The sequence below is a fragment of the Pongo pygmaeus genome, chromosome 3, assembly GCF_028885625.2.
Source record: "Pongo pygmaeus isolate AG05252 chromosome 3, NHGRI_mPonPyg2-v2.0_pri, whole genome shotgun sequence".
In the NCBI taxonomy this organism is placed as follows: domain Eukaryota; kingdom Metazoa; phylum Chordata; class Mammalia; order Primates; family Hominidae; genus Pongo; species Pongo pygmaeus.
This window is the reverse complement of record NC_072376.2, coordinates 57,311,203-57,599,560: the sequence shown is the minus strand read 5'-3', so window position 1 is coordinate 57,599,560 and position 288,358 is coordinate 57,311,203. Positions and strand designations below refer to the sequence as shown.

At 34.7% G+C, this 288,358-nt stretch overlaps 1 non-coding gene across 1 annotated transcript; it reads left to right on the top strand.

Moving 5' to 3' along the window:
- The first annotated feature begins 92,372 nt into the window (after positions 1–92,372).
- Positions 92,373–92,475, top strand: LOC129035903 (U6 spliceosomal RNA). Its single transcript, XR_008502394.1, has one exon. It is a non-coding gene; the product is annotated as a U6 spliceosomal RNA (small nuclear RNA).
- The last annotated feature ends 195,883 nt before the right edge of the window (positions 92,476–288,358 follow it).

Genomic DNA, 288,358 nt, shown 5'->3' with positions numbered 1-288,358 from the left:
TAGCAACACTTAGTTATTAGTCATTTAAATTTAACTCTAGTGTGTGTGCAGTGGTATTTATTTTTGTTTTATTTACATTTTTCATAGATAGCTTATAATGTTGAATATTGGTTAAATAATAATTTTGAACGTGTTTTACATGTACTTATTAATCACTCATATATCTTATTTTATAAAATACCTGTTAAAATACTTAGCAATAAATTATTTTCACTTTATTTTGTCTAAAAATGCATTTTTAATTTCATTTTATGAAGCTACAGATATTATCTATTTTCAGCTCTTTAAATGTGTATTTTCATGGTCTTCTGACCTTCATCTTTTCTCTGAAGAAGTTGGCTGTTTTTCTTATTTTTTTTAGATTATATGCATTGTATCTTTTTACTATGAGGACATTTAAGGCTGTCTCTTTATCAATGCTTTCCCTGAATTTATTATCCTACCCATTGTTGTTACATTTTTTGTGTTTTTCCTGTTTGAAATGTGCTATTTATCTGGATTCATGAGTTTACAATTTGCATCAATTTTTTTTTTAGAAAATCAGTTGTTTTATCAGATATATACGACTGTACCCCCATCTCTTTATGAGACCTTTATTAAGGAAATAGTTTAATCCCCAAATATTTTGAGTCTCTGCTTAATTTTTAGTTTTTACAACCTCTGTTCTTGCAATTGTATAATTTGTGTTGCTGTTTTCTCTGGTTATTAATGTTTTAATGAAGAGCTTAATATGCTACAAAGACTATCAGAAAAGTATTTACTTCTGATGGAAAAATGTTATTTTTTTCATTTTTAGCTCTATTTGTTTTGTTTGATAACTTTAATTTTGCTTATTATGTTTAAGTTTTTCTTAAAGTACTTGAACAGGTTTACAATGACCCTTTAAGGATGTCTATTAATTTTGTCATCTCCTTTATTCCATCTGAAATTTTTCCTTGATATTGTTCACCTGCTTGTTTATTCATATGTCTAATGAATTAGCTCCATGCTTCCTATTGTGATATCATGTTGAATACGGGTAGACTTTCTGGGATTTCTTTTTGTTTTTGTTTTTGTTTTTTTTTGAGATGGAGTCTCGCTCTGTCGCCCAGGCTGGAGTGCACTGGCACGATATTGGCTCACTGCAGCCTTTGACTCCTGGGTTCAAGGGATTCTCCTGCCTCAGCTTGCCGAGTAGCTGGGATTACAGGCGTGCCACCACCACACCCGGCTAATTTTTTTTTTTTTTTTTTTTTTTTCGTATTTTAGTAGAGACAGGGTTTCACCACATTGATCAGGCTGGTCTCGAACTCCTGACCTCATGATCCGCCTGCCTCGGCCTTCCAAAGTGCTGGGATTACAGGCATGACCCACCACACCCGGCTGTTGGATTTCTTTAATGAATGTTGGCTTTTGTTTTGGCTGACAGTTAAGGTACTGGTGGATTAGTGTGATTATTTCAAGGCTTGTTTTTATGCTTTTAAATATATGGGTCAAAATTACCTTTTACTATAAGGCTAATTTAACTATAATGGTATGATATGTGGTTTCTACATACCATCACGGGTTTGTAGGTCATACCTACATACCATCATACCATCGTAGCTTTGGCAAACCATCATAGTTTTGGATTACTTTGTGAGTAAAATGTTGTTGTTGTTGTTTTTCTATCTGGCTCCTCAAAAATCATGCCAACTGGCCATGTATGAACCTCTATTTGGAATTTGAAGACACTCTGCCAGAGGTATTACACCCCTACTTGAAATTTAAAAAACAACAATACATTTTCTGTGTATTTCTTTCTTCTTTGGTAGTCTATTTTGCAACTTCTAACTGCCTTCATTTCCTCAAACTCTCATCGTAATCTACTTGGTTTGACTTTCCTTGAGATACAGTTATGAAAATAGCATTAATCAGAAGGCTGAAGTGGTTGTTGGACTCACTCAGTTGGTTTTCTTTATTGCAGGGATTATTTTCATGTGTTACATGTTAACCAGTATCTGAAAATAGGATTTTTAAATTTTTGTTGAATTTTCTGATTGTTCACAGTCAGGTATGTCTGATATCAGATACGTTGTCAGAGGCGGTAGCAGGAATGTAAATACTTTTAAAATAGTTTTTTAAAATGAATGTACAAAAATTTGCAACAGAATAGTATGGCAGAAAAATACACAAATCTCTTGTAATGGCACTGCTCATAGATAAACAAATTTAACGTTTTGAGGTTTATCACTTAAGAATATATTTTCATGCACACAGTACTTTAATCTATGTTTGCATGTATAAATGTTATGATTCTAAATTGAATAGTATCCCCTCAAAGCCATGGTCATCCAAAATCTGTGAATGTAACCTTATTTGAAATTAGGGTCTTTGCAGATATAATTACCATGAACTTATACTAGATTATTATGGGCACTAATTGCAATGATTGCTGTCCTTATAATTTGGAAACAGAGATACAGACACAGACACACAGAGAAAATATCCACATGTAGACAGAAGAATTGGAGTAGTTCATCTATGAACTAAGGATGCCAAGGAATGCTCCCAACCTCCAGAAACTAGAAGAATCAAGGCATAGAGCTTCCTTCAGAGCCCTCACATAAGACCAAATATTTATTTTGAACTCCCGGCCACCCAACTATGAAAAGACATTTTTTTCTTGGTTTAAGTCACATGGTTTATGGTAATTTGTTATAAAGCCTTAGGAAGGTGATACATGTGAAGATGGAGTATGATATGTAAAATATACTATATACATTATCATTTTCATAAATTAAGTTTTTAAACATTTTTAAAATGAGCATTTAACTATTATCTTAAGCATATGGTACTGTATGATATTTAATTGTTTCATAGTTATTCATTATAGATGTCTATTATCAGTCACCTATTATTAAAAATTTAGATAGCTTTCAATTCTTCTCTTAATAATGCTGTAGGTAACATGATTAGATAGAAATGCTTTAGGTAATTTCTGATTATTTCTTGAATCTTAACTCCTAGGAAAATATGTTGTATGAAAGGTTTCAGATTCCTTTATATAGATAATTTTCCACAAAAGAAAAAATTACAGCATGAGAATGTTCATATTAGAATCTGCTAGATAACATAAAGAATTATTTTAAATTAAACTTTGCTGTCATGACAATTAAATAATTAAATGAAAAGTCATTGTTTCTTTGTTATACATTTATTTGATCACTAATAAGATTTAACCTTTTTAAATGCTCTTATGCAATTCCTGTTTCTACATATGTGATTTACATAGCTGTCTTACTAAAATATTTTGTATATATTTTCATTAATTAGCATTATAATGCTTTTTTTCAACTTCAGAGATTGTGTGTCTTTGAGATGTTATGTGTATCTTTGTGTATGTACAAATATATGCACATATGTGTACATACAGAGTTGAAAACAGAAACATCAACCAAAATTGAAAATTTTGACAAGAAAAAAAGTCTTCTGGCCATATTCAAAATAGTGAAGTCTATATAAGGCTCAGAGTAATTTATCTTTAGATTCATTTTGACTTGGATTACTTTGCAAGTAAAACATTCAAATACTTTACATAGACAAGTTGTATGTGTATGCACGCTGCGTGTGTAGACTGATACGATTAGAACAATTTTATCTTCAAAATTCCCTTTGGAGTTCAATGGACTCAAGAGAAACATGGATTACTGATGCATTTACATTAATTGATAATTAACAAACGAGTTCTGCATAATTTCTTGAGTACATTCACATGAGGATTGGAAGAATCAATATTGTTAAAATGACCATACTGCACAAAGCAATCTACAAATTCAACACTTTTTCTATAAAACTACCAACATCATTTTTCACAAAATTAGAAAAATAAATCTAAAACTCATATGAAAAAAAAAGAGTTTGAATGGTAAAGCAATCCTAAGCAAAAAGAGCAAAGATTGAGGCATCACATTACCCAATTTTAAATTATACTCTAAGACTACAGTAATCAAAACAGCAAGGTATGGTACAAAAAGAGACATATAGACCAACAGAAAAAAGTAGAGAACTCAGAAATAAAGCTGCACACTTACAACTGTCTAATCTGTGACAAATTCGACAAAAATAAGCAACGAGGAAAGGACTGTCTATTCAATAAATAGTTCTGGGATAGATAAGTAGTTAGCTACATTCAGAAGAATGAAATTGGACCCCTATATTTCACTGTGTACAAGAATTAACTCAAGATGTATTAAACACTTAAATATAAGACCTTATATTATAAAAATCCTAAATCACCTGGGGGGCTGGGCACGGTGGTTCACACCCATAATCCCAGCAGTTTGGGAGGCTGAGGCAGGCGGCTCACGAAGTCAAGAGATTGAGACCATCCTGGCCAATATGGTGAAACTTTGTCTCTACTAAAAATACAAAAATTAGCTGGGTGTGGTGGTAGGCACCTGTAGTCCCAGCTACCTGAAAGGCTGAGGCAGGAGAATCGCTACAACCTCCACTGGGAGGTGGAGGCTGTAGTGAGCCAAGATCACGCCACTGCATTCCAGCTGGCAACAGAGTGAGACTCCGTCAAAAAAAAAAAAAAAAAAATTGTAAATCACTTGGGAAATACTTAAATGTAAGACCTGTCAGTATAAATATTCTGGAAGAACACCTGGGAAATACCATTCTGTGCCTTGGCAAAAAATTTGTGACTAAATCCTCAAAAGCAATTTTAACAAAAACAAAAATTGACAAGTGGGACATAACTAAACCAAACAGCTTCTGGGAAAAAAAAAAAAAAAAAAAAAAACCTATCAACAGTATAAACACAGAACCTACAGCATAGGAGAAAATATTTGCAAGCTATACATCCAAGAAAGATCTATGAGATCTGTAATACCCAGAAACTATGAGGAACTTAAACAACTCAAAAGCAAAAATCAAATAACCCGATTTAAAAATGGACAAAGAACATGAACAGATAAAAAATATTCTCATCATCGCTTGTCATCAGAGAAATGTAAATCAAAATCACAATGAGACCATTTCACACCAGTCAGAATGACTAGTATTAAATTGTCAAAAAATAACAGATGCTAGTGAGGCTGCAGAGAAAAGGGAACACTTATACAGTGTTGATGGGAACGTAAATTTGTTCAGCCACAGTGGAAAGGAGATGGGAGATTTCTCAAAGATCTTAGAACTATTATTTGACCCAACAATCCCATTACTGAATAAATACCCAAAGGATAATACATTTACTACCAAAAGACACATGCATTCATATGTTCATCGTGGCACTATTCACAAGAGCAAAGACATGGAGTCAACCTAGGTACTCAACAACGATAGATTGGATAAAGAAAATATGGTACATATATACCATAGAATACCAGGCATTCATACAACAGAATGAAATCGTGTCCTTTGAAGCAACATGGATACAGCTGAGACTGTTATCCTTAAGCAAATTAATGTAGGAATGGAAAACAAAATACTTCATGCTCTCATAAGTGAGAGCTAAACATTGGATACATGTGGACATAAATATGAGAAAAATAGTCATTGGAGACTACTAGTAGGCAGAGAGAAGGAGGGAGGCAATGGTTGAAAACCTATCTATTGGTTACTATGCTTATTACCTGGGTGAAAGGATCATTTAAACCCCAAACCCCAACTTCACGCAATATCCCAAGTAACAATCCTGCACAACTAGCCCCTGAATCTAAAAGTTGAAATTATAATAAAAAAAAATTATTCACTACCCAATATTTACTGGTGGCCGAATCAAGTAATATATTCAATTTCATAATTCCATATTCCTGAAGCAAATGTTTATAATATCTATAATCTCATACAAAAATTATCTAGCTCAAAATGGAGAGTGGTTTCAAGGACGGTGTTTGCTGAATATGTTTTAAATACTCGAAAATAATACGCTTGTCTTTGTCAAATGTCAATTTTTAATTTAAAATTTTTGGATTTGAATGCTAAAAAAGAATACATTCACATGAGATGGTATACATGCTAATGGAATATGTGTAAGAATGATGGCAAATCCTTAAGTGTGCCAAGTTTAACTTTGCTGTATGGAAACAAATAAAAAAAACAGTTTTTAGCAGCCCAAAAGTGTACCTAAAAATGAACAAAAAATAGATCTCCTAACACAAGTTTAATAACTAACATAATATACAAATGGATGTGTTTGTATGTGACTTATATTAAATGTACATATACTCAAAGATATTCATAAAATTAAAATATTTTCAAATAGTGCTTTTAAAGATTTCTATAAATCTGTACCAGATGTTCAGAGTATCCTCAGTCTAACATGTATAGAATGCTATACAGGTTCATGGTATTTGTTTCTGTCTATTTTTTTATACCTCTGAGTAGTGCAATGTATGTTACTATGCCCATTCTCATGCCATATACATATAAAGTCTGAAGACAATTTAAACAACATAGGACAATTTCAAACTATGGTTACTGAGTTTTTGATCCACAGCATAAAGAAAGACCGAAAATCATAAACTTATAGTTAGTTGGCATATCTGAGTATCTTTTTAAGCACTACCTCAATAATTGAAAATATCACTATACATATCAGCCCAAGTATTGTATTTATATTTTATGATGTATCTCATTTCGACTCCACAAAAAAATTATATTTCTAAAAACAATGTTATGATTTCTCAGCTTATATTTATAAAATTATAAAAAGAGAATAGGATGTATGTGAAATTAAGTCTAACATTAATTTAAATTTGTTGGTTATGCATTGTTTCTGCAACAAACCAAATGTATGAGCATTTATAAATTCTGAGAAAGTACATAATATTCATAATTTTAATTGAGACAGTTATTAAAATACCATAATGCATTAAATTAGTAATATGTGTTGAATGACAAACATCTTGACTTTTAAAATTAGAAATATTAGAATAAATTTTGAACTTCCATTTTATGTGCCACAATTGAGGAAAACTTACTGAATTACTCACTAAATAAAACCCAGGGTTGTAGAGAAGCACGTTTTTAAATTTTATACTCAAGAGACCTGCAGTTGAGGGTCCTGTCTGTTAGAAGGAAAACTAACAGAAAGGACATTCACACCAAAAACCCATCCGTACATCACCATCATCAAAGACGAAAAGTAGATAAAACCACAAAGATGGGGAAAAAACAGAGCAGAAAAACTGGAAACTCTAAAAAGCAGAGTGTCTCTCCTCCTCCAAAGGAACGCAGTTCCTCACCAGCAACGGAACAAAGCTGGATGGAGAATGACTTTGATGAGCTGAGAGAAGGCTTCAGACGAACAAATTACTCCAACCTATGGGAAGATATTCAAACCAAAGGCAAAGAAGTTGAAAACTTTGAAAAAAATTTAGAAGAATGTATAACTAGAATAACCAATATAGAGAAGTGCTTAAAGGAGCTGATGGAGCTGAAAACCAAGGCTTGAGAACTACGTGAAGAATGCAGAAGCCTCAGGAGCCGATGCGATCAAATGGAAGAAAGGGTATCAGCGATGGAAGATGAAATGAATGAAGTGAAGCAAGAAGGGAAGGTTAGAGAAAAAAGAATAAAAAGAAATGAGCAAAGCCTCCAAGAAATATGGGACTATGTGAAAAGACCAAATCTACGTCTGATTGGTGTACCTGAAAGTGACGGGGAGAATGGAACCAAGTTGGAAAACACTCTGCAGGATATTATCCAGGAGAACTTCCCCAATCTAGCAAGGCAGGCCAACATTCACATTCAGGAAATACAGAGAATGCCACAAAGATAATCCTCGAGAAGAGCAACTCCAAGACACATAATTGTCAGATTCACCAAAGTTGAAATGAAGGAAAAAATGTTAAGGGCAGCCAGAGAGAAAGGTCAGGTTACCCTCAAAGGGAAGCCCATCAGACTAACAGCGGATATCTCAGCAGAAACTCTACAAGCCAGAAGAGAGTGGAGGCCAATATTCAACATTCTTAAAGAAAAGAATTTTCAATCCAGAATTTCATATCCAGCCAAACTAAGCTTCATAAGTGAAGGAGAAATAAAATACTTTACAGACAAGCAAATGCTGAGAGATTTTGTCACCTCCAGCCCTGCCCTAAAAGAGCTCCTGAAGGAAGCGCTAAACATGGAAAGGCAAAACCGGTACCAGCTGCTGCAAAATCATGCCAAAATGTAAAGGCCATTGAGACTAGGAAGAGACTGCATCAATTAATGAGCAAAATAACCAGCTAACATCATAATGACAGGATCAAATTCACACATAACAATATTAACTTTAAATGTAAATGGACTAAATGCTCCAATTAAAAGACACAGACTGGCAAATTGGATAAAGAGTCAAGACCCATCAGTGTGCTGTATTCAGGAAACCCATCTCACATGCAGAGACACACATAGGCTCAAAATAAAAGGATGGAGAAAGATCTACCAAGCAAATGGAAAACAAAAAAAGGCAGGGGTTGCAATCCTAGTCTCTGATAAAACAGACTTTAAACCAGCAAAGATCAAAAGAGACAAAGAAGGCCATTACATAATGGTAAAGGGATCAATTCGACAAGAAGAGCTAACTATCCTAAATATATATGCACCCAATACAGGAGCACCCAGATTCATAAATCAAGTCCTGAGTGACCTACAAAGAGACTTAGACTCCCACACATTAATAATGGGAGACTTTAACACCCCACTGTCAACATTAGACAGATCAACGAGACAGAAAGTCAACAAGGATACCCAGGAATTGAACTCAGCTCTGCACCAAGCAGACCTAATAGACATCTACAGAACTCTCCACTCCAAATCAACAGAATATACATTTTTTTCAGCACCACACCACACCTATTCCAAAATTGACCACATAGTTGGAAGTAAAGCTCTCCTCAGTAAATGTAAAAGAACAGAAATTATAACAAACTATCTCTCAGATCACAGTGCAATCAAGCTAGAACTCAGGATGAAGAATCTCACTCAAAACCACTCAACTACGTGGAAACTGAACAAGCTGCTCCTGAATGACTACTGGGTACATAACAAAATGAAGGCAGAAATAAAGATGTTCTTTGAAACCAACGAGAACCAAGACACAACATACCAGAATCTCTAGGATGCATTCAAAGCAGTGTGTAGAGGGAAATTTATAGCACTAAATGCCCACAAGAGAAAGCAGGAAAGATCCAAAATTGACACCCTAACATCACAATTAAAAGAACTAGAAAAGCAAGAGCAAACACATTCAAAAGCTAGCAGAAGGCAAGAAATAACTAAAATCAGAGCAGAACTGAAGGAAATAGAGACACAAAAAACCCTTCAAAAAATTAATGAATCTAAGAGCTGTTTTTTTGAAAGGATCAACAAAATTGATAGACCACTAGCAAGATTAATAAAGAAAAAAAGAGAGAAGAATCAAATAGATGCAATAAAAAATGATAAAGGGGATATCACCACCGATCCCACAGAAATACAAACTACCATCAGAGAATACTACAAACACCTCTACGCAAATAAACTAGAAAATCTAGAAGAAATGGATAAATTCCTTGACACATACACTCTCCCAAGACTAAACCAGGAAGAAGTTGAATCTCTGAATAGACCAATAACAGGAGCTGAAATTGTGGCAATAATCAATAGCTTACCAACCTAAAAGAGTCCAGGACCAGATGGATTCACAGCCGAATTCTACCAGAGGTACAAGGAGGAACTGGTACCATTCCTTCTGAAATTATTCCAATCAATAGAAAAAGAGGGAATCCTCCGTAACTCATTTTATGAGGCCAGAATCATCCTGATACCAAAGCCGGGCAGAGACACAACCAAAAAAGAGAATTTTAGACCAATATCCTTGAACATTGATGCAAAAATCCTCAGTAAAATACTGGTAAACCGAATCACTGAGTCCAGCAGCACATCAAAAAGCTTATCCACCATGATCAAGTGGGCTTCATCCCTGGGATGCAAGGCTGGTTCAATATACGCAAATCAACAAATGTAATCCAGCATATAAACAGAACCAAAGACAAAAACCACATGATTATCTCAATAGATGCAGAAAAGGCCTTTGACAAAATTCAACAACCTTCATGCTAAAAACTCTCAATAAATTAGGTATTGATGGGATGTATGCCAAAATAATAAGAGCTATCTATGACAAACCCACAGCCAATATCATAGTGAATGGACAAAAACTGGAAGCATTCCCTTTGAAATCTGGCACAAGACAGGGATGCCCTCTCTCACCACTCCTATTCAACATAGTGTTGGAAGTTCTGGCCAGGGCAATTAGGCAGGAGAAGGAAATAAAGGGTATTCAATTAGGAAAAGAGGAAGTCAAATTGTCCCTGTTTGCAGACGACATGATTGTATATCTAGAAAACCCCATTGTCTCAGCCCAAAATCTCCTTAAGCTGATAAGCAACTTCAGCAAAGTCTCAGGATACAAAATCAATGTACAAAATCACAAGCATTCTTATACACCAACAACAGACAAACAGAGAGCCAAATCATGAGTGAATTCCCATTCACAATTGCTTCAGAGAGAATAAAATACCTAGGAATCCAACTTACAAGGGATGTGAAGGACCTCTTCAAGGAGAACTACAAACCACTGCTCAAGGAAATAAAAGAGGATACAAACAAATGGAAGAACATTCTATGCTCATGGGTAGGGAGAATCAATATCATGGAAATGGCCATACTGCCCAAGGTAATTTACAGATTCAACGCCATACCCATCAAGCTACCAATGACTTTCCTCACAGAATTGGAAAAAACTACTTTAAAGTTCATATGGAACCAAAAAATAGCCCGCATCGCCAAGTCAATCCTAAGCCAAAAGAACAAAGCTGGAGGCATCACACTACCTGACTTCAAACTATACTACAAGGCTACAGTAACCAAAACAGCATGGTACTGGTACCAAAACAGAGATATAGATCAATGGAACAGAACAGAGCCCTCAGAAATAACGCCACATATCTACAACTATCTAATCTTTGACAAACCTGACAAAAACAAGCAATGAGGAAAAGATTCCCTATTTAATAAACGGTGCTGGGAAAACTGGCTAGCCATATGTAGAAAGCTGAAACTGGATCCCTTCCTTACACCTTATAGAAAAATCAATTCGAGATGGATTAAAGACTTAAACGTTAGACCTAAAACCATAAAAACCCTAGAAGAAAACCTAGGCATTACCATTCAGGACATAGGCATGGGCAAGGACTTCATGTCTAAAACACCAAAAGCAATGGCAAGAAAAGCCAAAATTGACAAATGGGATCTAATTAAACTCAAGAGCTTCTGCACAGCAAAAGAAACTACCATCAGAGTGAACAGGCAACCTACAAAATGGGAGAAAATTTTCACAACGTACTCATCTGAAAAGGGCTAATATTCAGAATCTACAATGAACTCAAACAAATTTACAAGAAAAAAAACAAACAACCCCATCAAAAAGTGGGCAAAGGACATAAACAAACACTTCTCAAAAGAAGACATTTATGCAGCCAAAAAACACATGAAAAAATGCTCACCATCACTGGCCATCAGATAAATGCAAGTCAAAACCACAATGAGATACCATCTCACACCAGTTAGAATGGCGATCATTAAAAAGTCAGGAAACAACAGGTGCTGGAGAGGATGTGGAGAAATAGGAACACTTTTACACTGTTGGTGGGACTGTAAACTAGTTCAACCCTTGTGGAAGTCAGTGTGACGATTCCTCAGGGATCTAGAACTAGAAATTCCATTTGACCCAGCCATCCCATTACTGGGTATATACCCAAAGGACTATAAATCATGCTGCTATAAAGACACATGCACACGTATGTTTATTGCGGCATTATTCACAATAGCAAAGACTTGGAACCAACCCAAATGTCCAACAATGATAGACTGGATTAAGAAAATGTGGCACATATACACCATGGAATACTATGCAGCCATAAAAAATTATGAGTTCATGTCCTTTGTAGGGACATGGATGAAATTGGAAATCATCATTCTCAGTAAACTATCACAAGAACAAAAAACCAAAAACTGCATATTCTCACTCATAGGTGGGAATTGAACAATGAGAACACATGGACACAGGAAGGGGAACATCACACTTTGGGGACTGTTGTGGGGTGGGGGGAGAGTGGAGGGATAGCATTGGGAGATATACCTAATGCTAGATGATGAGTTAGTGGGTGCAGCGCACCAGCATGGCACATGTATACATATGTAACTTACCTGCACATTGCGCACATGTACCCTAAAACCTACAGTATAATAATAATGGATAAATTAATTAATTAAAAAAAATTTATACTTTTGTAATAGTTTAGTTTGCAGTAAAAATTTAAAGCATGTGTCAACACCTATATTGAGATATTTATATGAAAAATGAAAAGTATTAATATAACTAATATATATTGAACACTTACCCTGTTCCAGATTGTGTTTAAAATGTTTTATGGATTATGACATTTAACTGTCACACTATACTATGATGTAGTAACATTCATTTTTCCTGTTTTACTAGGCAGCTAATAAATTGGAGACTTGGGATTTAAAGCCAGGTAATATGATTCCAGAATTTGCACCCTCAACCATTAATATACAGAGAATTATTCATTAAATTCCAGTATTACAGTCTTCAGAGAGAGTACAGATGCACAGCTCATCTATACTACTTTGATTCCATGTGAGTAAATAGGACTAGTGGTGTTGGGTGTGGGCCAGGTCATGTATGCATTAATACAGGGTAGGGAGAGCACCATATAAAATAACACCTCTCATTTTAGGACTGTGTATCATTGCATACCAAAGGCATAGCACTATACCTCACATATTAAAATGCACTATCTGTTCAAATCATATTTGTGGAGAGCAAAGATCACCTGGTAGCCACCAAACAGACTATCCATAGGCAAAACTCCATATCTGAGGAATTCAGAAGTAATTAGAGGTCCCTTTTACCTAATGCCAGCATTTGGTACCAGGCCTCTTTCCCATAACTGCACATCTCCAGAATGCATGTGTGTTGGAACTTATTGTGCAACCTTTGCTAATATCAAGGCAGCAAACTGTCTACAAATGTAATCACTTACCCTAACCTACATAACTAATATGGTCCAAATTACCTTTAAGCTCCTGCTTTAAGGTCCTCTCTTGTTGAAGCATTGGCTGCACTCTGCTGCAACATTCTTTCTATGTAATAAAACTTTCCTTTCAAATCGGTACTGTTGTTGGTAAATTCTTTTACCACCCACTAGCCAACCACTCTCTGCTGCTGGGGCTTTGACACCTCACCTGGCAATATTCCATAATCTTTAAGTTGGTCTTTCCACAGAATATAGAGTTCTCACCATTTCTTACTTCTCAGTCCCTCGCTTTTTTTTTTGCAGTTAGATTAATTTTTTTTCTTTAACAGACCCTCATCTATCTGCTTAAAATAAATTGTTTATATATTTTAATAATAGACACCTGACAACATCCTGCCTTTTCTTCCTAATAAGGGCTGTAGAATGTAACATTCACTTATATTTACTCATGTGCTCTTCACTCATCCTATCCCCTTACCTATCTCTAGACAAGATTAAGTAACATCCTGAATCAAGTTTATTTTTTTAAAAAAGCAATAGTTTCTAATTTAAGTAAAAAAACAAAAGAGAACATTGATCTATAGATTCTCAAAAACATGCTATTGCTAGATGGCTTTTTTTTTTTGCCAAAATGTTAAAATACAAATTACTGTGGCTATGAGATATCTTTCCCTAAGCACTAATAAGGCTGAGCACATATTCAAATATTTATTGCCCACCCATGTTGCCTACTCTCTGAAATGTATTTCATGCCTTTCTTCCATTTTTGTTGTATTGGATCCTTCTCTACATTACTCTGTAGCATATTGTGAAAAATATCCTGATGTAATTAAACAATTTAGTAAAAGGCTGGCATAGTCAATGGTGAATGGTAAAAAGTTTATATGAGGTCATACTATCTAGGTACAGATTACAGCTCTGTATAGAGTCTGCCTGTTAGTATTGAAAAAATTATTATCCTATCAATATCTTTTGCTTGTCTCCCATAAAGTTGGGAAAAGTAAAGTCTACAACCTATAGGGGTGTTATGAGTATTAAAGAATATACTTCATCCACGTGCTTAGCATTTAACTGGCACATTGCAAGCAACTAAAATATGTTGGTTATTATTAATATTTACGTGTAAATTAGCTTAAGTTATCATGAGATTATTGCAAAAGAGCTTCTAAGCCATGTAGGTGTATGGTGCTCACATGAACTTAGGAGCAATGTCATAAAGAGGAAAGGCACTAAAATTAGGTAAATGCTGTTGACTCCAGGATGATTCTTTCTCTAGGAATGTGATCACTTTCAGTGGATCTGATTTGAATTTCTAACAGGTCTTTCATTTCAGCTTGCGGACATATAATCACTTGAAGAAAGCCTCTATTCTAGAACATTAAGAGTGAGTGTGAAGTACATCTAAATAGAGGAGGAAGAGACATGAATTCCAATACTCAGCGCTTGGAAACTAAGAGCCATGCCCAAAATATACACTTGATGATGTGCCTATTGAAAGAACAAATAAAACAAGTACCAAAGATAAATGGATAACTGGACTTGCTTAGTCTGCAGTACCCAATAAAAGGATGAAGAACTCAGAATGCATAGGCAGTCAAAATGAGGTCTCTGCATGGTTTTATTTGCATAAATTTCTTAGCAGTAGTCTAGTTCCCCATATGATAAGAAACAATATTCCGAAAGCATAAAGACCCTTTGGGTGTATTTTCAGGGGTATCTAGGGCAGGAGAAATATATACTAATTGGGGACTAATCAGTTTGTCAGATGCTTCTTCTCCATGCTGACTTGAAGCGATCAAGGCTAATGAAAGTTCTAGCTTCATTAGCCAATGGTTTTCAAGGTCACCATTCCAGTTAGAAGTGGAAAAGAACCTGAAGAAGCACAAAAGAGGTTTTATAAGTCAGGTCTACAATCGATGCACACTGCATCTTTTCTCTAAAATTCCGTCATGTGGCCACAAATAACTAAAGGAGAGCTAGAGAATATCACATAGAAGAAAAGAACAAGAGTATTGATGAGCAGCTGATTGTTCCTTATGTTATACATTTTAGAGATAGAAGGTGTGATTTCTTTCAAAATGATTCTCTTCTAATATTTTTAACTCCTCATCTTTTAAGTATTAACGATGAAAGTAACCACAAGAATAAATCATTAAAATTTCCAAAGTGGTTATCACTATAAACATATTATTTCTTACATTCTGCCTATAAAAAGTTACAAAAATTAAACATAGTGACTGTCAAGAAAACTTTTTGTACTTCAGTACTTTTATAGAGAACTGAATGATGAACTGATACGGTAATTACAAACTATTCATTATTTAAAAGAGGTCTTTAAGCAGATGCATACAACACAGGACAGCCTAATTTGAGAAGTTGCCTGGTTTTTAAAAACAGCACTTCTTCATGTCTTTTAAGTGGTTTAACATTTTAAAAATCACGCTGGCCTTTACTTCAAATGATTAGGTTAGATTTAGCATCCCTGTTGTCTGGAGTTCACAGTTGAATATGCTGGCATGCAGAAAAATGAAATCACTTTTTTCCAATTCAAAGATCATAAATAACAAATGCCCAAATCCCAGAACAACTGAGTAATTTCAGTTTAGATTGGCATACTCAGTGCTGAAAGGTAATGTGTTTTCACAATTATTAGTGAATAATGAGTGCAAACAGGCATATTCACTTCCACCAAGTGTGTGAGGTAGGTAAATCAAAGCTCTACAGCTGATCTATTATTAAAGATACATTGGGAATAAAAAGGAATTATATCAGAATCTTTGTAATATTAAAATATTGTAATTAATATGCCACATCTTACAGGCTAGGGTAGATTGAATATCATTTCTTAAAAGCTATTTTTTTAGATATTTCCAAATATACATACTTATTAACATTCCATTGACTCAATATTAAAATATCTTTTTCATGTCATTTTATGAATGAGAATATAATGCTACCCCTCCCCAAATTATGCAGAGTAAGTAGTTCCTTATCTGTTATAAAGAATAAGGATAAATCTCTCAATTCAATTCAAATCGGCCATTGAATTTTGAGATCTTACCTATGTCAGGGTTTAAGGAGAGTATGACAAGTAAAATAGAACATTTATTTTCAAGAACCTGATCAGTAGAAGAGGAAGAGAAACATGTAAACTAATAAGCTACAGCATAATATTATATTTATGAGGGCCATGTGTTCTCAAACAAAATTTTAGACATGTAGAACAATATAATAATATTTATAATAGTGATATTCTGAAAAATTCAGGAAATATAGTTGTATAAGCTATGATAATTTTTCATATGCCAAGAGATACAAGAGAAATTATATTTTTCTTTTGTGTGAACAAGTTAAACGAGAAAGGGGAATGTAATTTGTACAGATTTTGAAGAATGAGAAAGCATTTTCCACAGAGACAAGAACTTTACCGGAATAGGGGAAGAGTGTAGAATAAAATTATTGATGCAAACATGTTGCTTAAACAATGTCAATGTAGTAAAGTTTAGCAAGGTGGTTAAGAGACTGGATTCCAGAGATAGCTTAAAATCCCTCTATCTAAGACTTTGTTTCTGTGTATCTTTAACAAAGTCATTAAAACCCCTCTAAAAGATACTTTCCAAATCTATAAAATTAAAATAATAATAGTAACCACCTTCAGGAGTTGTTGAGGGGATGGGGATACATCAAAACATTAAAAGTGCTAAAAATAGTATCTGAAACATATTAAATGTCAACATATAATTATTATAAAATTATGAGATATATATTTGGAAAATAGAAAGCATTAGCACCAGCCAGAGCCTAGATTTAGGTAAATGGCAGAAGGGAATAAAAGGAGAAAGAAGTAACAAGAGAGATAGAAATTGTAGAATATAATCTAGGTTATAAAATATGTTTTATTTTTACTAAGGTATTTGGATATTATATTGAATAGAACAAGATTTATACACATATTTGTTAAACATGAAGTGACATGATATATTTTAGTCAGATAATTCAGGTGGTACTAAATGGCAGTGTATTTCTGAGAGAGAGAAAAAAATAAATAATGCTGCCAATAGTAAAATCAGATAAACTTTTCAATGAATTAGGTAACATGACAAATACAGAAAACCTGTAGGACAAGAGCAGATCCATGAGAAAATATTTTAAAGCTTGGTTGTTGTTTCAGTATGGGAATGGGCAGAGGGGAGTGAGAACTCAAGGGTGAATCTACAAATTTCTGTTCTGAATTAGTAGGTGCCTAGTGGCCCTGTTAACAGGCATAGAGAATGAAGCAGGAAGAGAGATTATTAAATCATTTTTAAACACGTCCAATTGTAGTGTCTGCAGGACATTTTGGATAATTTCACAAGAACCTTTGAAAATACAGGCAGGAAGTCCAAAAGGTTTTTTTTTTTTTTAAACATCACCAACAGTGTGAGGGTAGTAGTTAATTTAATGGATGTGAAAGACAGCCATCCAACAGTACGTACGGAATGACAAGAGAAGAGCGCAGAGTTCTAATGAAAATATTATTATGCCGTTATTATACCTGGGTCGAAAGGGTTCTAGTTTCCATTTTACCAGTTTTATAATGTTAAGCAAATTAGTCAATACTTTTCTGAGATTCAGTCTACTTATGTAAAAAAAAATGGTTCTATGAATACCTCACAGGTTTATTATAGGAATGAAACCAGGTAAAGAAGATACGAAATACATTGCAAAATGTAAACTTCCTAATTTCTAACAAACATTACATGTTAAAAGTCATTTGCGGTTAGTATGGACTCATCAGATTAGTGATGGTGATGGTAGGTATAGACAAAGAAAATTAGTTTCTTTTGACATACATTTTTTTCCTGTTGGGAACAGTTTATCTATATAGTAGTATAATTTATACACTAGTAATCAGTATAGTATTTAAATATTTATGTTATGAATTGAATTATGTGCCCCCAAAAAGGTTAGGTTGAAGTCCTAACCTTCAGCATGTGACCTTATTTGCAAAAAGGGCCGTTGCAGTTGTAATGAGATAAGTTGAGGTCACAGTGTAGTAGGGAGGGCCCCTAGTCCAATATGAGTTGTGTCTTTATAAGAAGATGGCCAAGGAAGACAAAGACCCAAAGAGAATGCCATGTGAAGATGGAAAATTGGAGTGATGTACCTATAAGCCAAAGAAGGCTGAAGACTGACAGCAAACCACCAAAAATTAGAAGAGAAAGAATGATTTCCCTACACCTTTCAGAGTGTACATGAGCCTGCTAAGCAGATTTTGATTTTGGACTTTTAACCTTCAGAAATCAAAGATGATCAGTTTATATCATTTTAATTCATTCAACTTGTGGTGCTTTTTATAGTAGCCCTAGGATACTAATGTAATGAATAAGGCCCTTTTCAGTACATCAACTGTTTTCTTATTCAGTCACCATAGGCCTGAAATCAGGCAACTCACAAAGATCAACTGAGTCACACAAAGTCACGCAGCAAGTAGAAAATGAGAAATTTGAATCATGTTTTGTACTTCTGAGCCCAGTGTTCTCTGAAAGAATAACATAAAATGAACTGCAAGATTGGCATTTGTGTGCTTGTCTAATAACTTACCCACAGTTTATAGAAACAATTTTCTTCTGAATTCCAAACTATGGTCTTACAATGAGCCTTTTTACTAAAATCAGTTTGGCAATTCTAATTACTCATACCCTGAACTTTGATTCTAGGACTACAGAACAATAAATAAATAAGTAAATAAATAAATAAATAAATAAAATTCATGGGTAAACAGAATAATGTTTATGTTTTCTTTCTGTTTACTTTCAAATGCAAAAAGAGAAAATGAATAATTTTAAAGTAGTGCTTAATCTGTTCTAACTTCTGGTGGTGCATAAAATAGTGACTAACAAAAATAGAGTTCTCAATGAACTTCAGTTGAATGAGTGAATGCCCTGTCCTGTTAACCCTTTACATATACTTATTTTGGATTAGAAAAGGCAAAATAAACTCTCTCTAAATGTTTTGGCAATAGAGCAAATGCAATTCAAGGGAAAAAGAGCAAACAGAAGAAGGGATGTATAATATGTCTATTTTTTAAATGCACATTTTAGAAATAGAATATTATATCTCTATTGCTATATATCAATGGGTCCTAGTTATATGGATGACAGGAAAATGAAATGAGTACTACAAGAGGAAATAGAAACATTTTTATGTGGGAGTTTATGTTCTGTGTTTTGTGCTGTTGCCACATCTCTTAATAAACCAAGACAGTTTCTATCCACATTTTACCAGCATGTCATTTAACATAAACAACAATTAAGATATGTCAAGAAAGATGCCTATGTTCTAAAGCTGCTGTTATGAATACACAAAAGACACATAAGGCCCAAACCTCCTTCAGGGTTATAGAGGTGTTCATTCCAACATAACCATTATGGCTGTTGTTCACCAACTAGGGACAATTTATATACACATTTTTGGTTTATATTTAATATTTGAGATTGGAGCATCCATGAAGATTCAATTGAAAGCAGCACTGTATTTCAAGTTGATTTAATATCTCCAATTAGCATATACAGAAAAGGGGGCAGGCCAAAATGACATTTAAAGAAAATTTTTCAGTGGTTCTTTTCCTCCTCCTCAGTAAGTTTGTTTTACTTCATGACCTCAGTATTACAAAAAATAAATGAGCAGAACATTGACTGCAAGACTTTGTCATGACAGTTCCTATGTGCAATGGCTAGGCAGGAAATGTTCATTTCATACACCATTTGAGCCTAGCTGCAGTGATTTCACAAAAGCCAACAGGCTTTGAAAAGTTAATAATAAAGAAAAAAAATTGTTTTTGTTATTTTGAGAAAATTCTTAGCTGTTTAAAACTAGAAATCTATGGAGGTTGGCTAGTCATGGGGAAGTGAAAAATCCTTGGAGATTATTTCTATATCACACTGAAAAAAGTTTTCGTTGTTGTCTTTTTGTTACAGGATCTTTGGAGTGTCATTTTTCTGGCTGGAAACCTCTATGGCCAGTGGTGCCTTTGCCCAAGTTCTTTTCCTATATTCAGGAAGAATGAGGTAGGCAGACAAGTGGAGGGTGAGCAAGACAAAGAGTAGCTTATTGAGTGATAGAACAGCTCAGAGAAGACCTGCAGTGGGTAGCTCCTCTTTGTAGACAGGTCATCCCATCGAGTGTTCAGCCCTGGATGAGGTCCTGGAGACGGTCGCTCCTCTCTGCAGCTGGTAGTTCCGACATCTCTGCAGGTCTTTGAAGCTCTCAGCAGAGAAGGTAGCTCCTCTGTGCAGCTGGTCATCCCTACATCTGCTCAGCTCTGGCTGAACCTGGGGCTTTTATGGGCCTCAGAGGAAAGTAAATGCACATCTATTGATCCATGGGCAGGCTGCAAAAGGCACCACAAGTTCCCACTTTGGTCTGTGGGTCTGGCAGCCAGAACCCCAGTCATCAGGACATCCCTGGCCTGAAGATGGGGCCTCAATGGGGACTCGCCGCCTTCTGCCCAGGAATCTGTCTTCCTCCTGCCACTGTTTATAGTGCCAGGGATCAGCCCTGACTTTACCCTAGGATAGGAGTGGGTGCTGACAGTAGGAAGGAGCCAGGCAGTGCAAGCTGGCACTTTGGAGCCTGTGAGGGCAAGGAGAACTTCCTGGGCTCCCAAGAGTTCAGGAATGCCTCAGTCTGCAGCCACCATTTGGACAGCTGCAGCTGTAGCCAGGAACGCAGGACTCCTGCCAGCTCCAGGCCCCCCAAGAGCACACAGGGGCTCCAATCCACAGTCACCATTTGGGTGGCTGCAGCCCTGTCCAGGAGGGTGGGGACCTGGCCTACTCTGTGGAGTGGGAGGCCTGGGTCAGCAGCAGTGGTTTGGGCAGCTGCTGCAACAACCATGGAGCTCCCAAGGCACCTGTGGAGCTCCCGCCCCAACTGGGAAGGGGTGTGGCTCCCACCAGCTACATGGAACACGCAGCCTCAACTACCTCCAGCTTGAAGGCAGAAGCAGGCTATCTAGAGCAGCCACTGCCATCAATTTTTTTTTTAAAGTAGGTGGTCATAGGTACATTAAGTAAGAACCCAGTTTTGATATGTTAACTTTGACTTCAGTACTAAAACTGTCTATGATGTACTGCCAGTTTGCCTCCTAAATGGATGTCCTAAAAGTGGGCTGTTCCTCTGACTTAGTCAACAATAGTCAGTTTTGTCTAAAATCTTGCTAAAGCCTCCTAATTTCCCTGCCTCCATTTCCCCCCCTTTTCCTGACTTTCCTCTGGATCCAAGTTTTTCAGAGAGATTATTCTCTAAGGAAAAAAAGCTCTTCCACAAGTCAGAATTTCTCTTAGCATCAGGTTTCCTATAAAATGAGTAATGAATATACACTTCCTTATTTGTTCTGCTCCTTCATAGCCAAGCTGTTCGGTTTCATCTACTGCCATTTCTCTTTATTAAACCTTAAATTACACTTACCAACTTTTAGGCTTTCTAAACACATTCATAAAAGTCCTCAACACTCTCTCTCTATTTTTTTTTTGTTTTTGGTGTGTGTGTGTGTTTTGATATAGAGTCTCCCTCTGTCGCCCAGGCTTGAGTGCAGTGGCGTGATCTTGGCTCACTGCAACCTCTGCCTGCTGGGTTCAAGCTATTCTCGTCCCTCAGCCTCCCCGAGTAGCTGGGACTACAGGCATGTGCTACCAAGTCCAGCTATATTTTTTTTATATTTTTAGTAGAGATGAGGTTTCACCATGTTAGCCAGGCTGGTCTCAAATTCTTGACATCAGGAGATCCACCTACTTCAGCCCCTTAAAGTGCTGAGATTATAGGCATGAGCCACAGCTCCCAGCCAACAATTTATTTTTTTTAATTCAATTCTATACACATGCTTTCTCTCCTATTTAGAATTATATTCTTACATCCCTTCTCCCAAAGCTCCTATTCATTATTTGAGACCTAGTTTGAATGCAAGGTCCTCTATTAATATTTTAAAATTTTCCAAAAGAAAGGCATTTCTCTTTCTTCTTATTAATAATATTTTACATCTATCTCTAAATTACCCCTGATTATACAATGCGTTATTTTGCTTTATGTAGTTTTGTTCCTAATAGTGGCACTACCGTTTACACTTTCTATCAACACACAGCAACTAAGATGGAACCTGTGAAAGCAATATTCTCCCTTATCTCACTGAACGACTTCCTTCTAGATTTAAAGAACTCTCAAAAATCTATCTATATTTTATCTTTCTCATTGTATTTTTATCACCACAACAATCTCATTAATAAATGCATATTACTTAGCTACATTTTATAGTTAATCCTTTGTTTTTCAATATTTATTCAATTGTGTGTACCTACATACATTCGATCTAAGACAGCATTAATGTTTCCAAATATGGAACTGTGTTTATAACAGTTGCACGTTACCAAATTAATTTTCCCATTTAGTAGATTGAACAATAATTTGGCATTGGCACTCTCCTTCGTTAACATGTTCAAGATCATTAACAATTTTAATATTTACAGATTATCATCTGTAATGGAAAACATACACACAAAGTAATAGGAAATTCTAATACTTCAAGTAAGATAAATAATATTGTTTGTAAACAAAATGCTTTTAAAATAAGGTAGGCAAAAAAAACCCCTCTTCATTTCTTTACCTGCTTATTCACATTCACTACTACTAAAATTATATTGCAAAATCATAAACTATTTGCCTGCCAATTACTTACATTGTAAAAGGATAAACCACAAAAGGAAAATGATCCTAACATTCATAAGGTACCATCTTTTAGATATCTTTTAAAACATACACATTAAATAGTAATCAGTTATTTGCAAATTCCTATTTAAAAATTTATTCAGCAATTTCTGAATCTTGTATTTATAACAGGTGAGCTTTTGGCTGTAAATGCAGAGATGAATACAACTAATGTTTAATGATGCCTACCATGTTTCAGGCTTTATGAGAAGTGTGGAAGTGAGATTAATGAAAATATATATAGTGCTTAGGGTCAGTCATTGAGGATAGAGTTGAGGAAGGACAACAGATTCTGATAAAAAACCAAATACGCATCACATAAATATCAATTTTAGAGGGTCACGTGCTATGAAGAAACTGAGAGGGTGTGAAAAAACAGGCGTGGCATGAGCCAATGTAATTGGGCTTGGTAACTGAGGGAAGGCCACACCAAAAAGATGACTTTCAAAAGAATAACTGAAGGAAGGCATGGAGCCAAAGTAATGGTGACTCCAGGATTTCTTCAGATATCCAGAAGATGAATTAAAGGTAAAATAAAACTTTGGGAAATATTGACAACTAAAAGTCAGGACTGTGACTGAGAAAATGTGGAATGTGAGAATATTCTAAGGTTAGATAGAGGTGAGACGATGTTGGAAAGGTAGGTCAAGGCAAGAAGTTCATATTTTGGTAGAACCAAATAGAAACTCATTATAGGGCTTTCAGATGAGGAATGCTTGATTCTACTCATAAGTTTAAAAGATTAGGTGATGTTAAAGAAGTTGAGGTGAGAGATGGTATTATCTTTTCTAGGATACAGGCAGAGGGTCAGATTAAGATAATTTGGTAAGTAAAACACACAATTTTTACTGATGGATTAAATAGTCCTGGAGCATAGAGAGAACAAATCATTAATAATTACCATGTTTCTCCTTTGTAAATTTATAAGACAGTGGGTAAAATATCAAGTTGTTGATTGTATATAAAGTATTATATATCAGACAAAAATGCACTTTTTTGATTCATCAGCACATATGTCGTATTTGAAGCATTGATTATCAATGTGATTGCCAAAGGTGAGGGTGTGTAAAGGTAACAAAATGTTTCCAGCATCAAATCTACAACATTTAGAGATTCAACAGAGAAGAAAAGACAACAAAGGACACCAAGGTCAAGTATCAGAGATTAAATAAAACAATCATTAAGTCAATATTATTTGTATTTTTGATACTTTCATATTATAAGTTTATATGCTTATATTAATTTTTGCCATATCAACTTCATATTTATCTACTGACACCTTCCTTTGAAAGGTAAGATTTAGATAACTTAACAGTATTCATTCACATACTGATAATCCCTTTCTCTCAACACACAATTAGAAGTTACAACTTCTAAATCATGTATTGATTGCTTTTATAACTATAAGGAGTTTTTGTTGTTATTGTTTTAATATTGTTTCATCAAACATAGACAGTATCTGTTAAGGAGTCCTCAGTCTGTAACGTGAGAATATGATATTTTCTCCCTGTTGTGAGCTGAAAGTTAGTGTTCCCCTCAAAATTCATATGTAGAAGTCTTAATCCTCAATATGATGGTGTTTTGAGGTGGGACCTTGGAGAAGTAATTAGGAATAGATTAGGACTTAATAGTGGGGCCCTCATGGTGGAATTAATGTCTTTATAAAGAAGAGGAAGAGACACAAGAGCTTTTTATCTGTATCATATGAGGATACAGCAAGAAGGCAGCCATCGGCAAACCAAGAAGAGAGCCCTCATCAGCACTCAATCTGCAGGCACCATAATCTTGGACTTGTCAGCCTCCAGACAGTGAGAAATGAATGTCTGTTGTTTAAACAACCCAGTGTCTGATATTTTGTTATAGCAACTCAAATGACTAAGAATTTTCTTAATACCACTTACAAATTTCTGTCATTTATATTTTTGGTTGCCAAATTTAAAAGTAATTCCATTCTGTTCTATAAGATTTATTTAGTAATTTCTGCTTTGTTTTTCACCTAATTATAAAATTTGGAATTCAAAATTTATATTATTTTCATTATATAACTGTTCAAATTATTTGCTATGATTATATTTCCTTTTTTACATAACTTTTTCATGGAATTTTATATGGCTTGTATTTTCTGACATTATTCATCTGCATTATCTCCTCAATCACTTTTCAAAAAATTCTCCAACACTAGTTATTTTAAGAAATCCTCTTATTATGTGTGTATATATATTCATACACTAAAATATGTTTTCAACAGAGGCCTCCTTTGTGGAGGCCTACATTCTCCTGCTCACATCTGATAGCTTACCTTTGAAGATTTTAGCACAGCTGTCATCCTGGGACTCTCCTTCATTTCTTTCTTAGTTGGTTCCACTCTCTCCTCAATTCCATTGTCTTTACAGTTTACTCCTGATTTACAGCATAGCGTTAAGTTTCTCAAATATGTATTATTTTTATTGCACCATTATAAGAACATGACCTGTTGAAAATTATCCTCTTTCTCATTACTTTTGTAATTTTTCTTGGCATTATCTTCCCAATTTTTTATAGATTACATTTATTTCATAATTTTATGCATAATTTATTAACACACATTTTTATTATCAAATTATTTATTGTAACTCATGTCATTATTTTTGTAGGTATAGTAACTTCAACATTTTCTGACTACAATAGACTGGATTCATAAAAAACTTGAAATAGTAATTTTTCAGAATCGAGGCAGTGTCTTTTCTCTTGCTCTACATGAGTCTTTTTTCTGGTTCTTTTCCTTTTTGGCTATCTTTTCATTTCTCTTCTTTTTTTTGTATGTTTATCATTTGTTTCAAAATCTTATATGGTTTAAAATTGCATCCATGACAGCCTCATCTTTCAAATATATATCATTTTACAAACCAAGAACTCATAGATAATTAACTGATTATATATTACCTGGGAAAAAAATCAGATTGACCTATTTGAGGAAATGCATCTATCAGACTGGATGTAGGTAGGTAGTGTCACCTTGAACTTAGGATATTTGAAAGAAGAATCACAGAAAGGGTATCATCAGTGGATGGATTATGGAAAGCTCTTGAAAAAGGGACACTGGCCAAGTAGGAACTCCAAGGCTTCTGCTACAGCTATTCTTGGGAAGTTACTCCTTATACAGCATGCAGAATGGAAAAATCAACATATATTGTAGGATAAATTATTTTAGAAACTGTCCTCAAGCAAGAATTTCACCATGTTGACTAGGCAAACTTTTCTTAAAGGGCTAGATAGTAAATATTTTAGGTTTTGTAGACCATATGGAGTCCATTGCAACGACTTTGTTATTGTAGCAAGAAAGCAGCCACAGAAAGTAGGTATATAAATAGGCGTGACCTTGTTTCAATAAAACTTTATTTTCAAAAACAGGCAACTGGCTTGCTGGTTAATTTGCTAATCCTATAGAACTGAGGAATAAAATATATACTTTGAGGGATTTGTTTAAACTATTTTTTGAAAGGCTAATTATGTGTTGAAGCAAATCTAAAACTGTGGTAAGTACTTAGGTGGTAAGACTTCCAATATGGAGAAAAAATAAGTACTCATGGAGTTTAGATGAGAATGCTGGAGCAGGAGAGACAGAGACAAATTGGAGGAAATTTCTCTTTTAAGTAACTAACATATGCCAAGAAATACAGGAATTAAACCATTAGTTTGGACATGTAAAAGCTGATATTACCACCTTCCCTCTTCAAACTCCTACACACTAAGCTGGTCGATTAGACACATGGAGTTGAGAACTGGACATCATAAGGTTCTTCTGAAAGAGGTCTCAGTCAGCATTGATCTATTAATGACTGTGGTTTGTGGGAAATCTAACATGATGCTGAAAAGGAGTGTAGTGCGAGATTATGGAGGAGTTAGGAAAAGTGAGTCAACATTTTTCTTGTAGAAAATTCAAAATAAATAATTGTTTCTTCTAATCACCCAGATATCTGTGTAAGGATATAGACATATAAGGTGAGGATAATTGATGGTGAGCTAATATTTCCTGGATTCAATGGAGTTATCGAAATGCAGAATAGGGCTTATATTATCAAAATATTTAACATTATTATGATCAATAGATAAATTATTTTTCAATGTTGCAGAATCAACTAATTTCAAAAAATTGTGCTTAATCTGAGGCTTTATATCTATAAGAAACAAGTATTCATTATCAATAAAATACTAATAAGTCTGTGTGATACAGTTTATCATATTAGCTATAATGGAATGTTTTTCCCAAGTTGATAGTCGCGTGTTTGCTTTAATTGGGGTTATTATGAAATCTCTTGTGTATCAAAGCAGCACAACATCTTTGATAACAATCTTAATGATTGATCATAGTGCGACAAATTCATGTAGTGAGCCAGATTAAAAAAAACTAAGGTGGTAGAAAATGGAATTTGTTTTACCGTTATATCCAAATGGAGACACCACTTAGACTATTCTCTTTTGTTTTCTACTTAGTGTTTTATCTGAGAGAAAGGTAAAGATACAGGTGCAATTAGTGTCAACTGGGGGTTAAATAACCGTATCAAAACTTCATGGATTGTATAATATACTCAGATCCCTTAGTATGCAGCTTAATGTTGGTCAATTGAAAGAGAAATATTGTTTTATACCATATGCTCATATTAATTAAATTTTGCAATGCATTTAATTTGGATAATACTTTCCCTAGGGAATAAATATCTTATTTTTGTCTTACTGGAGAATGAATTTCTTTCATATTTCCTATACAATGATTGAATATTGGAAGATGCTACAAGGTTAAAAAAATAATTTGCTACTACAGTTTCTGCTGTCACAGTTTCCATGTAAAATCACAGTGAATTCACCTTTCACTTTTAAAAGTACTAAATTTACCAATAGGTAAACAAGTGTACGTATGTGCTATGCTTGATATATGTAGCAACTAAATTTTGTTTTATTGCATCTATATACATATGTCATTAAAAGTAAGTCATATTACATTTCTAGCTCAAGAAATTGGGCCTATTTCTATCACTGTGGTGGCTTTCAATGAGAAATTAATTTCAATGAGAATTAATCAGTAACGAACAAGGGCACTTTCAGAAGAACACGACTTCATAAGAAGATGACTGGCCTCTCAAAGGGCAAAATTATGTTAATGTTTAATAACTTAGTTAAAATAAAGAGGACTTAAATACCTAATTCAAAAAATCAAAATTTTTATGCTGAGCGACAGAGTCTAATATTGTTGATGATGATGAAAATAAGAAGACTATTTTAAGTGTTCAATATGCAGGGCATGCATGATGACTCATTAGACAGAGAAAATTATTACTGCCCATTAACGAATTAGCTCTCATACAAAAGGAAAAGTTGATTAGTGAACCTCAGAGTGGCTGGATCCTAAAATTATAAAATTAATGAATGTATGAAATATTTGATTTCACACATAAATATCCATGAAGATAAATTAATTGTTTTATATAATAAAATCATTGAGTTTACATGCTGGATCAAATATTAAATTTGAAATCATAATATAGTTTTTGATCATATTCATCCATGCCAATTTAGTAGCAAATATTATAATATTTTTATAAATTTTCAAAAATTATTTAAAAGGAAAAATCTCACAATAATGATGGAAATATTACTATTAAAATAATAGTTTGTGTACATATTAACTGAAGGCTAAAAATGTTTTTGAGATCCACATGGTCAAAGAGTTCCGTGTATCCCAGATTTATATTTTAGAGTTATAAGAGAAGAAAGACAATGAAACATGCTGATTAGATTTAACTATGAAGCAGTTACTAAGATAGCCAAAATCAAAGAATATTTTATGAAAAACAATCAGTAAATAATATACTTTTCATTCATAATATACCATAACAGATAGCATAAAACAATACTTATCAGAATGTAAAGTCTTTAATCTTTTAATTGTAATGAATACATCAGGGCTTATAACAATAAGTTATTACATAATATTTTCTTCTATTTAATGGCAAAATCTAATGTCAGGGTTTTGGATTTTTTCTTTTTCTTTTTCTTTTTTTTCTGTCTCCTTTTTTTTTTTAAATGAAGTCTCGCTGTGTCACCTGGGCTGGAGTGCAGTGGCACAATCTCAACTCACTGCAACCTCCGTCTCCTGGATTCAAGCGATTCTCCTGTCTTAGCCTCCCAAGAAGCTGAGACTACATAATGGCACCTGCCACCATGCCCAGCTAATTTTTGTATTTTTTAGTAGAGACAAGGTTTCACTATGTTTGCCAGGCTGGTCTCAAGCTCCTGACCTAAGGTGATCCTCCTGCCTTGGCCTCCCAAAGTGCTGGGATGACAGGTGTGAGCCACCATGCCCAGCCCAGTGTCAGGATTTTGTGGCATAGCATCTGTACTGGTGGAAGTCTTGAAATGTTGGAAACATCATTAGTTATTGAAGTGTAAATTTCTGTTTTAGGAAATTAATGCCGCTTCAGTTTGCCTGTAAAATAAGAATAAAAATTGTTATTCCATAAAGTTGATATGAACCATCTTAAGAAAATGACTTGGGGCATCACAATATTAACAATAACATTTATAAAATTTGATATTTTTTTGCCATCTCAAAGTCAAAAGTTCTACCTGGATAAGTTTTTCCTGTGTTCCCATTGGATCATATTGAGATAATTGGATTTTTCTTGGGTGCCATTCTCATTAGATCAGTCTGTAGACCCTAGCCAATTATTTGGTATATCCTTTTGCAAACTCATGTCTAAATGAATACTGCTCAGTCTGATAGTGCCCTAGTATATTACTTTGTGAAATTAACCAATTTACATATACTTGTTACTTATGAACATAGAGCACAAAACATGGGAAACCATGAAAGCACTATAGATTGTGATCTTTTTTTGTGTATTGTGTAATTTTTTTAAAAAACTGAATAGCCCTTTTTGCACACTTAAGCCAATAATAAATCATAAAAGAATTATCTTAATTGGAGCATGTTAGCAATTCAGATTAAACTGAAACTCAAAATCCCGGTTGTAAAACTTGCTTAACATTCTAATTGTTTCTCAATGAATAAAGTAAAGCTTGATTGGTCACTATTTTCACTAATATTGAGTGGAGAGGAAGAGAGGTATGAGATGCTCATTAGGAAGAGGCATTATCTATGCAAAATATTGCACATATAACAGGCACTCAATGTGATCTGTTAAACATAATATATACAAGGGAAAATGGAAGAGTAACTTCCAGCAGCTTGTACATTTTTGGAAGTTATCTGGATGTTGTTGTCTTTCTTAAAGTATAATTCTAAAAAGATATAGATCAGAGGAGACATAGGATGAGATTCCATTAGCTCTCCAGGGCAGCTTTACTGAGTTACTGCTTCTATTACATACAAAGGATAGGGAAAGGAAGAGTTACTCCTTAGTTGACTTATTTTTCCAAGCACAACACAGTGAAAAAATAAGAATGTGTGTACTGAAAATATTTTTTATTCCTGAAGGAAAAGTAGAACTTAAATGATAAAACTAAAACATTACAATTGTTTTATTATAACTGTCTTTATCCAAAACATACGTATATTTTAAATTATCTTTTCAATGGAATTTGTGTAGGAGGATATCTGATTTTTGCCAATATATGTTTTATTTTAGCCTTAGGATGCTCTCTTTTGATTTGAATATAAGAAAGAATCTGAATGAAGGTGAATGTCTATGACTGTGACAGATGTTCAGAACTAATTGTTGCATGAGATTGGAAGATATTAACCATTAATCTAATAAATAAACACTATTTTTTCATCATTTGTCACAAATGTACTTTTTTTCTTAGAAAAGTTAAAAAAGGATGCAAAACATAGTAATGTATTTTAAATGGTGTTCCAAATAGAAATGTTATGGATTCATTTTAAGACAATATGGTATTTTAAAATGTGCCAGTTGATTAAACTTTGGATAATGCATTGACAGGTTACATACACTTTCTGAGGATGAGTGAATTCGTACTGATTCCTGAGAAGGAATTGGCATTTTTCTTTCTCTGAGTTTTAAGAGTCTGAATATACTTGAAATTCTCAAAAGAATGTAAATGAAATGGAACTGGCTATGGAGTAAGATGTTCAAGACCAAAATAGAAAATGAACGCACTCAGTGACGAAAATCTAGATTATTTCTGTCTAACATGAAATTTCTTCTCAGAGGTAAAAATCAAGAAAGGAAATTACATATAAATTAATAGCTATGAAGTACATATAGAAAATTATGCCTGAATTGTAGAAGCTAGTGAAACCAACTTGAGTTATCAGGTTTAAGAGTACAAGGAAAATGTGTACACGATCATTGTTATTTCTTGCCCTTGAGGTGCTTCTACTTATTTTTACTTTTTATCTCTTCCTTTTTTCCTATTTGTACCATTATTGTAGGACGGAAGTTTCCATGTCCTCGTATGTTAAAGTAAAAATCATAAAATAAAGGCAAAAAGGACAAAATAAAAGGAGGAGGGAAAGTGAGAGAGAGCGCCTCCATAATTTATGTTATTCTTATTTCACTGAGAAATGATTATTTTTTCTTTATTGCTTGCTACATGAGAAATTTTGTTTTGGATAAATACTTCAAAGTAAACTTTCTCAGATGGTAATTGTTAAATGTGATGGTACGACCACTAGTGTATAGGACTACATCAAATAGTAAGATGTAGGCCACCTTTTAACTATCCCACAAGAGTAAATTTTTACATTCAAATTGAAGTGCAGTAACAAATTATAGTAAGAATTACTCTGCTTACATTATACATTTCTGTTTTAATACTATGCATGACAGAATGTGTGTGTGTGTGTGTGTGTGTGTGTGTGTGTGTGTGTGTTGGTTTTTTTTTCTGGTTCACTTATAATATTCACCATATAATTTCATGAAGTGGGGGTAGCTTTGCTTCAACTCCTAACATTTCACAAAACTTCCTAATGATGAGGCAGAATAGCATTTTTCACTTATTTTAAACTTTTAATGATCATTTTTCCCCCAATGCTTAGCAAGGCAGCTGTTTTTCTCTGAGACTGAAACTTATGCCAAGTTTAAAATGTTAATGTTGAGCCGTGTGCTCAAGCATTAAGTATCACCAATTTCCACACTGAAAGATCTTGGCAGTTCTCAGTCACTAAATAAACTTAGAAGCCGACTTACAACTCTAGAGAAAAGAAAAGGAATTCAGCTACTTATCTTCCTCTGGTTTGTGACCTCCCTAAATGGTCAACAATACTAAGGATTCTTTTAATAATCTAAAAGTAATGGAATGTTTATTGTACTGGCTGGCCTAAATGGTTGGTTTTAAAATTAACAAAATTAGATTACTGAGCAGGCTGAAAAGAGAAGGATGATTATAAATGAGTGTGCATACCAGGATGAGACAAATGATATTATGAGAAACAAGTAATGGTTTTAAATAAATTAAAGGTTCTTAACTTGGATAATTTTGGGTAAGCCATAAGATAGCCTTTAAAATATTTAAAGATTACTATAATTTTCATAAAATTCTTCTTATTTCCAGGAAAAAAATCTCCAGACTCTGTGAAACTTATCTTACATTTGTTGTGTCTTTCAAGTCTTTTTTTAATTATCATATTTTAAAATGTACTACTTGGTGTACATTTCTATAAAATGTAATGTACGCAGAGAGTCATGTAATGAACTTGTATAATGAGAATACAAAACAATTCTATTACCCCAAAAAAACATCCTCACACTATTCCTCTAAAATTAGATCATCCGCCAATACCTAAACCTAATATTAGTATTTGGTTAATAGTGATGGATCTATGATTTTGAGACAGTCATATAATTGAAACCATTTAATATATAATTACCAAACTGGTTACTTTCATTCAGTATAATGCCTTGAAGGTGAATTCAAGTCGTTGCATGTATTCATAGTTTATTGTCTTTCTCTGAGGAGGATTCCATTATTTGGATGTAGCAGACATTGTGTATCATCACTTGTGGAAAGACATTTGGGTTCTTTCCATTTTTGAGTGATTGTGAATAGAGTAGAATAAAGAATAGGTTTTATATGAACGTATATTTTCATTTCTGTAGGGTTAAGCACCAGCAGTGGAATTGTGTCATATAGTTAAGAAGGGGACAAATACTTACTGGACCTTTTCATGAACGTAATGAAAATGACAGAGGAAAGAGTCAGAAAAGACAATTGAGAAAAATTGGGAATAAAATTATTTACATTAGAAGTTTCTAGTGAAGAGTGAAATAGAAACATTTTAGATGCCCTAGCACTGGACGCATGGAAAGATCTCAAAAAAATGTTAGTTTCTATGGACATGTAACAAATGCAATATATGAATATTAATAAAAGATACTAAAATCAGTGATTTACCTCATTCTCACCTATTTAAAAACTGAAAATGTCTCTGAAGGAATTTAAAACATGTAACTATGATACAAATTATGTTCACTATGTATGTTTTTCATTTATTTTGATTTGATTTTACACAAATGGGAGATTCTAGCGGTCCTTGGTGTTGGGTGCTCTAGGACAGTATAGATAAGAAATACAATAGACTATACTCTACAAATTTGATATTTACATATATGAAATTCAGCAAATAAACAATCTTATATAGATGTTTGTTCTTTGGAAAACATCAGTCATTTTTATTAGTAAATAAAGTGAATTATTACATTTGAGTTTTTTCCTGCTATAATTTAGTGGTGTTTGAACATTTCTACATATATCCCACATCGTGCCCCCGTTTACAAGCAGACACTAAGTATTATTCTAGTATAGTTTCTAACAATGTAGCATCATATATAATGTCTGAAAAACTGCTGTTGGTATGTGTGCTTATTTTATAAATTAAAAATTTTTCATTATAATTATACATTATAAATACAATTCTACCAGTGTTTTGAATGCCTATGAGAAACTCGGCCAGAGTGCTGCTCAGGCCAATGGTGTTACTGCATGAATCAGGGTTGCGAAGAGGTGCCAAATGTGGCTCCCCGTGCATAAGCATCATTTGAGAAGGCTTTCTCACCACTAACATTTGCATGATAAATTTATGGACTCTGGGTTTACCAGCTTGATTGAACACATTGCATTTTGCTAAGAACAGCATGTGAACTAGCACAGTCAGCATCCATATACATCTGGGAAAACTGCAACCATTAGAATCGTGCCATGGGACTGAAGACAAGAAAAGCTTTGTCAGCTGTCAGACATTTCCCTCAACTATCTCTTTCACAGGTGATGAATGAAATGTGTTGCTAATATTCAACATACTATTTCATATATTACTCTCTGGACTTTGATTGTTCCAAGGGTAAAGAGAGAGGGTGAGAAAAGGCATGAGAATTGCAGAAATATTCACTTTTACTGATAAGGAGGCAAGAAACAAAGAAAAATTATAAGCATAAAAAGTGGGTCTGAGAAAGCAGCTGGAGTTTCACTGGCACAGTGCAATGCTATACATCAATGATTCACTTTGGAAAAGATCATTAGTTCCTCTGTCACCCGCAAAAAAACAGGCAGGATATTTCCTAACAATGAGTGGGTAAATTATCTGAAATAATTGAGCCAACTAAGCCTAGTTCTGAAGAGTTCAGGGGTTTGTCCACAGGTAATTCCATTTGAGAATTAATTTTAGTCTATTATTCATGTAATTTATGCATAAGAATTTTTGTCTAAATGATTAAACATATTCAGTTGACCTTTCAATTTAATTTTGCAAGGTATAAACTGCATGAAAAGTAGGTTTTTAAAATCTGAGCTTAATAGTCACCAAGACTGTAAATGAGAATAATAACTTTGTTAAAAAAAAATGAAATGAATAAAAAAGTCAGGCAGATAATCCTTTTGTTCAAGAAATGGGACAGCTGTCCTGTTAACGATAAACAGGGATAAGGTGTTACTTCAGAAGTTGGTAGCTCATTTTGAAAAGCTATTTAGCAGTTTGATTTGGCCACGAAGACACTACTGATTTTGTTCATGGACATTTAAATGTAGCTTATAAAGGCGATTGTATGCTTTCAGTTTCATTTCTTAGTACCAGTGACTAGTCTTACTAGTACAATGGGATGTGAAAATGGGATAGGACTCGGGAATGTGTGAAGACTCAGATATGTGGTAGGGCTTAGAAAAGGCACAATGTTCAGTAATTATATGGAATTTCAAATTTCAGGTGAGGTTCAAGATTATAGTTAATCAGGAATGCCTCATATATGGTTGGTAATTAAAGAAAACCTTTTTAATTGGTTACATTGCTCTTTCAACACTAACACCACAGATTGCTTTGCTCTGTATAACTCGTTATACTGTGGAACCACCACACAGCTGACAAGTGTCTATGCTTCCCCAGTGTGCTTAGGAATGCCTTCGTAAAGGAATTCATTTGCTCACCTTTTGACTGACTTGCCTACGGTTGTATTCCCCTAGAATAAAAGTGTCACTTAAACTCAATGAAATATCCCCAACTGAAGACTTATAAAGGAAAACAGATATAAACTTAGAAGAAAAGGACTATACCAAGTTGTCAGAGATAATAATAGACTGCAATTCTGTTGAAATCATAGTCAGATAAGAGAATAGAAAATTGCTAGATGGCCAAGCCAGTCATACATCAATGGAGTCAAATCAAGAATCAATATTTGGAGAAATAAATTAAAAACTAGCACAGCTTCGAAGATAAAGCAAAAAAAAAAAAAAAATGAGGGCATTTGGACAATGGATTCAGATGTCAAACAGGATGAGAATGGGCTGTAGTTTCATTAGATTGGGTCCAACCATGAGTTTCCTGACACTCTCTTCCCAGGGCATGTATCATCTCCAGACCTTATTCTGCCTCTTCCAAAGTTCTGACTATTGAAGTAAATGACTGGCCAGATTGGCACTGGAGACTTGCAGGTCATCCATGGCTCCTTAGAAACAGTATATAATAGCCGGGTGCAGTGGCTCATGCCTGTAATCCGAGCACTTTGGGAAGCCGAGGCAGGTGGATTACCTGAGGTCAGGAGTTTGAGATCAGCCTGGCCAACATGGTGAAACCCCGTCTCTACTTAAAATACAAAAATTAGCCAGGCGTGGTGGTACGCACCTGTAATCTCGGCTACTAGAGAGGCAGCAGTGGGAGAATCGCTTGAACCCGGGAGGCAGAGGTTGCAGTGAGCCGAGATCGTGCCATTGCACTCCAGCCTGGGGGACAAGAGCGAGACTTCATCTCAAAAAAAAAAAAAAAGAAACAGTGTATAATATTAGAGATCCTTTTCCACTGATTTTTGGAAATAAGTGCCTAGTAAGCAAAATATATTTGCAAACTCTTAGAATAAAGTAGTCATAAGGCATTATGGGTAGATTGTTTATTTGAGGAAAGAAAATTCCTGTAAATATTAAAGTTTCTAAACATCTTTTTATTCCATCATTCTCTCTCTTTGTCTCTCTCTCTTTCTCTCCTCTCTCTTGTCTTTCTCCTTCTCCTCCTCCTTTCATCTTCCTCTTCTTCTTTTCTGTCTCTGCCTCCCTCTCCCTGTTAAACTCAAAATTAAATTTTGGCCTTCCTTTAAGATACATGATCTTGCAGACTACTCATTTTTGGAGTCACATTAGTGGATCCTATCATTCTGTGAAAGAAGTAGCCCTAGTTTTAAAGCCTGGCAGGAATGAGATGAAAAGGATAAAGAAGCCCTCTTTTATTTAGATAGAGTTGATGTCTTCTTAGTTCACATAGCCTCACCCCAGTGCACAGGGGTAGCAAATTATATAGGAGTTTGAAGGGAATGACCTCAGCTGTTATACCAAAAACTTTTCCTGGGATATTCTTTGAGTTATATAGCTAATCCTTAAAATGATAGGTGTCACATATTTTTCTGAGCAGTAGGAACATTACTATTATCTCCATTTGATACATGTTGACCACTGAGTCATACAGAGATTAAGTAGCATAAAATTACACACATAGCACATAGTAAAGCTAGGATTTATCCCAGGCACTGGATTTCAAGGTCCATTTTCATAACCACTATGTTCCACTGCCCAACTTTCATTGAATATTTACTGGGTAACCCAAATTTTTCTCAATATTTTTACATGTATTAACAGTTTAAATCTTCACAGAACCTTAAGAAATTGGTGTTATTATTGTTTCTATTAATATTTTGCAGGTAAGTAAACTAAGACAGATATCTAAGAGATATGGGATATAAGCCAAGACAGTTTGGCTTCAGAGTTTTGATTACCTTAGCCTTTAAAAGGCTGGCAGAATTATGAATTCAGTTTTTAAACAAATGAGAACATAATTAATATGTAGTTGGCACTGAAAACTGAAATAAAGTCATATAGTTCTTGTCTAAGCTCTTAATCTAGTAAAAACAATAATTATAGAAAATGTTTGAAAGAAGTGTGTTACATGGGAAAAGTCAGTCTTGAAATGTATATACACGCTCTAGAAGGGATCTTTGAGTACAATGGCAGAATTCAGAGTTTAGAAAAAAATTTGCCATCATCTACCCTTATTACATTTAAAAATGAAGTATAAGATATCTCAAATACTTTTAATTCTACTCCAAAATTCCTTAGTTTAGCAGGAAACTTGCAAATGTGAGGAGCTGTTGATATAAATGCTTTCAGAGTTAAAAACTGTGGATTAATTATAATAATTATTACTCTGACTTATAAAGAAAGAGAAAAAATTTAAATTAATTTTTATCAAATTTGTTACTTCTACACTTATTCTCTATTTTGTCATTTAAAAAGCCAAGTTTGTATCTTTATTTATTAAAATAATGTTTTAGTATCTCCAGAGACCATTGCTGGTCACCTTGAGGCTATAAATGCTTACTGCTTATGAGAGGACATTTTACTTGTTCGAGTGCTTTTTTTAATTTAAAGTGTCTTCACTTAAAGATGTAAGCCATTGTAATTATTTCCAATAATTAGTTGACATAACTACCATAATCTAGCTTCAGTCAACTCAAAAGACTAAGAAATTTTCTTAAATTTAGATGCAGATCTAAAATTTTCAACTTTTTTTTAAAAAAATAAAGTAAATGAACAGTTTATTCCTGCAAAGTCATAATCAGAAACTTCATTTTTCATAATATTTTCAACTGGCAATGATCATTGTTAGACTTAACTTCAGTGTTACAGGGCTAAAAAGCATTGAAGGGTTAATCAGCTTTTTCCTAATAATCTGTTAGCACAGAGATTAATACATTTATTTGAGAAAGACCTTATTGTTATCTATTTGAGAAAGCTGGAACTTGTATCTATTTGAGAAATACCTTACTGAGTGATGCAAATACCAGTGATTTCTGAAGCTATTGTCATTTAAAAATTGCCATTATTGGTAGCTAGTTCTTAAATTTAAGGGCGTCAGTGCAAGAGCTACTATTTAAGGGCATCATGTAAGTGAAAGATTATTGTTTCTGCTTGCAGGACTGGATGTTCCTAGAAGATGTAGCCATTCAATTACCTGTATTTCTGTTTTTTAATGTGGCTTCACGTTGGTATATATTATGTATTAAACACCTTAGAGTGTTTAAACAATCTGCTTAGCCAATTTAATTTTTTTTAGAACCAATGGTAAAAAGCTATTATCCATTTAAGGCATCTGATATTTCAGGTGAGATGGATATAGTATCTCTAATCTCCAAACAATTATGCTAGGCAAAAAAACTGAAAAGCATAGAGGTCACTTGGTTTTAAATCCAACTCTCTGTGATTTCAGTCTGTACATAACATCTTCTTGCTATTCATAAAAGAAAGGCATAATTTACATATCACTAGTTGCAATCAAAGTAATTAGAAACTAGATACAGTCCATAAAGCTGTTTTTCAGATTGCATGAAAATGTGAAAATCCTAAGGTGGAGAAAATACACACGTTCTCTCCCTTTCAGATTTACTTTTGTTTTGGGAAATGCCGATTTTCGCAAACAAATTTACACTCTCTCTTTGGAATAACATATTATAAAAAGAAATAGAAAATATTATTTCAAAAGAAGCTACATGAGTCCCAAAATATGTCTGTATAAAGAGGAACTGATTCTCCAAACTTTGTACTTCAAAGCTAGAAGGATATTCACATACAAATTGTTTTGGTGTTTCAATAATAATATATTGAAATATTAAGCTTTATCCTTATAAGCTCATAATGTTAATAAGGTAGGTAACTTTTAGTCTTGCCTTTACCATAAATTACATGATCAGACAAGTCATTTAATTTTGCTCCTCATGTTTATCACCTATAAAATAAAACAAATTGACCAGAGGATATAAAACCCACTGTTTCTTGAAAAACTTCTGGTTTTGTCAAAATGATTATTGGTGAGTGAGTGTATTTATTTAGAAAATGTCTATATATTAAGACCAAACATGGTGAATCCTGATTTGAAGCCATTTTTACTGCTCACTATATATTTATTATTTAGATTAAACCTGCAGTAATAAAAGACTCTTAGCAAATAAGATGCCTGAGTCAGCCTGGTATATGACAATTGTCACGACTGTTTTCAAGGAAGGAGTTTGCAGGACCAGGGAGTTTGAATTCTGCACTCCTACTAAGGCCACAAATTTCCAAGTGCTCTATGCACAAGGGACATACCTGGTACCTCGTATGAATAGATAGTGCTTAGACATTATAGTACAGTGACAGGGATGGTAAACTTAGATGCATTCAGAGGCCAGGCAGATGATGAAGGGACCAGGTGCATAACATTTGGAATAAAAAACCTATGATGACCCGGAGAATATATGCTTCATGAGGATATTAAATGTAAAGTTTAAAATATTCTGCCATTTAAATACATTTTATCTGCCACCTTTATTTTCTTTTCCTAAAGAACTTTTCAATCACAACCCTTTCTTTATGTGGGATACTAAACTTAAGATCTCTCCAAATTTAGAGAAAGTTTGAAGTCTTACTTTCGTATTTCCAGGTTTACACATAGTGAAGACAGTCTACTTAACCTCTTTAGCCTGGACCTATAATATTGGCTTTGTAAGTCTTATACCAAGTTAACTATTGAGAGATGGATAGAATAAAATGAGTCTAAGACACAGAGAAGAAGAAGCAGTGATGTATAAGGCATTTATCTCCCCAAGTGTGCATACGATCTGACAATATATATGTTGTTGAGTAGGCAGATATCTAGACATGAGAAAGAGTGAGGAGCCCCTGAAAAAAGTGAGGTCTGGAAAATCTTCCACCTCACAAATCACTGAAAAGATTCATGCTAGATATGAGCAGAGAGAAGCGAAAATACCCATGCAGGAAGGAGTGTCCATTAAGATGTCCAGTAATTATTGACTCTGCAGTTAAAATGTCAGAATGTAGCTAGGTACATGGTAACAAGGGGGAAGAGGGCTAAGGTGAAATTCCTGCAAGATACATGTCGCGATTAGTATCCAACACTGGCTCGCACATGTGCACCAACTAGCAGTAAGGGAGGATCCCACAAGCCTGGGGTAGGAACTAGGCAGGGAAAAGGAAGCGACTTAAGGCAGGAATGGAAAAACTAGAAAAACAAAAAAGGCAGAGACTTAAGACAGAGGTGGGAACTTTAGGGAAAAATCCAACATCATAAAAATCCAATGCAGATCTCTTGGAGGGCTATTGGCTCACTCGCTTCAGCAGCCTGCTCTGCCACGTCTTTTCGGAGTGTACTGTCTCTCTAGATAACTCTGTTCTCTATTTTCCTTTAATATATTCTCTTTTTGTCTAAATCAGTCGCTTGGTAGAATTCTTTCTCCAAGTAAGACTAAGAACCCAGGATGATTCCTATAATTTCTGGTTATATATGATACACACATATACTGTGCATGTATATGTATATCTCAGTAAATATATATGTGTGCATATATACACACACACATATATACATCCCAATAAATATTTAACCTTGTTGCTTCAAGGCCCTAGTGGATTAATAATAGGCATAATTTTTTGACCCTCCTCACATTAAGAAATTTGGTCTATGTCTCTCTTCTTCAATATGGGCAATCTCTGTTACTACTTTGACAAACGAAACAGGATAGAAGCTATGCTGTGCCAGTTTCTGGTTCCAGGTCTTAAGAGATTAGCATCTTCGGGGGATTGCTGTCAAGTGGCCGAATAGGAACAGCTCTGGTCTGCAGCTCCCAGCAAGATCGATGCAGAAGGTGGGTGATTTCTCCATTTCCAGCTGAGGTACCCAGTTCATCATTGAGACTGCTTGGACAGTGGGTGTAGCCCATGGAGGGTGAGCAGAAGCAGGCTGGGGTGTCGCCTCACTCAGGAAGTACAAGGGACTGGGGAATTTTCTCCCCTACCTAAGGGAAGCCATGAGGGACTGAGCCTGAGGAACCATGCACTCCAGCCCAGATACTGTGCTTGTCCCATGGTCTTCGCAACCCACAGACCAGGAGACTCCCTCTGGTGCCTACCCCACCAGGGCCCTGGGTTTCAACACAAAACTAGGCGGCCTTTTGGGCAGACACTGAACTAGCTGCAGGAGTTTGTTTCTGTTTTTGTTTTTGTTTTCCATACCCCAGTGGTGCCAAGAATGACAGCAAGACAGAACCGTTCACTCCCCAGGAAAGGGGTGCTGAAGCCAGGGAGCCAAGTGGTCTTGCTCTGTGGGTCCCACCCCCATGGAGCCCAACAAACTAAGATCCACTGGCTTGAAATTCTTGCTGCCAGCACAGCAGCAGTCTGAGATCGAAATGGGATGCTCGAGCTTGGTAGGGGGAAGGGCGTCCACCATTGCTGAGGTTTGAGCTAGAGGTTTTACACTCAGTGTAAACAAAGCAGCCAGGAAGTTTGAACTGGGCGGAGCCCACTGCAGCTCAGCCCGGCTGCTGCGGCCAGACTGCCAGATTTCTCCTCTCTGGGCAGGGCATTTCTAAAGAACAAGGCAGCAGCCCCAGTCAGGGACTTACGGATAAAACCCCCATCTTTCTGGGACAGAGCACCTGGGGGAAAGGGCAGCTGTGGGCACAGCTTCAGCAGACTTAAACGTCCCTGCCTGACCACTCTGAAGAGACAAGCTGACCTCCCAGCACAGCATTCGAGCTCTGCTAAGGGTGAGACTGCCTCCTCAAGTGGGTCCCTGACCCCCGTGTATCCTGACTGGGAGACACCTCCCAGTAGGGGCTGACAGACACCTCCTATGAGAGAGTTTGGCTGGCATCTGGCAGGTGCCCTACTGGGACGGAGCTTCCAGAGGAAAGAACAGGCAGCATTCTTTGCTGTTTTGCAGCCTCCGCTGGTGATACCCAGGGAAACAGGGTCAGGAGTGGACCTCCAGCAAACTCCAGCAGACCTGCAGCAAAGAGGCCTGACTGTTAGAAGGAAAACTAACAAGCAGAAAGGAATAGCACATCCACTCAAAGACTTCAACCAAAGGACACCAATATCAAAGACGAAAAGTAGATAAATCCACAAAAATGGAGAGAAACCAGCAAAAAAGGGCTGAAAATTCCAAAAACCAGAACGTCTCTTCTCCTCCAAAGGATCACAACTCCTCGCCAGTAAGGGAACAAAACTGGATGGAGAATGAGTTTGATGAATTGACAGAAGTAGGCTTCAGAAGGTGGGTAATAACAAACTCCTCCAAACTAAAGGAGCATTTGCTAACCCAATGCAAGGAAGGTAAGAACCTTGAAAAAAGGTTAGAGGAATTGCCAATTTAGAGAAGAACATAAATGACCTGATAGAGCTGAAAAATCACAGCATGAGAACTTCATGAAGCATACACAAGTATCAATAGCTGAATGGATCAAGCAGAAGAAAGGATATCATTGATTGAAGATCAACTTAATGAAATAAAGTGAGAAGACAAGATTGGGAAAACAAAAAAAAAGAATAAAAAAGAAAAAACAAAGCCTCCAAGAAATATGGGACTATGTGAAAAGACCAAACATACGTTTCATTGATGTACCTGAAAGTGACAGAGAGAATGGAAAGAGAATTTAAACCAACGAAGATCAAAAAAGACAGAGAAGGGCGTTACATAATGTTAAAAGAATCAATACAGCAAGAAGAGTTAAATATCCTAAATATCTATGCACCCAAAACAGGAGCACCCAGATTCATAAAGCAAGTTCTTAGAGACCTATGAAAGGACTTAGACTCTCCCACAATAATAGTGGGAGACTTTAACACCCCACTGTCAATATTAGACAGATCAACGAGACAGAAAATTAACAAGGATATGCAGGACTTGAACTCAGCTCTGGACCAAGTGGACCTAATAGACATCTACAGAGCTCTCCACCCCAAATTGGCAGAATACAGATTCCTTTCTGCTCCTCATCTCACTTATTCTAAAATTGACCACATAAAAAATTGGAAGTAAAACACTCCTCAGCAAATGCAGAAGAATGGAAATCATAACAGTCTCTCAGACCACAGTGCAATCAAAATAAAACTCAGGATTAAGAAACTTACTCAAAACTGCACAATTACATGGAAACTGAACAATCTGCTCCTGAATGACTACTGGGCAAATAATGAATAGAAGGCAGAAATAAAGCTGTTCTTTGAAACCAATGAGAATGAAGACACAACGTACAGGAATCTCTGAGACACATTTAAAGCAGTGTGTAGAGGGAAATTTATATCACTAAATGCCCACAAAAGAAAGCAGGAAAGATCTAAAATTGACAGCCTAACATCAAAATTAAAATAACTAGAGAAGCAACAGCAAACAAATTCAAAAGCTAGCAGAAGACAAGAAATAACTAAGATCAGAGCAGAACTGAAGGAGATAGAAACATGAAAAACGCTTCAAAAAATCAGTGAATCCAGGAGCTGATTTTTTGAAAGATCAACAAAACAAATAGACTGCTAGCCAGACTAATAAAGAAGAAAAGAGAGAAAAAGCAAATAGATGCAATAAAAAATGATATAGAGGATATCACCACTGATCCCACAGAAATTCAAACTACCATCAGAGAATACTATAAACACCTCTACGCAAATCAACTGGAAAATCAAGAAGAAATGGATAAATTTCTGGACGCATACACCCTCCCAAGTGTAAACCAGGAAGAAGTCAAATCCTTGAATAGACCAACAACTAGTTTTGAAATTGAGGCAATAATTAATACCCTACCACCCCCAAAAAGTCTAGAAACAGAAGGATTCACAGCCAAATTCTACAAGAGTTACAAAGAGGAGCTGGTACCATTTCCTCTGAAACTATTGCAAACGATAAAAAAAGAGAGACTCCTCCCTAACTCATTTTAGGAGGCCAGCGTCATCCTGATACCAAAACCTGGAAGAGATACAACAAAAAAGGAAAATTTCAGGCCAATATCCCTGATAAACATCAATGCAAAAATCCTCAATAAAATACTGGCAAACCAAATCCAGCAGCACATCAAAAAGTTTACCCACAAGATCAACTTGGCTTCATACCTGGGATGCAAGGCTAGTTCAACATGCAATAAACATAATCCATCACATAAACAGAACCAATGACAAAAATCACATGATTATCTCAATAGATGCAGAAAAAGCCTTCGACACAATTCAACAGCTCTTCATGTTAAAAACTCTCAATAAACTAGATATTGATGGAGTGTTTCTCAAAATAATAAGAGCTATTTATGACAAACCCACAGTCAATATCATACTGAATGGGGAAGAACTGGAAGTATGCCCTTTGAAAACCAGCACAAGACAAGGATGCCCTCTCTCACCACTCCTATTCAACATAGTGTTGGAAGTTCTGGTCGGAGCAGTCAGGATAGAGAAAGAAAGGGTATTCAAATAGGAAACAAGGAAGTCAAATTGTTTCTGTTTGCAGATGACATGATTGTATATTTAGAAAGCCCCACCATCTCAGCCCAAAATATCCTTAACCTGATAAGCAACTTCTGCAAATTCTCAGGATACAAAATCAATGTGCAAAAATCACAAGCATTCCTATACACCAATAACAGGAAACATAGAGCCAAATCATGAGTGAACTTCCATTCACAATTGCTGCTAAGAGAATAAAATACCTAACAATACAATTTACAAGGGATGTGAAGGACCTCTTCAAGGAGAACTGCAAACCACTGCTCAAGGAAATAAGAGAGGACACAAATAAATGGAAGAACATTCCATCCTCATGGATAGGAAGAATCAATATCATGAAAATGGCCATACTGCCCAAAGTAATTTATAGATTCAATGCTATCCCCATCAAGCTACCACTGACTTTCTTCACAGTATTGGAAAAAAACTACTTTAAAATTCATATGGAATCAAAAAAGAGCCTGCAGGGCCAAGACAATCCTAAGCAAAAGCAACAAAGCTGGAGGCATCACACTACCTGACTTCAAACTATATTACAAGGCTACCGTAAACAAAACAGCATGATACTGGTACCAAAACAGATACATAGACCAGTGGAACAGAACAGAGGCCACAGAAATAACACCACACATCTACAACCATCTGATCTTTGAAGAATCTGACAGAAACAAGCAATGGGAAAACGATGTCCTATTTAATAAATGATGTTGGGAAAACTGGCTAGCCATATGCAGAAAACTGAAACTCGACCCCTTCCTTACACCTTATACAAAAATCATCTCAAGATGGATTAAAGACTTAAACATAAGACCTAAAACCATAAAAATTCCAGAAGAAAACCTGGGCAATACCATTCAGGACATAGGCATGGGCAAAGACTTTATGTCTAAAACACCAAAAGCAAGGGCAACAAAAGCCAAAATTGACAAACGGGGTCTAATTAAACCAAAGAGCTTCTGTACATCAAAAGAAACCATCATCAGAGTGAACAGGCAATGCAGAGAATGGGAGAAAATTTTTGCAGTCTATCCGTCTGATAAAGGGCTAATATCCAGAATCTACAAAGAACTTAAACAAATTTACAAAAGAAAAAAAAATCAAACATCCCCATCCAAAAGTGGGTGAAGGATATGAACAGACACTTCTCAAAAGAAGACATTTATGCAGCCAACACACATATGAATAAAAAGTCATCATCACTGGTCATTAGAGAAATGCAAATCAAAAACACAATGAGATACCATCTCATGCCAGTTAGAATGGTGATCATTAAAAAGTCAGGAAATAATGGATGCTGGAGAGGGTGTGAGAAATAGGAATGCTTTTACACTGTTGACAGGAGTGTAAATTAGTTCAACCATTGTGGAAGACAGTATGGTGATTCCTCAAGGATCTAGAACTAGACATAACATTTGACCTAGCCATCCCATTACTGGGTATATACCCAAAGGATGATGAATTACTCTACTATGAAAACACATGCACATGTATGTTTATTGAGGCACTATTCACAAGAGCAAAGACTTGGAAACAACCGAAATATCCATCAATGATAGACTGGTTAAAGAAAATGTGGCACATATACACCATGGCATACTCTGCAGCCATAAAAAAGGATGAGTTCATGTCCTTTGCAGGGACATGGATGAAGCTGGAAAGCATCATTCTCAGTAAATTAACACAAGAAAAGAAAAACAAACACTGCATGTTCTCACTTATAAGTGGGAGTTGAACAAGGAGAACACATGGACACAGGGAGAGGAACATCACACACCGGGGCCTTTCAGGGGGTTGGGGGCCAGGGGAGGGATAGCATTAGGAGAAATACCTAATGTAGGTAACAGGTTGATGGGTGCAGCAAACCACCATGGCACACATACACCTGTCTAACAAACCTGCACGTTCTGCACGTGTACCACAGAACTTAAAGTATAATAAAAAAGAGAGAGAGAGAGAGAAAGATTAGCATCTTCTATTTCCTGTACCTTAGAAGACTTGCTTTTAGGATACTACCACTATGCCATGGAGAACATAAAATGTTCTGTAGAGACTCTCATTTGGACAGGAAGTGAGGCTCCTGAATGACAGTTATGGCTGAATTGCCAACTGACAGCATCCATCAACCGCAATTGTGAGCTGTCTTGAAAATTATACCTGCAGCCCCAGTTGAATTTCCTCAACTGACCTGATTGACATGGACAGAGATACGGCCTTGACACTGGGCCCTGCCCAAAATTCCGTTTCAGAAACAAGATAAATTATTTTGTTTTAAGCCATGAAACTTTAACAGGGCAGTTTATAATGAAGAAATAAATAATAACAAACGATCTATCAAGCTAGAGAAAGATCCCACGTTCATTTCATTTTGCGATACTTCACTAGTATTGTAAAGCGAAAGTGAGAAAGAAAAAGAAAGACAGAGGGAGGGAGAGGAAGAGAAAATTGAGAGAAAAAGAGATTCCAAACAAAATGATGATGTCTCAAAATAAAATTTTTCATCTATTTGTCTAACACACACACACACACACACACACACACACACACAACTCTATTGCTTGTTATCCCACCCTGTTTTGTATCCCTGAGGATTTATTTGAGTCCTTGAGAAATCCTCTTATGAACACTAGAGCTCCTCTTAGGGTTAGTGGGGAAGGGGTATAACTGAGCTTTCGCTATAGACTGGAGTAAATGTGCTAAGCTAGAATGTCTTCTCCTTCTTCCTCCTCTTCCTCTTCCTCATCTTTCTCCCCTCCTCCTCCTCTTCTGAATTTAAACAGTCTATATATGATTTTTGTTTCTTATATAATTGAGTTCCTAAATGTGTCCCAGACTTAGTTTCTTTACACCCTTTAAAACCTATGCTTTCAGAAATCCTTAGGTTCTGGAGTCCCCTAATCTTGGTTGGATATCTTCTTGTGCTATTTGCTATTTTTATGGCATTTGTCATTTATTAGCTGAATTAGTTCATTTCCTCACTGCTATGAAAAAAAAACCTGAGACTGGTAATTTATAAGGAAAATATATTTAATTGACTCACAATTCCATCGGCTGTTAAGGAAGTATGATGCTGACGTCTGCTCAGCTTTTGGGGAGGCCTCAGGAAATTTACAATCATGGCAGAAGGCAAAGGGGGAACAGCCCTTCACATGGCTGCAGGACGAGCAAGAGAGAGATGGGGAAGATGCCAGAAACTTTTAAACAACCAAATCTCATGAAAACTCAATCACAAGACAGCACCAAGGGAATGGTGCTATACCATTCATGAGAACTCCACCTCCATAATTTAATCATCTCCCACCAGGCCCCAATTCCTGCTCTGGAGATTACAATTCAACATGAGATTTGATGGGGTCAAAGATCCAAACCATATCATCAACCTTTTTTATGAATCATGTTTTTAAAAAATCGGTTAATAATGGCATCTATAATTTGCTGTGAGGATTTGATAAATTAAAATTATTTGTTGATAACAAAAATGCCCATGAAAAACTTGATTGAAAATTAAATAAGAAAATCCTTCTAAAGCTTCCAGTAAGCATCAGTTAATAAATGGTAGTTTCTGTTTCTCTTATTGTTTTTGTTAAAAACAATATCTTCTACATGTGAGTAATGGTAAAATGGGATAACAATGTGATTTGTTTCAAATAATTTATTTTTATGCTGGTATTTCCTACTTTAGGATAAATGAAAATATAAATTATTGAATCTGAAAATAAATCATATTATTTATAAATAAAAGCAGAATGGAAGATTAATTTGGATTCAGATATTAAGAAGACTGAATAACTGATATGAAATATTCCTACACACTAGTTTTAAAATGTTATTCTACAAGGAAACTTTGAGGGTGTTTTGAAATGACATGTTTATGGTAGACAAATGTATCATATGCTCTTATGAATATTTAATATGTCAGGAAAAGATCCAACTCTAAATTTTCATGTTAGAATCAGCTTCCTAAGACCACTCTATGCATAATTGTGTTACACAGGTTTCCTGGAGTAGACCTTGAAGTGGAGGATTGCAGGCAGAATCTTTGTTATGGCGTGATCTTGAGATACACACCTGTAAAGAAATGAGAAATGCAGGATTAGACAGAGGCGGAAGCTGCCAAACAATAAGGTGACAATGGAGGATTCTGCTGATTCTATAAACAGCTCTGGACTTAAAATGAGCCTTCAACATTGTTCCAAATTGAGTCATAAGAGTTCAACTTTGGTATCCCACCATAGGACGACAATGGACCTCAGGATGCATTCACACAATGGGCATACTCTTGACCTATGCAGTTTCCTGTGGTTGAGGGCAATTCCTAATTGAGTGATGAAGCTGTAAATGGTTTTCCTCATAAACTGGGAAATGGGTTTCTTGGAGGCCCTGAAGAGGAAAACTGACAGAGTATCACAATAACAGCTACAGTATCCTAGATCCAAAACAAATTTAAAATATTTATTAGGGTGATTCATTTCTTCATTTCTTTCAAAACATGTTTACAAAAACATGTTTTGAAAACATTAAATATCTTTGATATAGTTTAGTAGGAAAATACTCAAAATCAGCATTGTGAAAAAAATGTGTTTCTTATACAATTAAACTGCATTTGAAGTAGATGGCAATGTTATACAAATCTCGAAAATTTTTCTTTTCTTAAACAAGGGCTCCAGTGATGTACTACACTTTAATTAACACTGAAATTCTGGGAACTACTTTGTCATTTCCAGTCACTATAGTTGCAAAGCTGGGAAGTAAACATTGCACATAAGATGATTGATTTCCCATGGAATACAACAGGCTGAAGTTCCCTTCATTATACAAAGTAATAAAATTCAAACTACATAAAATATATATTACTCATCGATGATTAATTCATCTATATCTGGGTACCAAAGGTCTGGGCTACTTAAACCATGTAGATTTTTAATCTTTTCAATTTAGAAAGAAGAACTTGTGTATCCACATCCTGCTTTGTAGCTATAAATGTATCAAAATTCTAGATTGGGAAAAATTGTAAGGAAAATCTGAAGCTTTCACATACTGTGAAAATAATTCAGCACATATGGACAATTTTTGATGTTTGCAATAAGCAGAAAGATTTCTAATGGAGATGGCTTTATGACATTGTTTAGGAAAGCATAAAAATAAACATTTTAAAGTGCTGTTACAGAAAAGTAAAACAACAGTTATTTCTCTATGTTTTGAAAGCTGAAACTAAATAAATGATAGTAGAAGCAGAGGTGCTTTGTTACAAGTGCTTCTCAAGCATTTACAATTAATATCTTTAATGGCAGACGGAAAGAAAACTGCTTCAACAATATAAAGATATAGCAGTTCAAAGTGGCAACCAAGCAAGATATTACTTTGAAATGCCCTGCTTTAACAGTATACCTGGGGACTTTGTATTCTCTTCTAAACTGGGTTTAATATAAAGCAAATCCCACCACAACTGTCTTCAAGCTTTCTAGTAAAATGGCCCTCCAGAAAGATGATCTTTAGTGTTAACCCCTGTCAAAATGACAGCTCCCCAAATGGAGAAGTCAAATCTCAGAACAAAACAATACAAAGTTTCGTAGAAGTTAGTAAAAAAATAAAATTTTGAGTGTTAAATGATTCTCACATATTGAATACCATTTTACTTATTTTCTCTAACAAATCCATTCACCAGTATCATCATAATTTATGACCTTTAATATAGTACAATGCTACCTTTTCATAAATGTACTTCAATGAAGTAAGATTACTCCTATATATTATTACTGTGGATACTACAGTCATCCTTTCTTTGTGCTCAAGTTGCCATGAGCTAAAGCCTCATTAAAAAAGGTAGATGTATTTCTAGGTATGTCTATTCCTATATTTTATCAAATATTTATGTATATATGTATCTATCACAATATCTAAATATTAGCAAGCTTATGAGACAGTGATATTGATAACAGTATCTTCAGTAGAATTAAGGTTTATCTTATTTGAGGTCAGAAAATAAAACCATGTTAGATTTAGCTTAGAACATGTATACCTAAAAAAGATTGCTTAAATTAGCTTATAAGTGAGAACTGTGATAAGTATGTTAAGCAAACAACTTACTGGATGTTATTTCTTCCATTCTGTATACTCTTAACTACAACATATAATAAAGTCGTAAGAATCTAGTTTAGGAAAGTAAAATAGAAGACTGAAGCAATAATTTAGATCATTTAATCTAAAAAAATCCCATCATTGTGCCAATTCTTTGGTATTTCAAGGGTAATAAGATCAATGGTCTCCATGATTATTGTTAGTATTATTTTTATCATTAATTTTCATTAATTTATCATTTATTTAATACTTTCTTGAGAATATCAGTATATCTTAAAATCCTGCTAAATTTTACATGTATAAATTCTACATATTACTAAGCTGACCTAAACTTCGTATCTCCGAAAAGAAAAACTAAGGTGACAATACAGTTAAAATTAAGTTTTAGTTTCAGATTCTGAGGAAATAATGAATAAATTTGAAAAATAGCTATATTCTTATATAATTATAAAATAAAAATGTTATTTCTATCTAAATAAAATATACAATGTATTAATCTAGATTAATGAACTTGCTCTAAATACTTTGTACCAAATTACTGTGTTCCCATCTATTACAACATATGATTTTTACTACTTTGTACATACGTGTATTATTGAAATATAACTATTATGTCTCCTTATATTTTGTTTCATTGTAACATTTAAAACATTCACGTTATTTAAAAAAATAATGTATATGCCAATACTCATGAGAAGTATATGAGAAGGCTTATTTTTGTGCCTGATATTTCTATAACTGTGAAAAGCATAAGGGAGAACTTCCTTTCCAAAAACATAGACGTTAATGAAGTTGATTTTTGTTTTCTTTCAAAGATGAGTCCTGTTCTTCATAACTGTTTTCTAGGTGATTGACTATTTATCAACTTGCTCCATAATCTGTTTAGAGTTAAAGAGGACCGCAGAAACTGCACGTCCAGGTGTCACAGGTTACAAAACTAATAATTAAAAAAATTTTTAAAACTTATTTCAGATTCCCTCCTGAAGTCTACTACATTGTTTATACAGTTGGAGGACAAAGTCAGCCACTGCCTGAATTTATATTCTGCACTAGGGGATTCAGGAAACAGTGAGTCCAAGCATTTCTTACTCTTAAAATTGTGTTCAATGTTTGCAGTCACTTTCCTATCCCTGGTATTATCAGGAAAGGGACTGCGATTTCGTTTCTACTTCTCTGAGTCAATTGCAAAGTCTCAGATGTTTTCACAGTTGAGACAAGAGAAAAAGCAGCATCAATGAAAACCATGGGGTTCTATGTGAGGCATCATTGTGTAGTGAGTAGAAGTATGCTGCTCTGGCTGTATCTCACTGGGTTCAAACCCTGACTATACAGCATATGGTCCATTAACGGTCAGGTGACCACAAGAATTTCTATGCTGGTAAAATAGGTTTATAATAATGCCAGTTAATCTAAAGATGATTTAAGTGAAGAGTATTTGGTATTTTTCAAGGACTCAATAATCATTAATTGTGATCATAATCTTCCCCTTACCTACTTCCAATATGTAAATAATTTACATTTATTAAACCGAAGAAATTTAATCTTGCTTTTCTGAAACAACACAATTCAATTTCAATTTTCTTTACATAGAGACAGGGAGCATGTCACCACAGATAAAGGTGTATGCATATTTTTTCTCCACTCAAAATTATGCTGACACTCAGAAATATTTAGTACAATATCAATTCATATGTTAATTATGCTTAGAGGGAGTTGGGCTAAACATGCAGCATTCATTTAAAATGAGGGCCTCCTATCATCCTTTGCTGATGATATTAAGTATTGAAAGCCAACTTTTTCTACCTGTTTACTATTATGACATAGTAGTATGATTTCCAAGACGGCAGAAACTTTGTCTTTTAGTACATAGCTCGGCATTTGATGCTTGTAACAGTGACTTCTCAGTAATTATGCATTGCCAGGAAAGATAATTACTTTAAAAATTTATTTAGGAAATTATTTAGCAAATAGTAAATAAATAGTATTAGTCGGTTGCCATTATTTCTGAATATCTTCAATTTCCCTCAATTTTCTCATCTGAAAAATGGAGATATGCACTTCACAGCAGCCCATTGTGAGAGACAGTAGAGTCAATATAGATAAAATTCTCCGAAGACCAAAACTTCATCTAGCTCATAATATGTTCTTCATGAGTATTCATTTTTTTTAAATTACCGTATCTTTTTATCTCATTATGACTAAAATTAAACATTTTATTCTCTTTCCAAAACCTTATGTGTCTCCTGTGTTCCCAATATGCTGGACATCAGGTGTGGGCTATAATAGTACCACGATTTTCCTTTGGAGACTCCAAATCCTCAGTCCAAATTATTCCACTTATAACTCCATAGATGCCATGAAATCCAGACCTCATTAGAGAGAGTGACTTACATGAACTTTGCTAAAAATTTTGGACAAAGTTTACTCCCTTTTGATTCTAAATGGATAGGGTAATGTTGCTGTCTCAGTGTAGCACGTTCTGAGCCTACTGAAGCAGCAGCTGATGTTGAGGCAGAAACGAAAGATGCAGAGGCAGAGTCCGGATAACACTGTCTGAACACCTGAAAACACATGAACACTGATGAATTTTACTGTTCTGTTTTAGCCCAAGGTCAGTAAACATCTTCTGTAAAGGGCTAGATTGCAAATATTTTAGGCTTTATGGAACATATGGTTTGGGTGCAACTATTAAGCTCCAATGATGGATATGGCTGTGTTGCAATTAAACTTGATTTACAAAAACAGGCGGCAAGATCAATTTGGCCATGGACCATAGTTTATTGACTCCTGTCTTTTCCTGACAAAGTAGAGTTTCCTTACTTGGCAACCAAAGCAGTTAGTCTTAACTAATATCCCCTGTATTAGGCACTGGATTAACAGACTTTTTAGCCAAAAATTTGAAAAATAATCATTTTTACCTTTTTCCTGTTCCCTTGGGGCATAAATATAACATCAGAAAGTATACCTCTATCAAATGTTTCCTTGGTCTATTTACTCTTTCCATTCCCACCTATAACTTGTTATTTCAAATCACAATCTTCTCCTCCTTGACATTCTATAAAAGCTCTTTACATATTCCTTTGAGTCCAGGATTCTTTTCAATTCTTTTTCACATGGAAAGTCTTATGATATTTCCACAATACATATATTGGCATGCCATGGTCATATCCAGGTGATTGTTTATGAACCTTTGACATGGATAATATCTCCTGTCATAAAGTACATATTATCTGACTTATTTATTAAATTGTATCTTTTGTTTCTAGAATATAAATTATGTGAGGATCACAGCAATTTTTTTTTGTTTATGGCTTTCTTCAATTGTTTATACATGTGGTTGATATAATGTGAATAACAAATATACATTTCTAAAAAGGAGGCCAAATGATTCATCAGAGAAAGTGAATATAAAAAGAATGCATTTTTTTCTGAATAAATACAGACTTAAACCATATAATAAACTTCTGCATTTAGAAAACCATTAAGGTCTATAATACGTATTTACTATTTTATGGTAATCTCTTAGATTTATCTTGGGCCAACACATTAAAAATTTATTGGAATAAAAACAGAAAAGAGTTTTTTTAAAATATTATTTTCATATGCCTAATTTTCCAATTGTCTTTCTATTCCCATTGGCGCTTAAAATTTACTTATTATTCAATGTCTAGTTCAAGTACAGATTCTCATTGTCTTTCTAATTTATTTCCTCTAGGGTTAGTTTGTTGTTTTTGACACATTTTCTGAATCACACATTTTTATACTTCATATTGTATGTAAATTAAATTGCTGCAGATTCTTCCTATGTGCATGTCTTTGATGCACATGTACAATGAATATTCCCAGAAAGAATTAGTAAAGAACACATTTTAACTTCTTTTTGCATCACCAATTTCAGTACAAAGGAGTGTATATACAAAATATTCACTAAATTCTTACTAAATGAGTGAATTTCAAAGGAAAATGGAAAATGGATGATCATAAAATTACATCTGGAAGGAAGTCATGCCCAGAAAAATTATCTAATGACTGCACACACAATTTTTGCTGACATTATGCTGAAGGAAACAAGTGTATTACAGTAATGTGAAACATAGCAGATGGTTGGTTTACACTTCACGTCATTCACTTGGTATTTTGGTGTGGAGAAATAATATTTGATCATAACAATAGCATTTAAAATTGTCTTTATTTGATCTTTATTCTAACTAGTGATATGGATTACACAAAAGGTGTTTAGAATCTTTCTTCTATGGCATGAGAATATTTTTTAAAATATATTTAGCTACTCAAAAAGTACAAGATATAAACAGAGTATGGAAAACTTAAGAGAAAAAACAGGAATTATAATTAGTGATGTATTCAATATAAACCAAAAATGAAGTGCCAATCTCAAATCATTTTTTAAAATATGTGGTCTGAAATCATCAAAATTGACTCTAGAAGAAATCAATACTGAAATATTTGCCATACAAATAATTAATGAGAATGTTATCAAAGAATTTCATCAAAGAATTCCTCTAATAAAGTCCCTGGTCCCAGAATTCATATTTCAGAAAGGAAAAGAAAGAATACATACTTTCTTTAATATATAAATTGATTCAGAACAAAAACATAAAAAAACTAGAAATTACTTTTATAAAGCTAGCATAAACTCAAAAATAAGTGTACCTGAGTATGTTTATGCACACATATGAGGGCACATGTGTACGTGTGTGTGTGCACACCTCACATGTGTATGAACTACACACGCAAGATGAATTCTATTTAAAAACATAAATGCAGCAAATCTAGTAACAGAAATTAGCAGAAATTAAATCAACAAGTTATCTCAGGGACGTAGGATTTTCACTATCATATACATATCATAGATGTATGTGATCTGTGATCTTTTGAATGAGGGCGCAAAAACAAATGCTTAAATATTTCAGCACAATACAGCATTTACATCTGTGTGGTATAAATAATATTGAATGATATCATAGATTCAAAAGACCAAATTCAACAAAATCTGACCTATAATACATATATTTAGTCTTCCTCTTTCATTATTCAATTTTTCTATTCCATCATTATTATCTGGTTTGAATTAACATGGTTACCATATGTTTAGATAAATATATTTTTATAAGTATAGGCAGGGATCTTTAAATTGGTAAAACATTTTACCCTTTTTAAATGTTTCTTTGTAATTCCCACTTCCACCCACCTAGTCTTCCATATAAACTTTAGAAAGACATTATTAGGTTTCAAAAAGTATCCTAGATGGAACAGACTAATATTGCTGTGAATTAATAGTAAAGGCCGGGCGTGGAGGCTCATGCCTATAATCCCCTCAATTTGGGAGGTGGAGTCAGGTGGATCCCTTGAGGTCAGAAGTTTGAAACAACCCTGGCCAACATGGTGGAATCCTGTCTCTACTAAACATACAAAAATTAGCCGGGTGTGGTGGCACGTGCCTGCATTCCCAGCTACTCGGGAGGCTGAGACAGGAGAATTGCTTGAACCTGGGAGGCGGAGGTTGCAGTGAGCTGAGATGGCGCCACTGCACCCCAGCCTGGCAATAGAGCGAGACTCCATCTCAAAAAAAAAAAAAAAAAAAAAAGAAAGAGAGAGACTGGAAATAATTGAGGTCTTTAAATATTGAGTGATGCCATGCATTAACAGTAATTCTCTAATTTTTTTTCTTTTACATAGTTCAGTAAATTTTAATAGATTGTATTCCAGTGTATTTATTGCTAATTTATTCCTAGGTAATTTGTATGTAGACATAAATTTCCCAGTCTAAAATGAATTTCTTATATAATTTTCATTTTTCTTTTGATAATGTATAAGAAATATGTTATTTGTTTTATGCTGATCTTATAATTAGCCATATTTTTTATAATTAGCCTTTTTTTTATTTTTTTTTTTTGAGGCAGTCTCACTCTGTCGCCCAGGCTGGAGTGCAGAGGAGCGGTCTCGGCTCACTGCAAGCTCCGCCTTCCGGGTTCAGGCTATTCTCCTTCCTCAGCCTCCCGAGTAGCTTGGGTTACAGGCCCCCGCCACCACGCCCGGCTAATTTTTTGTATTTTTAGTAGAGACGGGGTTTCACCGTGTTAGCCAGGTTGGTCTCGATTTCCTGACCTCGTGATCCACCCGCCTCCGCCTCCCAAAGTGCTGGGATTACAGGCGTGAGCCACTGCGCCGGGCCCCTGCCATGTTTTATACATTCTTATTAGTTCTTTTTATCTTAGCCATGTCATTATGACTTCTGCAATACATAAGAATCTAGATTCTTTCTGCTTGATATTCACTTTTTTAATGTATTTTCTAGTTTTATTTCTCTTATTTTATTGAAAATCATCTCCAATTTTTCATTTAAAGTTAGTTATAACAGGCATCCTAGTTTCCAAAATAAAAGATATCTTTCAAATGTTTTGCTTTAAACATAATATACAGTATGTTTCTCATAGATGTGCTCTACCCAAACAAGAACTTTCAATCTTATGGTTTCTAAGAATTATGATTAAAATTTATTTGGTGTAAATATTTATTTTTAGTGTATTTTTCTAAAACTATGGAGGTAATTGTATAATCCTCCTTCCTTAATCTGTTAATATGACATGCTTACATACGTTTTTTTAAAGTTGTATTATCCTTGAATTCCTGATGTAAGTGTTTTTGTAATACAGTAAAAGCCTTATTTAATTTAAAATTTTCATTTTGGAATAATTTCAGACTTACAGAAAAGTTGACTTAATAGTACCAATAACTACTATGTATCAAAAGTCCCCAACTGTAACATTATACTATAATCCCTCTATCATTGTCTTTTTCCTTAAAAGACGCAGACGTTGTGTTCATTCAAGGCATTCTCTTAAAGTTGTACTTGAATCAGAGAAAAAATTTACAGGGAAGTTGGAAAACCTTTCATAATTAATAATAATTATACTACAATATATCTCATTTTGTGGGATGCAAACATAGTTTAAAAATATTTATAGTTTTGTGTATCGATCCTAAAAAAGATAATGCAAAATCAATTATCTAAACATCCACAGTAAGCTACCAAAACAGATTACACTGAAACTAAAGGAAGAAGAAGAATGGCAACAGCAAACATAAAAGTAGAAATTAGAGACGGAGAAAAATACAAGGGAAAATTTGTTCTGTGAAAGATTAATATATGTGTTTGACATATGGTAAGTCTAATAACAAAAAAACACACACCAATATAAGGAATTTTTTAAATAACATTATGTACAGAATGTACAGAGATATATAGTTTATTTTCCAAATAGCTTGTGTTTTTCTAAGTATCTTATTTTTATTGATTTCTAACTTAATATGCTTGTGATCAGATGTACTTTCTATGATATAAAAAATTCAAATATATTGAGACGATGTATGACTTATCATATATTCTATCTTGTTAAATGTTTGGTAGCATTTACCAATTGAAAAATATATATTGGTTATAAATGTCAAAATTTATTTCTTTTTTATTTTTTAACTCCTCTATCTTCATACTGATAGAGTATTCAATTGATCAAGTGGTGATGGAAAGGTGTTAAATTGTCTTTATTTTATTTTAATAGTTTTGGGGGAAGAGGTGGTTTTTGGTTACATGATAAGTTATTTAGTGGTGGTTTCTGAGATTTTGATGCACCCATCACCCAAGCAGTGTACACTGTACACAATGTGTGGTCTCCTTCACCCTCCTTCTACCTTTCCCTTCAAGTCCCCAAAGTCCATTATATCACTCTTAGATTTTTGTGTCCTTGTAGCTTAGCTTCCACTTATGAGTAATAAAATGCAATGTTTGATTTTCCACTCCCGAGTTACTTCACTTAGAATAATTATCTCCAACTCCATTCAGGTTGCTGCAAATGTCATTATTTCATTTTTTTCTTTACTTTTCTTTCCTTTTTTTCTTTCTGTCTGTCTTTTTTTTTTTTTTTAGATGAAGTTTCACTCTTGTTGCCCAAGCTGGGGCACAATCTTGGCTCACTGCAACATCTGCCTCCCAGATTCAAGTGATTCTCCTGCCTCAGCCTCCGGAGTAGCTGGTCTTACACGTGCCTGCCACCACGCCCAGCTAATTTTTGTATATTTAGTAGAGACGGGGTTTCACCATGTTGACCGGGCTGGTCTTGAACTCCTGACCTCAAATGATCTGTCTGCTTTGGTCTCCCAAAGTGCTAGGATTACAGGCATGAGCCACTGCGCCAAGATTGTTATTTTATTTCTTTTTATGGCTGGGTAGTATTCCATGCCACATTTTCTTTATCTATTCATTGGTTGATGGGCATTTAGATTTGTTCCATATTTTTACAATTGCAAACTGTGCTGCTATAATGTGCATTTGTCTTCTTCATATAGTGACATCTTTTCCTCTAGATAGATACCTAGTAGTGGGATTGCTGGATCAAATGGAGGTACTACTTTTAGTTCTTTAAGGAATCTCCATACTGTTTTCCACAGTGGTTATACTAGTTTACATTCCCACCATTAATGTAAAAGTGTTCCCTTTTCACCACATCCATGTCAATATCTATTATATTTTGATTTTTAAAGTATGGCCATTCTTGCAAGAATAAGGTGATATCTCATTGCATTTTTAATTTGCATTTCCCAAATAATTAGTGATGATGAGCATTTTTTTCATATATTTGTGGGACATTTGCATATCTTCTTTTAAGAATTTTCTATTCATTTCCTTAGTCCACTTTTTGATGGAATTTTTCTCTTTGTCTTGTTGATGTGTTTGAGTTCCTTGTGGATTCTGGATATGAGCACTTTGTCGGATGTATAGGTTGTGAAGATTTTCTCCTACTTTGTGGGTTGTCTTTTGCTGATTATTTCTTTTGCCGTGCAGAAGATTTTTAGTTTAATTAAGTTCAGTCTATTTGTTTTTGTTGTGTTTGCTTTTGGTTTCTTGGTCATGAAGAACCAATCCAAAGTTTTGAATGTTTTTCCCAATGTTATCTTGTAGAATTTTTATGGTTTATGATGTTAGATTTAAGACTTTGATCCATCTTGAATTGATTTTTGTATAAGATGAGAAATGAGAATTCAGTTTCATTCTTCTACATGTGGCTTTCCAAATATTACAGCACCATTTGTTGAATAGGGTGTCTTTTCCAAACTTTATGTTTTTATTTGCTTTGTCGAAGATCAGTTGGCTGCTAAGTATTCGGTTTCATTTCTGAGTTCTCTATTCTGTTTCATTGGTCTATGTGCCTATTTTTATACCAGTACCATGCTGTTTGGTAATGATGTCTTGTAATATAGTTTGAAGTTGGGTAATGTGATACATCCAGATTTATTATTTTTGCTTGGTCTGGCTTTGGCTAGGCAGGGTCTTTTTTGGTTCTATATGAATTTTAGGATTATTTTTTCTAGTTCTGTGAAGAAGGATGATGGTATTTTGAGGAGAGTTGCATTGAATCTGTATATTGCTTTGGACAGTATGGTCATTTTCACAATATTGATTCTACCCATCCACTAGCATGAGATGTGTTTCTGTTTGTTTCTGTTGTCAATGATATCTTTCAGCAGTGTTTTGTAGTTTTCCTTGAAGAGATCTTTCACCTCCTTGGCTTTGTACATTCCTAAGATAGATATATATATATATATATATATACACACACACACACATATACATATGTGTATATATATACATGTATACATATACATATACATATATACATACATGTATATGTATATGTATACATGTATATATATACAATCCCTTTTACAACAACTGCTATATATATATATGTACATATATATATATGTATAGAGAGAGATAGAGAGAGAGAGGAACAGTACACACTGGGGCCTATCAGAGGGTGGAGGGTTGGGGGAGGGAGAGAAGCAGGAAACATAACTAATGGATACTAGGCATAATACCTGGGTGATGAAATAATCTGTACAACCAACCCCCATAATGCGCATTTACTTTTGTAACCTGCATATCTTACACCCGTACCTAGATCTTAAAATAGAACTTTAAAAAAGAACAAAATGAGTTAAATTATTGCATAATTATTTCAAATCAAATTACATATACCAACATGTTGAGATCTATTGACTGTGAAGAGTTCTTTCACTCATCTGACAAGCATTTAGTGGTAAGTGTTCTATTTGCTAGGCAATAGGAAATAGAAGCTGGAAAAAGAATGCTGATGAAGATGCCCATGCCGTTAAGAAATTTGTGTGTGTGTATATATATATATATATATATATTATATATATATAAATATATATATGCACATATATACACACACACATATCATTTGTATTTATTAGAGCAAATTAAGACATTAATGAACAATGGTGCAAATAGCAATTAACAATAACAAAAGTAACAAAATAATATAAAATATTGACAAAATATCTGGTAATCAGAGTGTTTGCTTCTACTTCCTGAGATTTCAACAACTTAAAATAACTCTTTTATTTAGCTCATGATTCTGTGGATCAGCTGAACAGTTCTGATCTGGGTTGGTTTTGGTGACCTCAGGGAGCTCATTCATGCTTCCGTGATTGTGAGTTAAGAGCCTGGTTGGTGGCTGATGATTCTGTATGGCCTTCTACACTTATCTAGCCATTGGCTAGGTGTCTGCAGGGCTGGCTTCGTTCCTTTATTTTCTCCAGATGGCCTCTCATCCTCTAGCAGGTTATGTCCTTTTATATGATGGCCTTAGTGATTCAAGGACACCAAAAGAGTGCTCATCATTGTACAAGCATTTTTCCAGGCTGCTTGTATCATTTTCTCTAATATTACATTGGCCAAAGAAAGCAACACGATCACGGCATATTTAAGGTATAGAGAAATAGATTCACTTCCTGGATGGGAAGATGTACACCTTCACATTTCAGGAGTATGGCCAGAACAAGTGGACGTTTGTGACTACTTTTTAATAGGATATTTCCCAAAGATACTAACTTAAGGGCATATGGCCATTTTTATACATTAAGACATAAAGAAGTAAAATCATTCAATATCATCAAGAGTATAATAAATTAAACTTCAGTATCTTTTGAACATGTCTATCAAAGCATTAAGTTTTTTGTTTTATAATTCTCTCAGTTTTTAGAGAGTGAACACTGAAAACAGGTGATTCTGTTATATTCGCTTTCCAAATACACAGCTCGAAATTTGGCGTGTGGTAAGTACTGAAACGTTTGTAACAAAAATGAATAAGTCCTCAAAAATCTAAACATAGTATTATCATATGACCCAAAAAATCTACTTCTAGATACCTAGTCCAAGAAATTGAAAGTAGGTGTGTTAGTTAGCTAAAGCTGCCATAACAAAATACCACAGATCACATGGCTTAAACAACAGAAATCTAGATTTTCACGATTCTGGAGGCTAGAAGTTGAAATCAAGGTGTCTTCGGGATTAATTTCTTCTGAGGCCTCCCTCCTTGGCTTGCAGATGGCCCTACCTTCTCTCCAAAGTCTTCATATACTTTTCTCTCTGTGTGTATCTGTGTCCTAATCTTTTCAGTTTATAAGGACACTGGTCATAATGGATTACGGTCCCCCAAGTATTCCATTTAACTTTAATTACCTCTTTAAAGACCGTCTCTTCAAACACAATCACGTTCTAAGTTAACTAGGGGTTAGAACTTTAACATGAATTTTTGAGGAGACTGCTTCAGCCTATAACAGTGGAGATTCGAGCCAATATTTTGACATCAATGTTCATTGCAGCATTATTCACAATAGCAAAAAGGGAGAAACAACTCATGTCCATCGATAGATGAATGGATGAACAAAATATTGATAAACAAAATATATCTGTATATTATTCATATATATATACATATATCAGTATATCTTATTAATATAAATAAATATGTTTACGTTTATTATTCATTAAAAATAAAATGTTAAGTGTTGCAACATAGATGAAACTTGAAATTTAAGTGACAAGTCAGATGCAAAAAGACAAATATTATCTGATTCTACTTATATGACACATCTAGAATAAGCAAATTCATACAGACAGAAAGTGAATTAGAGGATTATTAGTTACCTGAGGCTGCAGAGAAAAAGGAATGGGGAGTTATTTACTTATTTTTATTTTTTTATGGAGCTTCGCTCTTGTTGCCCAGGCTGGAGTGCAATGGCGTGATCTTGGCTCACTGCAACCTCCGCCTCCTGGGTTCAAGTGATTCTCCTGCCTCAACCTCCCAAGTAGCTGGGTTACAGACAAGTGCCACCACACCTGTCTAATTTTGTATTTTTAGTAGAGATGGGTTTCACCATGTTGGTCAGGCTGGTCTCGAAATCCTGACCTCAGCTGATTCGCCAGCCTTGGCCTCCCAAAGTGCTGGGATTACAGGCATGAGCCACTGCGCCCAGCTGAGTTATTGTTAATGGTTACAGAATTTCCATCTGGTGTGATGAAAAATTTTTGGAAGTACTAATAGTGATGGTTGCGTAACAATTTAAATGTAATTAGTGCCATTGAATTGTACACTTAAATGCTTAAAATGGCAAATTTTATTCATGCCACATATATTTTATCACCATATTAAAAAATTAAAAATGTAATAGACTAAAAAACATTGAATCACATCCTTAAATTGGTGAATTGTACAGTATATATATTTCATTTTAACTAAGTTTTTTTTAACTTCCAGGGCACATGTGCATGATGCACAGGTTACGTAGGTAAACATGTGCCATGGGTGGTTTGCAGCACCTATCAACCCATCACTGAGGTATTAAGCCTGGCATGAATTAACTATTTTTCCTAATACTCTCCCTCCTCACCCTGCAACAGGAACAACAGTATGTGTTGTTCCCCTCCCTGTGTCCCTGTTGTTCTCATTTTTCAGCTCGCACTTATGAGTGTTTGGTTTTCTGTTCTTGCGTTAGTTTGCTGAGGATAATGGACTCCAGCCCCATCTATGTCCCTACAAAGAACATAATGTCATTCCTTTTTGTGGCTGCATAGTATTCTATGGTTTATTATTGATGGACATTTGGGTTGATTCCATGTCTTTGCTATTGTAATTAGTGCTGTATTGAACATACATGTGAATGTATTATCATCATAGAATGATTTATAATGCTTTAGGTGTATACCCAGTAATGCAATTGCTGGGTTATTTCTGGTACTAGATCTTTGAGGAATCACGATACTGTCTTCCGCAGTGGTTGAACTCATTTACATTCCCACCAACAGCATAAACGTTTTCCTATCTCTCCAAGGTCTCGCCTGCGTCTATTTTTTCTTGACTTTTTAATAATGGCCATCTGACTAGTGGAGATAGTATCTCATGGTGGTTTAAATTTGCATTTCTCTAATAATCAGTGATGTTGAGCTCTTTTTCATATGCTTGTTGGCCACATGTATGTCATCTTTTGAGAAGTGTCAGTTCATGTCCTTTGCCCAGTTTTTAAGGGGGTTGTTCATTTTTTCTTGTAAATTTGTTTAAGTTCCCTGTAGACTCTCGATAATAGACCTTTGTCACATGGATAGATTATAAAAATTTTCTCCCATTCTCTAGTTTGTTCACTTTCATGACAGTTTCTTTTGTTTTGAAGAAGCTCTTTACTTTAATTAGACCCCATTTGTTAAGCTTTGCTTTTGTTGCAATTGCTTTTCACATTTTCTTCATGAAATCTTTGCCCATGCCTATAGCCTGAATGGTATTGCCTAGATTTTCTTCTAGGGTTTTTACAGTTTTGAGTTTTAAATTTATGTCTTTTATCCATCTTGAGTTAATTTTTGTATAAGGTGTAAAGAAAGGGTTGGTCCAGTTTCAATTTTCTGCATATGGCCAGCCAGTTCTCCCAGCACCATTTATTAAACAGGGAATCCTTTTCCTATTGCTTTTTTTGGTCAAGTTTGTCGAAGATCAGATGGTTGTAGATGTGCAGTCTTATTTCTGGGTTCTCTATTTTGTTCCATAGGTCTATGTGTCTGTTTTTGTACCAGCACCATGCTGTTTTGGTCACTGCAGCTTTGTAGTGTAGTTTGAAGCTGGGTAGTGTTATGCCTCTAGTTTTGTTGTTTTTGCTTCGGATTGTCTTGGCTATTCAGGTTCTTTTTTGGTTCCATATGAATTTTAAAACAGTTTATTTTTTTCTAATTCTGTGAAGAATATCAACGGTAGTTTGATGGGAATAGCTTTGAATCTATAAATTACTTTGGGCAGTGTGGCCATTTTCATGATATTGATTCTTCCTATCTAAAGTTTGGAATGATTTTTCATCTGTTTGTGTCCTCTCTAATTTTCTTGAGCAGTGGTTTGTAGTTCTCCTTTAAAAGGTCTTTACTTCCCTTGTTAACCATATTCCTAGGCATTTTTTTTTCTTTATAGTGATTATGAATTGGAGTTCATTAATGATTTCTCTCTCTGCTTTTATTTTGTTGGTGTATAGGAATGCTTGTGATATTTGCACATTGATTTTGTATCCTGAGATTTTGCTGAAGTTGTTTATCAGCTTAAGAAACTTTTGGGATGAGGTTTTCTAGATATAGGATTGTGTCATCTGCAAACAGAGACAATTTGACTTCTGATCTTCCTATTTGAATACCCTTTCTTTCTTTCTCTTGCCTTGGCCAGAACCAATTCTATGTTGAATAGCAGTGTTGAACAAAGCTGTTTAAAAAAAGAATGGAACTTTGTTATTGTTGTTGTGTTCTTCCAAGATGGTGGACTGGAGGCATTGTTAGCATGTCTCCAAATAAAGTATAGAGAGTCACGCTGTGAACTTTTTTTCAAGAAGCAGTACAGTAACTTAACAGAAAAATGGAAAGAAACCACAGACTCATTGAAAGAATCATCAGGCAGCAGTCTACACCATGAACCAGATAGAAAATGTGAGTCTCCAGAGTGTGAGGTGGAGAGAGATTGACACAATGACACACCCTCCAACAAGAGAGCTGTGAAAACCAGGCCGCGGGGCAAACCCATACCCCTATCCAGTGCTGGAGCTGATTTAGTGAGCAGTGGGAAATATATGAGAAGGAGCGGCATCAGGAGGTGCTTTGCATGCACGCCAACTCCAGAAAGAATGAAGGGAAGCCATTTCTGGTCCTACCTCACAGGAGACGCCACAGAAGTCAGCCAGCTAACTCAGTTGGTGATCACAGGTTAAGAGAAGCTCACAATGAGATTTGTGATATCATCTTGAGTGAGGATGAACCCCATTGGCCAGAACCAAAGAGCAAGCAGGAAGGGTGCTATAGCCATGAGCACAGAAGCTAGACATCACTGCTTCATAGGCAGACTGAGAGGGGCATGGCCTGAAAGCTGCTTTTTCTGACTCTGTCAGGGAGCATTACAGCCTGGAGGAGTTTTGAGTTCTGAGCACAGGCTTCCTGGAACCCAGGTACCTGCTAGCAGAACACTCTGAGTATGAGACCTGTCTTGCCAAGAATCTACAAGGAACTAAAAATTAAAAACTAAAAATATAAAATATTTAAAAATAGGCCAGGCACAGTGGCTCACACCTGTAATTCTAGCAATTGTGGGAGGCTGAGGCAGGTGGATTGCTTAAGCTCAGGAGTATGTGCCTGTAGTCCCAGCTGCTCAGGAGGCTGAGGTGGGAGGATCATTTGAGCCTGGAAGGTCGAGACTACAGTGAGCCATGATTGCACCACTGAGCTCTAGCCTGGGAGACCCTGACTCACAAAGTAAAATATAATAAACAAAAATCAATATATAAAAAATAAAAGATGAATAAAATTAATCGATTGAGATAATAGAAATATTAGCATGAATAAAGAAGAACAAAAAATTGTGTTTGCTTATTCAAGAGTAATATATCTAGGAATTCATGAAAGACATAACCCATGTGAATTAAGAGATGTTTATTATAGCATCATTTAAAATCTTGAAAACATAAAAATAGAGTAAATAGCCAGAAACAAAGAAATAGTTAAACTATAGTACACCAACTCCACTAGAACATCATATCCTTTTAGAATACAAATGGAAAAACTACAGATGATTGTATAATATTTCTATTACAAAATACATCTGCATAAATACCAGGATATGAATATGAAATTAGAGAAATAAGCCAAGGCTATTCTTTTTAATACTAAAAGTTGAAATTTTCATTGTTTTCAAATTAGTTAATTAAACATGTCAAAGTAGCACAATTCAACCTTATATCATCTATAACTGAATCAGTGACCGTTCACTAGTCTGTCCAAAAGATTTTACTTTTACTTAGGCTAATGAAAAACTCCCCAACTGCAAGACTGAAAAGCAAAACAAAATAAGATGCACAAAATAGACTTCATTGCTTTGAACTAATTCTGCAATGCTAAGGATAAGCATTTGAATTCCTTACAGAGAGTTGCCTTCTTATGTGACATTCTGATGTCCAGCATAATTGTCTTAGAAAAAATACAGATAAGAATTAAAAAGAATTAGAAACCTTAATATTCTTCTGTTTTTATTGCTAAGAATATTAAATTTCTGGTATAGTTGGATGAATATATCCTAGTAATTCATAGAAAATGCAGCAAAAAGATTTACATTTTGAAGACCAAGAGTAAAAAGATACGGCACACTGAACAAGCAGTGACTTGTTCAAAATATAAGTTCTTTGGAATAATATTGCTGAAATGCCAGAGATCTGTTAGTCAATCTTAAGAAACAGCAAATGGAGAAATCTAGAGATAATAATATCAACTTCCATAAAATACAGCCACTACTCACGAATCATATAAATAAACCATTTCTTATAATAAAGCAACAAACAATAATTTTCAGTAATAATGCCAGCCTGGTCTTTCCTCCTTCACCTCCTTACTCACATTATTTGACTTTCATTATAAGTTATGTTATGCGGTTTACAAGGTATGTTAAGTTATAAGGTCTATTGTTAAGGTTATCAGTGCAATTTTGAATTTAAAAAAAATCCAAACCAAAAGTTATGTCTACTTAAATATCACTGTCTAAATTTTTTTTACCATTATTTTTCATGTAATAGTGAATTATTCAGTTCTTGCAGCACCTTCCTGGGGTTAACATTATTTTATATTCATTAGACCAGCAGGTCAAATGAGGCACAGAAAGGCTAAATAGTGTCTATAATTTCAGGCTTTCTACTAACTGAGTTATGGATGAAACTTGAAACTCAGGTCCTTTATGTCCTTTGCTCTAATCAACTGACCATTGAGAAGCATTCTTAATTAAGTTTATCTGAAGACATGAAAAAATGGTTTTGTTACCTACATTAATATGATTTCTAACAAACAAAATAATCACAGCCTATTTAATGCCATTGTGAGATAGCATTAATATCATTTTTATTTGTAAATTGCATACATATAAAAATAGCAAGGTTGATTTCTTTAGCCATGTGAATTATCTGAAGGCAGCTTTGCCCAGTTTTTAACCTTTTCAAGTTGTGAAAATCACCAAAAGTTAAGTACTGTTATGTTTCTTTTGTCATTGATTTTGAATTATGAAATGGTTCATGCTTTTTTAATCAAAATCAACTCTATTGCTCCCTATTCTACAGATACAGCTCTTGAAGCTCCCTCTTTTCTAACTTGTAACTACAGCAGTGCTTCAGGATTCAATCTTGTACCCTTTCCTCTTCTTTATTCACATTCTTCATTCACAATATTTCATCTAACCCCATGATTTTAATTTCATTTTTTGGTTGATAATAATTTATTTCTTTTACTTCTGTATTTATTACCACATTTGTATATTAAAATGTGAATTTTAAAATATTCTTTGATGTCTAATATTTATTTTTAACACAACGAATGCTAAATGTAATTGTTGACTTACTATTTTCTAATGCATCTTATACCATGAGTCAGATATTGTGTTCATGACCATTCCAACAGAAGCAGAATGTAGCTGTACTAGTATTTAAGTGATTATTAGATATCAAGTTCACTAAATTCCCTTAAGGTAAGGCTAGAGCTAAGACTAAGATAAAAAAGTTTGAAGGACATTAAAATTCCACAGGATTGTGTAAACCTAACTAGCGACCAAAGGGAAGAGATTTCTTTTACTAGCACATGATATAAGATGCACCTTATAGGATACATCTTATAGGAAAAGTAATAATTATGTCTTAAGAATTATACTGCTGGATAGAAAGTAGTCTCAGAGGCCAAAACAAACGAAAGTTGAAACATTTGCAGAAAGCAAAGCTTAAAAATCACATTTTCCCCTTAGTGTCTGCCAAATTCTGATAACTCTATGTGTTCTTTTATTTAGAGTTGCATTAGGTTCTGGAACAAAGTGATAAAATGAAGTTCTATCTTACATTTAAACTATCAATTAGATCTTTCTTACAATACAAGATATCATTAAAAGAACAACACCTTCTTCTAGATATAAGCCTGCTGCTGCTGCTGCTGCAAAAATGGAAAACTTGCTCATTTATATCTTGACATTAGTATAAAAGCATCTTTTTAAAAAGTTAATAATCTGAAGTCTATTGTTACTTAAGTTGGAGGTTTAAATCATGCTACCTATGTGGTCTAAACATTCTTGTGCAAATAATGACATTACATATTCTCGCATTGGAAGAACTCTCAGGTAACAGGCAGAGGAAAACACAAAATCCAACTTTAACCTTTACATATTAATAAAACTCTAGATACTATGGACTCAATGTCAATAATAACAATAAATACATAGAAACAAAAATACTACAAATGAAAGCCAGCAGAATCATGCAAATGAAGGCTTCAAATTTTGACCTTTTCTTTTACAGATAATAAAAAATGACAGTCTATGTTTTGCAATATAATAAGGAGGCTTGAAAGTAAGATATGAAATAACTTTTTAAAAAATAAGAAAATTTAAATATCATAAAAATAAGAAATGTGAAATGTAATATTGAAATCCAAAACTAAATAGATTAATTATCACATTATACACATCAGAAGAGGGAATTATTAAAGTTGGAAGAGAAGTGCTTATATTTTGTTCTGTGTGGATGGTGAAAAAAGTATATAATATGGAGAAGAGAGATTTAAAAACATATTGGTTGTTGTCACAAAGTCAAATAATATTATTTTCTATATAATATTACAAATCTGACATTTGTAAACAAAAATGATTAAATATCAAGGATGTTTTTATAACTAACCCTATAGGAAATCCCAAATAAACCACTAATTAGTTATTAGCATTAGCAAGCAAAAGTAGCAAGATTATCAGATACAAACTATATATCTACATATCAGCAACAATCAGTACAAGATTATGATTCAAGCATTCATAAAAACACACTTGACAAAAAAGGAAGAGTTTTTGTGGATAAATGTACTAAAATGTATTGGAAAGCATTAAAGAATTTCAAGATAAATGGAAGGAAATAATAAATATAAAGAAAAATATGAATTATTTTTATAATAATATATTAGATCAATGCAAACTGACTCCAAATTCCAACAGAGTTCCTCATGGAAATTCACAAATGTTTTCAGAAATGTATAATGAAGAGCTGGAAATAACATACTCATAAATAAAAAGATAAATGAAGAGGATACATACACTATGAGGTTTTAAATCATGCAATTTCAAATCATTTCTTATAAAGTTTTAAAGCATTTATGTTTATGTTTACAAAGTTTAAGACATTGTGGGATTTGGGAACAAGCCAAGAACCCTTTTTTTATATTCATTCATACATATTTTATATATATATATAAACTTGAAATATCATTACATGCAATAGCAGATTAGTAGAGAAAAAATAAACTGTTTTCCTAAGAAAATAATATGCCTAATTTAAAAAATGCAATTTGATGCACAGTGCAAACCATACTCATACAATAAACTATAAAATTTTAGAAAGCCATGAAAAATGTATCTTATCACATTAGATAAGAAAAGGATCACTACCTTAGACTATAAAAAAAGTTAATAAAAATAAGACATATAACAGGAACAAAAGCAAACTGTAATGAAACAGTTTAATTAATTTTACATAAGAAAAAGAATAAACTTAATTAATAAAGGAATTCCTAAATAGAATAAGTGACGTTACACAACAGCACAATATATTGCAACACATGTGACTAATAAAATATTAATAATCATAATATATAACTAAATAATTTCTACAAGCCACTACAAACGGAAAACATTGACAAAAATATTAATCGCAATATATAAATAAAGAATTTCTACAAGCCACTACAAAAAGAAAACATTGAAAAAAGGAACAAAAATATGAATAAGCATTTCACAGGAGTGAAAACATTCAAGATAAACGTATGAAAACATTCAAATCCACCATATTGAAGGAAGGAAGGAAGGAATAGAATGCACACATGCAGCAGATATTGGTAAGGATGTGGAATAATAAACCCTCTTGTTACTGCTAGTTGGAATATAAACAGAGTCAACTACTTTAAAAAAGAGGTTCACATTGTCTAGTACAACCCACATGTTCTAATTTTCAGCCATTCTACTCTTAGGAATTTACCCAGAGAAATGTTCTCACCATGTGCTTGAGGGACAAGTATATGAATGTTTAAAGCAGTATTGTTGACATAACAATGAATTTTAACTGGCAAATGTTTACTAATAGTAAAATAAATAAATAAACTTTTGTGTATTTATACAACAGCATATTACATACATAATTTTTAATAGTTGAAAAAATTACAGTTCTTCAGAGAGAAAGATTGATTTCAAAGATACACTCTTGAATGAAAAAACAAATTACAAAAGAATACTTAATGTCTAATTTCAGTTATATAAAGTAACCTAAGACAAAATTAAATAATATGACAATAAAGAATACAGATACATGTTAAAAATGAGGGAATACTTAATACAAAAGTAATTAATACAGAAATTTCAGATAATGCTTCTACCTGAATGGGGAAGTAGACAGAGAACAAACAGCACACAGCTGACTTGTGAGGCACTGGTAACTTTTCATTTCCTAAGCTGGCTGGTGGGAATATGTTTTTCATTTAAAAATACTCTTTAAATTATACATATATATACACATAAATATTATACACTTCTTATAGAGAATGCTGTATTATTCAACATATTTTGAAATGAACAAAGAGAATAAAACCCAATGACCAAAATTTGGCACACTCTAACTTTTAAATGTCTACCAACGAACTAGGACTGTGGACAGTACTATAAAAGGAAAACTATGAATGTATGAGAAAAGAGGCTCTATATAAAAATTGCTTTAGGAATGGCAGAATGGTCTATTAGTCTATTGCTACTGAGGGAGTGAGTGTAGTAAAAACAGAATGCTTTTAGAGTTTGGAACACAGAGGTCATTAAGAGACTTTTATGAAAATGAGCCTCTTTCTCTCTCTCAAAATTCTTCTGTTTGATTCAGATGCTTGTATTCCTGCTGGTTACTAATGTTTTCTTTTCTGGGAAACATAATAAAAATAAAAATAACCAGAATATAAATACTTCTCCTTTTCTGAATAGAAAAAAAAAAAAAAAGCTGTCTCAACCCATCCCATTCCTTTAGCTTTCTCAAGCTCTATCATCCTCTCTTTATTCTTCATGGCGCTTTCATGCAATATTTCAGTAAATAATGGACCATGTATGAAACAGATTATAATACTGTATTTTTACTGTATTATACTTATGTATACATAATTTTACATATATACATAATTTTACTTATGTATACCATAAGATTATAATACTGTATCTTTTTATATGTAGAAGTTATTAGATACACAAATACTTAGCAGTGTTACAATTACCTACAACATTCCATGCAGTTACCCAGTATACCGGTTTGCGGTTTAGTAGCAATAGGATGTACCATATCACCCAGATGTGTAGTAGGCTATACCATCTAGATATGTGCAAGAACATCCTATGATATTCGAACAACAACAAAATCACAGGATGCGTTTCTCAAAAGGTAACCTGGAGTTAAGCCATGCATGACTGTACTCACACAGATTCTCTTTACTTGCACTGTTTAAACTTCGGTTCTCTGGAAAGAAGAAAGCCCAATACCAAAGTTACCGTATTTTCATTGTATTAGGGAGGACAACTATAGGTAAGCCAGAGTGGGGAAAAAATAAATGAGTCAGGAAAGAACGGCAAACCGATAACAAATAATTTAACAGAGTTTTCAGTTAATTTCTCAGTCTTACAGAATCATATCTTGGGGGATTATATAATCCTCTGCATCTCACAAAAGTTTGGGTGAAGAAGAAAAAACTATTTATCTGTATGATCCCTTTCCTCATAGTCAGAGCTTTACCATGAGGGATGTTAACTTTCTGGCATGTCCAGGACATACAATCATACATGCCAGTCTGGCCTGCAGTATCACATGCCTTGACAGCGGAAATCCCCCTGATAAGAGGATAATGGAGGGCAGAAGACGAGAGGGAAAAGCCATGGTCATGAGACAAGTCATACTGGCTTGTGCTAACATGAAATCAATGAACATCTCCATAGGGTTGATTGCTGCAGTGATTATTGGAGTAAAATTAATAGCCAAGGGTCTCAGTACGATGAGAAGCTGAGAACATGAAAGATGGTAAATAGAAATGTCTGCACTATGTCTGTACCTCTTTAAACACTCTGATTGTCAGTTTGCTTGCTGGTATAAATCTGGGATTGATGCTTACTTAGGGCAAAGTTTCTAAACTGATCTTCCTTCTTCCTTATCTCTCTTACCTCTACACATACTCACACACACCCACACACACCCACACACACACATACAGAGAGAGAGAGAGTAAGAGGGAAAGATAAATACATCACAGCACTGAATGCAGGTTGAGGAAACAGTTTTATCACGATTTTTGCAATCAGCCTAGTCCCTTGATCTGACTAAAAAAGGATATGGGTGATTGTTTTAAATAATTATATATTAAGTTTCTTGTAACATGAAGTTCATAGGCACTGAATTTTCTAAAGATAGATTTCAGGAAAAAAATTTACTATATGGGAAAATAAATTCAAAATTTTTTCAGAGTGTATTTGTTCACATATTTTACATACATACGTTACCTGGAGATCTAATAAACTATTTCAAAATGTACCTCTTAGGAGCACCCAAGATACATGGCAGCTGTATTTAGAAAGCTGCTAAGATTTTCCTGTTTTAAACATTTTCTAAAGTGGGTACAAATAATCAACGGTTGTATTACTCACCTTTTGAATTAAATACAACTCAGTTGTCAAAGAACAGTAAGCTCTTATGGGGATATCTGCAGTTGTAAGTAATGCTTGAATTTCATTTTACTAGCCGATATCTAATAGAATAAAACTAAAATCACTGTACAATTGACTTGATGTTATCCTTTATGCACATTAAAACTTACATGTTTTTCTATGTATTTCTTAGCTGATATGCAGTTCGTCTATTTAAATAGACATAGGCAGCATCCCTGATGAGACACAATGCAGAATCTGAGGTTCCACCATTTCAGCACTTAACACTCCGTTTATAAAACATAGTTCAAATAGATCTCTCTGTGAACCTACATACCGTACTTGAAGGCTTCTCCCCATGCTTGAGGTGTGCCCTTTGCTTCCTTTTAAACAAGATACGATGTTTGCTTTAGAATGTGTTTCAATTGTGAAATCTTATCTGAGCAAAACACAGATGTATTTTGTGAAACTTTAGAAAAAAATTTCTACAAATGATAACAGAATAAAATAGATGAAGACAAAATTAATAACTGTCAATATCACATGTGTGTGATTCTTCCTTCCCAAGTGGATTATGTAGAGCTCATGGCAGGTAAGCCAATGAGCCAATGGACCAGCCTCCCTATGTCCTTTAAGGGGTATAGTTGGATGACTTTAGTTTAACTAAACTAAAATCCAAGATTTTGAAAGTTATAGGAATTATTTCTGTTTGATTCTGTCTTATATGAAAGAAAGAAAAGAAAAAGAAAGAAGAAAGAAAGAAAAAAAGGAAGGAAGGAAGGAAAGAAGGAAGGAAGGAAGGAAGGAAGGAAGGAAGGAAGGGAAGGGAAGGGAAGGGAAAGAAATAAATTTGCTGTTTTGTTAGAACTACTTAGCAAATTTCTATGTAATCTTTAAATAAAATAGACAAAATGCCACTTCAAATTACAGATTTTTTTTTATATCTAAGTTTCTGAAAAGTGGCACTATTGACATTTGGATCACATTATTCTTTGTTGTAGAGGCTGTCCTATGCATTGTGGATGTTTATCAGCCTCTCTGCCTCCATAACTCACTACTTATCAGTAGCACACTCCCTCACCCATGAGGACAAACAAAACTGCCTCCAGACATTATCAAGTGTCACCTGGGGCAAAATGTCCCACCGTTGAAAACCACTGGTCTATAATAAAGCTCATCAAAGAAATTTTATTTTATTTTGTACAACGCAATAGTTCTGACATAATCTAGCCATCGTGGCTATAGATTCAGTTATGCAATATTTAGTAATTAAGGATTTTCCAGTTTTATAAAGAAACCTGTTTTCAGTTTTATAATTTCATAATAGCACCAAAGTTTACGATTAAAGATGTAGATACCAGTGTAGCAAAAAGTCATGCTAGTTAATGGTTTTGAACTATTGATTCGATAATCAATAAAATTTCTGGATCTAAATAAAATATGCACTAATTAATACTTAACATAAAGAAGGTCAATAGCATTGACCATGTTTTTTCTATTCTGTTGTGAAGCATATAAATACAGAATAGGAGATGGCACAAATTCTTTTCTATCATAAGTGTTAAAACCCCATGTTTTAAAAGTATAGTTCTACTTTTTAAAAAACTACCTATGAGAAATAGAAATTTTGGTATAGCATGAGACAAATGCATCTCAAATCAACAGCAAATACCTAATTTATTTTGAAATAGTGGAGTCATTATTCTTACATTAACGAGAATACAGATACTTCACTGTATACATTTTATTCAATATTATCCTTAAAAGTCTTAGCACTGACATACAACATAAAACTAAAATAGGAATGAATGAGTAATGGAAATAACTTGAAGAAACTTAAATAGCAAGCTTAGAAAAGTAGATGGTTACAATATAGGTATATGAAAATTCACATAATTTTTGTGTTAACATTACTCAACCTGAACTCACAATAAAAATATATATTCAAAGTATCAAGCACAATACAAACCAACTAGAAATAAAGTTAAAAATTAATATGTGGTTTCTAAAAAAACAAATAATAATAATTCTGAGTGATAGAAAAAACACAATGTTCAAAACAAGAAGATATATTATTTTTATGAATGAAAAGACTAAATAATTTGAGAATTATATTGTAATAGGAACTAGTATATATTGAATATGTCTTATATTCCATGCATTATAAATATTTTAAATAATGTTTTCAAATGATCTTTACAAAATTCTAAGTGGCTACTATGCTAAAAGCCACAATTGGATAATTAAATTTGTAAAATTACTAAGTGGAAAAACCAATCTAAGAAATTAAGCAAAATATGAGTTCCTTGCCACTCCTTCATTGTTCCCTTATTAGGTTTTAATTGTAAAATATTAATTGAGGAGCTTTTACTAGATATTGTCATAGTGATGTGTTTATTTTTAGTTAATCTGAAAATAATTATAATTCTATAGTTAATATATGTTGAGTATCTTATATAACAAGAACTGTACTGAAACTTGAAAGGTATTTTAAAAATGGCACTTGTGGCCTGCTTTTTTCCTTTTTATAGAATGGTTATTTTGTGACCACATTTATTATAAAAAAATTCCATTTAACAATACATTTAAATAAATTAGGATAAAAAGCCTAATTAAAAGTAAACATCTAACAGTGCATATAAGACAAAATTGAAGATTTCATTCACATATTTCAGTTTTTCAAAATACTTTAGTTTCTCTTATTTTATGTTATTTCAACTTCAATATTTAGCCATAAAAATTTAAATACATATTTGTGTTGTGGATTCTTAAAAAATTCATGTATTTATTGCTATTACAACCACTGTTTTTCAAACTGAAAGATTTAAAAAGTATAAAATGTAGAGAAGGTTTTAATACTTCCATAATTACACATAAGAACAAAATCACTTTATTAGCCTTATCTGTTGATTTAATCTGAATTTTTCCTTCTGCTCATAATATATGCATCTATAAAAAGTGAGTAGTTAACATAGTAGTAATTATTTGAGAAAACATGAGAAAAAATCAAGAAATATAAGCTCTTCAATATTAGAATACTAATATTCACATTAACTTGAAAATTGCCTGGCAAGCATATAAAGTCTCTTTACGCTTAATGTGGTCCTAGGGGATAGTCTGTTGAACTTAAAAAATAACTTTTTTTCATCATTGCTTGCTACAAAATGGTTCGAAATATTATTGCTTTAATTGACTTAAAAACATGTCTTTAAATTAAAATCAGTGTTTAAACAATAGTATAATGCATGTATTATTATAACACTTCAAAATTTATGCAAACTTAACACTTTAAAATTTATACAAAGTAAAGTTTTGCAAGCAGTAGCCTATCCAGCCTTTAAAGTTTCAGACAATTTTTTACTAAAATTACAATTCAAAATTAAAAGTTATAGCAGAGACCAAAGGACTGTGGAGACAGAATTTGCCTTTCAGTGTGACTTTTATTGTCTACAATTAGTAGCAGCCCAGATGCCAGCAGACTGGATGGTGATGAAGGGCAATTCACTTTCACGTCATTTTCAGCCAATTAAATACAAGATGAGAATAAGAGATCATAATGTGGTCCCTGATATTTAAAGTGTGATTTACTTCTTATAATTCAATCTGGTGACATTTTTTGTTGGATGGTCAAAGAATATTATGTGTTTTTCAGTAAGTTCACCTGCCTCTCAGAAGGCAATACTAAGGAAATTTCAGCAATAGAGATGGGTAATGGGCTTTTTCTTGTGAGGTGAATTCTTCCAATTATGGTCACTTAGTGATACCGCTAATAAGAAATAATTTGTTCATTTTTCCCTTTGTATTGCTGTTTCCAATCAAATGGAAAAAAAAAATTAAACAAATGTCTTGTTGGAAATCATATGTTGCCATTTATCTGCTGTAACCCCCCCAAAAATTTGACAGATTTTTACTTTTATTTTTATTTATTTATTTATTTGAGATGGAGTCTTGCTCTGTTGCCTAGGTTGGAGTGCAGTGGCGCGATCTCGGCTCACTGCAACCTCCATCTCCCAGGTTCAAGCAATTCTCCTGACTCAGCCTCTCGAGTAGCTGGGACTACAGTCACATGCCACCACACCCGGCTAATTTTTTTCTTTATATTTTTAGTAGAGACAGGGTTTCACCGTGTTAGCCAGGATTGACTGATTTTTAAAAATTAATTACCAAGAAATAGCTTGCAATTTGATGTTAAATTTTAAAAATACCCAAACCAAAGGGAAGGAAATCTAGCTAGAAAGATAGACCGACAGACACACACACAGACACACATTCAAATAAACAGTAGCTTAATTTTTAAAAAGTAACATTTTGAAAAAAAATAGATCACATATATTGTCAAGTTTTTGCTTAAGCCCATCAGCAAAAGTGAAAAATATCTAGTGGATTAAACAACCACAATAATTAGCTCATGATAAACACTAGTATGTTAAATTATTTCTTTTAATTATATTTTAATTATGAAAACTTATAAGAAGTTAGATTTTATTTTTAACTTAAACCTAGAGTAACTCTTTAATTGGCATCATATTTTAAAGTTATATTTAATTCTGGAGATAATTAAACACAATTTTTGTTTTCCATATCTAAGGTTGCTTGTACATAATGTTGTGTAAGATGAACTCATTTTAATTTAATTTAATTTAATTAATTAATTAATTAATTTATTTATTTATTTATGAGACGAAGCCTCTGTCTGTCGCCCAGGCTGGAGAGCAGTGGCAGGATCTTGGCTTACCGCAAGCCCCGCGTCCTGGGTTCAAGTGATTCTCCTGCCTCAGCCTCCCGAGTAGCTGGGACTACAGGCCCCCTCCACCACGCCCGGCTAATTTTGTGTATTTTCAGTTGAGACGGGGTTTCTCCGTGTTGGCCAGGATGGTCTCCATCTCCTGACCTCGTGATCCACCAGCCTTGGCCTCCCAAAGTGCCGGGATTACAGGAGTGAGCCACCACGCCCAGCTGATAAACTCATTTTTTTTTCTGTGGAGCTTCCAAAAAATATTCAAGGGAGCATCATTGCCTCCTTTAAAAAGTGTCATTCTTTTAAAAGGAGGCATCAAAATAGTTTTGATTTTGTAAATTTGAAAAATAACAGATCAGGATATATCAAACCTGTTAGATCTTTGATATTTCTGACTCTAAAAGAGACGAAGTTCATTTTCTTCATAGAATTGTAATTACATTCTCATTTTACAGATATGGAGTGCAAAGTGAGGGAATATTAAGTAATTTTTCTATGGCTAAACAACGAGTAAAGAGTGGGGCCAATTTGGATTAAAACAACCTAGTTCCAAGCTCTATGCCATTGGCTGCTATATATTATGCTGTCTTATATTTTGCAAGTTAAAAAAAAAATTGAACTAGAGAGATCAAGTAACTCATCAAATTCTATAGAGTAAGAAAGCAGCTTATTTGGTGCAACAAGTAATTTGGATCCTCTGTTAAGTGTAAATTTAAACCTAAACATGGTCAACCAGTACTGGATTTAGTATTATACATAACACTATATAGATGGTATCCATTAGCCAACATTTCTTTTTCATAAGAGTTTTCATAGTAATTAAGAAATATTTTAACAACATAATCCAAGTTTCTTTAGCACATTTTTTAAGAAATGAAGGATGGAGAAGTTGACAAAAAAAATAGACATAAAAATGATTCAATTCATTTAGCAACTATGAGAACAGATCATCTTTCTGGGAATACCTGACAAGGTGCCCCCAAAATCTTAGATTCAAATTGTACTTATCTGTCAATTAAAACTGGAGCTGTCACCAGACAATGGTATTTCTTTCACATATTTGACAAGATACCAGATTTAGTTTACTTTATCAAAGTTCTAAATTGCCAAGTTAAACAATGTAATTTTGGTCTCCCAATGTAATTACACTGTATCTCACTACAGTCCCTGAAAGGAAAATCTTTCTTCCTCTCAAAAAAAGGTCTTTACAGAGCTTTACCCCTCTGGAAAAAAGAATGATACTAGTTTAAAAGTTTTATTTTTGCAATTGTCTCTTTTATCCTCAGTTGCATGGTAAACACCCACTGACAAATAAATAGTACTGGATGATTGTTCCTATTCCTACACAATAAACATGGTTTTTAAAAAGAGAAAAAAGGGCAATATTTATAAAGTATATGCATCTCCCTGATCCTAATCCCCTCCCCAAATGATTCCATAATCTAAGTCCAAATCCTGCTCTTTTCACTTTCACCTGCCTGTCAATTGTCAGTTTAAGTAAGTCTGCTATATATATTTTTTCTTTTCTTTCTATGAAAAATGGTAGAAATTTTCACATGACAGTAATTGCAGAAGCTTCACAGGGACTAATATTCAATGTGCTAGTTGAAGCAAGAAAGTCTGGATACAATTATTAAAGTCATTTCCCAGAGCACCACAGGTATCCTCTATAGATGAGGGGGGAATAGATTTATTTATTGCTCTCATCAAAAACTTGAGTTTGATGAATAAACCAGTTTGCCTCCATGTGAAGCTCTCTTCCACATTAGATCAGCTTCTACCTACTCCATTGACTAAAAATAGGGAAGAAATTCTCTCTCCCCCTCCCTTCAGCTGAGCACTCAGCCCTCTCATAGTGCAATGCATCCATTAGATGTATACTCATTACTATTTGACATAGCTACAACAAATTAAAAACATGGTCTATATATTCTACTTTGTGAGCACAGCAAAATAAAAACTAAGGGTTCAACAGTAATTATGAAGTTAATACGAATAGGAGAAATTGACAGGTGGAGTTTTCAAGATCACAATCTGATGTTGAGTAGCTGGAGCTATGGAGATGGCAGTGGGTGGAGAGAAAGGTAGAGAGGGCAGATATACCGTGTTTTGATTTCTGTTCCATTCCAGTGAGTAAACACAGCATTTTGAATATTCTAGGTGTTCTTGTGATTCTAAGTCACCTTATATATTTCAAAAAAGATTTAAAATAAGATACATCTTATAGAAACTTCTCTACTTCACAGAGTGTGTTGGCACATGAGACAAAACCAATGCAAAAAAAAAAAAACAAAATCAACAAAATAAGTTACATATATTGACAAATATGTATTAAACCAGACTCAGCTTATGATTCAATTTCAAGTAAAAAAAATAAAATAACAGAATTAACATGAACTTATAATGATATATTATGTGTGGCTGGTCGCGGTGGCTCACGCCTATAATCCCAGAACTCTGGGAGGCCTAGGCGGATGGATCACCTGAGATCAGCAGTTTGAGACCAGCCTGGCCAACATGGCAAAACCCTGTCTCTACTAAAAACACAAAAATTAGCCAGGAGTGGAGGCATGCACCTGTAGTCCCAGATACTTGGGAGGCTGAGGCAGGAGAATTACTTGAACCTGGTAGGCAGCAGTTGCAGTGAGCAAAGATCCTGTCATTGCACTCCAGCCTGGGTGACAGAGCAAGACTCTGTATAAAACAAAGAAAGAAAAGAAAGAAGGAAAGAAAAGAAAAGAAAGAAAGAAAGAAAGAAAGAAAGAAAGAAAGGAAAAGAAGGAAGGAAGGAAGGAGAAAGAAAGAAAGAAAAGAAAAGAAAAGAAAAAAGAAAATGAAGGAAGGAAAAGAAAAAATATATTGTGTGTCATTCTTGATTCATTTTCTTTCAATATAATGAGAAAATATCCCACTTATCATCACTTCTTCTTGAGTCATTAGCATCTAAAAAACAATAAATACCTATTCCTGGAGTTCACAAAATATAAAAAAAAGCAATTGAATTTTTATCAAAATTTGATATAGATTAAAACTCTTTCAAATTTAATTACAACATTGGACCATGAAATTAATTTACTTGGTTTATTCTACATCAGAGAATGCACAATTCCAAAGATACACACTCTTTCCCCAGAAAGGGTGAAAAATAAATTTTCTATTTTCCCTTTATCCATTGTGTAAACTTTGAAGTAGACTCAAATCTCACTGCCTACACTGGTTACTTTTATTATTTCCACCATTACTTCTGCCAAGATTATTTATTTTCCTAGTTTTCTTGTTTGATTAGAAGGCAGATCTGTGTCAATGTGAGGAGCTGGTATGGTATTTGGAAAAGCACCAACTAATTGTAAAAATACCTGGTTTCTAGTCATGGCACTGGCTCCCAGAAGCTCAAATGCTGCCAGAATTCATCTACTACATTTGCTATTTTCCAAGCACTTGGCAACATTCTTGAAACATATTAGCTACTCAATGAATATTCATCTGAAGGAATGAGAAAGGGAAGAAAAGAGTTGGAAGTAATGTAATGCTTTTGATAAATCCATTCTAGTTGAGAAGAAACAGAATGATAGAAAAATCATTCTAGAGACAAGTAAGTCATGGTAACTAATCTGTGATAAGAAAACAAATAAAGAAAAGAGGAATTAATATAGAATTAATAGGACAGGATATAATTTAGCAGGTAAGCAAGGTAGGCCGCCATTCATTGAAGACATATAAGTCACATATCCCCTGGCCTATTATAGCTCTTTAGAAGTCGGAAAGACAAATCATCTGATACTGAACTCATATCTCTCTCTTACCACATACCCAAATGTGTCCCTCCTTCTATTTTACCCATCCCAATAAATGACTCTATCATTCACATGGTTATGGTAGCTAGAAACTCTCCAGCCATCATTGTCACATCATCCTCTTTCAATTAACATGTCCAGTCTGCCACTAAAGCCTAATGATTTGACTTTCTATTATCTTCCAATATTCATTTCCCTAAATTTTCATGCATACTACTACCTATACCACCAATTTAGAAATTTATCTCCACTTAAAAAAAAGATTTCTGTGGATCCACTTTGGTCTTATTCTAATGATACTACACTCTCACAGTAGATAAAGCAATATTTTCATAGGTAAATCTAACTGTGTCAGCTTCCTGCCTTAAAATTCTCAGTGGCTTCTCATTTTTGTTCGTATAGTGAAAAAGGAATCTCTTTATGGTACTCTGCAAAGCCCTGCATGGTTTTCTTTTGGTTTCACGTCTAATGCACCCCCACTCTCACCCTCCTGTCTTTCTTTCCTATTTTTTTTAATATTATTATTTGAGACTGAGTTTCTCTCTATTGCCCAGGCCAGAATGCAGTGGCACGATCTTGTCTCACTGCAATCTCCACCTCTCAGTATCAAGGGATTCTCGTGCCTCAGCCTCTCAAGTAGCTGAGGTTACAGGTGCCCACCACCATGCCCAGTTAATTTTTGTATTTTTAGTAGAGATGGGGTTTCACCACATTGTCCAGGCTGGTCTCGAACTCCTGACCTCAGGTGATCCGCCCGCCTCGGCCTCCCAAAGTGCTGGGATTACAGACATGAGTCACCATGCCCGGCCTCCCACCCTCCTTTATTTTCTCCAGTGTCACCTGCTTTATTTTATTTCTCATGTGTTCAGCGCAGCTTCTTCTACAACAGAAAATATTTTTTTCTGCCTGACTGTAAGTTTCTTTTTTCTTTCCCTGTCCCTCCCTTTTTGCTATAGTTACAGCATATCAAACCTATAATTCTCCATTCTATCATCTTCTCGTGAAAATCTTGAATAGTAATTCTCACCAAGTTCATTTTTGTTATCTATCCTTTAAAGAACTTACCATAGTTTCAGCTTCCATTTATTTGTATAATTGATTGATCATTGTCCATCATGCTCATTAAAATGCAATAGGACTAAAGATTGGAAACAAAATAAATGCAATAGGAGAGCACAGTCTATGTATCATTTTGGTCAAGATTTTGTCATGATTTTGTCTTTTATTCTGTATAGACTTCCTGGAACATATTAAGTTATCAAACTATGTCAATTGTAAATGACGAGAAAGAGGAAGGGAGAATGAAAGAAAGGGACACACCTAAGAACGTGAAGAGTGGGCTGGCAAGGGTGGGGTAGGGTTGTATGGCATTCAGTCCCTGAGGGACCTTAACATACTCACATGCACAAGAACTCGGCATATTTTCAAAATCAAAAATCAGATAACAGGAAAGAAGGGGTAGCATACAGGCTACACTTAGCATGACACGCAAGGATGAAGTCATTCAGGGCTTGATAATCACTAAAAATAAAGGTATTTAGCAGTGATTGGCTATTACATCATCCTGAAATGTTCCAAACCCTTCACATATACTAATCTATTTAATCATCTTCACAATCCTGTCTATTATATTTTATTATTATTCCCATATGCTGATGAGAAAACTGAGGCACAGAGGACATAGTTATTTAATAGCTTAATTAAGATGCTACAACTAGCACAGAAATGAGCCAGAATTTAAAGCAAGTCAGTCTCACTACAAAGTCTGGATACTTGAATGCCACACCAAAGAATTTGGATGTCACCATATTATTATAGAGTAGAACTATAATAGAAGAGCAATAGATCATTTCCTTCACCCAAAAATTTTTGAGTTTTAAAATAAATCCATATATCTCAATATCATTGTGCTGCCTTTCACAAATATGTCAGTGTTTTGTCAGTCAAACCCATTATCTTTTTTCTTAAAATTTAAACTTTTGTTTTATTGTGATAAAAACACTTAATATGATGTGTACCCTCTTAAAAATGTTTAAGTATATGATGCAGCATTGTTAACTATAGATGCAATGTTGTACAACAGATCCCTAGAACTTATTCATCTTTTGTAACAGAGACTTAATACTCACTGAATGACAAATCTCATTTTTCCTTCCCCATAGCTCTTAAGAACCACCATTCTTTGCTCTGTTTCCAGGAATTTGTCTATATTAGATACCTTATGTAAGTGGAATCATGAAGCTTTTGTCTTTCTGAGACTGGCCAATAGTGGCCATCAGAAAGCAAATCTCTTAACTAAGCTCACTTCTGCAGAGATTAAGGACTACGCTTCTCAGGAAAAGGTATATGCCCCTCTTCTTCATGCGGGTCTTCTGGAACCCTGTACATTCCAAAGGCGTTTCCCCTTAAAATTTAGAAGGGTTCATGGTGATGTAGAACAACCTCTAGCAAAAAGCTGGTAATACTGCTTTTTAAAGCTAGCAATTAATAGAAAGGACGGGGGACGCTGAATAATTCTGGAGTTTAGGATAACTTTATGTTTTGTTTTCTATAGCTTCAAGGAAAGTAAAAGCCACACTTGAATGTCATCCATATGTTCCTAAAAATGTTTATCTAACACAGTATCATTTCCAAGAAAAGTTCATTCTAAACAGTATAGGCAGGCCTCAACTAAATTTGTTTGTAGCCATTTTTTTTTAAATAATCAGAAAAAGAAAAAAGCTGACAGAGAGTAATTTAGTAAGCCATTAGGGTGGAATGGGAAACGAATCAGAACTAAAACAATGCCTACCCTTCTTCATAAACATTCACACACTTACATGGAAGACAAAACACAAAATAAATATGTGCATAGTATTTTAACTTTAAAAAGTATAGGGTTATATAGATGTTATGTGAAAGAAGATAATACATCTAATCTTTGCTGATGCTCAATAACTATAAATAAAAGTATAAATGTGTACATGAGGGGTGAATGCATAGAAGATATTTTTCTTCTATATAAAAATAAACCTCTTTAAAAATGTGTGCAAAATTCAGAACATATTATATACAAAATAGTTATTAAAATATGAGGATAATCTCACTAAGATAAAATAAGTTCTATTTTTATTCAGTTTGTTTATATATTGTAACCAGTGATTTGTCCTAGCTTTCAAGATACAACTTAGAAACACTTAGAACCCTATAAAACATTTTTAAGATAAAAACTATTCAAATTAGAGGATGTTAATTGTTATTCAAATTGTTGTTACCTAATTCATTTATTATTTGATTTAAAATTCCCTGAGGACAGATGCAGCATTGTATAGATATTATTTAAATCAAACAATAGTAAAAGTTGAACACAAGTTTCACCAAATCTGATGTATTTCAATTAAAAAAACACAGAAATTCAAAAAATTTGTCACATATGTACATTAAGGAACAAAAAGGAACTATAATGAGGGCACGAAGTCCTTCTAGATAATCTTATAAGTTGTTAATAGAAAGGAGAAAAAAATAAAGTCATTTTTGTATTAGAGTACTTGAGAGAACTTTGGAAAAATTTGTATTCCTAAGGCAGTTTTCACAGAGCATCAGATGGTGCCCTTGACAAAGATTGACGTCTTAAATGAGAAAGTTATAGAGCAAGTAGAGTAATTCAAGTCCAATAAATCACCAGGACCATATGGTATATATCCAAGATTTCTGAAGTAAATAGTGTGAACTTTCATAGATACAAGGGGAAAAAAGCATGAAATATAGCCTTAATTGTAGCATCTGCTTTTAAAGATTGGAAGACTACTAATTTGGTACACAGTATATGAAAGGAAAATATCTAGAAGAGGATCAAATAAAAAAATTCAATGCTTTCTGCTTGTACATGTGATATTGAGTAACCTTGTACATTTCTGTACTGTATTCTTCTCACTTTATCTTTCCTGGATTTCTTATTTAATAAAGCTTTTCTGTCATCTCTCTTCCTAATCTTGGCTATTTTTCAACTACATACTATTTAATAAGCCAGTGGTTGACATCCCTGGATATTGAAATTCATTTTCACTTGTCAAGCCAAAAACAGGTTAATTAGTAGTGTTATCACCCTGGTTCTTTCTCAGAAAATTTGCAGTGTTTCTTTTTCTTTTGTTTCTTTCTCTCTCTCTCTCTCTCTCTCATGGTGGTTGTGTTGTTGTTTTGTTCTGTTTACATGAAGATAAATTGAAATATTCTATTTTTCATACAGAATTGATATTGCTATATTTTGTTTTTCAGCCATTAACTCATTCTGTTGGATTATATGTGTTAATCAATAAATCTGTCAAGTTATCATTTGAGAGTGTAAAAAATTAAATAAATTTGTTTACTTTTTATTAATGTATCAGATACATACAGAAAAATGTACTAATAATAATTGCTTAAACTCAATGGACTTCTACACATACATGTACTAATATGTGACCTCCAGCTAAATAATCATAAAACACATGGTATCAAGAAGTCTCTTTACCCTCTGCCAATCAGTATATTCTCAAAGGTAATGACTATTCTGAATTCTACTATCCTAAATTAGTATTCTGTTCTTTGATTTCAAATACATATAATCATATTGACTATTGTCTGGCTCCTTTTGCTCCAAATAATGTCTGTGGGATTCATCAATGCTATAGTATCTATTAATAGGTTAATCTTATTTTATTTATAGGTAGAATTCATTTTATAAAAATATAGTAATTTATCCACTGTCCTATTGATGGAAATTTGAGCTGTTTCCAGTTTTTGTCTCAACTGTTAATGAGCAATAAATATTTTGTATTCATGTCTTCTAGTAAACATATGCACCATTTTTACTTGATTATAAACTTAAGAATAAAATTGTTAGTAATAGGGTAACCATTTAATTAAATTAAGTAAATAATACCAAACTGTGTTCCAACGTCTTAATATCATTAACACTGAAATAGTAATATATATCTGAGTTCAGTTGTTTCACATGTTCATCAACACTTGGTATCATCAGTCTTCTCATTTTTAGGCATTAAGCGAGTAGTGGTATCTCATTGTGGAATTAATTTACATTTTATTGAGGAGTAATTATGTTAATACATTTTATTAAGTTTATTCACTATTTGATTATGGCTCTTTGTAAAAATACGTATTAAGTTTTTGCTCATTAAAAAAAATCAAGAGTTTTATCTTTCTCTGATTCCTAGAAAAACATTACTTATTCTAGATTGGGTAACTTGTTGAATTTATCATCTATTTATCAATTTATTCATTTGTATATAGATGTCATAAATTTTATTGAAGTTCAGTGAAGGTTTTTTATGTTTGTGCTTTTGGAATCTTGTTTAAAAAATCTTTGCTTGCATTAAGATCATATAAATATTTGCCTATAATTTAATCCAAAAGTTTTATTGTTTTACACTTCACATTTAGGACTATGATTCTTCTCTAAATATTTTTGAGTAAAGGGCTAATGTTTACATTTTTTTCAAACAGAAGTCAATATTTTTCTGCAATAGTTATTTGAAATACCAATTTACCTCACTGAATTTCATTGACAACTTTGCAGTCAGTCAAACTGACCTGAACTTTCTGTAATGTTCTATTATTCTGTTGCTTACCCTGTGCCGTAGGAAGAAATTTAAGGTCATAGCTTAGAACCTCCTGAGGGTGCATAAGAACCTTCTAACTACTATAGTGGCATCATCGAAGATTACTCAAAAATAACAACACACACACACACACACACACACAAACACGTACAATGAAAGAGAAAGATTGAGAGGAAAGAAAAACTTAAAGCAGTCATAGAGAAAATACTTGTCAGTTTGTATCAACCATATGAAGACAAATAGTAAAGATTTGTTTTCCATAATTCAGCCACAGAGAATTTTTAAAGCATCTGTCAGACAATGATAATCTTTTGGTTGAACACTACTGGCATTTTTCATTGCATTTAGTTGCCCAACAGTTTACCACGACCTTTTAGCTCCTACATATTGTGGGTTATGACAAAATCTGCAACCTCGCCTCAGGCCACCTTCTTATGGTTCTTGTTTTAATCTGTTGTCTCCTGCTATAACAGAATACCTGAGACTGGGTAATTGATAAGAAATAGAAATGTATCTCTTACAGTTCAAGAGGCAGAGAAGTTCAAGATTAAGGGGCAAGAGTCTTGTGAGGACCTTCTTGCTGTATTGTTCCTTGTCAGACGGTACAAGAGAGAAGGGCAGAGAAACGGCAAGATAGAGATAAAAGGAGACCAAATTTATCCTTCAATAAAAATCTGCTATCTTGGATAATGAACCTAATCATAAAATAATGGCATTAATTCATCCATGAAAATAGAGCCCTCATGGCCAAAATGCCTCTTAAAGGTCTTATGTCCTACTACTCTCATAATGGCAAATAAATTTCAACATGAGTTTGAGAAGGGACAAACATACAAACCATAGCAGCTCTCAATGCCAAACCACACTAGATTTTTCCAACAGGCTGGTGTTGTTCTATCTTAGTCTTTGAAATTCCTATTGCTTTGGGATACTAATTCCCAGATTTTTGCTTTGCTAAGTATTTTCTAACATTCTGGTGTCATACTACATTTCCAACTCTGATATATCATGAATCATCAAATTTAAAATGCCCCACCTCACTTGACCTACCCCAACCAATTTCTATTATATCCTCCCATTTTATTTTATTAAAGCATTTGCCAATCTCTGAAAGACTCTCATTTATGTATCTGCTTTACAATCAATTATATATTTGTTTATTAATGTCTGCTTGTTTTCTACTAATATGCATTTGTTTATACTTTTTATATAAATTAATTTTATTTAAGTATATTAATATTGGTCACAAGTCATATTTATTGACAATTTATATCTTTCATCAAGCTCTAAAAATATAATGGAGACTGTAACACAGTGAATGATATAGGATTGAACTATTTTAATAAAAAGATAGTTTATTTCATTCTAAAATACACAGAGAGATGAAAAATAAATTAAACATAGAGGGTTTCTGATCATTTTAGGCTTAGGCTGACTATGCAGAAAACTCTTGGAGTCTTCCTACTAGACAACTTGACACCATGTAAAATAATAAAGGCAAGTATCAATCCAGAATTTTTAACTCTTATAAAATGACAGTAAATCATATAATAGCTAAGGATTGTTGTTTGTTTACTTTTTAGAGCATGAATGTTTATGTGCATGTGTTGGGGGGGGCAGGTGGGTGTTTTATTCCTTTCACATTCTAGGCTCCTTTGGAACAAGCTTTTTTTTTTTTTTTTTTAGCAATTGCTCAAAAAACATTCCTTGAAGTTATAAGTCAATTGGAATTTTAATCTAAGTGAATAAACTAATTATTTAACATGCTTTTTTCCACACACTGTAAGTTCACAAATTGCCAAAAAATAAAAACCTGTGTAATTATTTGTCAGCACTTTATACTCACCCATTTTTGTTCTGTCATAAAATAATCATATACTGATTTTCCATAATTTTTAGGGATTGTAACTAGACTCATTTTAATTCTCATCATCAAAATATTCAAATATTCTACTTCTTTCCTAAAGATTTGTGCTAAAATTCTTAAAGGCCCACGTGGCAAAGAAAAGGCAATATACTGTACAGAAAATAACTTATTACTAAGATGAACGAGAGAATAATTGCCTTAGTTTTCTTAACTATAAAGATGAAGTATCGACCTCTCTCTCTCCAGTCAATCACAACTCTAACTCTCCATAATTTTATGTATTAAAAATGAATAATATATACTAATGTGCTTCATAATTAGGATGAAATATTACCCTGTATTAACAGGAACAGTACTAGTGGCTTCAAATCTCCTCTTCTCCTTAGCATGGAGAAGTCTGGTGTTCCTCCAAAAATGGCTGCTACTTGCTGCCTGGAATACAAATGTCCAGTAGTGAACAAATGTAGATGGTCCCTAAACTAAAATTTTGGCAATGGTAGAGTCAGTGACAAAAGGTACATGTTTTCAGCAACAGTAGCGGCTTCTCTGGCAACAACAGAAATAAGTCAATTAGGTCCTTAGCGGTTTCTACTCACACAGGGAAACTGAGGAGCCTCTGGCAAAAACAGAGGGTATTATAGCCAGCCAAGAAGAGAGAAAATCTTACAAGATTGTGCAGGAAGAAACAGAGAAAGATAAGCCATTTGTTTTGGTGTGAAAGAGTTGAAACCCAATAGCAAGGGAAATGAAGCTAAGATGTGTGAAAGGAAGAATTTTATTCTGCCAACATCCAAAATGTGATGAACAGTAACAACCAAGAATATCAGCAAGGAACTGTTCTCCAGATGCAATAAGAAAGAAAAGTCAGCTAGGGCTACAATCATTTTAAGACAGAAGGTTTTTATTTTTTCTATCCATTTTCAATAACAATTAAGCTTTCTGAGCAACAGCAGTAAGCATTGGAAAACTTTTTTTAAAAAAATGGGAAAGTATCAGTTTATCTTTTCAGGTAATAAGCATGCTATCAGGAAATTGAAAAGTTTTTGTCTGATCTTTCAAGCTAAGAACTTTGGATAATATAATTTTTGTGTTTTCTTAGCAATGAGTTTTCTTGACTCTTATAATACAGAGTATACTAGTAAGAGTATGAAATGCCTGCATAACACAATTCATTTTGAATTGTGAAAAGAATGTAACTAACTCATTTTGATTCTTTTTTAAATATGTTAAACAAAGTCTCCAGTGATCTTAATAAAAAAGAATAAGGTAGCTCCAGGTCACTCAGAGAGAAATCTCTAAGTTGAGCTTGTTCCATTAAAACCTAAAAATCTGCTTTCCTTTAGCAGTTTGGTCAGTGCCTCCTTTTAGATCATGGTGTCCCTTTTGGATATTTTTTAAAGTTTAGAAAATAAATATAAGGAAAGGAAGAGTTTATCTTTTTCTAAAAATTGAGTATTATAAATAGCTCACACAGGGAATTCCTACGATGCTTAAATATTTATTAATAAATTTGTTTAAAAATTGTGATTGAAGAAGCTGTCCCTTAACATAAGTAGTTCTAGAAAAAAGTGAAAAATAGAATAATTAAAAATACTACATATATATAGAAACCTTGCAGCTAGGAAAATCTTTGACTTTGTTTTTTTTTGACATACAGTTAGGCAAACCAAATATTCTTAACCTAGATATTCTGAAAAGCCAAGGATCTCTATGATGAAAGTCATCTTTCTCTAAACATGCCCTTTGGCTAGTCCGAGTGCGGTGGTGATTACAATTGATTGATCACAACAAGTTACAGATACCTTTGTTCCTTCTTCACTCTCACCACTTCATTTGACTAGTCTTAAAAAATAACTAAATTAGCGAATAAATTTTTTATGCTCTCCAAATATATATCTAATGGGAAATTTTCTCCTTGTTATCAGTTAGAGGCACTGTAATGTAGAAAAAAAAACATTCATTTGGGCTTATATTCCAGATCTGTTATTATACAAAATAAGTTATAGTTGATCCTGTATTACTTCGTCAGTACAAACAGAAAAACTAATCCTGCACTTAGGTGATAATACATTTTTTAAGGATATGGTATGATGGAAGTCAAAAGTCAGTTATCAAAAATATTTTTCTGATTCTTTTTTGTATACCTAATAAAGTAAAAGCAATAATCTTTTTACAAGTCAGAAAATGTATATTAAAATGAAGAATGAGTTATAAAAACTGAATTAAGAGGCCATATGAGAGAGCTAAAGTAAGTTAGAGATTATCTAGCGTTAAACACAAGTCACAGATGTGATAACTGGGCCTAGAAGAAGGAATCATTTTATTAGGGTCATGTTATATAATAATGGCAGAAATGGAGTTACATCATGGTCTTCCAATGATTCCATCAATTAAAGCTTATTCCACTTGCCTTCTGAATATCATCATTAATATCAGTAACTACTGATTGAATGCAGAAAATATGAAGTCACAGAGCTAACAACTAGAGATTTGATAATGACTGCAGTGATTTCAGTCCTGCTGTAAATGAGTTTATACTATCTGGAGTAGGAGATGAAGGAGTAAAAAGGCAATCATTATATAATAAAATAAGCTTTAAAAATATAAAGAAATTAAAACTATGTTACATTGTACTCATTTTGGCAGCATATACTAAAATTGGAAAAATACAAAGAAGATTAGTATGGACCATGAACAAAGATGACACGTAACTTTGCGAACCATTCCATATTTTTTGATAATAAAAACACTCAACAAACTATGAATAAAAGGGAACATCTTTAACCAGGCGAAGGGCATCTACAAAAACCCACACTAACATTGAATTTAATGGTGACGCTTTCCCATGAAAATCAGGAATCAGACAAAGACGTTTTCTCTTACAACTTTGATCAACATTTTCCTGAAGAGTGTAGCTTGGGAGATTATGCAAGAAAAATAAATAAAAGGCATGCAGATTGGAAAGAAAGATATTAAACTATTCTTATTTGTAGACGTCATGATGATGTATATAAGAAAATTTTAAGCAGCCAATAAAAATACTATAAGTGAGTTCAGAAGGTTTCAAGATACAAGATCAATACACAAAAATGAACTGTATTTCTAAATACATGTAATGAAAACTCCAAAAATGAAATGAAGAAAGCAATTTCATTTACAATAGTATCAGAATAAAATGTATAGAAAAATATTTAACAAAAGACGTGCAAAACCTATGCTCTGAACAAAGTAAAAAACATTGCCAAAACAAATTAAGAATCTAAATTATTTCTAAAAATTTTGTGTTCATACATTGAAAGATTTAGCGTTAAGATGGCAATACTCTTAATTGATATATAGGTTCAATGAAACTTTTATCAGAATCCCTGCTTTGTTACCTGTAGAAATTGACAAGTTGATTCAGAAATTTTACGGAATTGCTAGTGACTCAGAATAGACAAAACAATCTTGGAAATTAAAACAAAAATACACCAGAAGGATTCATCTTCCTAATTCCGAAACTTACTATGAAACAATGGTAATCTAGATACTGTAGTACCAGCGTATGGATAGACATGTAAATCAATAGGATAGAAATGAGAGTCCAGAATAAACCCACATATCTATGATTAACTGATTTTGAGCAAAGGTGTCAAGACTTGCCAATGGAGAAAAATATTCAGAATTTTAATTCTGAATTACAGTTATTATTCAATAATAATATCTAATTATCATCTAATAATTACATCCAATAATTATCTAATAATAATATCATATTATAAACTGAATTATAATTATTATTAAACTTTAAGATGATCTGGAAATTGCACATGTCACTTTTACTTATAAGCCACTGGGACAAACTTCTATGTCCAAAGCTTCCTATAAGGCAGATTGGGAAATCTCAATAACCAAACACACAAGTAATACACAAAGATTCTTCTACCAAGTGGAAGAAAGTGTGTGTGTGTGTATGTGTGTGTTTGTGTGTGTGTCTGTGTCTGTGTGTTGTGAGAGAGAGAGAGAAAACTAAAAGGCAATGGTTTGTCTCTCTCACAACTTCTCTATTAAAAACTTTCACATGATTTTTCATTATAATTGTGATAAAAGTAAAGCTTCTGACCATGGTCGAGAAAGCATTATATTTTCTGACCCCTCATCTGCTGCCACTGTCCTCTTTGCTAATTAAACCCAGCAAACTTTCCTTCTATTCCTTTCTATTTCTATACCAAGCTTGTTTAAACTTAGGATATTTATATGTTGCCACTTGCTATTCTTTGCATTAGAAAAATGCCTTCTTTCATATTCTGTTATGGTTAGGTCTTTCTCCTTATTCAATTTTGAGTTATTTAGGGATGTTTTCCCTTGACAACCCAAACTAAATTATACTAAGTGTATCGTTCTCATGTTCTATCCTCCACCCACATAAAATTAACAGCCACTAACTGTAATTAGTGCTTTCAGAAGAATTACAGTAATTCCCCTATGTAATAATCATTATTGCCTTCAACATGCTCTCATTTGTTTGTTTGTTTGTTTACTTAATATCTGTTTTTGCCCACAGAAGTAATCTCAGTGAGAATAATCTTTGCATTTTTCAATCATCTTGATGTCAAACAAGCAATAAGTAATTATGTGTAGAATGTGTGATAAAACTAGTAATTAATGTGATGGTAGAGGTAGTACATGAAACCAAAGGCACATAGAAAAGGAATACTTTATCTTGGGTTGGGAGGGGAAGGACAAGTTTCCTGGAAAAACATCCTAAATTATGATTTTAAATGGAGCCAACTGAAGCAAAGGTAAAAGAAACAATTCCAAAGGCTTAAAGGTTAAAAGAAAAAAGAAATATAATTTATTGAAAAACCTTCTTAAATAATTGTCCTAGGGCTGGGTTATTACTATTTTTGCCAACTTTACAGAGTTATGATTGGCAAATACAATTAATTGTATATATTCAATGTATATAATATATATACCTAGTATATACATATACATTATGAAATTATTACCATCAAGTTAATTCTCATACATATTATCTCGCATATTTATACTCACATTTTTGCGAATAAGAATCCTTAAGATCTACAAACTTAGCAAATTTCAAAAATATAATACATTATTTTTAACTATAGTCATTATGCTTCAATTTGAATTCTAGAATTTATCTGATAACTGAAAGGTGTGCCCTTTGACCAAAATTTTCTCATTTCTCTAATCCCCCAGGCCCCAGCCCCAGGTAAGCACTATTCTACTCTGATTTTATGAGTTCAACTTATTTTTTATTTTAAAATAAGTGATATGATAATGATGCAGTATTTTGTTTTACTGTATCAGGCTTACTTCATTTACCATAATGTTCTTCATGTTTATCCATATTGTTGCAAATTATAAGATTTTATTCTTTTTTAAGGCTGAATAATATTTTAGAATGTGTGCATTTGTGTGTGTATCACGTTTTCTTTATCCATCAATCCAGTTACAGGCATTTGGGTTTTTATATCTTGGCTATTGTGAACAATGCTACAGGGAATATGATACTCATTTCATTTTCTTTAAATATATACTAAGAAGTGCAATTGCTAGAGCATGTAGTAGTTGTTCTTTTAATTTTTTAGCAACCTCCACACTGCTTTCCATTATGGCTATACCAATTTACATTCCCACCAACAATGTACAAGAGTTCCCTTTTCTCTACACCCTCTTCAACAGTTGTTGTTGTTGTTGTTGTTGTTTTTACTTTTTGATAATAGCCATTCTAACAGATGTGAGATGACATTTCACTGTGGTTTTGATTTGTATTGCCCTGATGACTAGGGATGTTGAGCACCTTTTCATATATCTATTGGTCATTCATCTATCTTCTTTGGCAAAATGTTTATTCAGATGCCATGTTATATACAACAGAAAAGGGAATAATAAAATTCAAGACTGGAGAGGTAAGTCAGAGTCAGATCATAACAAAATTATCCATAGGGTGGTTGTCACTTTGTAAAATAATTCTATGACAGCAGAAAAGGGAATAATAAAAGTCAAGACTGGAGAGGTAAGTCAGAGTCAGATCATAACAAAATTATCCATAGGGTGGTTGTCACTTCGTAAAATAGTTCTATGCACACTATATGTCATATTCCTTAATTTTACTCAGATCATTAAAAGGCTTAAAATAGTTTTTTTAAAATATAGAAATAGCTCTAACAGTTGCAAAAATTAACCTATCTTAAGTTTAAACTTTCAGATTATGTTTTCATAGTGTCTTGGTACCTTACTATCTTGCTTCATAATGAATAGTTTCCTGCAGGTGTTCACAGCATAAAATTCTAGAACATTCCATTGCAAATATTATAAGGGAAAATGTTTTAGCACTTTGTACAAGAGTACAGCAATATAGGGTCTATGTATAAAATGTCACATGCAATAAGCAAAAAAAAAAAAAGTCTCTGAAAATACCATGCATAGAGGAAATAGAGTCCCTGTAATCTCCTAAAAAATTTCCGTGGAAGACATTAAACTTCTTTTTATTCAATGCTACCTTAATCTTTTAATACCTGTGTTTCTTTAACAAGGCATAAAGGTGTCCCACAGCCTGGTCTGAATGGTGTCTTTCTAAAGCTTCCTATGGAGAACTACTTCTAACAGCCCAGTGGTGATGGAGAGTTTCTTTCCATTATTCAGAGTAAGAGGATTGAAGCTCTGCAGGAGGAGCTCACCCTTTATCCTACCAATAGTAAAGCACCATACATTGGCTTTACACTGATCTTCTGAATGAGATGAAAGAGTTTCATTTCTATTATGCATTCACATTTTAGCTAGTTTTTTTTTTAAATGCTATGGGATACCACATTAGAGAGCATATTTTCGGACATACCAGGATAAAACTGAAGCTTTAAAATCAAAATGTACACTAACCTCACTGTTAAAACTTAAATCATTTACCTTCCATACTTATTATTTATAATAAGAAAAAGGTTTAAACTTTCTGACTTCAAATACAAGTTTTCTTCCTTTTTTTTTTTTTTCTTTTCAGAACTAGCCCTCCTCAGAGAGTTTCTCAGTCGTTTCAGGGATGTTCGCGTCGTGCCTTCCACAGAAAGTTACCAATGGGCTCCTCTGCTGCTGTTGCTTAGCCTCCTTGCCACCTCGCCATCTTGAGCCCCATGAGGTTACTGCATCATTCAGAGGCTTTTCTAAGGACACTGCTCACAACAGCATCTGTGGTAGGTGAGAAAGAAGGATCTTCTCCTGTCTTCGAACATTACGTGAGAAAAGCCTATGTTTTTAATCCACCACAGCTCAGCAGAAAAGCCACAGTAACTAATAATGAGACTTTACTGGATGTTTGGTAATAATGAAAGGCTACTATTTTCTGGAAAATAACTTACAATATTGTAATTCATGGACAGCAATCTTCTGAGAAGTATCTCTCAAGCTTGATACTTCCCTCAATCCCAGGGTCATGAACGCCTCAGTCAACACCGTGGGCATGGCTCAATCTCCCTCTGCTTTCCAGTGTAGTCCAAATTGTCTTCAAATTCAAAATCAACCACAATATTTGTTCTTACCATTGAGCATAAGCCTTTTTTGCCCATTATTTTTGGCTCGACAGAATAATTAGGATAGAAAGGCCTTTTCCCCTCCAGAAAATCTGCTCTTCTACCCTAGAAATATTATCTGGACTTACAACTCTAGCTGAATACAGTCCCACGTTAATTCTTTTCTCAAAATCTGAGTAATACAGATTTAAATAACACTACTTGTAGGACAGCAGTAACCCAGTTGAGCTGCAGCTGCATCAAGCTCAGTGAAGTTTTATTTTGTTTGGTTTTATTTTGTTTTACAATCTCTGCTCATTAAGAACACTAAAAATATTGGGGTCCAAAATTACTTCATTATATTTTAATATAACAGATTTTGACAGATTATTGTATTTTGTACTTAATTGAAAATTTGATAAATAAAATCCATACTAAGTCAGAAATATTGAATATGAGATGATTTGAGTAATTCTCAGACTTTAATAATTCATATACTTTTACTAAGATTTTTTATATACTTTAAGTTCTGGGATACATGTGCAGAAGATGCAGGATTTTTACATAGGTATACACGTGCCGTGGTGGTTTGCTGCACCCATCAACCTGTGACCTACATTAGCTATTTCTCCTAATGCTATCACTCCTCTAGCCCCCAACTTCCTGACAGGCCCTGGTGTGTGATATTCCCTTCCTTGTGTCCATGTGTTCTCATTGTTCAACTCCCACTTATGGGTGAGAACATGAGGTGTTTGGTTTTCTGTTCCTGTGTTAGTTTGCTGAGAATGATGCTTTCCAGCTTCAACCATGTTCCTGCAAAGGACATGAACTCATCCTTTTTTATGGCTGCATAGTATTCCATGGTGTATATGTGCCACATTTTCTTTATCCAGTCTAGCACTGATGGGCATTTGATTCCTTCAAAGTTTTTGGTATTGTGAACAGTGCTGCAATAAACATACGTGTGCATGTGTCTTTATAGTAGAATGATTTATAATCCTTTGGGTAATGGGATTGCTGGGTCAAATGGTATTTCTGGTTCTAGATCCTTGAGACATCGCCACACTGTCTTCCACAATGGTTGAGCTAATTTACACTGCCACCAACAGTGTAAAAGCGCTCCTAATTCTCCACATCCTCTCCAGCATCTGTTGTTTCCTGACATTTTCATGATCGCCATTCTAACTGGCGTGAGATGGTATCTCACTGTGGATTTGATTTGCATTTCTCTAATGACCAGTGATGATGAGCTTTATTTCATACGTTTGTTGGCCATATAAATGTCTTCTTTTGAGAAGTGTCTAAGATTTTGAAAACAACTTTTACTTAAAGATTTACCTTTAGTCAAGCTAATTTCACATGCCATATTGCACAGACCTATGATAGATGTTTAAGTAAATATTATGGCAAACATTCTGCTTTTATTCTAAATACTTTGAAAATATGAGAGTTCTTTCAGTTCAGATGACCATCTAAATAGATAAGAACAACATGTACAATGTTGTATAAATGAGCTGAGATCTTCTCATTGTTCTCAGTCTTGTTAAAAATGAGATAAAGTGATCATTTAAAATGCATTTTAAATATCTACAAACTTTTCGATATTAAAATGTTAGATCCACATAATACACAGAATAAATATATTTAATCTATTTCCTTTAAAACTTGCAAACTAATGTGAATTTAAAACAAGTCAAACTCATAGAAGCAGGGAGTTGAATGGTGGTTGCCAAGAGTTGGGGAATGGAAGAAATAGAGATTTTAGTCAAAGGGTACAACTTTCAGTTATAAGATGAATAAGTTCTGGAGATCTAATTTATAACATAATGACTATCATTAATAATACTATATTGCATTCTTGAAATTTGGTGAGACAGTAGATTTTAAATGTTCTTACCACACACACCAATAAAAGGGTAACTGTGGGTTGTGATGGATATGTGAATTAGCTTGGTGGTGGCAATCATTTCACAATGTGAAATGATAACCATTCATAGTAAGATTAGTAACTCTTACCATATTCATTCTACATACAATCATACAATTATTGTTTGGTCTTCCTTAAAGATTGGGAACAACTACCTTTTGCTGGAAAAGAAGAAGATCAATCAATGATCCCTTAGGCTGCTTAGCACAAAATGTATGAAGGCCAACATGCTGTCATGCTCCATTATTACAGTAGAAATTTAAATACATTTAGTACATGCAGTAATTATCAGTTAAGATTCTTCGTTTTTGATGAATAAAATTATTGTAAAAGCACTAAATTAATAAAATGCTGTAAAATTATAAATCTGTCCTGAATGTCTGAATATAATGTTACAGTGCTATGAATAATTTTTTTAAAAAACCATAAGTCCAAAAGGAACTTTCATCCTAGGAGAAAAGGTAAATATTTATTACATATTATAATAGTAGTGGGATAGGATATATTACCTGGGTGATAATCCAAGGGGATATGAAATAATTATTTCTCCCGAGTGATAAAAAATTCATCAGTAATGAACTTTGTCTCTTCCTTGGTCTATTCTCCCTTCTACTAATAGCACTCTGATTCTCTCTTGAAGAATCAACTTTATTCCACTTTCAATTTGTATAATCTTAGTAAGAGTCATTCTCCTCAACCTTATCCCACTTTTGTGCTCTGGGAATTAACCCATGACCAGGATCAAACCAATCAATAGTATATATCATTTTGGCAAGTTCATTGCTTTAAGATTGACACACGACCCAAGTCTTAACAATGAGATCCAATTCTGCCTCCTGGAAAAATAAGCAACCTGTCACTACTGAGGCCATTAGCCTGCAAATCCAAAGTTCTATCACATTGACAGAGCTCTTCTGAGAGTAAAGACAATTCATATTTACATACATATATATATAATTTCTTTATATATACAAAGAATATATAATTTATGTGTGTGTGTATATATATATATATATATATATATATATAAAGAAATTGGAGCAAAGAGAGGTAAGCCTTTGCAAATATGGTTTGAGTTTCTGGAGACAGATATTCCTGAAAAGGAAATCTTTGCTGTTATTTTTCAGTTGGAGGAAATAATAAATTGTTCCTTTTCAGTGTTTGATCTCTCCATTTTAAAAAATGTTTTCCTAAAACCAATTTTTTTTCATAATCAAGATTCTAGGCTGGGCTAATACTTTATCAGAAAGGACTTTAGATGAGCTTTCAACATGCAGAGAAATTTGAACATTTCTAGCCAGAGGGAAAATGTAAACAAAGAAAATGATCCAGGGAAATACACTTAAGGTGTGGTTTCCCTTGACTATAACACAGGGAAACAGAGATGTCTTAATGGAATATATACTACACAAAGAGGTTTGGGGCAAGACTGTGCACATTCTTCAATGTCAGAACCAGAAATTACAATTCTATTCTACAAGCGAAAATGTGTCATAGACTATTTTAGATAGAGTAGGAGAATGACATGATCAGGTCTGAAACTCTGGAAGATTGTGCTGACAACATTTTACAGGATAGTTTTATAAGAGAAAATTCTAGAGAAAGAGTTTCAGGGTCATGTGGCTGACACACAAATAAACCACTTTTGTAAAGCAGCTGTACCTAGAAGAGGTAAAATAGAAGTAGATGAAATCTTATGCTTAGTTCACGACTTTCTCTATTACATGATCATGCCATTCACTTTTATTTAATGTGATTGCAAAACATATTACGATAACCATAGGGATGTCAGTGGAAACTGATATGTAAAAGAACAAAATGGGAGTTACAGTTTCTGTGCTCAATTACTAAGAAATATAAACAAAAGCTATCGGAGATATCTCGCATTAACTGGAGATAATAACGTAATGATCAGTTTGGCCATGGTAAAAATATATTGTTGTATGTATGTTTAACTTAAATTTTATATATGATAATACCACTGTGAACTGTTAAAAAAAACTTTTTTTGAAATGTCATTTAAAAAGACACTACTCTGTCATAAAACAGCCTCTGCCTGAGGCATATTTGGCATAATTTTTTAAAAAATAATACTGTAAAGGGTCCATTGCAATTAATTTTGTTTTATTGAAATTACAACTCTCTTAATGTGATGATAAACACATTTAGAAAGTTACAATGGTAGAGAAGTCTAGGTCAAAATTTGAGTTTAAACTAAGGTAATGATTATGAAATTTTAAAAGTGTGGGCAGATATGAAGACCATAAAAAAGATAGAATAGGATATTATCCAGAGGAACTTCTCCAACCTAGCAAGGCAGGCTGACATTCAAATTCAGGAAATACAGAGAACGCCACAAAGATACCCCTTGAGAAGAGCAACTCCAAGACACATAATTGTCAGATTCATCAAAGTTGAAATAAAGGAAAAAATGTTAAGGGCAGCCAGAGAGAAAGGTCGAGTTACCCACAAAGGAAAGCCCATCAGACTAACAGTGGATCTCTCTGCAGAAACTCTACAAGCCAGAAGAGAATGGGGGCCAATATTCAACATTCTTGAAGAAAAGAATTTTCAACCCAGAATTTCATATCCAGCCAAACTAAGCTTCAAAAGTGAAGAAGAAATAAAATCCTTTACAGACAAACAAATGCTGAGAGATTTTGTCACCACCAGGCCTGCCTTACAAGAGCTCCTGAAGGAAGCACTAAACATGGAAAGAAACAACTGGTACCAGCCACTGCAAAAACATGCCAAGTTGTAAAGACCATCAATGCTAGGAAGAAACTGCATCAACTAATGAGCAAAATAAGCAGCTAACATCATAATGACAGGATCAAATTCACACATAACAATATTAACCTTAAATGTAAATGGGTTAAATGCTCCAATTAAAAGACACAGACCGGCAAATCTAATAAAGAATCAAGACCCATCAGTGTGCTGTATTCAGGAGATCCATCACACGTGCAGAAACACACATAGGCTCAAAATAAAGGGATGGAGGAAGATCTGTCAAGCAAATGGAAAACAAACAAACAAAAAAGCAGGGGTTGCAATCCTAATCTCTGATAAAACAGACTTTAAACCAACAAAGATCAAAAGAGAGAAAGAAGGCCATTACATAATGGTAAAGGGATCAATTCTACAAGAAGAGCTAACTATCCTAAATATGTATGCACCCAATACAGATGCACTCAGATTCATAAAGCAAGTCCTTAGAGACCTATGAAGAAACTTAGACTTCCACACAATAATAATGGGATGTTTACCACCCCACTGTCAACATTAGACAGATCAATGAGACAGAAAGTTAACAAGGATATCCAGGAATTGAACTCAGCTCTGCACCAAATGGACCTAATAGACATCTACAGAACTCTCCGCTCCAAATCAACAGAATATACATTCTTCTCAGAACCACATCACACTTATTCCAAAATTGACCACATAGTTGGAAGTAAAGCTCTCCTCAGAAAATATAAAAGAACAGAAATTATAACAAACTGTCTCTCAGACCACAGTGCATTCAAACTAGAACTCAGGATTAAGAAACTCACTCAAAACCACTCAACTACATGGAAACTGAACAATCTGCTCCGGAATGACTACTGGGTAAATAACAAAATGATGGCAGAAATAAAGATGTTCTTTGAAACCAACGAGAACAAAGACACAACATACCAGAATCTTGGGGACACATTTAAAGCAGTGTGTAGAGGGAAATTTTTCACACTAAATGCCCACAAGAGAAAGCAGGAAAGATCTAAAATTGACACCCTAACATCACAATTAAAAGAACTAGAGAAGCAAGAGCAAACACATTCAAAAGCTAGCAGAAGGCAAAAAATAACTAAGATCAGAGCAGAACTGAAGGAGATAGAGGCACAAAAACCCCTTCAAAAAATCAATGAATCTAGGAGCTGGTTTTTTGAAAAGATCAACAAAATTGAAAGACTGCTGGCAAGACTAATAAAGAAGAAAAGAGAGAAGAATCAAATACATGCAATAAAAATGATAAAAGGGATATCACCACCGATCCCCCAGAAATACAAACTACCATCAGGGAATACTATAAACACCTCTACGCAAATAAACCAGAAAATCTAGAAGAAATGGAAAAATTCCTCAACACATACACCCTCCCAAGACTAAACCAGGAAGAAGTTGATTCTCTGAAATAACAGGCTCTGAAATTGAGGCAATAATTAATAGCTTACCAACCAACAAAAGTCCAGGATCAGACAGATTCACAGCCAAATTCTACCAGAGGTACAAAGAGAAGCTGGTACTATTCCTTCTGAAATTATTTCAATCAATAGAAAAAGGGGAAATCCTCCCTAACTCATTTTATGAGGCCTGCATCATCCTGATACCAAAGCCTGGCAGAGACACAAACACAAAAAGAGAATTGTAGACCAATATCTTTGATGAACACCGATGCAGAAAGCCTCAATAAAATACTGGCAAACAAAATCCAGCAGCACATCACAAAACTTATCCACCACGATCAAGTTGTCTTCATCTGTGGGATGCAAGGCTAGTTCAACATACACAAATCAATAAATATAATACATCATGTAAACAGAACCAAAGACAAAACCACATGATTATCTCAATAGATGTAGAAAAGGCCTTCGACAAAATTCAACAGCCCTTCATGCTAAAAACTCCCAATAAACTTGGTATTGATGGGATGTATCTCAAAACAATAAGAGTTATTTATGACAAACCCACAGCCAATATCATACTGAATGGGCAAAAACTGGAAGCATTTCTTTTGAAAACTGGTACAAGACAGGGATGTCCTCTCTCACCACTCCTATTCAACATAGTGTTGGAAGTTCTGGCCAGGGTAATCAGGCAGGAGAAAGAAATAAAGGGTATTCGATTAGGAAAAGAGGAAGTCAAAGTGTCCCTGTTTGCAGATGACATGATTGTATACTTAGAAAACCCCACCATCTCAGCCCAAAATCTCCTTAAACTGATAAGCAAATCCAGCAAAGTCTCAGGATACAAAATCAATGTGCAAAAATCACATGCATTCCTATACACCAATAACAGACAAACAGAGAGCCAAATCATGAGTGAACCCCCATTCACAATTGCTTCAAAGAGAATAAAATATCTAGGAATCCAACCTACAAGGGATGTGAAGGACCACTTCAAGGAGAACTACACACCACTGCTCAATGAAATAAAAGAGGACACAAACAAATGGAAGAACATTCCATGCTCATGGATAGGAAGAATCAATATTGTGAAAATGGCCATACTGCCCAAGGTAATTTATAGATTCAATGCCATCCCCATCAAGTTACCAATGACTTTCTTCACAGAATTGGAAAAAACTACTTTAAAATTCATATAGAAACAAAAAAGAGCCCACATTGCCAAGACAATCCTAAGCCAAAAGAACAAAGCTGGAGGCATCCGCTAAAGTTGACTTCAAACCATACTACAAGGCTACAGTAACCAAACAGCATGGTACTGGTACCAAAACAGAGATATAGATCAATGGAACAGAACAGAGACCTCAGAAATAATACCACACATCTACAACCATCTGATCTTTGACAAACCTGACAAAAACAAGAAATGGGGAAACGATTCCCTATTTAATAAATGGTGCTGGGAAAATTGGCTAGCCATATATAGAAAGCTGAAACGGAATCCCTTCCTTAAACCTTATACAAAAATTAATTCAAGATGAATTAAAGACTTAAATCTTAGACCTAAAACCATAAAAACCCTAGAAGAAAACCTAGGCAATACCATTCAGCACATAGGCATGGGCAAGGATTTCCTGACTAAAACACCAAAAGCATTGGCAACAAAAGTCAAAATAGACAAATGGGATCTAATTAAACTAAAGAGCTTCTGCACAGCAGAAGAAACTACCATCAGAGTGAACAGGCAACCTAAAGAATGGTAGAAAATTTTTACAATCTACCCATCTGACAAAGGGCTAATATCCAGAATCTACAAAGAACTTAAACAAATTTGCAAGAAAAAATCAAACAACCCCATCAAAAAGTGGGCGAAGTATATGAACAGACACTTCTCAATAGAAGACATTTATGCGGCCAATAGACACATGAAAAAATGCTCATCATCACTGGCCATCAGAGAAATGCAAATCAAAACCACAATGAGATACCATCTCACACCAGTTAGAATGGCAATGATTAAAAAGTCAGGAAACAACAGGTGCTGGAGAGGATGTGGAGAAATAGGAACACTTTTACACTGTTGGTGGGACTGTAAACTAGTTCAACCATTGTGGAAAACAGTGTGGTGATTCCTCAAAGATCTAGAACTAGGAATAGCATTTGACCCAGCCATCCTGTTACTGGAGATATACCCAAAGGATTATAAATCATGCTGCTACAAAGACACATGCACATGTATGTTTATTGTGGCACTATTCACAATAGCAGACACTTGGAACCAACCCAAATGTCCATCAGTGATAGACTGGATTAAGAAAATGTGGCACATAGACACCATGGAATACTATGCAGCCATAAAAAAGGATGAGTTCATGTCCTTTTATAGGGACATGGATGAAGCTGGAAACCATCATTCTGAGCAAACTATTGCAAGGACAGAAAACCAAACACCTCATGTTCCCACTCATAGGTGGGAATTGAACAATGAGAACACTTGGACACAGGGTGGGGAACATCACACACTGGGGCCTATCATGGAGTGGGGGGAGGGGGAAGGGATAGCTTTAGGAGATATACCTAATGTAAATGACGAGTTAATGGGTGCAGCACACCAACATGGCACATGTATACATATGTAGCAAACCTGCACATTGTACACATGTACCCTAGAACTTAAAGTATAATAAAAAAAGAATAGTTAAAATTTTAAATGATTCACTAAAATTTGGGAAATTAATATGGGAACGCATTTCTAATAGATGAAGAAAATATTTATTCAACTGGCCTAATAACACTATGTATGGATGATATCTGGAATGACAAAGGCTCAGCTCCTGAAAGGAGGAAAGTCCAGACTTACTAATATTGCAGATGATCCAGAAATGGAAGGAGAAGGAAATTAGGAAGGTTTAGTTAAAACTGGAGAAAGAGGGAGAAGAAACATCTAAAACTTTCAGTAACATAAATAGAATCTACCAGATGTTTATTGTGAATCCTATAGCAACCATTGGAATAAATATATAAATAGATAGATACAGTTGGTCTAAATTGTTGTAAAGGAAATACACTTCAACACTAAAACATTTCTCAAATAATTCAAATGCAGATAGTATAGGTGTATTAGCATTCTCCAGACACAGAATCAACAGAATTTTTCTTTATTTCTTTTTTCTTTTCTTTTTTTCTTTACCTGAGAGAGATTTATTACAAATAATTGGCTCACAAGATTGTGGAGGTGACAAGTCTCAAGGTGTGCAGGGTGAGGCAGCAACTTGGAGATCCAGGAGAGCCAATGATGTAGTTCCAGTCTGAAGGCTGGCAGGCTGGAGAGGCAGGAAGAGTCGATGTTTCAGTATCAGTTTGAAGGCAGGAAAAAGCTGATATGCCAATTAGAAGGTAGTCAGGCAGGAGGAATGCTCTCCTACTGGGGCCAGCATCAGACTTTCACCTGATTGAATGAGGCCCACTCACATTCGGAAGGGCAATTCACTTTACTCATTCTACTGATTTAATTATTAATCTCAGGAAAAAATCCTTGCAGAAACAAAAAATATTGTTTGACAACGTAGCTGGGAACCCTATGTCCCAATGAAGTTAGTGCCTAAAATTAACCATCAAGGTGAAAAAGGAAAAATACAACTGATGTAACAAATAGAAAACATACAGCAATATGGCAGAGTTAATCGCAATCATACAAATTATATTAAATACAGATAGAGAAAAGCTTCAATTAAGAGGAATAAGTGAATTAAAAAGTAAAATTAAACAATGTGTCATTAAGAGGAGATATGCACTGAAAATGAAGTAAAGATAAAAGAAAAATATTGAAATAGATTACTCTGAAAGCATTAATCATTAGAAATCTGGACACTATACCACACAAACTAGCCTTCAGGGTGTACAGTATTATCAGACATAACAAAAGGCATTTCATAGTAATAATCATAATAAAATCATACCATCAGCAACAAAAACATGTGTTGTAGATCTAAATATGTATGAACCTAATATTAGAATTTTTAAAATATATTAAATATAAGCCAATGGACTGAAAGAACAGAGAGACAGATAATTATAGGGCAGTAATATTTCATAGAATAAATAGAAAATGAGTAAGATATAGAAAACTTCAAGAAGATGAAAAACTAACTCAAATTAATTTATATTTATAAACCACTGCAAACAATAATTATACAAAAAATTATTTTCTAGTATAACAGAGTGGTCAGCAAGATAAATTGTTTGCTGGGCCATAAAGTCTCAATTAATTTAGAAAAAATGAAATCACACAGAATATGTCCTCTCATGTTAAGGGAAGTGATTATTGGGTATTTAAGTTTTTCGGTATAAAGATTTCCCAGTCCACTTGAAGTTCTCTACACTGTTTCACATATAGTGTAGATAATTTCTAACAAAGTACTTAAAATTATTTCCCCTGTTCCTTGTGTCATTTCTATAATTATTTTAAGTTATCCATATGCAATAATCACTCACTACATTGGGATTATTATGACACTAGGCAGTTATCTTTTAGACTCAGAGAGTTCAGTCACACTCCTATGGTAACATGGTTTAAAATTTTGCAATTGAAACTCATACCCTATGCACAGAATCAAGTGCATTGGTTTTCAACATTTTTTTCAAACTCCGTTCAATGTCAAGGGCCCTCTTGCCTTGCAGAGGCTGAAAATATAAATATAAAATTCTGCAGACACCTTTGCAGCAACAGTTGTGGATAATTAAGTGTTCACCCTCAGAGACATTCAAGTGCGATTTGGAATACAGAGTGAGGCAGATGTCACTCTTCTGCTAATTATTCAATTACTGCTGGCAAGTCCAATGTGAGGACATCTGAGTTTTCATTGTCATCTTCTTCATAATAACAGCTTCGTGGTTGTGAATTTCTCTGATTATAGCTTTATCTGCCCATGGATCTGGAGCTAGGACTTATGGTTACAATTGTCATTTCCATAGGTAGTTTTCTGATTGTAGAAAAGTCAGTAATGCTCCAGTGGCCCAATTCTCTAGCATCATTTTAAAAGTCAGTCCTGACAACTAAATCTATAGTGCATTTGTTCAGAAGCCTTGGTGATTCTTTTGGCCATTTATATTCCTTTCTTCTGGAATTAGTGCACTATTTAAGGTACAGGCTAAGCTGCTTTAAAAATAAAATAAAACAAAAGAATGGTTCAGTCAAAGTAAACCAGCATTTCATCTTTCAGCTAATAATGTAAATGTTTGAAAAATAGTCCAAGTTGCACCTCCACAAAAAAAAAAAAAAAAATCTAAGTGGTCATATGAAGACCCAGTAACCATTTTTCCTGTTGATCTGTACTCCCCTAACCTACTGACCTCATCTGCAAGGCTAAAACAGTTCACAAGGACCTCATCCACATTCGAACCAGTGACACTGAGAAAGAGGAGGTAGAGGTCAAGCAATCTTTGTGTAAGGATGGCATACAAAAGTTGCAATTCCCAATTCTTTTAGAATTCATTGGTAGTTACTTAGTCATAAAGCTTCAACTGTTGAAAGATAAGTTAGGAAATATAGTGCCAAATGGGTACTGTGTGCTATGTCAGAAACTCGGGGGATTATATGGCCAAAACAAAGAATGAGAGAATGGGTATTGAGGGACAATTAGAGTATTTGTCACAATAAGTTAAATAAATTCCATTCTCAACAGTGAAACATGAGAAATACATGCTGGGTTGCAATAATTTATATAATAATGTGCTCTCCATAATAATGTAATTCATTCATTCCTTGAATTAACATGTATTAACACCTACCACATCAAGTTATACAAAAACAACAGATCCTGCCCAGAGGGAGCTTATTAAACAGTGTTAAACACAGATAAGTAGACAGTAAAAATAATAATGTAGCTAATACTTTGAATCCATATATGTGTCATGCTATTTAACTGCTTTATGGTTTTCTTAATTTTGTAAACTCCAATAATTTAACGAGGTACTTATTATTACATCCATCTTAATGTTAAGAATTCTGAGACATAGACAACTTATATTACTTGTCTAAGATCATAGAGATAATTGAATTGGAGAAACAGAGTTCAAATTCAGATATTCTTTTCCCAGATTAATGCAGCTAATCATTATGTCATACTGGGTTCCATTACATGCGGAAAAGTACTCAGATGAAGCAATTACCGAACACCACAGATGCTTGCAGGACAAAAAGTTAAAGTGATATTTTGGCATTATTTGTGGTTCTGGTTGCAGTGTGAAGGTGGGGAGGATGTTGTATATTCATACAATGTGATACTTCTTAAAGATAAAAGGAACAAATTACTGCTACATGCAAAACCAGGTATGAATCTCAAAAACAAGAGTGTATATTGTAAAATTCTAATTATATGAAGTTCTAAAGGGACAACATTAATTTGGTGTGAAAAACAAAATATCAGAACAGTTGTACCCTCGAGGAGGATGGCTGCAAATACCCTCTAGAAGTGTGGCTGATTGACTGAAAAAGGCAAAAGAGAAATATGTGGGAGTGAGGGAAAAGTGCTATAATTGATAAGACAGTGTTATGTTAAATCTACTCATATTTTACAATTAAATTGTGCATTTCACTTGGTGTACAATTTACCTGTAATTAAGAACTTTTGAATGTTAGCAATGGTGAAGATTAAATATTTTGTAATATCTTTTGTGCATCCCAGACCTGAGGAAATAAGGAACTATGTTAAGGTTAAAAAATAGAAAATCATTAAAACTTCCTTTTTTAACATATGTAGGCCACAAGAGACATGGAAGAAGACAGAAAAGAGTTAATAATCTCTATCTGATTTTTGGCTTGATCAACTGAAAAATGTAGGTGCTATTTACAGAGATGAAAGAATGGAGAAAGAAGAAGTAGGGAAAATATCTAAAGGAAACAGATTCTGATGAATATTGAATCCAAGAGAGTGGACAAATTCTCCCAGATAAAGGATATGAATTAAGAAAAGCAATATAATATTTTAGTGTGATTGATATTTGTGGAAAAATACAAGTTACATGGAGAATCAGGATTGAATATCCAGAAAGCAGTTCTAACAAGTGAAATGGCATGATTATACTTTTTTTCTATATAACATTGGTTCTCAAACTTTAGTATGCCTTGTCATCACATACCTGCAAGGGTTTTTGAAGTACAGATTTTCACAGATTATTGGATTCTAACTCCAGTTTCTAATTCAGTTATCTTAATGTCAATTATTTATTGTGAGATGATGAATATTAAGATAACTGAAATAAACTGAAATGACACAGTCATAATCTGTTTGTTTTATATCTTTATGGAAATGCATAGTGACTACTCCTAAAATGAAATATGTGTCATTGTATATGGAGTTATACACACATATAAATATACACATGTATATATGTATAAATATAGATGTGTTTATGTGATATAATATTTCCAATTTATTATATTCTTCGAAGTTTACTATGACAAGCCTTTCCTTCTGTTTACCTGTGATAATTCACAATATTTGTTATGATAAAATTAATAAAGATATTCTTACATAGTAATAATTCTGTGATCAATTTTTTTACAAAAGAATCATAACTGTGTCTCTCCAGTGTCTAATATTTTTGCTTTCTAAATTAATAATTATACTTTATACTTTGTCTTTTCAGGCTTGCTTTCTTTACTTTTAACAGCAAAACCACAATTACTTTTGCACCAACCTAGTAGTAATAACTGGAAAAATAAATAGATGCTGACCTGACATTCTAATTGTTATCGTAGTTACAATTGTTATAGTAGTTATAATTGTTATAGTAGTTATAATTGTTATCATAGTTATAATGTCAGGTCTGCATCTATTTATTTTTCTAGTTATTCCTATTAGGTTGGTGCAAAAGTAATTGCAGTTTTGCCATTAAAAATATTAGACAAGCTGACTCTTAATAGTATAATAAGACACCAAGACTTCATGGGATTTGTGAATATTTTCGGTTATGTTCTTGAAGAGCATAACATAAAAGAACATTTTGCCTACTATTTTACTGATTTTCTATTGCATATTATCTATTTCACTTTGAAAACTACTGATAGATCTTACATGTCAACATCTGTTCAACTTGATAGCTAGGTATTAAATCTATCCTATATACTTCATATTGGATTTTGTATTGGGAGAGTATTCATAAAATAATTATAAACTATGGTATTTTTTAAACTAGCTAATAATCTAACAAGCTCCATTGGGCATAATATCTAGGTTCAAATTATCATCTACATGTTAGGGTTATATTTCGGGATATGTGTCTCTAAACATTTTAATGTTTAAGAGAAATGAAATTTCCCTTCTATATATCTCACCCAGAGTTGATGTAATGTAACCCATTTTTATTGAGTACCTCACTATGATAGTTATCAGTGATAATAAATAAACAATGCACTAACTTTCACCCAACCAGTTGCTTTTGAAAACTTGAAATGTCCTGAGAATGCAGAAAGCACAATCTTATAAACATTCAGGATTACAGAAATCAGATACTGTATGGCCTCTAACAGGAATCTCTGAATCTCTTTGAGTACAATTGTTATAGTTTTGAGGCACCTTGGGTTACTGTGGTTCTACAAGCCCATCATTATCTACCATAGGCACTGCTGCCACCTTTTCTCTCTATCTTTGTCGGTCATTGGCTTGAAATTCCATAACTGCAAAGTGGTCTGAGACCTTAAAGGTTCTAATAGTGTCTTTGTAAATTTTGAGCTAAATTTCAATAGAGGAAAACAAAGTTACAGCACTTGTGATTTATTATCTTACAGTTTTAAATGATCTAAATATTCAGAGAACTATATCTAACACATAGTAGATATTCCAAAATTTTTAGCTGAATCTGAATCTACATATATAATCAGAGCATAAATAAATGAAATAAGCAAAAATGTAAGGCAACATGAACTTAAAAAGAATAGAGATGACAGTGAGATTATGATAAAAGGCAAAATAATACTGTCTGAAGAAAAAAATACTATAACTAAAGTCTAAGCCAAGGAGTAATGTTTTATAAATGTAATTAAACCTAGAAATTTGAAGTCACTGGGAAACCACTGAACATTTTTTTAACTAGATAATAAGTTAAAATCCAGTGCGTTGATAATACACGCTCAGGAGGCTTATCTACATCATTTTTTTGTTCATAAAAATTTACTTGGAACCTGATGTTAGGCACTAGGGATTCAGTAGTGATAAGTTACAAAATACACCTGTCCTATAAGGGATATATTAGATTGGTGCAAAAGTTTTTGCTATTAATTCCAATGGCAAAAATCACAAGTACTTTGTACCAACCTGATACTATATACATTGAAAGAGATTTGTAATATTAGAAGAAATATTTATATAGAGTTAGTTTTAAGTAGGCTGTAATTGCATGAAATAATATACTAACCTTGATTTCAGATGGCATTTTTGAAAACTTGAAGGCTTTTTAAAACCTAAGCTGCTATCTCTAATTTCCCATTCTACAATTAATTTCATAATTCTTAAGAAAATCTATGCTACTTTATAGAAAAAGACACTGTTAATAATGACTTCTGCAAATTTATCTAATCCATAAATTTATCAATATTTGCTCCAATCTTGTCACAATTTTTATTCTCTTTTATTTCTTCTCTGCCTTGTTTCTTGATAAAATAGCTTTTATTTCTTCATCTTCTTTATATAACTCATTACATGATGACATCTTTCTACACAATTATACTCTGATTGCACTTACTAAAATTACTAAGAGTTTAGAAGTCCAACTGTCTTTAACAAATTTATTTCTATTCTTTTTTGCACGATTTAACAATTCCTCTCTCTCTTCTTTATATCTTTGCTTTTCTTTTTAATCAAGCTTCCAGGTGCCATCCATGTGTTAGAAGTAAATAGGCAAGACAAAAATTATGAGAGAGTAACGTTGTTACAAAAGTCAAGAGACAAGGTACAAAGAAGAATTTCCAACTATTACATATCTATAAATATTAAAAAGAAAAAGATATAAAGAAGAGAGAGAGGAATTGTTAAATCATGCAAAAGGGAATAGAAATAAATTTCTTAAAGACATTTGGACTTCTAAACTCTCAGTAATTTTAGTAAGTGTAATCAGAATATAATTGAGTCCCAAACAAGGTGTCACAGCCCTGGCTCAGGGAGCTCCTACGTCTTGGCTCCCTGAAGGGCTGCAGCTCTTCTCTCCTTCGTGCTGCTAGAAACGTGATGAGCAAGGAGCATGTTTCAGCCCTATTTGTGTTACAGTTTTCTCAGCCCCACTATTCAGCAGTTCCCGTGTTCTTATCCCGTGCCCAGGAAGAATTAGGTATGTGGACAAGTGGAGGGTGAGCAAGGTGAAGAGGAGCTTTATTGAGTGATAGAACAACTCAGAGGACACCTGCAGTGAGTAGCTCCTCTCCACAGCCAGGGTGTCCTGACAAGTGTTCAGCATTCCACAGAGAGGAGACACTGGAATGGGTAGGTACTCTATGCAGCTGGCCGTCCCAATGTCTCTTCAAGTCTGGCTGAATCCAGGGCTTTTATGGGCTTCAGAGGGAAGTGCATGCTTACTGGTTCCTGGGTGGCCATGGGCAGGCCCAGAAAAAGCACCATAAGTTTCCACTCCGGTCCGGGGACTGGCAGCCTGGCCCCCAGGATTCAGGCCTTCTTCCGCTTAAAGGTGGGGCTTCACCAGGGACCCACCCCTTTCCGCCAAGGAGTCTGTCTGCCTTCTACCACTGATAATGGTGCCCAGGATTCCCTCCTGTGCTTGTTAGTACCCAAAGTCTGGAGGCAGCACTGCCCGGAGCTTGCTCACACCTGGCCGAGTTGCAACAGCTTTGATCTTGGCCTCAAATTTGCAATGAGATCAGAGTCGGTGTCGGGAGTGGGGAAAGGCCAGGCAGTGGGAGCAGGCACCTCTGAGCCTGAGAAGAAGGAGAGTCCTTTCTAGTCCCTTCCCAAGAGTGCAGAGGTACCTGAGTCCACAGCTGCAGCTGCACTCAGGAGGGTGGGGCTCCTGCGTGCTCCCAGCCCGAAGAGCATAGGGATGCCGCGGTCCATATCCGTGGCTAGGCAGCCGCAGCTGCACCCAGGGAGTACCCGGCTCCCGCTCTGCCAACTCAGAAGGGGGCAGGGCTCTCGCTGGCTGCATGGAGTGCGCAGCCTCTACTGCATGTCTCTCACTGAAGCCAGCATTATGGCTGCAGCAGCACCAAACAGGCCACTGCTGCCATCCATAGCATTTTTTTAACGTGTTTGAGAGATGGTAGTGTTATTTTCAAGCTAAGCGATATTGGAAAAGGAGTAGATTTCAAGCAATGGTAATAAATTCCAAGTTGGTGAATATTAAGTTTTAGATGTCTGTGAGACATCTCAGTGAAAATATGCAATAAGTAGTGGAATATAAATTTCTTGAGTTGAAAATAAGGTCTGGACTGGTTATATTGCTAAGAAAGTCATCAGCAGTTGCAACTTGCCTTGAAAATTTCACGCTCACAGTATCAAGTGTATATTGAAGTTCCATTAGGATGCTGCACAAAAACCTAACCTAAAATGATAAGAAAAACATGAGATTCAAATGGTCTCAAATCTTTTCTTTTCCTCTTTATTTCTTTAAATGATATTACTAAATTTCTAAAGTTAAAAAGTCCAGAGTCATTCTTGACCATCTTTCTTTCAATTCTATTAAATAAAAATATCTCAAATTGTTCAATTTGACTTCATCTTCCCTCTCACAGATTTAAATCAATGTTTCATCAGTTTAACTACTATTACAGTCTCCTACAGAGTCTCTCGTTTACAATTCATTTCCCAAGTATTATCTTCTTTTATGAATTTCAAACCCTTTCAACTGACTTTCTTCTGTCTGAAATATCTTGATGGAAATTACTGATTGCTTTGTTTCCATTCTTTTTCCTTTCTTCTTATACATTTTCCCCCATCTGTCTGTCTATCTATAGATGTAGATGTTTAATTATTTGTATTCATTGACCTTTAGAAGGTATGTCATTTATTATGAAATTACCTCAGGATACTGATTTTAAGTAATTTCTACAATAAAAATTTATATCCATAATATCTTTACTAGTGAATTTTTAAAATTGGTACTGTTAGACCTTAATATCAGAAAACTGGTGGCTGATAAAACAACTAACAGTGATTATCTTTATTAAATAAGATGTTTCTTTATGGAGAGATTTTGCAATTAGCTACTTAGTTCAAAAGGCACATATCTAGTGGTGACATGTGGCACTTATAATTATGTGTAAAATTATACACTCATGTATGTTGAAATTTATATGTTTAGATATAAAGACATTTATGATTTGGTTCCTATTTATTGACATAAACCAGGTTTGAAAAGTTAAAAAGCTAAAAATGACAAGAAGAAAAGAAGCTACAAAAGTTGTAGGGACATTCTGAAATAACTACATTTGTTTAATTTGTTTTAATCAAAGAAGTCAGTAACAACAATAACAAAAAGACCATTAGAAAACAAAGGATTTTTCAAGGATGTAGCATTTGCACATGTGAAAATGGAGAAGGATATCATTAAAATAGAAATTTTAGCATATATATTCTAAAATAGAAAAAAAAAGCTTCCAAAATCTTACTTAGAAGTTAATCAAGATACTTAATATGTTTTATGTCTGTTTGAATTCATTGAAACATAAATATACTATACTTATTATCACTATGTAGTATTAATTGCAGTTTATCATAATGTATTATACATTAGAAGTTTGCCTAAAAATTTATCTTAAGTGTTCTCACACACAAAAAGTAAATATGTGAAGTGATGGATAGGTTGATAAGCTTGATTATGGAAATCATTTCATAATATATATGTACATTAAAATGTCATGTTTACATTTCAAATTTATATGATGTTTATTTTTCAATTGTAACTTAATAAAGCTGAAAAAAATCGATGTAGTAATTAAACAAATTATTGTATTACATGTATTATATGTCATCCTTAATTGTCATAACATGTTTAAAAATACTGCCCAATAAAACCTTGATTAGGTGACTGCTACATTGAATTATAGATTTCTGTGAAAATAAAAGTTTAAAAAGAAAGAAAAAGTTCTTTCAGCAAACATTTGTACAAAATTGTGTTTATTACGCACTTATGTTTGCTTTTAATGAGACCTAAAGAGAATATGAGTTAAATCATATTGCATTGTGTGAAAATTTATTCATCATCAGTCATGTTTTGGGGAGAAATTATGTTTTTTCATGGACGTAGGTTAGGACTATGGAACTTCAGAAGCTTATTTATTTTTTATTTTTCGCAGGTTAGGAAATCAAGTGATAAAGCTGAGACAATGAGTTTCCCTCAAGAGGTGATTTCACATCCATTTTGAAATGTTACATAGATTTCTGTTTCTCTTATATATTTACACCAGTGTTATTTATAAATTTATTTACTTTTAAAATAAATATTGACTAAGAACCTATTTTATACCAGGTACAATTTTAATTTTTTAATTTTTATCATAGTAGGGTATATATATATATATGTACAGATAGTACATGTGACATTTTGATACAGTCATATAACACATAATAATCAAATCAGGGTAACTGGGGGTATCACCACTTAAAGCATTTGTCATTTCTTTGAGTTAAGAACATTATAATTTTTCCCTTTTCATTATTTTAAAACATACTCTGAATTATTGACTGTAGTTACCTTGTTGGTGCTATCAAATATTAGTCCTTATTCTTTCTACCTACATTTTGTACCCATGAAACATCCCACTTTATCTCTCCCTCCTTGTGATTCTTCCCAGCATCTGGTCAGCATCATTGTACTCTCAAACTCTATGACTCCATTGTTTTAACTTTTAGCTGCCACATATAAGTGAAATAATATAAAATTTGTATTTCTCTGTCAGGCTTATTTCACTTAACATAATGTCCTCCAGTTCCATCCATCCTGTTGCAAATAACATGGTTTTATTCTTTTTTATGATTGAATAATATTCCACTGTGTTTATGTATCACATTTTCTTTATCTGTTCATCTATCGATGGAAACTTAGGTTGATTCCAGATCTTGCCTATTGGGAATAGTGCCACAATAAACGTGGGAATGCAGATACCCCTTCAATTTATTGATTTCCTTTCTTTAGGTTATATACCTATCAGTGAGATTGCTGGATCACATGATAGTTCTATTTTTAGTTTTTTATGAAACCTCCATTCTGCTTCTCTATAGTGGCTGTAATAATTTATGATCACCAAAAGTGTATGAAGTTTCCCCTTTCTCCACATCCTCACCAACATTTATTATTGCCTGACTTTTTAATAAAAGCCATCTTAACTGGGGTAAGATAATATCTCATTGTAGGTTTGATTTGCATTTATCTGATAATTAATTATATTGCACAATTTTATATACATGTTGGCCTTTCCATATGTCTCCTTCTGAGAAATGTCTATTCACATATTTTGCCCATTATATTATTTTTCTTATTGAGGTGTTTGACTACCTTGTATATTCTGGTTATTGAACCCTTGTTAAATAGGCAGTTTGCAAATATTTTCCCTCATTGTTTAGGTTGTCTGATCAATTTATTAACTGTATCCTCTGCTGGAGAGAAGTTTTTAGCTTGATGAGATGCTATTGGTCCATGTTTATTTTTGTTGCCTGTGCTTTTCAGATATTACTCAAGAAATCTTTGTCCAGACCAATGTCCTGGAAAGTTTCTGCACTATTTTTTCCATACTTTCATAGTTTCAGGTTTTAGATTTAAGTCCTTAATCAAATTTTGATTTGATTTTTGTATATGATGAGAGGTAGGAGTCTAGTTTCATTTTTCTGCATGTGGATGTCCAGTTTTCTCATCATTTATTGGAGAGACTGTCCTCTCCCTGATGTATATTCTTGGCACCTTTGTTGAAAATGAGTTCGTTGTAGATGTATGGATTTATCTCTGGAATTTCTATTCTGTTCCATTGGTCAATGTGTCTGTTTTATGCCAGTACTGTGCTATTTCGGTTAAAACAGCTCTGTAGTATAATTTAAAGTTAGGTAATGTGATTCCTCCAGTTTTGTTCTTTTTTCTCAGGATGGCTCCGGCTATTCTGGGTCTTTTGTGGTTCCATATGAATTTCAGGACTTTTTTTTATTTCTGTGAAGAATATCATTGGTATTTTGATTGTTGATTGCTTTGGGTAGTATGGATATTTTAACAATATTAATTCTTCCAATTCATGAACATAGAATATCTTTACATTTTTGTGTCCTCTTCAATTCCTTTCATCAATATTTTATAGTTTTTATTGTAGAGATATTTTATATATTTGGTTAAGTTTATTCTTAGGTATTTTATTTTATTTGTAGCTTTTATAAATTGAGTTACTTTTATGATTTTTTGTAGATTTTTTCTTTGGCATATGGAAATGCTACTGATTTTTGCATGTTGATTTTGTATCCTACTACTTTTCTGAATTTGTTGATCTGTTCGAATAGTTTTTTGAAGGAGTCTTTTGATTTTGCTAGACATGAGATCATATAATCTGCAAAAAGAATAACGTGATTTATTTTCAATTTGAATACCTTTATTTCTTTCTCTTGTCTAATTGCTCTATTGATAACATCCTTGGATAAATCCTGCTTGATCATGATAAAGGATCTTTTTATTGTGTTGTTGCATTTGATTTGCTGCAGTCAGTTGAGAATTTTTGCATCTGTGTCCATCAGAGATACTGGCCTATAGTTTTTATTGATGTTGTTGTATCTTTGTCTGGTTTTGGTAGCAGGAAAATACTGGCCTCATAGAATGAGTTTGAAAATATTTTCTCCTCTTAGATTATTTGGAATGGTTTCAGTGGAATTAGTATTTGTTCTTCTTCAAATGTGGGTAGAATTCAGGAGTGAAGTCATGGGGTTCTGAACTTTTCTTTGATGGGAGATTTATTATGACTTTAGTCTTGTTAACTTGTTATTCGTTAATTTTGGTTTTAGATTTCATCATGGTTCAATATTGGTAGGTTGTATGTGTCTAGGAATTTATTCATTTCTTCTAGGTTTTTCAATTTTGGCATATAATTGCATATCTTTAATGATCTTTTGAGTTTCTAGGTTATCAGTTATAATATCTCCTTTTTCATCTCTAATTTTATTTGGTCTTCTCTCTTCTTAGTCTGGCTAAAGTTTGGGTTATTTTGTTTATTTTTTCAAAAAACCAACTTTTTCAATAATCTTTTCTATTTTAGAATTTTGTTTATTTCTGCTCTGATCTCTATTATTTATTTTTTCCTATTAATTTGGCTTGCTTTTCCTTGTCTAGTTCTGTAAGACACATTGTTAGGTTATTTATTTGAAATTTTTATTCCCTTTTGATGTAAGTATTTACTGCTATAAACTTTCCTTTTAGTACTGATTTTTGTGTATCCCATAGGTTCTGGTATGTTGTGTTTTCATTACTAATTTTTTCAAAACATTTGTTAGCTTGTATCATAATTTCTTTATTGACCTACTGGTCATTGAGGAACATTTTGTGTAATGTCTGTGTTTCTGTACAGCTTTCAAAGTTGCTCTTGTTACTGATTATTTCATTGTGGTCAGAAAAGACTCATACCTTAATTTTATTTTCTTGAATATTTTGTATCACCTAATGTATGGTCTATATTTGAGAGTGATCCATGTGCTGAGGAAAAGAATATATATCCTGCAGCTGTTAGACGAAGTATTCTGTAAGTATCTACTAGGTTCATTTGATCTATAGTGCAGATTAAGTCCAATATTTCTTTGTTGATTTTCTGTTTGGATGAGCTTTCACTGCAGAAATTAGGGTGTTCAGGTCTCCAGCTATTGTTGTATTAATGTCTATCTCTCTCTTTAATTTTAACATTTGTTTTATATATCTTTATGCTCCAGTGTTCAGTGCATATATATTTACAATTGCTATATCTTCTTGATTAGTTGGTCACTTTATTATCATAGTGATATAATTTTGCCCTTCTTTGTCTCTTTTGATAGTTTTTATCTTGAAATATCTTTATCTGTTATGAGTATAGTTACTTCTGCTGTTTTGGTTTCCATTGCGTGGAATATCTTTTTTCATCTTTTTATTTTAAGTCTATGTGTGTCTTTATAGTTGAAGTGAGTTTCTTGTATGTAGCATATTGTTTGATCTCTTTTTTAAAAATTTATTCAGCCACTTTATCTTTTGATTGGATAATTTAGTTCAGTTACATTCAATGTTATTATTGATACATAAGGATTTATGACAGCCATTTTGCTATTGTTCTCTGGTTGTTTTTTGATTCTCTGTTTCTTTCTTCCTTTGTTTCTATCTTCTTTTCTGTAAACATTTTTTTTTCTGGCAGTATGTTTTAATTTCTATCTTTTTAAAATTTGTGTATTTCTTGTACTTTTTTGTAATTTGAAGTTACCATGATTGCAAGTAATATTTTATAACCAATTATTTTAAATTGATGACAACTCAACTCTGATTACAAAAAGCAAACAATCGAGCCAACAAAGGGAAAACTAAAACTTCATACAACTCCATTCCTCCTACTTCTTAATTTTTTATTTCCATTTATGCTTTTTTATAGTCTCTATCCCTTAAAAAGTTCTTGTAATTTTTGTATTTTATGTTTTTTTAATTCTTCCCACTCAAGATATAAGTAGTTTACACATCACAATTACAGTGTTGAAATATTCTGTATTTTTCCAAGTACTTACTGCTACCAGTCTATTTTGTATCTTTAGATGATTTCTTATTGTTCATTAGCATCCTTTTCTTTTAGATTAATACAGTCTCTTTAGCATTTCTTATAGGACAGGTTTGATGTTAATGAAATTCCTCAGCTTTTATTAGTTTGGGAAAGACTATTTCTCCTACATGTTTGAAATATATGTATATATATTTTTTTCTAGATATAATATTCTAGAAGAAAAGAGTGTTTTTTGTTTGTTTCTTTCTTTCTTTTATTTAACAAGTTGAATATGTCATGTCACTCTCTCCTGGCCTGTGAGGTTTCCACTGAGGAGGCTGTTGTCAACATACTGGAGCTATTTCTTATGCCATTTGTTCTCTTATATTGCTGTTTTTGAATCCTTAGTTTATACCTAACATTTAGGACTTTGCTAATTAAACGCCTTGAAGTAGCCTTATTTGTGTTGAGGTCTCTTGATGTTCTATGACCTTCTTGTATCTAAATATTTATATCTTTCTCTAGAACTAAAAAGTTTTCTGTTATTATTTCTTTGAATAAGTTTTCTTACCTGATTTCTCTTTCGATATATATATATATATATATATATATATATATATATATACTCTTTAAAGAGTACAGCCAATAACTCTTTCATTTGCCCTTTCAAGGCTTTTTCGATCTTGTAGGCATACTTCATTTTTTTCTTCTTTTTTCTTTTTTCTTCTCTGTGTATTTTCATATAGCCTGTCTTCAAGTTTACCTATTATTTCTTCTGCTTTATTAGCTCTGCTGCTGAGTGAGTCCTGTGCATTTCTTACTTTTCCAATTGAGTTTTTCAGTTGCGGAATTTCTGCTTGTTTTTAAAAAATTGTTTTAATCTGTGTTAAATCTCAATGATAAGATTCCGAATTCATTCTTCATGTTATCTTGAACTTCTTTGGGCTTCCTTCCTCAAAACAGATATTTAATATTCTTTGTCTAAAAGGCAACTTATTTCTATCACTCCAGGACTGGTCACTGTTGCCTTATTTAATTCATTTGGTGGAGGTCCTTTGTCTTCTGGATGTTCTTGATGCTTAGTGGATGTTCACTGATGTCTGAGCATTGAAGTTTTAGATATTTACTCTAATCCTTAGTCTGGGCTTAGTTGTACTCATCCTACTTGAGAAGGCTTTCCAGATATTCAAAATAAATTGAACAATGTGAGTTATGTCTTGGTCACTGCAGCCCTATCAGCTCTAGGGGACATCCCAGGCCATGTAATGCTGTGGCTCTTGCAGACCCCTAGATGTACTACCTTGGTGGATTTGTGTAGAATCCAAGATAATTTCCCGGATTACAAAGCAAAGTTTCTTATTTTCTTCCCTCACTTTCCTCCAAACAGAAGAAGTCTGTCTCTGTAAGTGTCGTAGTGTCTGGAGTTAGGGAAAGAGTGATGCAAGCAGTTCTGTGGCCACTGCAACTGGGTCTGTGATGGGTCAATTTGAGTTCATCACGGTACTGGGTATCACTTAAGTCCTGTGAGGACTACTACCTGGCTGCTGCTAATGTTTATTCAAGTCCCAAAGGCTCTTTTGTCAGCAGGTGGTGAATCCTGAGAGAACTGCGTCCTTCCCTTCAGGGCAGTGAGTTCCCTTCTGGCCGAGGGTTTATCTAGAAAATGTCACCCAGGAGCTAGAACCTGGAATTGAGAAGTTCAGAAGTCTGCTTAGTGCTTTATTTTACTATGGCTTAGCCGGTACTCAAGTTTTAAGACAAAGCCCTCTGTACTCTTCCCTCTCCTTTCCCCAAGTGGAAAAAAAATAATAATAATAATTCTCCCTTAGCTGTGCTGCCTGGAGTTGGAAAAGGGTCAATGAAAATACTCCTTTGGCCATTACAACTGGTGTCTCCGTGTCACAGGCCCTCCTTGTCCATTGGCTGCAAGGCCAGAGCAGCATGAGGACTTCACCAAGGACTGTAGTCCTTTGTGGCCTGACTGCCTTCCAAATTTATTCAGGACCCCAGGGCACTTCAGTCCATTGATGGCAAAGCTAGCTGAAACTCAGCTTCCTTCCACTGAGACAGAGGATTCCCTTCTGGTAAGGGCTGTTTAAATGCTCTCTCCATGGGCTCTCGTGAAATTCTGCCCTGTGTTGCCTTCCGCTGTGACAGAGTAGCACTGAGTTCCAATGCAAAATCCCAGAATCATTTGGCTCTCCCCCCACATTAAATACACGGATTCTCTCTCCTTGAGGCACTGCCAAGGGATGGGCAAAGGATTATGGAGGCAATGTAAGATTGTCTTTCTATCCTCTTCAGTCCCTCTTTCCTTGATATGGTGTTAAAACCAGGTTCTGTGATTTCTTACCTGATTTTTGGTTCTTATGAAGGTGCTTTCTTGTATGAATAGTTGTTCAATTTGGTGTTCCTTTTGGGGGATGATCGTTGGATGGTTTTATTTGGCAATCTTGCTCCACTTTCTCTTTTCCTGGTACAATTTCATGTGAAGAGAACAAAATAAAGGAAAATAAAATAAACTTTGCTTTCATAAATCTTATATTCTAAAAGGAGGTATACATAAAATAAATAAGTTAAACATATAATGTGTCAGACTATGAAAGTCATTGGGAGAAAATAAAGTATGAATGATGCTGATGAGAAAGAAATAGGAGAATTTATATTTAAAATGGCATGCTTGGAGGATAACTCCTGAGAAGACAGCATTGAAGCAAACTTTCAGGAAATTAGGCAGCAATCCCTGTAGTTACTGGGAGAATGGTATTCCAAGCAGAGATACAGCAGATTCAAAATCTCTGAAGCAGAGATCTTGGTATGTTCAATAGCAGCAAGTTGATCAGCATTGCTGGAAAAAAAAAGTGAAGGAAGAGAAAAAGTAGTGGAAGATAAAGCTAAAAAGTCAACAGCAGCTATAGGTCATTAGAATTTTGTGTAAAAGAAGAGCAGAGTAACAATGACCTAACATATGCAGTATATTGTTCTGACTTCCATGTTCTTTACAGATTTGGGGTTGGTGGTAGAATAGGAAGCAAGTATGTGAGAATGGATATTACTAAGAGGCTATTGAAATAATTCAGTTAAGATATTTTAGTAGTTTGGCTTGTGATATTAGTAATGGAAGTAGCAAGAATTGTTTTGATTCTGGATATGTTTTAAATAGTGCCAAAATTGTGAGCTATTTGGGTGTGAGAAGCAAAAAAAAAAAAAAAAAAAAGAAATCAGGAATCAAAAACGACAGTCATTTGGCCAGCACAACTGAAAGTGGCTCTTCATAAGGAAAATGAGATATGATATGTGTTACAATGAAATATTTGGTTTGGTCAATGAGCTATATGTAATAGAAGTGTGAGCCTCAAATATGTGAGGCAGGTCTCAATCAACTTAGAAATTTATTTTGCCAAAGTTAAGGATGCACACACGTAACACAGCAACACAGCCTCAGGAGATCCTGACAACATATTTCCAAGGTGGTCGGGGAACAGCTTGGTTTTATACATTTTAGAAAGACAGCAGACATCAATCAATAGATGTATGATGTACATTGGTTTAGTCTGGAAGGGTGGGGCAACTCAAAAAGGGGAGGAGGCTTCCAGGTCATAGGTGGACAAGAGACAAATGGTTGCATTCCTTTGAGCTTCTGATTAACCTTTCCAAAAGAAGCAATCAGATTTCCTTTTATCTCAGTGAGCAGAGGGATGACTTTTGATAGAATGGGAGGCAGGTTTGCCGTAAGCAGTTTCCAATTGACTTTTCCCTTTAGCTTAGTGATTTTGGGGTCCCAAGATTTATTTTCCCTTCACAGAAGTCATACCATTAAGACAAATGAAATAAAGATAAGTTAATGACTGAAGAAGTGGACATTTCAATTTGAGAGTATTGAGGTGAGGTGGTTTCTGAAAATAAGATTTAGGGAAATGCTGCCCAAATAGGTGGGCTTAATTTTTCTAAAACTGAGAAAATAATATGAGGAACAGGATTGGGGAAAAAGATCACTAGTCCATCTTTTATGTATTTTAAGTTTGAGTTGCCTATTACTCATGCAAGAGGATATGTTCAGTAAGCTACAAAATATAAGACTTGTTATTATATATTTGATATTTAAAGCCATTGACCTATATGTTAACAAATTATGAAATAAGGAAAAGAGATTCTTTAAGGACTGGAGCTGGAGCAATTCAAAGTTTTGAGGACTGAAAGATGAGCAGAAACCTTCAATGGAGAAAGAGAAGGAGAACTGGAGAGACAAAAAGGAGAGATTTTTGATCCAAAATTTAAATACTGAAAGTGTTTCACCTGATGAAATGTTGTAAAGGTTGTTAATAGGCTAAGAAGTACTACCATTATAATTTACCCTCGTATTTAGCAATGTGATCAACAAGTGTGAGAAGAGCAGTTTCTAGAAATGGTGGCCACAGTAGCCAGAATTTATCACATTCAAGAAAAAATGAAAGGGGAGGAACTGAAAGACTGGAGTTGTTAATATTTTTCAAAGATGGAAAGTTTTAAAAGAGAATGGAGAAATGAAGTTAGAACAGGTTTTATTTGTTGCTTGGTTTTTGCTTGTTTAAGAATGGCTGAATTTCTTGTAGTCTTACATACGAATAATGTTTACTCTGGAGAGAGAGAATAGCAATAAGAAGTACTGAAGCAATGTCTTTGATTTGGTTTGAGGAAATGGCATATAAGTAGAAGCGTGCGATATGGTTTGGTTCTGTGTCCCCACCCAAATCTCACCCTGAATCGTAATCCCTATAATCCCCACGTGTCAAGGGCAGAACCAGGTGGAAGTCATTGAATTATGGGAGCAGTTTCTCCTATGCTGTTCTCATGCTGGTGAGTAAGTCTCATGAGACCTGATGGTTTTATAAGCATCTGGCATTTCTTCTATTTGCACTCAATCCATCCTTCCATCCTGTGAAGAAGCTGCCTGTTTCTCCTTTGCCTTCCGCCACGCTGGTAATTTTCCTGAGGCATCCTCAGCGATGCAGAACTGTGAGTCAATTAAACACCTTTCCTTTATGAATTACCCTGTCTGGAATATTTCTTCATAGCAGTGTGAGAATTGAATACAGGGTGACATCACCTGGGTACTTGAACAGTCCCCATCCATATTAACAGGGGAAAAGGGAAGATATGACAAGGAAAGTTAAGAAATTATCATCTCAAGAAACAATAGACTGAAAGGATTTAGAAATATAATATAAATACCAGGCAGCCCAAAGGACCCACTTGAGGTTGATAGTCACGTATATAATGTGAGGCTATTCAGTATAATTTTGTTTGTCAGCGAACCATGTTCAGTTGCACAAGCCCTGTAAATAGCTGATATTTGTCTTTGAAGTTTTACTAGCTGAGTTTGACCATGCCAGAGAAGAATGAGTAATTTGATGGTGCTTGTAAGGGTGTGATTATACTGATGAACCTGGGCACACAAGGAAATGAGAATATACTGTGTATCAGAAAGAAACATTTGGTTTCATCAATGAGTTATATATCATAAAAGTCATGCGACTAGAAGAAATAAGATAGAAACAAATAAATAACTGGAGATTTGAACATTAAATTTGAGGTATGAAGGGGATGCAGTTACTGGAAATAAAGAGGTTTAGGGAAGTACTCTCCAATAAAAATGTATGTGATAATGAGAATGTTAATATAGCCACAATAGCCACTACCACATATGACTAATGTCCTTCTGCTATGTGGCTACTGCAACTAAGAAATTAACTCATTTTAATAAACTTAATTTATAAAACCTGCCTATAGCTATTGGTTAATATATTTGGCAGTGCAGGTCTAGGAGCCGCTCATAAGAATGAATGGTTGGGGAATATTGGAGTAATATCAAAAATAGTTTTAGGGAATGAGCTAGAAAGAGAATAAGCTAGAGATAAAGGAGGAATGGCCACAATGAGAATAGATGAGTATCCTCTATAGTGGGTAATGGGTGGTATAGTCTGCTGCCATGAAATCCAAACCTAGGAAGTTTTAGGAAGCAAAGAGAGAAAGTTCTAGATTCTAGAGGTGGAAATGAGGTTCAGTGCAACAGGATGTGAGAAAAGAAAAATATTCATTACTTGAGAGGGCTGCATGAGAAGTCATGTTCTCACAGGAGAGACATGGTTCAATCAGAGTAATAAGGTGAAGAAAGCCTTCAAGGAATAGACTGAATATATATATAAGATATTTTGCTATAAAAATATACCCTGAGTTACAGATGGCATGGTAGAAATTTTTTTAATATAGGAGAGGTAGGAGTTGAGTTGCAAATTAAGTAAATAAATAAACGAAGTCTTATGGGGATGATAGTTCAGAGAATGGGGAATTACAGGGGTAAAGAGTATAATAAGATTAATCCTGATTGTCACAGGACAGATAGACTTTGTTGTACCTTCTTGAGTCAGTAAGCATATCAACCTTTTCATTCAACAAATGCTAATTAACCATTGGCCATGTGCTGGACTTTCTTCATGACTCCAGGCAATAAATAGACAGCACCTAAAATGGACATGGTTCCCCCTCTAATTTTCTGTTAAAATAACTCTTAGGGTACTTATTCCGCAATCTTATTACCTGCTGTGTAAACAAATATTTTGTGCGATGGGTATTTTTCTGTTTTTAGGTATTGTTCTCCTGTTGATCAGCATCCTTTTTTCTTTAAAAAAGAATAGATAAATCCTTTTACTCTCCCCTTAAATGATCACTTTCGGTTTTACCCATTAAAATCTCAAATTATTTTAGTTGTTCTTTACAAGCCATTCTTTGGCTGCATTACGATCATTTAAAATCTTCATAAAACATTTAGAAAACATAAAAAGCAAATGTCATGACTACTTGATAGGTAAAAGCAATGAGGACAATTGAAGTAAACTGAGCCTCTATTCCAGATATTACAATAAAATGCCATCGTCAGCAAAACCCTACATAATTCCAAATGCTAATCTATCAGTTTTACAAAACAGTTAGAAAATGTTTTGTGTTTTGCTTCTAATATAGAACACTCTATTGTCTATTTTGGACACAGAAACAAAGTGATCTTATTTGCACAGGAAAACGCAGTCATAATTAAACATCTGTGCTAGAGTGTAACCACAGCACAGACAGCCTTTTCATGATTCCAAATTCGAACTTGCAATGCCAGTAATTAATTAATTCATAAATACAATGGACATTTTTTCCCCTTTCTTGTCTTACCTGACTTGCCTCTTAACTTGAATTTCTTAAACTTTCCTTTCTGAAACTGTTCCTTCTGACTTTCATGACACCACTCTCCCCAGATTTTTTCTGCATTTTTCTTTTGAATACTTTCTCCTAAAAATTAGTATTCATAGATTCTCTTTCCCCTCTTAATCCTAGATATTCATACCCTCTCCCACTCTTCTAATTCTTATGCTGATGACTCCAGATCAATATTTATAATTGATCTTTACCTTGAATTAAAAAACTGCCTACTGGATATCTTAACACAGATCTCTAAAGGCATCTTAGACTTACTGTGTCCAAATTGAACTCATTGTATTGCCCCCTTCCAATCCTCCATATTTCCTTTTGTTTGTTACTGTTAATAGTAGAACCATGACACATTCAGACCAGAAACCTGGGGTTTTAACTGCTTCCATTGTTCCCTTTTCTCATTATTCCCTCTCGACATAGGCATTTGCTTCTCTTACAGAGTACTTCCTTCTTTGAATACCCAGTGTCTGACACCTAGTAATGCTTAAAAGTGTCTGCTAAATTTAGTTGAGTGATGAAAACTCTTAATAACCAGTGCATTGTGTAACATTTCTCCATGATACTCTAACTTTTCAATGATCTACAAAGCTTGCTCCAGTTTCAAAGAATTTTTAAATATATTTTTCCCAGTCTGCCTTTTTGATATTACTTTAGCTTTTTACCTTTTTAATAAATGAAGCTTCCAGTTATAGCATATTACCAAACTAAATTCACAAATGGAAAATTGCTTACCAAAATGGATTGACCTACTTTGACCAATTTACCTAACTCCCATAAAATCATTTTGTTATAATATAAACAGATAATTTGGATATCTTTTTAAAGAAAAAAAGAAATAAAATTTAATTTGAAGAAAAATATTTATTTTGTATCATTATAATAATAATAAATTGCACTATCTCAGCCCATTTTCGTAGTTTCAACATAAGAACTTTTTTGTTAAAATATCGGTGAAGGTTCAAACATATATTTCTAACTTAGTATGATGTGAAAAATTGGACAGTTTTATAGTCATTTATTTGTTTCTATGTTAGGCACTCACACTTTCCCTTTTCTTAATAACTAATGAAACAAGGAATAACTTAGTTTTCATTAATCTTAATATACTTTAAAATATTCAGCCAGTGCCTACTCATTTGTCCCTATTCCATAAACTAATTCAACAAAATTTGCTTCCATTCGTACTACCATAGCAAACTTCACCACACTGCACCAACTCCCTCCGACTCTATTTGTTGAATGAAAACCTTGCACTTTTTTAGAAAATGGATGTCCTATTTATTTATTTATTACTTTTTGAGATGGAGTTTTGCTCTTGTTGCCCAGGCTGGAGTACAATGGCACAATCTTGGTTCACTGCAACCCCAACCTCCCGGAATCAAGCAATTCTCCTGCCTCAGCCTCCCGAGTAGCTGGGATTACAGGCATGTACCACAATGCCTGGCTAATTTTGTATTTTTAGTAGAGATGGGGTTTCAACATGTTGGTCAGGCTGATCTCAAACTCCTGACCACAGGTGATCTGCCCACCTCAGCCTCCCAACGTACTGGGATTACAGGCATGAGCCACCTTGCTCCGCCAGAATGTTCTGTTTTTGCTCTCTCACTCTCCCTTTATCATTTGACATTTGACATTATCATTTTATGCTGCTGTAACAGAATACCACAGACTGAATAATTTATAATAAATAGAATTATTTTTGGCTTACAATTTTGGAAGCTGGTGAGTTTAAGAGCATGGTGTCAGCATCTTGTGAGGGCCTTCATGCTGTGCCGTCCAATACAGAGGGCAGAAGGGCAAAAGAGCATACATGAGACATAGATCAAGAAAGGACTTAGCTTACTTTTATAACAAATGCACTCTTGAGATAATAGCATAAATCTAGTATGGAGGCAGAGCCACCATAACCTAATCTTCTATTAAATGTTTCATCTCTCAACACTGTTGCATTGAGTATTAAATTTATATAAACTTTGGGGGATACATCCAAATCATAACATTATGTATTTTATTTTTAGACAACATCCAATGAGATGGAGTTACACTATTAAAGGGTCCACCCTCTGGAAAATTCACTTTTTTTTTTTTTTTTCTCTTCCCTAGTCTCTGAATTATAATACAGAAGTGATTCCGGTTAAATTTTTTAGCTCTGTTGATACAAACTTTTGTTTGGGTGAGTTACTCCAATGTCTAGGTTGAAGGGAGGCATGAGAATCAGGTAGCAGTAACCAACCCTTTAGCCATAAAGTAAACTGTATTCTCCAGTGAGATTTTTTTTTTTTTTTTTTTTTTTTCTGAGAGGGAGTTTTGCTCTTGTTGCCCAGGCTGGAGTGCAATGGCGCGATCTTGGCTGACCGCAACCTCCGCCTCCCGGGTTCAAGAGATTCTCCTGCCTCAGCCTCCCTAGTAGCTGGGATTACAGGCATGTGTCACCACACCCGGCTAATTTTGTATTTTTAGTAGAGATGGGGTTTCTCCATGTTGGTCAGGCTGGTCTCCAGTGAGATCATTAAAATGATGTCTGATAGTTTATCACCATTTGCCTGTCTCCCATGTCTTATTTAACCCTTAGTTAAAATCACAGAATAAAGAAAGCCGTGCAACATATTAAATTTCTGCAATTCCAATAACATTGAAGATAGAATGAAATGTTGGGAAGTAGAACAAAATAACAGGAAGAACATTTTCCAATGGCTTCTTCCCAATGCTCAGAGTAGAGTGTACCTTGCTTGAAAATGGATTCAAGATAGCTGTGACGGTGGTAGTTCACTTTCAGACACATATTCTTCAAGTTACGCAGTCATTTTAATAAACGTAAAATGTAAGCATTTCCTTTTCCAATATTTTAAGCAGCACATTTGGTTCCATTTATAAACTCTAAGTAACCTTTGCTTTCCTTCTTTTTCTGAAAGCTCAAGTCTAGTGGGAGTAAGTGATTATAATGACATTTAACATTTCTAAAATATCTCTCTAAAACTTCTCCATAAATAGTGACCATTGATGTTTCTATGAATAACTGTATATTAAAAGTGGAAAGACATGAGTCCAGTGGAAAAAATCAGCATTTTATCCAACAACCTGTTCTCTTATAAACTTTATTTTTATAAATGCTTTTCATGGAGTCTTTGTAATTACACGACCCAAGTATTAATAGTTTATGCTAAGTAATAATCATACAGTATTAACTACTTTATACAATGCAACTAGACATCCATGTATAAAATACAAAGGCTTATTGCTAAACCTATTACATTATTACCTTGATGTCTTGGGATGTAATAATGTTCCACTTGATTATTTGCAGCAAAATAATTAAGAGAGAGGCCTCTGTTAGACTGCCTGCATGGAAATCCAGATTCTGAAAATTTCTAGCTGTATGACACTGGTTAAGCTCTTTAACCTCCTTAACACTCAGATGTTTAATTTATAAATTGAAAAGGAAGACATTACTTATCTCACTGGGTTATTGTAAAAAAGACAATAAAACAATCAAAATTGAAGTCAGACACATAGCTGTGCTCAGTAAATGTTTGCTAACATTTTAAAAATCAGGTTGGGGTATAAAGGCTTATAAATTATTCATTTTTATGAGTTAAAGGTGATTCTACAGAAACTAATGCATCTAAAGTGCTGGAAATACAACCAACAACAAAAAATTAGATCACTTACAAATTACTGTTCACACATTATTTTTACAACAAGCTACAATCCAAGTTATCATTTAGTATTGCCACGGTAAGCCAAATAACTGCATCATCTGGATTCCAGGAAGGCGGACAAGCATGCCATTGTATCAAGGAAGTCAGCTGCTGATCATCCAACTAGAGTAGAAATTTAAATATTAAACCAGTTTCAAAAGTAATGTTCTAGTTTATTTTAAAAAATCATATGTGTTTATGATAGGAGAAAATGGAAATAATGTTGGTGTCCTAAAGGAACTGAAGACTTAAGTTTCCATAAAAATTACGTATATTGGTAGCAATGATAACTGGACGGTGGCCATAGAATGTTTGTTCCTGAGAAATAAGAGTAAAACTGTACTAGACAGAACAGGTCAGATTAACTATCGTGAGTGCTATACCAGAAACCAGCCTGAACCTCCCATTATAGTGAAGAATTTATGTGCACAAATATGTGATAATGTGCATTTAAAACACTTGAATAATTGAATTGAAATGTACAATCTGTACAATTTTTCAATAAATATTTTATTATATTTAAATTAAAGTTGTATGTTTGGTAGATAGTCTACACCTAAAATAAATGAACTATAGTTTAAATAAATAAAAAAGTGTTAAGATTTCTAGAGTGGGGTCTATATTATGTAATTATTGCAAATGTAACAAATCTATGCATCTTTGAGATAGAGGTTCTGGTAGAGTACACTGGCAGGACTTCTCTTCATTTGAATGAAATGGGAAAATAGACAAGAAGAATGTTTTAATATATTACTATGTCACATCTACCTATACAATTATTTTTATCGTTTTGAACAAGCTGATCTAAACCAATTATTTAAAATGTGATCCTCTTTGCACACAAAAAGTCTGATGCCTAAAAAGTGAAAAGGAACCCCAAAATGCTAACATATATTTTGCAATTTTCATGTTAGAGCACTGGGGTCAATTTGACTCATGCATAGGGATTTCAAGTGGTATGAATTACATTAACCAAGTCAATCCAATAATTTTTAGGTCCTTATTTGCATATTTGTAAATAGATACATCATAACTAATAGATAAAAGCGTAATTCTGTGTTGATCTATGACCCCACTTATATTCACCATTGATTGTAAATATTTGTGAATCAGTAAAAAGTACTTGGACATGGAAGGGTCAGAGATGAGTTTCAATCCTATCTCTGTTATCTTCTGGCTTCATGCTTCAGTAAGTTATTTTTCTTTCTGATATTTATAAGAAAAAATACTCGTCAAGAACTTACTGTTTTTTGCAAGCTCTGCTATAAGCACGTATTTTAGTATATATTTGATCATTTTATATTCAGAATTATGATAACAGGGATGTATTATATATAGGTGGGGAAATTAAAGCACATGTAGCAATGAAGTATTGTGTCCCAAAACTCTCATAAGTAGTGGAAAGATTTTTTTAATTACCCTATCTGGCTCATTTAATGAGTCAGAAAACTGAACAGTAGACAAATTAAGCAGGTAGCAAGAAAATGGACCTGAAATCAGATAATTAAGTATCCAATGAAATGTGAAGAATTGTCTTTAATGTTTAGGAGTCTCATGGAAAAATAGGAGTTCTTAGAATTAGTAAGATAAAGGCAATAATATGAAAAAGGAAACACCATTACAAAATAGATTTTATGTTTTTATTTTTATTTAGTTTTAATTACTTATGATAATATTTCATAATGTATCAATTAATGTTTTGTAGCATAGTGTATAAAATTAATAAAGTCTTCAGAATACAAGAATTTCAAGTAACAAAAAGCTATTAATTATTTTAAGAGAAATGAGATAGTTCATTTTTTTGAGACAGAGGCTTTAGCATGAAGATTAGTTGAAATTAAAATAATTAAGTTCCAACATATTTTAATTAAAATGTTATGTGCATTTATTAAGCATTTACTCATAATGTATTTTAAGAATTTATTCCTTATTTAAACAGCTTATCAGATACAATATAAGCATAGGAATATGGGAGCTAAATCACAGTAGACAAAAAGGAAAATCATCAGAAGACAGTATTTCAAGAGTCACAAAGAAACTGTATAGACAGATTGTTCTAAAAAAATTAACATTGTAGGATTTATTGTCTTTATATTATTCCTTTTATTTTCAGATGGTGTGAGAGAATAAAAACTAAATTTTATATAAATTTACCTGAAACAAAGGGTATATTCCTGAACAGTGCAGTACATAGAATTCCATATACAAACATGTATTTTTTAACTTCCTCCTTGACCCTCTTTAAAGTACAATATGAACAATGTCAACTCTTCTCTGTCTGCTAAAAATGTATTTTTGTATACAATATTTATGAGAAAGAAAGTAGAAAATCATGCAGGGAATAGTTGATTTAGATAGACAAGTTTTGGAAGATATAGATTAAGTTGATTGGTGAGAAACGAAAGAGAATGCGTGAATAGAGGGTAGATGATAAAGAATGATGGTTAAGAACCCTGAAAATTTGTGTATTGAACTACTCAGTGTGCTAAAAGAAATAAAATATGAAGATTATATCACCTAGGAGAGAACATAAAATGGTCTGAGTGTCAAAAATGTAACACACTTTTCAGAGTGCTTTGCAGTAGCAATGTGAGTGGCATAAAATCATAAAATAAATAAAATGTTGCTAAACCTCCTGCCCCATTCTTACTCAACCTCTAAGAAAGTAATTAGCCTTTTCAGATGTGTGGGAAAAGAAGTATCCTGGAGGACAGTCAGATTTAGTACAAGCAATTAGTGGAATGGCACTGGGAAAAGGAATGGGGTGTTCACAATTTCAGGATGGATTGAAGGTTCCAGATGGCAGAGTGCAGCAGAATGAGAAAGAAATGGTGCAATAAAAGTATAGGCGAGAGTAACCATATTGTTTATCAGAAGATGATGAACTGAGGGTTTCCGTTTTAAGTTGTGGACTAAGATGGCAGGAATGATGCAGCATAAATTTGGAAATATATGCCATAACTGGAAGAAAATTCAGATCGTGTGACAGAGGTCCCAGGAATATGACAGCCATTGGCCTCTTCAGCATTTGGCAGCCTTTCCTCAGATGCAAATGGAGAAGTAGCCCTAGATTGAAAGGAAACATAAGTGATCACCTTGTGAAAGAGTACTAAGGCCATTAAATAAGAAAACATATTTGCAAATGCTTTGTTGATTAGAACAAAAAATATCTATTCCCAGAAGGAAGCAGAGTGGAACGGTAGGAGTGTTGCAGTCAGAGCCTGAGGAGTTGGGTATTCAACCGACAGTTACTAGCCATGCAATCTTGGGAACATTATTTAAAACTTCTTGAGTTCAGTCCTTATTTCTAAAATGTAGATAAAACCACCATGGCACATGTATACCTACGTAACAAACCTGCACGTTCTGCACGTGTATCCCAGAAATTAAAGTAAAAAACAAAAAAACAAAAAACCTCATGGTGTTCCTGAGACAATTAAATGAGTTAACAATGACAAAACACAGTAGGTTCTCAGTAAGTACCAATCCCTATTCTCCGTGCTACGGTACTCTTTTTTTTAATTTAATTTAATTTTTTTATTATTATACTTTAAGTTTTAGGGTACATGTGCGCAACGTGCAGGTATACATGTGCCATGTTGGTGTGCTGAACCAAGTAACTCGTCATTTAACATTAGGTATATCTCCTAATGCTATCCCTCCCCCCTCCTCCCACCCCACAACAGGCCCCGGTGTGTGATGTTCCCCTTCCTGTGTCCATGTGTTCTCATTGTTCAATTGCCACCTATGAGTGAGAACATGCGGTGTTTGGTTTTTTGTCCTTGCGATAGTTTGCTGAGAATGATGGTTTCCAGCTTCATCCATGTCCCTACAAAGGACATGAACTCATCATTTTTTATGGCTGCATAGTATTCCATGGTGTATATGTGCCACATTTTTATGACATCTCATAAGTACCTTCTATCTGAGCAAAATACCTCTGCATCTTGTAAGCATGGTCAGCTTCCACTCTGCATCCTCTAAAATAAAATCATGCATTATCTCTTAGTGAACAGATTAAACATCACCTCTCTGTACTATCATAAAAGTTTCTTCTGGGCCGGGTGCGGTGGCTCACGCCTGTAATCCCAACACTTTAGGAGGCCGAGGCGGGCGGATCACGAGGTCAGGAGATCGAGACCATCCTGGCTAACGCGGTGAAACCCCGTCTTTACTAAAAATACAAAAAAAAATAGCTGGGCGTGGTAGTGGGTGCCTGTAGTCCCAGCTACTGGGGAGGCTGAAGCAGGAGAATGGAGTGAACCCGGGAGGTGGAGCTTGCAGTGAGCTGATAAAGGGCCACTGCACTCCAGGCTGGACGACACAGCGAAACTCCGTCTCAAAAAAAAAAAAAAAAGTTTCTCCTGAATGCTATTGTAGAACATATCACACTTTATTGCAATTATTTGCTTCCAAGCATGTCTCACACGAAACAGTGGTTTTTTTAAGGATTCTGATGATATACCATACATATCTGAAATTTCCCGTTCATCACGAAGTACCTTAGAAATTGTATATTCTAAAACATTTAAGTAAATTGAATGAACCAAGTGTTTTCCAAGTCTCTAATTTTGAATAAAGACACTTGAATGACTTCTAGAGAACACAATAAAATCAGCACTATAACTAAGTATACAGCGAATACTGTGGAGAAATCCAGAATGATAGTCCTTCTCATAAATTTCTTGATTGGAAATTTTGAGGAAAACCTTTTCTCACAATGTTAGAAAAGCAAGCCCACATTTACATAATGGAATTGCTTTCATAAAGCAAAATATCTCTACATTGTAAATACCTAATCTGATAAAATAGGTTTATGTTATTAAAAATCCAACTGAAGAGTGTTGAAACTATTATTTGCTCTAACAGATGTTTTAAGTCATAGCATGACCAAATTAATTGATTATAAACTTTTAAGAAAATAAGAAACTAAAAGCTCATCAGTTTTGTAATTGAGAGTAAATTTTCACTATTACTTAGCCAACCTGCATGGCAATCCATTTTAAACTGTTCATTTCAAGAAAAAATAATATTTTTGAAAAAATGATGTATATATTATTATAAGGAGATTGCAAAAACACATAGTTTGCCTTGCAGTGACTAATTTAGGATAAGTAAAGCAATTAATCTGAAAACACAGTGAGCATCTCTCAATTGAGTGAAATAACCTATATGCAATAAAAGTTGACTTGGCGACAGGATTTATATTTAGAAAACTTTCCAGTTTCATCAAAAGAATCACTTCTCTGAGAGTTATGTCTTATTCATTCAATGGTGTGCCAAAACCCTGATAGTTTGGGATATTTAATTGCATTGGTCCACTTACAAACAGCATGTGCCATTGAGCAACTGACAGTTGGTCTTTATTTATTTTAAGTTATTTTAGCAAAATGTTTGTAGATGTTGTATGAGGATGTGTTGTATTTAAGTACAAGATTTGGATGGATATTTATATGCCCCCTGAGGCTCTGTCTTTGCCCAAACCACAATGAAAAAGGAATAATTTCAAATATCTATATTTTAATCCCACAATGTTTGACCCACTGGTAAATTAAAGAAAATCGGTGAATGAATAACTCCAAAATCAGTTTGAGGAACAAAGCTTTCTCAGCATGAAGTATGAAATGTAGAGATCTTTTGCTTCATGAAAGCAGTTCCTTTATGTGAATGTAGCCTTGCTTTTTCAAACATTGTGATAAAAAGGCTATCTTTGAAATTTCCAGACAATCAAGAAATTTGTGACAAGGACAATCATTCTAGATTTCTCCACAATGTCCACATTCAAATTAATCATAGTCAATAAAATAATCCAACATGTGATTTGTAGGTCAGGGAACAAAACCAAGCATTGATAAGGTAATAACTCATACTTTCCCCTGAAAAGCATTTGCTTTTCATTATTATTGAAAACATTTGTGTTAAAAATTATTTTAAGGTAAGCCTCTTCCAGACAGCTTATTATGTGGTTCTCTTAACTAAATAAGTAAACTTTAGACTTGTAGAAAAATTCAAAAAAAATATTGTACAATTTTTTGCTTTTTTTGGAAGTTATAAAAAATATTTTATAAAAATCACATAAAGATGCAACATCTATAGGTATGTGATGATCTCTAGAGTTGCATTTTCCTTTTAGAAAAAAAGAATAAATGCAATTTTACTTCTCAACAAGTATTCCATGTGTCTTCTCATATTATAACCTCTATTCCAGTTAGGATGGGATTGGGCAAATGAACTGGGTGTGCCATTCGAGTGTGTCACTGTCCGGAAGAAACAGTTTTTAAGACTTGACTTCTTTTATTATTATTATTCTCATTTATTGTTTTGACAAGATAGATGCCACATGTTGACAGCAGACAGAGGCAGCCTAGACTACCTATATCACTAAGTGGAGATCCCTGTGTTAGTCAGGATTCTTTAGAGGGACAAAACTAATAGGATAGATGTGTATATGAAGGGGAACCACTCCTGGTACCAAAATCTATATTAGTCAGGGTTCTCTAGAGGGAGAGAACTAATAGGAAAGATGTATATATGAAGGGGAGTTTATTAAGGAGTATTGACTCACATGATCACAAGGTGAAGTCCCACAATAGGCCGTCTGCAAGCTGAGAAGCAAGGAAGCCAGTCTGACTCCCAAAACCTCAAAAGTAAGGAAGCCAACAGTGCAGCCTTCAGTCTGCCAGGTCTGTCCTGCAGACTCTGGCCAACCAACGGATGGAAGGAGTACTCAGACACAAGTATACAGTGTAAGAGCAGCTAGGAGACTGCCTGGCTCTAGTGGCCAAAGTGCAGCAGCTTCAAGAAGCTGGAGCTGCTTGCTTTTATTCAGTGCAGGCATAATGCCGAAACCTGGAGCACAAACAATCTGTAGGTAACTGACATTTATTATTCCCCTTTCAGGGAACGTCATGCACATGAATGATGAAAGGTCAGTTCCTGGTCAACATAAGTAAACAAGCTGGTTCAAGATAAATTCCCTTACATTCCCCTGTACCTACTCCTTGCCCTCTGCCACAGGCTTATAGAACAGCTACCTTCAACTATTCTCCCCTGAAGCTTTGCAGAGCCTTCTGACATTTGAGAAGGCCTGCTCCTCTCCCTATAGTTTCTCCCACCACTCTGACTGATCTCCTACATCAGTCTGTGGCCAAAAGCCAAAGAGCTCCTGGCAAATCACTGGTGTTAAGTATGAGAGTTCAAAAGCTGAAGAACTTGGAGTCTAATGTTCGAGAGCAGGAAGCCTCCAGCACAGGAGAAACATGAAGTCTGGAAGACTCAGCAACTCTCCTCTTTCCAACTTATTCTGCCTGCTTTATTCTACCCACACTAGCAGCTGATTAGATGGTGCCCACCCAGATTTAGGGTGGGTCTGCCTCTCCTGGTCCATTGACTCATAAGTGAATGTCCTTTGACAACACTCTCACAGAAACACTCAGGAACAATACTTTGCATCCCTCAATCTGATCAAGTTGACAATATTAACCATCACAAGTCCACACCTTGTCAACTTGAACCCATACACATCTCCTGAAATCACACATAATCTTCAAATAAAGACAACAATAAGATTATAATTATACCTAATGTAATTCAGCTATCCTTCATACAACTACAAGTGCACTTATCCTTAATCTAAATACTATTACATAAAGTTAACAACACTTAAATGCTGATATGAAGTCAATAAACCTTACGTCAAATTGGGCAGATGGAAGGAGTCTAGACTGCCTAAATCACTGTGTAGAGACCTCCAACAAATCACACCTGATTTTTTCATAAGTGATAGGTAATTTTTTATGTTTTAAGGCACTGAATTGTCTGTTGTTACGTTGTTGTGACAGCTCAGTTTATTTACTCTTACTAATACACCTAGGGATATCCAAAGTTCACTGGAATAATGAAACATAAGTTCGCATACCTACTAATTTATGGAACTGTTTCATGAAAGTTGGTCTTCTGAATTTAAATCTTAAGTTTTTCTACTTGCTTTTAAAGCAGTAGTAGAGTTGTGGAAGAGATGTGGTTATACTTCCAATCCTGAAGAGACTAATGATGCAAGAGAGCTGAGTTAATTGATGAAAAGTGGACTCAGAAGATTTGGTAAAGAATGAAGAAGAGGAATATTAAATGGCTTAGATTTTAAATGAAGGAACACCTTTTTATCTGTGCACCAATTAAAACAAGGAATGGTTGAAGATACACACACACTACAGTATCATAAGGCCTAAAATTCTGTGAGCTGCCTTGACATCTTTGAGCCCTCAAATAACCCTAAAGGTCTAACCACGAGTTCTGACGTTACCACCAGTAATGTCCCCTAGCCTGTGGGAAAGACTCTCCACCAGACTACTTTGCCTATCATAAGAACCAGGTGTACCTCACCTAGTTTTTACCCAAATAGGTTTTTAGTTTTTTTTGAGACATAGTCTCACTCTGTCACCAGGCTGGAGTGCAGTGGCATGATCTGGGCTCACTGCAACCTCTGCCTCCCAGGTTCAAGCAATTCTCCTGCCTCAGCCTCCCAAGTAGCTGAGACTACAGGCGCGTGCCACCACGCCTGGCTCATTTTTTGTATTTTTAGCAGAGACGGGGTTTCACCATGTTGGCCAGGTTGGTCTTGAACTCCAGACCTCATGATCCACCCGCCTTGGCCTCCCAAAGTGCTGGGATTACAGGCATGAACCACTGCGCCCAGCCAACAAAATAGGTTTTACTTGCTTGCCAGACAATGAAATTTTCCACCCAAGGCAATCATACCCCCACTCAGGATCCAGGGTGCACACCAATGCCTTGTTATGACAAAGACTCCCTCTCACAGTTCCTGCTGGATCACTCTAATCCTAACTGCAACACTCTATGCCCCTGAGTGTCATGCAGTGGCCTCCTCCCCAGGCTATGAGCATATATGACTGATACACTGCTCTCAATCTCATCTGTCCAATGTGGGTTTTTGTATGTTTGGCCATCTTACACCATTTAGGGCAAAGAAATTCCTCCTTCATCAACATTGTGAATAGGAAGTGATCAGAATGCACAGACACACATGCACACACACATATTGGATCATGTTTATACAGAATTTAATCAACATCTTTAGCAACTGAAGGTATCAAGATTAAGGATCATGAAGCTGGCGGGCGGGGGAAGAGAAACATGCTGCGGAAAGCATGAACAAGAGTTAAATGAAGGTAAACTGAAAAAAATATCACCTAGAAGCTTTTGGGCTGATGGGGAAGTGACTGTTTTCAGTAAGTAAAAAGTTATTTTGGTAAAATTAAATTGTTTCATATGATCCTCCAGCAATACTCAGCAGTACTCAAATAAGAAGAAATAAAATGAATGGTAAGATCTATTAATAGCTGGAGAATGTTGAAATAGTTATAACAGAAGGACACTTAAAAAAACTGTCAAACTTGCCTTAAACACATGGAAACAAACATTATGAAATGTGTCATATATTAGGGCTGCATTGTAACTAAAATAAAAACTTATATTTTTGATGTAGATTGAGAATACACTGAAGGAGATAATATCATTTGCTAGGTAGTTCACATCCTGCCCTGTGTGTTGAAGAAGATAAACACATCCCCTCTAAATTTTGCACTTGCAATGTTAAAAATGTTTTACTTACATGAGCTCTAATGTAAGTTTTCTCCAATTAATTGGTTTCACAGACTTTTGGGTAAATGCATTGTAATTCAAAATAGTAATAGAGTTGAGTGCACTGAAATCAGCAAGCCCAAACAATACTGAGATTAGAAAAGTTTCAAAGTTATAATAATGTTTAGCAACAAGAGATAATACAGTGAACAAAACCACTAAACTTATTTCCAAATGTGAGGGCAACATTATAACAAATCATAACTGTATTCATGGCTCATGTATCTCTAAAGAACATTACGTTAATAATCATTCATTTTCTCTGTCTGATTGTTTGAGCTCCTTCACACAATTCCTGCCTGGGAAACAGATGGACTTATATTTAAATAATTTTTATACTTGCTATACTTATGTAGGCATGCTGAAATCTTTCTAAGGTTATAAGTTAAACAACCATCTCTAAATCTTTGGGGTATTAAATAGTAATTATAAATAAGTAATATTTATAAGCAACATCAGGAAACAAGTTTAAGTCAAGTCCCTGTATTAAAATTGGCAAATTAATCCATTTATTTAAGCTTTAGTTTATATGTATTTATATGGTAATAAAATAATGGCAAAACCTTAAAAGCAGAGTAAATATGAGGCATACATAAGTGAGATGATGGGCTGAGTGTTACCACTTATGCCTCTTTAATATGCTTGTATTAAAACAACTAAAAAACTAACAATAAACCTGTCATGTCAGAACAGCAGCATTACTTTAATTCAGACACCTTTAGGAAGCAGAATTATACTAGGATTTAGATTTCCTGTGGGAATGTATGGTAGCAATCATTTAGGTTGAACACATAGTCTGTTTCATAAGTTTCAAGCATCTCCACAGTATTCTAATACCATCTATGTAAACCCCACTGTTCAGTATATCAGTGAAATATTACAGCTGTATATGGAAGAATTCTGGTGTTCCTAAGATGCTTATAAAAACGTTCAAGTGCTCTTGTATACAGGTAGATATCATAATAAAGTGTTACCAGTTTTTGAAGCCATTTCTGGAGGTATTTATAAAGAGCCTTAGATCCTTGTGATGTCATTTACTTGATGCCCTCTGGTTTAAATTAGAAAACAAAAGCCCATACAGAAATTACTTGACTACACTTTCAAACCTCTTGCTCCACATCTGGGCAAGCTGATGAGAAAGCCAAAATACCCCTTCCCTTGGTGACAAGTTCAAACTGTTCAAATCCCAGCCCATGCGTGCAAAACCCTCATCAACACTAGCTCATAAGGAAAAAAAAAAAAAAAAAAAAAAAAGCCGATCTTCTCTCCTTGGTCTCCCAAATGGTTTTCAAACCTGCTTGGAAGCCTACCCTGCTTTCCCTCGCAAGCCTCATTTTGTGAGTGATAAACTTTCATACTCTGTGGGTGCATGTGTGGTATTATCAGTCTTGACAGCTTATCAGATTTGGGGTGGTGGGGATCTATCCCGACTTCGCAGAATCAGTACAGCATGAATGAACAAAAAATGGAAGAATATCCTATTAAAGCAAATGTACTAGCCAAAATAGTTCATTATGACCCTTTTCATTCTCTATTTTTAGCAACACTGTTTCTGTCACTTATTTTTCCAAAACAAAGGCAAACTTAGTTTGTTTCTGCTTAGGATGTAGAAATCTCAAGAATTGCATGACCATCCCAATGACAAGAAGAAAAAAATAAACCTGGTTATTCTGTCCCCAAGGAACAGGGCATAGCTCGATTGCTTCTAGGGTAAAGGCAAAAATCAGAAGCTTTCCCCCACCCCCACCCCCACAAAGCAGGGCTAGGAAAATCTTTTGGATCCAGGATACTGAACCAAAACAAAAAGACCACTGATTTTGTAATTATGGACTTTTCTATGTTGTCATCAAAGAATTCCATCTGCATAATTTCTAAGTTTTGCTATTTATTAAGTGTTTTGTTAGTGTTTTATGACTGAACAAAATTATATATTTTCTTTTTTCAAGTTTCATATGTCACTATATTTTAATTAAGTGAACACTACTATCTTTTTTTTTTTTTTTTTTTTTTTTTTTGAGGCTGAGTTTTGCTCTTGTCACCCAAGCTGGAGTACAATGGCGTGTGATCTCCCCTCACTGCAACCTCCACCTACTGGGTTCAAGTGATTCTCCTGCTTCAGCTTCCCAGGTAGCTCGGATTACAGGCACCTGCCACTACGCGCAGCTAATTTTTGTATTTTTAGGAGCGACAGGGTTTCACCATGTTGGTCAGGATGGTCTCTAACTCCTGTCCTCGGGTGATCCACCCCCCTTGGTCTCCCAGAGTGGTGGGATTACAGGCGTGAGCCATCACGCCCGGTCATGTATGTTCTTTAGATTGTATTCATTTTAACCTGTTTGGTCTATCAAGAATCAAGATGGGTATTTAAAAATTTTAGTAATGTGTTTCTATTTCCTTTTTTACTTCTTGTCTTCTTTTGTCATGATATTCAGTGATTTCAAGTATGCTGCATAGATGTCATTGACTATGTCACCACGTTGAAAATTGACCCTCTAATATTATTATAAAGTAATTTATAACTTACTTAGCATAATGAATAATCTTAGCCTAATGAATTTAGTCTTAGCATAATGAATAATAATGGTTTATTTTGCTTTGTTTTCTGTTTTTTTTAAATATTTGCCTCACATGCTAATCCCAATCCTTACATTTTCAATATTTTCTAAAACACTTTCATATAGTTTGTAACCCAGGGAAGATTAATATTCTGTTTCGAGATGCAAAAGGATAAAATTACCTTTAATAGATGAGTTCAGACCACATATATTCTTTGACAGAGTCTTATTTTTGCCATATAGGTTTATTAGAATCTCAACTTTGAAACCTTTAAAAATCACAAAATATTTATTTCTTTGTCTTTTGTGTGTATGTTTACATGTATTTTGATTGAATATTGAGTTTGTAATGTTTGTTTTTCTAGTAGTTAATTTCACGAACTCAATTTTACATGTTACCTGTTAATCTTCTATTTCTTTAGACAGCATTTTTTATCTGTCTTCAAATAAGCACTGTTACAGCTAGCTCATTTTCTCCTTTACTGTATTCTCATTTCTTTTCCTTTTGCAAAATTACAAATTTATTTGATTATCTTGCCTCATAATTTACTTTAATTTTTTTTCCTATATAATTGATATGTACTATAACAAAAATCTTTTTTTAGCAATATAATTTAGGAAACTATCATATACTACCTCACACATTAACTTTCCCATCTGTGAATTTTTGAATTAATAGTTTATTATTATTACTATTATTTGAATGTTTTAATATTAAGTTCTGTTATGTAACAATATTATTAATATTTTGGTCCCATTTGAGTTGTCTTATTTACTACTCTAAGTTGCTTTCATGTGACCCCGGCCTCTTTGCCTTAGCTCACCTTTCAAACAAAATATTTCTTTGAAAAGAATTCAGGAGAAAACTACATCCTCAACTTATTCATGAAATATGTGAAGAGGATATGCATATATTCATCTCTTAAATGAATGATAGTTTATACGGATACAGTTTTGGGGTCACTTTCTTTCCTTAAGGACTCTATGTTTCACAGCATTGACTGTTGCAATGAGAAATATCAAGGGTTAGACTAAATTCTCTTCATTATATCTTGGCTTTGTCTTCAGAATGGCCCAAGGCATTCTTTCATTATCTTTAAATCCTAAGGGTTTTTTTTTTTCTTTTTTTTTTTTTAAGGCAGGGCATTTTAATAATTATTTAGTTTTAAATTTTCACTCGCTCAATTCTTATGTTCTTTTCTGAAGCAATTTAAAAAGATTCAAACAGGCTCCCTTCCTACCAACTTAAAAAGGTACATTTTTGAACACCAGTAAAGTTTATAAGTACAATGGGTTAAAGTGCATTAAATTTGGTAAATGTGTAAATTTATAATGATACTAAAACACTCCTTGATTGCTTTTGAAATATATAGAGAAATTAACTGATTATTTGGGAAACTGAGAAATGATTGAAAAGAATCAACCATTTATCTTACCCTTTCTTTATGAATTTTACCTAGGGTAACACAATAGAAGAGAGGATTTTTAAATATAAAAATATTATATTTCACAATTAAAGAATTTTGCAACACATATAAAATGTACAAATGCAGACAATAGTCATAAAAGGCTGCTAAAAACACATAAAGGAATAACAAGACATTTTATATTTTATGATGGAAATATATAATACCTCCTATGATGTAGTCTTGCCAAAAATCAACCTCAGTGATTCTCTGGTTGTAAATACCAATTTTCAAGAGATACATTAAGAGAAAAATATGTTAAGCCACAACATAGGGAAGCAATTCCAAATCATAGGAAACCTTATGAGAAAAACGACCTTTTTTTTTGTAATAAAAATAGCAACAAAAATTGCAAGGGAAAAAAGATGGAGGGAAACGCAAAAGATTAAAAACGTCTTTGAGACAAAATACTCCTAACAAATGGAGCAAAAGTAAATTTTATCAAAAAATTTGAGTAATACAAATATTGATAATATTAAGGTATTATTGTTTTAGTACTGATTTGGGATGTGGACCACAGTAGCACTGGAGTGATGTGTAAAAGTAGAGTACTTATCCCTCATAAATGCATAACACCTCATTTATAGATAAATGATATAATTTCTGGAATTTGATTTAAAAGAACATGGAAGGTCATATGGGTGGTAGCAGAGGGAAAAGTAGATTGTTTTTAAATTGATATTATTTTTAAGTTTTTTATTATTATTATACTTTAGGTTTTATGGTACATGTGCGCAATGTGCAGGTAAGTTACATATTTTTAAGTTTTATAACGGGTACATAGGTATTATTTTATTCTTTTTCTTATGTGTATGTGTGTGTGTATGTATATATATGTTTTACATTTTCCATTGAAAAGGCAAAATAATATTATTTCTGGTAAGATAATTTGTTTTTATTGAGGGGGGAGTCAGAATGCAAAGCAAAGAAGAATATAGGATACATTTCACAAAAATGAATTTTGGATCCATGGATCCACACCTACAACTTTGATTATAATTTTGTCATGAATTAGAACATGAAGTGAATTTACATAAAATAAATGAACAAAGATGTTATCTGGCATAGTATATTCAATGATTCTTAATTGATTTTTTTGTTAAGTTCTCAAGTGTCCCTATTATTATTTGAATACCTTGCTGGAAAAGCTTCAAGAGTAAATGACAAGGGTAATCTATATAAAACTCATACAGATTTAAAGATCGTTATGTATGAGGAAAGACAGAAGAAAATTATAATATTTTAGAGAAAAAAATGCTAATGAGAAATTAGTCATGTTCATTATCCTTAAACCTTGCATATTTTACTTTCTGACTCAATTCCAACCAGATAAAATAATGTGCATTTTTAGGATACCTTTCTGGAAAAAATAAGTGATCTGACAAATTATTTTGACTAATCTTTAGAGTCTTTATTATATTTTGATGCATTTAAATTAGTTTTTAATATATATGTGTCATACAATTCCATCTTTTCAAATATGCTCTGTTTGTGTTGAAATAAAAACTTAGTACCTCTGATTGTTTCAGCCCTCCATATTCAAAATATTATTTTTAAATTAATGACCATTTAGTCACGTGGGGTGTATTTCTGTGTCTGTTTTGGCAGAAGGAGAAGGAAAGGGAGGAGAGAAAGAGAGAGAGAGAAAGCATATGAAAGACAAGAAATGATGATGGATTGATGTGCAATTTAGGGTCTTCCATGAATATTAATATTGATCCGCTATTGCAGTATTTTTTCTAAGACATTCCAGGAAATCTATCTGTTTTCAAAAGATACAAAACTATCAATTGTTTTAGAGAGCTATTTTAATTATTTTGGTAAATATTTTCTTACCAGCTTTCGGAGGTTACAGCCAACAAGTGAGTATACCATTGCATCTATAGACAGAATCATAATTCTTCAGGAGTCATCATCTTTGAAGTTAACATGAATAAATAGTTCTGAAAAGAAATGTGAGTGCCTCTACATGCAATATATATATATATATTTTTGAGATGAAGTTTCATTCCTGATGCCCAGGCTGGAGGGCAGTGGCACAATCTCAGCTCACTGCAACCTCCACCTCCTGGGTTAAGTCATTCTCCCGCCTCAGCCTCCCAAGTAGCTAGGATTACAGGCACTCATCACCACGCCTGGCTAATTTTTGTATTTTTTTTTTTTTTAACAGAAACAAGGTTTCACCATGTTGGCTACGCTGGTTTCGAACTCCTGACCTCAGGTGATCTGCCTGCCTCGACTTCCCAATGTGCTGTGATTATAGGTGTGAGCCACTGTGCCCAGCTTCTAGATGCAAAATTTATATCAAGCTTTTGCAAGACTCTTTTGGGGTGTATTCTTCAAAAAATAATTATTGCATATTATGGTTCTACTGAATTAGTTTTGAGTGTTTATTTTTAAAACTTTAGACAAACAAAATATATACACCACTTTTTTCTCAAAATGGATATATTATTTAGAATTATTCATCTCTATAGTAGTAACTCTAGAACCAACTGTCAACTATCATGATGTTTAATTTTTATTATTTCAATACTGATGATCGACCACTAAACAATTTTTAATAAAAAATGTCATTCAATTATTCATAACTCTTTTGAAGCATTACTTTATAATTTGATGTAATTTTTCAGTAATCAGTTTTTATCAAATTTGATTCAACAGTGCACAGAATTTTGATAGACTGGATTAAGAAAATGTGGCACATACACACCATGGAATACTATACAGCCGTAAAAAATGATGAGTTCATGTCCTTTGTAGGGACATGGATGAAGCTGGAAACCATCATTCTCAGCAAACTATCGCAAGGACAAAAAACCAAACACCACATGTTCTCACTCATAGGTGGCAATTGAACAATGAGGACACATGGACACAGGAAGTGGAACATCACACACTGGGGACTGTTGTGGGGTGGGGGAGTGGGGAGGGATAGCATTAGGAGATATACCTAATGCTAAATGACGAGTTAATGGCTGCAGCACACCAACATGGCACATGTATACATATGTAACTAACCTGCATGTTGTGCACATGTACCCTACAACTTAAAGTATAATAATAATTTAAAAAAGATGCAAAGTAATAAATATTTTCTACTAGAACAGGTAAAATTCATGTATAAAGATACATATATGACCCAAGGAAGCATGCTCTGAGAATCTAATACTACAAGATGATACTAATAGTTTTCTTGGTAAGGCCATTTTCTTATATTATCTGAACCAACTGAATAATAGTTTTAGATGGCAACTGATTAGCTTTATTTCTTATATTCTCCAAAAAATACACACACACACGTGTATTTTCATGTGTATATATTCATTTTGCACTTATTAATATTTATTTTTGTTTTTTCTCTACTATCAGTTTTGCCCAGTATTTTATAAAAATAAAATGGCAAACAGTAAAAACATATTTTCGGTAGACTGGAATTAGCTTGATCATAAGATACATTTCCATTTTCCTTGCCAACACCAAAAATTGCATCAAGCAGAAACTTTCCAGGATAAATCACATTAATAATCCCTGGTGTGGAGATGATAATAGTTTATCACTTAGGTTGTCAGTGTGTTTGCTTTTGGGAATGAAGTAAAAATCAAGTTGCCTGAGATCCCCAATATGCTGCAACACAATCAGTGTACTCCCCTGAGAAAGCCAAATGTTTGTTTTGATATCAACCTTTTTGGGCTTCTCATTTAAGTGGGTAAATTCCAACTAGATACAAAGTGTCATCTTTAAAATTCTGAATGCCGTAAGTTCCCTAGCATGTTGTAAAATAAATAGCTGTTATATGAAGACATTAAAATCAGCACAGTAATGGCAATGTTTTTAAAACATGTACTTACATATTTAATGAAAATAATAAAGTTACAATCAAATAAATAGGGCAGAAAAACAAATCATGAAAAACAATGAATAAAGAGAGAAATACAAGTGATATTGCTTTATATATGATTAGAAACACAGTGGGTATCCATAAACCACATGGCCATTGAGATCCTTGATTCATTTTGCCCAATTGCTTGGATGATGGAGCAGAGAAATTTGATTGCTGATTGGGTTATCCAATCTGGATAGGAAGACCTCATAACCAGACCAATCATTTGCAGTCCGGTTATTTTGATTACCCCTATGACTCAAATTGCTTATTTCATAAATTCATTCGGTGCTCAAATTTAAACTTATAAGTGATTGAGGTGATCAGGCACATCAAAATCATCACAGCACTCAATTTTAGAACATAAAATTGATGAATGAGATGAGAAAAGAAAACTCTTACTCTCAATACCTAAGAACCGATATAACGAGTGAAATTTTGTCTTCATAACATAAATGTTCTCAGCATTGTTTTTTTTTTTTTTGAGATGGAGTCTCACTCTGTCACCCAGGCTAGAGTTCAGTGGCACGATCTCGGCTCACTGCAAGCTCCACTTCCCGGGTTCATGCCATTCTCCTGCCTCAGCTTCCCAAGTAGCTGGGACTACAGGCACCTGCCACCATGCCCGGCTAATTTTTCTTTTTTTTTTTTTTTTTTTTTTTGTATTTTTAGTAGAGATGGGGTTTCACTGTGTTAGCCAGGATGGTCTCGATCTCCTGACCTCATGATCCGCCTGCCTCAGCCTCCCAAAATGCTGGGATTACAGGCATGAGCCACTATGTCCGGCCAGCATTGTCCTTATTTCTAAATTAAAATCTGAATAATCTTTTGAAATTTCCCATAGCTGACCAAATATTGGATTACAGAGAGAAGTCAGGGAAAATCACTTTATTTCACTGCTTATGAAAGGAGACTGTATTATTCATGATAGTTGAGTGGCATTATTTAACTGATTGTAATTATACAACCAATTAGGTACTTGTTTAATTGAAATTTTCCCCAAGAAACACTTCACAATTTTTAACAAATATGGTTACTGCTAAACTTCAATTGTCATGGAATATAAAACAGCTTACTAAACAGTGTATGTACTACCATTTCTCTTTTTTGAAAGGCAGATTAAGTCTTTTACACTTTTTTTCAGAAGAGATACTTATGCAAAGAAGGATATTATCCACAAAAGACTGATTCTTATAGATTCTGGAGATACAAATCTACCTTGGGTATATTTTTATCAACATTCCTGAAGTTAAATTTCATGCTGTATCACTGCATGTGTTTAAACCCAGCTTAAATTTGTAGATCTTTTCCCCCTCTAGTCCTGATTTTGGCAGCTTTCCCCACATAGTAGAAAACATGTAGATACAGGCATTTTGTCAGATATGCTGATATAATTCAGTTAGTTTTTTAGCTAGACATTTTCTCAGGAGAATTTGTATGAAATAACTTTACTTTCAACATTGAAAAATATATGCATCTAGTGAAGTAGTGTTAAAGTTAAGACAAATATTCTGTGTTAAACATCTTGTAGAGTGTTTAATCATCATTTTGGGGGATTTGTGTCTAATGTCAAAAAAATAATTATTTTACTTATGTAATTTTTATTCAACAATTAATTAACCAATAAAGAGAGACACAGGAAATAAGTTAAAAAATCTTGCTTTCTGTTAAAAAGAACACTCACTCTATGCATTCACTCTGGAGTTTCTTCATCCATTTCTTAGGATCAAGGGACAAGAAGATATTTGTGTTCCCAGGCAAGCACAAAGGGTACTTTATCAACATTTTCATCCTTTTGGGAGAAGAGAAAATAAGCATTTAGACCTCAGCAAGCCCCCAGGCTCCATGTGGGAGAAAAAGAACACCAAAAAAGACAGAGTAAAAGTGAATGCACAGGTCCTTAGGTTATTGGTTTCCTGTTATTGTGAATACACAAATCCCTAGGCTACTGATTTCCCATTATTAAAACCTCAATATACTGAAGAGGGAGGTTCCATGATGGCCAAAGAGGTATAGCTACAGTTCCCAGCATGAGTGACGCAGAAGACGGGTGATTTGTGCATTTCCAGCTGAGGTACTGGGTTCATCTCACTGGGGCTTGTTGGACAGTGGGTGCAGCCCCCGGAGCATGAGCTGAAGCAGGGCAGGGCATTGTCTCACCCAGGAAGTGTAAGAGGTCTGGGAATTCCCTTTCCTAGGCAAGGGAAGCCGTGACACATGGTACCTGGAAAATCAGGACACTCCCACACTAATACTGCACTTTTCCAATGGTCTTAGCAAATGGCACACCAGGAGATTATATCCTGCACCTGGCTCAGAGGGTCCCACGCCCATGGAGCCTCGCTCACTGCTAGCATAGCAGTCTGAGATCCAACAGCAAGGTGGCAGCGAGGCTCAGGGAGGGGCAGCCACCATTGCTGAGGCTTGAGTAGGTAAACAAAGTGGCCAGGAAGCTCGAACTGGGTGAATCCCACTGCAGCTCAAGGAGGCCTGCCTGCCTCTGTAGACTCCACCTCTGGGGGCAGGGCGTACCTGAACAAAAGTCAACAGAAACTTCTGCAGACTTAAACGTCCCTGTCTGACAGCTTTGAAGAGAGTAGTGGTTCTCCCAGCACAGAGTTTGAGATGTGAGAATGGACAGACTGCCTCCTCAAGTCGGTCCCTGATCCTTGAGTAGCCTAACTGGGAGGCACCTCCCAGTAGGGGCTGACTGACACCTCATACAGCCAGGTACCCCTCTGAGACAAAGCTTCCAGAGGAAGGATCAGGAAGCAACATTTGAGGTTCTGCAATATTTGCTGTTCTGCAGCCTCCACTGGTGATACCCAGGCAAACAGGGACTGGAGTAGACCTCCAACAAACTCCAACAGACCTGCAGCTGAGGATCCTGACTGTTAGAAAGAAAACTAACAAACAGAAAGTACATCCACACCAAAACCCCATCTGTATGTCACCATCATCAAAGACCAAAGGTAGATAAAACCACAAAGATGGGGAGAAACCAGAGCAGAAAAGCTTAAAATTCTAAAAATCAGAGTGCCTCTTCTCCTACAAAGGAATGCAGTTCCTCACCAGCAACAGAACAAAGCTGGATGGAGAATGACTTTGACGAGTTGAGAGAAGAAGGCTTCAGATTGGTAATAACAAACTTCTCCGAGCTAAAGGAGGATGTTCAAACCCATCACAAAGAAGCTAAAAACTTTGAAAAATGATTAGACGAATGGCTAACTAGAAAAACCAGTGTAAAGCAGTCCTTAAATGACCTGATGGAGCTGAAAACCATGGCACAAGAACTTTGTGATGCATGCACAAGCTTCAGTAGCCGATTTGATCAAGTGGAAGAAAGGATATCAGTGATTGAAGATCAAATGAATGAAATGAAGTGAGAAGAGAAGTTTAGAGTAAAAAGAGTAAAAAGAAATGAACAAAACCTCCAAGAAATATGGGACTATGTGAAAAGACCAAATCTACGTCTGATTGGTGTACCTGAAAGTGACGGGGAAAATGGTACCAAGTTAGAAAACACTCTTCGGGATATTATCCAGGAGAACTTCCCTAACCTACCAAGGTGGGCCAACATTCAAATTCAGGAAATACAGAGAGCGCCACAAAGATACTCCTCAAGAAGAGCAACTCCAAGACATAATTTTCAGATTCACCAAAGTTGAAATGAAGGAAAAAATATTAAGGGCAGCCAGAGAGAAAGGTCAAGTTACCCACAAAGGAAAGCCCATCAGACTAACAGTGGAGCTCTTGGCAGAAACTCTACAAGCAAGAAGAGAGTGGGGGCCAATATTCAACATTCTTGAAGAAAAGAATTTTCAACCCAGAATTTCATATCCAGCCAAACTAAGCTTCATAAATGAAGGAGAAATAAAATCCTTTACAGACAAATAAATGCTGAGAGATTTTTGTCACCACCAGGCCTGCCCTAAAAGAGCTCCTGAAGGAAGCACTAAACATGGAAGGGAACAACCAGTACCAGCCACTGCAAAAACATGCCAAATTGTAAAGACCATTGACGCTAGGAAAAAACTGCATCAACTAATGAGCAAAATATCCAGCTAACATCATAATAACAGGATCAGATTCACACATAACAGTATTAATCTTAAATGTAAATGGGCTAAATGCTCCAATTAAAAGACACGGACTGCCAAATTGCATAAAGAGTCACAACCCATCAGTGTGCTGTATTCAGGAAACCCATCTCACATACAGAGACACATATAGGCTTAAAATAAAGGGATGGAGGAAGATCTACCAAGCAAATGGAAAACAAAACAAAACAAAAAGCAGGAGTTGCAATCCTACTCTCAGATAAAACAGACTTCAAACCAACAAAGATCAAAAGAGACAAAGAAGGCCATTACATAATGGTAAAAGGATCAATTCAACAAGAAGAGCTAACTATCCTAAATATATAGGCACCCAATACAGGAGCACCCAGATTCATAAAGCAAGTCCTTAGAGACCTACAAAGAGATTTAGACTCCCACACAATGATTATGGGAGATTTTAGCACCCCACTGTCAACATTAGACAGATCAATGAGACAGAAAGTTAACAAGAATTTCCAGGAATTGAACTCAGCTCTGCAGCAAGTGGACCTGATAGACATCTACAGAACTCTCCACCTCCAATCAAAAGAATATACATTCTCAGCACCACAACGCACTTATTCCAAAACTGACCACATAGTTGGAAGTAAAGCACTCCTCAGAAAATGTAAAAGAACGGAAATTATGACAAACTGTCTCTCAGACCACAGTGCAATCAAACTAGAACTCAGGATTAAGAAACTCACTCAAGACAACTCAACTATACGGAAAATGAACAACCTGCTCCTGAATGACTACTGGGTAAATAATGAAATGAAGGCAGAAATAAAGATGTTCTTTGAAACCAATGAGAACAAAGACACAACATACCAGAATTATCTGGGACACATTTAAAGCAATGTGTAGAGGGAAATTTATAGCACTAAATGCCCACAAGAGAAAGCAGGAAAGATCTAAAATTGACACCCTAACATCACAGTTAAAAGAACTAGAGAAGCAAAAGCAAACACATTCAAAAGCTAGCAGAAGGCAAGAAACATCTAAGATCAGAGCAGAAGTGAAGGAGATAGAGGCACAAAAAACCCTTCAAAAAATCAATGAATCCAGGAGTTATTTTTTGAAAAGATCAACAAAATTCATACACTGCTAGCAGGACTAATAAAGAAGAAAAAAGAGAAGAATCAAATAGACACAATACAAAATGATAAAGGGGATATCACCACTGATCCCACAGGAATACAAACTACCATCAGAGAATACTATAAACGCTTCTACACAAACAAACTAGAAAATCTAAAAAATTGGATAAATTCCTGGACACATACACCCTCCCAAGACTAAATCAGGAAGAAATTGAATCCCTGAGTAGACCAATAACAAGGTCTGAAATGGAGGCAATAATTAATAGCCTACCAACCAAAAAAGTCCAGGACCTGACAGATTAACAGTCGATTTCTACCAGAGGTACAAAGAGGAGCTGGTACCCTTCCTTCTGAAACTATTCCAATCAATAGAAAAAGAGGGAATCCTCCCTAACTCATTTTATGAGGCCAGTATCATCCTGATACCAAAGTCTGGCAGAGACACAACAAAAAAAGGAGAATTTTAGACCAATATTCCTGATGAACATTGATGCAAAAATCCTCAATAAAATACTGGCAAACCAAATCCAGCAGCACAGCACAAAACTTATCCACCACAATCAAGTTGGCTTCACCCCTGGGATGCAAGGCTGGTTCAACATATGCAAATCAATAAATGTAATCCATCATATAAACAGAACTAAAGACAAAAACCACATGATTATCTCAATAGATGCAGAAAAGGCCTTTGAAAAAATTCAACAGCCCTTCATGCTAAGAACTCTCAATAAACCAGGTATTGATGGGACATATCTCAAAATAATAAGAGCTATTTATGACAAACCCACAGCCAATATCATACTGAATGGGCAAAACTGGGAAGCATTCCCTTTGAAAACTGGCACAAGACAGGGATGCCCTCTCTCACCACTCCTATTCAATATAATGTTGGAAGTTCTGGTCAGGGCAATCAGGCTGGAGAAAGAAATAAAGGGTATTCAATTAGGAAAAGAGGAAGTCAAATTGTCCCTGTTGGCAGATGACATGATTGTATAGTTAGAAAACCCCATCATCTCAGCCCAAAATCTCCTTAAGCTGAAAAGCAACTTCATCAAAGTCTCAGGATACAAAATCAATGTGCAAAAATTGCAAACATTCCTATACACCAATAACAGACAGACAGAGAGCCAAATCATGAATGAACTCCCATTCACAATTGCTTTAAAGAGAATAAAATACTTAGGAAACCAACTTACAAGGGATGTCAAGGATCTCTTCAAGGAGAACTACAATCCACTGCTCAACGAAATGAGAGGATACAAACAAATAGAAGAACATTCCATCCTCATGGATAGGAAGAATCAATATCGTGAAAATGGCCATACTGCCCAAGGTAATTTATAGATTCAATGCCATCCCCATCAAGCTACCAATGACTTTCTTCACAGGATTGGAAAAATCTACTTTAAAGTTCATATGGAACCAAAAAAGAGCCCACATTGCCAAGACAATCCTAACCCAAAAGAACAAAGATGGAGGCATCACGTTACCTGACTTCAAACTATACTACAAGGCTACAGTAACCAAAACAGCATGGTACTGATACCAAAACACAGATATAGACCAATGGAACAGAACAGAGCCCTCAGAAATAATACCACACGTCTACAACCATCTGATCTTTGACAAACCTGACAAAAATAAGCAACTGGGAAAGCATTCCCTATTTAATAAATGGTGCTGGGAAAACTGGCTAGCCATTTGTAGAAAGCTGAAATGGGATCCCTTTCTTACACGTTATACAAAAATTAATTCAAGATGGATTAAAGACTTAAATGTTGGACCTAACACCATAAAAACCCTAGAAGAAAACATAAGCAATACCATTCAGGCCATAGGCATGGGCAAGGACTGCATGACTAAAACACGAAAAGCAATGGCAACAGAAGCCAAAATTGAGAAATGGGATCTAATCAAACTAAAGAGCTTCTGCACAGCAAAAGAAACTACCATCAGAGTGAACAGGCAACCTACAGAATAGGAGAAAATTTTCACAATCTACGCATCTGACAAAGTGCTAATGTCCAGAATCTTAAACAAAGAACTTAAACAAATTTGCAAGAAAAAAATCAAACAACCCCATCCAAAAATAGGCAAAGGATATGAACACACACTTCTCAAATGAATATATTTATGCAGCCAACAGACACATGAAAAAATGCTCATCATCACTGGTCATCAGAGAAATGCAAATCAAAACCACAATGAGATACCATCTCACACCAGTTAGAATGGCAATCATTAAAAAGTCAGGAAACAACAGGTACTGGAGAGGATGTGAAGAAATAGGAACACTTTTACAGTGTTGGTGGGACTGTAAACTAGTTCAACCATTGTGGAAGACAGTGTGATGATTCCTCAAGGATCTAGAACTAGAAATACCATTTGACCCAGCCATCCCATTACTGGGGATATACCCAAAGGATTATAAGTCATGCTGCTATAAAGACACATGCACACATATGTTTATTGCGGCACTATACACAATAGCAAAAACTTGGAACCAACCCAGATGTCCATCAATGATAGACTGGAATAAGAAAATGTGGCACATAGACACCATGGAATACTATGCAGCCATAAAAAAGGATGAGTTCATGTCCTTTGTAGGGACATGGATGAAGCTGGAAACCATCATTCTCAGCAAACTATTGCAAGGACAGAAAACAAAACACCACATGTTCTCGCTCATAGTTGGGAATTGAACAATGAGAACACTTGGACATAGGGTGGGGAACATCACACTCTGGGGCCTGTCATGGGGTTGGGGGTGGGGGAGGGGTAGCATTGGGAGATATACCTAATGTAAATGATGAGTTAATGGGTGCAGCACACCAACATGGCACATGTATACATATGTAACAAACCTGCACATTGTGCACATGTATCCAAGAACTTAATGTATAATAATAATAATAATAAAACCTCAATATACTGAGACTTCTGTCTTGACAGATGGTTCATGCTCAAAATTGCAGCTAATGTGGGGGAGGCACTATCTCAGTTTAGTATTTAGAACTGTTCTAGTTTAAAGACCTGTCATCATTTTAGGTCTTATATAGAGATGGTGTCTTTGTCTGGTTCTGCTTCTACAACAGAATATCTAGTACTGGGTAATATGTAATAAACAGAAATGTATTGGCTTACAGTTCTGAAGGCTGGATACTTAAGGCCAAGGTGCCAGCATGTTAGGTTTCTCTGCTTTCAAGACTGCACCTTGCACACTACTTGCTCTGGATGGGAGGATACTCACATGGCAGGAAGTCAGAAAGGCCAAGAGAGACAGCCCATTACCCAAAACCTTTTTATTAAGTCATTAAACTCACCCATAGAGGTCACATCCTGAAGGCCTAATCATCTCTTAAAGTCCCAACCTCTTTGTTCTGTTTTAATGGCAATGGAGTCTCAACATAAGTTGTGGAGGGGATAAACATTAATACCATAGCAGATATTTATAAATAGTAGGACAAGTAGTCAAAGCTTATCTAGTCCTACATAGATAGAATATTTTAAGCTGACTGCCCCAAGAAGACAGCATGACTCTTAGCCAAGGGCTCTGGAAGGTCAAAGGTAATTTTCGGAGAGGACTGATGCTGAAGACATAGCCACAACCAACTTCAGCAGCTGGAGGAATCTTTATTCAGTCTAAAAAGGAGATCTGGGTTTAGCAACATACAATGTTTTAGAATGAAACTTAATATTCATAAACACCTGTTCACTTATGCCTAAACTGGAGAAAAATTGCTATAAGCTTGTATAAGCTATAAAGAAGTGTGCTGCAGGATGTGTGTGGGTGGGTAGGGGGTGTAGGGTAAATAAGGAAAACATCTGATTGATTTAAATAGAGTTGAACTCCACAAAACTTTAAAATTAACAGCTAATTCTACTGAGAAATGAAGTTAGTTCTCAAAATATTTGAAAATAAATGTAAAGATTTAAAGATTCAAGAAACTTACATATTTCTGATTGAAAGAACAAAAGGGAATATTTACCTATAAAATGTTAAAAAAGATAGCTATCCATTATTTTGAGCTTAGGGTTTGAGTTCTTTTGATGCAGGCACAATGGTAGATACTCTCTCTCTCTCTCTCTCTCCATATAAATATATATATATGTATATATATAAATTTATTTGTCCTTATGCTTTTTTTAATCTGAAAGAAACTTTTTAAATAAGTAAACTTGAAAAGTAAACCCCTGAGGCATGAAAGAGATAGAAAGCTGCTACCTGTGTAAGGAAGAAAAACATACACTGATCCTCGCAAGTCAGTTGTCTCTTCGTTCTTCCAACCATCTAAGAAGGTATTGCTGTGTTTCCCCAGAGTTCCAAGGAGAATCCTATCGAATCCATCTAAAATATGTGTTACATTTATTAAGCTTTCTTATCTGTACCACTCCCAGAAGACCACCATTGGCTCTCTTACCTTACCTTTTGAAAAACCTTTCAAATGACATCTTTTGTTTTTTCATTCTTAATACCCTAAAATCCATTTGCTATAACTCAGCCAAGGGAGTCTTTCAAAGACACAGATTAGGTCTTTTAATTTTTTGCCAATTTTTATCCTTGACTTCCAGAACAAGGTTTAGCATACAGTAAATAATAAACATTTGTAGAATACAAAAATATTCTGCTGAGTAACACTCTTTAAAAGTTTTTTTATTATACTGCAGTTAAAACATTATGTAATTTCTATAATTTTCAGTGTGGTGCATGATCTACCTATCTCTTCACCTTTGTCTTGAATCACTCCTAACCCTACTCAGTTTATTCATTCTAGCCATAAGACCTAAATTTTAGCAGTTTTCTCTTCATAGAGCATTACGATCTTCTTTGCCCACCACACCACCCAGATCTTTGCATGGCTACTCTCTTCTCCCATTGTATTTTAAATTAAAGGCATCTCCTCACAAAAATTTTTCAGTGTCACCCAAATAAAGCAGACTACCAGTTACTTCATACCAGTCTATTTATTTTTCATTATGATGCTTATAATGATTTTATTGTATGTATTTTGCTCATTGTTATAATGATGACATGCCCTAAAAGATGATGCCCTAAAAGAAGTCGGATCGCTAGCTTTATGTATATTGCATATCCGGTTTCATATATATCCACCGGAGTGCACCCGAGCATGTGCACATACACATCATGTTATATTATGGCATCCTTATTAGTTGCAAGTCACGACAAAGTCTGCTGCACTAATTATGAGAGATTCGTGAATGTCTTCCTTGTTATTTCAGCTTCTCAAAATGCAAATAGATAGAATAATATATTTGCCTAACTCATATGAATACAATAAAAATCAACTAAATTATATTAATAAAATCAATCACATCATGTAGAAAAAAAAGAAAAAACCACATGAAGATACCAACAACATCCTTGTTCTTAGGGGTCTCAATTAAGTAGGTATCACAAGTGAAAAGCTGAATATTACATTTTATTCAAATAGATCACATACTGCAAATCTAATCTCCATTTTCCTTGCATAATTGTTTGCATAAATAAAAGGGAGGAGGAGACAAAATACATGCACAGTCAAGATCATTTTTAGTCTTATCATTTTATTTTCTAAATAAGCAAATCTCAAAGAAGAGATTGGGTGGTCGTGGGTCTCACAGGTAAAAGAAGCTGTGTGTGTGTTTTTTTTTTTTTTTGGTAAATTTGTTTAAGTTCCTTGTATTTTCTGGATATGAGATCTTTGTCAGATGGACAGAGTGCAAAAATTTTCTACCATTTTGTAGGTTGTCTGTGTATTCTGGTGATAGTTTATTTCGCTCCATTAAAAAGTGGGCAAAGGACATGAACAGACACTTCTCAAAAGAAGACAGTCATGTGACCAAGAAACATATGAAAAAAAGCTCAACATCACTGATCATTAGAGAAGTGGAAACCAAAACCACAATGAGATACCATCTCACACTAGTCAAAATGGCGATTATTAAAAAGTCAAGAAACAACAGATTCTGGCTAGCCTGTGGAGGAATAGGAACACTTTTACACTGCTGGTGGAATGTAAATTAGTTCCACCACTGTGGAAGACAGTGTGGTGATTCCTCAAAGAACTAGAACCACAAATGCCATTTGACCCAGCAATCCCATTACTGGGTATATATCCAAAGGCATATAAATTTTTCTATTATAAAGATACATGTACATGTATGTTCAATGCAGCTCCATTCACAATAGCAAAGATATGAAATCAACCCAAATGCCCATCAATGATAGACTGGACAAAGAAAATGTGGTATATATACACCATGAAATACTATGCAATCACGAAAAGGAATGAGATCATGTCCTTTGCAGGGACATGGATGGAGATGGAAGCTGTAATCCTCAGCAAACTAACACAGGAACAGAAAACCAAACACTGCATGTTCTCACTTGTAAGTGGGCCCTGAATAATGAGAACACATGGACACAGGGAGGTGCATAACACACACTGGGGCCTTTTGGTGGGGCTGGGGGAGGGAGAGCATCCAGATAAATAAGTAATTCATGTGGGGTTTAATACCTAGGTGATGGGTTGATAGGTGCAGCAAACCATCATGGCACACTTTTACCTACGTAACAAACCTGCGTGTCCTGCACATGTATCTCAGAACTTAAACTAATTTTTTTAAAGCTATGTTGAGAATAGGACACAGGTGTTTCTATTCCTATTCCTTGGTGTTCCACTCACTGCTCTCTTCCTTACACCCCACCTTAGGAGAATGAGTAAACAATGTGCTTTCTTGGTTCAAAGAAATAAAAAATCATGCATTTTATGACCCTGGGAATCTTCTTATTCTAGTGCACTAAGCATTAAGCAAAATAACAAGGTGGTGTCTGAAGATCAAATGTTAGATACAAAGATTTTCAATTAAAAATTGCAATCTTAAAACTATTTGGAAAATCACTATTCATTTCCATAGACACTTTCTATATCAGATAGTATTCTTAAGATGTAAATTATTCACTCTCAGCTCTTACCCATGAAGCAAGTCACATCTTTGCCAGCTCAGGCTATGCTATGTAAATTTTTTAAAAAAATATTGCATGGATTTAAAAGATTCTAAATACAAGGTAGAAATTCAACAATGGTGAGCTTTATTATTTCATGAAAATACATTTCATCTTATTTGAAGAGATTGCCTGTGTGTTTGACCTCAATACAACTCTGAATATATTTTTGTCCTGTTCTATCTAAAAAAGCTTCCTTACATTTTAACTTCAATACTTGGTATTAAATCAATATCCTTAAGAACATTTTTGCTGTTATCGTCTAGACTAATTTTTCTATAGTATAAAATTCACCATAGAAACTCTGGTGTAGCAGAAATAGCCTTGAGACCAAACGAGGAAAATATGGTTTGATTTTTACTTCTTAACTTTCCAGTTGTAAAATTACCTGAAATAATTTAATTAATTTTTAAAATATATTTTGAAATTATTTCAATGTTACAGAAACTTGCAGTTACAGTTCAGAGAGCTATTCCTGGTTTCTCAAATTCCTCAATTTTTAACACCCAAAGATGTTTATAATTATATGAATATAAGTATGTATAATCATATATCACAAATGTATATCATATATACATATGTGTGTGCATATCTACATATGTTTATATGTTCACATTTTTTTCTGGACTATTTGAGAATACAGTGCATATAGTAGTATATCTGTTTATGCCATAATATTTCACTGACTGTTTCTTAGGAACATGGTTATTGTCTGTCAGGGTTTTCCATAGAAACAAAACCGAGGAAACTATATAAGCATATAATTTGTTGCAAGGAATTGGCTGATGCAGTTATGAAGGCTAACTAGTCCCAGAATGTTCCATCTGTAAACTCAAGACCCATGAAAGCCAGTGGTGTACTTTTGAGAGCAAGAGGGCTGTTGATACAAGCCTCATGCCGGGACAGGAGAAGACTAATGTCCCAGCTCAAGTGATCAGGCAGAGAGAACAGATTTCCCCTTCCTCTGCCTTTTTGTTCTATTCAGGCTCTCAAAGAATTGGACACTGCCCACCCACATTTGGGAGAAAAATCTGCTTTACTCAGTTCACAGTTTCAAATGCTAACTCCCCCAGAAACAATCTCACAGACACACTCAGAAATAATCTTTAATCTGGTTATGCAGTGTCCTGTCAAAACGACATATAAATTAACCATCATAAGTTCATGCTTTGTCTTGTCAACTTGGCACTCATACAAATCTGCTTAAATCACAATGACTCTGTAAATAAAGAAAATATTTAAGTCACAGTTCTGCCTAACAGAATACATCTATCCTGCATACAACCAGAAATGTATTAACCTAGAAGAGGAGGCAAAGTTTTTGAGTGGTGTTTAATTTTCTCCTTGGTATACCACAATTTAAATAATATGATGTAAAATAATAAGTAAATGCAATGATATGTCAATACATCTTATGTGATAAGATAATAAGAAAAAATAGACACACACAAATGTATTCATAACAAAATAAGTAGAAAATAATAATTACAGTTGTTATTTCTGAAACTGGTCACATAGTAGCTATTATTAATAACTACCTTCTTCCACTGTCCATTCTGTGTTCTTTTTTTCTTTGGTAAGTGCCTCAGCTGGAGCTGGTTGTGGTTCTTGACTTGGCAGGGTTATGCAAGCCTCCATTCCTAAAGGGCTTGGCCACTCATGGGCTGACCTGTATTGAGTTGTTTTCCTGTTGACCTAAATCACAGGGCAGGGTAATACTAAGAGATGCCCTAAGGGATCTCTTACATTCTAGGCATACTTTTTCTTACCTCCATTGTGGAGTGGCAGTCATAGCTGTCCAATTTTTCCTTTAGTAGTCAGGGACAATCACCCCAGTCAGCATAGCAACTCCCTTCTTTGCTCGTTGATTCAGGGCAGCCAGTCTTACCTTCCAGGTCAAATGAGTTATCATTGTGTCTCCTGGGGGAAGCATTTTTCCCTCTGGAGCAAAAGAGCATAAGGTTGAGGGAAAATATCCAATTTTATGTGGGTTTCACTTTTACCCCACACCCTTAGTATCCATTTCCACCTAGTATCAGTTAGTAGCCTTAGTATCCTTAGTATCCATTAGTATCCTAGTATCCTTAGTATCCTTAGTATCCTTAGTATCCTAGTATCCCTAGTATCCTTAGTATCCATTTCCACCTTAGTATCCATTTCTGTCTGTATAAACCAATAAATTCAAATAGTTCTTTTGAGTGTAGCACATTTCCTAATGGGTCTCCTTTTGTAGCTTATCTTTAGGGTCCTGCAGAAACTTAAATCTACCTAAAAGTCTAGAAGCAAAGAGGGGTGATAGGGATGATTCCTGAGTAGAATCAGTATTGTCTTGCATGGCAACTGCCTCAGCAGGGGCCGTTAGTTTTCTCAGACAATGCAGAGTTAATAACCTCAGATGGAGCAGAGGCCAGTACCACTGCTGGAGGTTGCTACCGCTGCGGGGTGGAAGTCACTTTCATTGGCAAATGTTACATCAGAATTTAGAGGCTCAATGTCCTTAGACACATTATGGTCTCTCCAAATGTCCTCAATGGAACTTACATATATATAAAACCATATACACATATATATGTGTGTGTGTATATATATATATATACACACACACATATATATGTGTATATAAAATCAGTTAGGATCCTGGCTTCATTATCAGTATGTTGACTCATTTGTTCTACCCTACAATACAGAGCTATAGTGTCAAAATAGATATGCCCTTATTACCACAACGAACACACCTAGTTCAAAATTTGTTTGTGGCTTTTCCAAACTGAAGATCTTAGTCAAAGTGTTGTTCAAAGGACTTTTTAATGTTATTTTATTATTATTATTAATTAAAGTTCATACTTTATTATTTTTTATTGTTATCTAATGTTCTTTTCCTCTTCCAGAATCTCATTTAGGAAGTAATCACATTCTATGTAGTTGTCATATCTCCTTAAGCTTTGCCTCCTAGCTGTGAAAGTTTTCCAGACTTTGTTTGTTTGTTTTTTAATTTTATTTTTCTTTTATTTTTCTTTTTTTTAATTATTCTTATTATACTTTAAGTTTTAGGGTACATGTGCACAATGTGCAGGTTATTTACATATGTATACATGTGCCATGCTGGTGTGCTGCACCCATTAACTCGTCATTTAGCATTAGGTATATCTCCTAATGCTATCCCTACCCCCTACCCCTACCCCACAACAGTCCCCAGAGTGTGATGTTCCCCTTCCTGTGTCCATGTGTTCTCATTGTTCAATTCCCATCTATGAGTGAGAACATGTGGTGTTTGGTTTTTTGTCCTTGTGATAGTTTACTGAGAATGATGATTTCCAGTTTCATCCATGTCCCTATAAAGGACATGAACTCATCATTTTTTATGGCTGCATAGTATTCCATGGTGTATATGTGCCACATTTTCTTAATCCAGTCTATCATTGTTGGACATTTGGGTTGGTTCCAAGTCCTTGCTATTGTGAATAGTGCCGCAATAAACATACGTGTGCATGTGTCTTTATAGCAGCATGATTTATAGTCCTTTGGGTATATACCCAGTAATGGGATGGCTGGGTCAAATGGTATTTCTAGTTCTAGATCCCTGAGGAATCGCCACACTGACTTCCACCATGGTTGAACTAGTTTACAGTCCCACCAACTGTGTAAAAGTGTTCCTATTTCTCCGCATCCTCTCCAGCACCTGTTGCTTCCTGACTTTTTAATGATTGCCATTCTAACTGGTGTGAGCTGGTATCTCACTGTGGTTTTGATTTGCATTTCTATGATGGCCAGTGATGATGAGCATTTGTTTTTAAGACCTTCAGAGTTTTGAGAATACCAGTCAGGTATTTTGTAGAATGTCTATCAGTTGAGATTTGTCTGATAGTTTTTTCATGATTAGACTAGGGTTATGTGTTTTGGGAGAAGAACACAGACAATAGTGACATTTGTATCATGTCACATTAATGATGCATACCATTGTTACAGTAGGTAGCTAGTCAGACAGGAGGAGGCAGGAGAGCCCCTCCCTCCAACCAGGAATGTCAGTTGACCATCAGGTGATGGTCAGGCAGTCCTTAAGGTGTCTCTCTAAAATAGTCATTGCACACAGCTGGTGGGCGCCAGGGAAAGGCAGTCTCCCGATAGATAGAAACATCTGAAATTGGTGATCAGCAGCTTCTCAATAAGATCTCAGGAGTTGGGTGAGTGGGCTCAATGTGCACTAAGATGCAAAATGGTCTTAACCATGGAGTTTAATTGGTATATGATCTTCCTCTAGGAACACTCTCCCTGTAAGGGAAGATTGCCTCAAGTGAGCATGTGTACAACTCTAGTAAACACACTGTGCAGGCACACCCTACCAAGTGCCGGCAGGCCACTATGCATAGGGACAGCCCACCCCAAGAGAAGAATTGAGGGAAAAGGAACACAATCTCCCTGAAAGCATGCCAACGCATAAAACCCCAAGTCAAGGTCAAACAGTGCATTTGAGTATCTCAAGTCACCGGTGTGGCCCTCTTCCAAGTACACTCAAGTACACTTTACTTCCTTTTGGTGCTGCTCTAATACTTTTTTTTTTTTTTTTTTTTTTTTTTTTTGAGAAAGCGTTTCACTCTTGTTGCCGAGGCTGGAGTACAATGTCAGGATCTTGGCTCACTGCAACCTCCGCCTCCCAGGTTCAAGCAATTCTCCTGCCTCAGCCTCCCAAGTAGCTGGGATTACAGGCGTGTGCCATCACGCCTGGCTAATTTTGTATTTTTAGTAGTGACAGTGTTTGTCAGACTGGTCTCGAACTCCCAACCTCAGGTGATCTGCCTGCCTCAGCCTCCCAAAGTGATGGGATTACAGGCATGAGCCACTGTGCCCGGCCTCTAATACTTTTTAATAAACTTTCACTCCTGCTCTAAAAGTTGCCTCAGTCTCTCCATCTGCTCTTATACCCCTCAGTTGAATTCTTTCTTCTGAGGAGGCAAAAGTTGAGGTTGCTGCAGACCCCTACAGATTTACCACCGGTAACATTATCAACATGATTTATCTTTTATTATGTTAAACTTGGTCACTGGCTGAGATATTTCTCAGATTTCTCCACAAAGTTATCTGTCCCCTTCTATGCTATATTCATTGAAAAAAAAATCACTATGTACAACCCATTCTTAAGAAGGGAAAAGCTATTTTCCTTTTCCTTGAGAGTAGAGTACCTATACAAATAATTTGAGATTCTTCTGCACATGTGGCTTTTTTTGCCCTAGTTATGTATTTATTCAATTATTTATTTATATCAGTGTGGACTAATAAATATTTAGCGTATCTTTTGGCTTATAATCCAATACTACTTTAATTTCTTGCTCCAATTGTTCCAGGTGCAGATATTGGAAGCTCTTTCAGTTGATTCTTATGTCCCTTGCACATACACACATCAATGTAAAATGTAAAAATTGTTGTTGTTGTTGTGTTTGTTTCACTCTCTCTCTCTCTGTCTTACTTTCTGATACTACAGCATGCTCCAGACTCCTCTCATATATTTCCTAATCCAGTCCTACAAGAAGCCATTTTTCTAAAAATCTTTAGTTTCTTTTATTGAAAAATTATGATATTAGAAACCAAAATCTATGCCAGTTATGACTATCAATACAGGGATATGATTGCTTCTCAGATCTTTCATATGTGTATTTGCAGGTTTGAGTGTGACATAAGTTGTCTAGAGGTGTCAAACTGACAAATGAAGAATCTTATGTTTGGGAAGGCTTATGAAGTTTACTGACAAAGTAAAAGGTATCATGGGTCAATGAAAGTTTAGGAAAGTAGGAGGTATATCTCCTCTAATGAGATGAGGAAACAGTGAAAGTGATCATGTAGATTATCATTGAGGATTAGTGGTCAACGTTTAGTAATTTTAACAATTTTTATTTATACATACATATATATACTTCTATATATAATGATCTATACTAAGGTGAAAAATTGACCCTCAAATATGTCCAAGTTCTGGGAGTTACCCCAGAGCATATGAATATTATATTATATGGAAAAATGGAACTTTCCAAATGTGATTAAATTAAACATATTTAAATGAGGAAATTATCCTTAATTATATAGCTGGGCTCTGTGTAATCACACTATTTATAATGAGGTTGCAGGAAGAGTAAGAGTCAGAAGAGAAACTGATGTGGTGGTAATGGAAGTAAAGACTATAGTGATGCACTTTGAAGTTGAAGAAAGAGGCCACTAGCCAGGGAACACAGGCAGCCATAAGAAGGCGATGAAAGCAAGGAAACCAAGTATGCCCTCAGAGTCTCCAGAAATAACCAGCCCTACCAACACCTTGAATTTAGCCTCATGATTTTGGACTTCTGACCCCTGAGTTGTAAGAAAATAGGTATAAGTAGTATTAAGCCACAGTGAGATTGCTTTGTCACATTCTGTACTCTATCCTGGGATTCCTTGACCTCTTAAATTATTATCTTTAAAAATTTCATTCCTAAAGATTTACTATTTGTGCCCTAAATTTCTACGGGTTTGGAGAAAAGCATAATGTCATGTATTCAAAATTAAAGCACCACACTCTATAGTTTTACCACTGTAAGAAATCCTCTGTATTTCATAGTCAACCTTACCCTCACCCTTAACTTCAGGAAATCTCTGATTATTTTACTGTTGCTAGAGTTTTGCCTTTCCAGAATGTCATATAATTTGAATCATACAATATGTAGTATTTTCTAAAATAATTATTTCACTTAGCAATATGCATTTAAGATTCATCCATATCTTTTTATGTATAATAGTTCTTGTTATTGACAAACAGTATTTTGTTGTATAAATGTACCAATATATTTATCCATTCACTTGTTGAAAGTTATCATGGTTGTTTCTAGTTTTTCTGACAATTATAAATAAAGTTTCTATAAATATGCACTTGTAAGTTTTTGTGTGACTTAAGTTATCTAGAGAGGCCAAACTGACAAATGAAGATTCTTATGTTTGGAGAAGCTTATAAAGTTTATGCCCAAAGAAAAAGGTATCATGGGTCAATAAGAGGCTGGGAAAGTAGGAGGTATATTTTTGTAATGGTTGATACTGAGAGTCAACTTGATTGGATTGAAGGATGCAAAATATTGATCCAGGATGTGTCTGTGAGGGTGTTGCCAAAGGAGATTAACATTTGAGTCATCGAGATAAGAAAAGCAGACCTTCCCTTAGTCTGGGTGGGCACCATCTAATCAGCTGCCAGCACATCTAGAATACAAAGCAGGCAGAAAAATATGAAAAGACTAGACTGGCCTAGCCTGCCAGCTTATATCTTTCTCTTGCGCTGGATACTTCCTGCCCTTGAACATGAGACTCCAAATTTTTCAGTTTTGGGGACCCAGACTGGCTCTCCTTGCTTCTCAGCTTGCAGATGGCCTATTGTGGGACCTGTAATCATGTAAGTTAATACTTAAAAAACTCCCCTTTATATATATATGCGCACACACACATATATAATATATATCCTATTTATATATAACTAATATATATATAACTTATATAACTAATATATATATATAAACTTATATATATGTAAAATAATATATATATATAATTCTGGAGTTGGCTGCTTAATATGATAAGACCCAAAAAATCTTAAGGATTCTACTTCTAATAATATGAAGATCACTCATAGTCCTTGGTGTGAACTGTTTAGAGAGTTATGCAAAATAAATGCATTTGACACTCCTGATTCATCGCCTGTAAAAGGCAAGGAGTTTAGTGACCCTATCCATAATACCGTCAAACATACGTGGAGAACCAAGGAGCATAATGAAACTAGTTGGTTGCTCCTAAGTTAAGTGAACAAAATTATGAAAGAAAATGATGAACTCAGAGATTCTAACTCCTGCTTCAGAAGCAAATACTGAGCCTGAAGTCTGCTAAGATTGCTCTGAGTGGGTATCTTATCTCCTATAGAGAAAGAGCTGAAATTGTGGAAAAACAGACACAAGCTTTTATCATGTGAGTGTTGGACATGCAATAAAAGGTGCATGCCCAGATTTGCCGGGTGTCTACTGTTAAAATGAGGGCATTGATTTGGAAAAAAGTGGGACCCTGCAACTTGGATTGGGGATGTGTGGGAGGACCCTGATGAAGCTGGGGACACTGAGTTTGTAAACTCTGGTGAACTTTTCTTGCCAGAAAAAAATAGCTTCCCCATCCCCAGTAGTGCCAATATCTCCTCCCCAACCTATGCGGCCTTCAGCCTTTTCAGCTTTGTCTGAGAAGATGAACCCTGCTGTGTCTGAGGCAAAAGTGATGGCCTCCCCTGAGGCAGTTGCCAAGCAAAATAATGTTGGTTCTCCTCAGGAGCCACCACTAATACTCCTGTTTTTTTTCTAGACCTATAACTAGACTAAAGTCCTGGTGGACCCCTAGAGGTGGGGTTGAGAGTGTGACCCATGAGAAGGTGCGCTACACTCAACAAAACTGCTTGAGTTTTCTAATTTATATAAGCAGAAATCTGGAGAACAGGCATGGGAATGGATATTAAGGGTGTGGGATAAAGGTGGAAGAAACACAGAGTTGGATCAGACTGAATTTATTGATTTGGGCCCCTAAGTAGGGAGCCTTTATTTAATATTGAGCTCAGGGAGTTAGAAAAGTTTCTAATAGTTTATTTGCTTGGTTAGATGAAATACAGATTAAAAGATGGCCCACTGTGTGTGGGCTAGAAATGCCTGATCTCCCTTGGTTTAATGTAGAAGAAGGGATCCAAAGGCTTAGAGAGATTAGGATGGTGGAGTGGGTTAGTTACTTTAGACTTGCTCACCCAGCTGAGAGTGTCCAGAGTATATACCCTTGACCAATGCCTTGCAAAACAGACTTGTGAGGGCAGCACCTCATCATTGAAGAGACTTGTAATTGTTCTTCTCTGTATGTCAGACCTAACAGTGGAAACTGCAGTCACTCAACTACATAATTTAAATACAATGGGAACGATTGGATCCTGAGGTGGCAGGAGCCAAATGGCAGCACTCAACTGTCAAAGACAAGGTGAATGTAGCTATTGTAATGGACAGAAGAGGCAAAGCAGCAATCTGACTCATGTAGAGTTATGACATTAGCTAAATTAATCACAGTGTTCCTAGAAGTGAAATGGACAGGAAATTCACTGCATTCCTACTTAACATATAAACAGAAAACTTTAAAATCAATTGGACAAAAGACTAATTTGAATTATAAAAACAGAGAATCATGGCCCCTCAATCGATTTCCCAACTTGAGCCAGTTTACAGACCCAGGACCCCTTGAATGAAGGGGCAGCCAGGTCCCCTTGAGGAAGGACCCCACTACATTACCAACACTTTATGCTGTTAATCTTTCTCTCATTCTTCCCCAAGGAGACCTCCAGCCTTTTGCCAAGGTAACTGTGCAGTGGGGAAAGGGAAATGATCAGACATTTAGGGGACTACTGGACATTGGCTCTGGACTGACATTGATTCCAGAGACCCAAAACATCACTGTGATCCTCCAATTAAAGTAGGGGCTTATGGAGGTCAGGTAATTAATGGAATTTCAGCTCTGGTCTGACTTAAAGTGGGTCCCTAGACTCATCCTGTGGTTGTTTCCCCAGTGCCAGAATGCATAATTGGCATAGACATACTTAGCAGCTGGCAGAACCACAACATTGGCTTCCTGACTAGTAGGGTGACGGCTATGATGGTGGTAAAGTCCAAATGGGAGCCATGAGAGCTGCCTGTATCTAGAAAAATAGTAAATCAAGAACAATATCACATCCCTGGAGGGACTGCAGAGATTAGTGCCACCATTAAGAACCTGAAAGACGAGGGGTGGTGATTCCCACCATATTCCCATTTTAGTCTCCCATTTGGCCTGTTCAGAAGACAGATGGATCTTGGAGAATGACAGTAGATTATTATAAGCTTAACCAAGTGGTGACTCCAATTGCAGCTGCTGTACCAGATGTGGTTTCATTGCTTGAGCAAATTAGCACATCTCCTGGTACCTAATATGCAGCCACTGACTTAGCAAATGTCTTTTTTCTCATTCCTGTTCGCAAGGCTCACCAGAGGCAATTTGCCTTCAGCTGGCAAGGCCAGCAGTCGACCTTTTACGTCCCGCCTCAGAGGTATATCAACACTCCAGCTTTGTGTCATAATCTTATTTGGAGAGAACCTAATCGATTTTTGCTTCCTCAAGATATCACACTTGATGACATTATGCTGATTGGATCCAATAAGCAAGATGTAGAAAACATACTGGACTTATTGGGGACACATTTGCATGCCAGAGGATGGGAAATAAATCTGACTAAAATTCAGGGACCTTCTACCTCAGTATAATTTCAAAGGATCCTGTGGTGTGGGGCCTCTCAAGATATTCCTTCTAAAGGGAAGGATAAGTTGCTGCATTTGGCCCCTCTTACTACCAAGAAAGAGGCACAACACCGAGTAAACCTATTTGGATTTTGGAGGCAACACGTTCTTCATCTAGGTGTGTTACTCCAGCCTATTTATCAAGTGACCCAAAAGGCTACCAGTTTTGCGTGGGGTTCAGAGCAGGAGAAGTCTCTGCAACAGGTCCAGGCTGCTGTGAAAGCTGCTCTGCCACTTTGGCCATATGACCCAGCAGATCTAATGGTGCTTGAGGTGTCAGTGGCAGACAGGGATGCTGTTTGGAGCCTTTGGCAATACCCATAGGTGAATCACAGAGGAGGCCTCTAGAATTTTGGAGCAAGACCCTGCCATCTTCTACAGATAACTACTCTTCTTTTGAGAAATAGCTCTTGGCTTGTCACTGGGCTTTGGTAGAAAGTAAACATTTGACTATGGGTCATCAAGTCACCATGCAACCTGAACTGCCTATCATAAACTGGGTGCTTTCTGACCTATCTAGCCATGAAGTGGGTCATGCACAGCAGCATTCCGTCATTAAATGGAAGTCGTATATATGTGACTGGGCTCAAGCAGGTCCTAAAGGCACAAGTAAGTTACAAGAGAAGTGGCTCAAATGCTCATGGTCTCCATTCCTGCCACCCTCCCTTCTCTCTCCAAGCCTGCACTGATGACCTCATGGGGAGTTCCCTATAATCAGTTGACAAAGGAAGAGAAGACTAGAACCTGGTTTATAGATGGTTCTGCATGAGATGCAGGCACCACCCAAGAGTAAACAGCTGTAGCACTACAGACCCTTTCCAGGACATCCCTGAAGGACAGCAGGTGAAGGAAAATCTTCCCTGTTGACAGAACTTCGAGCAGTGCACCTGGCTGTGCACTTTTCATGGAAGGAGAAATGACCAGATGTTCAGTTATATACTGATTCATGGGCTGTAGCCAATGATTTGGCTGGATGGTCAAGGACTTGGAAGAAGCATGACTGGAAAATTGGTGACACAGTAATTTGAGGAAGAGGTATGTGGATGGACCTCTCTGAGTGGTCAAAAACTGAAGATATTTGTATCTGATGTGACTGTTCACCAACAGGTGACCTCAGCATAGGAGGATTTTAATAATCATGTAGATGACCCCTTCTTTGGCTGGACACCACACAGCCTCTTTCCCCAGCCACCCCTGACATCGCCCAAGGGCTCATGAACATAGTGGCATGGTGACAGGAATGGGGTTATGCATGGACTCAGCAACGTGGACTTCTACTCACCAAGGCAGACCTGGCTACGGCCAGTGCAGAGTGCCCGATTTACCAGCAGCAGACAGCAACACTTAGCCATTTATATGGCACCATTCCTCAGGGTGATCAGCCAGCTACCTGGTGGCAGGTTGATTATATTGGACCTCTTCAATCATGAAAAGGGCAGAGGTTTGTCTTCACTGGAATAGACACTTACTCCAGATATGGGTTTGCCTATCCTGAATGCAATGTTTCTGCCAAGACTACCATTTGCGGACTCATAGAATGCCTTATCCATAGTCATGGTATTTCACACAGCATTGTCTCTCACCAAAGCACTCACTTTAAGGCTAAAGAAGTGTGGCAGTGGGCTCATGCTCATGAAATTCACTGGTCTTACCATGTTCTCCATCATCCTGAAGCAGCTGGATTGATAGAAGGGTGGAATGGCCTTTTGAAATCACAATTGCAATGCCAACTGGTGACAATACTTTTCAGGACAGGGGAAAAGTTCTTCAGAAGGCCATGTATGCTCTGAATTAGCACCCAATAAATGGTACTTTCTCTCCCATAGCCAGGATTCACAGGTCCAGGAATCAAGGGGTGGAAGTGGCACCACACACCATCACCCCTAGTGATCCACAAGCAAAATTTTGGCTTCCTGTTTCCATGACATTATGTTCTCTTGGCCTAGAGGTCTTAGTTCCAGAGGGAGGGACGCCACCACCGGGAGACACCACAACAATTCCATTAAACTGGGAGTTAAGATTGCCACCTGGACACTTTGGGCTCCTCCTACCTTTAAGCCAACAAGCTAAGAAGGGAGTTACAGTTTTGGCTGGGGTAATTGATCCAGACTATCAAGATGAAATCAGTCTACTACCCCACAACAGAGTTAAGGGAGAGTATGCATGGAATACAGGAGATCCATTAGGAAGTCTCCTAGTATTTCCATGCCCTGTGATTAAAGTCAATGAGAAACCACAACAGACCAATCCAGGCAGGACTACAAATTCCAGACCCTTCAGGAATGAAAATGTGGTCACTCCACCAGGAAAAAAAAAAAAAAAAAAAAAACACGACCTGCTGAGGTGCTTGCTGAAGGCAAAGGGAATACAGAATGAGTAGTAGAAGAAGGTAATCATCAATACCAGCTAAAAACACGTGACCAGCTGCAGAAATTAGGACTGTAATTGTCATGAGTATTTCCGTCTTCTTTTGTTGAAAACATGTTTGTGCATGTATACACTTGTACTAAGAAAATATCTTTATTTTATTTCCTTTTTCCTTTATAACATGAAATAAGATTATTGACTTCATATCTGCATTTAGGTATTGTTAATTTTGTGTTGTAGTATTTGGGTTGGGGATTGGTGTGTTTCCAGTTGTACGAAGGATAGTTGTGCTATGTTAGGTGTAATTATGACCTTATTACCATCTTTATTTGAAGATTACATATGCTCTCAAGAGATGTGTATGGGTTCCCGTTGACAACGGGTGGACTTGTGATGGTTAATACTGAGTGTAAACTTGATTGGATTGAAGGATGCAAAGTATTGATCCTGGATTGTCTGTGAGGGTGTTGCTAAAGGAGATTAACATTTGAGTCAGTGGGCTGGGAAAGGCATTCCCATCTGTATTCTCGGTGGACACCATCTAATCAGCTGCCAGTGTGGCTAGAATATAAAGCAAGCAGAAAAATGGGAAAAGACTAGACTAGTCTAGCCCCACAGCCTACATGTTTCTCCCACACTGGTTGCTTCCTGCCCTCGAACAACAGACTCCAGTTTCTTCAGTTTTGGGACTTGGGCTGGCTCTCCTTGCTCCTCGGCTTTCAGATGGCTTATTGTGAGACCTTGTAAATATGTGTGTATATATATACACACATACACATATATGTATGTGTGTGTCTATGTATGTGTGTGTGTATATATATACATATATACACATATATACACACATATACACATATGTACACATGTATACACATATGTACACATATATACACATATGTACATATATACACATATATACATATATACTCATATATACATATATATACACACATATACATATATACACATATATATACATATATATACACATATATATATACATATATATACACACATATATATATATATCCTATGAGTTCTGTCCCTCTAGAGAACCCTAACTAATGCAATCTTTGCTACTGAGATGAGGGAAAAGTCAAAGTGATGTTGTAGATTTTCATTGAGAATTAGTGGTCAATGTTAGGCAATTTTAAAATTTTACCTTCAATATTTTTTCCTATGAGTTATTAATCAGTTTTATTTGTTCAATTGAGTTTGGTCGGGGAAAGTTTAGGTTGGTATTCTTTCAAAATTAAGATTCAAGCATGTTTACCAGACCTCTACACTTACAGCATAAGTTCTGTTCTGAAAGTAAAGATGGCATGCTTTTCTGAATCATTCATAGTTGGTCTGATAAGCACAGAAGGCACTGAGAAAGGTAGTTGATATAGGTCCTTAATCATTCCAATCATAGACTAAGATAATTCATCAGTGCTATCCATTCATACACAACAGAAGTTCTTTATTTCCCACCAGTAATGCAGGTTTATAGAGACACGGGGAAAACACCCTAAATGGTTACCTAAGCTCACCAATATCTTATCTGGCAGTCCAAGATCCGTTTGATATACTGAGAAAGAAAAATCTATCACAGCAAGATGTATTGCTAAATATTAACCTCCTTTTTTTCTGTTTAAAAATCTATTTCAAAAACTTGCATTGCAGGAAATGTGATAAATACATTTGTGTAATCATATATACTATTCATATTAAAATGGCATGGGTTATCCAAAATCTATAGCTATATTGATAAATAGCTGAGTTTGTTGTAAATGTGAAATATTATCTGCTAAAGGCAATCACTGTAATTAGCTTGCTAAGGCTACTTTAGCTTTTCTGTGATCATTTTTGTCCTCTATGTTTCCCCAGTGAAGAAAGTCTTGTCTTTTTTTTTGTAGCTCATATAGAAAAAAATGTTATTTTCATCTTCCCTGAAGCAAATAGAGTACAGTAACAGCAGAAAGGAAGAAAAACAATCACAGTACAGGCTGGCCTCCTATTGAAAGGCAATGAAAAATAATTTTTCCCACAGATACCTTTAAACTCCTTCTCCTGGATGAACTCTTCCGAAAACTTTCAACTGCATTGGGATGTATGTTTGTTTAATTATATGAGGTAACAGAAAATATATCCTGGTACATTCCCTTGCTATAACTACTTATGCTGTGTATGTATCATTTTTAGAGTTTAAAAGAAGAACCAGAATTTCCTTTTATTTCTCATAATATTTTAGTTATATCAATTATCCTTATTGAATGCTTTGTTTAGTGCTTCCAGCTGTACCAATAATATTTGTTTGTTTATTTGTTTCTGATATTTCAAGCAAATATATGGTAATATAAATAATATAGATTCATCATTACTATTATCTGCCAAATGGAAAGATTGTGTATTTTAAGCCAATTGTTCTTTCTGTTCCATATTATAAATATACTATCTTAACTATCCAAGACTGATGAGGACTTGTTCTACTCAATATACTGAAACTTGATTGCCCTTACACACACACACACACGCACACACACACATGCATGCATACATATAGAATTATCATCCCTGGGCCAAAAATTTCACATGCAATATTTTCTTCAGCACTTAAAAATTATAGCAAACATATAAAGTAAGTTCTCTTGTCATCCCAAATTACAGAAATTTGGGATCCCAAATTTTAGAAAAAAACCCCTAAACTTAAAGATACAAATAGTAACTCCATCAAGTTTACACCAAGTGGTTGAGCTCAAGTTTATGTTTGGATCCGTCAAACTTCAGAAATCTATGATAAATGCATTACAAAAAATGATTTTGTGTGCTGTTTTGGATAAAACAATTTATTGTATCCCTAAGGAGAATTTTGTCATTAGATTTCATACGGACACCTAACTAGAAGAGAGGATAGACTGATGTTCTAGCCAACCATCTCACACACAGCAAGATGACTGAGGAGCAGATGCCAATACAGGAGATCAATAAAGGTTTTAAAGGTTTTTTAAAAACTCATAATTTCCTTTTTAAAAGGCAGTTAACAACCAATAAATTACTTTTAGGTGAGAATGAACAAATGAGTTGTCAAGGTTTCTATTGAAAAAGTTAGAGGATACGAGTAGACAAATGCAATAAAAATTTAAATTATATCCACAAACAAACTTCCAAGTCCATAAGCAAAATGGAGAAAAAAATTGCCAAAAGCTGAGAAACAAAGAGGAGAGATTTGTTACGTGTCTTGCTCCATTGTTATCAAACTGCCCCTAACACATAAACAAGTTATGCTTTGAGATGGCATATTCATGGAAATGAACAACATGAGTTTACTTAGTTTTGACTTAGCCTGAAACAGACAAGGGAACTTGGTGAATCAAATATATAACGGGCTGGGGTATTTTTTTGTTTGTTTGTTTGTGACATGGTTTGGCTGTGTCCCCATCCAAATCTCATATTGAATTGCAGCTCCCATAATTTTTGTGTGTTGTAAAAGGGACCCGGTAGGAGATAATAGGATCATCGGGGCAGTTTCTCTCATAGTGTTCTCCTGGTAGTGAATAAGTCTCATGAGATCTGATGATTTATTAGGAGAAACCCCTTTCCCTTGGTTCTCATTTTCTCTTGTCTGCTGCCATGTAAGAGGTGCCTTTTGCTTTCTGCCATGTTGTGAGGTCTCCCCAGTGACAGTGAACTGAGACCATTAAACCTCTTTTTCTTTATAAATTACCCAGTCTCAGGTATGTTTTTATCAGCAATCAGTAGTGTGAAAATACTAATACAGTTTGACTAATTTATAAAATTTTATTTTACTTTTAATTTCAGGAAAAATCCCATTTATGACTTGGTTTATATTATAACATTCTAAAATAACCAAAAGCATTGATACCTTACAAAATTAACATTAATGCCTGAATAGCAAATTATCGGTCTTTGAATTTTGTCAATCAATTATGTGTTTTGATTTTTTTCTTTTTTTTTACAGTTAATATTAATCAGGTTCAAAACAAGGTCAAAGTTTTGTTTCTGGTGTGCTATAGACTAATATTTATGTCCTCCTAAAATCATATGTTAAAAATCTAATCACCAGTGTGATGGTTTTAGAAGATGAGGCCTTTTGACAGGTGATTGGGTCCAGAGAGTGAAGCCCTCATGAATGAGATTAGCAAGCACCCTTATAAAAGAGAACCCAGAGAGCTCCCTCATCCCTTCCACCATGTGAGGACAAGAAGATGGCCAAGTATTAACCAGGAAGTGGACCCTCATCAGACACTGAATTTCCTGGCACTTTAATTTTGGATTTCCCAACTTTTAGAACTGTGAGAAATAAATAAGCTACCTAGTTTATGGTATTCTTTTATACCAGCTTGAATGGCCTAAGATTTGGGGGTATTATCTTAAGTTTCTCTTACTCTTTTTTAAAGTTTTCATTTTAAAATTATTATAGATTTACAGACTTATAAACTATGGCACAATATTAAAACCAGAAAACTGATGTTGGTACACTCATAGGGCTAATTGGGTTTTCATGTGCCCATTGTGTGTATGTGTATGTGTGTGTGTGTCTATGCAATTCTGTCATATGCATAGTTTTATATGACCACAACTGCAATCATGAAACAGAACTATTCCAAGCTGTACTACAAGGTTGTTTTTAAGTTAATGTATTTCCCATGTTTACCTTAAGCAGCATTAAGGTAAAATATTGTGTAAAAACTTTGTCACTGTAATAACTATGTCTCTTTATTAGGTATTTGCAAAAAGGGAGTATATACAATCACTCTTTGATAAATAATTATGTTCTCTATGATAATAAAGTATACAGCTTTATGGTATCTATTTCAATATTTAACTTCGTGAGTATTCTCAAGCCTATTATGAACCTTACCTGGTTTCTCTTTACTTAAATTATCTCACTATCACATATTGTACTTGTGACTGAAACAATAACATAATGGAATAAATTGTGTAGCTGGGTTTCTCTTGGACAGTTAATTTGTTTCAAAATAGTAGTCAAAGGATAGAGGAATGTTTAATTTATATCATGCGTACTGAATTTTTCTCACTTCCATGTTGTTTTGCATCATCAATTTCTCAGCTTAGCTACTAAAAAGAGCTAGAAAAAATAATTATATGACAGGGCTATGTGTTTATAATTACATCCCAAGCTAAAATGCTTTCTGCAACACAATACAAATACACAGTAAGTGTGACTTCAATAAACGCTACTTTTTCTCAGACTTGAAGCTATTTTGAGTTCAACTGAATCCTTGACTCTGTTCCAACCCTTTTTCTTCTTTATTCTATAGCCTGAGTGTTTTTAAACAGCATTTTATCAATATGCATTTCATTTCTTTTAAATAAGCTTCAAATACATGGTGGTAGACAAAAGATGTATACTCTCTTATTGTAGGAAATTCTGTACTAGACCTTTTTTTAGTGGCTAAAAGTAAACAAAAGTGATTTCCTAAACTGTTAGAAAACCTGAAACTAGAAAGGTTAGAGCAAGATGGCTGAATGGAAGCCTTTACTGATCATCCTCCCCACAGGAACACTAAATTTAAACAACTAACTACACACAACAACAACAAAAAAATCATCGTCATAAAAAAACAAAATCAGGACTTGGGGCAGAGCAAGAAAATAGAATAGAAGACTATACCAGTTGTCCTCCCCACAAGGACACCAGTTTAACAATTATCTGCACACACAAAACAAAGCACCCTCATAAGAAACAGAAATCAGTGTAGCACTCACAGTACCGAGTTTTAACTTCCTGTCACTGAGGAGGCAGTAAATTCAGTCTTGAATCACCGATGCTGCTCTTCTCCCATCCCCCAGCAGAGGCAGCATGATGTGTAGAGCATTTCTGTGCATTAGGGAGAGGGAGATTGCAGCAACTGTGAGGCATTTAACTCAGTGCTGCTCTATTATAACAGAAAACAAAACTAAATCAAGCTCAGCTGACAATTGCCACCAAAGGAGCATTTAAACCGGCCCTAGCCAGAAGAGCATTGCTGATTACAGCAGCCTGAACTTGAGTTCCTGCAAGCCTGACCAGCACAGGCTAAAGTTCTTTAGGGCCCTAAATAAACTTAAAAACCAGTCTAGGCCACAAGGACTGCAACTTTTAGGAGAGTCCTAGTGCTGAATTAAGCCCAGAGCCAGTGGGTGGTGGAGACAAGACATACTAAGACTTAGCCAGGGTGGCTAAGGGAGTGATGAAATCACTACTCCCCTAACCCTAAGCTGCATAGCTTGCAGCTCCAAAACAGACCACTTTCCTCCACTTGAGGACAGGAGAGGGAAGAGTGGGGAGGACTTTGTCTTACATGTTGGATGCCAGCTCAGCCACAGCAGGATAAGGTGCCATTCAGAGTCGTGAGTCCCTTTTTCTAGGCCCTAGCTCCCCGATGACATTTTTAAACACAACCTGGAATAGGAGGGAACTCACTGGCTTTAAGGAAAGAACTCAGCCTTGACAAGATTTATCACCTGCTAATTGAAGAGCCCTTGGACCCTGAATAACCAGCAGTGATACCCAGGTCTACATCAAGGGCCTTGGGTGAGACTCTGAGACTTGCTGGCTTCAAGTGCACTTAACACATTTACAGCTGTGGTGGCTACAAGGTTGAGATTCCCTCTTCTTGAGACAATTGGAAGGGAAAGTAAAGGGCACTTCATCTTGCTCTTTAGGTACAAGTTCAGCCACACCGTGGTAAAGAACTTAGTGGAACCTCAGCATCCCCGATTCCAGAAACTTGCTCTTGTATGGCATTTCTGCACCTGCCCTGGCCCAGGAAGGAGCTCTCTGCCTTGAATGGTGAGTCCAAGGCCAGGCAGCATTCGCCAAAAGCTGACTGAAGAGTTCCTGGCCCTTAAGGGAACATTGATGATAGTCTGGCACTACTCCCTATGGGCCTACGGTGGTGGTGGCAATGGAATGAGGCTCCTCTGCCTTTGGAAAGGAAAGGGAGAGTTGGAAGTACTGCATCTTGTGGTTTAATTGCCAGCTTAGCCAAGGTACAATGGAACATAGATAGACTTCTAAAGTTACAGGTTAATGAAACAAAAAGTAGGTTTTTTTTCAAAAGTTTAATAAAATTGACAAAATTTTAGTTAGAGTAAGATATAAAAAAGAGAAAACATCCAAATAAATAAAATCAAAGATGAAAAAAGGAGACATTATAACCGATACTGCAAAATTTCAAAGGCTCATTAGTGGTTACTATGAACAACTACGTGCCAATAAATTGGAAAACCTAGAAAAAATGAAAGAATTCCTAGACGTATGCAACCTACCAAGATAGAGCCAAGAAGAAATCCAAAATCTCAACAGACCAATAACAAGTAACTAGATCAAAGAAGCCACAGTACAAATTCTCCTAAAAAACAAAAGACTAGGACCTGATGGCTTCACTGCTAAATTCTATCAAATATTTAACAAACTAATACCAATTCCACTCAAACTATCATAAAAAAAACAGAAGAGGAGGACATACTTCCAAACTCATTTTATGAGGCCAGAATGACCCTGATAATAAAATCAGACAAAACCATATCAAAAAGAAAACTACTGGCCAATACAGCTGATGAATATTGATATAAAAATCCTTAACAAAATACTAGCAAACTGAATTCAACAACATTAAAAAGATTATTCATTATAACCAAGTGAGATTTATCCCAGGGATGAAAGAATCATTCTATATATGCAAATCAGCGTATATAATAGATCATATCAACAGAATAAAGTACAAAAAACATATGATCATTTCAATTGATGATGAAAAAGCATTTGATAGAATTCAACATCCCATCACGATAAGAACCCCTGAAAAAAATGGGTATAGAAAGAACATATCTCAACATAATAAAAACCGTATATGACAGACGTACAGTTAGGTTAGTATCATAAACGATGGGGAAAACCTGAAGCTTTTCACTAAGATCTGAAACATGACAAGAATGCCCACTGTCACCACTGTTATTCAACATTGTGTTGGAAGTACTAGCTAGAGCAATCAAGCAAACAAAAGAAATCAAGGGCATCCAAATTGGAAAGGAAAGAATCAAATTATCTTTGTTTGCAGATGAAATAATCTTATATTTGGACAAACCTGAAGACTCCACCAATAAACTGTTAGAACTGACAATTGAGTTCCGTAAACTTGGAAGATACAAAACCAACACACAAAAATTAGTAGTATTTCCATAGGCCAACAGTGAACAATTTGAAAAAGAATTTAAAAAGCAATCCCATTTATAATAGCTAAAAATAAAATTAAATACCTAGGAATTAACTTAACCAAATAATTAAAACATCTCTATAATGAAACCTATAAAGCACTGATGAAAGAAATTGAAGAGGATAAAAAAACATAAAAAGTTATTTCACGATCATGGATTGGGAAAAAGTCAATATTGTTAAATGGTCAATAAACCAAAACGATCTACAGATTCAATGCAATTCCTATCAAAATGCCAATGATTTTCTTCACAGAAATAGAAAAAATAATCCTAAAATTTATATAGAGCCACAAAAGACCCATAATACCCAAAGGTATCCTAAGCAAAAAGAACAAAACTGGTGGAATCACACTGTCTGACTTCAAATTACACTACAGATCTGTAGTAATCAAAACAGATTGGAGATCCCAGAAACAAGTTCTCACACACACAAGGAACTCATTTTCAACAAAGATGCCAAGAACACACACTGGGGAAAGAACAGCCTCTTCAGTAAATGGTGCTGAGAAAACTAGATATCCATATGCAGAAGAATAAAACTAGACCCCTATCTCTTACCATATTCAAAAGTCAAATCAAAATGCATTAAAGACTTAAATCTAAGACCTCAAATTATGAAACTACTAAAAACATAAGAGAAACACTTCATGGCATTGGTCTGGGCAAAACTTTTTTGGGTAATACCCCACAAGCACAGGCAAATAAAGCAAAAATTGTCAAATGGAATCACATCCAGTTCAAAAGCTTCTGAATGGCAACGAAAACAATCAACAATGTGAAGAGCCAATACATAAAATGGGAGAAAACATTTTCAAAGTGCCCATCTGACAAAGGATTAATAACCAGAATATAGAAGGAGCTCAAACAACTCTACAGAAAAAATTTTAATAATCCAACTAAAAATGGGCAAAAGATCTGAATAGACATTTTTCAGCATACAAATGAGAAACAAGCATATGAAAAGGTGCTCAACATAATTCATCATCAGAGAAATCTAAATCAAAACTACACAGAGATATTATCCTACCCCAGTTAAAATACCTTTTATTCAAAACACAGGTAATACCAAATCCTGGCAAGAATGTGGAGAAAAGGAAAACCTCATACACTGTTGGGAGGGATGTAAATTCATACAATCACACTGAAGAATAGTTTGGTAGTTCCTCAAAAACCTAAAAATAGCGGTACTATACGATCCATCAATCTCATTGCTAGGTATATATTCCAAATAAAGAAAATCAGTATATAAAAGGAGTATCTGCACACCCATGTTTGCTGCAGCACTGTTAACTATACCCAAGATTTGGAAGCAACCTTAGTATCCACCAACAGGTGAATGGATAAAAACACTCAATGGCATACTCTTCAGCCATAAAAAACAATGAGGCCCTGACATTTGCAACAACACAGAATAAACTGGAGGTCGCTATGCTAAGTGAAATAAACCAGGTACAGAAAGACAAACATCACATGTTCTCACTTATTTATGGTAGCTAAAAATAAAAACAATTGAACTCATGGAGATAGAGAGTAGAAGGATGGTTACCAGTGGCTGAGAAGGGTAGTGAGATGGGTAATGGGTATAAAAATAGTTAGAAAACATAAATAAGACCTAGTATTTGATAGCACAACATGATAACTGTAGTCAATAATCATTTATTTGTACAATTTAACCCTTTCTCATTTAGAAAAAAAAACAAGTGCAGATTGCTGCCAGCACTCTTTTAATTTTACATAAACACATCTTTGAGGCTAAAGCAAATCTGACTGATGTTCAATGTGAAAATAAAATGTAAAAACAGTTTTTGAAGTTATTTCTAAACAGAACTAACATCAGAAACGTCTGAATCATCAGAATCATCTATTTCAGAAAAATTGGATTCATCAAATGAATCTTCAGCCAACTGAGAATGAAGTTAACATCACATGTAGAAATGCTACGTTTTCTAGGATTTGACATTTTCAGCACTTGAGAATGACTATATTTTGTACATGGAAATACCACTACTAAAAACAGAATGCTATTAATAGAATGACATTTTTTTGTTTCCAAAGTTGATATAGTAGAGTGATGCAAAAATAATAATGACAGTGAGATATTTTGTGGCAAAGTTATCTCAGGGTAAACAATGTAGTCACAAGTGTTGCTGGTGAGTATTCTTGGAACAAACAGAAAAAGGGTTAGAATAACTAAAAGACTATAATTTGATTATTTGTAACACAAAGGATAAATGCTTGAGAGGATAGATGCCCATTTTATACAACATAATTATTACACTTAGTATGCCTGCATCAAAACATCTCATGTATCCCCACAGACCTACTATGTAGTCACAAAAATTAAAATAAAAAATCTTTTTAAAAAGGACCAAAAAATCATCTAAGCAATCACAGAAGTGAGTAGGAATTCTCGAATTTCTGTTGACATAATCCTCATTTCTCCCAGCAGTGGCTGCGTGGCAGGCAGAGACAATCTAAGTCCTTTGGGGAGGGTGAGCACAGTGCTGCCCTGTAGCAGCAGAGAGCAAAGCCATTCTGGGCTTAGCCAGCACTCATGCACAGAGGATGCATTCGGAACAGCCTTAGCCAGAGGGCAATTACCCGTCCCAGCAGTCAGAACTTGAGTTTTTGGCAAACCTCACCACCACAGGCTACAGTGCTCTGGGGTTCTAGATAAACTTGAAAGAAATTTCAGTCCGTGTGTTCTTGTGGGCAAGTGGTGGTGGTAGCCACTGGGAGAAGCTCCTCTGCCTGTGGAAGGGAAAGGGAGGAACAAGAAAGGCACTGTCTTATGGTTTGGTGCCAGCTCAGCCAAATGCAGTAGAATGGCACACTAGGTAGATATCTAAGCTTTTTGACTCCAACCTTTGGCTCACAGACAGCATCTCTGGACCCACCCAGCACATGAGGGAACTCACTGCCCTGACGTAAAGGGTGAAGGATACAAGCCAGGCTGGCTTCCACACTTGCTGATTGTGGACACCAAGTGTCTTGTGTGAAAATAGGTAGTAGCTATATAGTGGTTACAATGAATCTTGGGTAAAACACAGTGCTCTGTTGCTTTGAGGTCTCTCCCTGCATACTCCATTGGTGGTGGCCATAAGGGTGCTTGAATCCCACCATCCCCAGCTCTAGCCATCTCAGTATAGAGGGAGAGACTTCATTTGTTTTGGATAAAGTAAGGGAAAAGAATAGGAGTCTCTGCCTAGTAATCTAGAGAATGCTTCTGGATCTTAACCAAGACCACAAAGGCAGTGATGAGTATGCAAGAACTATAGCATTATTTGGCTTGGAGCTTAAGTTGCTTCAAATACCTGAAAAACCTTCTCAAGAAAAACAGGCACAAACAAGCTCAGGCTGAAGACTGCATAAAAACTTCACATTTAAATGCCCAGACTCTGAAGCACATCCAAACATTTCAAGATCATCCAGGTAAAATGGCCTTACCAAATGAACTAAATAAGGAACCAGAGACCAATCCTGGAGAAACAGAGATATGTGACCTTTCAGACAGAGAATTCAAAATAGCTATTTTGAGGAAACTAAAAAAAAATTGAGATAACAGAGAAAATTAATTCAGAATTCTATCCATTAAGTTTAACAAAGGGATTAAAATCATTAAAAAGAAGCAGAAATTCTGGAGTAGAAAAATGTAACTGACCTACTGAAGAATGCATCAGAGTATCTTAATAGCAGGATTGATCAAGCTGAAGAAAGAATTAGTGAGCTTAAAGAAAGGCTACATGTCACTATATAGTCAGAGGAGATGAAAGAAATAAGAATAAACAAAAGTACAACTACAAGATCAAGAAAATAGTCTCAAAAGGGCAAATCTAGGAGTTATTGGCCTTAAAGAAGAGAAGGATAAAGAGATAAGGGTAGAAATTTTATTCAAAGGGATGCTATCAGAAAACTTCCTACACCTAGAGAACTATATCAACATTCAAGCACAAGAAGGATATAGAACACCAAGCAGAGTCCACACAGAGGAGTCTACCTCAAGGCATTTAATTATCAAATTCCCAAAGGCCAAAGATAAAGAAATTCTAAAAGGAGCAGAAAAAAGAAGCAAATTACGTAAAACAGAACTCTAATACATCTATCAGCCAATGTTTAGTGGAAAGCTTACAGATTTTCTTACAGGAGAGGGTGGCATGACTTACATAAAGTGCTGAAGGAAAAAACAAAAACAAAAACAACTTTACACTAGATTAGTTTATCCAGCAAAAATGTACTTCAAGCATGAAGGAGAAATAAAGGATTTACCAAACAAACAAAAGCTGAGGGATTACATCAACAGCAGATCTGTCCTACCAGAAATGCTCTAGTGATTTCTTCAATATGAAAGAAAAGGACATTAATTAGCAATAAGGAATTATCTGGAGGTTCAATTGGAAAAAGAGGACATTAATGAGCAAATGAGCAATACCTAATCACCTGAATGTACAAAACTGGTAATAATAAGCACACAGAAATACACAGACCACTATAGCACTGTAATTGTGATGTGTAAACTACTCTTAAGTAGAAACACAAAATGATGATCCCACAAAAAATAATAATTACAATAACTTTTCAAGATATATACAGTACAATAAGACAGAGTAACAATAAAAAGTGAGAAAGTGGAAGTATGACGATAAAGTTTTTATTACTGTTCTCTTTGCTTGTTTGTTTATGCTGTGTTAAGTTGTCACCAGTTTAAAATAATGGGTTATAAGATATTATTTGCAAGCCTCATGGTAACTTGAAATTGAAAAACATGAAATAAATATACAAAAAATAAAAAGCAAGAAATTAAATTATAACACCAGAGAAAGTCACCTTCACCTAAAGGAAGACAAGAAGGAAGGAAAGAAGGAAAAGAAGACTACAAAACAATCAGAAAACAAAAAAGAAAATGGCAGTAGTAAGACTTATTCATCAATAATAACATTTATTATAAAAGGACTAAACTCTTCAATCAAAAGACATAGAGTAACTGAATTGAGTTAAAAAAAAAACAGCCAATTATCTGTGGACTGCAAAAAACACACTTAACCTATAAAGATACACATAGACTTAAAATAAATAGATGGAAAAAAGACTCCACGCAATGAAAACAAAAAAGCGAGCAGGAATAGCTATACTTATATCAGGAAAAAGTACATTTCAAGACACAAACTGTAGGGCCAGGAACGGTGGCTCATGCCTGGAATCCCAGCGTTTTGGGAGGCTGAGCTGGGCAGATCACTTGAGGTCAGGAGATCAAGACCAGCCAGGCCAACATGGTGAAACCCTGTCTCTACTAAAAAAAAATGCAAAAATTAACCAGGTGTGGTGGTGTGTGCCTGTATTCCCAGCTACTTGGGAGGCTGAGGCAGGAGAATCACTTGAACCTGGGAGGTGAATGTTGCAGTGAGCCAAGGTCATACCACTACACTCCAGCCTGGGCAACAGAGCAAGACTCCATCAAAAAAAAAAACACAAAAAAACCCTATAAAGAGAGATAAAGAATGCCATTATGGAATAATAAAGAAGTGCATTCAGTAAGAGAATTGTATTAGTCCATTTCACCCTGCTATAAAAAAATAGCTGAGACGGTAATTTAGAAAGAAAGTAAGTTTAATTGGCTCGCAGTTTGACAGGCTATACAGAATATATGATGCTGCTATCTGCTCAGCTTCTGGAGAGGCCTCAGGAGACATACAATCGTGGTGGGTGGCAAAGGAGGAGCCAGCACTTCACATGGGCTGAGCAGGAAGAAGAGAGAAAGAGAGGGGAGGTGCTATACACGTTCAAACAACCAGATCTTATGAGAACTCACTCAGCAGCGTGGCAGCAGTACCAAAGGGAATGGTGTCAAACTATTCAGGAGAAACTGCCGCCATGATCCACTCACCTCCAACCAGGCTCCACCTCCGTCATTAGGAATTATAATTTGATACGAGATTTGTTGGGGACACAGTTCCAAACCATCTCAGAGATATAACAGTTGTAAATATGTATGCACCCAACATCACCCAGATACATAAAGCATATATTAGGGTTAAGGAGAGACATAGACCTCAATCCAATATTAGCTAGAGTCTTTAACACTTCACTTTCAGCAATAGACAGTCTTCTAGTCTGAAAACCAACAAAGAAATATCTAACTTATCTGCACTGAAGAACAAATGGGTCTAATAGATATTTACAGAACTTTTCATCCAATGGCTTAGGAATACACATTCTTCTTCCCAGCACATGAATTATTTTCAAAGGTAGACCATACGTTAGGTCACAAAACAAGCCTTAAAACGTTCAAAAAATTAAAATAATATTGCACATCTTCTCTGACACAATGGAATAAAACTAGAAATAAATAAGGAGACATTTTAGAAACTACACAAACACATACAAATTAAACAATATGCTCCTAAATGACCAGTGGATCAATGAAGAAATTGAGAAAATCAGAATATTTCTTAAAACAAATGATAATGAAAACAAAACATACCAAAACAGACGGATACAGTGAAAGCAGTACTAAGAGGGAAATTTATAGCTACTAAGTGTTCATATCAAAATAGAAAAAAAACTTCAAATAAATAACTTAATGATGCAGCTTGAAGAACAAAACAGCAAAAGCAAACCAAACCTAAAATTAGTAGAAGAAAAGAAATAATAAAGATCAGAGCAGAAATAAATAAAACTGAAATAAAGAAAACAATCAAAAAGATCACCAAAAGGAAATGTGTGTTTTTTGAAAAGACAAAGAAAATTGACAACCTTTAGCCAGACTAGCTGAGAAGAGAGAAGGCTCAAATCAATAAAATCAGAGAAGAAAAAGGAGACATTACAACTGATACTACAGAAAGTCAAAGGAACATTAGTGGCTACCATGATCAACTACATGTCAATAAATAGGAAAATCTAGAGAAAATGAATTCCTAGGCATATACAACCTGCCAAGATTAAATTATGAAGAAATTCAAAATCTGAACAGAGCAATAACAAGAAATGAGATTGAAGTCATAATAAATGGTCTCCTATTAGAGAAAAGCCAGATCCCATTGTATTCACTTCTTAATTCTACCAAACATTTAAATAACTAATACCAATCCTACTCAAACTATGCCGAAAACTAGAGGAGGAAGGGATACTTCCAAACTCATTCTATGAGGCCAGTATTACCCTGACATCAAAACCAGACAGACACATTAAAACAAAGAAAACTCCAGGCCAATATATCTCATAAATATTGATGTAACAATTCTCAAAAAGTACCAGCAAATGGAATTCAACAATAAGTTAAGAAGATCGATCATTCATCACTATCAAATAGAATTTATCCCAGGGATGCAAGGAAGATTCAACATATACAAATTAATCAATGTGATAAATCATATCAAGAGAATCAAGGACAAAATCCACATGATTATTTCAATTGATGCTGAAAAAGCATTTGATAAGATTCAATATTCTTTCTCATTAAAAACCCTTGAAAAACTGGGTAAAGAAAGAATATACCTCCAAATAATAAAAGCTGTATACAACCGATCTACAACTAGTATCATACTGAAATGGGAAAAAACTGAAAGCTTTTCCTCTAAGATATGGAACAGGACAAGGATGCCTACTTTCACTACTGTTATTCAACATAGTACTGGAAGTGCTAGTTAGAGATATCAGGCAAAAGAAAGAAAGGACATCCAAATTGGAAAGAAAGAAATCAAATTATTCTTGTTTGCAGGATGTGATCTTATATTTGGAAAAACCTAAACATGCCACCAAAAAACTACTAGAACTAATAAACAAATTCATTAAAGTTGCAGAATACAAAATAACAAACAAAAATCATTTGTATTTCTGTGTGCCAAAAGTGAACAGTCTGAAAAAGAAATCAAAGGGGTAATCTTTTTTAAAATAGTCACAAATAAAATTAAATACCTAGGAACTAACCAAAGAAGTAAAAGATCTCTATAATGAAAATTATGAAATGCTGATGAAAGAAATTGAAGAGAATACAAAAATATAAAAGAATCAATATTTTGTAAATGTCCACACTACCCAAAGCAATCTACAGATTCACTGCAATCGCTATCAAAATACCAATGACATTCTTCTTCACAGAAATAGAATAAACAACCTCAAAATTTATGTAAAACCACAAAACGCCCAGAATACACAAAGCTATCCTAAGCAACAAGAAGAAAACTGAAGGAATCACATTATCTGACTTCAAATTAGACTATGGAACTATAGTAACCAAAAGAGCATAAAACAGAGCTATAGTAACCAAAACAGTAAAAACAGACATATGGACTAATGAAATAGAATAGACAATGCCAGAATAAATCCACACACCTACAGTGAACTCATTTTGAACAAAAATGCCCAGAACATACACTGAGAAAACACAGTCTCTTCAATAAATAGCCCTGGGATAATTGGGAATCTATATGCAGAAGAATGAAACTTGATCTCTATGTTTTGCAATATAAAAAAATTATATCAAAATGGGCTAATTATTTAAATCTAAGACCTCAGACTATGAAACTATTACATGAAAACATTGAGGACACTTTCTAGGACATTGGTCTGAGCAAAGATGTCTTGAGTAATATCCCACAAGCACAGGCAACCAAAGCAAAAATGGACCAATGGGATCACATGAAGTTAAAAAACTTCTGCACAGCAAAGGAAACAACAAAGTGAAGATATAAAACACGTAATGGGAGAAAACATTTGCAAACTACCATATGAGAAGGGATTCATAACCAGAATTTATAAGGAGCTCAAATAACTCTATAAGAAAAAAATTATAATATCATTAAAAATGGGCAAATGATTTCAATAGACATTTTGCAAAAGAAGACATACGAATGGCAAACAGGCTTATGAAAAGGTGCTCAACATCTTTGGTGGTGGGAGGAAGTAGGGCTGGTTAATAGGTACAAAAAGTAATTAGAAAGATTGTGTAAGACCTACTACTTGATAGCACAACAGGGTGACTATACTCAATACTGATTTAATTATACACTTTAAAATAAATGAAAGAGTATAATTAAATTATTTGTAACACAAAGGATAAATGCTCGAAGGGTTGGCTATCCTATTCACCTCGATTTGGTTATTACGCATCCCATGCCTGTATCAAAGTATCTCATGCTCTCTATAAATACAATATATATGCCTACCAGGTATCCACAAAAATTAAAAATTAAAAAAAAAACCCACACACACCAAATCTGAAACTGTGACATTCAAGTAGAATCTAAATCTGCAGGCTACGATTATTTCAAATCAAACTGTGTATTTTAACTAGTCAGGATCTAGGAAATCAGCAGTCAATTAAAGCAATATCTAATGGAAGAAGTTTACATTCAATTTTATGCTCTTAAACGTCCTTTTTTAAAATAAAATTTATTCAGAGTTGTTAATGATATAAAACACAGAGTCACTTAGTCAATTTCCCTTTTATGATTTCCAGTAAAATGAAGCAAAATACTGATTTTGAATCATAAAATAAATTAGTTACTCTGCTGAATAAAGTCTCTTATTTTTGGATAGCAGGGCTTGATATGCCCATAAACACACACACAATCGTGTAAGGACTTTCAATTTGTTTGTTTGTTTGCTTGTTTGAAATGGAATCTTGCTGCTCTGTCATCCAGGCTGGAGTACAGTGGTGCGATCTCGGCTCACTGCAACCTCTGTCTCCTGGGTTCAAGCAATTCTCCTGCCTCAGCCTCCTGAGTAGCTGGGGTTACAGGTGCCCGCCCCCACAACCAGCCAATTTTTGTATTTTTAATAGAGATGAGGTTTCACCATGGTGGCCAGGATGGTCTCTATCTCCTCACCTCATGGTCTGCCGGCCTCTCGAAGTGCTGGGATTACAGGCGTGAGCCACCACGCCCAGCAAGGACTTTCAATTTTAAAGTCCTGAACAATAATTATGTGTATCTGTGACTTCAGCAAGTTCAGCGATATGGTTGAATCTAGTGTTCTTTACCATCGGTCATACTAACTACTTTCCTTAAACATCTTTAGTGTTATAAATATCACTCATGAAGAAAGCACTATCATCTAATTCTGAGTATTTAGATAACATTTCAGATAATCTCATAGCTTTCTGAGGAAGATATAATATCCAACATTTTCTCTCACTAATCTTTCTTCCTTCCTCTCTCTCTTTCTCTCTCCTTCCTTCCTTCTTTCTTTCTTTCTTTCTTTCCCTTCCTTCCTTCCTTCCTTCCTTCCTTCCTTCCTTCCTTTCTTTCTTTCTTTCTTTCTTTCTTTCTTTCTTTCTTTCTTTCTTTCTTTCTTTCTTTCTTTCTTTCTTTTCCTTCCTTCCTTCCTTCCCTCTTTCCTTCCTTCCTTTCCTTTCTTTCTTTCTTTTGTAATCCTTGGCTTTCTCATATTTTGACTTCTCTTTCTTACTTAGACTATTTGTCCTCTTCTTCCTTTGGCTAAAATACTCTCCCATAAGCTTGTCCTTATTTGACCTGACATTTATTGCCTTTTGCTTTGTCATAGTTTCAGTATGCTATTAAACCTTGACTCTAGTTCTAAGCAAACTGCCCTTGTCTCTAATTCTGCTATTTTACCCTCTCGTTATTTTAGTATCTCCCACATAATCACAAATTCAAAATGATAAAGCAGATGGAGAGAATTCTAATGTTACAGATATTTATTAAGAGCTTACTTTGTCACTAGGCAATGCTGGGCTCCATGGGCATGCAAGAAAAGCATCAGCATGTACTTTTAGATACTGATCTGCAGTACTCTAAATAGTTGAAATCCCAAGCATTGAGTGCCTGACAGTTTATTCATGTAATTATCATCTGCTTTGTACAAAGCACTCTAACAACTACTTTTAAGTGATAATATAAGATGGATTTTTTTTTTTTTTTTTGAGACGGAGTCTCGCTGGTTGCCCAGGCTGGAGTGCAGTGGTGCGATCTCAGCTCACTGCAAGTTCTGCCTCCTGGGTTCATGCCATTCTCCTGCCTCAGCCTCCCGAGTAGCTGGGACTACAGGCACCTGCCACCACGCCCGGCTAATAGTTTTTCTTTTTTTTTTTTTTGTATTTTTAGTAGAGACAGGGTTTCACCATGTTAGCCAGGATGGTCTCGATCTCCTGACCTCCTGATCTGCCCGTTTCGGCCTCCCAAAGTGCTGGGATTACAGGCATGAGCCACCGCACCTGGCCAAGATGGATTTATAATGACTGTATAGCCAAAGTATGCATATATCAAGTGAATAATCTAAAATACACATAAAATCAGCAAGTAATTAATATGAGAGATTATACCCATATTTTGTGCCTGAGACTGTAAAAAAAAAAATCTCCCTTTATTCTCACAGCATCCCTAGAAAGTTTCCTACAGTTGTAATTCACACTTACAGATAGAAACAAGGCTGCAAGATATAAGAATAAATCTTGATTTAGTATACCAGATTTGGCTTCATATTTACCTCATGCCAACATCTGTCTTAGTAACCAATACATCTTTCTATTTTAAGGTGCAGAGGAGTAAATATTACAACCTTCCACTTAATGGAAATGTTTGTAAACATAATAAGCTATATAATACTAAAATGGATTTTAAATTGATTTTAAAAGACACAAATTAAAATTAGGCATATTTACTATCTCAACTTTCATTGCATTCCAATTTGATAGTCATTTAGCCTTTGCTTCAATACTCTCAACAATCAAAGGCTCACTTCGTTGCACTGCTGATTATTTCATTAATGGTCAGCTGCGTTTGTTAATACCTTCATCTATTCGACATTAATTTTTGAAGAACTTTTATGTGAGGGGCACTATGCCAAGCACTAAAGACAAAAAATGAAGTGTTAGGACATGTATCTGTGTTCAAGGAGTTAAAAATCTATTAGATATTTTTAATTTTTTTCCTGAAATTTTCTTCCCAGTCATTTTTGCATGTCCATCCTTACAATACTTTGGAGAACACCAGATAATGAATTGCTACAGACTTGTATATGACAGCCTTTCAAATATAAACATATGACAATAGCCATCCGCCCTTTGTCTTTCCCTTCTAAAAGCTAATAATTATTTAATCCCTTCAAATGTACTAACCCCTCATCATCCATATTGTTCTCATTTTTATACAGTATAATTTTTTAAGATGTGAAACATCAAATTAACATAATATTCAAGATGTATGCTGAGTAGTACTTAATATAATTAGAGTTATATTTTCTATAATGTCAACATTATATGTTTTAAAAGCAACTTAATTGTATACATAATCTATAACATTTATGTTACACTCTTGCCTCATATTAATATTGCAGCCACTTATAAACGCAGAGTATTTTCTCCTGGATTATTGCTAAATGACCATCTAAAAGTTATGCAACATTTAGAATTTTTTATTTATAATTGCATATTAACAGTTGACTTAAAATATGTGTAATTTGATATTGATTCTATTTAATATGCTTTAGTAATTTTCAGACTTAATAAGCACCCGTTCATAGCTTCATTTATATGAGCAGTTATACTTATGAACAAATGAAAAAATGCAGAATTATCTCTCTATTACAGTTTATAATTATGTGTAGAGAAACGTGGAATAAAAAATTATTAGGAATGGTTGAGTTTATATTTTGTTCTTTTTAATTTTTATTTTAGTTAAGAAAGTCTTCTTGGAGTACGTGTTTTTTGCTAGTTTTTATCAAAGTGGTATACTTGTTTGGTGACAAAGGCTGTGTTTTGATTAAATAAATGCCATTTAAAAATTGGAGAGAATAAAAGTGAGGATGGTTTACATAAGTTTTTCCACTTTTATGAATCTCCATATATGACTGAATCAACAGGCCTGGATCAGGATGAAAATAATACAACAGAAAACCATTCTTCTTCTTCTCCTTAACCTCCACTATGTTTTGCAATCAGGTTTCAGGCACAGACATGTCCTCAATATGTCAATGTGAAGACTCGTTTTTAATACATTTCTATGTTTTTTAGGTGTTTTAGTGTAATCATCCTTTCTCAGTAATAACTCATCTGTCCAATGTCTGTTCACAAGTCTCGCTCAGTGTTTCAATCTCAAAGCTCTTCCGAGAAAAGACGTGTGCAAATAAAAATAAGAAAATATAAAAGCCCATGAAAAGAAAAGGGTTCACATTTCCCTATGTTTTATTTCGTATAGGTGGTTCTGACACCATGTTTTGTCTCACCGTCTCCAAAAAGAGTTTTTTATTAAATATTTTGGTAAAATTAAAAACATATTTTTAAAGCATTTTCTGTTTTTGTAGTTTTGGAGAAGGCTACTGAAGGCAGATGACCAAACCCTGGGTCCTTCAACTGCCTCTTTTTCCACTAGAATAAAGAGATATTCATAAGGGAAAAGTTTGATGTCAACCAAACAGCTCATCCTTACTGACATATATTTTTACTAAGGTCAAACTTCATTGGAAGGTACATCCCAGTTATTAACCCATGTCTTCCTTGCAGTTATAGATAAGTCTCTAGAAGGCCAGCACACAGATGAAATCGTGGATTTGAGGACCAGGAGGCCCCGGATTGTTCCCTACGGGCTTTACCTTCCCATAATCATTTTGTCTAAAAGGTCTAATTTGACCAAGAAGCATTATATTCTTACTATTCAAATATATTTTTCTAAAACTCTGGAGATGATATTAATTTCTGTGATACTTCTGTAAACATATTTGTAACATAGGAGTAATATGTTAAATAATTATTGACTGAGTACCAAGTCCGTGACAAACACTCTGTTAGGCATTAAGTAAATCCAGCCAAAGAAGGAAAGACACGGGCATGGTCAGATACAGCTGAAAATCTAGTGAAAGCAAATATAGCTAAGTACATAATTATGTGTATTTAATATGTGCTTTGAGGGCAAGTAAAAGGCTGCTGAGAGATAATTATGGGTGAGGGAATCTACACTGAAAAGATGTTATTTAAGCAGATACATGAAGGATAATAGGACTTAAGCGGCTAGAGTACAGAAAAAGAATACCCTAGACACAAAGAAAAGTGAATATGAAGGTCATGAGACAAGAAAGGGTTTCAGAATTATAGTTATGTTAGAATAACTGAAATATTATTGCTATAATTTAAAATCAAATTTAAGGGCCTACATGATTCAAATTATTAAAGCTATTTATTTGGAAAGTAAAAGTGAGTTACTATTTAAATAATGATTTATTTCCTTCATAGGGAAATCTCTTGGCTATCCCTGGTTATCTGATTGTTAGTGATGATTTCACAGAAATAATCAATTAGATTGAAGAAGGTCCAAGTCGGAGAATTTTTCTGAGCTAGACAATAATTTCAATAACAGTAATCATATGTAACTCACTGTTCTTCCATCTTTGTCCCGCTCTTATACTTTTTAAGGAATCAGCTGGCTTTATTTTATGTTCCCAACAAGAGTTTCTAGTGTCATAACCCATCAGAGTCTATAAAATGTTTAATCAAAATTGTTCCTTAAGCAGTTGACTACCTGCCTCGTCTTTCATCATCTCTTTTATTCACTTACAGAAAATACATAAGTGGTGTTCTGTGACTATTCTCAATGTTTCATTAGTTTTTTCTGTTTTCCATGAGAGTTCCCAGCAGCTGTCAATGACACCTCTCCTGGGTGTCCAGATCTCAGAAGACCTTACCAGAAGTTCTTCAGAAACTCCTCCTGATAGTCACAACTGGCTCACCCTAACAATCTCTAATGACAACTATCAGCTGCTGCAAGGTTTTTTAAAAAATGGATATCTAAAGGGACGTCTTCAAATTGCTTTACATTTGCATTAGGAAAGCAGATCTCTGGGTCAGCATCTGTTTTTCTTCTCACAGAGCCTTTGGAGAAATTTTCATTCTGACACTTCTTGATATATGAAGTAGAATATGGCATATCTATAAAATGCCTACTCATCATACATCAAGTAAATTTGTCAACCTTCTTTTTGGAGATGGTGTCTAGTTAGAAATCCAGCTAATTTACCAACAGAATATGAAAAACAGAACGAACGTGTCTATAGAATAAGTAGTAAAATAATGCTGAATTATCCGAATCCTCATAGAATGCAACCGAAAGATCCACAAGCTCTTTAATTGCTTAAATTTAAAATCAAGACTCACCAGTATATATAAAACAGGCTATGTGGAGCACTACAAAGCTGCCATTGCAAAATTGCAAGTGAAATTATTATTTTTCCTTTAAAAATAAAACCCTGAAACTGTTTGCAGTTGATATTGGCAGAAACTTAGGAAGAGATGACTTTGTGATTTGCCTTTTGTGAATTTTCAGTGCCAACCAGGCAAAACAGAATAAAATATAAAGTGATGGTAGGACATCTTAAATATACACCAAGGGGCTCTACAATTTCACTCATATGATTTCAATTTCTAGGGTCTAAGGATTTTTCAGATACATTAATGTTAAGCCAGATTCTCTCAGTGTCTAACAACTCAAACATTCCTTTTAAACAAGTTTGAAAGCTGCATTAACTCTTTCAGTGAAGTAACTTCCCCAGTAGTACTCTGGTGGCTGAAAGGCATGATAGTTTCTGAATATATCTCATTTTCTTAAATTTGAAAGCACAAGTCCAATTGGCCTTTTAGCTGCTAGAAAAGTTGCTTATATAAAATTGTTCCAGATGTTTCCCAGTTTATTGCAACTCTGTAAAGAGTCCAAGATCCATGTACACACTATCCAGCATAATTATTACTCAAAAGTAGGCGAAGTATTCTTTATAAAACCTGATTTCCAATTAAAAGTTTTAGAAGATTTCACATTAGAATATAGCCTACATTTCTCAACAAGTCATTTACCTAGTTTTCTAAGGACAGGCTTGATGGAATCTTGTTTTGCCAGCATTCATTAATTGGTGCCCTTGTTTATTCTCAAGATGTGCCTTTGTTTGGATAAAAAATTATATGGCCATCATTATTAATTTGGCATAAAAGATGTGATGAGCTGGTCTTGCCTAATAAAACTTTAGACTCACCTTCTGTCACTCCCCTCTGTCTTTCTGTAATCCAGCAAAAAAAGAACTGCTTCTTATTGTCTGAATGTGTGATACTCTCAACTTTGTGTTTACTCATGATGTTGCCTCTCCATGGGTCACTATACTTAGCACTCTGCATTTTACATAATTTGTATTAATTTTTAAGGAGAAGCTTCACTGCCATTTCTCCCTGGAAGCTCTGTCTACTCCTCTGGTCAGCACTGAGGTCTCTGATAGACTGCTCTTGCACCTTATGTATGTTCCATAATTTTCTCATGGTGTGTATGTTGCTTATATATGTCTGTTTACTTGACTGTCTTTTCAGGACATAGTTAACATTTTGAGGGTAGGGACATTTTGCATCATTGACTTCTAATCCCCAGTATTTTGCTGGCATATGAAAATATCGAGTGTTTTACATAAACAAAAAATGAATGAAAAAACGAAAGCATAGTTATTTATTTTCAATTTCATAACTGTATTTTATAATGGTAAAAAATCTGATTAATATTTAATGTTAACTAATTTCTTTAAAGTACATGTTTTTAACCAGAATATAGCAGTTTATCACTTATGTCACTTTATGCAAACTAAATATTTATACACTTGTATTTATGGTATACAGTAGATACTTTCAGACATTGTTTACTTTTCACACAAAAGAAATAAAACAAAGTTCTTTGTTGAACTTAAAATATCATTTAATTTTCAAAATGCTGATTACTATGCTACTGATAAGAAAACCTCATTTTCTTTAAAATGTGGATAAATCTTCAGAGATAAGGATATATCCAAATAAATGTCAATATTAGTTTTATCCACAGAATCCACAACTCTGACCATTCCTTTATGTACATGTCAAGCATGACTTTTAGATGATGTCTGCATGACTGACAGCAGAGAAGGACTGAGAATCATTCCCACTACCAATGTCAGACAAGCCAATTAATGTAGTCCATTTATCCCTAGGAAAACATGATGGGCAGCTCACTGGAAGTAAAGTATTAATCACTTCAATTATATCTTCCAGTACACAGACTTCAGGGTGATGTTTTAACAATGGTTATATTTTGATAATATCTCAAAATTGTTTGCTACCCTGCATGAAGCCTTATTTAATATTTTTAGAAATTCAAGCTTTTAAAAATAGCAACAACTACACTAGGATGGTGTTCAAGGTAAAAAAAAAAAAATGAGAGCAACAAATGTGAGCCATAGACAGACTGTGATATGCCAGGGGATGGAAGAGATATTATACATATAAGTACACACACACACATTTATATATATACACACATATATATACACACACACATATCTTATATAAAATAAGATATATAGTAAATGTATAAATATATCTCTTTATATATATAAATATATCCATATTATAAATCTATTTATATGGATATATCCATCCATCAACGCATGTCTCAAACATATAGTTATAGGATATCCACAGCTAATTATCATTAAAATTCTGCAAATTGGATAAGTTCATTCCCATTTAGGAAGCAATAAGATATTTGTCCAAAGAAAGAATTGTTAAAAACAGCTGTACTTGGATCAGACTTTGTCCATCTGCATTCATAATTGCATTGTATTTACTATGTGGTATTATCACTCTTATTTCTTATATACAAATCATATTCCTTTAATGAAGGGAATGCATAATATCTAAAACAAGTATTTTTTAATTTTTATGGATACATAGTAGATGTATATATGCATGGGGTACATGAGATATTTTAATACAAGCATACGATGTAATTATTACATGAGAGTAAATGAGGTATCCATCGACTCAAGCATTTATGATTTATTTGCATTAAAAACATTTTAATTATACTATTTTAGTTATTTTTAAATGTACAATAATTTAGTCTCTCTTTTGTGCAAATACTAGATTTTATTTATTCAATCTAACTATAATTTTGTACCCATTAACCAACCCCACTTCTTCCTCACACCCACTACCCTTCCCAGCCTCTAGTAGCCATCATTCTACTCTCTATCTCAAAGAGTCCAGTTGTTTCAATTTTTAGCACACAGAAATCAGTGAGAACATGTGAAGTTTGCTTTTCTGTGCCTAGCTTATTTCACTTACATAATGTCTTCCAGCTCTATCCATGTTGTTGCAAATGACAAAATCTCACTCTGTTTTATAGCTGAATAGTACTGGAACGTGTATATGTACCACACTTATTTTATCCATTCATCTGTTGATGGACACTTAGGTTTCTTCCAAATCTCAGCTATTGTGAATAGCACTGCAATCACTGCAATAAACACAGGAGTGCAGATATTCCTTTGATACACTAATTTCCTTTCTTTTGGTTATATACCTAGCAGTGGGATTGTCAAATCATACAGTAATTCTATTTTTAGTTTTCTGAAGAGCCTCCAACTGTTTTCCATAGTGGTTGTACTAATTAACATTCCCACCAACAGTGTATGAAGCTTTCCTTTTCTCCACATTCTCACAAGCATTTGTTATTTCCTGTCTTTTAGATAAAAGTTAATATAACTGAGGTGAGATAATATCTCACTGCAGTTTTGATTTGCATTTCTCAAATGATCAATTAAAATAATTCTCATCCTTAGGTCTAGGGATCTGGGGATATTCTAAAGAAAAACACACACACACATTTTTACAACTCTCACTACTCTCAGTACTTGCAGAACACTTCACTTCTAGTCACCTAATAGTGTGGGTTTTTTTTCCAAATCAAGCAATTCTCACTTTCTGGACACCAGCTAGGTGTCCTATAATTCAATTCAATGTAATTCTGACACAGTGTGCCTAGCGATAGCATCAGATCTCATAGCTTAATGGCCCTGTCACACTAGACTGACCCCACTTCTGATGACAATCCCAAGTTTTAGGGGGTGCCCTGTACTTCTGACCAACTGACTATAATTTGGGCTCACAATCCCTCCTTAGGTTTGAAAATTTGCTAGCTGCTTCATAAAACCCAGGGAAGTGCTTTATTTATGTGCACTAATTTACAAAGGATATTATAAAAAATATAGATACACAGACGAATGAAGAGACACATAAGGCAAGGCATGAGGGAAGGGGTGTAAACCTTTCATCCCCTCTCCTGGTGAGCCACGGTCCCAGAGTTGCATTCACCAATCTAGAAGTTTATCAAATCTTGTTGTTCAAGAGTTGCTACTTAATCTCTAGTCCCCTACCCCATTCCAGGAAGTCAAACTCGCAATCCTCTTATCACTTGGTGTGGTGACCATACTCATCCTGAGGCTGTCTAAAGGAACCTACCCTGTCATCTTATTAGCATAAACTCAAATGTAATAAAAAAGGGGCTCATAACAAATAACAAGGGCATTCCTATCACTCAGACATCTCCAAAAGTAGTAGGAACTCTATAGCAGGAACCTGGGATAATGACCAAAAATTTCATATTATATCACAGCATATAATAAATAGAGACTGTCACACATTTAAAATCAATTACTTGAAGACTTAGCTACTTTACTCAGAAACATACAAAATTATTTGAAAAATCCCCTCATATCACCTTAATGTGTCTCAAAAGAACCTGAACAATTATGTGTCTACATATTGGATCAACGTGGTTTAGAAGTTTTCTGAAAAATTAATCAGAATTACTTGCTCACACAAAGCTATGACCCTTTAGTAAAACACAAAACCAAATTGAGAAGAACTGGAGATATCTTATAATGTAATTAAAACAATGAGATTCCTTTTCCTGTTCCTGCTACAAGAATTAAATTGTACTTGACACTTATTCAATATTATGTCATGGACTTTTAAAATATCTTCACTCTTAGTACAATATTTAATTTTTATCCTTGTTTCCTTTCTGCTTTCTAATTTACTTTTGATTTGCTATACTGTGGGAAATCTCCAAATTAGCAAATTTTGAATGTAATACAAAGAATATTTTTCTTTCTGAAGCATTTGTGAATAAGTTGCTGACATAATGCTGTATCACCCTTGGTTTCTTCAATGTGTATTTGCTAAAACTAGTATATAATCTTACATAACTACCATTCAACTCTCAGAATCAGAAAATTATTATTGATACATTACTAACACCTAATCTCAAGACCCTTTTCAATTGTCTCCAATTGTACCAACAATGTCCTCTATAGCAAGAATCTAGTTCAAAATCATATGTTACATTTAGCTGTATTTATAGTCCATCAATATAAACAGGTTTTTAGATTTTGTCTGACTAAATTGCCTTGGCAGTTGAACATTTATTGGCCAGTTATTTTGTAAATGTCCCTCAATTTGAATTTGTCTGGTGGTTCCTCATATTTAGATTCGGGTTATACATTTTTGACAAGAAGGTGATTTTATTTTACCCTATCAGGAGGCACTGATTCAACTTTTTAATTACTGATGAGATCTCCTTAGATCACGTAATCTAGTTTCTATCTGCCAGGCTTCTCTTCTGTAAAGTTACACTTTTTTTTCTTTTGTAATTAACAAGTATTTTGTGGGAAGGCTCAGGGAAATTATGTAAATGTTTTGTTTCTCATCAAAGTTTCAACTTACTCGTTTATATATTCATATCTGTATGAAATCATGAAGTCCTATTTTATTAAATAGTTTATATATAATCAGTGATCAGTCATTATTAGTATTTATTTTGACACTCAGATTTTTCCATATTTCATCAATGGCTCCTGCATGTTGGTTTTTGTTTCCTTATGACACGAGTCCAACATTTTTGGAGTATGTCTTTACTTTCTCTCCTGACAAGATGTCCCACTCCCTTTGCCTTTTCTCTGAACTAGCAGAGAAACCAGTTACTTCTCCAAGGAGCCCTGGTTCCTTTTAGTGGAGGATGGTGTTTAGAAACCAAGATCTGGGATCACTATTCTCACTGTTTTTGAAGTATCACTACTGCCAAGCTCTCTCAGAAAACAGTCCTATGGAATGGATATCTCTATCTACACCTGCATCTATACCTAGTTCTATCTCTATGTATCTCTATGTATTTGTGTATATGTGCATCTCTGTATCTATATATGTATCTATCCATCTATTAATCTGAAAAAAATGGGTTCACACCAATATCTCAAATTCCAATCCAATACACTAGATTAATTCTAGTTTTCTTGTGTTCCCTATTTGTAATTTCATTCTCCAACAGAGAATGAATGTATTTTAATATATTTGCCTATTGATTGAGAACCTTGTAGATAACCCAGTCTGCCATATCATCGGCCATCACCTCTCCTACTCAGATGCCCTCCTCTCCCCTGCTGTGCTCCAACACACTGCTATAGTCCACTCTCCCATACATATACTCTCCTCAAAACATGCATGCTCTGACACCTCACGTGTAGCTCACCCATGTGAATGCCTCTTCACTTGAAACATGACATTATTCCTTCCGGTCCTCAGTACCGGAAACTGTTCATTTATGCCATTTCCATTTTTTACCCCATCTTGATCTATTTCCAGCACCATAAGTCAACCTAACTTCCTGCATAGGCTATGACACTCCAAGGCAGGCCATTCTCTAATTCCCTGGAAGCTTTCCTCACCCTGCTTAGGCTCTACACCCCACACAAGACCAACTACTCACCTTGCAGACACCCTTCCCACCACACTTGGGTTCTGATTTTCTCCTCTGGGCCACCTGATCACTCAGATATCTTTGCAGCCTCCAAAAAGCTGAGCCAATTACCTCTCTCATGCACTGCACTCATTTACCCAATTAAGCCCCAATACCAGGCATTCTCTAGATCCCTTTATGGTCACTCTCCTTACCCTCTCAGGCCCCTAAACCCTGGGCCAGGCCTACCTCTGCCACTATGAACCTCCTCCTCACCTCACTCAGGATTCAAATTATTGAGCTGGGCAGCTACCTTATGTGATGTGTTTTTTTTTTTTCACACTGTGTGACTCTGATATTCCCCACTAGGCTGCCTCCTGTGTAGAAGTCTTGCACACTCAACCTGTGCTCTGACAGCTGCAGAGCTATGCCACCCTGCCCCATGTGCATACCTTCTTTAGCCTGCCTGGACTCTGACATCCAGCTCTAAACCACCACTTCTCCCCATACTTGCATGCACTGATGCTTACTGTGTTTGGCTCTATTAAATGCTCTTGGATTAGGGTGTTAGATATAAGAAGGGGAGATGAGGAAAGGGAAGGAAAGAGAAAGGAAGGAAATGGGAAAAGAAACAGGAAAGTGATGAGTACTCACCTTTAATTTATGTTTCTACGTTGTATTTTTCTTAAATGTGTAATATGTCTTAAATCTTATTTTAAAATTATATATGGATAAAATAAACAAACTGTTTAGGGTTAACAGAGTTATATATAGACATAAATACATTCCATGATGTTCAACAATTTGTGTCATAGAAACATATTTATCAGAGTAATGTCTCACAAATTTATGGTTTCAAAGATGATTCAGATTTAGGGCTGTCTTGGATGAAGGCCAGTTTTCCTTTTAAGTCTCTTTAAACCTTTATCTCAGATTTCTTAAGAAAACCACAAGCTCAATTTCCACTTCATAGTATTTATTCATGTAATATTGACAAGAACTTTGATTTAAGAGAAAAGAGCAGTGATAGGCAGAATGAGATAATTATTGATAAGCAGAATAATATAATGATTCTCATGTTTAATGATTTTAAATATTATATTTTTACAGAATGATTGGATCAAATGCTAATTAAAAAACTTTACATGTTCTCTACTTGAAGAAAGAATGTAGGCCCATTAAGTGTCATCCTATAATGGAAATGAAAAAGTCATAACTAAATTAGAGAAAAGCTTTTATCCACTAATATGCAGATAGCAGCAGCATCTGTTCTATCACTGCTATGAATCAGCATGAGAAATTCCCATTAGACTGAAATGACAGTAGAATTCAGTTCAACGTGTTGAGACCCATTCACAAGTTTTATGTATTTTTGTCTAGATAACCATTGAAAGTTAAGAAAATTAACTGAGATAGCAATCTCTAAGAATTCTTTGTGTGAGCTCACAAATGTTACCTCTCAACTCTCCAAAGATGACTTTGATTCTTCGATTTCTTATATCATCCCCTCTAATATAGTTTCCCTCCACCTGAATCTCTCTTTCTCTCTCCTACTTCCATCCTCTTATTCAATAAATATTGTATACTTTCCCTAGAAACAAGCTGTTTTCTTTATACCTTGCTACAAAACAAACCACTCTAAATTTTAGTAGCTAAAATAAGAAAAATCATGAGCTTCATAAAGTTTCAACATTTATTCTTTGAACTTAAACGTTTACTCTTACACTGTGTGCACTTATTGCAATTTACAGAATTAATTCTGAAGAGGATTTCAAATTTTGCCACAGAACGATAGGCTTTACACCAAATTTAAGATTCATATCTGCCATGTCACAGTGAGATCTTCATTGTCTTCCTACCCCCATTCGTTTGTGATTCTGTATGTCTTTTACTTCGGTGGTTGCTATCTGTTAATGACACAAAATCTACAGATTGTTCAAGCCAGAAATTTCACTACTCTCATTCTCACAGGTGACCAGTCAGCAAGTTCAAGACTTTAAAATGTTTCTAAAATCTATCCCTCCCTTTATATTCTCCATCTGTGGCTTGGCTAATTGATTCCTTCTCATCAGTTAGAAAATCTAATCATTCTGTTTCTACTGTTTTCCCTTAGAAATCTACTGTCCACTATACCCCTAATACGTAACTATCATTCTCTTACTGATGAACATTTTCAAAGAGAGTTTATAAGAATAAGTCCAAAAGACAGCATTGTTTTAATACTTTTTTATCAATGCTAGTCAATCTTTCATTTCAAAAGGTTTTTCACCTGCTGCTGTACACTTTTCTCAGGGTACTTTTTAAGTACCCTGAGAAAAGTACAATAAGATTTTGTTCCATATGCGAGGAGTTTCATGCCTTTCCCACATTCTCATATATCAATGGCTAGCAAAAAGATTTTTTTTATTTACTAGAAATAAATGTAGCATTTCTTTAGCACTTCTGAAATGATTCTGCTATAGCAATTATCAGTCAGTCTTATGTTAAATTTACTTATTAATATGACTCTCTCATAAATGTTATTATTATTTTATCCTTATAACTTTTCCTTCAAGCATCTATAATGAAGAAATGGGCAATTCAGACATTTAATATATATAATATGATTATGGGAGGCACAGCAGGATGGTTGAATAGAACACTTCAGTATTATCCCTGGCATAGAAACAGCAAATTGAACAAATCTCCACACAAGAAAGCATCTTCATAAGAACCAAAAATGAGGTGAGCAATTATAGCACCTGGTTTTAACACCATATCAAGGAAAGAGGCACTGAAGAGGTAAGGAAAGGCCATCATGGATTGGTGACATCACCCCTCCTCCATCCCCAGGCAATGGCAGTGGCCACGTGACATGGAGAGAAAATCTGTGTACTTCAAGGAGAAAGAGTGTAGTAATTGCGGGACTTTGCATTGAAACTCAGTGTTGCCCTATCACAGTGGAAAGCAACACTGGGGAGAATTCAGCTAGAGCTCACAGAAGGAGCATTCATGCCAGTCCTAGCCGGAAGGGAATTGTCCATTCCAGCAGCCGGAAACAGTTCTCACCGGCAACATCACCGTGGGCCAAAGTGCTGTGGGGTTCTAAATAAACTTGAAAGGCAGTCCAGGCCACAAGAGCTAGAATTCCTGGGCAAGTCTTGGTGCTGTGCTGGACTCAGAGCCAGTGGGCTTAGGGAAAATACGACCTAGTGAGACGGCAGCCAGGGTGGCCAAGGCAATACTTGGGTCATCCATCCCTCAACCCCAGACACTACAGCTTGCAGCTCTGGAAGATATCTTTTCCTTCTTCTTGAGGAGAGGAAAGGGGAGAGAAGAGGATAGTGTCTTGTGTCTTGTATACCATCTCAGCCACAGTAGAATAGGGCAACAGGCAGAGTCCTGAGGCTCTCGTTGCAGGCTGTAGCTCCCAGTCGACATTTCTAGACATATCTTGGCCCAGAAGAGAACCTGCTGCTTGAACAGAAAAACTCAGTCCTGGAAGGAATCATCACCTACTGACTAAAGAGACCTTGGGCCTTGAATAAACATCAGTGGTACCCAGGCAGTAATTGCCTCGGGTCTTGGGGGAGACCTGTGCTGTGCTGGCTTCAGGTGTGACCCAGCACATTTCCAGCTGTTATAGCCATGGGAGAGACTCCTTTAGCTTGAGAAACAGAGATGGCAGAGTAAAGGGGACTTTGTTTTGCAGCTTTAACACCAGCTCAGTCACAGAGGGGTAGAACAACAAGAGGATTACTGGGGTCCCTTATTTAAGGCCTTGGCTCCTAGATGTCATTTCTGAAACTTTCCTGGGCCAGAGTGGAGCCCACTGCCCTGAAGGGAGAGACTTAGACCCAGCAGCATTCACCACTAGTTACTTGAAAGACCCTTGAGCCTTGAATAAACATCAGTGATAGCCAAGCAGTATTCACCCTGAGTCTGGGGCAGTGGTGGCAATGAGAAAAGAGTTCCCTGCATGAGAAAAGGAGAGGGAAGAATGAGAAGGAGTTTGTCTTGTGGCTTGGGTTCCAGCTAAGCTGAAGTAGAATAGAGCATCAAGTACATTCTTAAGGTTCCCCATTCCAGGCCCTGGGTCCTGGATGGCCTTACTGTACCTTCCCTGGGCTCTAGGGTAGCTTGCTACCCTGAAAGGAAGGACACAAGCCTGGCTTTGTTCTCTGATGACTGAGGAGCCCTTGGCCCTTGAATAAAACATTGGTGGTATCCAGGTAGTGGTTGCCGTGGACCTTGGATGAGAGGCAGTGTTATGTTGGCTTCAAGTCTGGCCCAGCACAATCCTAGTGGTGGTGGCCACAGCGGTGTTTGTGTCACCCCTTCCCCAGCACCAGACAGCTCAGCATGGGAAAAGAGTCTCTATTTGTTTGGGGGAAAGTAAGGGAAGAGGACAAGAGTCTCTGCCTGGTAGACCACCAAGTATGTACCCCTATGATTCTGCAAGATTCACAGCATCATTGGGCTTGAGGTGTCCCCTAATGCAGATATTACTGCAGTGACAAAAGAGTTAGATAACAACACTCAATTTCTTTTGAATACTTGCAATGCCTTCCCAAGGAGAATGGGTACAAATAGGCCCAGACTATGAAGATCACAATAAATACCTAACTTTTCAATACTCAGAACACAAAAATCCACAAGCATCAAGACTATCCAGAAAAAAAACGTGACTTCACCAAATGTACTAAATAAAGCACCAGTGACCAATCTTGGAATGATGGAGATATGTGACCTTTTAGACAAAGAATTTTAAATAGCTGCTTTGAGGTAGTTAAATGGAATTCAAAATGACACAGAGAAGGAATTAAGAATCTGATCAGACGAATTTCATAAATTCATTGAAATAATTTTTAAAAATCAAGCAGAAATTTGGGAGCTTAAAAATGCAATTGGAAAAGTGAAAAATGCACCAGAGTCTCTCAACAGAGGAATTGACCAAGCATAAGAAAGAAGTAGTAAGTGTAAAGACAGGCTATTTGCAAATACACAGAGAAGGCAGAAGAAAAAAGAATTAAAAATAATAAAGCATGCCTACAAGGTCTAGAAAATAACCTCAAAAGTGCAAATCTAAGAGTCATTGGCTTTAACAAAGAGGTAGAGAGAGATTGAGGTAGAACATTTATTCACGGGGTAGTAACAGAGAACATTACAAAACTAGAGAGAGATATAAATATTCAAGTACAAGAGGGTTATAGAACACTGAAATAATTTAACCCAAATAACACTACTGCAAGGCGGCATTTAATAATCAAACTTCCAAAGGGGAAAGATTTAAAGAAGTTTCTAAAAGCAGCAAGAGAAAAGAAACAAATAACATAAAAAGGAGCTCCAATATATCTGGCAGCAGACTTCTCAGTGGAAAACATATTGGCAAGGAGACAGTGGAAAGACATATTGTAAAAGCTGAAGGAAGAAAACCTTCTATCCTGGAATAGTATGTCCAGTGAAAAGATCCCTCAGATATGAAGAAGAAATAGATACCTTTCAAGACAAATAAAGCTGAAGGATTTTATCACCACCAGACCTGTCCTACAAGAAATGCTGTAGGAATTTCTTCAATCTGAAAGGAAAGAGTGTTAATGAGAAATAAGAAATCATATGAAGGTAAAAACTTACTATTACACTAGTAATAATAAGTACACAGACAAACAAGGAATATTATAACACTGTAATTGTGGTGTGTAAACTACTCCTATCTTGAGTAAGAGGCGTAAAAGATGAATCTACCAAAAATAATAAGAACAATTTTTCAAGACATAGAAAGTATAATAAGATATAAATCAAAACAACAAAAAGTTAAGAATTAAGACGGATAAAGTATTGAGGTTTTAATTACTTTTCTCTTGGCTTGTTTATTTTTTTGTTTGTTCGCTTGCTTATGTAATCAGGGTTAAGTTTAAAATAGTGGGTTATAAGATGTTATTTGCAAGCTTCGTGGTAATCTCAAATCAAAATACCTACAACAGATACAGGAAAAAAATAAAGAAATTAAAACATACCATCAGAGAAAATCACTTTTACAAAAAGGAACACAGGAATGAAGAAAGGAAGAAAGAGAAGACTCAAACACACACACACACACACACACACACACACAACAAATGGCAGAAATAAGTCCCAGTAATCTATAAGAACACTGAATCTAAATGGACTAAACCCTCCAATCAAAAGACATAGACTAGTTGAATTGATTAAAAATAAAAGCAACAACCAGTAATCTGTTGCCTGCAAGAAACACACTTCACTAAAAAGACACATATAGACAGAAAATAAAGGGGTAAAAAACATTTTTTTTACAATGGAAATGGAAAAAAAGGAGTAGCTAAATATATCAGAAAATTTTATTTGAAAAACAAAACTATAAATAGAAACAAAGAAGATCATTAGATAATAATAAAAGGGTCAATGAAGTAAGAGGGTATAACAATTTTAAAGATATATGAACCCAACACTGGAGCACCCAGATATATAATGCAAATATTATTACAGCTAAAGAGGGAGACAGACTCCAACACAATAACAGCTGGAGAATGAAACATCCCACTTTCAGCATTGAATAGATTATTAAGATAGAGAATCAACAAAGAAATATTAAACTTAATCTGCACAATAAAACAAATGGACCTAATATATACTTACAGAGCATTTCTTCCAATGGATAGAGAATACATATTCTTATCCTAAGCACATGGACCATTCTCAAGAATAGAACACATATTAGGCCACAAAACAAATAAAAAAATTTTTAAAAAATCAAGTATCTTCTCTGACCACAATAAAATACAACTAGAAACTAAAAAACAAGAGAAACTTTGGAAACAATAAAAAACAATGGAAACTAAATATTATGCTCCTGTATGACCAGTGGGTTAATTAAAAATCTAAGGAGAAAAAGTAAAAATGTCTTGAAACAAATGAAAATGGAAACACATTATAGCAAAATCTATGGGTTACAGGCAAAGTAGTACTAAGATGAAACTTTGTAGCAAAAAACATCTACATCAAAAAAGTAGAAAATATTCAAATAAACAATTTATTAATGCATCTTTAAAAAACTAGAAAATCAAGAGAAAACCAAACTCAAAATTAGTAGAAAAAAAGAAATAATAAAGTTCAGAGCAGAAATACATGATATGAAATAAATAAACAACGCAAAAGATTAATGAAACAAAAACTTGAGTGTTTTTTTTTTGGAAAAGATAAACAACATTGACAAACGTTGGGATAATGACAAATGGGATATGTATATATATATGTATATATACACATGGGATATATATATATATGTATATATACACATGGGATATGTATATATATGTATATATACACATGGGATATGTATATATATGTATATATACACATGGGATATGTATATATATGTATATATACACATGGGATATGTATATATATGTATATATACACATGGGATATGTATATATATATGTATATATACACATGGGATATGTATATATATGTGTGTATGTATACACACATGGGATATGTATATATATACATATATGCATAGATATGTATATATATACATATATGCATAGATATGTATATATATACATATATGCATAGATATGTATATATATATACACACACACATAGGATATGTATATTTATGGGATATGTGTGTGTGTGTGTGTGTGTGTGTGTATATATACATTACATACATAAGTATATATATATAAATGGGAGTTTACTAAGTATTAATTTACATGATCACAAGGTCCCAAAATAGGCTGTCTGCAAGCTGAGGAGCAAGGAGAGCCAGTCCGAGTCCCAGAACGGAAGAACTTGGAATCTGATGTTCGAGGGCAGGAAGCAACCAGCATGTTAAAAAGGTGTAAGCTGGGAGTCTAGGCCCATCTCTCTTCACCTTTTTCTGCCTGCTTTATATTTCCTGAAAGCTGATTAGATTGTGCCCACCAGATTAATGGTGGCTCTGCCTTCCCCAATGCACTGACTCAAATGTTAATCTCTTTTGGCAACACCCACACAGACACACCCAGAATTAATACTTTGTATCCCTCAATCCAATCAAGTTGACACTCAGTATTAACTATCACAGATAAATAACAGGTAATGAAATTGAAGCTGTAATAAAAAGACACTCAGCAAAGAAAAGCCTGAGACTTGATGACTTCATTGCTGAAATTTACAAAACAGTCAAAAATAAAATAATACAAATTGTACTCAAAGTACTCTGAAAAATAGAGGAGGAAGCAATACTTCCAATCTCATTCTATGAGGCCAGTATTACTCTGATATAAAAAACAGACAAAGACACATCAAAAAAAGAAAATGCCAGGCCAATATATTTGATGAACATTGAGACAAATATCCTCAACAAAATACTAGCAAACCAATTCAACAATACATTAAAAATATCTCTATAATGATCAAGTAGGATTTATCCCAGTGATGCAAAGATAGTTCAACATAGGCAAATCCAGGAATGTGATACATCATATCAATAGAATGAAAGACAAAAACTATATAATCATTTGCATGGATGCTGAAAAAGCATTTGATAAAATTTAACATTCCTTCATGATAAAAACTCTCAAAAAAGTAGTAAGTAAATATTGCATCAACACAATTAAAGCCATATATGACAGACCAAAAACTAGTACTATATTGAATAGGCAAGAACCGAAAGCCTTTTCTCTAAAATCTAGAGCATGACAAGGATGCCTACCATCATGACTGTGATTGAACATAGTACTGGAAATCCTAGCTAGAGCAATCAGACAAGAGAGATAAATAAATGACATCCAAATTGGAATGGAAGAAGTCAAATTACCCTTGTTTGCACATGATATTATTTTATATTTAAAATAACCTAAAGACACCATCAAAAAACTATTAGAACTAATAAACAGATTCAGTAAAATTGCAGGATACAAAATCATACAAAAAATCAGTAACATTTCTTCATGCTAACAGTAAACAAACTGAAGAAATCAAGAAAGCACATAGCTACAATAAAATAAGATACCTAGAAATAAACTTAACTGACAAAGTGAGAGTTTAATTAAAACTATGAAACATTGATGCACAAATTTGAAGAGGACACAAACAAATGAAAAGATATTCTATGTTCATGGATTGGAAGAATCAATATTGTGAAAATGTCCATCCTACCCAAAGCAATCTACAGATTATATGAGCCCATTATCAAAATATTAATGACATTCTTCTCAGAAATAGAAAAAACAATTCTAAAATTTTTATGGAACCACAAGAAACCCAGAATACCCAAAGCCATTGTGAGCAAAAATTGGAGAAATCTTGTTACCTGATTTCAAATTACATTACAGAGCTATAGTAATCAAAACATCCTGGTACAGGCATAAAGACAGACATATAATCCAATGAAACAAAACAGAGAAACAGAAATAAATCTATACATTTAAAGTAATCTCATTTTTGACAAAGTTGCCAAGAATATACACTTGGAAAAAGACAGTCTTGGTAAACTTCATATCCATATGCAAAAAAAAAATGAATCTAGACCATTATTGCTTACTGTATACATGAAGCAAATCAAAATGGGTTAAGGACTTAACATCTAAGACCTCAAACTATGAAACCATTACATGAAAAGAAAATCTCCAGGACATTGGTATGGGCAAATAATTCTTGAATAATACCTGTAATACCTGCACAAGCACAGGCAATCAAAGCAAAAATGGACAAATGGGATCACATTAAATTAAAGAACTTCTGCACAGCAAAGTAAACAATAAACAAAATAAAAAGACAACACACAGAATGGAAGCAAATATTTGCAAACTACCCATCTGACAAAGTTTAAATGACCAAAATATATAAGGAGCTCAAACAATTCTATAGGAAAAAATTTAATAATCCAATTAAAACAAGGACAAAAGATCTGGATAGACATTTCTCAAAAGAATAAATGCAAATCACAAATAGGTATATTAAAGGTGCTAAATATCACTTATCACCAGAGAAATACAAGTCAAAACTACATGGAGATATCATCTCACCCCAGTTAAAATGGCTTTTATCAAAAAAAAACAGGCAATAACAAATGGAAATAAACAAACAGGATGTGGAGAAAAGGGAACCCTTGTATGCTGTTGGTGGGGATGTAAATGAGTACAGCCATTATGAAGAACAGAATGGAGCTTCCTCCAAAAACTAAAAAAAGAGCTACCATAAGATCCAGTAATCATACTGTTAGGTTTATACCCCCCAAAAAGGACATCAGTATATCAAAGAGATATCTGCACTCCGATGTTTACTACAGCACTATTCACAACAGCCAAAATTTGGAAGCAACCTAAGTTTCCATCAACAGATCAATATATAAAGAAAGTGCAGTACATATACACTATGGTTTAATATTTAGCCATAAAAATGAATGAGATCCCGTAATTTACAGCAACATGAATAGAACTGGAGGATATTATGTTAAGTGAAGTAAGTTAGGTACAGAAAGAGAAACTTCACATGTTCTCAGTCATTTGTGGGAGCTAAAAATTAAAACAATTGAATTCATGCAGATAGAGAGTCGAATGATAGTTTCCAGAGGCTGGGACTGGAGGCAGGGGGGATTTGGGAATGGTTAATGGGTACAAAACTTTAGTTAGATAGAATGGATAAGATCCAATATTTGATTGCACAACTGGTGACTGCAGCCAACAATAATTTATTATAAATTTTTAAATAACTAAAAGACTATAATTGGAATGTTTATGACACAAAGAAATGATAAATGCTTGAGCTGATGCATACTCCATTTATTCTGTTGTAATTAGTACATATTGTATGCCTGTTTCAAAATATTTCATGTACCACACAAATATGCATAGCCACTATGTACCCACAGAAATTAAAAATTAAAAAATTTTAAAATATTTTTTAAACGTGATTATGGGATTTGTAAAAAAATGACAGTGTATTGCAATGGGAATGAGTTGACTTTTTGGTAAGTGGTACAAGTCAAACAAAAAATGATTTGAAATACACTGTACATCATGGAATGCTATTCAGCCATAAAAAGGGATAAAATCATATCTTTTGCAGCAATGTAAATTGAGCTGGAGGCCATTATTCTAAGTGAAGTAATTAAATAATGGAAAACCAAATACTATATGTTCTCATTTATAAGTGGGAGCTAAGCTGTGAGGATACAAAGTCATAAGAATGATATAATGGACTTTGGGGACTCAGGGGTAGGGAAAGTTTAGGACTATAAGTGAGGGATAAAAGACTGAATATTGGGTACAGTGTACAATGCTCAGGTGATGCATGCACTAAAATCTCAGAAATCAGCACTAGAGAATTTATCCCTGTAACAAAAACTACCTGTACCCCCAAAACCATTGAAATAAAAACAAAAATAAAGTAATAAAGCACTAGAGAAAATCTGCATGATCATAAAGAAGACAAAGATATTTTATAGGATATAAAAACACTACTCAGAACGACCTAAAAAATGATCCATTGAACTGTCAAAAAACATCATTACAAAAATGACAAGGCAACTGACAGTATGGGAGATGATATTTGCAAACAATGCATCTGACAAACGATTCCTTCCTGAATATAAAAAGAACTACTAAAGATCCAACTAAAAACAAACAGCAACCCAATAGAAGCATAAACAAAATACTTAAATAGCTATTTCACAAGACAGGATCTCCTAAGGTAGGAAACTAAATCTTATGACTCAATAATAATTGTATTTTCTGGAAGTCTTACTAAGAGAGTATGGCTCTGAGGAGCAAACAGCATTCACATAAACTGTTGAGGTAATGTAAAACAGTCAACCATTTTTTTGGGAAATAAATGTAGTATTTTTAAACATCTAACTATATGCAAACCCTATAGTCCAGAATTCCACTCCTAGGTGTGTACCTAACATGATGTCACCAAATGATAGGCACAAGACTGCGAACTCCGTATTTACAATAGCCCCAACTTTGAGACTACTCAAATGTTCTTCTGCGGTGAATGAGGTAAATAAATTGTGGCATAATCACACAGTTGAATGCCATATACCTATTACAGTAAAAAACTATACCTACATGCAACAATACAGAGAAATCCTAAAAATAGAAAGATAACACAAGAAGCCTAAGATAACATTGTTTAATTTAATTTATGTAAAATTTAGAAACAAGCAAAATTAATCTTTTATGTTTAGAGATTCATTGGGAGAAGGTTCTGACTAGAAAGTGGCATCATGATTTTCTAGGACGCTAATAAAATCCTGTATTGTTTTTAGGTGTTCTATTTTGTTTGGTTATTTTTAAATTGGTTACATGAATATGCTTAATTTCAGTAATTCACTTATCTGTAAACTTACAATTTCTGTGTTTGTGACATGTATGCTGTACCTGAATAAAAGTATAAGCATTTTATATAAAAAAGTATTTACCTACATTGACATAATTATCTAAAGTAGACAAATAGTTACTAGTCTGCAAAAATGTTCTATTACTATAATTACAAACTAAGGCTATATGTTTGCAGCAATACTAGGTAAGTGGAAATAGTGAGAAGTCACAGGATAACTGAAATGCCATTGTAAATATTTGGGATGTAGGAAAACCCTAAGGCATGTTATATCTTCAGGAAATATGACAATGGGTTCCTGGCCTTTAGTTAATTGCATCTATACTCCAGACTAAAAAAGAAAACAGATTCGAAATATTAATGTTAATGTTAGTGACCTAAACACATAATATGCTCTAGTTGCTTTAGGTATTACTTTTATGCTTAATTTAACAAATATCCGGGATCCTTTAAAAATACTTTCTATTGACAGATAGTGCAGAATCCTGGAAGATGATTAATAAACAGAAAGAATTCTTTGTAATTTTCTGGAGAAAATAAAAAATAAGAGGTTGATCATTAATATACTTCTTTTCTATGCTTTTTTTTTTTTTTGAGATGGAGTTTTACTCTTGTTGGCCAGGCTGGAGTGCAGTGGCACAATCTTGGCTCACTGCAACCTCCGCCTCCCGCGTTCAAGTGATTCTCCTGCCTCAGCCTCCAGAGTAGCTGGGATTACAGGTGCCGACTACCACACCTGGCAATTTTTGTATTTTTAGTAGAGATGGGGTTTCACCATGTTGCCCAGGCTGGTTTCGAACTCCTGACCTCAGGTGATCCGCCTGCCTCGGCCTCCCAAAGTGCTAGGATTACAGGAGTGAGCCACTACAACCGGCCTCTATACTTGGTTTTTAAAGATATCTTAGATTAGAATCCATTTACTTTTTCACATTTAAATATTAGTAAATTTTCTAATTTTGTGGTGAACTTGTGTAAAGATGATGACACATGTTAAAAAGACAAAGACTGTAAAGACTTAGAGTAAATATACTTTAGGCTTTAACCTTCCTATGATTTATTGGGATACTATGACATAAGAAAATGTAAGTTAAGAATCAACAAATGATAGGGATTACAGTATATCAGTAATAATAAAACATAGGAATTACTATTAATATTGTTTGTTAAAATAGGAAAACAATTTTCATTCATTGTTAATAGATTGACAGTATATAGCAAAATAAAATGCTTAAGAGGAGCACTTTATTTAAACCTTAGAATGCAATTTTCCTCAAATTTCTAAACCTCCTCAAATTTTTTAATTTCTGCTACCTGGTTATCCTTTTTTCTACTCTTTTTAATTCTTTTTAAAGCTTCCAAGAAAGCATATTTAATGTCCAGGATAAAAGAAGATTACAAAAAAATTGAAGTTTATTTTCTACTTAGATGTCAACTTGGTAATTAGTACATTTATTTTACCATATAACTTGAATCTAAGAATTGATATAATTAAAGAGTTTGGATTTTGGAGGAAGAAAGATCTGAGTTTAATCCATGTTAGCTATTCTGAATAAATTTACAATGTTCTGGATTTCTGGCTAACCGAGAGCATTTTGTATACTCATATGTATGTGGAGCTGTGCGTGTGTATGTGTGTGTACATATACACTTACTTAACCGTATGTACTTATCCAAGTACATGGATAGTACATAGACCATAACATACAGTTATGATCATATATCTCTTAGAAATGGAAGGAGCCCTCCCCTTATTATTTGTCTTTCTGGTGATGCCCTTATTATTTGTCTTTCTGGTGATGCAGCCTGAGGAGTATTTATTAGTTCATTGTCTAAGGCAGAAATTCAAGAGGTGGTCCTTATATACAAAAAGTAGATCATCTTTTTTGATTATTAAACATTTAAACTCTATCTTTAAAAATAGCTGTTATTATGTTAATGTTAAATGTGGCTAACTCAGAAATCTGACTACTTACGAAAATTTTATTCCCATTTTTCTTCCAAACAAAGTGTACTCACTACATTATTTATATTTTCATTACGCTGTACCTGCAAATTTAGGGAAAACACATACCAGTTGAAACACAAACTAATTGTGTGACCATGGAGAACTAGCTTACTCTCTGAATGATTGGTACATAGGCGGCATTATGCTATGCATTTAATAGCACAGAACTTCATTTTATTAGTTTGTGAGATGTAAATAAGAACACTTAGGCTATAAGTAAAAATAAGTCCAGGCATGGTGGCTCATGCTTTTAATCTCAATACTTTGGGAGGCCAGGTTGGGAGAATCACCTGAAGCCAGGAGTTTGAGATCAGCCTGGGCAACATAGCAAGACCCCATCTCTACAAACAACTCTAAAAATTAGCCAGGTCCAGTGGTGTATACCTGTAATCCCACTTACTCAGCAGACTGAGGAGGGAAGATCATTTGAGCCTAGGTTTGAGGCTGCAGTGAGCTATGATGGTGCCACTGCATTTCAGCCTGTGTTACAGAAAGAGATCTTGTCCAAAAAAAAAATGAATAAAATAAAAAGAAAGAAATTCAACACTAACATAAGGTAGCTATTATCATTGATAATTATTAAAATACATAATACATAAATGATTAATTAAAATTAATATACAGTTAAATATTGCTTATCATTTACCATTCATAATGATTAATTAAAATTAATATATAGTTAAATATTGCTTATCATTTACCATTCATAGGCTAAGAAATACATAACACAATGACTTAGAAGATGAATGGATATATCTAAGATGCACATTTAAAAATTAGAGGTGGGCTACCAAATATCTTTTTTCCTTTCCTTCATCCATTTATTCAAAATACTTACTGAGAACATGTCAACCTATTACATGTTAGACATTAGTAATAACATATTTTTAAAAAAATAAAAATTCCAAGTCTAATAGAGGAAACAGACAAGTAAACCACATGTTGCAATGCAATAAGACCATAGTTATGACAGAAATATAGATAAAAAAGCATGGTGTGGAGAGAATACCATCTGAAGTAGTGAACTGGGTAATCTGGGAAGGCTGAATAGATGATGAATTGCCTAAAAGAACAAGTGTGAGGTTAGGTACTACCTGAATGGGAAGCAGTAATAGCAAACATAGCAGTATGAAAGGAGAGTAATTTGTGTGCAAGCAGTAGCATCTGACTTAGAATTCTGGTATATTTTCAAAAGCAGATTATAAATAATTTTTTAAATGCCCGTATAGTGGTTAATCTAAACAAGTTTTTTACTTATTGAAGTAATTTTATTTATTATAATTTTGATAGGATGCTAACCTTTCCATTAGTTTCTCAATTCCTTGATAGAGTGCAGAACAGTGTTGCACTCCAAACCATTACCCCTAAGCAAGGACAGCAAACTCATCCAGCACCCTCTAACAGTTGACAGATATTTTCCTGTCTGTGAATTGCGTTCAGTTAGAGGAAGTTGCCCTGTCCAATGTTCTGTCCCCGCCTTGAAATGGTCCAAACACCCAGCTGAAGTGGGTAAACAAAGACTCAGCCCTTGTCTCAATTTTGGATAACTTCAAAGGACACTCTCAGGTTCACAGTTCCATGTAGGATGGCTTCAGCAACAGTTGCAACTGCATCTCGGTTCAGCTTCTTCTTTCCTCTTCCTCCTGCTTTTGTCACCTCCCTGACCAAATGTTTTCCAAAAACACTCTTCAATGAGCAACTTGTGCACAAGTTGCAAATTTAGTCTATTTGAAATTCAATTGTAGACATTTATTTCTGAAGTGGTGTGAGAAATAAACATTAACTGGTCATCTTGTAATGAGGACCCCATCTTGTTGATAGGTGAAGGGATAATAACACCCAGCAACTTAGTTGTTAAACTAGTGTAAGATGATGTACTGGCTAGTGTGAAATTATTAGCTCTTGATAGGCATGAAGGAAATATTACCTATAAGGAAAATTGGCTAGGATGACTGTTGTAATACATCATGGGTTTATTGAAGAGTGAAAAATGGCAGTTACAGGGAAATTATCACCAATTTAAGGCAAAATGTGAAAGTCCAAGGGCCTCTTTGTCAGCAGTTAAGGAAATCTCAATCTCCTGCAGAGAGGAAGGCTAGGCTTAGAATTAAAACATAAATGTACCAGAACTTCAGAGAATTTATAATTATCAGTCATGTTAGTTCTCTGATATCAACATCAGTACCTAATAGAGAAGAAATTAAACCCTTAGACTTGAGATGGACACATCTGGGAAGATCCAATAAAGAACCTTGAACTTATGGATTTTCTAAACTATGGGAGCTTGCAGATATGAGTTCATTTTCTCTTCTTAAAAGATAATACTTGAGGTTTATTCAGAGGAAACACTTGACTTAGGTGTGCTTGTTAACTTTTTAGCACCTACTTCCACTTCTCCTCCTGGTAGCTTCCTCAACTGAGAGCAACCAGAATAATAACAAGTTTCAAATTCTTTCACTGAGTTATTCTGGTTATGCAGGGCCTGCTAAGAGGAGCTTATATGCTGGGTGCTATGAAATAACTGCAGGATTTACTTAATATTAATATGTATCAGCAGGAGAAGAAATTGTATTTGGGGTTAAATCCTGAAAGTGCTAGATCAAGAGGAGGGCTAAAATGGTTGTATTAAAGAAAACTTATAATTATGCCACCCCATGAAACAGGATTAGATGCTTTGGCAAGGACCTGGGTAAGAGTGTTTGCAAGTTTATAAGGCGCATCTTGGCAACTTGGGAAAAAGATAAGTAGAAACATCAGAAGTGCTACTATGGTAGATGGTGGAGGAAGGGATTACAAACCTTAGAGAGGTGAGTATACCAGAATGGATACACTATGGAAATCTGAGAAAATCACCTGTTGTCTAAGCTCTGTAAGAAAGTCTAGAAGAACATTTATTTACCAGAATGATAAGGAATACATGAGGGGTGGTGGCGAGCATCAGCAAGAGCCTCCATGGTGCCTATTCCGTAGGCCCTGGCTGAGAGTATGGGGTTTCTGTTATAAAACTAGATTTCATGATAGCAATAAGATAATAAAACCCTAAGTGACAGAAGCCACATAGAGACACTCATCTATCAGAAGAAAAGTGGGTACAAATATTATATTGTAAAATCAGCAGCGAAATCAGTGTGGCCAGCAGAGGCTGCCATAAAGAAGGCGATGGAGATAGTTAAAAGTGCATGGCAATCCCCCGAGGTAAGAGAGATGGATGCACAAAGGTTTACTTTATATAATCAAAAGAAATCAAGGATTTGTGATGGCTATGTTAATTAGCTTGATTGTGGTAATCATCTCACAATGTATATGCGTATCAAATCATTGTATACCTGAAATACGTACAATTTTTATTTGATAATTGTACTTCAATATAGCTGGGAAAAGTGTTTCTAAAAAAGAAATCAAGTCAGCCTGGGTAACATGGCGAAACCCTGTCTCTACAAAAAATACCAAAAAATTAGCTGGGAGTGGTAGTGAGCCCTGTAGTCCTAGCTACTTGAGGAAATCGGAGGATTGCTTGAGATCAGGAGGTTGAGGTTGCAGTGAGCTGTGATTGTGCCACCGCACTCCAGCCTAGGTAACAGAATGAGACCCTGACTCAAAAAAAAAAAAAAAAAAGCAAAAGAAAAGAATAATGTTACTCATTGTCCTATATTTTATTGGGATTCTGCAAAAGGACCAAGTTGGAGAGTGGTGCTGGAGGGACACATTGAGACAGTCAGGAAGCAGGGGTGCCGTGAGTGTAAAAGAGAGAGCAGGGTCCAAATCTTGGGCTACAGAAAAACAAGTTTGAAAAATAAATAGTCTCCAAGGGACTGGACTGCCAAAAAAAAAAAGAAAAGAAAAGAAATCAAGGATATATTATCAGGAAACTGAGCAATTCAGTGACAAGTCACTGTCCCTTGCTAAATTTTTAGACTTGAATTACTCCCCTAACCTAGAATCCTTTGGACTGAGGAAAAAATCAAGCCATTTGGAGGAAGGACCTGCAATATCATGGCAAGTACGTTGATTAAGTCATTGTCTTCTTCTTTCCACTAAGTGGCCTATGGAAATTTACTCAAGTAACCATACATTCGGGAAAAATATAGAATATACTACTTAGGCCTTTTAGTAATTACTGGGTGTAGATATTTATTTCACATTTTTACCTAGGACTCACAGTGCCATTTTAATCTCTCACTAAACTAATATTTCACACATAAAAATATGAGAGCTTGGTATTTAATGGAGCCCAGAGCCAATGCCAGTTCCCAGTGAGTTCACTGGATCTACAGACACACTATGTCGTCTTCAGTCATGTTTGTCCTCAGTCATATCTGTCCTCATAGCTATACATATAGTCAAAATTAGTATACTTAGTAGTATTTGTTAGGACCTTAAATTAGTTTCTTGGCCTTTAAGAGCTATTATAGGAGAGAAAGCCCCATTCAAGCTCCCTATCACCACTGTTACCCCACAACCCAAGATAGTAAATCAAAAACACTATCACAACTCAGGGAAAATGGCAAATATTAAGTGTCATCCTCAGAGACTTAAGGATTCCAGTAATGGTGGCCCTTGTTTTCATTTACCAATCTAGCTCTTAAAAACTAAACGAATCATGGCATATGACATGGACTACTTCAGATTTAAACAAGCAGTGGCCTTAATTACAGTTGCATTATGTGCAGTGGTATCTTTTTCAGACTAGTTTAACACAGTCTTTGATGCATGGCATGTTGAAATTGATCTTACAGGTGCAATATTTTTCATTCTTATTGGGACAAGGGCAAATAATAAATTCCCATTTATACTTAATGAACAATAGAATGAATTTAAAGTCTTGGTCCAGAAAAATGTCCTAGACTATGAACAATTTACAGAAAAACCACATTGATCTATGAATCAGACCAAAGAACAAGAATTGGCAAGTATACTGCAAGCCTATCATACGTATGTGTGAGAATGTGAGAGATAAACATTTTGAAGATTCAGAGATAAGTCATATTAGTAAAGGTTTTAGGGGTCTGGTAAAACTGGTGGTTCAGGGTATGCTTAATCTCCTTTTGGAGTATAGAACAAATACTTGCATCTTTTTTTTTGAGACAGAGTCTCACTCTGTCACCCAGGCTGGAGTGCAGTGGCACCATCTGGGCTCACTGCAAGCTCCACCTCCCAGGTTCATGCCATTCTCTTGCCTCAGCCTCTTGAGTAGCTGGGACTACAGGCGCCCGCCACCACACCTGGCCAATTTTTTTTATTTTTGCTAGAGACAGAGTTTCACCGTGTTAGCCAGGATGGTCTCAATCTCCTGGCCTCGTGATCCGCCTACCTTGGCCTCCCAAAGTGCTGGGATTACAGGCGTGAGCCACTGCACCTGGCCAATAATTGCATCTCTTATATCTCACTTCTAAAAAGGAAGTTTAAAGGCCCCATATTGAGTTCTAGAGGCACCTTATTCCATACTTGAGAATTCTGCTCTGCCCTATTTTCTAGATGAACTGCAAGACTGTCAGCTTTGAGTGGGGCCTAGAGAAACAAAAGTTTTTGCAACAGGTCCAGGCTTCAGTGCAAGTAGGTTTGACTTTTGGGTTTTACTACCTTTCAAATCTTATGATACCAAACCTAACTGGTAGCAAAATGTGTCCCAATAAGAGAATCTTAATTTTATGGGTATGTGTGAATTTATAAAACAAAATGTGTTGATTGAAATACTAAATTTATCTAAAACTAAACTTTTCACATAGGTCTGTACCAGTCATAGAGACAAGTATTCCAAAGTAGTTGCATTTTATCTCAACCATCCTTGATTTCTGAATGATTTTGCTTCATATATTTAGCTGTCCTGTTATTTGGTGCAAACAAATTTATATTATTATTTACTTTTCTTTATAAATTGTGCTTTCCAGTGTGTGTATTAGAGACAAAATAAAGAGGATAATATAAAAGAGTTATTTTAAGAAGGAAGCTACTTTTAATTCACCATGTTACCAAAATCAGTCATTTTTGGAATCAATAATTATTCTACAGAAATGTATATGTTACAGAAAACTTTTTTTTAAAGTTTTTGTGTTTTTCTCCTATGCTAATTTATGTTTTAATTCTTCAACTTTACTTTGTTCATCTGTTTAACTTTAAGACTCTGATATAGTTTACATTTATAACCATGAAATATGCAAAATTATATGTAATTATAAATTTATATTCCCAAATCAATTTTGAAAACTGGGACAAACATTTTCCAGAAGGAATTTTCAGATAATTAAAGCATTAAAGACTCATATTTTAATATTTACCAAAAAGATGACAGGTCTAAACATATGCATAATATTCTAATATGTGCTGATACCTTTTCTCATAGTTTCCCAGTATTTTTTGTGGTTTGTATATGTATGTTCACTAAAATTTGAAAATAAATCCCCATCTCTGTCTCTTTCCACTTTCCTCTTATTTTAGTGTGGGGTAAAGTTATATGAGTTTGAATGTATGTATGTATTTAAGATAAAATATAATTTGATTAAATAATTCTTAAAGTTTGATTTATGACATAAATATCATTCATTTGTAAGTATTGGAATTAACAAAATGTATTAGTCCATTCTCACGCTGCTATAAAGAAATACCCAAGAATAAGTAATTTATAAAGAAAAAGGCTTAATTGACTTACAGTTCTGCATGGCTAGGGAGGCCTCAGGAAACTTACAATCATGGAGGAAGGCACCTCTTCACAGGGCAGCAGCCAGACACTTACAAATCCATCAGATCTCCTGAGACTCAGTCATTATCACAAGAAGAGCATGAGAGAAACTGCCCCCATGATTCATTACCTCCACCTGGTCCCACCCTTGACATGTGGGGATTGTTATAATTCAAGGTAAGAGTTGGGTGGAGACACAGAGCCAAACCATATCACAAAGTTTATTTACTTTGACCACAACAACATTAAAAAAGAGCCTACTTATTACCATTAGCAAGACATCCATTATACTTACAATTGAATCAGATAAGTAGTAAGTTATGTTGGGTAAATGAGTAGAGTATTCTCGATTTGTATTCTCAGTATAGTACTATATATATATTTTTTGAGATGGAATCTCATTCTGTCATCCAGGCTGGAGTGCAGTGGCACAATCTAGGCTCATTGCAATCTCTGCCTCCCAGGTTTAAGTGATCCTCTCACCTCAGCCTCCCTAGTAGTTGAGATTACAGGTGTGCCCCACCATAGCTGGCTAATTTTTGTATTTTTAGTAGAGATGAGGTTTCACCATGTTGGCCAAGCTGGTCTTGAACTCCTGACCTCAAGTGATCCACCCACTTGTGATTACAGGTGTGAGCAACCACACCCAGTCCTGAATTTTTTATTATGAGATAATATGAGCTAATTGAAAAAGCAAAAAAGTACAAAGTATGGGAAATATACCAAGTATTAAAATTAGAATCTACAAATCATCTTAATAAATATTTCTGTATAATAGGTTTACTTCATGTCTGTGTGTATATGTCTCTTTATATTTTCTAAAAATTTGGATTCTACATTATCTAGTGCTTTGCTTCCTTTCTTAAGCATTAGATCATAAACATCCTCTCATATCTTTAAATATTATTTGAAAATATAATTAAAACCCGTCAAGTAATACTTATTTACACCTTGTTTGAAAATACTTAAGCTGTTTTTATAATTGTATTTACGTCATCTATTTAGACATTGTAAAATACTACTTGGAACTCTCTATATAACTTTTATAGCTATATACTTCAATGTCTAACTCTTTTCATGCCATAAATTCTTAAGTGAGATAAATGGACAAAAGATGAATTACATATAGATGCCTTTGACCACATTACAGAAACCTGCTACAAACATCCTAGAAGATAATACAATTAAGTATATCACAAGAGAGAACGTTCAGAATTATGTAGGCTTCAGATATAATACCATCAAAATTTCACCTCTGCTTCTCAGTACTATGTGGTCTCTGCCTTTTCACCATGCTGGTCTATGCCGCGTTGCTTCTCTCATGGCTTTAAGAATGTTGCCAGCAACAAATAAGACAATGTGCTTTCCTGGTCATGCCCAAGAGAAGAGAGATCTCAATCTCAATTCATTTGAGCTAAGACATATTTTCACTTCTGGACCAATAACATTTACCAGAACGAAGGCATGGAAATTATTGATGACCACAGAAACATAAAAGGAATAGAGTCTTCATCCCAGGTTTTGCCATGAAGATTCCTCTGCATAGGGCACCCTTTTCTAAGGCTGACATATTTGACTTCCTTTGCATTATTCAGATATGGACTCATTTGTTTTCTCATTAAAATATTTTCTAAATTCTCTATCTAAAATTTCTAGTTTAGGTGTCCCATCACAGCAAACGTTTCATGTTATATTGATTTCATAAGACTTCTTACTATCTAAACTTACATTATTAATTATTGTATGTACATATTTATTGTCTATTTTCTTTGTAAGAATGAAAGTACCATGTTTATGCCACCCCTACCCCCACCAGAATCTAAGTAGAGTAAACATCTCTGCCTTATTACTGAATTATCTGCATCTGACACATGGAAGAGATTCAAAAAATATTTTCAGAAAGAAAAATTTTAAAATTCGACAAAAAGAACGTGGAGAAGGATGGAAGTGAGGGAAGAAAGGAGGGAAGGAGGGTGGAAGGAAGGAAAAAGAGAGAAAAAGTAAGGAAGGTGAATGTATAAATAAATTTTAGATGATGCATCAAGACAATTCCAATGTCTAACTCTCCTGTAAATGGCCATATTGTACTTATAATAGTTATCTACTACTATATAACAAGTTGCCCCATACTAATCAACTGCTGGAAATAAACATTTATTATCTCAAACAGTTTCTGAAGGTCCAGAATGTTGGGTCGACTTTACTGGGTGTTTCTGGCCTAAGAACTCTCATGGGGTAGCAGTCAAGCTGTCAACAGAGACTGCAGTCATCTAAAGAATTGACTGGAGCTTAATGAACTACTCCCAAGCTTACTAATATGGTTGTTGATAAAAGGGTTCAGCTCCTGACCACATGGACTTATCATGGGGCTGCTCATAATATGACAAATGGATTCCCCCAAAATTGTATTCCAAAAAGAGAAAGAGTAAGGCAGAAGCCAAAATGACTTTTATATCCTAATTTCAGAATTGACATACCATCATATGTGCAATATTCTACCAGGCACACAGACAAACCATGGGACAATATAATACAGGAATACAAAAGGAATCACTGGGAAGTATGTTGGAGGCTAGATAACACAATTCACTCTCTGCCTCTCAGTGATTCATTCCAGTCAACCTTTCCAAAGTCCCATAGTAGATAAATATCATAACAGCTCAGTGTCTAGAATCTTATCATTTAAAATAGGGTCTGGAGGCAGATATAGCTCCTTTGACGTAGTCGCTCAAATACAGCTTCTTAGGTGCAGTCCCTCTGAATCTGTAGCGGTATAAACTACAGAGACAAAACACACACACAAATACGCATACACCAAGTGTAGAAAAGTAAGCCTAGGATCATCACCAGGAATGTTCTTATTCAAAAAGCGGAAAACAGGAGGCACAAAAGAATCATTCCTCCATTTGAAGTCCAGCCAGGCAAATATTGGATATTCATTGATTAGAACTCAGTTCTCTGGCCCAGGAGTTATTCTCCAAGACTCTTATTGAGCTCTCTGAGTCATCCTTACTGTTTGTTTGCTTTTTAAATCAAAAACAGCACATGTGTATAGCTGAGTAGTATTCTCACCTGGAGGTAGAAATTTGCAACAGCCTCTTTCTTTTCTTTTTTCTTTTCTTTTCTTTCTTTTTTTTTCAGAGTCTCACTCTTGTCGCCCAGGCTGGAGTGCAATGTCACACTCTAGGCTCACTGCAACCTCTGCCTCCTGGGTTCAAGTAATTCTCTTGCCTCAGCCTCCCAAGTAGCTGGGGTTACAGGCGTGTGCCACCACACCTGACGTGTTTTTTGTATTTGTAGTAGAGACAGGGTTTCCCCATGTTGCCCGGGTTGGTCTTGAACTCCTGAGCTCAGGTGATCCACCTGCCTTGGCCTCCCAAAATGCTAGGATAACATGCGTGAGCCACCGTGCCCGGACCCTCTTCCTTTTGAACTGTGTCTGTGCCATTCAGCTCTAGCTGCTCATGCTTCAGTTGACATAATTATTTTAGAATCTTTGTAGTTATTCTGATAATCTTACTGGTGTTCACTCCGTTAGACAAATCCACATCCACAAATTTCTACTTTTGGTGTCTTATGAAACAGCTGGGGGACAGCAGCCTTCAGAAACTTAAACACTCTATTGTTTAACTGAAAGATATCTAGCATATCTTAAACTCCTTAAAATGGCTTTTGTCTGTCTCAATGCTCTGAAAAACTGTCTTTGGTCTTTTGAGATTTTAACAAAGGAATTTACAGTCATATTTTTATCTCATCTTTAGATCACGCTTTCCAATCACTTTCCAAAGAGTGTCCTGGATTTCATGCTTGCTTGGAAACAGTTTGTTATTTTCATTTGCATTATGGCATCGTTTGACATTTGTAGAGGCTAAGAATTTTCAACACCATCAAGTCCTGGCTTCTTTTTGCTTAACAATTCATCTGTCAATTTATCTTTCTCATCTAACTTTTTTCTCGAAGCAATAAGAAACACCCATGCAACACCTTCCTGCAAAGCACCTCTACAGTGGATGCCTTTGCTTGAAAAACTCCTTTAATTAAATCACTCTGTTCATTAGGCACATTTTCTACTGTACTCATTCTCGCAAGCAAGAATGCTGCTAACCTTTGTGTCACACTACATAACAATGATTCCCCTTTAGTTTTTTCAGATCTTATTTTCCTAAAAGTCCTCAATTGACTGCAATAACAAAGATTATGAGGCTTCTGGTTAAAATTTTTAAAGATACTTTCAGCTCTGAGTTACACTGTCGTCATACCTACTACCACGCTCCAAAGACATACCCATTTTACTTTTATTTAGCACAGCAGCCCACTCTTGGTACAAAAATTACATTAATTTTCTATTTTTGAATTTAAAAATTGCTCCAAAACATAGTGGCATAAAACAACAGACATATGTTTTCACAGCTGATGTGGGTTAGAAATCTGGGCTCAGCTTCACTGAATACCTTCAGTGCAAGGCAGGTCATGAGGTAGCACTCAACATTTTGGTTGAGACTATAGTCCTATCTGAAGGACTAACTGTGAGGGTCTATTTCTAAATTTACCCATGCAGTTGTTTCCTGGCCTGGTCACTTGCCATGTGGACCTTTCCACAGGGCTAATTCACAATTAGGAACTTGGATTCTCCTGTGGTGAATGATTTAAGACCAAATGAGAACGCTCAGAACAAAAGCCACAATCTTTTGATAAACTGATCCCAGCAATTACATTCTATCACTTATACTCTATAATCTTCATTAGAGGGGGTCAATAAGCCCAAACCACATTTAAGACAAGATATTACATCCAGGCATAAAAATCAGGAAGTGGGAATTACTAGGTACCATCTTAGTGGCTGTCTACCACAGAACATATCCAGTTAAAACATGGTCCAGAAGAAGGCACAAGCAAGACATTCATAGTCCAATAAGAGTCTTCTGGGAGAAAGGTGTAAAAATGAGAAGTTGGATCTTTGAGGTGGAGGTTGGAGCAAAAGAGATTCCTTTTACCTGTTTATCTACATATGTGAATATATAATATATATATATATAAACTACATATATATATTTTTATGTGCATATATATATTTTGTGTGTGTGTGTGTGTGCTTGTGTGTGAGACAGAGTTTTGCTGTCTCCCAGGCTGAAGTGCAGTGGCACGATCTCAGCTCACTGCAACCTCCACCTCCTGGGTTCAAGCAATTCTCATGCCTCAGCCTCCCAAGTATCTTGGATTACAAATGTGTGCCACCACATTTACTAATTTTTGTATTTTTAGTAGAGACAGGTTTGACTATATTGACCAGGCTGGTCTATAACTCCTGGCCTCAAGTGACCTGCCCACCTGGGCCTCCCAATGTGTTGGGATTACAGGCGTGAGTCACTGCCCCCAGTCCATATATTAATATGCTTTTTTAGAGTTTATTCTTTGATTTAAATTTCTGTTGTGATAGCGTCTTTATCTATGTAAAAAATTTAAGTAAGCTAGGGATAATTCCTGAAGACAGCTATGAAAGCAATCCAAAATATCCTGGGAAGTCAAATATAAATGTAGTCTTTACAATTCATGGGTGTGTTAACACCTAAGAATCCAACTTCTATTGTAATTATCATTTATTTTAACACCAGTAATGTATGCTTCTGCTGCATATTCAGTATGACAATCCCAAAGTTAGTGTCTTTATGATTTATTCTCTAAGACATTGAAAGTACAATTTAGAAAGTACACCTCTCACTTTTTGAATTCTATCATATCTATTTTTCGGTTTTACAGCATGACCTCTATCATCCCCCACTTCTCTATGTTGATCCCTCAGCCTGGAACTTTCTATACACATCGATTTCTCATCTCCATGCCTTCCCTCCACCAAGCTTTATATACATAAACTTACTAGTCTAATTTCTGTTCACCATTTAGTCTTTATCTTAAACTTTATTATCCCCAGATTCTAATGTGTAGGAACATAAAAGAGACCTACAAAAGGCTTCTCTAGGTACTACTCAAAAGGCTTTGAATTCTATTTTTTTAAATTAGTTTATAAAGACATATTAGTTAACTCTATAGGATGTATTATGACCCTCAGGGCTTGATTGCTTTTTGTTTTGTTATAATATTCCGTTTTCTACTCTCAACTCCTATTTCCTCTAATCATCAAATGTGATCACTCTATCTCTTATTTGTGATGTTAGAAATAAAGAAATGTCATGTTTGCTTTATTCCCGTATTCTTTGAATCACACTGTTTGGGCAAAGTGTGAGCAAACAAGAATTCACTGTTAATTAGCATTCGAACAATCTAGTCATTTAAATATTTGCATGTGCTGAAAATTGTCAAATCTCTGCATAAATGAAATGCAATGGGATTTCAGAACAATGAAGGAAAAAACTAAAATTTTCAGTTAGATATAAATCCAGACTCAAAAGTAGTATCTACTGATGAAACTACTAAATTTTCCTGGTCAATCTTTTTAAATGCACTTTTTTTTTTTTTTTTTTTTTTGAGATAAGATCTTGCTTTGCAGCTCAGGCTAGAGTGCAGTTGTGGATAACAGCTCACCACAACCCAAACTCCTGGGCTCGAGTGATCCTCTGAGTAGCTGGGACTACAGGCATATGTCACCATGCTCAACTAATTTTTAAATCTTTTGTAGAGATGAGGCCTCTCTATATTGCCCAGGCTGGTCTTAAATTCCTGGGTTCAAGCAATCCTCCCATCTCGGCCTCCCAGAGTTCTGAGATTATAGGCATAAGCCACCACACCCGGCCTCAGATGTTATTTCTAATAACATACAATAAGGATACACTAAAAGCATACCTAAATATTAACATTTCTTATCTAACTATAAGAATTTAAGTATAATGACCAGGTAGATATGTTTTTCTTTTTTTTCTTTTTTTTTTTTTGGTACATGTTTTTCTTTTAGAAGTGAACCTGAGCAGGAAAACTTTTTCAGTGTTTTATTTATATTGTAACAATACTTAAAAAGTGGAAATTCCTTATCATGAAAGCTATTATTAATCCTGAATACAAAGAATAAAATGTGAAAATGTGATGTTTCCCACAAAAATTGATGATCATTTGTCTAATTGTGAAAATGGATGACTTGCTTAGAATAAATGAAGCAAATAAATGCAACTGACAAGTGTGTATGTTTCCCCAGTGTGCTCATGAATACCTTTGAAAGCGAATTAATTTGCTCACCATTGAATATGTCCTTTTGCCCATATGCATTGTTAGAAAATATGAAAACTACTGTGATTATAGTTTTTATAATTTCTATACTGGAATTAGTCATTACAAACAGTAGTTCTTTTCCTGAATATCAAAATATATGTAAAATATATGTAAAATATATATCGAACTAATTAGGTATTCTGGCCATTGGAGTAGAAGGCATGCAAGTCAGAGTCAACATAGGTTAACAAATGAAGAACTCAGTTACAAAGAATGTAGAAATGAAACAATTTAAGGAGTAAAGCAAAGTATTACATTCCCTAAAGTTTCATACTTTGTGAGTTCTAGGATGAGGGCAGGGAAAAAGAGACAGGGAAGGGTTTGAGTTTTTGAAAATGCCAACAACCTCTGGGAATAAGTTAAAAACCGTATTTTTTTCAAATGTCTAATATATGCATATGCTTTGTAATTATGAACATATGTAGAACGTGGTAATATGCTACTCTTCAGTAAGCTGGAATTTATTAGACTAATGATAACCAGTTTTTGTGTTGTTTTTTAAAGAGCATAAATTTTTGCCCGTATTAAATTCAAAGAATATCTCTAATAATAACTTATAACACCACTGAGTCTGGGAAAGCAGATCAAAATAAATATTCACATAGTGATAAACATGAGAGTTTTAAAAAACATATATTTAAAGCCTCTAATACAATATATTGACTCCTGTTTGTCAAGACCTGATAATTATTAAGGATGTCAAAAATGATAGAACAAGACTAATGGAAACAGCAAAAATATAACTATTGGGATGATGCAAGCACTATCAAATTTAAGTAATCAGCACGTCACGTAACTCTTTGGAAGAATACTATAAAGCAATGGTTCAGCACTATGACATCAATTAAAACTAGACTCTGACAGAAAAAGCACTTTCTCCAGCTGTGTAGGCCCTGTCAGAATGTCAGAGTGTGCACACAGGTAGCCACATAGACAGTGCTTCAAATGTTTATAAGATAGCAAAGCTATGAATAATAAAATCTGACATGAAATGTAGCAAAAAGATTTCACTGATTTCAAATCCTTAGTTTTGCCTCTACCTCTTTATTGACTTTTACATTTATAATGCAAATGTTTATTTTTACTGAAAAATTTAAACTGGTATTTAAACAAAATTTAAAAATAGTACTTTTTTGATGATAAAAATACTATATCCTTCTTCTGTATCGCTTTTCCAAATATTTTCTATAATTAGTTTGCTGTTTAAAAAATCCTATAATTTAGTTTGCATATTTATAATTATTTCATGTGAATATATTATTCGGTAACCACATGTAAGTTATAAAACTATTAAATTTATGTTAACTCTTTTTTTCTGAGTGAATTTTTCAAGAATAACTTGACTCCTCCTTTATTATAAAATTTTAGGTTAAAAAGTCTGCAATATTTTGAGAATGCAATCAAATTTATAACTGTCTATCCTTACACTTAAACTTTACACTGGTAATTCATATATAAAAGCAAGAGAAAGTAATATACGTTAAATATTTAAAATTAATTCTGTGATAGCAGTGAACATATAACCCATAAACAAATGTAATTTTCATCACTTGGTAAATAATCGGACTACTAATTTGCCTCTATAGTAAACTCTAGATGTAGAAACTGCTGATCATGTAGCAATCTGTCGATGATTTTATTGTGGAACTACATTCAGAGCAAATAAAAGAAACTGAGATTGGAGAGAGCTCATTATGTTAATTAGGATGACGTGAGAAGAAATCATTGAGGCAGAAAAGCCAAAGATTAAATAGAAGCTACTCTGAGTTTCTTAAATCTCACAATGCTCTCTGTGCCACATATGACAGTGTCCTGCTTGTGGTTAGGTAAAAGAAGCTTAATTTAACGAATGAGGAGGCATTTTTGGATAGACCATGAAATATACCATATGTTAACCAAATTTTTCATATTTCTTTTATATTCACCACAACACTTTATTTAAACATGCTCTTGGCTTGTAAAGTATACATTTCTAGTTAGTTGCCAATGTTGTGCTTTGTTAGAGTGAAAGTTTTTGCAACGTGATGTGTGTCATGGAGAATTGACACAAACCAAGTGCATAAACATGGATGAATGACCATCGATCTATAAATTGGTCTTCTGTCTTCATTAAAAACAAGAAAAATGAAAAATTATTAAACATTTTATTTCTTCTGATATATCAGCATTTCTAGGCTGGTAGAATCATGTAATCCGATATAAACAATACAAGTTTTTTGATTAACTAAAAAATGGTCGTGGAGTTCTCTGACAAGTAGAGAAAGCCATTTTTCAGAGTGAAGTCTGGTATTGGGAAAAAGTTTGAACTAAAAAAAAAAATTGTAAGAAATGCTGAAGACTAATAAGGCACAAAATGCATTTAGGGCGTTTAGGGTGATCTATGTGTGTATTAACTCCATTTTAATTCATTCAAGTGATGAATGTGTGAATAGTCTGATATTAAATAAGAAATTTAATTAAATTTTGCCCAAATTTTGAGTTGAACTTGTACTTATTTGCAGTTTAGGAAGATATTTTAAGAAATCTTCAACTTTTTAACTCTCCTATTCTCCAATGATACAGCAGACACTGTAAATTATCTAACAGTCATCATTGCCTCGTCCCCATTTCCATGTTTACAGAAACTCAGTGTTACTTAGGTGTCAGGCACAGATGAATTCAGAAAAGATGAAATTTTCCTCATCCTCAAGAGAAATAATAATTATAGTATAAACAAACTGTTACAAAACCACACTCTTTGCTAGTGATTTCAGAAAGTTGAGCATTTCATCCAACTCTAGGTATTTTGATGCAGTCAAAAGCCTGCTGGAGGGCAGGTGTTTTGGGGATTTATGTGACCAAGATCACATAAAGAAATATTTTATGAGCTTATTCACTTAGGTATGTTATCTCTACCACTTATTGGATTCAACCTCTTATTTCTTACTTCTTCTATTACAATTGCAGTATAAGTGGTTTCCCAGTACCTTTCTCATCCCACTCACATTCATTTTCTTCACAGTTGGCAGAGTATGATATTAAAAATATAATTCTGATCATGTAAATCCTGTGCTTAAATTCACTCAGTCACTTCGCAATTGTCTACAAGACCCACACTTCATTATTCTTCAGGAAATTCTCTTCTACTCTTTTTATTGTTTCTCAAAAATGATTAAAATGCCCATTTTCCATTGCACTTTCCATAGTAAACTATAAATGTCAGTGTATGTGACTTTTCAGGAGAATGAGCCTTTTGCTTTGGCAATTTATTTATTTATTTTTTGCCCAGTACACAGGACAGCATAGTTAACATAAAAGAATATCATAAATATTTGTTGAATTATAAAATTAATAGTATAATTATTTCATAGGAAATATAAATTTTAATTTTTAAGGTTTAAATAGATCTCTAATCAACAAGAAAAATAGATTTTAGGACACATCATTTGTAACAGTACGCAGTTTCATCCTTGCCTGTGACATGGTACTTTAAACTCATTTCACACTATATTCTGGCAACAATTTGAGTATTATTCAGCCTGATATGAAATTCTGAAAGGAGATTTTGAGCTTCAGAAATTTTTACTTCCCCCAGCTACATGGGAGTCAGAAAGGTAGTGACTGCATTTCACTAGACTCTCCTAAACTCTCTTTGCTAATGCAAATATCTCAATAATATTAGCATCTCTATGTACTTTTGGTCAATATTTCTTGAATCTTTGAGCTATTTGTATTGTGCTTTTTACCGGATCTTCAGTCTACCTTGTGCACCTTAACCTGAAATATATCTTAAATTCCAAAGTAAGTATAACGTCTGTCCTGTTCTTTTTCTTACATCACAAGAAAAAATTTATCTTACAACTCTAACATTCATAGATTGAACAGGCATTATTGAAAAAGGAACTGACAAACCGCTGAAACACAGCAAGTTCACCATTTTCAGAGGATATGGCCAAATGAAATAAAGTAATAATTCTTCCAAAAAATTGCATATTAACTCTACTGAAAAGATTATCTTTCAAAGCCCAGGCTTCCACTATTTTTTTCAAGGTAGCTTTTTTGGTTCTATGTAAAACTTAACGATATTTTACTTTAGTATAATTATAAGTGAAAAGTTTGATGAATTTTTAAACCGCACCAATGAAACTACCAATCTGTTAAAATATTTGAACATTAGCAGCCCTCAAGAAATTCCTCATGTGTTCCTTCTGAGTTACTAATCGACACAAAGGTAAACATTCTCCTGACTTTTATCAACATGGATTAGTGTATTTTTGAACTGTAAATCAACCAAATTATACATTATGTCATATTTTATGTCTGATTTCAATTGATTAACATTACCTTGTAAAAGTCATATAGATCATTGAAGGTAGCAATAATTTTTTTCTCATTTCTGTATAATATTTATTGTTTAACAATAATATAGCATATGTACTTATTTTACTTTGAGTGGCTATTTCATTTGTATCCATATTGAGGGTAATATAAATAATCCAATTATAAACATTCTACATTTGTTTTGGTGCACACATACATGCATTTTAGTTGTATAAATTTAACATTGCAATTACTGTGTCTTGGGAAATGCATATGTCTAGTTTAATGGAAAAAGACAAATGATTTTTAAGGTGCTTTCTATGAATTTTAACTTCCACCTGAAGTATATGAATGTTCCAGTCATTCAACACTGTTACAAAACAGTGGCAAAACTTTCCTTTTAAAGTTGTAGCCATTCTAATGAGTATACAGTAGTAAAGCACTTAGGTTTAGGTCCTATTTCCCTAGTAACAAACGAGGTTAAACAAAGTGTCACATTTATTGACCATTTGAATATTGCCTTCTTGAAATATAAAGAGGCTTTTCAACCTTTTGTTCATTTGTATTAAATTTCTTTTTTCATATTCATGTGTACAGTTTTTTAAAATATTTTCTGCATTTGAATCATTTGCTGGATATGTTTTTAAAATTATTTCTATGACTCCTTGGCCTACATTTTCACATTTAATAGTGGCTTGTGATAAATGTAATTTTTAAAATCAAATACATTTCAGTTAATCGATCTTTTTTCTTTATGTTCAATTCTGTTTTATTCTGTTTAAGGAATATTTGTCTCATCAAGGACATTAAGATATTCTCCTATGTTATATTAAGTAGCTCTTTTTGTCCTCCCTCATTTATGTATGTTATCTACTTCATATAAATATATTTATGGTTCAAAGTAATACAGGTAGCCACAAGGCACATAGCTAATTTAAATTAAATATATTCAAGTCAAAAATTTAGTTTCTCTATCACATATTGAGAGAAGTGCTCAACAACTTCATGTGGCTAATGGCTACCATATTGAAGCAGATGGAAAACTTTTCCATCCTACAGATACTTTTGGACTGTGCTCATCTTGAGTCATTTTTTTCTCTCATAAATATTTAATTGTTCCAACATCGTTTGTTAAAAAGTACTGTTTGTCCCAAATCCACTTGAGAAGCATATCATCATAAAACAACTGTCACTATATGTGTAGATTTTCTATTTTGTTCCAGAGAATTATTTTCTACTTTTTTTGGCAAAACCTCATGCTGTTAACTATGTAACTTATACTAAGTATTACTGTGAGTATTAATTATCCAAATGTGCTCTTCTTCCTCAAGAGTCTCTGGTTATTCTTAGGCCATTGTATTTTCACAAAAACTGCAGAATAAACTTGCCACTCTAGAACCACCCATTGACAAGTTGCTGGGGTTCTGTTTGTGATTGTCTAATATCCAAATATTAATTTGAGAGTAATTAATATGGTATAATATTTAATTTCTCCAATCCATAAACTTGGATTCATTTTATTTATTTAGGTTTTTAAATTCTGTCGTTAATACTCTGTAGCAGTCTTCATAGATGCCTTTCATAACTTTTTAAAACATATTCTTTGGTGTTTGATATCACCAAAATATTGACTGTCTATTGCTTATCTATAGAAATATGACTAATTTATGAATATTGACACTGTATTTTGTAACCTTTTAAAGTTTACACATTCATTTTTAAAATATGTAGATTTTTAAAATATTCTCTAATTAAAGAATTGTCAGCTGCAAGTAATAATATTTTCACTTAATCTTTTCCAGAATGTTTTGCATTTTATTTTATTTTTGCTTTATTTCAATGACTTGAACATCCAGTTCAGTGTTGAATAAAAGTGTCTCTAATGAAGATGGGTTTTTTCCTAGTGATTTTGAAGAAAAACTTTAGTTTTTTTGTTTGGTTGTTTGTTGTTGGTTTGCCATTGTTTCTAAGAAACCAGTAAATAGTCTTCCCTTACACCTTAATTCTTACGTTTTAAATTTAGTTCACTGGAATTTCAACATTTAATATCAGCATCATCAATGCGGAGGGTTTTTCTGGAAAGCTGCCCTGTCCAGCCACTTGGCAGGCTTAGAAATACCAGGAAATTAACACCTCAAGAAGCAGCTTTTAACTACTCACTGAATCACAGTGGTATATAAATACTTCTTTCCCTTGAGTCATGTTTTTTGAAGCATTTCCCTATTTCTCCATTGAATTAAGCTTCAATTACCTACTGTAGAAGACTGCTCAAAAATCTACTCTTTATTGAGTTCCTTCCCTGTATCACTTTCCCTCTTTTCTACCGTTGTTCCCTTCAAAACCCACTACTTGCCCTCCATTCTTTAGTCCTTACCTCTGCTATTGGCATTGCAAACTAAGGAAAGTGTAAATTTTTTTCAGTTCTTTACTAGGTTAAGGAATTTCCTTTTCATTCGTACTTTTTAAAGATTTTTCCCATGAATACATATTAAAACAAATGGTTTTCTCCTTTGTTCTGTGAGTATGGGAAATTACATTGATTGATTTTCAAATAATCAAGTAAATTTGTATTTCTGGAATAAGTTCAAGCTGGCCATCAGATAGTATTTACTTAATAGATCTCTGGTTTGCTACTATTTTCTTTAGCATTTTTGCACATATGTTTACAAGAGATCAGTCTGTGATTTTCCTTTCTAATCACATGTGTGATACATTTTGCAATTGTCAAAGAAAAAATGCACACAATGGAGTTAAAAAGTCAAGGAAGACTTTGTTAGAGACTCTTTTTTTTTTTTTTTTTGAGACCGAGTCTTGCTCTGTTGCCCAGGCTGGAGTACAAAGGCACAATCTCGGCTCACTGCAACCTCTGCCTCCCAGGTTCAAGTGATTCTCCTGCCTCAGTCTCCTGAGTAGCTGGGATTACAGGCGTGTGCCACCACACCTGGTTAATTTTTGTATTGTTAGTAGAAATGGGGTTTCACCATGCTGGCCAGGCTGGTCTCAAACTCCTGACCTCAAGTGATCCGCCCGCCTTGGCCTCCCAAAGTCCTGGGATTACAGGCTTGAGCCACCGCACCTGGCTGTTAGAGACTACTAAAACAGGGGTCAAGACTATTGGAATAATTGACATTCAGTTCAATTCTGCTGAAACAAAAGATTGGGAGTTTTAGGCACTAGAGTGAGCTAGTAGAAAAGTACTGGGAGAGCTAGGAAAAGACTGGTCAATATGATCTGGCTATCCTTGTTAACTGGTATTTAGGAAAGTTAGGTTAAGACAGATCTTGGGAGATATAAGGATAGCACTTTCCTTAGTTCTGTAAGTCATTATAGTAGATAATTAAATCTGACTGTGGATTTGGAAAACCTTCAAATTTGCAGTTAGTTTCTGAAGTCTTCAGCAGACTTGGCCATCTGGAGCACTGTACCCTAACCTCAAGTTTTGCTAATTTCAAGTATTCAAGTTAATCAAGTATTTTTGTTTCATTCACACTTATTAAGATATTTATTTTTTTTCTTTTGCTATTGTTGGGTCTCAGAAAAAAAATGCCCCAAAATATGGTAGGTTGATATGCTGAACTCAAGAAGCCTAAAGGTCTTTCTGGTCTTCATGCTCCACCATCTCTCCCAAAGCACAAGATGAAGTTATTCAGTTCCTTTATCTGCCTGAAGTCTGGATCCCCTAAGGAGAACAATTGTTTTATTCTTCTCCACCCTATAGAACCAAGAATGTAACCACATCTGAACAGAGCCTTCACAAAATAATGTGCAAGGTAATCTCTGTTTTCTGATCCATTCATTCTCCCTAGCAATCCCTTTAACAGATTTCTCCTCCCACTCCCATAACCTATTTTGCCAGGATGGTATAGAGGCTTCCAAACCGTGTTATGGGGTGAGTTATAACTCTAGTTCTCCTGGTGCAGACATTAATACAATTTGTATTCTTTCTTTCCAGTTAATCTGCCATTTGTGAGTTAATTTTTCAGTGAACCTTCTGAAGGGGAAGGGGAAGTTTCCCTTGACCACTACACTATTTCTTTAATGATTACCCTACACTTTATAATGTGCATGCCTGGCTCAGAGTATTCTTTTACTTCAGGTCTATTAATGATGAATGTCCTTAGTTTTTGTGTCCCAAAAAGATTTCACTTTAGCATCATATTTGAAGGGTGTTTTCACAGTGTAAAAATCTAGGTTAAGCCTCTTTTCTTTCACTATTTAAAAAATATCAATCTGTCCATTGTAATCGGGACTACATTATTTATCTGTTGAGAAATAAGGTGCATTATTATTGCTTATTTTACTCTAATTTTTTTTCTGGCTTCTTTGTATATTTCTTCTTGTCTTGTTCATCTGTTTTATTATTATGATATGCCTAGACATTTGTTTTATTGTAATTTTATTACTTGGATTTGTAATTTCTTTTTGAATCTGTAGATTGATGTCTTTGAAATATCCTTTAAAATATCAGCTATCATATCTTCAAATATTTTTCTTCTTCTTTTTTTATTGCTCTTCTCATTCTAAGATTCTAAATACATATATGTTCAAATTTTTCTCAAATTCCTATATATCCCTTACAATCTTTTCAGAATTTCCTATGCTTTTTACTCTCTGTGGTAGAGTCTTAATATTTTCACCTTTCAATTTATTGATTTTTCTCTGTGGAAGATGAAATACACAGCCAATTAATGAGATAATTTTATCCAGATTATATGATACAGAGAACACTTAACAAGCAACATCTCCACAATAATAAGGCAAACAGTCTTAGTGGTTTCTGCTGCTATAACAGAATGCCACAAACTTTGAAGAACAGAAGTTTATTTCGCTCATTGTTCTGGATGCTGGGAAGTTGAAGAGTATGATGCTCACATCTGGTGAGCATCATCCCATGGCAGAAGGCATCATATGGCAAGGGAGATTAGGAAACAGAGAGCTAAATTCATCCTTTTATCAGGAGGCTACTCCGATGATAACTAACCTACTCACATGATAAATATATGAATTCGTTCATGACAGTGGAGGTCACATGACCGAATGACGTTTGTTTGTTTGTATTGTTTGTTTATTTGACGGAGTCTTGCTCTGTCACCCAGGCTGGACAAGCTGGAGTGCAATGGTGCAATCTCGGCTCACTGCAACCTCTGCCTCCCAGGTTCAAGGGATTCTCCTTCCTCAGCCTCCTGAGTAGCTGGGATTACAGGCATGCGCCACCACACCCAGCTAATTTTTGTATTTTTAGTAGAGACAAGGTTTCACCATGTTGACCAGGCTGGTCTTGAACTCCTGACCTCAGGTGATCTACCAGCGTCAGCCTCTCAAAGTTCTGGGATTATAGGCGTGAGCCACCGTGCCCGGCTCTAATCACCTCTTGAAGGCCCACCTCCCAATATCATTACATTGGCAATTAAGTTTCAAACATGAGTTTTGGAGGAGACATTGAAAACATAAGAGGATCCTAAGGATTTTTAGAGGCAGGTTAACAAGGGAGTCATCGGTGAGTTTTGCAGAAGTCATAAGAAAGAATAGAAGTGAGGCTCATCTGAGTCAACGAGGAAAAGTGAGTTGGGTTTTGTATCTGTACAAGGGTTGTTCTTTTTATTCGCCTTTTCTCAGAACACAAAAGGACTGAGATTTCTCAACCTTAAGTATTGTTTGGAAATATTGGAGTTAGATAAAGTTTAACATTGTCGTCTCTAGCTATGTTTTAGTTTACTTCATGGACTCTCATGTTAAATCATGAATTTTACTTATTTTGTTTTTTATTTCTACTTTATCTATTTGATGTTTTAGTAGATACAACTTCCCTAAGGAGATACTACATTTTGTCACTTGTTTCCTTGAACATTTTAACTATAGTAATGTCAAAGTGTCTGTATAATATCCAGTATTCATATCTGTGTTATCTATGTCTATTTCTTTTTTTTCTCATGACGCATTTTTTTCCTTTCTCAGTATGTTTGGTGATTTTTAATCCATTTTAGGAAAATGTATCATCTTCATGAACATCTTCATGATGTTGTCATTCCTAGAAAAGATTCCCTATCCTCTATCAAGAGGCTAGCAGAGAGATAATCATTTCTATACTGTCAGCCACTGTTAGATTCAAGCTGGATCTGTAATCTTTATAAGTCTCAGTGTACCTCTATTTTGCTTTATTTTCCTCAAGTGTTACAACTGAAAGCATACCGTTTTCACTATGGCCTGTCTTCCTTGACTTCTTAATCTTCTACTTTTGTTTCTTCAGAATCATAAGGCTTAAAAAAACTTCTCTCTTGAATTTATGTATTCCTTAGGTTATTAACCAGCTGTCTTCCACATATTTTTTATTTCTTTCTTCAGCTTCCCTTTTTGCAAGTATCTTGCGCCTTATATGCTAGCTTCATTGTCACATTTGAACCAAGCCTTTTTTCTAAATTGATTTTACTTTTTTTTTAAATTCTTGGCAGAAAAGAGCATTTGCCTAGTATAAGCTACCCTATCATAGCCAGAGGAGGAAATCTACTTCCACTTATTTTTTGCTACTTTCTTCATTTGAAACAAAATTGTTTAGAAAGATTCCAGAGATACATTGACCTGCAATTTATTTTTATTACAGTGGCAAGTAACTGTCTCTTGATAGTTGTACTTAAGCATATTTGTTAACATTTTAAGCTATATCCAATCTTATATCATAATCTGCAGAATCATAGTAAGATGATTTTTTAAACAACCCAACTGGACTGAAAACAACAATATCCTTTTATACTGTGTAGTTGTTTTCCTTGTGTTATTACTGCTTCCACCCATGAATAGAACTATTATGTGTTTTGAATAATTTAAAAAGATGTGTTGCTTGTTGATTTTGGATTTATTTTCCTGGCATATTGAATAAAATATTCAGTGAGTGAATGACATATGGCCTTTCTTCACTGAAATATGGCAAATATGTCTTTTTCCTGGTGCACAGATCTTGTTTTCTACCAGTTTTATAAGCTACGCACGGTGAGTGAATTCAATAAAAGATTGTTAAAGACTTACAAATAACATACATTCAATGATTGTGTTCTGCAACAAAGTAAATTTAGACTAGTGGATAATAAATATTTATGAAGATGAAAACCTTTTCAGAATTCTAAATTTGGAAGCCATATGCTGGCTAACTGTCTCACTGTGCCTGTCTTCTGTCTTTGTTAGATTGATATTGTCCAGTTTACAACATTTTTCATGATACCCTACTGGCCCAATTTTATCTACTACTGTCAGTATGATCTGGCATGTGAAAAAATGCACATCACTGTAATATGGAACCACATAATCCAATCATGCACACTGCTACTATATCTACATATTAAACAAATAGGATTTTGTGTTTTAATCCTATTTTTAGAGCATTTGGCATGAAATGTTATCTTAATCATTTGTATATTTCCCTATATTTAAGTACTTCAATAAAAAATGTAAAAGAAAAACATATTAAATCATTTTATGTAAGTAGGTGGAAACAGGTTAACAATAATAATTAACAAACTGTATGCATTTTGTGCTGTAATTCTACCAGGTAATCACAGTGGGAAATACCACAGCATGAAAATTATTCTGAAGGTGGGACAATCATGTAAATTTTACCATCTTTGAAGGCAAAGATTTTAGTCTACATACATTCTTTACATGTTTTTCATGTAACTATGAATTGTGCATACCATATTTGAAGCTCAAATATGTTTCGTATGTATGAATTGTTTCTTCACGAGTGTTCCTTAGAACTTAGCTGTAACTGAAAGAAAATAAAGAGAAGTGCCCTTCTGGCGTTCTTGATTAGAAAATAAATAATTCTGTCCTTATTCAGTCTCTAGTCTTCCTTGATTTGCTCCTAGGAATGTCCCTCCCAATGATGCAACTTTGTATCATATCAAACATTTCTCAGGTTTCCTTTCCTCATATGGTTCTGGGTAAATTCAGCCACAAGGGAAATTTGTGTGAGAGGTGGAAGGCTAAAGTAAATGGTCGATTTTTTGCCTTTTTTTGTTGTTAGCTCAACATTCTGAAAGTCCCAGTAAGGCCATGACCCCTGCACCTGATGCAAGCTTTCAGTGTGCTGGCTCATCTTGCTGGTGTGGGGAAGCAGCTGGACCCTTAGTTTCTTTGGTTCTTGGTGGATCTTTTGTTTTAGCTTCTGCAAATCACAGCACTGGCACATGTGCAGCTCTTTGTTGAAGTATGTTCAGATTATAACATAGGTTGCACACATCATCAAGGCTGCAGGCTATGAATAACAGATGTGCATTCTACTTTGTTCTTGTGGGTTCCATTTAGTCCTCACGTGTTCCTGTTTAAGTCACAGGTTCCTGTGCATTCACATGCATTTCAATTTGTCTTTAATTTTCCCAGGTTTAAATCCAATATTTCTTTCTGTATCCTGGTTCTTACCTCAAGACCAATAACAGCTGCAGAAGCAACAGCCTTATGTAAACTACTTAGCCAGCTCTGACAAATGTATAAGTTTTAATCCCTATAACAGATTATTTATGCTATATATCACTATAGATACATATCACTTATCATCATTCCATATATCACTCATTGTGGTTCCTATTATTTGATCCAAGCCTAAATCATACAGATTTTGGCACCCAATTCATTCTGGGGATTACAACCTTGAGAGTCAGTTCTTTGAATTGATTCTGTTTGCACAGAACTGCTTTTCTGATCTACTGATTTAAAATATATTAATGAATCAGTTTTCAGTGGTAATTTGGTTAGTGGTAGTCTATGGCATGCATTGGCAAACTGTTTCTTACATTATTTGTAGATAATCTGCAATCAAGTGCTATAGAAAAGAAATCTTTGGGAGGCTATAGAGTTCCTCCCATGGAACGCAGTAGTAAAAATATGGAACACAATGGGTTATTTAGTTATTTTTATATATACCAGACACTTGGAGAAAGAAACAGCCAAGCTTGGCTCAAATCTGTGTCCAGGTAAGGAACCAAAAATTTCAAAATGAAACTGTTTTATTCTCTCTCCATAGAACTTGGATTTCTGAAAATAAAATCTAAGACTTATCCCATAAGTGACTAAATTACAATGCAAATTACATTTCTAATATAATGTGTGTCTCTGTTAAAGTTAGGGCATTGATCTGGAAAGATAAAGATCCTCACAATGGTATGGATACTTATGAGTATATTCTTTTGAAGCTGGGGCCTTTGAACCCATAAATTATCCTGAGATGCTTTTGACATTAAAAGTAAATTTTCCTCCCTTATGAGGTTAATCTCCTTTTGCCTGAATAACCAGTAATGTCCTCTCTGATGTATGTGATTGTAGGGAACTCTGATGCTCTTTAATATCTACTCCATAACCTCTCATTGCTTCTGAATTTGTAGATAGATTTAAGTCTGTTAGGCCAGAAAACGTAAACCCAAACGTATAATGCAATCAGCATCAAAAAAGTGACATTTTTGCCATTTTGTATCAGCAGAAGTCTGAAGAACATGTCTGCGAACAAACCCTAACAGTGTTGGCACAGAGTGGTGTGAATATAACATTGGACTGGGCTGAATTATTTATCGTGAGTGCACTAAACAGATTCTGGATTCAACATATTACCATGAAGGACTGAGAATGGTTTCAACACTGTGTTTAGGGTAACCGAACATAGACCCAAAGATAGCCTAACTACATTGATAAAGTTAAAATGTTTGACCTTCCTTGGTATTATAGAGGACAGTAACTAAAGACTTAAGCTGTTTGAAATACTAGAATGGATTCATTAAATGATATCTGTTCACAAATACCTTAACTCCATACTAACTACATCCACTAAGAAGATGCTGCTCTCTTTTAGTGGATGCAGTCTTCACCAAGAGGATACTATCTTCACCAAGACTAATTCTCACTCATAGGTGGGAACTGAACAGTGAGAACACTTGGACACAGGAAGGGGAACATCACACACCGGGGCTTGTTGTGGGGTGGGGGGAGGCAGGAGGGATAGCATTAGGAGATATACCTAATGTAAATGACGAGTTACTGGGTGCAGCACACCAACATGGCACATGTATACATATGTAACAAACCTGCACATTGTGCACATGTGCCCTAGAGCTTAAAGTATAATAAAATATATATATATATATAAAATAAATACATACATGAGAGAAGCTTGAGAATTCTCAAGAGTAACTGGGTGTCTATTCTTTGCAAGCAGAAGCTAGAGAAGCTGCAAGATCTGCTGTCCAGGCTGGTACAGAGCCAGATGCTCTTGCAGTGCACACATACGGCTGCCCATCCACCGGCTCAACTCATTGTCATGAAGCAGCAGCCAGACCTGCAGTTCCTCCAGTTCCCACTGGATCATATCATTCGATTTTTTTCCAAACTCTGAGTCAGGTGTGTATGTAAACCCATTGTGAAGTGAAGTGTACCAACTTCTGCAGATCTCTGACATTATTGAAATCTGAGTTAATGAAAGACAAATGTGTTTTCCAGTTTGAATGCATGGGGGTTTCGGGTTTTCCCTGATCTCCTTCACTCTGTGTCTGTTTTTTCTTTTCAACTACAAGCTTGTTAACTGCCAGCCCATATTAGACACACAAGTCAATCTTACATAGAACCTTTAACTAGCTTCCACAGTTTTTTTTTTAATTTTACTATAAACCTCTTACTCTGTGTTACTCATAGTGACTCTGATTCTCTGACAAATCCTAACTGGTGCACCTATTTGCTAACTCTGAAATATAGAGATTATCCAACAGGATCTCTTCATCATATATATATATAACACTTAATATTATATAATCACTATGCCTAAGATAATTTAATGTTTCATTTGTATTTCTATTAGAAAACTCATCATCTCTGAGTTTCACAAGCCAACATGGCTGAACATAAGCCAAAATGACAAATACAAATGGGAAGAGTTGCTGCTTGTTTAAAAATGAAAATCTTTGTGGGGTAAAATTAATTAATAAATATATTTAATCAATTTTATTTTTATGGGCAGTGACATTAAGGAATCATCTTTAGAGATACAGTTTTCCACTTTATGGATTGGTAAATACATATGAGGAGTGTAATATTTGGAAAAGCAATTTATTAAATAACAGGAAGGAAATTTCTAATTCTGTAAAGCCCAGTGGAAGAACAGTCAGAGATATAATCAGGGATACATTTGGATATAACATAATTAAAGATTGGCCCCCTTATTCATGCCTATGTTTATGTATCAAAGGATGAAGTTCATACAATTATTAGAATTAGAGGCTGTGGGAGTGGGACAAGGAAGGGAGTGGTAGGCTATGGATTGGAAGGCAGTACTGGTGGGGGAAATGGCAGGAAATCTTTTATCAGGATATCAAGTATGAATCCCTTCCCCCCACCATTCACTCAGTCAATTCTCTTTGAGTATGCTAATAAAATTAAGGCCAAGAAGTTGGGAACCCCCAGAAATAAATAGAAACCTTTGTTTCTATTATCTACAAGGTCTAACTATTTACAGGACCAGAATTGTCCCCACTGATATTAAATCCAAATTAGGTAAATGCCACCAAGTGTTGCCAAAATGCAACCAGGACTAGGAGAGACTTGGGTTGTTCAGCTATTCTTCCTCTACTCAACTCTCAGTGTTCTACTTGCGCAGACTGACCCAGATCAATTAATAAAACTCCAGAAATCCGAATCCATATTTTTAACCACATTGTCTGCATTATAACTGTGTTTCCTTTTATTTAATTGATCTTCTCTCTTGGGCATAACATTTATAGTCCTAGATAACCAATGGGCTTGGATACTTAATATGTTCAGCCAAGAGAAAAAAAGGAGCAAAATGCAGTGGAATGATCATTAGCTGGTCTAACTTCTTGTGGATGCTAAACGCGTCCTCTCGTCCCATCTCACAGATTTGCCTGGGAAGAAGATATTTATAAGCACAAACATAAAAATGATCTTGCCCTAAGGACATCAGAGGTTACTGAATGATAACTATGATAAGTGGGTAGTGAACTTACTTCAGGATTCCCGACCACTGAAGACCTTATCTGGGGAGGTAAGAAAGTTTAATATTAAATCATGCTAAACTTTTGAAATCATTACATAGGGCTGCACATTTTAAATTTTACTAAATTAAGATGTTTTCAAATTACAAGGGCTATAAGACTTTCTGTTCCTTTAGGATCAATGGATAATCATGGACGCCGCTGAGATTTCAGCCAAAAACAAGGCAAATAAATAGTTCTCCTGAGTAAATAGTTTGTACATATCCCAAGCCATTGTTATTCAAGGCCCTGGTTAAATGGTAAATACACATCTATTTTTTATTTTTAAAAATATGCACATGTATAGGTAAATGTCTGCAAATACAAACATAAATATCTGCATATATACATATGTAAATCATACATTCATACATGAATTCATTCATATATGAATCGTATATATATGTATGAATATATATACATTTACACAAACACAAGCACATATACGCACATAAAGGTCCAGACATGTTTTCACTTAAACGCTGATAGTAATTGGGGTAAATGAATGTAATAGATATGTCCAAATAGTTTTTTAAATGTTTCCTCATTTGTCTACAACAGCATAGTGTTTAAAAGCACACATTCTAGAAACAAAGAGTCTGGGTTTGGATTCTAAGTCCACTATTGTGTGAAATGATTCAAGTCACTTAACTTCTCCCTGCCTCAGTTTTCTTATCTGCATATTGGTCATATTAATAGTGACTATTCCATAAGGTAGTTGTGAAGATGTCAGGAGTTAACAGATTTTAAGAATTGTAAACAGTGTCTGGCATATTTTAAACTCTATAGGCCTAACTCTTTGATTGTATCTGGGATTTTATGTTTTTTCTCTATAAAAATAAAATCATTTTTATACATATTTTAAGTGAGGAATTACATGTTTAGTTCAGAGAAGAATGAGAAAATGCAACTACTTTTCAGTCTCTAATCATCACTATATTTCTATTGCTCAAATGTGCAAGAAGTACTTTATAAAATTTTGTGGTCACTTACACAACTCCCCACTCTTCCAAATTAGCTATGATTGTCTTTAAGTCAACCCACTGGTCTTTCAGCTGACATAAAGTTGAATACAAATATGTTATTTTTACCTAGGAATTTTCTTTTTTCCCACTGATTTATAGTTATTTTGGCACTGCATAAATTACAAGTGAAACAATTACATGATTCGAAAGACTAGAGTTAAGAAAAATTGCATCTGCATGAAAAAATAACAGCAACTTGAAAGACGGTCCATCTTCTCAACATATTTAACAATGAAAGATTATTTTGGGAAGGAAAGATGCATGTTATTAGTTGCAATTTGAACGGTTTTCTACCAAGAGAAATGAAATAAGGCAGAAAAGAAAAAGTAAAAATTTGGAAGAAATGAGAAGTATTCCCTTTTGATATTTGTGTTTTTGAAATGAGATTACTTTTCTACCTACATTAATATTGGTTTCCATTTGAAATAAATGATACAAGAACAGCAATATGCTAATTTAAAATATATAGATATAATTATAATGATTTTAAATTTGTGTATTAATATGTTTGTATTTATTCCTATACAGTCAGTTAAGTGAAATTGATAAGAGTACATCATAAAAGGAAATGCTATGAATTGGAAATTCACATAAAAATATAATTAATGTATTTATTGAATCCCTATCATTAAGCTAGGGGCGAAGAAAAAGAAGAGATAAAAAATATAACGAAATTATTGATATACAGGGGTGTTTGTGGTTGGTTTTTCAGACAAAAGTAAGAAAATCAGGTCTTGTGTATATGTGGGTGTGTGTGCACCCCCATTATAGCTAAAAGTATTTTGCCTAAAATTCTCTTTACATAAAATAAAAATGGTAATATGTTACCCTTTCTATTTCAGAATAAATACAATGCTGTGTGAAATCGTGTTTCTTCATTAGAAGGGTAATTGTATATTGTTTAATATCTCTATTAGCTAGATGTTTCATTGTAGAAGGAGTAAACCCTCTTCCATTTGTCTCAGGAAAAGTAAAAATTTTTCTCCTTCCTTCTGTATTATTTGACTAATAAATATGATTATTTTGGTATAGTTCATTCATTTTACTGAGGAAAACAAAACATTTTAAAATGTATTAAAATTGCAATTCAAAATATCACAAAACTTAGTACAAAGATTTTAACCCACAGCTTCATTATATAATACAAGAGCAAAAGTCAATTAAATAAAATGACAATTTTGCCTTAAGATTAAATGAATTCCTGACATTAATCTTTATTACTATGGCTGACGGTAAATTATTAATTCCAAGGACTCCTTTTATTGGACATAGTTATTCAGATTTACCAGGTGTCTCTGAAGAAGATGTTAACAAATAACTTGTTCGACTTCAGTGTTGTAAATATTTAGGACAGAATGGTTCTCAGCCAAGATAGTATAAAAAAAAAATAGAGCACACAGGAATATCTGTCAAGGTAATAAGTCCATAAAATCTATCAACTTTCCTGAAGCAGTGAGAAATTTCTATTGTAAATGTGATATTCTCTACTATGTGTATACTTGAATATAATATTACTTTAAGAATGAATAGATCTAAAACATATCTAAGGTATGCTTTCTCAAGAGTGGAAGTACAGCTGACAGAATTGAAATATTTTTGAAATAAATCATGTTAAAATGGATGACTAGAAAAATGTGAATAGAAAAAAAGTATTGTTTTTCCTACTCTTCATTATATAAATAGACTTTCACTTTTTGAAACATTCATCTTCCAAAAATCGTTCATAGTTGAAAATGTTCTAGTAACAACATGTCCTTTTGCATTTATACCTCTCTCGCAGTATGAGAAGGAGTAGACCTGACTCTTTGCCTATACCTACAGACGTATCACGATCTTTAGACTGAAAACACAGATATATACATGCAAATAAAAAATTGTTGCAAATTAAAATAAATTAATCCAAGAAGGGTTAAGGGCTTGACTCAAAAATATCAAATAAAAATAAACTAATTTCGATGAGGTTAATTTTAACAAGTAGATATTATGAATAAAAACATATTTTAAGACAGTTTTATTGACCCTCAAATTAGTCTTAATATATGGTTAACTTGCACAAACTAAAGCATTCATTGACTTAAATGACTATTCAAGGTCTAATTCAGGACTCCATTGAGATTTTTTTCTCCAATAAGCTCTACCTCGCCTTCAGAGTAGATGCAATTTCTTCACCCTCTGAATTCCCCAAACACTTTTTATCTCTCCCATTCACTTGTAAATTAATCATGCATGGCAGGATGACATTTTTTAAAATCATGCCATACTAATTTAATTTGCCTGTGGGTTTTGTTTCAGCAATAGCGATGAGTTGTGTCTTACCTTCTCTATTAGGGTAAAATGCCACATATTTGATGCCTCATCATAATTCTTTACCTTATCATTGTACATACCCAATAGCTTTTTTCTATTTTCTCCAAAGAATAGCAGAAAGTACAATTAATTATTAATTACTGACTACTACACTAATCTCAATAATTAGTAGTTTATATTAATGCTAATTTATTTAGAAAATAAATTCTATGAAATCAATGATATATGTAAAAACCGTTATTTGCCTAATTTACAAAGATAATTTCCTCATGGCATTTTACCGTCACTCTGTTTAGTACTTTTTTAATAACCCTATACATTTTGAAGAATCAACTCAGATATTACCTCCTCCCGGAAGTGTTCCCTTTTCCCCACTCTCCTTCCCCAGCCTGGTCTAGGTGCCCTTCAGCTATACTTCTGTAATCACCACGTATCTCATAGACTTCATTTTGTAATGCGTAATTTCTTATCTGTATTTCCACTGTGCTGTGATTATTTTTCAGGTAAGACTTTCACTTCCTTCTACCTCTGCTATGACAAGCAATATCTGGCATATCCGGGCTCTGCAAATCCCACCAAAAATGTAAAATTTGAGATTGGGAATTTAATTTACTCATCTCTCTATCTAGCTACACATCTATCTAACTGTACCCAGCTCTGCGCCTGACACAGTGACATCACAACAATACATAACAAGTTTTTAAATGATGAGCATTTGAGGAAGTCCAATACAGATGCTCCTTTATTTACTATGAGGTAACGTCCCAATAAATCCACCATAAGTTGAAAATGTGAGTAGAAAATGCATTTAATACACTTAACCTGCTGAACATCATAGCTTAGCCTAGTCTACTTTAAACATTCTCAGAACATTACCCTACAGTAGGGAAAATCATCTGGAAATACTGTATGCTGTAGAGTATGAGCTTCAAGATCATGTTGCTGACTGGGAGCTGCTCCTCACTGCTTCTGCCCAGCATCATGGGAGTGTCTTACAACATATCATTAGCCTTTGATCAAAAGATCGAAATTCAGAGCACATTTTTATTGAATGTATGCCACTTTTGCACCATCATAAAGTTGAAAAATCATAAATCAAACTTCAGTAAGTTAGGGACCATCTATATATGGCAGTATGAAAAGTAACACAAAGGATTAAAGGTCATTCAGAACACCAAAAACATTAATGAGGAGGGTGAAGTATTGGAGAAAGGATTTATTTTGTGAGTAAATGGCTACTTCATACTGGATACTAAAATTGTATAGATTCACCCACAGAATCACAGGGACTGCTAGACCAGTGAAACATCCTGCTGTCTGGGTATGGATGTGGGTGTGGCAGGTAAGGGATATTTTAGAAGGAACACAAAAGGTTGGTTCTCTTCAGGAAAACTGGCTCCGAAAGAAAGGAAAGGAAGATAGAATGAACATGATCAAATTGTTCTCCCAATGTTAAAGTTACCTATCAAGCATGTCTTCATCTTCCTCTGATGCAGAGAGAATTAATTGGTGGAGAGAGGCCATATTATTATATTCTGCATACGGACAAAGATAGTAGAAGCAAGGGAGTGGAATCTTTTAGGCATATTGAATAAATACAAAAAATAAACAAATGTATTATTATCAGATTCCTGCATCAGAAGGAATAATAACACAGGACTTTTCTCAACCACTTTTGCCAGCTGGAAACTCCCAGCCAGCAATGCCCTTGTCCCACCTCAACTTGTGGTTTTGGGCTGGCTTGGCCACACTGTTGCTTCCCATGGTGTGGGGCAGTTGCCCTCTGCTGGTGGAGGGCAGAGGGCCACAGTGTTATAGCCTTCTGAATAACTCCATTTGGTGGGTCCTGAGCTCTTGTCCTGCATACAAGAAAAATGAGGATACACTGGACCATTGAAGAGTGAGGAGGGTGCAGGATAATTTTATTGAATAACAGAACAGCTCTCAACAAAGAGGGGATGCAGAGGTAGTCCCCATCCCCACAGTTGGGTGGTTTCTCTCTCAGTGGCTGAGTCCAGGGCTTTTATGAGCTCAGATAGGGGAATACTTGCTAATTGGTTTGTGAGAAAGGCTAAAGCAAAGGCGCCACTCAAAGGTGAGCACAGCAGTGTAGAAAATCAATTAGGAAACAGTAGTTATGTGTAGGGTGGGGAGCCATCAGAGGAAAGTGTGTCACAAAGGAAGACAGATTCTCAATCTGGTCTGTAGATTTGACTCGTAGCTTGGCTTTCAGGCTTTGTCTTCAGCTTGAAGGTAGGGTTTCACTGGAGAACTGCCCCATTTGCCTAGGCATTTGTCTGCCTCCTGCTAATATCAATTTCCCCCTCTGAAGAGGTACATCTAATTGCCATTAGGATAAGGACAGTGACAGATCTTAACTGCTTCCTGCTGACAGGGGTCACCATTTTGGGAAGATGGGAAGTAAGTTCTCCCTCAGAGGCCTATCTAACGGTCCCCAGTGAAAGGGAGCCATCATCCAAGGCTCCAGTTGCGTGACTGTTTGGAGTTTGATGGCCTGAAGTTGAGAAGAGACAAATTGGGTTATTAGAAGTTATGTATCAAAATGAAACAAGGGGATAAAAACAGTTAAAATATCCAGAAGCTGCTGGCACACCCAGATAACTGGTGGCTATTAGCTATGCCTGCTAAGATTTGGGTGCATGAGGCCTGGATTTGGTTAGCTCCAATTTGTTCTTATTTTCCGATCAAAGAAACCTCTGGGTTATGAGGACCCTACTGCTATCACCTGGCAGGATTTGCAGGATAATTGCCCAGAACTAGAATATTAATCCAGATTTTGATGTTGCTCATCACTATTGTTTCTTCTGAGCTGCAGCCAGAGATCACTGGTTGGTTCACAGGAACAGGCAAAGTTAGTCTAAAATGCAGACAAAAACTTAAAAACAACTAAAGAGACTAGAATTTAATGGTGAGTGTATAATAAGTTTTGAAACATCATTTTCTCTCTTCAATACCATTTTTGTTAAAAACAAATCATGATAGGACTGAATTGTTTGCAAAATAAACTTTGCTCTTATACTTAGCTGATTATAAGCATAAAGTGCAGCAAGAAAAATTATTTTCGCATAGGCTTTTCTAAATTGGCTTTGATAAAACTTTGTTACAGAAGGAATCTGAGATGAGATTGTTTAAAATCCAAGTTCAGTCATGAGTTTATGCCCTCAGATACCTATGAATTGGGTAAATTCCTCTCTGTCTGAGATCCCAAGATAACTTGGGGATTGTTGGCCTGTTAGAAAGTGACATTCTTTACACATCACAGATTAGAAATTCTGTACGGGGACTGAGTGAACAAGGTATAAGGCCAGTTTTCCTAATGGGATTTTATTGGCTCAGCAAATCAAGTTTGATTCCATAAAGGAAAGCATGCCATTCCAGTGAAAGCCTTTGTAAAGCAACCAGTTTTTCTAATTGTGTCGTGCTGCAAAAAAAAAAAAAAAAAAAAAAAAGGATTTTTATTGCACTCATGCAAATAACTATATTGCTGTAAGTTAAGAATACTCACAAATAGTTTCCAAATTCTATTTGGAATTTGGAAACCAGGCAGAGAAACAAGTAAGCTCCAAATTTTGTTCACAGGAGTGTAACTTACTCAATTATTAAAAGCTGCAAATAGTTCAAAAGTTTTCTTGACTCAACTGTCAGCAATATTTTAAACAAAGTCAAAAAGATTTCTTCATTCTCCTACTAGTTCATTCCATGCAGTTAACTCCTGTCCTATTTGATATTCACAAACATTTTAGCTCTTTAAGAGTCCTGAATATTTTTCCTTTATTTCAATGTCACAGTCTCTGAAGTTATTAGAAACTTGCTTTTATAAGCACCTATCAAAGTCATATAGCCGATTATAAACCATCTTTTGAAGATAATCGAAGCAAGACAACAATTGTCTATGAATGACAAAATGTCCAGGGTAGTTACATTCAAAATTACAATTGGCAAAAAAATTTGGTAATTTTTGTGGTTTATAATAACTTAACATAATTACTTTATGATTGATACTATATCTTCAGCCATTAGAATTTTAGAAATCCCATATAATTTTGGAACATATATTAATATTATTAATTATAATATAATCTAAAGAGGATTCAACTTTATTTTTATTTTGCAATCCCATTTCACTAAGCATGTCAAATAATCCTGTTTACCTCTCTTTTGGATTCTCCAGGGGCCCTCTTTAGCATCCAAAAGTTAGGGGCCAGGAAAGACAACTTTTGAAGCTGAAATTTGATTTTGGGAAGACTATTTAATAAGTTAGAGGGTTAAAACACTTGATATTATGAAATAGGATTCCAAATTACAAAAGTCATTTATTTAGCCAAAATGATGACTCAAAAATTTTAAAACAAGGCAAAATCCTTTACTCATTATGAGGGAAGTTTTAGCTTTCCAAACAAGCTGTCTCTTGTCTTCTCTCTCTCTTTTTGGTAGTTTATTTGCAAGGCAAACAAAAATCTTTTATTATCCTTTACTGTTACATAAAATTCTTGTACAAGGGAGAGAAAGCCAAATTTGACACTCCCATTAGTTTATTAGTAATGTTAATCCCAATCTTATAACAAAACCTTACAGATAATTCTATCTAATCTCAGGCAGTTTGACCATGATGTGAGATTCTTATAAACTTTTTTATAACCCTTACTAATTTTTGTTAAAGAGCAGATTGGTGCCTTAAGAAAATCTTGTGATTTTATTTCAATTTTCAATTTAGAGGAAAACCAAATCATACCCTTTTGAATTTAGTCAATATGTTCACATACAGAATTTCTTTTACAAGATTAATTTTTGTAAACCTCCTATGACTTGTTTAAATCTTTGACTTTATCTTATCTAATTTAAAACAATCTTTTAGCCCTCTAAGCTTGGCAAAAATTTTCATCCCCATGCTTTCTTATAATCTTTAACTAAAAACACATTTTACTTTCCTTACACACATTGTATGTAAATCTATTTTTAGTAGTCTCAATTACATGTTATAATGGTAACCCTTAGCAATTTTTAATTATAATGTAAAACTTGGTAAGTTATTTAATTACATACTAAGCTCAGATAAGGTCTAACTCTTCCCAGCATTGTTGGGGTGTGGTTAACTCCATATGCCCCAGGCCCTACCAAACTGTAAAGCAGGCAATTTGAACAATTTTCAAAAGGCAAAGAAGCTGTTTTTAACCTTAAAGCATTTAGCAAGCCTGGTATCTGACCTTCAAAATTTAGACCACATGTTTACATCTGAAAACATTTGTATTTAAAACGGCTTTTATTTCGCAAAGTTTAAAGACACTTTAACTAAAAGGTATTACAGCTCTTATTTTTCCTTCAAAAAATATTTGATCTAAATTCTTTTTTTTCTTTAAGTCAACTAATTGAAGCTCTATTTTACATAAACATTACACACATAACACATATAACTACACAGACAGAAAGAAGATTCAGTAGTTGTAAGATTTTTCAATTGCCAATCTCTTATCGGCCTCAGGGTAAAGCCTTTCAAGAAACAGGGCTAGGAAAGCATAAAATTTCCAGGGCCTAATAAGCAGATACAGCTGTAAGACAAAAACAGATTTTAAGAGGGATTTATCTGCTTTTAATTCTTGGGATTCTATAAGGAAAACAGAGGTTTTCCCAAAAATGAGGTCTGTGGTGCCTCCTCTGTTTTTCGCAAAAAGTCCCGTGCTCTCAGAAGTTACCTTAGGGCCTCTCATGTGTGCATTAAGTGTGGCAAGACAGAATTGGAAAAATAATTCAGTTGACTGAGAAGAACCAAACCTTTTTCCAGAAAAACAAGATCCAAGAAAAGAGAAAAAAAAAAACCATTTAAATATACCTATAGCATGGGTATCCATTTTTGATTAAGTTGACTTTTAACCATAGCACTCTTTTAAAAAAAAGTCCTTTTAAACCCTTTATCACCCGACTTTAGCTAAGCCAAGTGGCCAATATTTCTGGCTTTTGAACTTTACCAAAAGTAAGTTCACAGGTGAAACTAACAAGCCTCAGCTAAGGTTATGATTTAACCACAGGTGTACAAGGTATTTTCAAGGAGGTGGTAAGTAGTTTTTACAAAATCTATAATATTTAAAGGTAGCTCAGAGAAAAGACGATTAAAGAAAAGAAGCTAGATATTGTTCATGGAGGGGAAGAGAATCAGCAAATGGTCAAAGTCACACAGATATTGACCAGAAAGTACTCATTCCCTAAGCTGGGACTGAACTTGGGTTGCCATTGTATAATGAAAGAGAACAAAAGAAAGAACTGCCACATGGCTAAAGGTCAAGGTCCCAAAGACATAAAACAAAATGGAGACCTCATCCAATTTTGTTATACTATTCTTTTTTTTTTTTTTCTTCAGAAACCTATAGCAAAGTTTGCTACTGACCAGTTTTCTGTGCTGGCTTAAACAGTGGGCTTATGGGGTCCTAGGCCAGCATTCTATCCTAAGATAGCTCTCTTTCTGATAGAAAGATAGAAAAAGACAAATTTCTAGTACAACAGATTTGCTATAGCTTAAGACTAACCTTGCAAATCCTTTTTCCGTTAATCAAAATTTTACACAGAGAATATAAACAGTGATCTTTACCATTCATTCTACAGGTTTGCACAGAGAGGGAGAGGGAGGCCAGAAGTCTAACTACTAAAAAAGAAACATTTACCTTTTTACTTGCATGTCAGAGTTCTGGGTTCCCTTCTCTTGAGCTATGGAGCCCTCTTGACCCTGGCGTCCTGTAAAGGGGGAGCAGACAAAGAGTTTATTCACCTACTGTAAAAGTTGTCCATCCTCAAGAGATTTGCTCTGTTAGATCTGTAATTTCTTCCCAGTTCATTTTTATGCCAAAGATTTTAAGGTTTGGGGAAATTAAACCTTTCCTAGTTTGGGGATACATCCCAGGGGAGTGTCCTATGTTATGAAGATGTGATTACCCAGCTGTGAAGAGAGGACAGAGGAGAAAATGGGAAAAAGAAGACTCCATTTTTTTTCAATGGAGTCTCAATGGTTCAGGATGCACTCGAGAGAAGTGCAGACTGAAGATAGTTGGTTACCCATCTGGAAGAGGGAAAACAGACGTCCCTTCATTTCTTTCTCTTCCCAGCAAATATCCAGGGTATGTGAGGGAGATAAAAAAAAAAAAAAGCATCCTCTTTTTTTCTTTCATCCTTATATCCCTGCATTTCAGTGAACTTGGCAGTTGCCACCCCTAGGTGCTAATGCAGCTTTCTCTGATGTAACAGTGATGCCTAGAGGGTAGCAATTATCCACACTCACCTACGCACTGGCCTATCCTCCCTGTTGTTGGTAACCTTATCTATGCCAGGGATATGGATATGACCTCCATCCATGAAACAAGGTAGGAAGGGCTAGTTGGGCAGAAATTAGTCATGCTACCTACACTATGCCCCTTGACTTCCATCGTTGCCCACCTCTGGGTCCCTCAGATACAATTTTTCTTTCTAGGGCTTCAACTTGAAGTTTAGAATTGAGTTTGGGACAAAAACGTGCCTCAGAAGGGTGCACAGACATATTATTAAGTTAAGTTCCAGGTGGCTTTCTCCAAATTTGCAGCCAGTAGCCAGTGGGGCCACTTCTTCATTGCTTTCTTATCACAAGCAGAGTGCTAAGGTGAAGCTGTGGAACTGGGTCTTCCCCAAACAAGGCCTAGTAAGATGCCTTCCAAAAGGAAAATAAAACTCTCACATAGAAAAGCGCCCTGTATTTGCAGGGCTGAGTTTACTCTTGACAATGTGAAGAAAAGAAAAAAAGTGCCTGTGGGAAAAAGCCTCTTGCTCTTTTGCAAATGGGTTCCATCAACAGGAAAACAAAACAAAACACATCCAATCACTGTTTTTTCCCTGCTTCTAAGAATAACTAGAAACCATATTGTTCTGAATTATGTTTTTGATGACTGGGCCAAGTGCCCGTTCTACCCAGTAATATCTCTGTAGTTTGCAACAACATTCTTAACATTGTAAAAGAGAAGATAGGCGCCATTACAGCCCCAAAAAGAAGAAGAAAAATACCATAGAAAAGTCTGGATTGGTACAAAACCAACATTCCCAACCCCCGAGAGTGATGGGGGTAGGGAGTTCCTCTTCTGCATCCTATCCTCTGTAGCTGTGCTGTTCAATTCACTCTTAACTGACTAACCAGAAGTTCAGTGCTTCATCTGCCTTCAGAAAAATGTCTGAGGACAAGAAACTTCGGAAAAAAATGAAGAGTCTTGGTCTGCATTTAACCACCCTTCAGGGATCATGGACAAGCCCCCAGAGAATATCACTTTTTGATATGTGTCCTGCTAGCAAGTATGAATATTAAATTTAAGAGCATTGAACATTTTCAAGATGTAGCTCACAGTTTATAAACCATTAGTTCATTATCATTCAATTCCCTCATTCCTTAAATTCTTCTGCTGTCTCCTGACTGACCATTTTCTGCTTCTGTAATTACTTGATTCTTTCTTTCCATCTAGTCTCAGATCAGTTATGTTTTGATCTTCATAATTCTTCTCAGAAATATATGGCACCACCAAGTTTTCCTCTTCTCTAAATCTCTGTTTTACCTTGAGACAGATGTGCATATGTATATGTAATACATTTTGGACTAAAGTTCCTTGATAGCTTTTTTTTCTTACTGCTCAATAATGTTATACTGCTCTATTTTACAGGAAGCAGAAAATTTTATGAGTTCAATTTAGTTTGCATTCCAAAGCAGTAAGTAAAACTGTGAATTTGCTCCATTTGCTTACAAATAAGCAATTTATGGCTTGAATGAACTCTTTTAGTGATTACAGTTTACAGCAGGAAGACATGGTATTTAATATCTTAAAAAATAAACACACCGCTCATAAATTTAGGAAGTCATATGATAAATAACATGAGAGCATTCATGTTGCAAAGGGACAAAGAAGTTTGCATCGCACTAGAACAATCTATATGCAAGAATAATGAAAGCGCTGCAGTGTTATTATTACCCATGGTGATGATCCTCTGTCTTACCCAGGTACCTCCCTGAAATAATAAGTTCTTCATTCTACCCAATTAATAAAAATCTTAAAGTATGTGATGGTGGTAGGAGTGAACTCTGCTTTGAAATGTTCATATGAAAAGCATTATTTAAATACAATATCACAACAAGCAGAGTTTAATGTTCTAATAGAAAACAGCCCTGTTTTTACTTTCTGATATTTGACGGATATGTAAATTTGGAGAACAATAGCATACAGTAATTTGCGTCCTGAAGGATGAGTTTAAAGAAAAACTTAAACACTTCAACTTCCTTACGTTTTTTCACTTTTGATTTTTTTTTCTAATTGCAAGTAAGCAACACATCTAGCTTCCAAAAATGAAATTATCTGTTAATTTTAAATATAAGAGTTGTTTTTTAAAGTCTTATTGTGACTATAAACTTCTATTGTCTCAATGTAAATGGGATAAGGTGATTAAAGTGCTTTAAAAGATATCTTAAAATTTTTAGTAATTTAGATTTAGTCCAGCATTGTAACAAAAATTGCTGGACAACTGCATTACTATTTTGTAAATTTTCAAACAAGTATAATAATGAAAAGAGATTCTACAATAGCATCTCCGCTGAGTGGATTTTTTAAAAAGAAATGTAATATATGATACATTTTATTGGTCAAATTAATTTTGATATGGATGTAGCTGATATATTGGTAGTAATAAAACTGCATAATCTATATATTCTTGAGTTACTTGTTACATAAGGCCATGGTCAACAAATGTCTAATACCTCAATGTCTGGTACGATTTTACAGCATAAATTAATTCAAAATCACTTTATCAGTCTAGGTGCTTTAAATGCTATAGGTCAAATGTATGTATAATCATAAAGACATTTCAAAAATATATTTTTCTCCATGCTTTGATTCTGAAGTAATAATTTTTGAATCTGAGGTGTCTTTCAGATTATTTAATTTTAAAATACACCACCCTTTTCATATATTGTTTTTTAAATTATTATTTTATTTTTATTATTTTAGAGATAGGGTCTCACTCTGTCACCCAGGCTGGAATGTAGTGGCACAATCATAGCTGACTGCAGCCTCAAAATCCTGGGCTTAAGTGATCCTCCCACCTCAGCCTCCTGCATAGCTAGAATGACAGGTGCATGCCATGATGTCTGAATATTATTTTTTTAATTTCTTTTATAGAGATGGAGTCTCGCTGTGTTGCCCAGTCTGGTGGTCAAACTTTCAGCCTCAAGCAGTCTTCTCTCTTCAGCCTCTGGAAGCTCTGGAATTACAGGCATGAGCTGCTGCACCCAGTCCTTATTCATATACTTGTAACTTTATCTATCTGTCTTTTCAGCTAGTATCTATAATGGTTGGTAATAGATATATCACCACCCTTTTTTTTTTAAAAAAAATGGTCATTTGAAATCTAAGAATACTTTAGAATTAATCTCAATTTGACAAGTGTCAATGTGAGTGGTTTTGTTGTTCCTTATACTGCTATATATTTTCATTAAAAACAAACAATCCAGGACCTTAAGTTTGTCTCAATGTGTAGATAGACCTTTTCTTGCTCAACATTTACATAGTTCACAAGAAGTCCTCTCCCCTGCCAGAATATTTGTCCAATATTTACATAGCTCACAAGAACACCTCTTTCCTTCCAGAATATTAAACAAGCTTCTTTCAAGTTTAGGCCTCCTGACATACCATTTATTGTGTGTAATGGAGTGGCAGAGCAAGAGGCATATTATTAGAGAGGCTGGTTACAACTACTTTTCCAGATCCTTTTGTTTTGTCCTAGGAGAGATTCTGTCATTTTATCTTTGTAAATTTTTTTGGCATCGTATCACCTTTACCATTAGCTCATAAGCACTCAAGATTATGGTGCATGGATTCCTCTCACTGATCCAGAAGAGTATTAAAATTAGAAAGCCAAGAATAAAGGATAAATAATATTTCAGACAGTCATATAATCTTTGACAAAGTTGGTAAAAATAAGTCATGGGGAAAAGGTCTCCCTATTCAATAAATGGTGCTGGAATAACCAGCTGGCTATATGCAGATGAATGAAACCGGACACCTACCTTTCACTATTGTACTAGTTCATTCTCTCTTTGTTATAAAAAACTGTCTGAGACTGGGTAGTTTATAAAAGAAAGAGGTTTAATTGACTCACAATTCTGCATGGCTGAGGAGGCCTCAGGAAACTTACAATCACGACAGAAGGGGAAGTAAACACATCCTTTTTCACATGGCAGCAGGAGAGAGAAATGCAGAGTGAAGCATAGGAATGCCCCTTATAAAACCCTAAGGTCTCATAAGAACTCATTCACTATCATGAAAACAGCATAAGGGAAAAGCCCTCATGATCTAATCACCTCCCATGAGGTCCCTCCCCCAACATGTGTGGATTATAATTCAGATTACAATTCAAGATGAGACTTTGAGTGGGGACACAGCTAAGTTATACCAACCATATACAAAAATTAACCCAAGATGGATTAAAAATCTAGTGGAAGACCTCAAAGAATCCTAGAAGAAAATCTAGGCAACAACATTCTGTATATCAGCCTTGGGAAATAATTTGTGACTAAGTCTTCAACAGCAATTGCCACTAAAACAAAAATCAACAAGTGTGACCTAATTAAAATAATGAGTTCTACACAGCAAAATAAACTGTCAAGAGAATAAACAGACATTCTACAGAATGAAAAAGAAATTCACAAACTATGCCTCTGACAAGGTATTAATATCCAGAATTTATAAGGAAGTTAAACAAACCAACAAGCAACCCTCCCAAAACAAAACATTAAAAATGGTCAAAGAACATGAACAGGCACTTCTCAACAGAAGACATACAAGCAGCCGACAAACATATGAAAGAATTTTCAATATTGCTAATCATCAGAGAAATGCAAATCAAAACCACAGCGAGATACCATCTCACATCACTCAGAATGGCTATCATTAAAAAGTAAAAAAATAATAGATTCTGGAGAGGCTGTGAAGAAAATAAAATACTTATAGATTGTTGGTTGAATGTAAATTATTTCAGACACTGTGGTGAAATATAGTGGTTAATCAAATAACTTAAAACAGAACTACCAATTTCATTACTGGATGAAATATATATATATAATATTTATAATATATATTATATATTATTATATATAAATAATATATATTATAATATATAAATAATATATATTATAATATATAATAATATATTATAATATATATAAATAATATATATCATAATATATATAAATAATATATATTATAATATATATAAATAATATATATATATATTTCTTCCAAAAATATTGATGCACTTGTATGTTCATCACAGCACTCTTCAAAATAGCAAGAACACAGAATCAACGTAGGTGCCCACTGATGGTGGATTGGATAAAGAAAATGTGGTACATATACTCCATGGAATACTACGCAGCCATGGAAAAGAATGAAATTATGTCCTTTGCAGCAACATGAATGAAGCTGGAGGCCATAAACCTAAGTGAATTAACACAGGAACAGAAAACCAAATATCGTATGTTCTCACTTATAAGTAGGAGCTAAACATTGGGTACATGTGTACATAAAGATGGTAACAACAGACCCTAGAGAGGTCTGTCTGAGTTGAGAGGGTTGAAAAACTAAATAGTGGGTACTATGATCACTACATGCATGATGGGGCCGATTGTACCCCAAAACCTCAGCATCATGCAATATACAGCCATGTAAAATCCTGTACATGTAACCCTTGAATCTAAAATAAAAGTAAAATTAAAATATTGACATATATTCCAAGTCAAGAGGACCGGCATTTGGCATGGGGTGGGTGTGGGAGGGGGAGTCAAGAAAAATTAAGGTGGAAAATTTAAAGCCAAATGATAAGGAGTCAAAATAGTGCATTTTTCTACTCCAGTTGCTTATGTGAGGACCCAAGAATATAACTCCAGTTTGATTACCACACTGTCATTTATAATTTAATACAATCTAAAACAAAAATGTGATCAGCCACCTTTTTTTCAGGTATTGTGCTAATAACTGAGAATTTACTGGCAATAACACTTAATACAAACTTTCAAGGAACTATTGCTTACAATTACAAAAGCAGAGATTCAGAATACGTTTAAAGAAACACAATAATTAAGAGACATTGATAAAGTTCAAGGTGAATGCATTTGCAGTAGTTCTTGACTATGTTATGTTTCCAGAATCTGTGCTGATTTTATTAACCCTGAATATGGTTAATGTTTGAAGCACTAGGACATGCGTAGTATAGTCAGCTTTGGGCCCCTGAGGAAATACAAACAATTAATAAAAGTAAAGTCTTCATTTATTTAATGTTGAAAAATATTAACTTGATTAGTTGTTGGAGAGCTTTTTGATATAACTTAGCAAATTCTGAGGGTTAAAGAGAAGTTATGGTTTAAGGAAAAGAGCAAGTATTCATATAGGTTCATGCCAATGATTCATGTAGATGTTTATTTTCTCAAAATCAGGTACAATAAAAATAAAATAAAATAATTACATAAAATATGTAGCATATTAGTCAATATGTTACTGCTATAAATGTAATTTTTTTAAAAAATTAAATTAATTCATGTGGCTTATAAGAGAGTTTGTATTTTATGTGATAATTATCTGTTGAAAAATGTTGCCAATACCTTTTTTACCAAGTTCAGATTTACTTATTCATTTTGACCTGAATCCTCAGTATGAAATGCAATATCTGCAGATGACATATCACACAAATGAGCAGAAGAATAGGTGTGAAAGACTTAATGATAAGCTGTAGAATTTAATACAGATATGAGATACATACTTTTAAAGGCTTCAATTCATTTCCTATTTGAGTATAGATAACACTGGAAAAAATAATTCTTCTTCATAATACAATTCCAAAATATAATGACTAGCTACTGCATACATGCTATACTTCTTGATATTGCACGTTATTTAAAATTGGATGCAGTATCTTTAGCAATCGGGGTAAGCCTAGGACTAGACAAGTCAGATTGATAAAATAGAAATGAATCAACACATTCTTATATAGAAGATCATATGAGGACTTTCCTTATTATACCTCTCCCCTCTGATCTCTCGCTTAACTTCTTTCCAGAATTTAGTATTTATCAACATGGTCTTCAATCTCAGAATTGTTCCACTTTTCTAAATTAAACCACTTTCTTGATGCCATTTATCTTTTAAAATATGTGCCTTTCCTTATTCCAGGATTCCTCCAGGCCTGCCTAATAAACATAGCAGTAAAATGGTTAGTTATATGTGCTAATGAAAATGCAAATATATGCAACTATATTGATTAAAGTCAGAGTTCTTACCTTCAAGGTTCTCATAATCTAGTGGGGAATCAAATAAATTAGCAGATAACTGCAATAGAGCATGAAAGAGATGTCAGAGCCTATCAGAGAACTGTCTTACACAATATGTCCATGATATACAAGGTTGAAGAGAGGTCCTAAGCATTTAAAAACATTTTCTTTTCTAATAATTATATTGTGCATAATTATAATGTATGATTATAATGTATGTATGTATAATTATACATGTGTAATTATATTATACATGTAAAAATACATGTAGGAGCTGGGCACGGTGGCTCAAGCCTGTAATCCCAAAACCTTAGGAGGACGAGGTGGGTAAATCACAAGGTCAAGAGTTCGAAACCAGCCTGGCCAACATGGTGAAGCCCAATCTCTACTAAAAATACAAAAAAGTTAGCCTGGCGTGTTGGTATGTGCCTGTAATCCCAGCTACTTAGGAGGCTGAGGCCGGAGAATCGCTTGTACCTAGGAGGCAGAGGTTGCAGTTAGCCAAGATTACACCACTGCATTCTAGCTTGGGCAAGAGAGTAAGACTCCGTTTCAGAAAAAAAAAATATATATATGTCAGCAACATTTACTGAACACTTACTATGTGTTCAGCACTGTCATGAGCGTTTTACGTGGATTAACTTATAAGGGACTTAAAAGACAGTTATACACAGCTAATAGGTGGCAGAGTCAGGACTTCAACTTAGTGTAACTCTTGAGACAATGCTATTAATTATTATACTACATTTGAATAATTAAATAAGAAGTCCAAAAAATTTTTGATTTTTCCCTTAATAAACACATTGATGCCTAATAGACACATGTTAATTTAAAAACAGAAAATATCTTCATTTCTTTCAAAAAATGTGTTTTTTGTCTGTTGTCTTTTTGTAGTATCCATAGCTTACCCATTGGATAATGCAACAGTAGGGGGTGAGAACTACAAGAGCTCCTTGCTATATCGTGTTAATTTGGAGCTGCCCTTACCAAGAAAGGCCTGGAAGAGAAACCATGTAATAGAGACAGAAGAAAGAGTACGTGCAGTATAGAAACACGCTAAAGAACAAGGAACGTTCAGAAAACTAAGAAATATGTAGACACAAATTACAAGGTGAAGAAGTAGCACAGAAATAGATAATTTAACACTGAATATAATAAGGAGTCAACAAAGAACTTAAAAACTCCATATTCAGACATGAACGTCAGAAGGCCCCTCTGACTGAAGGATTCTTCTAAGAGAGTAGGTAAGAACAATTGTAGTTACACATGGTATAATGAGAGTGAAGTAGTGAGGGCTAAACTAAGACAACAGCAGAGAGAAGATAAATAAGAAACATGAAAGAGAGCAAGGATGACGAATCAACAAGTCTTGAAGTTTGCCTAAAATTAGAAGCCAAGTAAGGAGATCACAGCCAACATATGGCTTGGTTGAGTGGATAGATTCTGTCCCTTCAATGGTGAAGAAAAAGAGGCAAAGGGCCGTGGCAATGTTGGGACTCACCTTATGGGTATCTTTCTCTCAAGGATTATCCTCTGGTCCTGACAGTTGTCCAAAACTTAAAATCAGAGCCTCATACTATGTTCAAGATTATGGCTGCTCATATGGCAGGAAGACTCGTTTTCTACTAGTGAACCTATTGTATGAGAAAGCAGTAATCCCCAATCACCAACTTTTTCATCACAAAGAATAAAATTTATTAATAAAACAGTTTGAAAAGATGGAAGGTGCATTTTTATCAAGTTAAAGGAATAAACAAGCAGCAAGCCTTGTACAAGACAGTTTTCAGACGTATAGAGTGTAAAACATTCTTATATTGATTCTAAAAATAGAAAACATGTATCTGAAAGAGTTTTTATCTTTGTATAAACATTATGTCCAACTAAAATATTATCAGTGCTAGTACTACTAATTAGTATACATAGACTAAAATACTTTTCATTATTGTGTAGCTCTCTCTCATGTTTTGACAAAGTATATCTGACTATGTATATGTAACATATGTGTATACATTTAGACACTGTTTTTGACCTCATCTGGGCATAGCATGTTCTGTCTTCCAATAGTCCACTCTATATTTATATTCTTGTTAACCAAATTAAATAAAAACACATGCTGCCATCACTCTTTACAAAGTAATGTTCTGATTCCACTAAGAAAATACCATGTATTTTGAAATATACCTTGATTTACTTCTGGATTAGGAGAAATAACAAACAAGAAGATAAAATTATAACTTTTTAAATTTTTCTTAAGAATCATTTAAGATGCTAATAGTCATTTGACATAATTCTGAGTATACAAACACTGCATATTTTAAACTTCTGCATTTGAACTCAAACAGTGTACCACAAAGAATTTAGCGATGAAAAAATCAGAATAACAAAAGCCTCAGGACTTTTACACATGGTGATATGGTTTGATTGTGTCCTCACCCAAATCTCATCTTGAATTGTAGCTCCCATAATTCCCATGTGTCGTGGGAGGGACCCAGTGAGAGGTAATTTAATCATAGTAGAGGGTATTTCTCATACTGTTCTCATGATAGTGAATAAGTCTCACGAGATCTGATGATTTTATAAAGGGTAGTTCCTTTACACATGCTCTCTCTTGCCTGCCGTCATGTAAGATGTGTCTTGCTTCCACTTCACTTTCCCTCATGACTGTTGAGGTCTCCCCAGGCACGCGGAACTGAGAGTCAGTTAAACCTCTCCTTTATAAATTACCCAGTCTGGAGTATGTCTTTATTAGCAATGTGAGAACAGACTAATACAAATATATTATACTAATACATGCTAATATATAAACTCCCTAGATTCATATTCAGTAAGAGTTTAAGCATGATTTAGGAGACTGAATCTAAGTATCATATGGTGTCTTAGAGATTCATTAATTACCATTTAATCACTGAAGCTTAATTTCCTTATTTTTAAAATGAGAATGATATTTGTAGTCATAGCTATACTAGCTTCCTGTGGCTGCCTTAACAAATTACCAAAACCTTCTTAGCTTATTTTAAGCAGAACTTTATTCTCTCACAGTTACGGAGATTAGAAGTTTGAAATCAAGGTATTGGCATGCTCCTACTGAGGTCTAGGGCAAAATTCTTCCCTGCCTCTTCCAGCTTATGGTAGTTCCAGACATTCTGTGGCTTATGGCTGCAAACCTCCTTTCTCTGCTTCCATCTGCATAGCCTTGTATTCTCTTTGTCCCTCTGCTTTTCCTTGATTAAAACACCTGCTATGGGATTTAGGACTCACCTAAATGCACGATGATCTCATCTAGAGTTCAGTATTTTAATTATATTGGCAAAGACCTCCCCCTCCCCCAACTTAGTTTATATTTATAGATTCTGGTTGGGTATATGTTTTCTAAGTGGGCAAGAATAAGAGTAAAAATTCAATGCAATACAATGTCATACAGGTAATGCAGAAGTGGCTTAGAGTTGTAAAATTATAATACATCAACCATAGAAGAACTGTATTCTGTGTTTTCAGTATTTGACCAGATGAACTACAAGATTTTCTAAATTCTGAGAATTTTTGTTTTCATATTTTCCTCTTCTCCTTTTTCATCTTCAATTATATTTCTAGTATTAGAATGCTCTGAAATCTTCCACAAAAGTCATTCCTTGTACGGTGTTTGACATTAAGTTAATAAGGTAAGTAATGTTACTTACATAGAGTTTAGTACATGCTAGGCTCTTAATAAGTAATAACTATTATTTTACTATTATTGGACTTCTGTGTGCAAAGAATAGTTCCTAAAGAGTTCAGACTCAGTATGTTATTTAAATCCCTTGCAATGATTTAAATCAATGATATAATATATAACTTAAAAAATCCTCCCATTTATTCTAAATTCTTCTCACAATTATCAAGAAATCTTTATTAGAAGTTTGCTCTGTGGAAGATATTCTACTGAGCTAATTTACAAAGATAACTAAAAATGATCTGAAAGTTTCATAGATTCTAATAAGTGGGAAAGAGTAGCTTATTCCTTGCAGAGTCAGTGTTTGACAATTAATACAAACAAAGTTAGTAAAAAAAAAACTGAAAATAAAAATGAGAATAATAAAACTAAGACACAGAACAATTTTATAGTAGAAAAATAGCCTATTAGACCTGCTAACCAAAAAATGCGTTTAATAATTGAGCTTAAATTCTAGATGTAATATTTTCAGCTGAAATAACATTGGATTAATCAATTTTAATCTTAATTTTGAAAAATCTATAAAAACCCAGTAATGGGATGGCTGGGTCAAATGGTATTTCTAGTTCTAGATCCTTGAGGAATCACCACACTGTCTTCCACAATGGTTGAACTAGTTTACGGTCCCACCAACAGTGTAAAAGTGTTCCTATTTCTCCACATCCTCTCCAGCACCTGTTGTTTCCTGACTTTTTAATGATCACCATTCTAACTGGAGTGAGATGGTATATCACTGTGGTTTTGATTTGCATTTCTCTGACGGCCAGCGATGATGGGCATTTTTTCATATGCTTGCTGACTGCATAAATGTCTTCTTTTGAGAAGTGTCTGTTCATAACCTTTGTCCACTTTTTGATGGAGTTGTTTAATTTTTTCTTGTAAATGTGTTTAAGTTCTTTGCAGATTCTGGATATTAGCCCTGTTTCAAATGGGTAGATTATAAAAATTTTCTCCCATTCTGAATTATAAATCATGCTGCTATAAAGACACATGCACACGTATGTTTATTGCGGCACTATTCACAATTTCAAAGACCTGGAACCAACCCAAATGTGCATCAATGATAGACTGGATTAAGAAAATGTGGCACATATACACCATGGAATACTACGGAGCCATAAAAAATGATGAGTTCATGTCCTTTGTAGGGACATGGATGAAGCTGGAAACCATCATTCTGAGCAAACTATCACAAGGACAGAAAACCAAACACCATATGTTCTCACTCATAGGTGGGAATTGAACAATGAGAACACTTGGACACGGGGTGGGGAACATCACACACCGGGGCCTGTTGTGGGGTAGGGGGAGGGGGGAGGGGGGAGGGATAGCATTAGGAGGTATACCTAATGTAAATGACGAGTTAATGGGTGCAGCACACCAACATGGAACATGTATACATATGTAGCAAACCTACACATTGTGCACATGTACCCCAGAACTGAAAGTATAATAATAATTGAAAAAAATCTATAAAACCATTGAGGGGACACATGAGAAAATTTGAATTCGATTATGTATTAGATGACATTATAGATTTATTGTTAATTTTCCTAGGAGTTGTTATGTTGGTGAATTTTTAGGTGACAGGCTGAAAATTTAAGAGTGAATTTTCATGGTGTTAATGAGCTATTTCAAAGTGATTCAGATATGAGTACGTATGTGTATTTATATGTTTGTATGAGTATGTATAAAACAACTATTGACCAATGCTAACACATTTAAATTGAAGGTGGAGAGCAAATGGGCATTGGTTGAACATTTGTGTAATTTTCTATATATTCTAATATGAATATATATTATGAAAAATATAAAAAATAAATCAAAGACTTCAATATTATTTCTAATAATTATTAATGTATCTCATTGCTTAAAACAGTGAGTGGGACACAGTAGGTGCTCAGTAAATTTTTTTTTTTTGAGACGGAGTCTTGCTCTGTCGCCCAGGCTGGAGTGCAACAGCGCAGTCTCGGCTCACTGCAAGCTCCACCTCCAGAGTTCACACCATTCTCCTGCCTCAGCCTCCCAAGTAGCTGAGACTACAAGCACCCACCACCACGCCCGGCTAATTTTTTAATATTTTTAGTAGAGACAGGGTTTCACTGTGTTAGCCAGGATGGTCTCGATCTCCTGACCTCACGATCTGCCTGCCTCGGCCTGCCAAAGTGCTGGGATTACAGGCGTGAGCCACTGCGCCCAGCCGGTGCTCGGTAAATATTTAATGAATGCAAAAATTACTGAATTAATAAAATAGTTATCATAATCCTTTCATGTTTGTAACTGGGAAAATAAGTAATTATTGAAATAAAATATATTATTATATAAGTTATAACAGAGATAAGGTTTAAAAATACAAGCATATTTTACTATACATATAAAATTGGGCCGGGCGCGGTGGTGTCATAAAATGTCAGTGTGCTAGACTATAGATATTTTTTTCTTCTGTGGACATTTAGATGACTATATTTTATACAGCACTGAATAAGCTCATTGTCCTCTGGCTCATTCCCATTTAGATGGCAACATCAAATGGATCACTTTTCAGAATTACTTTCTGCCGTCAACTTCTGGTACTCATCAATCTAAAAAGTAACTGTTTAACCATGTCTACTGAAGGCTAAATGTCTCAGACTCCAGTCAAAGGCCTAATGGGAATTCAGCTATGTGATTCAGCTAGGACTAAGGGGTTACCTAAGGAAGCTCTGGCAAATTGAAATATCAATAAGTTTGGTTTTATAACTATAGATTTAAATATGAGTTTATTATATGCCTCTTGTATTTTGCAGTTTCCCCAAATGTATGTTATAATAATGATATAAAATTAGATGATTGGTGAAGAATTTCATTCTAACAATGTAAGTGTTAAATAAATAAAATAAAACAATGAATGTATCATAACCTTTCCACCTCCTAATGGACACCATGTTATGCTGTAGAAAAATATATACATATATTTATATATAATAAATACAAATTTAGTTTATGTGATATGAGGGCCCAGGGTTTCAGATTATTATGTCATTATTTCCTCCCACTAATCTCTAAACCAAATAGGCCAATTGTTATCTAATCCCCTAGAACTTTGTCCTCGTAGAACTGATCGGTAATTGATATTCATTAATTATTATTTTTTTTAAATATGTGTTTATACCTCCCTAAATCATAGCTCCTTGTGGGTAGGGTCTATGAGATTACTCAATTATATCTCAATGTTTAATCATAGGACTTAGTACACAATGAAAGTTCAATAAGTGTTTGTTGGATGAATGAATGAGTGAATGAATAAATGGAAAACTCACACAAGAAAAAAAGAAAAAACAACCTTAGAAACAATAAAATTGTAAATGATTCTTTTATAATAAATGAAAATTTAATTTCCCTTTAGTCTCATGAAAATGTACAACAAATAACCAATCTCTTAACAATTGGACATTCCCTCAATCAGGAGTTTGCAAAATACAGTTCACTGCCTATGTTTGTATTTAAACTTTTATATAAAAACAACTATGCCTATTTGCTTAATTATTATCTACAACTGCTTTCCAGTGACAACAGCAATGTAGAGTTGCAACAGAGACTTTTGACACTCAAAGCCTGAAATAAGTATTATTTGTTTTTTCACAAAACAATCTGCTGATTCTTGTTCTAAATGCTAGCTACATATTGACATATAAAAACAAGTAATTTTAAATTTTGTCAAATTCTCCTGGTTTCTAATAACTGTGAATTATTTATTACTACCAATAAGGTTTTTGGGTTAGAAACTATTCTAAAATATCTATCTTAATGCCTTGTTCTCTAAGTTAATTAATAATGGTACTATCAGAACTCTCAGCAATTTTTTAAGTGTGAATCATTTGCAAGATACCAGGATTCCTGTCTAGCTCGCAGAGATAAAACAGAACCGAGCCATTTAGTGAAGGAACATTTTAGTTTCTCATGATATAAAACTAAAACATTGGACATGTAATCATATAAGATATTCTTCTTCTTTACTTTTTTTGTTACAAGTATATAGTCATATCTCCAGGAAAATAACAGCAATGTATATAATCAGAAGGATAAAATAACAAATATTATTTTACTTTTTATTGTGTCCTTGTCTTAAAATTTATTTTCAACATTATTAAACAGAAAAAATGACAATTATGTGCATAAAAGTGCTTATGATTATATTACTAATAGTCTTTATTAATTAAGATTTGCAGCACATACAGCAAGAAGAATGTGCTTATCATTCACTGTCTTAATTGAATATTGTGTAGCTGAAAATATGAAACTTATATAACATACTGGGCAAAGATATAGGATATTCTTATACCTGAAGGAAAGAAGAAAAGCTGTATTAATTATATTATGTATAAGGTAGGCATCTTGAGGGACAAGAATGAGAAAAGTCTGAATATATCCTCTAATTCCCTCTTGTTTTATTTATCATTGCAGCCTATTTATGTTCATGTTCAATTCTTTGTAATATTTCTTCCACTTAATGATTCTGGTTGCCAATGCCTTATTAACTTTGACCATCCTCTTTAATTCATCTATTAATTTTTTTAAATTTTAATGCTCAAAAGATTTTCTTTCTTAATGCTTCATTTGAATTTTTTAATATAATGGCTTCATTTATTATTATTGAATGATTCATCTATCTAATCCAGGACTTTATTTCAATGGTTTATCTTCTGATTCTTCAGTCTGATTTGCTACTTGGTGGCTGCCAAGCTCACTAATGTTAATTGATCATTGACTTTGCCAGCTCAATGTACCTGGAGTTGGGACACTCTAAAGGATGGTTATTTGGACATGCTAAAACTGATGTTATTTATCTTTTTTACAAATTTTATTTTAGGTTCAATGTTACATATGCAGGTTTATTATAGGTAAATTGCATGTCATGGGTGTTTGGTATACAGATTATTTTCACACCTAGATAATAAGCATAGTATCCAATAGGATCTTCACCTTGCTCCCATCCTCCACCTTCGAAAGTAGGCCCCAGTGTCTGTTTTTCTCTTCTTTGTACACATATGTACTTGATGTTTAGCTCCCACTTATAAGTGAGAACATTCAGTATTTGCTTTTTTGTTCATGTATTAGTTTGGTTAGGATAATGGCCTTCAGTTGCATCCATGTTGCTGCTAGAACATGATCTTGGTTTTCTTATGGCTGCATAGTATTCCATGGTGTGTTATGTACAACATTTTCTTTATCTAATTGTATTAGTCCATTCTCACACTGCTGTAAAGGACTATCTGAGATCAGGTAATTTATAAAGAAAATAAATTTAATTGGCTCACAGTTATACATGGCTGGGGAGGCTTCAGGAAATTTTTGATCATAGTAGAAAGTGAAAGGGAAGAGAGGCACATTTTCCCATGGCAGATCAGGAAAGAGAGAAAGGAGGGAAGTGCCACACTTCAGATCTGAGGGCTCACTCACCATAACGAGAACAGTATGGGGGAAATTCATCTCCATGAATGTCACCTCCCACCAGGCCCCTCCCCTGACATGTGGGAATTACAATTCAACATGAGATCTGGGTGGGGACAAAGAACCAAACCATATCACTAGTCTACCATTGATGGACATTTAGGTTGATTCCATGTCTTTGCTATTGCGAATAGTGCCTCAATGCACATTCACATGCATGTGTCTTTATGGTAGAATGATTTGTATTTCTCTGAGTGTATACCCAGTAATGGGATTGTTGGGTTGAATGGTAGTCCACTTTTAGCTCTTTGAAGTATTGCCATACTGCTTTCCATGATGTTTGAACTAATTTACATTCCCCTCAGCAGTGTATAAGTGTTCCCTTTTCTCCACAACTTTACAAGCATCTGTTATATTTGACTTTCTAATAATAGCCAGTGTGACTGGTGTGAGATAGTATCTCATTGAAGTTTAGATTTGCGTTTCTCTAATAATTAGTGATGTTGAACTGTTTTTCATATAATTTTTGCCCCATATATGCCTATTTTTGAAGTGTCCCTTATGTTCTTTGCCCACTTTTTAATGGGGTCATTTTTCTCTTGTAAATATGTTTAAGTTCCTTATAGAGTCTGTATTTTAGGCCTTGGTTAGGTTCATAGTTTGCAAATATTTTCTCCCATTCTGTAGGTTTTCTATTTATTTTGTTGATGGATTATTTTTCTATGTGGAAACTCTTTAGTTTAATTAGGTCTCCTTTGTCAATTTTTGTTTCTGTTGTAGCTGCTTTTAGCATATTCATCATGAAATCTTTGTCAACTTCTGTTTCCAGAATAGAATCGCCTAGGTTTTATTCCAGGCTTTTTATAGTTTGGGGTTTTACATTTAAGTCTTTATTCCATTTTGAATTGATTTTTGTAAATGGTATAAGGAAGAGATCCAGTTTCAGTCTTCTGCATATGGCTAGCCAGTTATCCCAGCACCGTTTATTTAATAGGGAGTCTTCTGCATTAGTTGTTTTTGTCAACTTTGTCAAATATCAGATGATTGTGGGTGTGCAGTATCTTTTCTGGGCTCTCTATTCTGTTCATTGGTCTGTGTGTCTATTTGGGTACCAGTACCAGGCTATTTTGTTTACCATAGCCTTGTAGTATAGTTTGAAGTCAGGTAATGTGATGTCTTAAGCTCTGTGTTTTTGCTTAGGATTGTCTTGGCTATTAGGGCTCTTTACTAATTCTATATGAATTTTAACATAGTTTGTTCTAATTCAGTGAAGAATATCAAAAATAGTTTGGTAGGAATAGCATTGAATCTATTAACCACTTTGGGCAATATGGCCATTTTGACAATATTGATTCTTCCCATCCATGAATGTGGATTGTTCTTCCATTTGTTTAAATCATCTTTCATTTCTTTGAGCAGTGTTTTGTAATTCTCATTGTAGAGGTGTTTTACCTCCCTGGTTCACTATATTCCTAGGTATTTCATTCTTTTTGTGGCTATAGTGAATGGGATTGTGCTCTTGATTTGGCTGTCAGCTTGGATGTTGATGTTGTATAAAAACACTAATGATTTTGTACATTGATTTTATATACTGAAACTTTTCTGAAGTTGTTTATTATATCAAGGAGCTTTGGGGCAAAGAGTGAGGGGTTTTCTATGTATAGAATCATATTGTCTGCAAACAGGGATACTTTTACTTCCTCTCTCCCTATGTAGATGTATTTTATTTCTTTCTCTTGCCTGATTGCTTTGGCCAGGACTTCCAACACTATATTGAATAGAAGTGGTGAGAAAGAACACTCTTGTCTTCCTTCAGTTTTCAAGGGGGATGTTTCCAGCTTTTGTCCATTCAGCATGATATTGGCTATGCATTTGTCAAAGATGGCTCTTATTATTTTGAAGTATGTTTCTTCAATGCCTGGTTTGTTGAGAATTTTTAACATGAAGAGATGTTTAATTTTATTGAAATACTTCTCCGCATCTATTGAAATAATCATGTTGTTTTTGTATATAGTTCTGTTTATGTGATGAATCACATTAACTTATTTGCATATGTTGAACCAACCTTTCATCCCAGGGATAAAACCTATTTGATCATAGTAGACTAATTTTCTGTTCTATTTGGTTGGCTAATATTTGTTGAGAATTTTTGCATTTATGTTCATCAAAGATATTGACCTGAAGTTTCCTTTTTCTGTTGTGTCTCTGAAAGGTTTTGATATCAGGATGATGCTGCCCTCATAGAATGACTTAGGAAGAAGACCTTCCTTCTCAATTTTTTGAAACAGTTTCTTTAGGAGTGGTGCCATCTCCTCTTTGTACATCTGGTAGAATTTAGCTGTGAATCTGCCTGGTCATGGGCTTTTTTTGCTTGGCAGGCTTTTATTATTATTAAATTTTGGAGCTCATTATTGGTCTGTTCAGGGATTATATTACTTAAGCGGACTTTACAGTACTTAAGCGAAACAAAGTAGTTTAGTAATATAACTAATAGTGATCAAGGTAGTACATTTTATAATCTTGTATTTATCCTTCTTAAATATAAATGTCACCAAACAAAATGGTATTTGGCTGAATTAATAATGAAAGTTTGAGGTTATTGTGCAACCGAGTCATAAGAACAGGCCTTCTTTTCAATAATGTGTTACCAGTTTAGGCAGTTAAAAACAGCAACAAAACAAAAACAACAAAACTTTATTCCTAAAGAATACTTTGAAAATAATAAAACAGCATCTGAAGATGTTAGTGTAAACTCTCAAAATTTTGAGGATTATTATATCTTAAAACTTATGTTCAAGGAAACGAATGAATAAATTGTGCTTTAAATTGACCACTTTTACTTATCATTTGTTTTTTACATAACACAACACACATAAAAGGAAAATCACTGTTTTTGAGCCTCATTGTTTATATAACAGAGAATTTTTGCCTATTTATTGTTAGCATCTCTCAATACTGCAAGAACTTTTTTGTTGAAACTTCTCTAGTAATATTTCTAATTATTTGAAAAATATATTCAAAATCAATACAGAGACAATGCTAGTATTTGAAATATCTTACTTCTTAAGGAATGAAGTAAGAGAATAAAAATATCTCTCTCCAGAAATTAATGTTTTGGCCTTGATTTGAAAGCTAAATTCAAAAATACATACACCTGAATAAGATATACAAAAAAGTTATATTTAACTGCATAACGTTTTTGAGATTTAAAAATATCATCTGTGCAATAACAGCTTCATTTTGCTGGTTCAGTTCACTGTGCACACCTATTTGCATATTCCTTCATGTTAAAATTCAAAAAGAGTGACTCTGAATGAATGTTAAATGTGTGCTGTATAGGTTCCATTATTGAGAACATAATTACCATATACAGTGCCTTGCCCAGTTAATAATGCAGGAAAACTAAATGACAGGGCTGCAGTGAGAAGGTGGTCACAGCTTTAATGACTGTATGCAAGAGGTTTCATAAATCTCCACTCAAATAAAAGACTAACTCCTGGAAGAAAATGTCATTAAAGTTGAGAAGTACTAACACAATTGATTATAAATGGATTGAACCAGAATATTCATAAACAATCCCTTTTAGTATTTTTTATCTTGATATTTCAGAGAGATATCTATTACATTATATGCTCCGTAACTCAGAAAAGGAAGATGAAGTGCAAACCCAATTTTCATTTCAAATTTAGTATATCTTTCTTCTCTCTCTCTCATTTTATCTTTCTATGCACACACACACGTATATCTATATGTATCTACACATAGATATTTATATCACTACATAACATATATGTGTAGATACATATATGCATTGCTTTGTGATTTTTTCTTTTATATAAGCAGAATGATACTTGAATAAGACTTCCTGTTAAAAAAATTACCATTTTTATTTAGTATAATTTTTAGAATGATGAAAGGCATATGTATAACTCTGCCCCTGAAATGAATATAAGCATTCAAATTCTCAGAAAAATTATGTGCATGAATTTGTAGATGCAGATGTCTGGTAATTAAGGTGCTGTAATTGCCTTACAATTAACTTTCCATTTAATAATAGAGAAGATATAGGCTTTCTATCACAAATAATACAGCCTTTTTTTAAATTGATAATGTGTCTTTAGATTTTCTGAATGGAATACTCTACAAGTCAAGAGTTCAGTTCAGAAAACAGCAACCACTCTAGGCATTTTTAAACATGAAGAAATTAAGTGCAGAAAACTGTGCTGACCAGAGCATTGTCGCAGTTAAAAGGCTGAAAGAACAGTTTTGAAGCTGGATCTACTGGAATAATACCCAGACCTAAAAAGGAAATATGCCAGAAACAAGAGCCCCTGTCTTTGCCAAAACAGACTAACATTCCCGAGGCTGGAAAATGTGCTGTTGGTGCTGCAATACAGGGATAAACCATCAGATCAAGATGCTGTACCTCTTCTGCTTATCAACACCTAGGAAGCTGTGGATTGGACCCTTCAACCCTACTGTAGGGGACCCTTACACTTCTTGAGTATCAATTGCCATTAGCAACCACAGGAAGATGGTTTCTGCTTAACTCTTGCCTTTCAGATTTTGCTGCCTGTCATCCAAAAGGTGGATTAAATTTACATTCAGGAGCTTTGTTAAAAGGGCATCTTGAAAATGTAGTTTTTAGGTTTCAAATCTGTGATAAAGGAAGGTTAGTATAAGATAATGTATTGGGAAGCTAATGTGAGTTATATATAACAAGGATATCCCCACATGGAAATGAAATATGCTTAAAACATGATGAAACAGCACACTATATTAATATTTACTCCATAAAAACAAATACATCTCAAATTCTCAAAGTATCTCTGTTCTGGCAAGCAGAACAATTATTTTGGTAGCGTGTATTTTTAAAAAAAGAAATTGAATGAATTTTGCAAAGATAAGTTAAAATAGGTGACAACCCAAAGATATCAACATACTGTTACAATTTGATCCAAATTCAGTGTGTTTTTATTGAGATCAGTAGTGACTGATAATCATGTGAAAATTAAAAGTTGAGACCACTTGTGATTAAGATCATTTCCCAAATGCTTCACCTCATTAAACTTAGAAGGTAATGACATTCATGGCACGATGGGGTGGGGCATTTTTACTAGATATTTACTACACAATAGCACAATATGCTAATTGAAGAAAAAAATCTAAATCTTTCCCTGGTAATTATTTTATTTCTTTATTAGTGTTCTACTGCTGTTGTAAACACTTTTCAGAAACTTACTGGCTTAAGAAAACAACAATCTCTTCTTTTAGATTAGTTTTGTTTGTTAGAGGCCCAATATGGTTTCACTGGACCATATGAAGATAAAATGAAGGCAAAATGAATGTAGGGCTGCCTTCCTCTTCTGGGACTCTATGGGAGAATCGGGTTCCTTATGATTTTCAGCTTCTAGAAGCTTCTAGAATTCCTTGATTCCCTTTCTCCTTCTCAAAATGCAACAGTTTTGCATTTTATCCTGCCTTTTTTTTTTTTTTCTTAGTTAACAGATCTCTTGTTTCTGTTCTGTCTGCATCTTTCACTTTTAAAGATCCTTGTGATTCCATTGATGTCACTTGGGTAATCCAACACAATGTCCCCATCTAAAGGTCTGTACCCATAATCACATCGGCAACATTCCTTTTGCCATGTAAAGAACCATAATTAGCTTCTGGAAATTAGGACACATTTTTGGGGTCAGTTATTCTGCCTACAATTCTGCTTAGAGTAAGAATAACAAACATTGCCTGAAATTTGTTATGCAGAGAAAAGCTCTTAGTTGTGATCTCTAGTTTATTCTCATATGATTTATGTTATTATTACATATACAATAAAAAGGTTGCATTGTAATATATCCTATAGGATTTTCTGAAAGTCCATATCCTATTTGATTTTTGGACATCAAATATATGCAATTTTATTAAATCTAGTTGAAATACTCAAAAAGAATGTACTTCATTGTAATAACTGCATGTGAAAAACTATATTTTATTTGTAAATGGTTTTATTAGCAAACATAAGCTTGTTCATATGCTAGGAAAATTATTTCATGAAAATTTCTGAACACTTAAATTATGTTTTATCATTCAGATATTCATTGAATCTAACACTTGAATATATTTACTATTTATAAAATAGAATGTCACTGTTACAAAATATTTAGAAATGTGCCTATTACCTGCATCAGCATGGTTGTATCTATATGAGGACATTGATTTAGATAAACTAAAAGTAATCTGAATATGATTTCAATTTGGAAGAAACAACAAGAGGTATAATGTGAAGCTTAGAGGTTATAGTTCTTGAGGCAGAGAAAGTGCGTACTGTTGACAAAAACATAACATGGGAATGTGAAGGCAGAGATTAAACAGGAACATGACACGAGCTTTGCTTAGTATGTGTAAACTGATAAAATACAGATGTGTGACCCCTCCAAAAAGCAAATTAGGTATGGATACAAAATATCCATACATAACGTATAATTCTCAAAGGAGGTGGAAATACACATGTGTAATTCACATTTCTGTCAAAACATATTAAGAATAGCACCACTGCTGCTAGTAGAGTTTCCACAGGTCTCACCAGCCTATGGGGCACCATTAACAGTAATAACTTACATTTCTCTGGCCCTTTTCTTCACTGGCTTATGTGGAACATCGTCCTCCCATCTGCTCTCTGTTTTTTCTACCTAAATATTGTGAACTTTCTAGACTGTCTCACATGCAGAACAAGTACATAGAGTGACCTCCTTTGCCTGAGACTGCCACTTCTGGTGGGTGCTGTCACTCTGTGTACTCACTGGGAAGTGAGTTCACTGGGAATCGCCCTCTGAAGTCTCTGTAGTCTCCTGGACACGCTGTTTCTTTCACTGAACAGCACCTCATTCATGGTCTCCCAGACAGCAACCCAGGTGCATGAAAAATAGCCATAAGCTCTTCTTAGGTGGAACAAAATAGGACAGTGCTTTATTAATTCTTCAGCATGGGAGTACGTTTAAAAACTATCAAAACTTTGTAATTTGGTGCTGAGATGTAGCATTTTGTTGACACAATTTTCTCTTTTTGCTGACAGTCTTCCCTTTCCCTTGGATTTAGAGGAGAGAGGCTCAAATGACTGATCTATTCCAACATATTTTCTCTACTTTGTGACAACAAAGGCTTTATTATTCAGACAACCTTCTTTTCTGCCTGGGGCCTTCTTCCCTTCCAATGAGTATTCTTAGGAAAGCCTCAAATCTCTATGCATGTGGGCTTTGCATAGACTACCCCACCAACTCACCAGACACTGCTGAAAAAAAAAAGGCACAGCTAAGACTTAAGCTAAAATCTATGTGCATTCACATGTACCACCTTTAATAGAAGAGCTGTCACAAGGCACTGAAACTTTTAAAAAGCAGAGGAATATTTTTAAAATGGTGAGTAAGCCTCATTGATCTGAACCTGAAAATACAGTAACCAAATATAAAGTTGATCTAGATAGTGCTCAGAAAACATTTAATCCAATCAGATGAAAACATAAATCTCCTTTTCTCTATGTTTGGGAGGAGTTAATACCTATGAAGAGTTTCTGGGATACATTGAGCATAACTGTGTCTGAAAGAGGAAGTAACAATTTCTAAACTTAGCTTTACTTCACCTAAACTAGAGATGTCCTGTTTTGTAATCATCTTGCATTCTACAGGTATCTGTGGACAAATTCCCAGAATGTCTTTGTAGTGAAGGAATTTTGTGGAATACAATTTCTATCTGTGAAGTACTTCTGCAATCATGATTTCCACCTGACAATATTACTAGAAAATGTTCTATTCATTTAAATTGAATACAAATCTCTTATAAATGAATTCAAAAATCAAGATAAAAAATTGGAACTAATATTACCTCTCTATACTTGTAGGAGGAGAATATGTTCTGTAATTAATTGAAACATTGATTAGCTGTTTAATTTTATTTTTTGACATATGAAATTATGGTGTAGTTTATGACTTAAAATTTGTCACATTTGTGGAGAAATAAAGTTTATCTTTTATATTCCCAAGTTCAACACCATATTATTTATAGTAGAGGAACTTAAAACGATCCTGTTATTTTGTTGCTTTCCCTTTAAATAGATTATTTTTTGCATGTTTACTAATGTGTTTTTGTTTTAACATGTTTTATTCACAAGTCAGTCAGGAAACTATTATTCAACCTAAATTATAATTATATTGTTTAAACTATTATTGAAAACTAACAGAATATGTGTTTTACACTCATATTTTATAATACTCTATATTATATAATTCGTTTATTTAAATTATAGTTATGTTATTTAAACTTTGAAAACTAATAGGATATATTTTTCCTACTCATATTTTATATTTTAAAATACCATACATTTTATAACTTATTTAATTATATTCTAAAGCTTTAAAAAATGAATATTTAATTAATATAGATAATGGAATTAAATGAAAATGGAAGAATCTTAAAAGTAAGTCCTGTCATCATCTCTCCATTCTATAACAGATAAATACCTAAGGGTTAGTGAAATCCCTTTGTCACTTTGCCGAATTTCAATATTAAATAATTCTATGTCCAGATGCAGTGGCTCAGGCCTGTAATCCCAACACTTTGGGAGGTCGAGGAGGGTGGGTCACCTGAGGTCAGGAATTGGAGACCAGCTTTGCCAACATGGCGAAACCCCATCTCTATTAAATATGCAAAAAATTAGCCAGATATGGTGGCAGGCACCTGTAATCCCAGCTACTTGAGAGGCTGAGGCAGAAGAATTGCTTGAACCTGGGAGGTGGAGTTTGCAGTGAGACGAGATCACGCCACTGCACTCCAGCCTGAGTGACAGAGTGAGACTCTCTCAAAAAAATAATAACGATAATTTTATTTTGTATTTGGAGATTTTCTGTAATGAGAAATATGTGTAGCTTAACAAAATTTTCTTCAATATTTTGAAATAGGAGAACACAGAAGAATAAAAGAAACTATGAAACAAATAATTGGAAGGTTAAATATATCGCATACATAAATCTGTTCTGTATGCATTCCATAAGGCATTTTGTGTGTGTGTGTGTGCTTTCAAATTGAAAGTAAATTTATTTGACAAATATTTGAGCACCTACTCTGGGCCATACCCCGCACTGTTGCTGGTGACTTACAGGAGTGAATTCTAGCCAAGGGACTTTATATCTGAAAACTGGATGGTGTCATGGGGAGTGTCTTTTCTTCCCAACTTCTGGAAAATGGGGCAATAAAAACAACAGGAACCAAATTTACTTGCATTCAACTCTCATTTTCTGAGCATCTTTAGGATGAAAAGCATTTATTCAGCACTCTAGGATTAAATACAAGTCAAATAATACATTATCACTTCCCTCACAGATACTACAAACTACTTAGGAAGGCCAACGTTTAGACAGAACATATACATGGCATATGACTTGAGGCCTTCAGCACCAGATTAAGTTGAGCCAAAACTTCTGGGTAAAAGCCATCTGTGGACGCTCTTTGGGCTAATCTTTTGACTTCCTTTTGTTAAGAGTTTTATTTTCTATTTAAAATTGCTCCTCCTTAGGTCTCAATGAGGATTGCATAGGAGAGGGGCCCATGTAAAGGACATGGCCTTTACAAGAAGCATTATCAAGTGGCATGGGTTTGGTTGCAAGAAACAGAAACTGTATATGTAACTGAAAGTCCAGAGTTAAAGAAAAAATCAAAAGCTGTTTGCACAGGACTACAGCACAGTCTTCGCAGTTGTATTCATCCCACCTTCCTCTGTGTGTTACCTTCATCCTCAAGCTAGACATCATGGGATGTCAACTGCTCCTCCCATAAGGTACTTTTTTACCCAATATGATTTATGATCTAATATAACTTGCTACTTCCTTCTCTCATGACTTCAAAAAGTAGAGAGAAATGTTATTTTTATACATTTTTCCATAAATAATATATTATTGTATTCAATACTTATTCAGGAATTAAATCCATGTTCGATGTTAGTTCCCTTTTACTTTAAGCCTCTTTGCATTGTGTTATTATCAGCTCAGTCTTGATCACTGTTAAAGTAGACCTTAATCCAGAGCAGAGCTATGAAAGGTAAGTAGGTAGACAGGCACAAAGTCATTGCAAATGACTAACATCTCCAACAGATTGCTATGAAATTTAGCTAACAAGAAAGTTTGGTGAAATTAAGAAATATAGTACCAGACATATATTTTCATATCTATCTATCTTTAATTAAATCTGTAGTAATTTCTTCTTTGACAGGCATATTTTTAAAAACAAACACAGTTTCAGAAGTCAAACATTTTTATTTTAAGCAAATTAGATGTGGGAGAAAGAATATACCAAAATGAGAACAAAAACAAACAATTCAGCCAATGAACTTGAAATCATCACTGAAATAACTATGTATTCATTTCTGAATGTTGAGACTTTACCTGAGATTTGCTGATAATCTTTCCTTATTGTTCTTTTAATATCTGCCTTCTCGCATCTATTGTTTCTGAAGAGAAGTCAGCTATTAATCTTTCTGAGTTTCACTTTTATGTGAAAAAATCATGAATAAGTCCTTTTACTCTTAATCATTTCAAAATTTTCTCTTTTTCTTTTACATATGATAGTTTTATTTCAGTGTGTCTAGAACAAAATTTTTTGAGTTTTATTAATCGAGGTTTTCAGATGTATATATAATTATCAAATTTGAGATATTTTGGGCTATTATTTTTTAAAATATATTATCTTTTCCATTTTCTCTCTCCTCTCCTTCTGTGGTTCTAATGATAAGAAACTCAGCTTGATGATGTTCCATAAGTCTCTGAATCTCTGTTGCTTTGTTTGCATTCTTTTCTCTTTCTGTTTTTTTTCATACTGAATAAGTTAATAATCTGTCTTCAAGGTGGCTGATTTTTTGTTTGTTTGTTTGTTTTTTGTTTTGAGACAGACTTTTGCTCTTGTCGCCAGGCTGGAGTGGAGTGGTGCAATCTCCGCTCACTGCAACCTCCGCCTCCTGGGTTCAAGCGATTCTCCTGCCTCAGCCTCCCAAGTAGCTGGGATTACAAACACCTGCCACCACGCCCAGTTAATTTTTGTATTTTTAGTAGAGACGGGTTTCACCATGTTGCCCAGGCTTATCTCGAATTCCTGACCTCAGGTGATCTACCCGCCTCAGGCTCCCACAGTGCTGGGATTACACATGCGAGCCACTGTGTTCGGCCTGCTAATTTTTTCTTTCACCTCAAATCTTCTACAATCCCCTCTAGAGAATTTTTAATTAAAGTTATTATATTTTTTCACACCACCAGAATTGCTATTTGGTTCTTTCCTTTTTATTTTTTTCTTTCTTTTTTTTTAACTGTCTCTTTTGTTATATTTTCTATTGATGAAGCATTGTTAAACATTCCGCTAATTTTCAAAACATAGTTTATTTTAGTTCTTTGAACATATTTATAAGAAGTGTTTTGAAGTCTCTGTTTACTACATCTAATAACCATGTATTCTCAGAGATTCTTTCAATTTCCTGTGTTTGTGTTTATTGTTGTTGTTTGTTGTTTTTAGAGACAGGGTCTCATTCTATCTCTCAGGCTGGAGTACAGTGGCATGATCATAGCTCACTGTGGCCTTGAACTTCCAGGCTAATGTGATCCTCCTTCCTCAGCCTCCGAAGTAAGCACATGACACCATGTTTGGCTAATTTTTTTTTTTAATTTTTTTGTAGAGACACAGGTCTCACTATGTTGCCCAGGCTGGTCTCGAAATTCATGCCTCAAATGATCCTTCTACTTTGGCCTTCCACAGTGCTGGGATTACAGGTGTGAGCCACCGCCTGGCCTTGATTAACTGTTTTTTGTTTTTGTTTATTCCTGTGTATGGCCCTATTCTCTTATACATGTCTTATTCTTGTTTGCTCTTGATGACAGTGGCAGTTTAGATAACATACTGTAACAACACTAGGTTCTGAATTCTTCTTACATAAGTTGTTATTTATTTTTTATTTTTATTTATTTAATGACTTGCCAGAACCAATTTTGCAGAAAGCGATTTCTTCCACAGTGCATAATCATTAATGACTCTGCTCAGTTTTGTTTAATTATCTTTATTTTTTTCAGACTAGCATTCATGGCTGGCCAGTGGGTCAACATAGCATATTGGCTAGCCAATGATTGGTCAGAGATTGAACCTAAGCACCTAAAGCTAGTAAGGCTTAGAACTGCAGCATGCATTTATAGTGCAAGCAGTTGGTAAGTTGGCCCCAGCTTTTACTTTGTACTTGTGCAGTTTCATGTTCAGCCAGTGGTTAGTATATAGCTGAGACAATTTCTAATCTCTCCTAAATAAGGCACAACTGTTTGCATGCATGAATCCTTCCAGATCACCAGTAATATGTGAAAGCTTTATCAACACCCCCTACAACCATTTTGTCCTCTAGATATTCCTGTTAGATTTTTAATTGATCAACCAAACTCAGGCAGCTAGCTGTGATGTTGTCTTTCCACATTTGCAACTGAGATCATTATTGGTTTCCAAAATAACTCTGGGCATGGGGCTTTTCCTTAGAGCTCAGTCTCTGAGAAGTCAGCCTTCTCTAGTGTATTGAGGCTGCTGGTATTCACAGTTACTTCCATGGAGCTGGTGACAGGGATGAGAAGGGCTCTATATGTATAAATGTCTTACATATCTTTTCCTCTGTACAAGATTTTGTAGTTTTTCTTGAATAAATGGTTTTTAATTTGTTACATACCTCTAATTAATTTCTAGAGTTCCAAGGGGGTGGTTTTTGATTACGTTGTCCAGTTTTCATCATTGCTGTTTGGTGAGAGGATT